Raw genomic sequence first — 245,948 nt, 5'->3', positions numbered from 1 at the left:
CTTCCTGGCAACTGGAGGAAAACAGGACATAAACTCCATGTCCTTTAAAGCTCTGAATCCACAGAACAACAACTAGAAACAGACAAACCTAAAATATAAATTAAAAACTCTGAGACACAGGAAGATTTTTTTTTCAACAGAGTCCTTGACTCAAGGAGAAAAAAAGGTCCACCCTCTAAAGAAACTTGCATGGCTTCTCTTCCTAACCACATCCATGGAGTTACTCCTTTAGGCATTAGCAGCCATATTCCAATAGTTCAGAGCAGCCAGGACAAGCCATTATACATGAGTAATAAACCTGCCTATCTAAGGATGATTCACTCCTGGGGGGAAAAAAGTGTCCAGAAAGACCAAAAGAAACAGAGCTAACACACACTGAAATGTCAGCAGGATTCTCTCAGGCATACAGGTCTCAACAGGAGGTCAGTCTAACTTGGGGATCATGAGGCTTAAAGGTGCATCTGTAGATTGCAATGACCTTGAGAGCTGTGCACCATCATGCAAAGCAAAAGTCAATTGTTGAAAGGTGCAATCCAATATTTACTTTCTCGGTGGAGCTTACTGACCTTTTTATGCCAAGTGTTGCACTACACGCTCCCTCTGTATAGTGTGCCAAAGGTACTTAGAAAAGAGGGTTCAGATTATATCAACAAGGGGGCAAGGCACATCAAAACCTCAGCCCTGCTCTCTCATAATCAGAAATTCTTCCAAATATTAAAAATTATTATTAAAAAAATTTCTGAAAGCCACTTGGCCACCTAATGTTGACTGCAAATGAACATCTTGATGTCAGATTTCAGTGACAAGCGAAGAGGTGGCTCTGGGGATGACAGGTGGCCTGTGAGTTACTCCCATCTGATGTAAAGCATTCACTGCAAATTCCTTAAAAAGATGCTTGGGGGCTAGCAGAACAATGGCAGAGCAGAATGTCCTGAATTCAGGCTTTGGATTCTCCAGAGGCCTAAGAAAGACTCCTGGTTTAAGTCTTGGAAAGCCTCTGCCTGTCAGTGTGGTCTATAGGGAACAGATTTGGAGGGCCTTTGCTTTAAGATAAGCCAGCTTCCTGTGTGCTTAAGATGGAACCATTCACTCAAAGTCTTTTCTTTCAGCTGGCATTTTGGAAGGGATTAAACATTCTGCACATGTTTAGATCCCATGCTATTACTTGCCCTAGCCCAAGGTAATGAGATGGCTAAACTGAATCCCTATAGCCAGTAGTACAACAGCCTCTACCCTAGAAAGACTCCAAATTAAGAAGAGATTGGGACTAGTGTGTCCACTCGTCTTCCTTCTGCAAATTCCAAAATCTATACAGAAATGGCCAGGAAAAGCCTACAACCAGTCCTGCCTGTCCAGCCTCAGCTTTTCCAGCTAGCATATTGAGGTGCTGTTCATGAGCTGTTTGAAAAATATGCTGGCATAAATGGTACTGCTCCATTGATGGTCCCAATTCAGCCGCATGCATGCAGCCAGCAAATGGTGCTGTTCTTATTGACTGACTACTGGCCAAATTAAAGAAACCAGCTGATGGACTCCTCGATTTTAATTTCCCCTCCTGCTAATCGTGCTACAGCTCCTTAACACTTGGTAGGGTCGGATTAGATGACCATAGGCAGGTGCTTGGAATGAACGGTGCAGCCGCCTATCCAGTTGCCCAACCAAGAGGTGGTTGATGCTAAAGAGGGTTGCAGATGTAGTGGGAGGATGCACTTCCAATGCTCCTGCCAGGGACAACCCCTCCTCCACCCCTATGACTTATCCATGGCTCTACTTCTGGATGTGGGTGGGAGAGAGCGATCAGTAAAAAGTATGTTCCATCTTCTAATAGCGGGGCAACAGAATGCCAGTGCTGTCGGCAAGTGACCAAGGAGTCCTATCTTTATGGCTGGCAGCACCCAGAAGTAGCCAGGAGACAGCCATCACAGTGATTGGCCTGCGCATAATAACAGGCATGACCGTGGCACTGAGGGCCACCAAAGTGGGAATGCAGTAGGCAGTGCTGCCCACCCCTGCCCAAGGCAACTGAAGTAAGCATTGCACAAGCAGCCCTGGGAGGTGCAACTCCATGATACTGGCCAAGGGAGGACAGTGCAATCAGGATTATCGATATCGCATTCATGCCTGAGTCAGAAATAAGAGTAGTGAAAGCAGTAAAAATGCTGTCATGGGAAACTCTATGTCAGCAGAACCAGTGGAAAACCTGTTATGCATCACGTGGAGATGGAAATAGCATCACACAGCTGGCAAGCCCGGCTTTCTTTCCTGGTTTAAAATAAGTGCAGCACAGGACTACCGCTTGTTCAGAAGGACGCTACGTCCACAATGATCAAGATCCCACATAAGACCTTATAGGCACTGGACAGACATTATGCATGCAGATGTCTCTGTGGAAACCAGGTGTCCCATCTGTTCTGTAGCTCAAGGCAAGATGGTCATGCCAGACAATTCCTAGCAAGGACAGTGGAAGAAGTGGGTCCATAACAACCTTCAATAGCCAGTAGAAGATGGGCAGATCTCATCCCTGAATATGTCACCAACCAAATGACAATATGCTCTATTGTGATGGCTGACACCAGCATTATGACAGTAACCCCTACCCCCACCCCCACCCCCACCCCAAGGCTGCCTTTCTGTGGGAATGGGCTCACCTGCAAAACACAAGGTATATCCTTGTAGTTTCTTACTGAGGTTGATTCACATATTTCTCCATTTCCCCGGTCCCCACTCCTGAGCCACTAACATGTTGAGGGAGAGAAAGATCTTTCTGGCATCCCTTTTCAGGTTGCATCAAACAACCCTGTTGAATTTCTGCCTGTGAAGCCCAGCAATCCTGCATAAGAGATAGGGAAGAGGGTGGGCGGGTGGAGGATAAGAGAGGGGAGGTTTGGAGCAACGTAGAAAAGGAGCATCTTTTGCTGAGAGCGAATTCTAAAGACAATCTATAGTACCTGCCATGAGTGCAAAATGCATGTACCAGACAAGGCTTTTCTTTTCTTGCAAGCATTCATTTCATTTTTTGAAAGATGGCAACAAGGCAACGGGTTAAAGCAGAGCAGTGTTGAAAATGGATTGAAATGGAAGTATACAGTTAAAGCTTCTTGCTTGGACTTCCTAATATTGTAGAGCTGGAAAGCTTGAATCCAACTTCTCTGTAGGAATCCAAATCTCTGACAAGTGGCTGTCCAGCCTCTCCAGGAATGAATTCAGTGAAGGGGAACTAATCCTATTCCTCAGTAATTGGTTCCATTGTCAAACTATTCTTGCTGCTAGGAAGTTTTCTGAACACTCAGCAGGAATCTGCCTTCTTATAACTTAAAACCATGATTCTGGGTCCTACAGTCTGGGACCCTGGTGAACAGATTTTGGGTGAGGCCTTCACCTGGCTGCCTTGATCTTCTTGGACTATGTTGAAGCTGCAGAATTGTTTCAGTCATTTAAACAATTGTTTCAATTGCTTATTTAATCTTGTTAAGATTTGCTTTTTCTGCTCCTTCTTCCCCAAACCCTTTTTGCCCACCCCCCACCCCCAAATCACCCCTGAATGAATGATTTGTAACCTTCCTGTGTAACTTTTGGCCTGAGGAAAAATAACTGTGATGGCAGTGTTCCTAACAACAGTGGACTTCCCAGATTGAGTGTTTAATACAGCATTGTCATGTCCCCAAGCAGACAGAGGTGTTGGGGTGTGTGTGTAAAAACAATCTAAATGATGACTGTGTCCATGGAAGAGAGGCCTTCAAAGCATGTTTTAAAAAGGGCGAGGCTTTGATCTTTCATTGTGTGGTCGTGACCACCATTTTGACACCCACCCACCTGCGTATAGTGTTTTGTTCAGTACAAAATAGTGTCAACCCTTGTATCTCTGAAAGTGGGTAATTTTTTCTAAAAATGTGTTCATCTTAAGTTTGCCCAGACAGCATATTCTAAAATTTGGAAGTACTTTCCTTGATCCCAGGTGAACAAGTGATAGAAATTCTTTAACGATAGAGGAATTGTATTTTCTACCTATCTAGAGGTATTTGCTGTTTATTATTAAGTCAGGCACTCTAGAACTAAGCAAGAATATTGGGACAGCAGCACCTGACTGAGCTTTGCCTGGACTGGGAAGCTGAGCAGGTTAAGCCTTATTAGTATTTGGATGGGCAACCCCAGACTGTAAATTATATGGGGAAATCCAAAATAATATCAGAAGGTGCCACTGCAAATCACTTCTGTATCATTGTCAAGAAAACTATTTGGATGTGTCTATGAAACGTCAGGAGTCAAGCTCAATTTACAGGAAGCCTGAATCTTTACTGAAATAGACACTTTGTAAAAATAGATGAGAATGCTTATATTTAGGGTGACCTGGCCTAATTCCAGAGTCAGCCCCACCGTTAGACAGAATGAGGCCTTTCTCTAATGGAGTACATCCTTCAGGACATCAAACTCTGACTTTTCCTTCTAAACTCCCTAGCTATCGTATTCTGCAGTGAAGGGCACCTGGTTCTGGCCTCCTTAATCATTTCAAATGGGGTGAAATATATTTTCCCATCACCAGTAGGAATTAATTGCCACTTGAACTGGCTGCTGTAGACCAAATGGGGGCCCATTTTATCCCATCCATCAGGCTGCAAAATTCCTGGGGCCATGGCACGGGATCTTGGCATGTTTTCATCACAGGAACTTGTTGTCCCAGTTTTTGGCCTCAGCAACTAGAGAAGAGGGGGCCAATGCTCATTCCATCCCCAACCTTATTCAGTAACCTGGGCCTGGTTGGGCTGAGGGAAGAGGGAAATGGACCTTCTAACTCCCCGGCTCATGAACTTTCTAGCCACTTCTCTCCTTGAACCGAAAGGAGGATGGTGAGTGCTTAACTAGTTTCATTTTGGGACATTTGAGCCACTTTTCACAGAACAATGAACTCACTGTGCATCAAATCAAATATGCAAAAGAGATGCCTACGAAAATGAAATTGCTAGCTTGATAGCACTCAGCAGCCCCATCCCCGTCATTCGCTGAATGGAAAACACTGTGATCCAGACACAGGCAGCTGATGCCAGGAACGATTGATGAGTTTAATTACTCAGTCTATATTTGTTTATCAGCAACCATCTGAGCACAGAGGGGGTTATTTGCAATCTAAATAAGTAGACATATACATCAACCTTGTCTTTGGCACCCTAAGTTATTGGGAAGCAGAAAGAGAGAGGGAGAAGAAATGTGACTTTTTAAAATGGGCACGGATTGCGGTACCCTTTGTGGTGAATTCCACCATATGGGAAGGCTGAGGCTCATAGGTGTTGCTTCTCTGTGAGGATGCTGGCTTTACGGAATATCCTCTCTGGAAATTAGGCTGGCTCCCACATCATTTGCTTTCCCAAAGCTTCTAAAAACAGGATTGCTTTGGAGAGTTCGGAGAATTCATCAAGACCATTGGCTTTGAGGTTTGTGGTAGTTGTGATACGTTGTGAAATACAGTACTCTTGCTTTGATACTATTTTACGGGTAAGCTTAATTTCAACTTATCATGGAGGGTTTAATTATATTGTCAGTTATGTAGTTAGCTGCTGCTTGATTGTGGTGATGTACAAGTCCATTCAGTAAATAAATACTGAGATATAGTTACCAGTCTGGTGCAGTTAATGTCAGCAATTTGGTGAATGTTGACCCTTCCCAGCAACACATATTTTAGGAGGTCAGTAATAAACAGGGAAAGACTTAAATTTTCTGCTAAATTTCAAGGATAGCCAATTGCCCTTGCCTAACAATAGGCAAGGTAAAAATACCCTCTAAATCTTGTGACAGACCATCGTTGTTCACATTTAATAACAGCAATACTTACGTTGCAACTTTCTGAGTAGGCACGCACTGCTAGCGCTGATTTAACATTATTTCTGTAATTCTTGCCATAGTCTTGCAATATGGATTGGTGTTATTAGCTCCTTTTTGCATAAAACTATGAAAGAGCATGTGTTAGAGTTGAGAATTGAGTGAGAGATTGCCACTGTTCTGTCCTTTAACCATGAGTCTGTACTATGTGTGATTTGCTAGTCATCTAGGATAAAATGTGGGTTATGACCTAGAGCTGCCTGCATGGCCTCGATACAGACATGATTCAGGATCCAGACTTATCTCTGGCCTCAAAGCCTTTCTGCGCATTACATGAAAACGCGACATGGTCCTTATGTCATGAATCAGTGGATGTTTAAAGATCCTCTGGCCTTCAGGAACAGCTTTTCAGAAAGGGCAAAGCAAAGCCTATAATCAGGAGGGGATCCCTGAAAGCCTCAGATGTGAGGACAATTCATGCAGGGATCCCAAGCCCTTTGGATCTGTCACCATCTTACAGAAATATGCCTGATTAGAGGAGAGAAATGAAAACAGCCTTGGAACCCATGTGCTCAGCAGCATAAAGACAGGCTGTTATAAGTGGAGTACACAAAACATTTGGCTTTTAAGTAGCAAAGGAATGGTCTGCAGCTGGCATATCACACATGTTGATTGCCAAAGCCAAACAAGCTGGTCTCCAAGCTGCCTGGATTTCACAAAAGATTGTCTGGAAACTGGAGTGAAGCAGTGCTGGCCTCCCCAAAGAAGGGCAGCATACAAGGGGTGCATAAGAATGTAATTCTATATACATGAACTGTAGGGAGCAAGAGATGCTGAAATTTGAGGGCTTAGCCCCACTGTCTCAAGTCCATCTTCAGGCATCCATTTCTCTCATTGTAAAGGAGCTAGGGATACACTGCAGTTTAAATAAATTGGTGCTCAGTCTACAAAACTACACATCTACTCTAACTTTCTCTCCATCTTGAGAAGGAAAACAAGAGAAAGTTAAGACATTAAGAAGATTGGATAACTCTCACCCCACTTCCCCACCCTCCCCCCTTTTTACTTTCCAGCTCCTTTTGAACATGTAGCCTAAGGCCAAGTGCTTTATGACTCAAAACAGCCTCCCTTTGCATTTTAAAGACTATTGGGTATCTTGATATGATTCCACTTTGATAAAGGGAACTGTAGTTTGACAAAGAGGGATGCTAAGATATTTCTAATACCAACACTCCCCATCACAGTTTATGCCCTGCTCTAGGAAATTCACCACTGGGGTCGGCATTGCCGAGCATTTGCCATACTTCCACCCTTACCCCTGGCCCTGCTGCTTACCCACCCTCTTTGGGAAAGGAGGGAGCATTAAGGAGAGTAGAAAAAAGATTCAGACTTTACACACCCCTGCCTTTTGGAGAAATTATGCTGACTGGAGCCCAAAGAAGAAGCAAGCAATCGTGCAGCAGTGAGAAGGAGAAGGTGGGCCCATCCTGGAAGCAGAACTTGTTAGAAGCATCTTGCCCAACAGCTGCCTTCCAAATACCCCTGGAACTAGGACTGTGCATTTCACTCCTTCCTTGACCAACTGATGGACTGAACCAATAATGAATGGCATGGAATAAGCAGGCAGTCTCCCTTCCAATACTAAAGAAGACATTGCCTGGAGAGAGTTTAGTGGATGGGAGGGCTGGGCATGAATTCTTCCCTCTCCCACTGCTAAATTTTCCCTGATCTTTATCTGCCGATATTTCTAAAACAAGTTTTTACTCCAGCTAGATCAAGCATAGGCAATGATTTAAAGTAGCATTGGTGGGTCAGAAGGAGCTTGATCTTTCCCCTTGCTTGTTGATTCTTCCTTCCAATGGCTCTTTTTTGCTCCTCTTCTAATTCCCAGCAAGGATCTAAGACTGGGAAAGAGCAATGCAGCAGCGCCAGCTCTCGTGACCCTTTGCAGGGGAAAATCAGCACTTTTGGAGGGATTAGGAGCTGCTTCTCGCCCATCCGTAAAACTTCCTGCACGCTCGGTTCCCTGGTAGGAAAATCTGTTCATAGTTTGGAGTAATTTGTTGATACCCCTGAGGGTTTTTTTTTTTGGAAGTTGTATGAAAATATACAGCCATAGACCTAACACAGAGAAGTTAAAAATATATATTACATAGCATCCAATAAAAGCCCATCTCTGAGTTTTCCAAAGCAATGGCTTTTCACACTTGTGACTTAATTGGTGTGAGAGATTGTGCTGAGGCCGAGAGAGGAAATCTCTAGACACAATCAGCAGTTAGGAGAGATCATTCCTGGCATATTAAAGAAACGGTTTCTAGAAACAGATTCTTAGCCCATGGTGGAAACAGCCTGGGAGAAAGAGATCCAAAAGCTTCAAAAACTCTTCCTTAATAAACCTGCTAATAATGGAGGACTGGAGGCTTCCTATCTCAATTCTCAAGATTCTGTACTCTAACCTCTAATTCATTAAAGAAAGTCAGCAGGGATCTTGCTTCGTTGATCGTGCCCTGCAGTTAAAGGGCTTGACATTCAAGTATTACCAAAGGACACCAGTCACCATGTGAGCAGGGGCATCGTGAAGTCACCCTAACTCGCCACAGCATTTGTGCCAAAGGGGGCTTCACATATACAATTAGATAGGCACTGGTGTTCACTTGAATTTGGACTCTGCGCTATTGGGGTCTTTGCTCATGTGAAAGTCGGAATCCCTTGCATTGCCCTTGACTTAATTTCACTACCACCCTTATAAGAGCTTAGTTCTCTGATACAAGTGATCTCTTCATTCCTTGCAATCAGCAGTTTGGAAGAGAAATAAAAGTTTCAGAAAGAAAACAGGGTACCTGAGAATAAATGTGTTCCCATCCACTTTTTGCTTTGCCCCCCTCCCCGGGGCACCAGCAGGAGGGTCAAAAAAGTCATGACGGTGACCGCAACTATGTAGTCAAAGCTCTGCCCTTTTTTACATGAATTGTGAGTGCAACACACGTAAAAAGGGAAAGGGTTCTGTTGACCGATCGATTGATCATCCACATTTCTACTCCTCTGCAATCCAGAGACTCTCAGTGGCTCACGCAAAGTATAAAACCAAATTAAAACATTCACAGTAATACAATGGTAAAACAATAAAACACCACCCCCCAAACAGAAAACTACAACAGTAAAAATAGCAAATAAAGTTGGCCTCATAAAATCGGGACAAAGTTTTCCAGAACAACTCTGTCTTTAAAAGCTTTTGAAATGTTAACAAGAAGGGGGATGGCCTGATCTAAACAGGAGGGGGGGGGCTGTCCCAAAGTGTTGGCACCACCACAGAGAAGCAGCGCCTCCTTGTTTCTACCCCATGACCTCCCAAAAATCTGGTATCGGTAGCAGTTTCTCTCTGTGTGATCGAACTGGTCAGGCTGGTATAGCACCAAGCCATAAAGAGCTTTACAGGTTAAAACCAGCACCTTAAATTGTACCCAGAGACCAACCACAACCAATGCAGGGTCTGCAAAATTGCTGTTATATGATCCCAATGATGGGAGCAGAAAGTATGCTGGTCACTACATTTGGATCAATTGTAATTTCTGAGTAGCTAAGGGCAGCCCCAAGTAGACTCTGTTACAGTAGTCTAGCTGGATAGTACGTCCGAGTTACTGTAGATAGGTTCTCCTGCCCCGGGTAGGGCTGCAACTGATGCCCCAGCTGAAGCAAATACCATCTTGACTTTTCTGACCTCCCCTCGTGGATGTCTCTAGCTCCACCCATTGCCTGCTGTAGCCCCACTTTTAAGAGAACGGGGGCCTTGACAGAAAAGAAGCTTTGAGCCTGATTGTGTGGTTTTCATTTATCTGTGAGTAAGCCCCATTGATTCCAGTTAGTTTGCTCTGCCTTCCATCCACTGGAATTGTTGAATGAACTTCTTTTAAGTGAATCTTTTCACCGAAAGCTTCAGCTGCTTGATGCCATTTTTAGCCTCTTTGAAGACAGAGCTGATACCCATACTCAGCTTCAATCAGGGGCTGCGTGGAAGAACAGCAGACAAAGGAGAACCGATTTATCAACCACAGTGGCTGCCGTTCTGCTCTGAAGAGTATTCCCAGGCTACAAAAGGAACAACGCATCCTGTCCCGGTGCCAGATCTACGTGGACGTCTCTTGGCCAAGGAGCTTGCAAATCACAGATTGTGCCATTAAGTCGATGACCTTGTTTTCCCCTTGAAACTTGAGTGAGTCACTGCGGATAATGTATCAGCTGTGCAACAATTTGGCCTCCATGCTCTGGTTCTTCTCGTGAGGAATTGTTGTTTCTGATACGGCCTCCAGCAAGCATTTGCCTTGTGTGCAATGGGAACTGGAGCAGCTAATTCAACTTTCACTCTAGGGCTGAGTAGCGGGGGGAGGAACAGGAGACTGCATTTTTTAAAAATTCATTTTTGAGGAGATCAGTGACCAGGGTAGAGCGAGGAAGGACAATGATATCATGATATCACAGAAGCAGGGAAGATCCCGTTTTCAGGACGTTTTGGGGGTAGCTTAAGCTTTTTAAAAGAGGTACTGCAGGATCTAATTACATAGAGTTTCGCAATCCGGTAGTCTCCGGAGATATTAACCTTCCATAATCCATAGCAGCCTTTGCATGGAAGTCCAACATCTCTGCATAGCTCAGTTTAACAAAGGGATGCCATCCTTCCCCTGCTTGACTTTTGTTACCTTATAGAAGTAGTCTGTACCTTCCTTCTAGCTCGATCCTAGAAGTAAAACTAAATTTGGAAATATGTGGGACCTAGCAGTGCCAAAAGGCATGATTGCTTGAAGAAAATGATAAGAGAAGTTGAGGGAAAATGCTATTTGAAGGAAAACAGTGTCAAGGAAGTGGATTAGCGTATGCATCATGTGTTCTGTGTGTAAAGCAATCAGCTCACTAATGGGTTATAATCTCTATGCAGATCTGCATCTAGACCTTACTTACACTGTCACAGCTGTCATAGTCCCCATGTTACTGCTTTTAAATAGCAAATCCTCTTAAGTACCCTCTCTCGATTGATTGATTGATTTACACAATTTATAAATTTATATGGTGGGTCTTAGAACTATCATACACAGACTGCATAGATTCACCTGATCACTAGATTGCAGCAAAGAGATACAGAAATCCTCTAACCCTTTTCTGCCATCTACTGGTCAAGCAGATGTTTGCAGCTCAAATCTAGTAGTAGGAGTGGAGCCAAGTTTATTTTGATCGCTTTTTGCTTTCCCAAATAAATTAATTGTGTAATATATATGCTGTCCTTTTCTACCTGAGTGTCCTTCAGATGTGTAGATATTAACTCCCAGAATTCTCATCAATAGCTATGCTGGTTAGGGAATTCTGGGTACTGGAGTCCATTAATCTGAAGAAGGGTTTGGATAGGGAAAACTGGCATTTACATTACTCTTTAGATGCAGTGGTAAAAAGTCACTCTTTATATCAAACTCATTGCTTTCTCTATTTCCAGGGTCCAGAAATGAGGACTGTTGCTTATGTAATCAAAATGACACTACACTCAGACAAGAAGATATCGAAAAGCTTAGGAGAATGAGGAGGTTTGTAAAAAGTACCAAATCAAATCAGATTGGGGAAAAAAATCCCCCAAAGGGTGAAACTTTCCTCAAACAGCTCAGTCAGGATTGATAATGTTGAGTGAGTCATAATTCTGATTGACAGATGGAAAAGACAGAAGATATTACAAAAAGCTCTCTCTTTTGTATAGATCCTTCAACGCATGCTACTGGTTCCTCAAGAAAGGGCTATCATGGCTGCAAACTGCTGCAATCCGCTAGAGATTAAATCCCATAGCTCATGACAGGAATTACTTCAGACCCTTGTGGGCAGGGACGTCCATGGGGGTAGGGGTGGGGATGGTAAAAAAAGGAAGATAGCCACAAGGGTGCAGTGGAAGCCCTGTTCCTTTTGCACACCAGCTCCTTTTGCACACCCACACAAATAAAAAAGACACGACTTTGATGGTGTGGTCACGACAGCCATCTTCTCCTGCGGATGTCCCTGGCCCCAGGGGTCTGAAGTAATTCCTATCGTGAGCTATGGGATGTTCAGGAGTGGATTCAAGAGATGTGTTCTTTATCGATTTTTAATATGTCTTTCTCCGGTCAACGTGAGAAGACAGAGCAATACATTTTTGTACGTCTAGATTTAATTATACATTCGAGGATTGAGCTAGCTCTATGTTAATTCAATATGGATCTTTTCTTCCTTCAGTTTTACTTTAACCATGCCTGTATTCATTTCTTTTCTGATTTTTATCTTTACTGTTGAAAGAGGAAGTGAAGTGGAATCATTCAAAGATTAATGTTATAACTATGAACTACTCAGCCAAGAGAAACCTAGAAGTTAATGAAAATTCATATGGCTACCAGTTGAGGACTTTTAATTGACACTGAGATAGCAAAGCTCATTATAAAACTCCTCCCTTGGTTTCTCTTGTGCACAATGTGGGGAAGAAGAGAGAGAGGGAGGGAGGGAGAGACCCAGAAACGTTCATGAGATAATTGCTGTGGGCAGGAATGGGCAACTTTTCCTTGGCTGATGGCCACACGTGGCCTTTAAGTGGTCCCAGTCAAAAAAGGGATGGGTGGGGTCATGAGAAAAATGAATGTTATTTTATTTAATGTTGTTTTCATTTAAACTCCTTTCCAATTACAAGTGTAGTAATGGAACTCCCAGAACATCTCATTCTCCTCATAAGAAACTTACATACAGGTCTGGATGCTACAGTATGGACAGAACATGGTAAAACAGACTGGCTCCAGGTTGGCAAAGGAATGTGTCAAGGCTGCATACTCTCTCCTTATTTATTCAGCCGATATGCTGAATACATATTAAGAGAAGCGGGACTGGAAGAAGATGAGTGTGGTTTTAAAACTGGAGGAAAAAACATTAATAGCCTACGCTATGCTGATGACACTACTCTGAAAATGCAAAGGATCTGCAAACTCCAGTAATAAAAATCCAGGAGCACAGTGAAAAAGCGGGACTGAAACTAAATAGAAAGAAGACCAAATTAACGACCACAGTAAAACAACCAGGCTTAGAACTGACAGTGAAGATATCAAAGTGATAGACAGCCTCTGCCTTTTAGGATCAATCCTCAACAGTAAAAAATCAAGGAATCTGCCACAGACTAGCACTTGGTAGAGCAGCCATGAAGATATTCAGATGCCATGATGTCTCTACACCTTCAAAGATCAGAATCATGCAAGCCATGGTATTCCCTGTGACAGTCTATGGAGGTGAAAGTTGGACTCTGAAGAATCAGGACAGAGAGAGAATTGACACTTTTGAACTTGGATGTTGGAGAAGACTCTTAAAAATACAATGGACAGCCAAGAAAACAAATGGATCACAAAAGGCACAAATGATGAGGCTCAAATCATCTTAGTTCAGACACATTATGCGAAGACCCAGCTCTCTGGAGAAGGCTCTGATGATGGGAAAGGTGGAAAGAAAGAGAAGAGGACAACCAGCAGCAAGGTGGGTGGACTCAGTTACAGCAATGATCGGTGCACTGTTGGAAGACCTAAACAACCAGGTTAGGGACAGATTATCATGGAGAATATCTATATGGTTGTTAGGAGTTGACACCAACTTGATGGCACATAATCAATTAATCAATCAATCAATCAATCAATCAATCACTATTTCTATTTGTGGAGGTACACTTACCCACACACCCCTATATAATTTTATGTAAATTATTTGGAGATACAAAATGAATTTTGGAATCAGCCAGCCCTCTTTTTGTTTTTCACTTCTTTTTACATATCTCATTATAAGTAACATTATGAAAATGAAAGTAGAGATGACAACCAAGGAGTTCTCTCATCAAGTCTTTACAATTCATAATATTCCCTTGTCCCTTCTTCTGTATAAACACGGGCACAAAGTAAGAAACAGCGTTGGTCAACCAAACATTTTGATTCGCAAGGACTTTTTTTTCAATGCATTCAATAAACGGAGATAGATATAGAAGCAAAACGCTGTTCTTCTACCTGCAGGTTTTCCAAGCGGAGGAAGCATGTCCCCTCTGCTCATCATGAAGGCATATTATTATTGATTACACTCGGAAGTGGGCTGTGAGATCTATTTTTTTCCTAGACGGACTTCGCGCTAAGCACGTATCCAGCACCCCCGTTCCGCTGGAGCGAAACACACGAGACTTGGACCCCCAGCCAGAAACGCAGCAGGGCAAGCCCGCCGAATACAGAGGTGGGCAGCCGGTTCGGTAAAGGACGACATCCCATTGGCTGCAGCGGGCCACGTGATAGGCAGGCTTTTCCGGAGAGTTTTGCAAGTTCTATAGGGCGCGTTAGATGCGCGCTCCTCTCTGTCATTCAGACGATAACTCGAGTTGGAATACAGTTACAAGACTCAACGATGTCTTCTTTCTGGTCTGGAAGCGCGCTTTACACAGAGTACAAACCTTTCTGGGGACTGAAGTAGGATCCCAAAGCCTGAACAACACACAAAAGGTCATTACACTTGTCATGCCTGTTTCTCAGGAAGGAAACCCCCTTATCAAACCGTCCCTCGACTGCTCGCAGAGCGGAAGGGAGGAAGGACGTTGGGTGGGTGACTTGCCTTTTTTGTTCTTTCTTGCAAAAGGCGAATTGCTCCTAATATTTGGAAGGGAAAGGAAGATCTCCTCCTAATATTTTGTCAGCAAGCCCGATCACTCAGACTCCAGCAACTTCATTCTGTAGCATAGCGGTGCAACGTTTTGGTAAGAGGAAGGGAAGATGGGGTCTGAGCTATATGTTGTAAATGTTGGGGGTTAATGACGTCATGATCTCAAGCAGAAGCTAGGATTTACAGATGATAGGTTTGGGGGAGCAGGCTGTTTTCTTTAGGTGTGTTAAGCTCTCCTGAGGATAGACGTAGCCTATGTCGTCCTGACATCTCCACCACATTTCAGAAGTATGATTTTGGGGTGCTGGGGGTGTGGAGACATAGAGGCCTTGGCAGCCCAGGCGGGTGTGTGTTAGCCCTATTCTGTAACAACATAATCTGAAGGATAATAATTGATTCAGCTTCCTCTTTTTAGTCACACCATAGTTTTATATAAAAACTTGACAATAGCAACAGATTTCCTCAGCTCCATTTAATCATAATTCCCATCATGGACTTGAATGTACATTTTTAGTAAGCACATTCCAAAATTGACTTTCCCCAGGCAGTCACAACCAGTATTGGGATTGGAATGCAGAAGAAATTGTCAGCAACTACCCCTGAACTGCTGCTGTATGATTATTTTATTTCAGGCTCTGCCCCTGCCTTTCCCCAGTTCAATTTCAAAGTGGTTTTATGAGTTAAACCTTCTCCCCCCCCCGCCCTTTTTAATGCAACTGATCTTATTGTAATAGTTCACAATTGGTAGATAAAAATACAGAATGGCTGACTGGATTTAAAATATTCTAAAATATTTGAAAATCCCAGGAGAATAAAAAGAAGCTTGTGGAGTCCTTGGGGCTCTCTGAGCTTGGTTGTTTTCTTGCAAACGTTTCATTACCCGGCTAGGTAACATCTTCAGTGCTAGAATGGAGTGGAGCAAACCTAGCTCCACTCCATTCTAGCACTGAAGATGTTACCTAGCCGGGTAATGAAACGTTTGCAAGAAAACAACCAAGCTCAGAGAACCCCAAAGACTCCACAGTTCAACCCTGAGCTACACATATTTGCTTCTATTGGAAAAAGAAGTTTGTCTGGTGGGTAAAAGAAAGTACTGATTATGCCAGGTGAGCTTCCCAGTGAGAACATTTACTCTCAGATTATTACATTTTTAAAACTAATATTCTGGCATGTGAGCTTAACTGTTAGTAGTAGGAGCTGAGTGTTGACAACTAATCAGTGATGTCTACAATTCAGGCAGACATTGTACATTGCTACTTATGTCTGCCCAAACATTGTTCCTCCTAGGAAATACTCCCACTTATGTGTTTAAGAGCTTCTGATTAATTATTATACATGTACACCCAACTGCCAAACTATGAGATGATTCAGACTTGTTGTGATTGCCCAGAGTGCAGTCTGCTGAGGAGGAGGTCATTGCTTATAACCAATGCTGGGTTATAAGACTTAGATACAGTATACCAGTATACAAGTTGTGAGTAAGAAGGTTCATAGCATCCATACACTAAATAGATGGTTATTTTTCATCAAATCCTGAGGAAAGAATCAGCAAGCTTTCTCAAGAGCTTCCCTCAAACTAAAATCTCTCCCAGTCATATCTTCACAAGTTTATTTCATTTTCATTGGACTTGACTACATGGAAGGTCAACAGATGCCTTGTCCATCAAATGGAGAATCCCCTGTTCTAGGGGAAACCCATAGGCTTCCTTCCCCCCGCCCCAAGACAGTTAAGGTAGATCCCTCTCTGCTTTGTTCAATTTCCAATCTGGGCTGTCCACAAATAACAGGTCTATTTAACCCCCTCTCTTTTGCCAAGTCTCTCAAAATGATGAACCTTTCAGCTAACTCAGGAGATTCTCAATCTGTTTGCATCCAGAAGGGGCCCCTTGTTGGTCACCAAACTTCACCATATGGTCTTGATGCTTAAACTCTCTCGGCTTCTTCAGGTATCCAGTGTCTCATCCCATGCACCGTTTCCCTGCATGATTGACGTCACTTAGCCCAATGAATGTGACTCATTCTCAGAATCTCAATTTTCTCAACATTCTGTCACTCTCTGGTATTCCCAAGGGCTCTTCCCGTGGCTCAGTTAAAATGCTCTCTTCCCATTTGTGAGACAGCAAAGACTATGCTGGTGTAGATTTTCTAGGCTCCATTGCCAATCCTAATGTCTTATAGCTGGAGGATGGTGTTGTCATTTCTTATGCAGAGAAGGAAATGTTGATGTCCACCAACCTTCTCAACATATCCAGCCAATGGGAAAACCATCTGCCAATCACACCACTACAATGAGTGGCATGCTTTTTTGACAGAGAACTAATCCAATGGGTTTAGCTGTTTCTCAGAACTTGCCTGCCCTTCACCTGCCCTTCTCCCAGTAGGGGATAGCTGCTGGGACTGGGAAAGGTGGCAGGTGGAAGAGGAGAGGAGGAAGCTGTTTACCTGCCAAACCTGCAAGCAAGGAATCCACTCAAGAAATCTGCTGTGTATTAATCTATTGCATATTGTGTTTGTTGCAATGTTTGTGTAGTATCTCCGTATTTCTATTTGTTCCAGTGAATGGTCATTGACCCCAATAAAAATTATATACCTGGTATGTTCAGAGGAAAATTCCAGGTTTAAAAAACAGAATCTCCCACTGTTAAACCAGAATGCCCTGGAAGATCATGCTCAGAGACTAGAGGAAACAGACATGCCCACACTGGCTTAAAGAGATCAACTGGTGCAGGGCTGTTTCCATCCCCTAAGGATCACATGATAATGCCACTGACAAGGTGGTCAGGGAAGCATCTTTGATGGTACTCATAGTAAAGCTGCCATGATGTGGGTTGTTTGAGAGGGAAAACACAGCTTTTAACTATGAGATGTTAAGCTGCCTCAAATGTGTTGGGGACAAGATGGAAGTAACATCATGGGGACACAGCATTAAAAAGGAGTTACTGGCATCTAATCCTGTGGCAGTTTGGCAGAAGTGGGAAAAGGCACCAGGGCAAAGAATCCAGGCTTCTGTTAACATCTTAGAATCAGAAATAGGCAGCTGTTTATTCCAGTGTGCCTTGCATAACACAATGCACATGTTTATTTTTGCTTCTCCCTCTCCCATTTCATATTCTGTCTCTCCAGACTTAGAAGGATAGTGTTTATACAGGTCCAACTAAGCAAGTCATCCAAATAATTATTTCTTTATGTTTAATTCATTATATTTACTACAGCAGCAGAGAAGCTTTCACAACCCACTTCTGGAAAAGGTTTTAAATGCCACATTCCAATTTTGATGAGCTAAAGTTGAACCTGAATTCTTTATTACAGCCAGAGGGCAGCAATTTAAAATGGCCTAGAAGCATTAGAAAGTCCAGACAAGAAACAATACATAATAAAGCAGATATTAACAAAATAAAGCAGATAACTTAAAAACAGTGGGACACCGTTTCATTTGAAAACACTGGATTACCAGTTACACTGGTGGCCCTCATCAATTGCCATGCCCTGCAGTCTGTTGTACAAAATGGAAACATCTGGAACGAAGGGGTGCATAGCATAAGTGGCCTGAAATGGTAAGGTCTGAATGGAGGCATGAACTCACCATTATTAGAACTCACCAGTAGGATGAAATGACTGGCCAATTGCTTTCCCTGTAGTTTACATAGCCATGACAGTACTGCTATAAGGTGTTATTTATTCCCTCCATTTTTTTCATGTGACTGTGGATGAGGGACAGAGGACCAGTGGAGTTTTATTAGTTGAAATAGAGCTTTCCAAAAACAGGCTGTGAATTTTGTGGGCCTCTGTCAAAAATTAGGTGATTGAGCAAAGCATGGGTCCAGAAAACTTGTTGAATGAGCAGGCAAGATGATTTAGGGGAGAGGCCATGATAGCAAATGAAATGGGACATCTTAGATAAAGGATTGGCTACCACCAAAATGCTTCAGGCTCCTGACACATGGTAGGTCAGTTATAAAGTCCAAGGAAATGCTATCCCAAGGCACCTGTGGGAAAGAGAGGGGATTCAACAGTTCAGACCACTTGCTGTTTGGAGGGCAAGTAAGATGACAACTGGCAGGAAGAAACCAAAGTCTGGGCATCTGCTCTAGTGTGAGGCCATGAAAAGTCATGGAGAAAGAGGTGTGCAGTTTTTAAGAATCCCAAATGCTTAGCTAGTACGCTGTTGTGGCAGAACTTCAACACTTCTTCCCTCAAGAAAGGAAAGCCATATAACTATCTTTGTGATGCAGTCTTCTGTATCCTCAGGAAAAGAGGGAATGAGAAGATAAAGATGCACCTGTAAGTCATCTAGCAGCCCTCTCTACCCTGGAACTGCTGGTTCCTGTCTTGCTAGTCTCAGCCCTTGCAATTGCAGACTATGTCTACTGACAATGATTTAGAAGATGATTATTGCTACAGGACTGAGCTGGGATCTTCAGTTTTCTCCTGAGGCTGATCCACATCTGTGATACAACCACAGCCTCGTATTCATACATAAAGGTAAACCTTTGCTGGCTTAGAGTCCAGATGAGAGTGAAGGTCTTGCAAGATTCTTAACTAAGGAGTTAAGAATAATGTAGAGGTTAAAAAGGAGCTGGAGCTGGGATGTCTTTATAAAGTGCCCCAAGGTGTTGTAGTTTAGGCCAGCTAGGTGGCAATACCTTACAACCTTGGTTGAGCTCACAAAATTAAGCAAAGTCAGAACTGGGAAGTACTTGGGGGCGAGACTGCCAGGGATTTCCATGGTTGTAGGTTGTGAAGTAAAAAAAACAATCCCAGAAAAAGGTAGTGATAAAGCACTTCTATACTGTGACTAAGAATTGTGCATGGAAATCACCAGGAGTTGGGCTCAGCTCAAAGGAGAAAAAAGGAAACAAATGTAGTCTGGGTAAAAACATGATGGAGCAGTTCAGAATATGTTTATCGGTTTCAGCTGTTTAGGGCAGTATTGCTCAATCTTGACCACTCTTAAGACCTGTGGACTTCAACTCCCAGAATTCCCCAGCCAGCATGGCTGGCTGGGGAATTCTGGGAGTTGAAGTCCACATGTCTTAAAGTTGCAAGGTTGAGAAACACTGGTTTAGGGCCTAAAAATTTTCTTTTGTAGAGTTTTGCAATGGGACCCCACCCTCCACCCCCGTTTAAAAGAGTTGATGGTCCTTGGACATATGTAGATATGTCAGTCTTAGCAAGAAACAGCAGGCTAGGTTCTTAAAGGCTAAGAGCAACAGTAGTAGGTGGGTTACGTCTACTCAGCCAAGATAACTTAATACACCCTTTTATAATGTTCCATGGTACAGAATTACTCATTCTTCCAGGAAAAAGTCAAATTCTGCCTTTGAGAACAAAACACCCATTGGTAGTCCTGATTCTTGATGGCCCGTCTGTCATGGACAAGAATCTGGTAGGGGGTCCATCATGTTTCTGCATGCAAAACACATGGGGACAGCAGGTATCCTTACAACAAGCTGTTCCTCTACACACATGCACCACCTACCATGATGGTAGGCACTTAGCAACAGATGCCCTTCCTTCCCTCCTGTCCACCCTCTTCTCTCCTGTGTTACTTTGAAGTCAAACATGGGCATTGCTGAGAGAATGACAGCCAATGGTGCGTCTCCTGATTCACTGCCTCCCTACTGGAATTCTTGTGGGTGTTTTGTCCTCATGACAGAAGTGAAGAATCTTGGATTTCAGAATGGCTGTTTGTTGCAAGACACGTTTTACTTAGACAGGGATCCTGAAATGGATATAGTTGCAGGGGAAGAAAATAATTTACAATTCAGCAGGCCCTAAGCTGCTGGCTATGAGTTGAAATTTAGGAATGAAGGGAGCATGGTTGTGTAATAATGGCCATCTTATTATATGATACACTGATCCCTTTTCTTGGCAATGGATGTGGCCTTTTAATTATGTTATTGATTCACTTCTCCAAAAGCCTGTAAGTGGAGAATACTAAACAAGGAAGAACAATCACTTTGTGAGAACACCTTTTCAGATTTTTGTGATGGTCATCCCACATTGATAAACTGACATTTTCAATAAAGAGCTAAAAGATCAAGCTGAGCTGCTGGGTTATAAAGAACCCGTTTTCTGGCTTCTGGTCTCTGTGATAGGATGTTAGGAAATAGCACCAATTCAGTGAGAGGAAGGAGAAGTAATTTTGGCTAGAACAAGGAAACAGCTGACAGTTGGAAACGTTCTTGAATCTTGATGGGAAATAGGGGACAGGTTGGAAGCGGAGAAGGCTCAGAAATTAGAGCTACAGGACAAAACATCCAGAGGCTAAACTGATGTCTAAAAAAGAGAATCAGCAAAGGGAATAGCCTGAAAAATAGGGACAGGAATGCAAAATGGCTAAAGAATATAAAGTTCAGAAAAGGTGGAATAAAGGGCTAAGCAAGAAAGAAACTTGGGGTGGGGTGGGGTGGGGCAGGGCGGGGAGCCTACTGCAAGGTTTGTTTGCTGTTTGCAAAAAGCGATTTTATGAAAAAATGATGTAGGTAGGGCCTACGCATGATGTAGATCTATAGCTTATTCATGGGTTGTTGAACAAATCATGAAAAGATGAGATCACGACAAAAGTTGGGCCCACACGCTGCATTAAGCTACAGTCATGCAACTCATGTGATGGCTCAGTGTGATGTGAGAACCAGACCCACAAGACAGAGCTAAGCAGTCGTTTCGGGCCAGTGGGCCCATGGTTGCTTTCACAAAATGGCTGCCGTAAGAGCTTGCTTCTTTACAAAATGGCTGCCGTGCCAGGTCTGGCAGTCACAAAATCTGCCCATCAGAAGGCAACCTGTGGAGGAGGCTCCTGCCAGCCCCTCAGGCTCCCCAGCATCCTTTCTGTCATCCACCAGAGCTTCCTCTTCCTTTTCTGGGTAGATGGCAGGAGGAAGGCAGTGCTGAAAGGCAGATAGTACCTTGCTTCGCTTTGCAACTGCCTACTTTTTTAAAAATTAAAAGACTCTAGAAAAATAGACAGACAGGCCAAGTACACGGAGAGTGGAATAGCAAAGTATATGGGTGCCCAGGGATACCAGCCGAGCTACACTTGATGTGGTCCCAAGTGTAAGAAGAGCAAGGCAGAGGTGCACTGGGGATTTGGGTGAAAGATGAAGAGTTATTTGGTCTGAATTACTTGCCTCTATCCTGGGCCTTCTGAAGCATTTTTCTGAAGACACCGCTATCACATCCATCAAGAGTTTTACAGTTAGAATGTTTCTTTTTTAAAAAGCGCCTGTAGACTTGTAGAGCAGTTTGTCTCTGTGCCTCCCTCCCCTTCCGAGACACCGCAGCTCCTGCGCGACTGAGTTGGGGGATGTACTTTGTTGCACGAACTGGGTGAGTTTTAGAAATTAAGTCCTTAATAGAGGAAAGTGTCATCTTCCTCGGCTGGAACAAACACCCTTTCTATTGCTTTCGCTCTGCTTTTGGCTTTGAAGCTGGATCTGTGGCTGCTGAACTGAACAGCACCAAGCAGGGAGGGGAGACCGGTCTATGCATTCGAAAGTCTGTGCTGTTGCATTGATCACCTCCAAGGCTCAAAGTTGCTCGGCAGGACAAGCTCACTGTGTGTTTCTCCCTCTCTTACCTCTGCAAATGATTCATGGGCAGAGACCGGGTGCACCAGGCAGAATGCTAAATCACCCTTTCAAAGTCAGAATGGCAGCCCCCTCCTCCCCACATCTTCTAGAGCAGAACCGCTTTTGATACGCACGGAAGAACAGCTGTATTCATGCTAAAATCTTGCTCACATGAATACCTTTAAAAAAAAAAAAAAAAGGAATAGAATTGAGCATTGGTGCAGCAGTTTGAAGTATTTAGAGGCCTTGCAGTAAGAATGGTTGAAATGGGTTATTGCACCCATGTTGCAGATGGCGTGCTAAGAGGTGGCAGCTTGTGAAAGGATGCTAAACTCATGGCAGAGATGAAATTTGGACCTGGATTGCAGCTTAATGGCTGATCCTGCTTGAGCCAAGCTGCTGATTACATGGGAAGTCTGTAATTAGATTTTTTATTATCACTTAAGTGCAGTGGTAGGCAGAAAGAAACAAATAGACTAAGGAACTGGGAGATAGAGTATTCAGTTATTCTTCCTCTCTTTTATTTTCTGGAAATATCTATGTTACACCTGGAGAAAAAAATAGAGATATTTGCATTCCCCATACCCAGCAGGCTAGTGATTACCCCATCGAGGAAAATACAATACTTGCATTTTTAATCTGAGCCCAGCTGGGGGGGGGGGCAGGTGGTGATGGATTCAAATGGAGAAACCAATTGGGAAGGCTTATGTCTCCACTTTCCCTGGTAACCTTACTGCTTTGATTTAACATCACTCTTCCATTGCTGTTTTTAATGAAAATAAATATTTGGAAGAGCCAGCCACCCAGATGTGAAATCTTGCCAGTATGCTGAAGTGTTTAAGGAATTCGCTAGGGAGTGGAAAGATCAGGTTCAGATCCCCAAGGTAACATGGAGATCTCTGAGTGAGCTTGGCTAGTCCCTGTCTTTCTTCCTAACCTACTGTACAAGGTTGTTGTGATGATGAAAAGGGAGAAATAAGTAGGCTATCTTGAACATCTGGAGGAAGATATAAATGTCATCAACAGACACCTATGTAGAGGCTGCCTATAAGACTGATGCAGAGTCTCCTCATCCAGCCCTCTGAGAACCAGGTGTTTAGATACTCGCCCTCCGATCATATGTACCATCTTTTAACAGAGGAGAAAATGTCCTCAAATAATTTATCACCACATTCCCAGAGAATGTGATGATAAATAATACAAGAAACTGCCAGTATTAATTTTACCAAGGTTTGTAATAACCTGTTTGGGAACAGAAGTTGATCAATTTCATAAAGGTCACTTGATTTGCAGATTGCATTCCTCCCTACCTCCTCCGACTCTAGTCCCTTGAATGGTAAAATAAAACACATATGCGTAACTGGGCTTCTGCAAACTGGATACCCAGAACCAAATAATTTGTAAGCAAGCATGCAAATGTTCAAGCCACCTGTTCTGTGCAACTCCAATGTTTTTGCTGAAAATCATTCTGATTGTTTTAAACCAGTTCACCTGAATAAGCAGCCTTTGTAGAGAATAGGTATATATTTTGTAAGCCATCCAGAGTCCACTGCAGTGGGCGGCTATATTAAATTTAATGAATAACGAGAACAATAATATCTATTTTGAAAACAGTTTAGTTGGCTTTTTAAATGGATTTTGGAATATTGGGGATGATTCAGGAATAGGAGTGTTCTACTTCCCAGAAGCCTTACAATCTCATTCTCACCTGACTTGATTTTCTTTCACAAGGCCACACACTGCCTTAAGCTCCCAAGGATCTGATTTAGCAGGTTGTACAAACCCAGCCATTGTGGTTTGAAAACCATGCTATATGTCTGAGCTGGTTCTGTGGAATTCATCAGGTGTGGCTTTTTCAGCAAACCATGATTAAGCAAATCATGACTTGGCACAATGGATGACCCTAATCTTTCATTTCTTGATGCATGGCGTGTCCCTTCTCTTTCCTTCTTCAGCCATCTTCATTAACCTGTTTCTCAGCCATTCCTACAGCTATGCCCTCGCAGGAATTACTACCAAGGAACTCCTTATTATCCTAGATTCATGCAATGCTGTATTTTCATACTCATCAATCATAGCATTAAGCAACAATAAGCTTCTAATGCACCCTGCTGCTGGTACAGCGGCACAGTCATTATCTAGATTAGGTTTGCATCCCTCTTCCTCCCAGAATTTGTTTGACAAAGGAGCCCTTCACAATAGACAACTTGAAGGCTCTGTACAAATGGCCACACTCCCCCTGCTCTCCAGCTGGGCAGATGGGACTCCACTGAGGAGGCACTTGTTGGTGTCCGCTTGGGCAATTTTGGTGGCACGTCTGTGCAACAGCAGGGCCCACCTTTGAATGAATGCTGGCATCAGGGTAACTAATGGACATGCCTTCATTAGTGTTGACTTTTTGCATGCAATTCCTTCCATTTCACCCATAGCATAGTGGCACCCACATCACATTTATCTATGGCAGAGAAGAGATTCATCTTCTAAAGGTGGACCGTTGACTAATGGTGCACAATTCTGGGGACAACCACTGCTTTTCGCTTTTGTATGGCATGCCAAGCGCTGCACTCTGAAAATTAAGGCAAAGCCAAGGCCAAGAAATGGGCAGAGCCAAGGCAAAAAAAATACTGGATTTAATTAATTGTCACTTGCATGATTAAAACATTAAATATCAATATGGTTGCTTCCCAGGTATTTCATGATGTACACATTTTGCCACCGTGATCATTTTTCAAAGGCCCCATAGGCTTTGGACCCTTAGTCAATGCACAATTGGGATAATGATCTGACTCAGTATGAACAGCTTCCTAGATGCTCCTAGGCCTAGGTTTGCACACAGGGTCAAATCATGAATTGCTTAACCACATTTATTGAATAAGCTACTGATTGGTTGGGTCTGCACAACACCCTAACCAATCAGCCATGGTTGATAAACTAGAATGGGTGATTTGCACAACATGTTAAGCCAAAACCAAACGAACCACATGATGACTTAATGCAGTTGGTTAACCGTTCTATGTTCCTTCAGACTCTGAGATGAAAATTCTAGCAGAAATTTTGCTGTGGCTGCTCTTGCTGATGCAACACGTACTGCATTGTTTTTGCATCAGTGGATTTTAGAATTTTACTTAAGGGTTTTAAAAATACCTTATATTCCCTCTAGATCAGTGTTGCTCAACCTTGGCAACTTTAAGATGCGTGGACTTCAACTCCCAGAATTCCCCTGGCTTGTCCTTTGTACAAGATTTTATTTGTGTGTTCACAGACACAAGCCTGCATGGTGGACGTGGTTCAATAAAATAGCAGAAAAGCTGCTCTAGATCTTCAAAGCTAAAATAGCCCACACTCAGATCATGGAGACTAACGATATGTCTTTGAAATCAGATGAGTAAAAAGAACCTAAACTTCTCGATGTAGTATCCCCAAAGACACTAAAGCTAGTGCTAGGGAAACTTCCCTTTCTGCTTTGCTCTTATATTCCTTGACCGCTTTGCCTCTATTTTTTCTTGATTTCTGTAGAGGAGTTTGCTGCCCGTGGCAATCTCTACTTGTCTCTGTTGCACTTGTCTCAGTTACACAGTATTTAGTCTCTCGTGTGTATGGCAGCTATGCAACTCAGCTGCTTTGTATTCGTGTCTTCTGCTCAATTATTGAATTGTTTCCACCAATTTCGATATCTCCTTGGTCTGTGGTTATCCAATTAATACAAGAATAAAATATTAATTCTTTCTGAGAAGAGCTTTCCAAAATTGGGAAAATGAGAACCAGGGAAATAAAATTAGCCCCTGATTTATTAATTGATTTGTTTCTAAGTAGAGCCTTGCTGATCTCTTTGTCCTCACTCGGTGGTGACAACACCCAGTCCCAAAAACATAAAATCTATTCTACCACCTTAAAACAGAGCAGTACCCATCTAAGCTACATTGGAGGTGCTCTAGCATAATGAGCAATGGCACTAGAATACTTTTTGGGGTGGGAGGACGAGTAGGAAAGCTATCTCCTACACATTTCCTGTTGATGCTCCAATGTCATTTTTTCCCCCTGACATGAATCATCACTTATTTTTTATATAGTGCATATTAAGCAACCGAGTTATAATACAGAGAGGACAAAAAGAAATAAGGTTTTCAAAGAAATTAACTTTCTAATGCAACCTTTCTTTGATACACAAAAATAAACATTGGTAGGCAGAGAGCTGGGGTGTTTCTTCAGAGGAGAAAATGGGCCAGAAACTAGCTGCTAGTAACATTTCCCTAATTCTAGGTTGAAATCAGGAAAAGGTAAGCCTTTATTGGGTTGTGGCTCAATTTTTCAATGTTCTCAGGCCCGCTCCCTAAATTTCATGCTAGTCTTAGGGAACCATTTTAAATCTATTTCCAGGCTTGAGCATTCTCCCTTTTTTGCACTTTATCCTTTCTCTGTCTCTGAACCAGGCAGCACATAACATGGGCAATTTATGGTCAGAGCTCTTGATCTTTACATTCTTATTTTAAAGCCTCTGGAGGGGAACTTGCACTCTCTTTAGAATAATAGTTTGAAAAAATGTGGAAAACTGAGAACATTAACAAATGGCTCCAGGTTTACAGAAAAGAAATACAGATACCTTGTGGTAGTTACTCTTTGTTAATTTTTATAGTCTACAGCCCAAGGGCAATAGTCCCCCCCCCGCTCCATAATATGATGGTTTGCATTTTTCTTGACTTAATCTGCTTTTGAAAGTTGATTGAATGGTTAGTACGGTCATTTTTCACTGTAATCAATTGATTTTGCAGTCATTGTGTGCGCCTGTGTGTGTGTGGGTGCAGTGTATTAATATACGCGCACTGATTTTAGTCATGAGGGAAAAAAGGCCATTGTGGGAAGTTTAGCTCCACATCTGATCATAATACCGTAAGTGCAGAAGTTATTGCCGACCTATTCCCCCAGTGTAAATCCACCACCTTGCTTCTGTTAGTTTCTCAGTGGAAAAATATAAGCACCTGTGAGTTTTTCTTTTCTTTTCTTTTTTTTTTAAGTAGGCCAAATAATTGAGGTGTGTGTTTCTGTGTGTGTCTGTGTTTATGTGTTTGTCTCCTGATGGACGGTTCCAATCATAGCAAGAAACTTTCTGTTTTAAATAAAGCCTGCTCCAATCCAATTTCTCTTTATGCTGGATGGAAAAGTAGCTTGGACTGGGGAGGGGAAGAAAAGTTATTGTCGTTCTAATCCAGTTTAGTGTGTGACAGTGGCAACAAGGGATTTCAACGTTGCCTGTAGAATACAAGAGCTAATACAGACAGACATAGAAGACTATTATTTCCAGTAACAGGTGTTGCTCTAGCAAATAGTAACAACATATAAAAGCCTGAAATATATGTATTTTTCTCCATCTCTGCATGGGAAAACTATGCGGATGACAGACTAGAGAAGTAAGCTTCTAGTCCTTATAGTAAGTTCATAAGGACTAGAAACTTACTTTTAAGATGAAAACTAAGAGTTGGTAGAAATGCTTATTATAAACTGTGGGGCTTCAAGTGCTGAGCTAACCCACTAAATCCAAGTTTTTTATAGAAGCTGATTTGCTTTGCTACTGCTGCTCCCTTCATGTTTCTATTCTTTCTTTCCCCCCAAGTCAGATCTTAAAACTGAATACAGACCTATTGGAGGGAAAAAGAAGTGAGTGCAGGATAAAATTCCTTTTACAACCTGCTTTGGAATTTTCTGTGCTGCTCTGAGATCTGTGATGGCTGAAAGGTGGAATAGAAATGTGATAAGATTAAAATATGTATTTTATTAGAGCTTCTACTGGTTTTAAAATATGGGCAATTCCCCTCTGCTGATAAAGTGTGAACTGCCAGCAGGCTATAAAAGCAGGCGCACTAAGGAATACAACGATGCACAGGGAGTTGCTTTGAAAAGGAAGTTGTTAGGGCAAGCTGTTAGATTTTCTGTTCTTTGTGTTTCAGGCCTCCTCTCTGGATAACTGGAAATTAAATATGTGTGTGGCAGACAGAAGGCTTTTGACTCCAGCGTGTCCATGAATACAAATAACAGACAAATGGCTTTAAAAGGTAGATGGTTTCCCCCACCACCCACCCTGCTAATAGCAACCGATCTAGTGAGTTAATGGTGCTGAATGCTGTTTTGGGCTGCTGCTGTTCTGTGACCAGTTCAAGGAGATCTTTTAGGGCAGGCAACTTTTTAGATCTTAAGTCCCAGCAATCATCCTATCAAATAACCATGATAAAAACCCAAATCCCATATTTTCCAAGGACATTTACATATTTATGACATTGTCTTATTATATTTATTATTTACAGTACATTTTAAAGACTTAAATTTCAGTGACTTACCCTGTTATCTTACTTAGACCATTGCAGTTTGGAATCTCACCAGTGAATTCATATAACCAGTTAAGAAATACCGTTTTATTAAGATTTGTTTTTTAAGACATACCATATTACAGATCTGGCTGCAAAAGATTAGATTCATACAGCATGCTGCTGGGGTAGACGATTCTTTTTTGAGGGGGGACTGATTAGTGATTCTTGGAGTGAAAATAAATGTTCATTATATGCAGTCCTGTTTTCCTTTGGGGAATGTTGGAGAAATGACTTTTATCTCCTTGCCAAATCTCAAGTCACCTTCTGGTTTGCCCAGATCTTTTTATCAGCCTCCCCCATACCTCTATTTTTTTTAATGATTTAAAGTATTAAAAGAATCAAACAATCTGGCCGATGATGTCTTCCCTCTGTGCTTGCTGACAGCCTGAATCCTTGTGAACAAAGCTAGCCAAGGACCCTGCTTTGTTTGGTTTGCAGTCTATTCCCCAAATATCCTTTTGCATTATCCAAACACTTCTGTAGGGAGCAAAGGGGGGGACACTGAGGATCAGCTGTCAGTTTTTATGCTTTGTAGACTTGTAAGCATGCAAGTTATAATTGGGTTTTTGCTGTGCATCTCCTCGGAGTGCTGTGCAAACCATACTCCTGGCCTTCTGACCCAAATGGATCAGATAAGAAACTTGAAAAGAAGGAACAACTTTGGGGGTGTGCAGCTTAACTAGGTTAAGTCTTTGAAATCTGTAATTTTCTGAAAGGATGCAGTGGCTTTGTTGCACCAAGAAGTAACATTCTCCAATAAGAGATAATTGCCTTAAGAAACAAAATTGGCAGTTGTGCATACAGTAGGTTGTTAAATCTCTTTGGGCTCCAATCTTTTACAGCCTAAGGCTCCAGGTTGGATTTTGTCGCCTTGGCAGTGACTCCCAAACACTTGCATTGGGTGCAATCATTTCACTAGGTCTTTCATTTAAGAACTTTCTGGTTGACGTTGCCCTTGATTGACAATGACGTTCAACCATTGGGTAAAAACCATGAATGGATAGGTTAAAATAGCCCTATTTTCACTTAGCATCCTCCCTGATGTATTTGATTAAAACCCCTACCCTTGCCAGGCAGGGCATTATACTCTGTTTACCTAGAGGGCACCTGATTGGGGAAAGCAGCACCAGGGTTCTGGGCTTTTAAGACCTAAACCCCCCAACCTAAAGCCCGTAAGCGTCTGGCACACAGAGGCAGCAGTGGGGGGAAATGTCACCAGTTGAATTTCTGTCTCTCATGAAGCTCCTGAAAGCAAAGGAGCTCTGCGAGCCCTGTGTTTACATTTTACCAGGATATATTGCAAAATTAGAATCTGTGCCTTAGGCAACCATTTAGTGGTTCCTGCCTTTCCAAGAAGCTTCCTTTCCTAGCGGTTTTGCATTTTCACCTGTGAGTCGGCAAAGCAGATTCACAAATAGACAAGCAGGTTCCTGATTTTCCATCTGACTCTCTCTCCCAGAGTCCAGTCTCTATAATGAGAATGTATTTTTCTTCCTGATTTGGTTTCTGCTGATACTTTGCACTGCGTAGAACAGATTATTTCCAGCTCTGCTAATAGAAGATGCCCATTTGACTTGTCTTTTGTTTTTCGTCTGCTAAGAGACTTGCGAGTCTAAGGATGGAAATAAGTTTGACCTTAACTGAAGGATTTTACTTTTTTTAAAAACAGGGTCAGCAACAATTACCAGTTTCTTTCTTTTTCCCCAGCAAGCCTTGGGAAAGTCCTTGGTGCAGTTTAAAATAGCCTCCACCAAAGAGGACCAGATATATCTCTGTATGTCTGATATGGAAGTAGCACATGTCACATTTCACTTCCTGTTCTTTCTTTTCTTATCTTCTTGACTGATAAAGGTTTTGTAGAAACTTGAAAGCTTGCAGATTATTGCATACACCTTAAATTGGCCTAACAAAGATAATGCTTTAATAAGGATTCTGGATTTTTAAATTAGCTTAGCCAACATGGCTACTTTTATTTTTTACTTAAGAAACAAATGCATATGTGTACCAGTTTTCTCACTCCCTGCCTCTCCATAAATCTATACTGAACTAAGATGGCCCAGAACTTGTTTCTAGAATCAAATGAACCTTGGGTTTATGCTGGTTTGGTTTGGGTTTAGGACCATATTTAAGGTCAGCTGTTGTTTACAATGGTTTATGGCAAAAATCAGCTTCACATTTTGCTCGAGCCCAGCTCAAGTGTTGCTTATCAAGCCACAAAATAATTCTGATTAGAAACTTTGAACATGATCTGATAGGGCTATGACTGTTGAATACACTTTTTTGCAGCTCTGGATACTTATCCTGGGCTTCCTATATTTAGCTAGAGGTGGGATCCCTACAACATTAGCTGTATTTTTTTTGGTGTCTTTATGTCTCACAGTGGGACACCATAGTTGGGCTGAATGCACCAGGACCTGAAAGCTGTGATGTCTTGATCATTCTGAAGGGCATTGTTTTGATACACAATTTTACTCTCTCTCATAATGTGTGGGCATGCATGTGATAGTGCACTCTATCTTATTTACAAAGGATTAACTTGCTTTGTAAGGAGCACAGCGTTTCTTTCCCCCACCTTATCCCTTTGTTGAATACCTGATTGCCTTCTAAGAGAGCACAGAATTCCCCCCACCCCATTTCCTTAAAAGCCATTAGCCAGCTGCCTGAAGCCATAAATTAGATCGGTACCAGGCAGAGAAGTTGCAATGAGAGAGGCCCTAAATTCCAAAGAAGTTAGGTATTTAAACTTAGATTCACCTCTTTAGGCCCACCTTTACTTTTCCCTGGGTCATCCCAAAATTCCCTTGTATGGATATGAGGGGATGTACTATCTGAAATATCTGAATATGCCTATAAAATCTTTGTTGCTTGCTTTGTGAGGTGTGATTCCTTCAACATTCCTTTCTAATGGGTGTTGATTGGAGTCACCCAGCTGTGTCTTGATCAATATACATCTGTTATCTTAAAGAAGCCTCTTCTCAAGTCTCTTTATTTGGCTTTATTGGAACTTGGGAAATAAAAGGTGCCATACATTTTTATGCGGAATCTTCAAAGAAGAAAAAATTCACTTGTAGGTGGCATTGGAGGTAAATTTCAGTGTCCTGGTTTATGGATTCTAAATGCAAAAACACTGTTTTCTTGCAGAGATTGAGAGAAAAAAATCAACTCCGCTGCTGAAATGTACAGAAGGAATGGGGGTTAGGAAGCAAATTATCCTGTCTGTCTGGAGTTTGCTTGGAACATCTCATTTTCAGCTGAGTTAATCAGGCAACAGATGAAGTAAATTCTGGTCCATTAAAATTTATGCTGTAATGCATACATAAAAGAGAAGCAAGGACTGTGCAACTGTGTGGAACCTGTAGCTTTCCAGTTGTTGCTGAACTACAATTCCCAGCTTCTCCTACTGTTCACCATGCTTGGCAGGGCTATTGGGAATTGTAGTTCAAGTCAAATCTGGAGGGCCACAGATTCCCATCCCCTGCTATAGTGCAGTCCCGTGTTACAATTTACTCCTGCTAAGCAAAATAAACCCAACCATAACAGTACAGCAGAAAAAAAGCAAACAAGAGGGACAATTAAAATAGGCTGCAGTGGATTACATTTCTTGAAACAAAATAAAATTGACCATTTGTATCATAGGGTCATGACTGAGGTTTACAAAATTATGGGAGGAGTGTGGTTTCTTTTCTCCCCTTTATTAATGCTTGATGAAAAATGTTGGCATCAACTCAAGATGGAAAATTCTTCACGCAGCGGAGTATTAATTTAGAGGATCTGCTGCTGCCAGAAGCCACAGTAGTACTGCATCATCTTTTTAAAAGATATTTGGTGAAATCTCTGGAACACATTAAGCCCAAAGGGATTGCCTTGATCAGAGGGAATATTCTTCTGAAAGTCAGTTTTTGGATGATGAGGGCTCTGTCCCATGCTTTTGGGTTTCCTGGCATCTTTTAGGAACAAGATGCCTTGCCAAAGCAGGGATAGGCAATAGAGCTGTGCCTGGTTCAGAAATTATTTGGAAAGAATGTGTCAGACTTTGCACAAGTGTAGTGCCTCTCTGCTGTAAAAGTAGCTGCCTCCTTCAGGGTTCTGCATAAGCAGGGGTGTCAGTCAAAATCTGAAAGATCTGGCACAGTGATGGGATCCAAGCCCTGTCCCTTTTGTACGTGTGCCTAGAAAGAGGGTGGGGATTGGACGGTAATGCTCTGCCCATAACCTGCAGATTTTGACACCCGCCTCTTGGATGCTGCCACACGTAACCCTGGAAAAAAACGCATCTGCTTTAAGGAGCCAGCTTATTAGTGCAGCTATCAAAGCCGTGTCTTTTTTCAGGTTCATGCAGAAGCCTGAAAAAGGATGTGGCTGCCTTCATGGGGAGCAGACTGGGGCTGTAGAGGAGTACGGTGACAGCCTTGAAGAAAACATGTAGCAGCCATTACGAAAACAGCAGTTTATTCCAGAAAGATCCAAGGAGTGGGGAAGAAACTCAATATTGGCCAGCCTTGACTCAGTTGGGTTTAAAAGGGAGGGAAGGAGACTCTCAAATATGCAAGATTCTGCTTTTATAACCTATATCAATAAAGTAAAGTTCTAGTATTTTTTGTATATCTATTTTCTGATCGGGTCTACCTCAAAAGGGCTGACAGATACTGGGCTTACATGTATGTGAAGACCATAGCACTCCTTGGGAATTCTTTTTTAAAAAAAATTTAAAATTAGAATTTTTCAGTACAATAAAAGTATACAGAAATAAAAGAAGATTAAGAAAGAGGAAGAAATACAAAATGAGAAAAGAAAAGAAATTAAAAAGGAAAGAAAACATGGCATTATGACTTCTGCCCTTCTTTCTATTGAATAATTGCCATCTTATTCTTTCCCCTTCTTATTTGACCCTTTTTAATCCCCAATCCATAAATCATCAATTCAGTCTTCTTCTTTCAACAAAAAGTCCATATAAGGCTTCCACTCTTTTAAAAAAGAGAACTCTTTAAAAAACTCTTTATAGTTTTTTTCCCTGACCAAACTGGTCAGCTTTGCTATTTCCTCAAGCTCCATCAGTTTTATAATCCAATCTTGTACTGTGGGTATTTCATTATTCTTCCATCCTTGTACGCACAATAATCTTATTGCAGTTACTATATACAATATTAATTTCCCATGTTTCTTTTCTAGTTCATCGTCCATAAAGCCCAATAAAAAAAGTTCCGGTTTCATCGTGATATTAATCTGCAGTATCTTTTGTATCATTGTATGAATTTGCATCCAACATTTCTTTGCTGTTTCACAAGTCCACCGTTTATTTATTTATTTATTTAATTAATTAATTAAATTTGTATGCTGCCCATCTCCCCTAACGGGTAACTCTGGGCGGCTCACAATGAAAACCAAAGGCCCAAGAACCATTAAAAATGATACCACATAAATAGTTAAAATTAATTAATCAATTAAAATCAGACTATAAAAACAACCCTATACATAAATACTAAAAAAATGCTCAAGTTGTCAGGGGGGGCAAGGTCATGCATGGTAGAAAGTTCCCTCTTCCTTTTCATATTTCACACTCCTTGTAAATTCTTGACATGTGCAGAGCTCTTGTCATGCTCTTCAAATGCTTTGGATTTTAACTTTGGTCAGTCTCAACCAGCATGGCCAATAGAAATGATAGGCCAATATGCCAAAAGAGCCATATAATAGCAAACTGCAGCAGGGATCCCATTTCTCTTCCTTAGCAGGAAGGGATGATGAGAAGGATTCTGAAGAGGGGAGAGCAGAATCATCTCTGTGGTGGAAGAGAATTTTAATCATCCATTCCTATAAGGAAAAAGCCATTAGGGACCCTATGTAGGAAGTATGTTGAGATATATTTGATGATGCATGGAAAGTTTGTTCTCTCATTCATCTTTGCTTGTCAAAGGATAAATCTAGTAGCCCCTTTGCAGTGACTCTTCTCCTTTGCTACGGAGTTAACATTCAGATTTCTGTTTGCTGATTAACTTACTCCTTGAGCCTAGATACTTAAGTACCATGTCACTGATGAGGCTGTCTGATTTTTCCAACATAAAGCAATACTCCCAAATATCAATGACAGAATACTTTTGTATACAAGAAACAAGAAACAGGGAGACCCATCTCTGAAACAGGTAACACTGCTGCATCTGGAAAACACTCTTTGGCAGCACTCAGCTTGAAAAGGGGCTGGGTTTCATAGATTGGAAGGAATCTGGAATCCCAGTGGAGGCCTCCGCTACGACAACTTCCCCATCCAGCGGTTGGGCAGCTTCTCTTTAAAGGGAAGCCCAGAGATGGGATGGGAAGTTCACTCCACCAAGTCAACTGTTGCCTCCCCCTGCACTAGGTCCTCTGGTTTCATTCTGATACTGCATTTTGGACTTGCAGAAACCATACAGACCTGTCTATCATAATGCAACCTAGGGCAAGCCTGTGTCTCCAGGGTTCAGCATTTCCATGCCTCCAATTTACAGCTCGGTTTGGAATCCCAGGCTCTTCTTCCCAACTGTTCCACCCTTTTCTTTTGGGTTAGCCAAATACAAAGACGATATTAGCTGCACTTGTGGTGGCACGGTGCAATTAATTTCCTTGTCAGAGACTCTCAAGAGCCGCATGGCTGACAATCCAGTTTGCTCCTCTTCCCTGGTATTTCTGAAGTAACAAAATGCCAATTACATTAGTGTTGATTGTTTTCTCTTCCCCCACACCTCCTAAGTCGAATTTAGCCATACAATTTTACTGACAGCGGTCAGTTGGAGCTTTTATGGCTGTCTGCTGTTCTTCCATCCTGCTCATTTTTTCCTCTTCCTTTTGGAGTCCATCCCTCCCAATTCAGGCCCATGTTTTAGTATCTAGAGTAATTAAAATATCAAAGCTTCTGCGAATCGGCTTAGCTTTGCCCTTCTTTGATAGTGCTCACCACAGGATCAACATGGAGCGTGACAAATTTGCTTGGAAAAAGTTCTCCTTGGAACCCTTCTTTGTCAACTTGGATGTTCACACATCTTCCTTGTCTTCTCTGGCTGCTGGAATATTTGTTCAATATTCATGCAGTAACAAATCTGGCTATTTTCTGTTGCATTTCTCAACCAACCTTTCCCTAATCAATGATGTTGGACTACAACTCCCACAACTCAAAAAAAAATGTAGGCCTGGAATTAATAGATGCTCGGGTTTTTTTATTTGCACAGAATGGTACTTTCTAAGGAGAAAGCTAAATAACCAAGTTGATTTGAATTTTGAGGGTTTTTTTTTAAGAAGAAAGCATGCTTCCAATAAAAACTTAAATTACTTATTGAAAAACTGGAAGATGCAGAATGTTTGAATATTTGATTCAGCATTGTGGAACATCAGACCAAATTGTTTCATAAAGGGGCAACATTTGTGTGGGGAGGGACAGCCTCTGGCTATTTTTGCTTTTCATTAGCAGATGGTGTGGAAGACTCCCTCTTACTTAGACTTGAACAGCCATTGCCACTTGAAGTGCAGCAGGGCTAGGCAACCCATGGTCTTCCAGATGTGCTGAACTACAACTCCAGTATCTCTCATTCTCAACTATTTGGGCTTGAGCTGTTAGGAGTTGAAGTTTCGTGACAACTGGATGTAGGTTTCCACTCTGGAGAACAGTAGCAACAGAAGGCTATTCTGTGGAGTCCCTGGAGTTCTCTGAGCTTGGCTATTTTCTTGCAAATGTTTCATTACCCAGCGAGGTAACATCTTCAGTGCTCCACTCCATTCTAGCACTGAAGATGTTACCTAGCCGGGTAATGAAACGTTTCCAAGAAAACAGCCAAGCTCAGAGAACTCCAGGGACTCCACATTTCAACCCTAAGCTACACATATTCTCTTCTGGAAGGCTATTCTCATATTTTGCTTATGAACTTCCTGGAGGCATCTGATTGGATAAGATGGGGAAACATCCTGGATTAAAAAGGACTGTCGGTTTGATCAGCTAAGAACACTTTTTGCATTCTTTTGGTTACTTTACTGCTTAGGTGTGAGAGCCAGTTTGGTGTAGTGGTTAAGGCATCAGGCTAGAACCGGCAGACCGTGAGTTCTAGTCCCGCCTGAGGCACAAAGCCAGCTGGGTGATCTCGGGCCAGTCCCCTCTCTCAGCCCTAGGAAGGAGGCAAGGGCAAACCCCTTCTGAAATCTTGTCAAGAAAACAGCAGGGACTAGTCTAGGCAGTTGCCAGGAGTCAAGACTGACTTGAAGGGACCAAAGCAAAACAAAACAAAAATCCTGCTTAAGTATGTAGTGAGCTTAGCTCACCTTTTCAAAGAGACACGGTGTTCCTCCTCTTAATTTCCTAAAAGCAGAACAGAAGGCTGATTTACCTGGACAACATATAAGAAATTTAGGATTCTCTCTGACAAATGGTTGGAGCATTTGAGGTCATCCCTCCTTCTCGAGCTGAAGATTTGACCTGGGATCAGATTCTTCCACAAATGTAATTTAGGTTTTGTGACTAAGCAGGGCTCCTGTATGAAGTGATGTACTCAGTGGGCATTTAACTTTAGCTCACACCTGCTACCAACTCTTTGTGTGACAGCAATTGAGTTCTTAAAGCCCTGGGCTATTTCAAACCAGGGCTATCAAATAGCCACTTTGATTTTTCCTGGATTTGGGATTTGGGACTCTGTGCTACTGATCTTTTTTTGGTGGGGAGGGGGCTCTCAAAAGCATGGGCTGATAATTCTCTCACTTTTAGTTAATATATAACAATGGACAGAATGGATGCTGTTTGTATAAGGCTGATTTGATTTGTCTTGTGAATCTACAAAAGGAATAAAAGGAGGTGGGGGCGGGGAGAGAAGAATCGTGTGAACTAAGTTGGTAGCCTCCCAGAAAGCTGCTAGAGTAACTAAGAACATACAGGGAGAGAGAGAAAAAATCTGCTAATTTCAAGCTTGGTTTGAAATTTAGCATTTAAACCTGCTCTTTCTCTCCTCTTCTCTGGGAATATCAACAAAGCAGTGAAATTAAATATTAATATTTTCTTCTCGAGCCTCTGAAATCTCTTAGTAACTCCAATGCTTTGGACTGAAGTACAGTTCATCATTATCCCCACCATCCCCACCGACATTAATTTTATTCTTCAGTGCTGGTAAAAGCAAGAAGAATGTTGGCAAATTGCCAACTGAGCAGGCTTCAACTTGTTCTTGTGACTTTAAGGGCTGCTTGATTTGGGGAGAATCAGCACGCAAAGCTTCCTAGCATGGAGCTGTCAGGTTCTGGCCAGACTTCAGCATGTGACATAGAAGCAGGGACTAGGGACAAAAGGGAAAGAAACGTAGTAGACACAAGAGGAGGAGAGTCGAAAGCTTTGCTGCTGCTCAGATGATAAGGCAGAGGGCACATTCAGCTATCTTCCAGATGTTCAAATGTTGCTGAGAGGAAGGATGCTTTTTCTGACCTACAGTATTCCTATTGCTCACCTTCTACTCATAGCAACAGTGGAGACCACTGAAGTCTCTCCCCAGCCTCAATAGGTAGGAAAGGTGAGTTATCTAAAAGGCCATCTGACCTGCTGCCGTATGATTCATGAAAAGAGAGAATCTCTGGGAAGATTCTGTTTGTATCATTGAAAAAGAAACTTTTATCCTCTTCATGGGTGTGTTCCTCTCTGCCATCTTTAACTGAAAATTGTTGGAGCTAACCACCGTGATATAAGGGGTCTCTTTTTTTCTTTTAACACCACTTTCAAGCATCCAATTATCCTCAGTTTTTATAAGGGAACTCTGTTCAGACATTTGAGCCTGTGCTACCCCAAGCGTCTCCATTGCCTGACCATGTAGCATCTGTGTTTCTAGGGCGTCTGCATCTCTAGAAAGAGGGCAACAATCTAGTTATTTGCTTAAGGATTGCATACTTCTTTTCGAACCTCAGGTTGACCTTCTCTTGTCCATTTCTTCTTCCATGGTCTCCAAAGCCAGACTGCAACCCTTAATCTAGACCTGGTATGAGCTGTCATGGGCACCTCTTACTCTATTTTCTTTTTCTGCCTCTGGACTTGAGCAGCTGCTTGCTCAAGTCAAATTACTTACATTGTATTTTCTAAGTGCCAGATAACCTCTGCACTTGCAATTTGACTGAAATCTGCTCATGTGCTGCCCTTTCTTGCTCTCTCTAGTCAGCCCAGTCCATGCCAAGAGGTCCATGCCATGATCTCCCTGTCCGTACAAAAGTTGGTGATTTGAGCAGCTGACAAAATCATATCAGAAACCTCCCAACCCCCTGTAGTAATCCAAATATTAATGGATTGAGGATGCCAGGCTGTAACCCAGAATTTGCTCATCTCACCTTAAATCAGCTTCCCCTAACCCAGGACTATATTCATCTACAATTTATTTATTAGATATATACCCTGCTTTTCTACTTATATAAACATTCAAGATGACTTGCAATGTTTAAAACAGAAACACAAGATCTGGAATATAAAATTAAAATAAGTGAAATTAAAATTAGATTAACAATTAAAAGTTTGATGCGTTTGCCTTTGTCTAAATATTGGGAAAGTGGGGACCAAATATACTTCCCTAGATGTAGAACATTCCATAAGCTGGGACCCACACAGGAGAAGGTCCTCTCCTACGTATTGGGTAAATGAGCCTCTGGCAGATGTTTCTTCAAAAGAATTCTCATGTTGATCTAAGTGAGCAGACAGGTTAGTAGAAGAAATAGCCCCTCAAATAGTCAAGTTTTAAACTCTGTAGGGCTTTAAAATTAAGCACCAGCTTCTTCAGTTGTGCTCTGTAAGCAGTAGGCAACCAATGGAAATCTATCCTTACAGGCTCAAATCTATCCTTACAGAATTGTGAATCAAATTAACAATTAACAAATTTAATTGTTAATTTGATTAACAATTAAAATCAGAAACAATTTATTTTAATTGTTAATCAAATTTTAATTTCACTTATTTTAATTTTATATTCCAGATCTTGTGTTTCTGTTTTAAACATTGCAAGTCATCTTGAATGTTTATATCAGCATTTTGCAGCAGTTGAAATAACCATCGCTAAGTCCAAACAGCTCAGGAAGTGTTGCAACTGGCATTCTAGTCATAATTTGTGAAGGCCCTCCCCTTGTTGTACAGTTGTTCAGTTGTTTCTGGCTCTTTGTGACCCTATAGGCACCTTCCAGGTTTGTCAGTAGCACTTTGAGTACTTGTAAGCTTCTGTTTAGGTCATCAGTGGTGGTATCTAGTCACCTTGCCTTCTGTTGGCCTCTTTTCAAATTACTTACAGTTTTTCCAAGCATCAGGATCTTCTGCAATGATTCTTGCCTTTGCACTACAGTATGTGTCTAAAATAATTAAGCCTTAGCTTCATTATTAGTGCTTTTAGTGAGCGATCTGGTTTTACCTCATCTAGTACTGAATGATTTATTCTTCTTGTAATCCAAGGTATTTTCAGCAATTTTCTCCAGCACTGCAACTAAGGGTTCAGTTGTTGTTGTTGTTTTTTGTTCAACCTTTTACAGCAATATGTTACAACTGGGAAAACTATGGCTTTAATAATGTGTACAGCTGTTGTCTACAAATTAGCATTTTCTGCCATGATCTTTCTCCCAAATCGCAGGGTGGTCTTTGTTTCATCTTTGTATTTCTAAGGCTAGGAAGATAAAGTCTGTTACTACTGTACTTTATGACTTCTCTACCCATATCTATTGGGATAGCATTGCCTGTTGATATAATCTAGACATAATCTTAGTTGCTTAATATTGAGCAGTAGATTGGGATTTGCTTTTTCTCTTCTTTCACCTTCCTTAAGTCTTCCTCTCTTCCAGCATCAAAGTAGTTTAATCAGAATATCTGAGACTGATGTTTTCTCCCAACTTATAAATCCAAAGACAGCTGAGGATCAAGGAGCACTTAAGGAGCAGGCCTGCTTTTTTTCGGGAGGTAGGTGTGCAACAACAGGCTTTGCCTCAATCCTTGAATCCAATTTCTCTTTACCAACAACCCCTCTATTGTTTCTGGATTTAATTTCAGCTTCCTTTGCTTTATATAGCTCATTAGTAAAATTAGGCAGAGTTGAAGTATGACAATGGGTTTCTTCGAGTTAGATGGAAAGGAGAAATAGTGATGACACCTGATCTAAAATACTTGGTGATTGAATAGCAGTGGAGATAAGTTGGAACTCTGTGGGACATCATAAATCAATGGCCTACATTTCAAGGATTATCCCTTCCCAGCACCACCTTCTGGACACAGCCCAACAAGAAGGAATGGAACCACTGCAAACCAGTTTATTCAAGACACAGCCATAGCAAATAGCCCAGAAAAACACCATGATAGATTGTAAAGGAATGGACACATTTGGGATAACTAGTAGGGCTGCATTCACACCATCTAATTTTAGTGCAGGTCATTCACTGTAGTGACTAAAAGAGTCTCAGTACCATATTTCCACCACAACCCAAATTGAAATGATCCAGATAAGCAGCTTCATCCAAATGAATGTGGAGCTGTGGGGCCACCACCTTCTCAATCATCTTAGTCAGGAATACAATATTCAAGATCAGTCTAAAATCCCCATAACTGAACCAAAATAGCATAATGAGTTAATAATTCTGAGAGTTAGTTGAACACATTGGCCAAAAGTGAGTGGGAAGGGTTGATTCAGTTATGGAGAAATATTATTCTAACCAACTTTTCCCAATGGTGGCGTCGCTTCTTCCACAAAGAAGGAAACTACTCTTAACTAGCTAAAATGAAGAGAACTTGCTGCTGCTAGCAAGTTTCTCTTTTTTAAATACTATACTTTGCTCTGTAAAAAATCAGTAGGTGATACATATAATTGCCTGACATATATTACCTACTTTAATGGCTGTACATCACCTTACGGGGGTGGGGGGCAGTGTAAAGACTTGTGGAAATAGCCAGGAGAACCTTATCCCTTTCAGCTTACTAGCCCAATTTAAAGATAAGAGAATCTGAAGGTGCAAAGGGATAGACCTTTTTTCCCTTGTGTCTTTGGAAATCTTATTGTGATTTTACCATGTTCTTCTGAAACATGTATAAAACATGAGGATGCTTTCAGCCCTTTGAATATTTAGATCCCTCCCCCCTTTTTTTTACTTAATTCCTGACACAGCTCTGAGATGGAAACGGCCATGGCAAGGCTGCTCTCTTGCTGCAGTGCAATTGTGAGATACAGTATAGAAACACACCACCCACCCACGTGTTACATAAACACATTACATAAAAGCCCAGCACCAGATACAACTGACAAAACTGTGATTTCACCAAGGGGAAATAAACTGCAGTTCTGTTATCTGGAAACAGCTCATTCCTGCACACTAGGTGATGAAGATGATGATGATGATGATGATGATGATGATGATGATGATGATGATAACAGCAATAATGGTTTTTAAAAGGCAAAGTCATATCAAGCTGAAATCTAAACTTAACACATTCAAAGACGAAAACATTTGAACATTTCCGGGTCTGATTTCATAACGAAGCTTGTGGAGCTTGAAAGATTGTCATGAAAACGCTGACTAGTTGGGAACGAAGCCAGAGTCGTTTTGGTGAGATGGGCAGATGTATAAATTTGCTAAATAAATAAATAAACAAACAAACAAACAAACAAATAAATAAACAAAGCCTATCTTTTCTGCAAGATGAATAAAGTATGGTTGTACTTTCCTATATCGAACCTTATATGCAGTTTTGCTGCAATTACCATTTCCTTTCTAGACTCTTGGTGGAAGCTGAAAATTTACCAAACAGCAGTGCTTTTAAGATGGCTTTCTTTCTTTAGACAGTTCTGCTTTCTTTAGGTCTGTTTGTATGTGATTATTAAGCAGCCACGTTATTAAACAAAATCCTTCCTTGATTTGCTTTCAGTTTTGTTATGAACGTATGTCCCCATGTTCCCAAACTTGCATGTGGCTCCTAGAATTTCCAAAAATTGCCACTGATAGTCATTTTTAATGGGGAGAGGAAGAATCATTATGTGTATAAGGAGTTGTCAAATTAACTATGTTTGATTAATTTATTTTTTATTTAATAAAATGTGCTTGTTCAGAACCCACCTAGTTTCTGAAAGGCAGAGCCTAATGGCCCTCGTGTAGCCACTGGCCCCAGACACGCTGGGCACCCCACAGTAACTGATATACTGTGAAGTTATATGGTACCTCTAACAACAGATGTGGATCATACAGCTGTAAAAGGAAGGAAATAAGTGTTGGAAAATTTTAAAAAACAGCAATTCCTAGTGCAAAGATCTAGATTTGCAATTTTGAAGGGCTTCTTGTGGCACTTCTAATAACACAAAGTTGTAGTTTTTTAGCTCTCTCTCCCAACCTGCTTCTGCTTAATATATATGCGTGTGTCAAAGATACAGGAGACTGTCCTGGTTCCCAGTATTGCCCATAACATCTCCTATTTTTGTAATGTAGCTTTATAATATTTTTATTATTTATGTTTGCGATGATTTTAGCTCAGCAATGTTAGCTTGCTGAGGCAATATAACATTTTTTGGAAATGGTGAGGCAACATAGCTTTTTTGGAAAATAATTGTAATTCCTTCTAGAGGTATCAGAAGATACACAGTAATGAGAGTTCATTTGTCCATCCTAATCTCCCTGCCAGAAACCCCCCAAATCTGATTGTTGCTACTGAAAAGGCTCTTTCGAGGTATATTTCTGTATCTCCTCATCCCTAACTTTAAAGGAGTTTAAGGGTCATGACTCCAACTAGAGGGGTTTTTCTGGGCAGTTGAATATCTATGTCGATTCACTAGTGCTAGTGTTTTTTGAGGCTAGAATATATGCCAGCTTGATGGTAGCATTTTGTATATTCTGTACCTCAGTAAGATTAGAAGGGGCCTCAGCTGTGTTAATGTTTTCAAAATGTCTAATACAGAATACTGGCATTTGCTTGCATCTGGCAACTCAAGGGCAAGAATAGTGGCAGCCAGTTAAACTTCTTCTACACAATTATTTAAAACAGGGGTAGGTAACTCATAAGCTGCATATTACAAGCCCATTTTTATAAGCAATTTATGTTATACAGCTTCTATGCTGCCTCTATCACACGGCTCCTGGTAGTTCATATTTTTCATTTGCCACTCATACAACGTTGGGGCAAACTGCATAAGAACAGCCTCAAAGTATCAACAAGGATTGGGGAAAAACTGTTACTGCAAAACACCACAATGGAAATGGGTTTAAGATTTATATATGCACTTTAAAATAAACTTCAGCAATTAAAAAAAAATACAGATGGGGTTGCCTTTTAAAGGGCTGAGATAATGCTTTTTTCTGTATCTAGCTTTCTGCTAATATACATGTTGTATATGTATATATTCTGGGAAAGAATATACATGTTACTAGAAAGAGAAAGGACAAGGTTAAACAAATGACTGGAGAACACTTCTATCGGTAGCCATTAATCTTAATGGTGGGGAACAGAAGAGGCAGCAGCGTAGCACCAAGGATGATCAGGTCATGGTGAGAAGCAAAGGACCGGTCTCTTTGTCAAGTCCTGCTTGTAAGCTGTCTTGGGGCACCTCTCTCCTGCAGGAATGTGCATCTTCCCTTGGCTTGAAGGCCACCCCCAGCTTTAGGAAACACGTTAAGGGTTCATTGCAGAGTGAGCAGGGCCAGGAATCATTGCAGAAGGATGTTTGGGGTTATAAGGGGAAAAATGGGATGCCTGTAATTCTCCAGAAAAAAAAAAAAAGGAAAGAAGTATCTATTTTTTGGCACCCTCCCTAACTCTGTGGATGCTGGTGAGTGACAGGTTTCTGAATTTTGCATCCCTAGTCTAGTGCCAGGAGTGAAAGTTCAGGATCAAATAAAGACTTGTCTGGATCAGTATTGATACATCTGAGGATCTTGTAACAGGTATCCTGAAGCTCGTAATATCAATTTATCTGCATTTTGCCAGGTGTAACATTTTTCACCATACCTGAAGCTATTGTGCCAGCAAACTACCAGAATTCCTTCTTCTGCACACCTATAATTACAGGTAGTCCTCAGTTAATGACTGCCCTGTTTAGCGACTGTTCAGAGTTACAATGGTGCTGAAAAAGTAACTTTACAACCAGTCATTGAACTTACCACTGTTGCAGCATGCCCATGGTCACGTGATCACGGCTTGGGTGCTTTGCAACCAGCACACATTTATGACCATCACAGCATCCCGTGGTTACGTGATTACGTTAGTTACGGAACTGATGTCATAAGTCCAGCATGATCACATGATGTTTTGCTTAACGACCACATTGCTTAGCAACAGAGTTGCTGATCCCAACTGTGGTTGTCAAGTGAGGACTACCTGTATTTATCTCCCTACTCCCATTCATCTTTTCTGTGATGCAGAGGGAAGAATGCAGGGTCCTCTGCCTCTTATATTCTGATAACTGAGTTAGTTTAAATCAAAAGATGACAAAGCTGAAGGTCATGCAGTCAACTTCAAGGTAAATCTGCACCTCCTTCAGCCCTAATCCAGTTATCCACTTGGGAATCTCTAGTGTTGTCTTCCAGCTCCCATCATTCACAGTTTGCTGGAGAAAATACATGCATGATAATTATGTTAGTCCAATATATTGGGAGAATGCCAGGTTGGGGTAACCTGTTTTAACCACATTAGCCATCCCTGTCTGAATCCCGCCAGAAGTGTTGGGACATTTAAAAAAATGAAAATGTCATGCTTGGAATGATTAGAGATGCAACTGAAAATAAAACAACCAATAGAGCAAAGCTATTATATAAACCTATGGTGAGTCTACCTGTAGTACAGTTCTGGTCACCATATGTGAGAAATGGAACTGCAGAGCTGAGAACGGTACTAAACAGAGCAACAAAAAAGTATTAGCAGGTTGGAGTAGCTTCCCTACGAGAAAAGATTACAGCTTCTGGAGCTAAGATGTATAAGTGGAAACATGATTGCTTGCTTGATTGATTATGTGCCATCAAGTCAGTGTTGACTCTTAGTGACCGCATAGATCAATTTTCTCCATGACGATCTGTCTCTAACGTGATCCTTCAGGTCTTCCAAAGGTGCACCCATCTCCACTGTAACTGAGTCCATCCACCTTGTTGCTGGTCATCCACTTCTTTTCCTCTTTCCTTCCACCTTTCCCAGCATCAGAGCCTTTTCCAGAGAGCAAGGTCTTCACATCATGTGCCCAAAGTAGGATAATGTGAGCCTGGTCGAGTGAGAACTCTGGGTTGATTTGTTCAGTGATCCATTCATTGGTTTACTTGGCTGTCCATGCTACCCTCAGGAGTCTTCTCCAACACCAAAGTTCAAAAGCATCAATGCTGTTCCTATCCTGCTTCTTCAAAGTCTAACTTTCACTTCCATAGAGTGTCACAGGGAACACCATTATTTGTACGATTCTGATCTTTGTAGCTATAGATACACCATGCCACTTGAATCTCTTTTCCAAGAAAACATGATAGAGATATATAACCTAGAAGAGGTTGGTGATGACATGGACACATCCCTGTCCAGACATGAGACTGAGGGGAGCTAAGGAGATATGTTTAGCTCTTAAAGCAAACAGTCCTCACTTCTGGACATGTGTTTCCTTGAACTGATGGCAGTAATGACAGGCACTTTGCAGATGCTTAGTGATGGTTTTTTTTCTCTTACCATCTGGAGCTCAGCTGGGGCATTAAAAATAGCTCAAGTTAAAAAGATCTGGTATAAGCTACAGATGGCAGTCTCTAGTATGAGACTCCATTGAGTCTGACTTCTGCTAACTACTTTGACATGACTCAGTGTCATTTTGCTTGCCAACAATACAGAAGTGGTTTCTCATTGCCTTCTTTTGGAGATGTTTATTCCTGACTTCTCTGTCTAGCCTACAACCCTGGCATTTCCTGGTGGTCTCCCGTTCAAGGACTCATCAAGCCAGAGGCTGTTTGTCTTTTTGCAAGAAGAGTCAGGCTTGGCCCGGTGCTGCCACCTGCTGTGACCGAAAAGGTGGAGGGAGAGAAGTTTTTCTCCTTCACAGTGTTAAAATTGATGGTCACCCATAAAAACTAAATGCTTAGAGATCCAGGACTGATAAACAGGAAGCATTTTTTTTTTTTTTGCACAAGGCTCCCCTTTATGGTTATTCAGAACGAGACCAGACAGATTCAAGGGGGAAATCAGATCAGGCTGTCGGCGGTGGTTAGTCTCGATGGCTGTTTGCTCTCTCCAGAATTACGGGCTGTTTCCTCGGTACCGGCTACTAAGGGGCAAAGTGGAGGAGGGGTGTCCTGCGTATTTGTGAGCGTCTATTTCTGCTTCCTTCAGACTCCTCTGCACGTGCTCAGAGAATCTGTCGCAACGGGGCCGGCTGCTGGGATAGGAAACCACCTCGCTCGCGCGGCCAAGTGCGCTGCCCCGAAAGCCGGACCAACCAGCAACTGGGTGGCGCTTTGGTTCCTCTCCCTGCCCTCCCCTTTGTTCGGCCAGCCTCTCCCTATACTGTAGCGGCGCAGCAGGCGCCGCCGCGTCGCACCTGCCGCAACAGGGACCAGCGGGCAAGCCGCTGACGCCGTGGCGTTGCTCCCTCGCCGAAAGTTGCACTGCGAGCGATCTGCTTCAGGAATCCGGATGCGCTCGGAGGAAGCAGCAGGAGCCACCGCTGCGCCAGCCTCGATAGGATCGCTCCGTGCTGGGACGCCGCACAGGGGTCTCCCGCGGCAGAAAGGGCGAGCAGATCCGGGTAACTGCAAGCAGAGCGCGCTGCCGGCGCTCGGCTGCAAGGCCAGCCCTCGCTCAGGCTCAGGATCTGGGCGCGGGGATAGCGGGCACTCGCTGCGGCGAGGCGAGGCGGGGGGGCGGTCGACGGCCCGGCGCGGGGCCATTTTAGCTCCCCTTCCAAGTCTGGGACACTTCTGGGCATCCGCGAAGGCGAGCGGATTTGGAGAGGCGGATCTAGACGCGTCTCCGGCGAGGAGGAGCAGCGGAGGCAGCGTTTCTTCTTCCCCGCGAGTCCGCGCGTGGGTGCTGCGGAAGGGGAGGGGTGGCTCAGGGAAGCCTGGCTCCGGAGGAGAGGGGAAGGAGGAGGGGGCGCCCTCCGAGGGAGGCCATGATGGGGGAGCGCCCAGACCGGCACACGAGCGGCGGGGCGGGGGGATTGGCTGCCAGTCACCCAGCGGAGGATGATTCAGGCGGCACGCTCGGCCCCATCCCGCCCCTTGCTCCTTTACACTCGCGCCGGCAGCGAGTTCCCGAGATAGCGATGAGCGCCGAGAAATCAGCCGGTAACACGGCGGAACTAGCGCGCAGGCGGGGGGTGGCGGTGGTGGAAGGAGAGGGCGCTGGTTGTCAGGCCGCTCAGCAGGGACGGGGGTGGCAGGGTGGCGGGCGGGCGGGGGGAGACTCCGAGGATTGCCGCGGGGCGGGAGGTGCAGGGGGCTCCTGTCCGGGGAGGGGGTCATCATTTTTTTCTCTTTCCTCCCCGATCCCCACCCTCTCGCCGCTGGCGTATGAAGATCCCGCGATGGAATCCCCGCACCTCGAATTGCTGGAGTCCCCGGAGGGCTGTCCCTCCCCTCTGGAGCTCAAGTCTGCCCCCAGTAAGAAGATGTGGGTCAAGCTCCGAGCGCTGTGAGTAACCCTGTCGCGGCTCTCCTGCGGTTCAGATCGGTCCCTCTTCTCTGCGGTTAGTTTTTCTGCCCCGGCACTCGCGCTACCTTTTAGTAGCCTTGGAGACTTCTTGCCGTCGGACTTGGCCTGGCAGCTGGATCGGTGGGCAAGGATTTGCTACAAGGGTGTGTGTGTACTTGTGGGAGGGGGAAAGGGGGCTTGGTTTGCAGCCCTGCTCCCCCTCCACGTGTGGTCTAGGCTCTGGACAGAGAATCGGGCATTCAGTGGTTCCCTGCGTCCAGTCACCCCGACTCCCCCCTTTGGGGTTCAATTAAGCTTCCATGCATCGGAGTGAGTTGATCATGCTGAATTTTGTGTATGCTGCTGACATTAGGTATTGCCAGGCTTCACCGCTGTGAGGCTTTTTTTCTTCTTTCCTGCCGCAGCAATTAATAGCTCTGGCTGAATAGCCTCAAGCTGCTTTGGTATGGGACTTCCCTCCCCCTTCCACGCTCCTGCTGTCGCCAGCAGCTCTTGTCAAGTGTTCAGTGGGGAGTTAGGCATCCTTCAGGTGGGGTGAGCGCGCGCAGGTGGAGTGAGCGCACGTTGAAAAGATGCTTGTTGCCATTTTGCATCTGTGAGGACTAGAAGCTTGAAGTGCATCCAAACAAAACCTGCCTGCCGCTCGTTCTGTCATTTAGGGTCCGCTGTGAGGTGTGAGAAGGAGTAATCACTCTCCCAAAGCAGTAGCGCATAGAATTAAGCACAGAAAGCCTCTCTTTCTCTTTCTGTACCTCTCTTCAGCTCATCACCTCTCACCTGTTGTTTTTGGTTATCATTAATTGAAGACTTAAGGTATTTTAGGGCCTGGGTGCAAAGATTGTGCTTAGCCATTGAGCTAAAGGCCCACAGCATACATATGAGAATGGTGTTTCACTGTCCCTGAAAAGTTCCAGGTGTGGACCTCAATGTGCATACACTGCGTGGCACAGCAGTTGAGGGACTGAACTACAGATCAGACAGCCTTTGGTTGAAATCTTCTTTACGTTATGGACATAGATAACCTTAGCTAACCCTATGTCTGCTGAGCAGTTTCCAGCGCTAGTATTATTATTATTCCTATTATCTAGAGTTAAGCCAGAACACTGCATGGTTTGGAGATGGCCCTTACCAGTGCGCTCAAAATAAAATCCCGTATCATTTGCCTGGGAAGCAGTCCCTGTTTAGCTCAGCGGAACAGAGTTCTGAGTCTACGCATTACCCCCCAGACCACACAGAGATCTGTGGCTTGAGGCAGCCTGGTTTTCATACAGAAGGCGTCAATTTATATAGTGAAACTTGTGGGATGTGGTGCAGTCTGCTGCATTTGGACACAAAGCCCTTGTATCTTTGCTCCTGAAATCTCCATCCCACAGTCCAGTGCTGTTCAGATGTTTTGGTGGCAACTCCCATCGCTCTCAGCTTGCCTCAGCTTTGCTCATAATGGCTAAGTCTGGTGGGGCTATAGTGCGGTGAGCCTGGATAGCAGTGATATTCTGTGGATTGGAATTTGTTAATGTACTGCTGTGTGCTGGAAACACATTGCTGAAATTCTGGAACTGCAGAGCGGGATGTGACTTGAAGGTGTCCTTTGCCCCATAATCCCCCACCCTTTTCGCTTCCATTATCTTGCCTGTTGTATGACCACCTGCAGAGAGCAAGAGCAAATGCTGGCTAATCTGCAGAGCTCACTGGGTGACCTTGAGCCGGCCAGCATCTCTCAGCCTAAGCTACCTGCTGGGGTTGTTGTGAAGATGAACTTGGAAAAAGAAGGAGAAATATCATTTAAACCACACTGAGCTCTTTTGAAAATCCAAACATGACCGTGTGTTAAAATGAAGAGCAGTTGTGCTTGCAGTTTAGATGGCTGAGCCATCCATGTAATCATTTCTCCAGCTTAGGTTGTATTCTTGCTCTTTAGGAATCTGGTTCTAGCTTAACGGGGCAACTCGTAAATAAGTTCTGCAGGAAAAGGAGGCACCCTCTATCAGTTTGGGTGCCAGTTTTTTTTAAATAACCAAAGCAGAGATTAGTACCTAACTGTGGATAGCTAACACTTTCAGAGGACTTGAATGGGACAAATACGATGTTTAGTCAATAGCTGGCAAATTTAATTAACTGGATATTTCAGTATTTAAAAAGAGAAGAGGAAGATTGTGGAGTGGCTGGAGTAGGACTGGTTGTAAACCTTCAGTGCTCGTTTTTTCTGCCTTGGAATTTTTCCCTGAGTTACTATGGGGAGGCAGTGTGAAATAGTGGTGGGACACAGAACTGAGAGATGCTGCGTAAGGCCAGGATGGGGCTGCAGCCAAGTGGCAGAACATCTGCTTGATTTGTAGGAGTTCTTGGCATTGAATCCTTGGCATTCCTAGTTAAAAGGATCCAGCAGCAGCCATTGGGGTAAGGTCCTGTTTTGAAACTCCAGAGGGTTATAGTTAGGCAGAGATGATCAGAAGTAGAGAACCCGGTGGCCTCCAGATGTTTTAGATGTCAGCTGCTATCGCCTACAACATCTGGAACAGATACCACAGGCTGGCATTAGTGATACTGACCTTTGGCCCCTAGACAGTATTCAACCATTGAATGTTTGTCCAACATCATCTTGGGAACCACTGGACTGGATGGCCTCCCTCCATGCTTACAAATTGAGGCTGTTAAGCACCATCTGAGCATTCTTCTTTGGAGACTCTTTAATTCAGTGGTAAAGCTTTCACTGGCTTCTCAGGATAAATATATAGGTTTATTAACCATGGAGAGACAGTTTTGTGTTAAGGCACCAGGCTAGAAACCAGGAGACCAGGAGTTCTAGTCCCACCATAAGCACAAAGCCAGCTAGGTGACCTTGGGCCAGTCACTCTGTCTCAGCCCTAGGAAGGAGGCAAGGCAAGCCACTTCTGAAAAACCTTGCCAAGAAAACTGCAGGAACCTGTCCAGGCAGTTGCCAGAAATCTGTGATGATAGATTGGGAATGGCCACGTGATCTCAGCATGTCCTGAGTCCCCTTGTCAGACAACCCTCCAATCCAGATTGTGCCTGTTCCTAGATTATAACTAGGGAAACTGAGACTGAAAAAGCTCACAGGTGCTTTTCTTGGCATGTTTTTCAAGGACACATGTGAAGCACCAAACTGTGAATGTGACACATTCAGGCATCGTACTGTCATGCAAGTCGAGGAGCTGGGAGTTACTGTGGACCTTGTAAAATATATACGTATTGGCAAATTTACATGTGCTGTAGTGAAATGTGTAAATGGGCACTGTGTCTTGTGAAATAGTCTCAAGGTTTATTTCTTCCTGTGTTCATTTTGAGGGAGAAATGGCATGATTTCCATGAAAGGAAAATATATTAAAAATTGAGATATTGGGGACACGATTAGGTTGGAACTGAACCTTACACTCAGATTTTTGTGTTGATGACTATTTTTGCACATTTTGTGAGCCTACAATTTGAGGTCAGTGATGTTTTGATACAGGAGACTTATGGCAAGTTTATTTTAATTAGGGTGGGTTTGAATCTGATTAGAACAAAATGAGGGGAACCGTATGCTTTACTTTTTCCCTAGGTTCAGAATTATCCTTCCATCTTCCCCATGGTTATTCAGTTCTCTTTGTTCATGTCTTGTGGCCATGATTCCCACAAATATTTCATGCATGGTGTAGAATTGTATTTCTCCATTTCTGAGCTGGCTTTCCTGACAATTAGTTGCAGTGCTTATTCAAATACAGTCTTTTAAAAGTGTAGGAAAATCAATATATATTTTGTTGTTCTTGTGTATGATTTTATACAGTTCTGTCTTATTTTCTGTAGTTTATCCCCTTAACATTAAGCATCCCTCAATATTTGGGCTTTTCCCCATAGGGAAGCTGCTACAATTTTTAAAATAATTTTCAGTGGCCTTTTCTGGTGCTTTTTCCTTTTCTGCTGTGCTATCCTACGGATAAGGTTATCAACAAACAATGCTTCCAGATTTTGTGACCTGATTTAAACCACAGCTAAAGCACTGATCTGGGCAAATTTTCCATATGATTTCCTTCTTCATATATATTTATGCATGCATCATGTGTTGTTAGCTTCTATACATATAGCATTAACATGCCACACACTTGTGGGTGTAGGTCACAGATTACTGACATCCTGGTAATGTTGATGTGCATATGATGGAGTCATGTAGAAGATATGCCCAGGAAAATGTTGCATACATTGCCTGCATCCCATTTATACTGGAGCTCAGTCTACTGTCATTTGTGAGTTTTTTCAGTAGCTTCCCCTAATTTCATCCTCAAGGTATGGGAACTTCCTCATGACCATATTTTTCTCCAATCCTGTCCCTTGGCTGTAAAAGAATCAGTAGTTTTCATCAAGCCATCTCTTGGTTAAAGAAATTTGGAAGGAGGCCTTGAAGAAGGGAACATTGGGGCCAGTGCCTCAAAATTTGACTCCTTGTAAGGTGACAGAAGGGTCTAACAGTTTGTTAGATATCTTTTAGTCCATGCCTTTCATTGGCTCTTGGTTGGCATCTTTTGGAGCTGAATATACTTGGGGATGTATAATTGCAGACTTGTAGATGATCAAGCAGTATTACAGGATACCGGGATGGGGAACTGGTGGCTTTCTAGGTACAGTGGAACCTCGGGTTACGAACGCTTCTGTTAACGACCTTTTCGGGTTACGACCAGCTCCGGCCGCAAAATTTTGCTTCAGTTTGCGTACTCCGTCTCGGGGTATGAACAGGATACGTGGCCATTTTTCTGCCCCTGACACGTGGTCCGCGGCCATTTTTCTGCCCCTGACACGTGGTCCGCGGCCATTTTCCTGCCCCTGACACGTGGTCCGCGGCCATTTTCCCGCCCCTGACACGTGGTCCGTGGCCATTTTCCCGCCCCTGACACGTGGTCTGCGGCCATTTTCCGCCCCTGACACGTGGTCGTAGGGAGGGGGACTCTCCCTCCAAGCAATAGCCGCCTCCCTGTCCTCCACGCCAGAACGGATTAACGGTAATTACATTGAACCTTATGGGGAAATTTCCTTCGGGTTGCGACCAATTCGGGTTGCGGCCAGAGTCACGGAACTAATTAAGTTCGTAAACCGAGGTTCCACTGTATTACTGAATTATAGCTTCCAGCATCCCTCATGGGTGGGTAGCACTGAGAGTGTTGGGAGCTGAGCAACGTATCCTCTCCTTTATGGTAGCTAGAAATCTTCCTGGGTTGGAAACTTGAATAGGTGGGCTGAAATTTCACCATTGTTCAGGGTTTTGATATAGTATTGCCCCTCAGAGTTTTATACTTAAAAAAAAAAAACCATGAATATTTGGCAATGCTGGATTGCTCTGAAATATGGAAGAAACATTTTTAGTGTTGAAAAAAGCTTTGATGATTCCCTAAACATGCCTGGTTGCCCACTCAATATGTATTTGTTTCCTGCTGGTCTTGTTCCCGGATCTGTTTCAGCCCTGGCACAGCTGTTTTGCTGGAGAGTGTATTTATCTGTTTACATTGATTTGTATGACCCCTCAACAAATGATTCTAGACAGCTTATGTCATTAAACTGATGTGTGTAAAATAAAAACCATAAATAAATACAGCACAAATGAAACGTGAATACAAACTATCAACTCCTGATCTGAATGGTTGTTACCAGTCCTGGAGCACCTTCTGCTTTGAAGGCTCTCTGAAAAAGTCCACCTTTTCTGCATATTAATATGGAAGGGGTCATTGTGATCTTGAGGGCAGAGTATTCTAGAGTGAGGGTGCTGCTACCACCAGGAAGGTTTGCTTCTGAGTTCCAATCCCCTTCATGGCTTGGGGAGACAAATCTGCAGCAAACTTCCTTTGCCCAGGCATAGCCAGTGAGCAGATTCTATGTGGAACAGACAGTCCCAAGATATCAATGACTGGAGTCAGAAATACATCTCCTTACAGGTTGCATTGCCCATGTCTTGGGAAGAAGACAACCAGTGTTGAAGGCAAATGCTGAAGCACATGCTGAAGCTTTGGCAGAGTCGGCTTCAAAGGGCTTGCGCTTGAGTGGGGCTTGGGCTGTTTGAACGTCATGTATTTGGTGGGAAGATGACTGGCAACTGTGGATGTGCGTTGGGCTGCTTGTGTCCCAAGAAGACTTGCCATTGCATTTGTAACTCTGAAAGACATTCTGCAGAGGAGGAGAAGGGTGAAAAATCCTCCACCAAGCATCTATTGGGGCATAGCTTTGATTGGTAGGTATTTTTGTAAAGTTTGCCAAGGGTGGCGGGGGGAGGTCTTTTCAGCATTCCTTCTTAACTTACGTCTGTTGCTTCAAGGTTGCACTTCTTATCGCTTTCCTTAGATATACTTGATCTTATCTGCCTACTCTGTCCTTGAATCCTGTTAACAGAGTAGTTTAATACCCATGTTCTTTGTGAGTGCATTATGATATTGTATCTAATGGAATATTGTAAGGATGTTCCTAAGATACTCTGTGTGTGCATATCTATACCTACACCTTCTGTCTTTCTCAGTGGAGATTGAAGTTGGAGGATATTCTAGGGCTACCAGATTTGGACTGAAAAAATCTATATGAGCAATAGATGACAGCAGATATCTAGTCCTAGAATATCCTCCATTGTCAATCTCAACTTTGAGACTGAAGTTATTCCGGATCCTGTTTTTCTTACACAGGCCTTGTGTGGATTTGATTACAGGAGAATATGGTGTCTTCTTTGCATTTTTCATCCATTATCTCTGGCCTCCATTTTGTATTGTTGGATAATGATGGTTTTGCAGTTATGCTAGATACTGTACAAAAGAGAGCAGCCTTCTCCAGTTTGGTACTCTCCAGATGGGTTGAACTGTTACTCTCATCACCCCCCTCCCTTAATGGAGGATGATGGAAATTAGTCCAGAAATATCAGACAGATTGGGGTAAAGCTATAGAATAGGTTGGATTCCTTGTCCGGAGGGAGGGGAACATGTATGGTATGAGGATTTTAGCAGTGTTAGCTGTTAAAGGTGAAACTACACATAAGGAAAGGGAACATGGGGTTTATAAGGCTACATTTCCCTTTTAATGCAAATCATAATATTGGAAAGTTATAGCAGGTGGCGGCAACTAGCCAACCTTGGCTCATCTTTAAAAGTTAAGCAGTGTTGGACCTGGTTAACACTTGGTTGAGAGAAACCATCAGGCAATTCCAGGGTAGTAGGCTAGGTGGGAAATTAAAAAAAAACCAATATGGAAGAAGATAATGGCAAACCATTTCCATACTGTACATGTAATCACTGAACCTCTCTCAAACTACTTAGAACTCTCTCCAAAATTATATAAACTGATTGCACTGGGATAACATAATGCACCTGCTGGATTTGGGGAATAACTTCATCTTAGAGGATTGATCTGTGCTTCAGGAAATACCAATTTACTTGGGTTTTTCTCTCTCTAAAATTGAGGAGGCAAATTAAGTCATTGTCCTTTTTCCTAGCCTACAGCACTGTCTAAATAATTGAACCTGACCTATGTTTCTGCTGACTCCTGCCATTGCTGTTTCATTTTTGTAATTTAATGGCTGTGTTATGTCTGTATTTGTTTTTTAAACTGTTTGTGATTGCATCTTTTTGCTGTCTTGTTTTCCTTTTAATTCCAAACAGCCCATATATTAGCTTGGCAGCTAGTACATTTTAAGATCTGTGTTGGGAGATGTTCCTTCATGGGCTACCCAACTGCAATTGTCCCTCCTGACAATTGGATGTTAACAGGGATAGAATTGTGCAGGTAGTCCTGCCCAGTCATGTGACCATTTAGGGTTCTAGATTGTTGTGGATGAATGTGAAGAAAATTGAACACTCTGGAAGGGAACTACACTCCAGTCTTCTAGTTGTTGTCAGTATTGAATGGCATGTTTAATGCTAATGTGGCCTTCCTTCATAAACCCACTCCTTTCAATGTTCTACTGGAGCCAAATGGGAGAAGCCATAAGGTAGCAGATACCATACCCCTTTCACAGAGGCTTGCATGTGGGAACTGAGCAAGAACAGTACAATGTAAGTGTTATAAACCTGAAAGAATCTTGGCTGAAATCCTCAGAAGAAAGTCCAAGAATACCGAATGATTTTGCTCAGCTGGTTCTAGAAAGCACAGATGGTTTTTATCTTCTTGACAATCCTGTGAGGTAGCTTATGGAAAGAAAGAGTGACTGGCTCAAGCTCTCTCTTTGGCCTTGTGGGCTGAGCAAGGATTTGTATCTGGGTCCACCTGAGCTATGCCCAGCTCACTGCTAACTGCTCCACACTGCAGTTTTCTCCAATTTGCTGACCTCCAGTTGAGCTGGGAATACAGGTTCCATTATGGCAGGGAGGGAGTGCATCTGGAGGGCTCTGGATTGGTAAAGGCTGTTATGCTGGTGCTTGGAGGGATTTTCAGTATTTTACTTTACTTTGTCAGAGCTGAGGAGACTTGATTCTGTTGATAGTTACAGGAAGAGGTGATGTTCAGCTGGCTGGAAGAAACTTGTTCGAGCCAATTGGGCGTTAGCTTTAGGATTTGGTATCTAGAAATGGGTTTGACAGCTCTTAGACCAAATGAACCTTGAGTTTCAATCAAGATTGAGTCACAGCATCTCCTTTGCAGAGCCAGATGCAGTTGTTTGGATTCCTATCCAAGCAGGTGGTATGGCAGAGCTGTGTTCGACTGATTTGTCATCTCCTCAGTGGGTGATGAATTTGTGCAGTTTCTTCATGTTATGTGAATAACATCCATCAATGTACATTGGATGCATTCAGAGGCCTATTTGAATTGGCTGTGTCTATATGCACAATTGGGTTAGTTTTTGAAACTCTCTTTGCACATTAGTCCCTACGTCCCTTGACACAGAGATGGTTTGAGGCAGTCAGATTCTGTCTTAGTAATTGGGTTTTGCAGGCAGCAGTGAGTTTTACATTTAGCAGGAATCAAGTTAGTCTGGCCAGGTATAATCAGCTGATATGATGTATGGGGATGTGTTTGAAGACCTCTGAAATTTAGCTTACACTATACTCCAGAGTTGCGTTGTATTTCTTGCTATGTTATTGTTGATGGGATCAGGATAATACATGGAAAACCTATCTGACACACAGAAACGGCAGAGTTAGAAACTGTAACAGGACATTTGGCACACCAAGTTTTTTAATGTCCAATACTAGGTTTTCCAAAATATACCCTATACATTTTTCCCCAATGGAAACACTGCTGTAAATTCACCATAATTGGGTTTTCATTTCCATTTTGACAATTTTCACATTGCATGCATTAATAAATATATTTTCTATGAGTTGGCTGTATGTGGTTAGGTTTGGGAAATGGTGGTATGAATCCATTTTGCTTGGCCTCAGCCTCTCTCAACTTGATGCCTTTATGTGTTGGATTTCCACAATTCCTTATTGGGGAAGTCTGAGTGTTTCTGTTGTAGATGGGTCAGTTTGATGGGTAGAGTCTTGGTGAGTACATCCCACCAGGCAAAATGAAGTAGTAGACCCATTCCCAGCAAGCAAAGTCTTGTCAGATGGTTGGCTTCAGGGAATTGTTGTGCTACATGTTCAAATTCAGTTAAGTAGGCTGGATCAGGACCATGGACAGCTCCTAATGTAGTTGGATGACCCTGTGGGTTTTGCCTTTGACAGTTGCAAGGCGATACTGCTTCAGCAGAGTTGTGCTTTTAGGCAAGCTTTCTTCTGTATTGGCTACACGTGTTTGAAGAAACTGACTGTGGTCCCTAACATGCCATAGCCTGGATCTATTATTATTTTACTTATGTGAGATTGAGAGGATGAATGAGGTGTTAGGGGGTAGTTTTCTGAGTTCAAGAGTTGTGGCAGGATCAAAATCTCTGGTGATGATTTTGGAGACAGAAAATATACCAATATTTATCTTTTAGGGAAAGCATTCTGAATCTCAGCTTTATCTGAATCCTTTTCAGAGCATTGGGAGACTATGGGTTTAGTCAACATGAGAGAACAAGGAAGGAAAGTTTCCACTTTGCAAATGGGGATCAAAGCTAGATTCACCGTTGATCAGACATCTGAGCCTAGTTATATTTCTTCTGTTGTCCTACCTACTGTACTGTACTATATTACCATCAAGATTCTGATTTAATCTTCTGAGTTCTTTTGTCTGGAAGTATCCACTAAAGCAATAATAATTTTTTTGGAATATGGAAAGGATTCAGTATTTAGACTATATTACCTCTGAAGAATTTAGCGATTTATGGTATGCTTTGATTGCTTTTTATATGGGGAAATAAAGTGATAAATCCATTACACTTTGTTGAATACCTGTATGCAGAATTATGAGTAAATATCCACATACACATGCCAGGTTTCCTGAATAGAAGCTTGGTCATGGGATTAGGGTTTGGAAGCCAGGATATTCCAGATTTTGTGATTAGGATATGTTAGTGATAAACAAATAGGTGTTCATGTGTTCTGATATGTCCGCAGACCTCTCCCTTGCTGTCCACCAAGTCCACTGATGGCATTTTTAATAAAAAGTGCCCTATTGTTTCAGAAGATTCCCTACTTACTCTTGTGCAAACCATTAGGAAATCATGGATAAGCTAACCAAGTAGTCATTTAGATAGTTTTCAATCCATCTAAAATATAGTCACCTATGAACCTGTGAATCTCATGGGGGACGAGTAACAAACAAGCTTTACCATGAGAAAGAGATGGATCACTTGATGCCGCGCTAACTCTTGTGTGCCTGAAAATCTTAACAGATTTATTGTAGCAGAATCTTTTGGGGACAGGAGTCACTCCTTCAGATGGGAAAAGTATTATCCTCAGTTAGCAGAGAAAGATGTCTGGGTAATGGGAAAGGATAAATAAACTGTGGGGTGAAAAAGGCCATGAGATTTACCTGTGACATTTCTCTGCAGGACTCTGCTGAGTCCAAGATAAGCACATAAACCATTCTTACTTGCAGTAATTGGCAATCATGCAATCTTCCTGGATTTTTAAAAAGTAAAAGATTTATCACGCTGGAAACATTTGTGGTTCAATGCATCTTGGCCTCTCAACAGCACTGAGTGGAGCCAGATTTGGTTAACTGAACAAAACATCAGTTGCCAGTGGTGTGTGTGTGTGTGTGTGTTTGTGTTTGTGTTTGTGTATCTACATATAGCTTAGTCCAAGCCAAGAGTGAGACTTTGATAGAGTTTGTGAAACTCTGTACAGGTAGTCCTTGGTTAACTATGGTAATTGGGACAGGAATTTCTGTCACTAAGCGGTGCAGTCATAAAGCGTGACATCATGTGACTGTATCACTTAGTGATGGCAATTCAGGCACTCCCCATTGTTGTTGTTAAGTGAGGGTCGCAGGTCATTAAGCAAGTCACAGGTGCTTGCAAGCAGGCCAGAAGGCAGGTAAGTGGCTGCTACCGGGCGGGGGAGGGTATGCGGGTGGCCTGCGAGGCACAACATGAGTATGGTGGGGCCGGGGGTAGCTGCTGCCAGGTGGGGGAGAGTGCAAGTGACTTACTAGAGCAACTTGTGACCTTCCCTGCTGGCTTCCCCATTTGCTTGTGGGAAGCCGGCAGGGAAGGTCGCAAATGGTGATGTGACTGGGACGCTGCAACCACTGTAAGTGCGAACCGCTTGCCAAGCGCCCAGATTGCGATCATGTGCTGGGACAGCTGGAACTTTGAGGACCGGTCTTAGGCACCATTTGTTCAGCGCTGTCATAACTTTGAATGGTCACTGAATGAGTGGTTGTTAAATGAGGACTACCTGTAGGTTTCTTGGCCCAGTCAACTATTTGTCAACTATTGGCAAAGCTCCCTGGGGGACTTGGCAGGCCTGTGAGATTTATCCTTGATAGTAATAACAATTCATGGCTTGCCCCTGTGGTGGTCAACATTGCAAATGAAGTTAAATAACCACTCAGTATTAATGATGCAGCCAGTAGGCTGACTTCAGAGTAAGCCATGGGAGACAGTGGCTGCAATCTTGCAAGAGAGAGATTTGAGGATATCCAAATAGTTTATGAGTTCATAGCAGCAGCATAATAGTTTATCCTGTGTTTAAACATTTAGTCAGGGTTGCCAGAAAAAATCTCTCCCCTTCCCCCTCCTTTTTTTTTGTGCTTAAGATGAATTGTTTTGAAGCAGTTGTACCCTTGGGATATGAATGGACAGACTTCCGGCTTGCAGAACTGCCTTTTGTGTTTTTACTAGAAGTTGGCCAAGTGGGATCAGGTGCAGGATAAGAGCTTTTTTTTTGGAGGGGGGGTAGACATAATCCTTAATTCAGAAATAGGATCCTGGTTTTTCTAATGATCCTTTTACCTAATCTAGTTCTGGGGGGAAAGGAAACACTCTGTGGTTGTTGCTGTAGCTAGTGCTAAGTAATTGGGGCTGAGAAACCATTGTTCATCTATTGTGAATTAGCCATACAAAACTCATAGCAGAATTTGGATGAATCCTGAACTGAACTGCATTCTGTCTGATCAAATTCAAAATTAAGGAACAGTCCTCCAAATTGCCCTCAGCCATTTCCGAGTCTTCTGAACACTTCAGGAATAATTTGAATATCCATGGATATGCAGACATTCTGACTACAAAAGCATATATGTTTTGTTCCCCAATTTTCTCCATGGAAGTAAATAGTTACGGCATGGTGAAAGAAGTGTGAGTTTTGTGACTGACAACTAACAGGGGACTACTTAGGATTCCCTTTTTGACTTTCTGGAGGAAAGGGGTATAGAGAGAACTTACCACAAACTGCTCTTGCATTTTCACTGCATTTTGTAGCTGTGTGTCCTAGTTTGCCAGTTGCAAGAATACTTTTTTGGCTGAAGTGTGATATTTGGATTCAAAAAGATTGTATGCTCCTGAAGGCTTTACAGTCAGGTGGGTTTTTATGATTACACAAAGTATTAATTTAACACTTTCTGTATGTGTAAATCACAGGGTCACAAAATAAAGAATATGCCAACTGAAGAAGAATGTTATTCATTTATCTGATTTCTGTCTCATCCTTCTACTCAACCAAATACTCAGGGGAGCTACTGAGTAAGCATCCAGTCCTTTTTAAAAATTTCATTGCAATTTCCAAGAAAGTTCTCTTTCACTATGATTGATTATGTGCCATCGAGTCATTTTTGACTTCTAACAACTGCATAGGTACATTTTCTCCATGACGATCTGTCCCTAACCTAGTCTTTCAGGTCTTCCAATGGAATAACCATTGCTGCTGGAATGGAGTTCATTCTCCTTTCTGCTGGGTGTCCTCTTCTTCCCTTTCCTTCCACCTTTTCCAGCATTAGAGCTTTTTCTAGAGAGCTCGGTCTTTGCGTAATACGTCCAAAGTAGGATAATTTGCACCTGCACATTTTCATAATATTTCCTTACTGGATTGTGCGCCATCACCTTGGTCAAGGATGAAGTGCTTTAAATTTGGATGACTCTGCCAGTTGAGTAGACAATAAAACATAAGAGATACTTTGATGCTGTGTTTCATTCATGATAATTCCCCAACCCTTTTTCTCTCCTGCTAACAATTTGCAAGTTACTTTAATGGGGCCACGGGTATGCTGTATATTTTCACCAAGAGTGCTTCCAAACCCTGGGGAAAAGAGCAAATTGTTTTTAAAATCAGTAAGCTGTAAAATCTGCTCTTGTACAACCTGTATTGGTCATACCCTGATACTTTACAGGATATTTAGGAACACCTCTAAAAGATATGCATACAAATTGCCTGTACTTACTTGACTAAAATCGGACAACTGTGCCTGTAGATTGTGTCCAGTTTTGGTCAAAAGGCAAAATAAGCATTGACATTTGTTGATTTCCTAGTGAGAAACACTGAGGAGACATAAATGTTCAGGTTGCTCATGGTGATATTTGGATTTGGATTTGAGCTGAACCAAGTATTTTCCAAAGCAGACTGAGCCAAATAAGGATTTTTTCAAATTACTGAAGTCCAAATTAGACTTTGTAGTTGATATGTTTAGGCTGGCTCCCCCCTCCCCCATTTGTTAAAATCCAGATTTTCTTCTACTCAGATGTGGAGACTATGCATACTCTTACCAGAATTCTTGATTTTTAAGGGATAGCACTGCTAGATTCAGGAAATACTTCATTTCCCTCATACATTTTCACAGTTGCAACAATCAAGAGAATTGGTGATTACTCCATAGATTAGGAACATATCATTGGAAAGAGAGAGCACGAGGGAAAGAGAATGACTCGCCCAATGATTGGTTCTGCCAAGGGAAAATCCCTGCACTGAAGCCATTTGACGATCATTGCATGTGACAGTCACAAACGACAGTGTTTCCTGGTATGTACAGTATGTGAATAAGGGGTTTTCAATTGTGAGTTTTGCTTTAAGTAAGTTGCTCTTTGGAATTTGGGGCCTATAAATGATTGGAGGCTTTTTTTTATTAGTTCTTCTAGAAGCTCTATACATCATGCATCTGAAAAGTGGGCTCAGGTCTATGAAAGGTTATGCCACAATTGATTTTCTTACCCTTTAATAGAATTCATGGCGCTTTATTGCCACAAGAGAATAAGTCAGCTACTCCTCTGGAGTTTTAAAAGGCCGAGATGTCTGGCTGTCATGGCACCTTCTGTGTTGAGGGTGGCAACCTTTTTGTGGCCAAGGACCACTTTTAATGTTTTTGGAGAGCTGACGGCCCCTATGTTGTACACAGCAGTTGGGATTTTTTTCCCCATGAATTTGGAGGGTTCTTTGTTTTTTGTTTTCTTAACTATAATATGCTTATTTTAGATTGTATGCTATAGTTCTGTGAGGTGAGTTGGGCTGAGAGAGTTGGGCCCAAAGTCACCCAGCCAGCTTTCATGCCTAAGGCAGGACTAGAACACACTGTCTCCTGCTTTCTAGCCTGGTGCCTTAACCACTAGACCAGACTGGTTCTCTAGACCAAAACTGGCAAAACTAGACAAAAATTAAACTAGCCCAAACTGGCAAATTGACAGTGAAGAGCCGATAAACAAACCCTCTGTAGTTTGCCTTTTTGGTGGAAAAGTGACTGATAAGTGTAAAAAAAAAAATAGAATGGAATAAGGATCATATTAATATTGATGCATTTCTGTGTTTTCACCTGGGAAGATTGCTTTGGTCCTTTGAACGTGGTAAGGATACTTGCTGTTTTCTTCCTGTTAATGTGACAAATGGCCTGTGGGTGGCAGCATCGGTGAGCCGTCTGTCTTGGGTTGGTATTCTCTTCACGGGTTGCTGGAGAAATTTGCACTGACACTGGAGTGAGGGTTGTAGTGCAGAGGCAAATCTGCTTTGCCATTGAAAAATTCACATTCTCCAAGAGGCTGTAGTCACCAGTTGTGAGTCCTGACTTGTGTAGCTGTAGGAACTGTGTGATCGCTGCGTTCATTGTTGTTCTTATGTTTTTAGGTATAGGGCTAGTATGTCAAAACTAGATTCTCTCAATCTCTCTAACGTATGAAGAAGACCTCAGATGGGATCTTCTAGCCTGCTTAAGAGAGTTGTTGGAGAACTATGGGAGAAATTAAAACCCAGAGTCTCTCTGCTTCCCTACTTGACATGCAACACGGCCTCTCCTCCTGCAGCTGTCCAGCCAGTTTTTGCTTCAGGTTTCTGTTGCTTGACCTTCATCTTTCATCTGGCAGACAGGAATGACTTGTTTGTGTTCCTTCCCCAACCTTGCTGAAGGACAGGATTGGGGTGGGCTCTGTTGGAGGGCTAGGTCTTTGCCAGCTGCCTTCTTTCTTTGAGTGGTTTTTGGCAAATGAACAAGTTACCTTGAAGTCTTTGCAGCGTGGGAACTAAAACTGGGAGAGGGGACTACATAGAAATGGTTTCCGAAACGTATGCCCAAATCTTGGGTTCTGCCAGCTTCAGATTGCAGGGGAGGTTGATGTGACTGAATGTTCTGAAATTACTCCAATGAACAAACACATAAATCAGATAAACATCTCTGCATGCTGAAAACTAGACTCTCAGGGAGAAAGGTTGTAGCCTTGCATCTCAATGACATGTTTTTTTTTCTGATGTGCAGGGAGTTTTGTATGGAGGTCCTCACGCATTGCAGGGCCCCCGCTCCTGATTGAACACCCTTAAATATCTAAAATTGAACTAAAATCCTTGGCAATACAGTACATACTATGACGGCTTCCTTCTTAGTTTTCTCCTCTTACTTAAATGCAAGATTTGCTAAACGTCACTGGTTGTTTACGTGTGTCAAGCATAGACAGTCTCTGAGTGCTGAATTAGTGTAGCCTTTTGGCAAAAGTGTATTAGCCATTAGAATATGGGTTTGAAATGTGCCTCCTGTGAGGGATTCTATATCTCTGAAATAATTCACCACAACAGCAGCGTGTCTGTCTTCCAGGAATGGGAGACACTGTTAACTACAAAGCTCCTTTTAGATGGATGGACTCTTTTCAGATCTTAAGGGTGATGGAAGGACATGAGAAGGTGAATCCATGATGGGGTTGTTTGGCTTTGGTTTAGCATGTGGTGCCAACCCAGCTGTTGTGTTTTGAGAACTCTGTTTTCTTGCCTAGTGTGATGTGGGACTTCAACTAGTTGGGGCTTGTTGAGGACTAGGACTGAACAAATTTGGGGGTAGCTCCATTAGTGAACATCCATTGAAGGGGAACCATGACTGATGCTCCTGATTTTAAATTATGACGTACTGTATCAATATCCTCCCTTTTCTGTATGGGCTCCAGGCTTTTATCTTCATAGCAGCAACATGGTAAATTAGATGAGATTGTGAGCAAGCAACCGGGCAGTGTTCAGTTTTCCAGGGAACTCGATGGTTGGTAGGGTCTTGAACTTGGGAAACCATGGCGCAAGATTGGCATTGTATTACCTTGAATCTGTGAGTCAGGAGTTGCTGGGAGGCAAGTTCAATGTGTATCCAGTAGAAAGGAGACAGGGAAAGTTGCAATGAGTTAAGAAATCTCTGCATCAGATCATGTTCCGGTTGTCTGCTCTGTCTGCAGAATGTTGTTAATTGTTCTTCTTTTGTTTTCATTAAGCACTGCTTTAGACTGTACTGTAGTGACCCAAAGTGAATGAAGACTTTGCGGTCTCTCTACTTCCAACCCTGCCCCCGTTTTCTTCCGCTTTTCCCCACCTCATCTTCCCAGGAACTGGGCTGATGTCCTAGCAGTTAGGAGATTACTGGTGGACCCATCTGCGAGAGCAGTTCTGTTTCGGTGGCCATTCTGTGGCCACTTAAGGCGCTTTTAAAAAATAAACTGAATCAAAAGCAAAAATTGGCATCAAACGATACACCCCCCCCGATAAATAAATAACTAAATCCATTTCACATAAGCAGGAGGCAAGAAGAGAACAATTTCTTCCCCCTTTAATCTTTGCTGGATCGTATGAGGCTTGTGATAATGTCTTTGCCTTTGAAACGAGAGAAGAATATTTGAGTATGTTTTTCTACATCCTCTGCCTACTAATTCTCCAGCAACTACAAAGCGAAGGAGGTGTGGGAACAGGTCTCTGGGAGAAGAGAGTGCTTAATACCTCTGACTGCCCAAGTGAAGATTAAATCCTCAAGGGATGACCGAAGAAAGACAGGGATGTACAGCCTGAGGTCTTGGGGAGGCAGCCTGCATGTGGCCTCCCCTGCTTCTTCAAAAGTTATACTACAATCATAATAGAGTGGAAAGGGTCTTCAGGGGGTCATGTAATCTGACCCCCTGCTTGGTGTAGAATCAGTCAAAACATTTGGTTGCCACCAGTGTTAGTTTTCTGTGTGACCAAAGGGGAAAAGAATTGATGTAGAAAACAATAATGTGAACTTTAATTGGTGAAATTAATTCTAGCATTTCAGTTACATTAAAACAGAATTTGTTTCACTGTTGGCCCCCTCTATTTTCCTGGATGTATCACTAAAGGGCCCAAAATTTGAAAAAAGGGTTGAGTTTTCATGGAAATAGCTGCTTTTTTTCCTCCTTTATTCAAGCCATTGTTGCTGGCGGGTAGGGTGCACTTGGCGTATGCTTCCAAACACTCTGTTATAAATGTACATGTTCTAGGTCCAAGTCTTGTGATTTTTCTTTCCTTTTTTTTTAAACAACATTTTGGCTACAATTAAACTTGGATTAAAGCATGCAAGAAGTGGTGCTGCTCTTGAATGTTCCTCTGTTGTGTATTGTATATTTTGCATATTCAGGAGGAGACTCCCATCATGGTAAATGGCTTTTGGGTTTGAGGAAGCTCTAGTTGCACTGTGTGTAAAAATAAAGACTGTGGGATTTGGAGATTTCAGTGTGTGTGTGATGGTGGTGGGGGTGAGGAACATTGGTGCACCAGCCTGTGTCTCAAGTTGTTCTGCTGGTGCTCACAAGTGTGGCCTCAGAGTCCTTGCAGATTCCAATATCTGAAATACCATTTACTGAGGTGGGTTCAGGGAAAGATGGTCCTTCTTTCTCAAGATGCCTACTCTGAGCCCTGATGGAGCGCTCTTGCCTCTGTCTGGCAAATGCTCAGAAACTTGGCTAGCGATGTTATGGGTCAGCTGGCTGGCTCCTGACTGCCTGTATCTCAGAGAAGCCACCTTGAAGGCCTGCTTGGCTCAGCATTGTGGTGCGGTTCCTTGTCCTTTGCCAGCTTCATTTGATCAAACAGAAAATTCATTGAGCTGCGCTGGGCCCCAGGATCCCTCACCAGCACTCTTGCCCCAAAGCTCCTGGCTTCTCAATGTTATTCTTTGATCTTCCCATGGCACCCCACCCCGCTTCTCCCTCCTGCAGCTGATCTTGACAGCTCCTTGATATCTTTGCGGCCCTTTAGCTTTTTCCATTTCCTTTCTGCCCAAAGCCCCAAAGCTATTTGCATTTTTCATTTTCCCCTTTTTGTGGAAGTTGGGAAATACAGCATTAAAAAAAAACAAACTGTTAAACTTTTAAAAGGTTACAATTAACACTTTTTGAAGAAAACCTTAGGACTCTATAGCATTACATATAAATTAAATAACTAGAGTTATATATTCTGTTATATAGTTGGTTATAAGCCTATATCATTTAAGAAAGAAACTTAACCTGTTTTTTTCACAGCGCAAAGCAAAAGCCCAGCTCAGCCCACCCAGGAGCGCGGTGCAAGGGGCGTTTTGGAGCACCATGGTCCTGGAGCTTTTTGCAAAGGGGTGTTTTGGTGCGCTGCAGCTCTGAGGCTGCTTTTGGGTTTTTTTTCCTCAGCTGAAGCCCACCCTAGCTTGGCCCAGCAGCCAGGCCAGGCACGCCTCGTCAGCAGTGGGAGCAAGAAGACAGGAAAGGTCAGGTGGGGCTGCAGAGCGCAGGGCGGTGGGGCCAAAAGGGCATAGATGGGGGGAGTAGGCGGATGGGGGGAGTTGAAGCACCCCTGCGGTTGTAAGTGTGAGCAGGCTGCCGAGTGCCTGAATTTTGATCATGTGGCCATGGGGGGTACTGCAACAGCTATAACTTCAGGCACCAGTTGTAAGTCACTTTTTTTAGCACCTTCGTAACTTTGAATGGTTGCTGAATGAATTGGTCATAAGTCAAGGACTACCTGTAAACAGAAAAGAAAAAGAGAAACACTTCAGAGAAGAAAAAATATATAAGTCACTAAAGAAAGCTAAAAACTCAAAAGATACCTCTCACCCCATTGTATCTAATTCTCTCTGTCCTTCTCTTTCCCTCTCTCAAAACCTGTTTAAAGGAAATAAGTGTGTGTGTGCATGCGTGGGCGCCTTTGAGTCAGTGTTAACTCCTGGCGACTGCCTGGACAAGTCCCTGCAGTCTTCTTGGCAAGATTTCACAAGTGGTTTGCCCTTGCCTCCTTCCCAGGGCTGAGAGAGAGGGACTGGCCCAAGGTCACCCAGCTGGCTTTGTGCCCAAGGCAGAACTAGCACTCACAGTCTCCCGGTTTCTAGCCTGGTGCCTTAACCATTACACCAAACTGCCCCTCTAAAGAAAATATTATAGATATCAAAATGGTTCAATTTTTAAACAGTGAATTAAATCTAAACCACATGGGATCGTACAAAAAGTAGTGTGAATGCCTCATCTGAATTCCTCTGTTGAGTTGTGGTTGCACAGCAGTGAGAAAATATCAACTGCTTCCACAACCTCTGCTTGTGGATCTTGCCTGTAGCAGAGGTTTAGGTTTTCCTCTAATTTTAAAAAGTTAATTGTAATTTGGTTATTTATTGTTATTACTGTATTATACTAGTTACGTACTGCCAACAGACACTCAATTCAATGTTGCTGGAATTCTCTGGCTTTTAAGATTTCAGCGGGTCTCATTTTTCAAGCTTTGAGGTCTAGAAACATTTTTAAATAACATCCTTAGGAAGCCAAACTCTTTCCTAGTGTTCTTCTCCTTGACCCTGTCTTCCTACAGAAGCAGATGCTTTATTTGGCCAACAAAGTAAGCATTCGTGTCCTTCTGGCACCATCTCAAGAAGTAACTCCATTTCCAGTTCCTGTTCTGCCAATTGAATGTGAAAATTTGAAGCTGGCACCTTATATTTCTTAGGCTGCATTTGGCTTTTGGATAATTTCGATAAACCTCTGCAAGGATTCAGTTCACACCTTTGATTCTTTGATATCTTTCCCTAAAGCAGGGTATTGCTTGGGAGAAAGAGAAGAGGGTGTCCAAAATATGATGAACATCAGAGAGAAAAGGGGGGAGGGTATTCCCACCCATTTTGGGCTCTGCCCCTGCTCACTGCTACCTTCAGGCCCACCTCTGATGTGGCTTCCAACAGGTTCCCCTAAGGGAATGAGCTCCTTTTTGTAATTTCTCCTGGGTTCCCTCTAAGAGTTGAAGCAATAGCCACTGTTGAATGTGAGCCACTATTTAATGAGAGGTAGCCATGGTCCAACTGACCTAATCTAATCCAGAATATTTTTGATTTAAAACACCTTGGTAGGTATTTTCCCATCCCAGAAACTTTCTAGGAAGCCTATGACCACAACTCATTTGGGCCAAAGTGATGAATATGTAAGTTCTTGCTCATTTTGATTTTTAACTGATACGTAAAGCTCATCTGAAACCTAGCTTCGTTCATTGCCCATATAGGTATACCACTTTGCTTAATTCACATGTCTGCTGCTTTGCCTTCCAAGAATACATTGGGGAACAGTATGTTACCGCTTCTGGACCAAAGAGCCAGGCCAAGATTGGCTTCAGTTTTTCTACCGTCCCTCCCTCATTTCTGACCCACTCCTCTTTTGGTTGATGGCTAAATTGTTCTCATTCCTAGACAGTGGATGCCTGCGTTGGAAGCAGAACTGGCTTGGATATGGAAAGGCAAAATTGTGCTGCGGCTGCTGCTGGAAAAGAAGGAAAGGGCTGGTTGGCACATATGTGCTCTGTGTGTGAGGACAAACTCAGCATCATGGATGGATGGATCATTGGCAGTCTGGCACCACAGATGCCATTGTCTTTAAACGTCTGCTTTCTGAATGAAAACATTTTGGCTGTCATCTTAAAATCCACTTGATAGTTTAGATGACAGTCTAGTTTCTAAGCTAGATTAGTTTCATGTTTGTTTGGCTTTGGGGGGCATAGCATGTTGTGGGAATCCAGCTTTTTCAGTCAATTTATGATTTAATATATTGGGCAAGTCCCCAGAATTAATTCAATAACCAAGTTAAGCATACAGGCATACTCAACCTTTGTGTAGCTGTCGGTGAAATCAGTGGTAGAGAAAAACCGTGTGTTGATGTTGTGCTGAATCATGGTTTGCCTAAGCATGGTTCATTGAATAAACCACACTTGGTTGGGCTTACCTATCACACTAAACTTGCAATTGCCTACCTTTTCCTTTATGTAGACCAATACATTCTCATTTCAGATCACCATGTAAGCAAACTCTTAAACATTTTACTACGGCTTGTGTTTGATAGGAGTCAAGCCTGTATATGAAGGAGCAATACAGTGCAGTTCTTTCTAATCATTTCCTATGCTGACTCAAACCCAGTATATTTGTCTCTGTATGTTCACAGTACCTGTCATTACTTTATCTTTTCTTTCCCTCCTTTTGAATCACCAGCAGGACCTCATGGACTACCACCAGTGTTTTGTAGACCAAAACTTTGGAACTACTGTGCTATGCCATGGGTCATGATTTATAAATCACTGTAGCTGAATTGATACCACATCTTAATTCAAAACAAGTGCAATATGGCTTACTGTGATCAGTGAACTAAGTCTAGGTTTCCTGAAAGCTGAAAACCATAAGTTGGCTTCCACCAGAAATGTTTCAAGAGAAGAACACTCAGGTGCTACAAAAAAATGATCAGAATAGCTGGCAGTGTGTGTACCTGAAACCTCACTTCACACCCCATTTTCCTTCTTTCTCTATAAATGGAGAATCTTTCAAAGCCATGGTGGAGATGGATCCCATCCTGCGTTATGCCAAATTAAGTCCACTGCATTCCTTGCCATGCTGAGGGGGTTGATGAATAGGCTGCCTATCACGTTATGTAATGACAATTGGCCATTGACCACTTCACTGTGTAAATGAAATCAACCTCAACTCATTTTAAAATTAGAAACATGGATGAGCAAAAGTTTACGCTCCTACCCCTTTGGATGGAGGCATAGAGCTCTTGAACCTTTTTTGTCACCCATTATTCAAAGTATCAGAGGGTTTTAGCAGCGTTCTTACACTGCAGAGACTTTTCTCATAAGCAAAGGGCTAGATCCTTAGACACAGAAAATGGAAAGGTTCGGTCAAATTCTTTTGCCAAAGTATTTTCTTGCTTGGTCAGGCTAGAGGTCTACCTAGGCTGATGTTCTGCTTCTGAGAGTGTCACACCAGATGCCTTTGGAAGCGTGTAAGAGGAGCAGGTTATATTTGCTTTTTTCATTGCTTGACACCTGCTGTTCAGATAATCTTTCTTCTTTGACTGTCACAGGTCCAAGCTACTAAATCCTATTGAGCGGCCCATTTCCGTTTCTCTTGGGTTCCATGGGTGAAAACGTAATTTGAGTGGATGTGCACAGAGGTGTGGATTGTGTGGGCATGTGAGAAGAATTATCTAGGAGCCCAACTGGGCTTCTTGGGCTGCTTACCCCTTAATTTACAAGTTTATAGAAATAGGGGCTATGTAAACTGTCTGGAGTATGAGATACTCAGCCAATTCTTTCTTGCTGCAGGTGCCAAACTAAGCAGAACAATTGGAAAAAAGAATTGTTGCAGTATAAAGTTGAACAATCTTGAATTGGAAGAACATAAAGCTCTCTAGTGTTGAAGAGGCAGGGATGTTGGGAATAGCTTCCTTCTCTCTTGTTCCTATTCTGCTTAATAAATACATGCCATCTTTCTAGCAACGTAAAAGGCAAGAATCAAATCAGCTACACCCAACATGAATATGGTCCATTCTTTTAATTCCGATGTTAATTCTGATATTAATTCCAGATTGATCTCCATACATCAGGCTTTTCCTCTCTCCTTGAATCAGAAACCTATCTGATTGTTTACACAATGCTATTTCTTATTTTTGTTGGATTTATATCCTGTCTTTCTATTTATATATGCATTCAGGTTGGCTTTTAAATACAGTGATTGAACGGTATCAATTAAGATTGTACCTGGAGAAGTGATTAAGAACGTGAGCTAAGAAGTTGTTCCTATCTAAATCTCCCTTCTGCTGCAGACTTTGGTTCTTTTCTCAGATTCATTGATTTCATTCCAGAAATGTAGGACTAGGATGTTTAGCTTCCTTAGTATATATTGAATACAGTGGGCAATTCAAAACACTGGTACTTGTCCTTGAAGCCCCACCATCTTGCTTGAATCTTCTGATGTGGTTCTTCTTCATAGCTCTGTCCAAGTATTCCAGTTAGAATTACCTCAGACATATTTGCCAGAAGCTGTGTAGCTTTTCTCCTCACATGCGCCTGATGTAGCCATGCCCACAGGTATTCTTGTATACAGTGTAAAAGTCTACACAGGAGGGGAATCTTTGGATGATCTGTAGAGGCTTTCATCTGACCTAGAACCTTGAATAGCACAGATTGCATGGAGGTGCTTTTGTATTCAGCTGTAATACAAAGATGTCATCTCTGTAGAAACAGATGATATAAGTTGATCTTATGGGAGAGGCTACATCTATTGCAAGAAACTGGGGCATGAAGTTACACAGATCCCAGTTTAGCTGCTCAAGCTGATCCTAACTTAAAAGCCTGAAGAAGATGCGTGCCTCGTGTACTGGGAAAAAAATTCCTTCAAGTGCAAGGGAGAGAGTGTTACTGAGTCTATAGAATCTCTCCAAAGAGGGCTATCTGATTCCGGGTGCAGCAGCCCTTTCCATGATAGGCAAATCGTGCTGTCTTTCTTTTAGTCATTGAAGGATTTTATTTGTTGTGTTTATTGCTGGGCATGCATTTTGTTACACTGTTTTATCTTGAATGACCTCCTGGAATCCAAATGCAGGTAGCCTGCGACCTATGACGTTTCGTTCAGCAACTGTTCGAAGTTACATTGGCGCTGAACAAATGGTGGTTACGGCCAGTCCTCACAGTTCCAGCTGTCCCAGCAACCCTGCAGTCATGTGATCGTGATCTGGGCACTTCGCAACCGGTTCGCACTTATGCCCGGATGCAGCACCCTGCAATCACATGATTGCCATTTGCAAGCTTCCCTGCCAGCTTCCCCAGAAAGTCAGTGGGGAAGCTGCCAGGGAAGGTCACAAGTTGCTGGGGTAAGTCTCCCCCACTCGTGCACCCTCCCCCAGCCCCTCTGCTCTCACGCCAGCCACTCATGCACCCCCATGCACCCTCCCCAATTCTCCCTTGCACCCCTGTACACCCTCCCCAACCCATTCTGTGCCTCTCATGCACCCTCCTTGACCCCCCCTTGCACCCCTGGGCACCCCCTCGCTCCCTCCCCCACCTGGGAGCAGCCACTTACCTGTCTGCTGGTCTGGGACTTGCAACTTCCTGCTGGCTTCCCTGCTGACTTTGGCTGTGGGAAGCTGGCAGAAAGTTGTTGTGCCTAACTACCATGGGGTTTGGTTAACAACAGCAACCAGAACTGCAGGGATTGCTGTCGCTAAGCGATGCGGTCGCACTTAATGCTTAGCGATGGAAATTCCTGTCTCAATTGCTGTGTAAGTTGGGGACTACCTGTGGAGTAAAATGGCAGTATGCAAATCTGTTGGCAAACAGAGCCTGAAACCATCCCCTGGCTGTTGCTTTCTTGGCTAGACCCATTCATTCATTCATTCATTCATTCATTCATTCATTCATTCATTCATAGATGGATAAATCAGACTTGCAGCTTTAAAAATGCAGGAACGTAGACTAGATCAAAGCAGCCAAGGAATCCTAAGAAACTGCCTGACTAAACTCTTCAGATGGTTCTCTCAACAAAGCAATTCTCTTCTAATTCTGAGCAGCAGACAGCCAACTCTTAGTATGAGTCTTCGTTTCATTTAACACAAATCATGGTCTTGGTCTTCATTTAACCAAGAGATCAGGTAGAATATTCCACACAATGAGGGATGCTCCTTGAATTGTCTTTCATTTAATTGTTATAACAATCTTTTTTAGTCAAAAATGTGGAAGAAACATGTTTGGTGATAGTCAGGTGCCAGTTGTGATAGTTTTTCCTCCTCCTCAGCTTTGAGGACCCTGCCATCTGGCAGGTGGATGGAAATCCAGCAGCGCAAGACCATCGTACTTGGGTAATTCAAGGTGTTGCAAGACTCATGCCAAATGTTTGTTTATTGAATTTGAAGGCCACCTCATTCCAGATGTCTCTGGGGTGGCTTTACAGAATGAAAACAACAATACAGTACAAAACAACCACAGCAATAAAAATAGCAACCATTTTGGAAGCAAAAACCTGCCTTCCACATTCCTCCCAACTTACAAATGTTGACTAGATTATTGTTCTCAGAGGAGTACTTAATCTGTTTGTTTTTCATGAGCATGTTGGGAACTTCCTGTGCCTCTGAAATCGGGTTATAGATATGCACGGATTCAGTTCCATGGTAGAATTTAGTTTAACAACTTAGGGATTAATGTATTGCTGACACTGTTCTGGGAACATATTATTTATTTATGTGTGTGTGTGTGTGTGCATGCACGCGTGTTATTTCTCATCCTTGGGACAAGGAAATGCATGTGGAAAATGCAAAAGTGGAACCAGCTACTTGGCTGATTTTCCAGTGTGCATTCAGTTGTATAGCATTTGGTCTTCAATGATGAGCAGAAATAAATTATGAAAAATACAAGTGCGTGTGTGCGTGCGTGTGTGTGTTTATGGTTCTGTGCTTCGTTTCCATAACGTCATACAGATAACGGTACGCCTGGCCAAACAGCAGTGTGGTTGCCCGACTTCCAGCAGTATCGGAGGGTGAGGTGGGGAGCGAGCAAAGAGGATTGAGTGATGAAAGCAGTGTTAGGGTGCATTATGCAAGCCCCGCTTCCTTTCTACAAGTGTTACAACTTTGTACACACACCCTAAAGGGGCAGAGCTTGTGACATCATGATGCAACACTACTTTTGTCATTCCAAGGAAAGCAGCGAGAGCCTATGGCTGCTGCTGCTGGCTTTCTTTCATTTAGTAGGATGATTGTGTTAGGGACATGAATTTGCGGGGTTCATGAATTTGATGATCTTAACAGCTTCTTGCATCTTCTCTTGGAGCTCACAGCAAGAATGGCATTGGAATAAACATTCCCTTAATAGATTACCATTAGCTCTCCAAACACTTTGGGCTTATGCCAAATCCTTTTACTAAAGACTGTTTTTCTGAATCTGCTGAAACTGTTTTCCCCCCTATTTAAAGAGTTGCTTGGTTCTCCATTCCCTTATAGATGGATCTACCAAGTACATAAAAAGATTGCAATTTCCATGCATGTTATTACTTGCTTAGCAGTAATGCTTATTGTTTTCTCATGGTAGTGGTCACAGCCAGATGGGGCTTCTAGCCATGATTCTCTTCTCCCAGTATGATAAGGTAAAAAGCATCAGGTTCCAAGTATCAGGACTTAGGCTAAAGAACTAAACCTCTCACAGTTGAAATCAGCCTGGAGTAGCCTTCTCTAGCCTGGCAATTTCCATATGTGTCAGGAGTACAATTCTCAGATGATGCGGGAGTTGTATAATCACAATTTATTTCCATAGACCAGATTTGGAAAAGTTGAGCTTAAGCAAGCTCAGGTGTGACTTTGGTAACGGGGAGTCCTAGACTGAGAGCAAAATTAAATTGCAGTCCAGATAGAATGGACAACTCCGTCTGTTTTGCCAGATGTCTCTTGTGGTTTGTAAGGTTCTGCCTTTTCTGAAACAACCATTAGCTCCTGCATGAGGGAAGCTGGCCTTTATTGTGCTCTATGGCTTGAAGCTCTCGGACACTGAATTTGGCACTGCAGCTGTCTTATGACACACAGGAAGTGTGTAGATTGTACAGGAAGGTTGTGCTGGGTTGGCCTTCTCGGCTTAGATGCCCCTTGCCCCAAGAGTTGGCTGTTCCTCAGGATGGCTGAGGATGCTGGGAGTTGAGCATCAGGAGGCCATGAGATTGGGGGACGCTGTGCTGGGATTTAGGGGAGAAGTGGGGGGATAGAAATGATGCTGGGGCAAAGTCCTCTTTTCAGTTATCTCCTCACATTCTGGTTCCTAGTTCCTCAAGGGAGGTGGGGTGGGCTGAGCAGATTTGACTCCAAGGTCATACTTACAATTCTCTGAACTGTATCAACCACCTGCATTATTTAGTTGTAATTCTAACAAAACTCTGTGATATTCACCAGTGTTATTATTTGCCATGTTGAAATTGAGAGCAATTGAGAATGGGAGACAGCAGCATCATGAGTTGATGGCCAAGGCGAGATATGGAATGAGGGTGTAGCTCTATCTCTTAGCACATTGTGCTGTTCGACTCCTAACTGCTTTTTAACCATGCATTTGGCCATACATCAAAGTAATTGGGTGTCCTTTCTTTGCTGAGGCATCTTTTTTAATTCTGGTCAGTTTCTCATCCACATTGTTGTCGGTTCGTGGAAGAATAACAATCCAATACAATCAGTTATTAAAATACACATTAATAGGAGCTGTTTACTTTGGAGGGGGGAAATACCTAATACACAAATCAACCAAATTTGGAAGAGAACATATTCAGGAAACATTCAGGTGTGGATTTCAGTGAGCCTGTGAAACAGGAGTTCCAGATAAAATAGGTTATCCGCTATATCCTTTTGTACCAACATCTTTTGTAGATGATTTCAGACGATTAAGCATTAAATTCGCCAAAGTCTGTTAGGCAAGATAAAATGTTACCACCACCACTGAACTCTGCAAAAGGAGAGGACTGCAGGAATCCAAGCCAGAGTATGGAAAAGTTGTTTACGCTATGATCCGCTATAAAGACTTCTACGCTAGTCTTGCTTGCTTGCTGGAACAATTTGAGAAAGAACATTTTGTATCTTTCTGATCAGTGGAATCTGAATTAGGGATAGGGAATCTGTGTCTCTACGCGGGCTGGCTGATGGGGAAGTAAAGTGGGAATTATAGCACAGCCAGATCTGGAAGGCCACAGGTCCCTTCAGCCATGTTTTACCAGGGTAGGCCATTTCTTTCTTAATTTTACCATTTTCTCCTACTTTGACTGGCATTTACTTTCTAAGATGCTGGATGAGAGCCCTTTCAGTTAATCGCTTGTGTCCTGATCCAATTAATGAGTAGTGCCAGGGATTAAACCATGGATGTTTTATTACTGTATTTTTGTTGTTGTGAACCACAGAGGGTCCTTAGCAGATTGCAGTGCTACAGAAGCCAAATAAATACAAAAATGTGCTATAATTGGTATGCAAAGCCAGCTATGGCCTTTTCGTTTCTCCATTAGAATTGGAACTGAAAAAGCGTCTAGGACCGTGGGGGCAAAAGTCACTTAATGTGGAAAGCAGTTTGGGAAGGAGGGATTTATAGGTAGAATCTAGGTCTTTGAAAGCATAAATCCCACCCCTTCCCCATATCCTTGTCACTAGAACACAGGCTCTGGTAATTATTTTTCTCTGGGTGTTGGGCTTTAATAGCCCTGGGGACAGTTCAGTTTAATTCAGTTTATTACGGTCATGGACCAGCTCCTTGGGGGCATACTTGCTTTGCTGTCCAAATTCACTTGGAGTTGGAAAGCCAAGCAGAAAAAGCAAGAATAAACCCTGATGGGGAAGGTTAGATGCAGAGAGGCAGTGAGAGCTGAAATTGAAACTCACTGGGCTTCTTTCAAAGGCCTTTGCAGTTTCTCTTCTTGGGAGAGAATGCGTGTGTGTGTTGGGGAGACTACTCTGCATATTCTGATGTCCTGCTGATACTCCTTTACTTGTAACATTTCTCACTTCCTCCATCATCCCCAAAATCGACATTTCCATTCATTCATCTTCATGCTTGGCCTGTAGCCAGAAGGCTAGGTGATCCTGCTTATCTCCCCATGGCATCCAAGCTTCAGATCCTGCCTGTCAGAGTGGTCTCCTTAGAGTGAATAGCAGGTCTGAAATGGAGAGGAGAGAGGGAGAAAAATGGTAGATGCTTCCAGATGAGCCCGAGCAGAAGCAGGCATCCTCCTGAGAAGATATTTAAGGTGCAGAAATCCAATGCAGCAGAACAATAATGCATCTCAAAAACACGCTGTGTACAGTGTGCAAGACAGAGATAACAACGTATGAGTAGCATTTCCAGTTGGTGGCAGGCAGTTCTACCTCTACTCCCCAGCCCAGGCTGTCAGAGAAATCCTCAAAGGGCCTGTGTTCTCCCTGATTGGGGAGTCAGGTTTTGGGCTAGACCAGTTGGACTTTTAAAAATATAATTAAAGCAGTTAACTGTCTGGCTGATAAATGAATTGGTTTTATGAACAGGTACAACTAAAGATCTCCGTATTTTGGAACAGCTCTTCATGAAGGCAATACTCTCTTGACGCAGAATGACAAAGGCAGCTTGTCTGTGTTTGTGGCATGTTATAATCTGGATTGTGTATCAGGATATAAGGGCCACAGCACATAGGCAACCCTAGATAACCCATAATCCAAGATAAAGACCTAGTAATCCATTCATTTTAGCAATTTTGGTTTGCTAAAGAGAGAGGGTTTGGCCCTGAGCTGCATCCAGATGAAGGACCACTTCAAGCCCGGCTTAATTACCAGCAAAAGCACTGCCCAGTGATACAGACACAGGGAACCAGATGCCAATTCTGCCTCACGTTTGCCTGCTCTTCTTTCAGTAGGACATTGGTCTGCAATATCCTGTTCTTCTCACCAAGGAAGGATAAATTGATACAGCATTTCAGCTTTCCAGATTGCTTTTGCTGCTCTTGCCCTGACCTTAAGGGGCTTCACCTGGAACAAAAGAACCGCAAAGACCAATTCCAATGTGAAACTGCTGAGCTAGTATTCATGAAGAAATTCAGCGCTGTAGCTTGGGGAGACAAAATACTTTCTAATCATATCACTGTTGTGTTTGTACAATATGCTTAACCAGGTCATTGGAAGATCAACTCGCTATATTTGCACAGCCTGCTAAGCTTAGTTAGATATAACTTGGTTTATTTTTTTCTGGCTTTGTATGTTGTGCATACCTAGTTTATTTGGTTAGTTTATAGTTTGGTTAATGTCAAAAAATGGATTAAATTAGTCATCAGGTTACCTGTGTGAATGGGCTCTCCAGCAACTGCTGATGAATAGCTACTATTGAAGTATTTCTCTCTGTATCTTCTGCATTTATTTCCCTCTGTTTTCCATATTCCTGCAGCCCCGTCTCATGGCTTAGGGTGGATATAGACCCCTGCTTCAGAATAACACTCTGTGCAGCTGTTTCCACAAATGCCTACGGCGCAATCAATTTGCTAGTTTTTATGGTGGTAGGGTTCAGATGACTAGGTTTGCATCTTATTAATTCACTTAAACATGGTTTACTGAGTAAAAGACAGTTACCTGGGATTGCACAGTATCTTACAAATGTAACTCAAACCAAACAAACCATATTGCAGCTTAATCCAAAGTGTGAATCTGGCCTGCATTAAAGCTCACCTGAGTTTACTTGTTATGGGGTTTCAGTTCTATTTTCTTGAAAGACATGGAGAGTTCTGCTGTCCCTTTCTGAAGCAGCAGCTAAGGCAATTAGCTGTCTTCATTGACTTCTTCACCTGCTGCTTATCCTCTTAAACGGTGACTGCCCCTTTCCTCTCCTGGGAAGCATTAGACCTGACTTCTGCTGTAGCCTTTCCCAGACTGAATGCTCTGGATGTTCTGGACAAGAATTTCCAGACTTTAGATGTTTAGAATTTATGGGAATGTTAATCCATGTCATCTGGAAGGTGCTAGAATGGAGAAGACTAGATGATAATTTTATAACATGGAATTTTTCTTATGGACCTTCTGTATCCTGCTTTGGAAACTTTAGTAACTGAAGAGTGGGACAAATGCTTTATGTGTATTTTGAAAGTATTTATAGTGAGAAAGCAGGCAGAAGAGCAAATTACTCTGTTCCACAGATCATCAATCAGACAAGTATTTCATTAATAGATGGATTTGTGGGTGATGTTCATGTACTTGATACTGAAGAGCTTGAGAAGTAGATTACATTTTTTACTTCCTGATGAAATAAGGAAAGTGGCAGTAGATAAAGAAGACACTAATTAACAAAAAGGAGCTTTGGCTAGTTCCTAAAACTTTATACCCCTGTTCAGCTCTTGTTCAATAACATTAACTATTTCAGGAGAATGTCTTGGAAAGCTTCATTCCGAGAGTCATTGCATCTTGACAATCTCACCCACTCTACCTTCACTCAGAATGGCAATGGCAGGAAAACAGAGCAATCACTTTTCCAAAACAGATTTCTTTCTCCTTCTCTTCCTTTTTTCCATCCTCTGATCTGGAAGATTTGGCCCTGCCCATCATAACGCCTCTGTAGATTACAGTGAAATGCCACGATTTGCTGCATGTGGCTTCTCTGCTTTTAACTCTACTCTGCCGAACCCCAGCCAGCTTTTAAGTTGATTTAAAAGAAAGCATACGTAATGGGACTTAAAGAATAAATGATTGCCTCCCACATACCTGCCAAATGAGAATATTTTGGAAAAGAAAAAGTATATTACAAGCAAGCCTTTCGAACTCAATTAAACTAGTTCATTTTGTATGGGAAAGGACAAGTGCACGTGGGCACCATTTCATTTCCTTGCCATCTTTTCAAAGCACGAGCGGATGATTGAAGGATTAAGAGGAATGATAACCCTAACATGACTGTGCAAAACCAAAACGTCCTCTCCTAGCCCCCCTCCCCCAACTACCCTGGCATGTACAAAATCACGCTGGCAATTTTAGGCAATATTTCATTACCTTATTTAATTTTAAGTATTTGCCCAGTCTAACCCTAAGGCTCAAAAGAGTAATGACAAACAAACAAAAGGGGGGGGGGAAGTAATGTTTAAAACTTGAACTTTGTCTAGATTTCTATTCTGTCCTTCCCCAGCTGATGTGTGCATATTTAACAGTTATGCATTTAAAAGGAAGGAAGGAGAGATGTATATTTTTGTGCCAGTGCTCATTATTTAAGTAAACTGTATTGGGAGAGAACAGAGCTGACTTACTGCCATCTTGAAGCAAGCAAACTCAAGGCATCTTAAATTAAGACATGCACTCTCCTCAATACTTCGATAACATTCTCTATCTGCTTGTCTAATGGATATGTAGGAGAGTCTGGATGATGTCATTCAGGGATGTTCTATATATATGTACATTGACATACTTATGCATATGTCATTTTTTAATCAATTGTCTGTTTTCATGGATGAGTTGATCTGTCTTACTCCAGCTGCTGAATGAAGTGATTAATTTCTAGACAGAATGGTACAAAAGTGTTCAGATAGTCTGGCTGAATGGTGCTTCCTGATCATACCTTCTGCATCTAAACCCGTAGGTAGGATGTGGTTACTCACTCCTATCACTTCACGGTGGTCTCAGTGTGTTCTCAAAGTAACCTGGCTTTGTCCCTGTTTAGGAAAATTTCTTATCACTGTAAGGGTTTGTTTTAAAAAGCATTCCATGAAAATAATCCTAAAATAAATATTCTGTAATCTTCTCACAGCACGTATGCAAATCTTAGAATGATGAACCCAGGCTGTAGAACTTGGTAGCACTGAAGTCACAATAGCAGCCCCTCGTTTTTGGCCTTTATAAAAATGTAGTGAAAACAGAGTCTTCCCATCACCCTGCCTTGGATTGTTGGAAAGTATCCAGCACCCAAAACTCCATACTAAGTAACTTTTGTGCACTTTTGATTAGCCTTTGGTGAAAGCAAATAATTTTTTCCTCCACGTAGTAGAATTTTGAATCGCACTGTATAGGAAACCAGCATCAGATCTGAAAGCTATCCAGAATTAAGATCTGCAGAAGAGGCCCTTATGAAGCTGTCCAGACTTTCAGAGACCTTTCTGTCAGTACATAGGAGACAACGGCTCCTGTGTTGCTTCCAGGCTATGGAATGGACTCCCACAGGAATTGCTTTTGACTCTCTCCTTCATTTTTCTGTCTTCAGAAGAGCTGCTAAGATGCATCTCCTTTGCTGAGTCTTTTGTTGTTATTCATTTTAGCATTGATTTTTTCATTGGTGTTTTTGGCTTTTTATGATGTATTGGATATTTTAGTTGTGGTTACCTGCCTTGAGTATTTATCTGAATAGAAGGGTAAGGCACATCCTGACGAACTGAATGAATGAGGCAAGAATACACCAGTTACTTTAATAAGATCTCTGTGCCAGTGGACAATTCCATAGATAATCTGCCTTGGTTCTCATCTTAGGATTTTCTTCTCCCAACAGGCCTTCAGCATGCTGCTGTGGCATGACAGGAAAAATTATAGCATGACTGGAAGGAAACTGTAGCCTGCTGATTTATGAAAAGTGGAAGCCCTCCTACTGATCTTAGTTGCAAATCCTATGTAGACAAACCCGTGAGTAGGTGCTTAGAGATGTTGTTTTATTTGGCTGTTCACTGGCTGTCGCTGGTTTAGTGGTCTTCGCAAAATCCTGCTTGGATACTGGCTTGGAAAGTAGAGATTTATAACTGCAGGAGATGGATACAAACAGACAATTATAGGAGAGACACTTTAAAAAAGTTGCACACCTTTGGGGGTAGCATTTTGAGGGGATGGTAGGAGGGACTGAAGCAAAGAGTAGGTTGGGCCAACTCCAAAAGTAGATAGACACATGCATTCTTTCTCTGGCACCTCATTTTTTCCTCCTCCCGACACATCTTTTTGTCTTCTGCTTTCATTCCCATTCTTCCCTCAGTGTCTCAGCAGCAAGCCACAAAAATGGAACTGATAGGGCTTATCGGAGGTCTGAGCTGGCTTAAAGCAAAAGAAACTGGTAGTCCCTGAGCTGCGGTTTGCCCATCCCAAACTGCAGCTCATGGAGTACCAGTTTCTTTTGCTTTAAGCCAGCTCAGACCTCCGACCAGTTTCTTTTGCCCATCCCAGGGCAAAATGCTTAGGAATGAAGTCGATTTCGGGTTTGGGTTTGTGCCGAGCAGCTGCTAAGCAGAAATGGAAAGATACCTTTTGTAGTGGGGAAACAGCAGATGGGGACACTGCCCTTCTCTCTTTTTCTGCTCACTGCTTTTCCCTGGTTGTTATCTCTTCTTTTCAGAGCTCTGCAAACATATATTGTAAAAACCTAGAAAGGGGATTTTAATGAAGGCTTTTAGATTGCCCTGATGAGTACAGTGTGATCAGCATTATTGCTAGTTTGGTTTTTCTGGCTGTCTTTAAATTGGGCATGCTCTTATTGTATACATTATGTTTAAAGTTTTGTTAGCTGTTTTAGAGAGTTCTATTCCAAATATGTGCAAGTAAACATTTTAATAAATTGCAAAATGCATGGGGGGAGATAAAGCATCTCCATGGTTACTTCAGTGCTGTAACCATGTCTGCCAGTCTTTTGAAGGTGAGGGGTGACCTAGGTTTCCTAGCTAAGTCTTCACCTAAGTGTCTAGCTCTTCTCCCAACCAGTTATAATTCAGGCTGTGGGAGCTTTTTGCTTCGAAAATATAATATGACATCAATAATAGTAACAGATGTTGTCATCTAGGCAATGCAAGCTTGATGGGGGGCAGGGGGGAACCCTGAATTCTGTGAACGGTGTGAGTTATGTATATTTGCAGATTTCCAAATTTCTCCTTTCCTTATGGGACCTTCGGAAATTGGGGAGGTTGGTACATTACCATAGAAGCCCCTCTAAGAAGAAACTCAACTTGCTTCATACTTTCTTATCATGTGAAATACGGCTCTTGAATTTCAGAAGAACTTGACTGCTTGCTCTTTTAAATTGAACAAGAACACAAACCAGTGAGGGAATGCTAGTATAGAGGATCAGAATATTTAAGCATTCTGTGACTCTTTGCCACGTGAAAGGTTGTACATGTATGTGTGTGGGTATCCTATGGGTGCCAGGGGAAAATTGACTTGTCTGCTGATAATGTTATATGCCTGTACCAATGGGGACATAGATTTCCTGGTGTTCTCCACGTACAAGCTGTTGTGAGGCATGACAGTTACTCTTGTTCATCATTCTGTATCCCATGGTATTCTTCTGATGGGGAATGCCATCTGCTATTGGAACTAACTCCTTCTCTCTCCCACCACCAAACCTCCACAGATCTGCTCCAGAGGTTTGGAGTATGTGCAGAGGGTGGTCATGAAGGAGGAAAGAGCATGAAAGAAAGTCCCATTGCTCCAGTGGAAACACACTTACCACATACTCCAAGATATAACCAGCTAGGCATTTTCCAATAGACCAAAATCTATTTACTGAGTTTCACTCCAAGAGGCTTTATTGGAAATTCTAACCTCATTGGGCACTTGAAAAACTGAAACTGCAATCTTAAAAAACAGAGAAAGTACTCCCCCATAACTTTTATCTTCTACATACCCCCTAATGAAATGACTTCTTTTTGTTCCTTTTTTTTTTTTTTTGGCTTCTCTTCTTAATGTATTTGTTTAGCTTAGATATGCAGGAAAAGGGATTTATTAGAGTCAACTAATGTGAATGAGGAAAAATTAATTCCTTCACATTCATGGAACTGGAAAGTTAAATGACTGCAGTGTGGTAAAAACTCATTCAGCTGCGCAGTAACTACTTTGTGCTGATAGTTCAATTAAATCATGAGGTGCTAACCATTCTGCAGCTGATTTTTAAAAAAAAATTATTTATGCCTCTGGGAGGTTTTGAGTTGGAGGGCAAAAATGGGACTCTCCATCAGTGTCATTACATATCACAGACGCCTTCCTTGCATTACTGTTCTCCTATAGTCTGAATAGTAGTCTTTAATGCAGTTCCTGAAGTTCACATGATATTAGGGAGATTGTTAAAAACAAACCATGCATTTATTTAGGAAACTACAATGAAATCTATTTAACTGCAATGTAAGAGTAGCAAGTGGGTGGCAACACCCAATCCATCTGAGATGAACTTGGAAAAGTTAAGTAGGATTGAATTTGGATCACATGTAGGTGGAAGGCCACCAGAAAGTCCAGGGCTAGGAAGTTGAAAGAGCCTCCTTCCCAAAAGGCAAGGGCAAACTGCCTCTATGTATATTGTTGCCAAACAATCAATACAGTAGCATCTAGGACAATAGCATCAAGGGATGTGTGCATATTTGGATCATCTAAATGGAAAATCACCTGTAAAATGGCAGTGTTCATCATGTAAGAGACAATGATTTTCCACAAATGCTCCAGCAAGTAATGATAGGTGGAATGCATAAAATGTATGTGTTTTTTCTCATCTCCATATCGATTCAGCTGCATGCGGTATAGAATCTTGAACTAAGATTAAAATCTTTATCCATTTACCTTGGGAGTCATCGGGCCAATCACTCACTGATCTGACAGAGTGGTTGTGTAAATAAATGTGGGGAAATCTTTAAACTTATTTAAGCTCTTTGGAGGAAGGGTGAAGCAAATGCATGGAATAATTCTTAAGAAGTGGAGTCTGTACAGCAGGAATAATGGTTCACTAGCCTTCCAGATATTGAGAACAGCAACTCACATCGCCCCTTACTATTAGTAGTGGTGGCTAGAGCTCATGGGAGTTCTGGTTTAGCAACATTTGAAAGGCAATGCTGTCCATGGTGTAAGGTGAGAAAAACTGGCTAGAAACTGTGATTATTAATGCTAATATGGGAGTAATCAGAGGATAATGCTTGTGCAGAAAAAAATTAATACAGAAGCCTTCCCAAGGTAATTGAAATGTTTTTATTTTTTAAAGATGTGAAAAGCATTTGGCAAGTTGGTTGATTTAAGGCAAACTGAAGAGGTGTTTTCATCCACTTAAAAAGCTTAATATTCATTACCCCAATTTCTTTTTTTCTTTTTGAAGAAGTAGTCAGTCAGTCCTGCCTTTGGCATTAAATGATTATCTTTCTGAGCTTGCTAATTGCCTAATACATCTTTTTAAAAGGGCTCATTTTTACTGAACACATTAAAGCCAGGAAAGAAATATTTTGCCCAATAAGGATTGTACAGAAAATTAAAAAAGCAAAGATAAATTGCGGTGCCTTAACAATGAGTAACAAGTCATTTCAGGCTGGGCTGAGCACATTTTTACAGTAAAAGGGCACAGCTGCTGGGGGGTGGTAATTGGGGCCATGGGGTTAAATACATTGAGTGGCCGTTAGTAACCATCCATCATGTTCAGTTACTGTTCAGAGTAAACTGAGGATTCAGGACTGGATCTAGCAGAAACTGGAGGTGATTTCTTTCTTTCTTAGATCTCCTTTTGGCATTTTAAGCTAATAACCCAGTGGTTGACATGAGAAAATTTTGACCGTCCAAATGTAATTGAAAAATTCAATCAGCAAACTCATATTTGGGCACTTAATAGTTTGATGTTCCCTACTCTTCTGTTCCAGACTATATTTCAGTTAGGAGTGGCCATCTCCCAAATCTAGAGCTTATTTTGAGTAACCGAGTTCAATAAAAATAAGTAATCAAAACTGCAGAACAGATTGCTTTTGAGTTTTCAACCCTCACCTGTGGTGCCAAATTTTGTTTTGTTTATTAGATTTAGAGATACAAAGAAAGATGAGCAAGATAAAAAGAATAAAAAGCAGATTTATAAGCATTGTAAAATTAACTTTAAACATTTAAAATAATGTCGATATAAATATGCATATTAGAATATCTTGTCAATTTAAAGCTTTAAATCAATATTAAAATAAGCCTATATTAAAATTATATTATTATGGACTACTTAACACTATAACCAGCATGACAGATTATAGATTATAAACCTAAATAAAAAATTATAATTATTTCTGCCTAATCTAAGAAATTTGGCAAATTTAACAAATCATAAGGAGACCAATTGTTATAGTCTTATATTAGGGAAAATATAAACTTAAGGTGTGCTATGAACCCTTTCATAAGTTTATAGTCCAAAAATGATTTCCACATTGAATTAAATTCTATTTCAGTGTTTCCCCCCCCAAAAAATGAAGTTAGTTTTGACATTGACACATACTCCCATAACTTAATTTGCTATCCTTCTATGGAAGTGATTGATTGTAATTTCCAACAAAAGGCATAGAAAATCCTAGCAGCTATTGCCATGCACAAAGCCAGTTCAGTATACTTTGTGAGAATATAAGATTTTCTAATAGTAAGACGGTAGCAGGCTGGAATGAAAAATCCACCTTTAAAATTTATTCTTTTATAAATCATTTTCCAAAATTGTTAGGGTTTTCAATCTTGTCACCAAATTGGAATCCTACTTCATCAGTAATTTGTAAATAAGCCCCATTAGATGATCTGAATTTTGTGCGGTAAGTTTTTTGAATTCAGCCAACTCTGTAAGTATTCCACCTTGTTTTTGTAATTCCTTCAGAATTATACTGCTTATTTGTATATATTCTGGCCATTCTGAAGAAAGGATCTGAAAGGATTTCATCTTTGTCTTATTAATAATGACATCTTGCAATTTGTACAGATTTATTATCCCTCCACTGATCAATTTTTTGTAGATTCTCCTTCATGAAAACAAATAGGTGCTACAAATTTTCAAGTCAAAAGATCTTTGTAATCACAAAGGCTCTACATAGCTTAATGATGAATGAGCAGATTTTGCAGACATGGAATACATTGCTTGATGTATTTCTGTATTTGAATGTCAGGCATGCATTTTTATTATTTCAGATTATATTCTGCTTTTCCACACAGAGCATTGAAGATGGCTGACAACAGTGGTAATACACATACATGTATTACATGTAAAATTACACTGTTGAAATTAGAACTTTCATGCCTTCTTGTATCACTACTAATACAGTAAAACAGAACCTTGTTGACACCTGTAGGCCATCATGTCTAAAGATAATGGATTATGTGCATCTGTGAGAATGTCAAGGTGTGGAATTATTTGAGGCAGGAATCTCTGCTTTTGTATTGCATTTGCACAGCTCTGTAGCACAGGGACCTCCATGTTTTCTTCACCTCTGGGGCTCTGCTCTTGCAAAGTAGCAGGAAGGCTTATTATTCCTTGAACATTTGCTGAATACTAACAACAGTATATATTAGGAAGGCTACACAAGTATTATAAATGTTTAAAGTCATCCGAAATAAGGAGGACTGGCTATGCCATTCTTTCAAATGATTTTCCATGAAAAACTGCCAGATTGGCTCTTCTTTTAGCATAGGCGAAATGAAGTGGTAGAGTCACTGGCATCTTTGTTGGTACTTTTGGCAGTTGAACTGTCTGGCCATTCAGTTTGTCCATCCCAAACATGTAATTGAGGCTTCATCATAGAAATATAAAGTATCTTTTCCAATCAGGTGGTTTCCAAAACTCCAGTCAGGCACAGTTAGGATAACTGGTAGGGATGAGAAGAATTGTAATTTAAAATGCCAGGTTGGGGAAGGTATGGTATGGAGCAACACCACTCTAAATTCATAGAGTGTCCTAACCATTGGTAGTTAAACCAGAAGGTCTGATCAGAGAGTGTGAGGAGCTATCCAGGGTCCTGAAGCATTCCTTGCCTGTTTTCTGATTCACATTGAAACCACCCTTCCTTAATGTGATTCTCTCAAGATGTGTTGGGTTTCAACTCCTATAATTCCCATTCAGCTTTGGTGGGGTTGTGGGAGCTGAGATCCAACACATGGGGAATTCTAAACTCTCTGATTTAAAATTAAATTCTCACTATGCATATGATGGTCAGTACTGAATCAAGCATAAGTGATGAAATTTAGGAGAGAAGCCTACAAGCTCCCCTTGGAAAGTCATTTCATAAGTCCTGTGGAAACCTAAGTCAGATATCTTTCAACCATTTGCCTTTGGAAGCCTACAATTTCTAATATGCTGATCTTCTATGCTTCTTTCCCCTCCTCCAGAAATACATCTAGCTGGATGTTACATATTCTTCCTCTAAGTCTGGTGAAAAGGGGGTTTGGAGATGGTACTGTAAGGCAAAGGATTTTCTTTTCTATTGCTTAGGGCAGTCAGTGGTAAAATGGTATATCCATTTGTACGCTCGCTACCTGATCATTATTCTGTAGCAGAAACAACCAAGAGAAGGGGAAGGCTTAACAATGTTTTTGTGTCTTTGAGGTGCCACCAAGATCTTTATCACTTTTGCTGCAGCAGATGCTATCCTGGCTGCCATTCTGGAAATGACTCTGCGGTCTTTCCAGAAGAAATTTTCTTGTTGCTGATCCAATTGGTTCTCGCACCCCCTGCCCACCCACCTCCTCCCCTGGCATCTGCTTTTCAGGACTGAACTGTAGAGAAATTCTCCCTCCTACTCCCTCTTTCTCTCCAACCTAATTTCCTCCTATGAAAGCAGCTCTTCTCAGCTCTAATTTATTGCATACTGTGCATGCACCTGCTGGGTGCTGGGGAGGAGGGCAGGAGAGATAAGCAGGAACCAATTAAAGGCATCTATTCTATGCACAGACTAACTGAACTACTACCTGGAATGCTGGGAGAATAGCAATAGCTATGGTTAAAGGTGAGCCCATGTTTAAGCATCATACTCCTGTTCTACTCCTGTTGCCTGTATACAGTAACCAGAAACATGCAGTACTCTTAGGTAAGAGGGGTGTTTTCTTCCCTCAGCTGCCCATGGGGGAAGCATTGCTTGGATAAGAGTCCCACTTCATTGTAGAACCCATCTTTTGCTAAGCTAGTGTCTTCCAAATGTCTTGGACTACTGTTCCTGTCACCTCAACCAGCAGATAATGGGAGTTGCAGTCCAGCGTGCTTGGACAGCATCAGTTTGAAAAAGGCTGGCATTGACCATAGGAGTCCACTTGCATACTTACTCATGAGTTGTATGGATAATACTTTAAGAAATCAACCTGTGCAGATGTGGAGCCAAAGGATCCAGTGACCTGAATGTGGTTTATCAGGCCACAAAAAGTATTGCTGTCAATTTATTGGCTTAACGGCTGCCAACTTGGTTGTCTCTTGCCATCTCCTTTCTCATGAGTTTTGCATTTTATTTCATAAGGGCAAGAACATTTTCCTTTCCCAGCTTTTATCTTGTTTTCTCATAGTTGTGTCCATATGTTAAGCTTTCCATTTGCCTCCTTCCATCTTCCTTCTCCTCTTCAATTTAAGTATTAAGACCAAAATAGGAATTTAGTGGCTGATTTGTGGCAACTATTTCACATCTCTTTTTGGCACCAGCATGAAGTCCTGCAAACTGCATGTTGTTATTAACTCCACATTGCAATTTTCGATACCCAAGGTGGCTCCCAACCAAGTGAAGGTGGTTGGGTGGGGAATCTCAGAAGGTGCCACTGTAGTGCCATTTTGCGTTGCTCCTACAGAAGGGAAGAGGAATTGGCAATGTGGTACCTCTGCATGTGCTACTTATCAACAATTATATGCAGTTCTAACACATCTACCAGAGCACAGAACTCTGGGTTGCTTGCATACTGCATATGTTCTGTTGTTCCATAGCCTGGCACAGTTTGTGCTAACTTATGCAGTATTAGTTTGTGCTGGTGCAATTTCATTTCTGTGTCTTCACTGCCAGGAACATGATTTCCTATGCAGTTCTGTTCTTGAGTTCCAGGTCTTCCTTCCTTTCTCATTCCTATGGAAATTAAACTTATGGGAGATCTTTGTGAAAGTGCTGAGATTAATGTGTTGGGCCTGAAATACATATTCTCTCTCTTGCCATAAGACTTAGGGATGTTTTACAAAACAGTGGCAATTGTTGGAGTATACTGGGTACATAGTTCCTCTAAACCTGCTTTATTATGTCTCCTACTGATAGGTTGTATAACCATGGAAGTTAAGCAAGTCAGGAATAATTTTATTGAATGACTGCTGTTCTTTGTTGATGTTGTTAATGGGTTTTGCTTTCACCATCCCAGTGATAGTAAATATGCATTACTTCATTTCAGTTTATTGATTCTGTTTATTGTCAATAGAGTGACAATAACCATGTGTAGCATAAAAGGAAGATGTAATCAGAGTCATGTGCCAAGGTACTCTGGGCTTCCTGACACATCTCTGCATCATGTCCCTTCTGGGAATATTTAAAGCCGTTTTAAACATGATTGCTGAAAATTGACGGCACAGTTTCTTGTAGGGTTGTGCATGCTTCAAAAAGTACTGGAAGGAAATGCTTCAAAATCCAGGTGATCATGAGAACAGCACATCTCTTCTAATTAAAACAGCCTGCCCTTTTCAGGTTCCCACATAAGCCTGAAAAATAGAAGTGGCTGCTTCAAAAATTGCATCAACTTTAATTAGCCAGTTTCTGAACTACTTCCTCTGATTAATTTTCTGTAGTTTCCTGTCATTTTGAAAAGAGACACGCATGAAGGTTATAATGTAAGCTCTAAAATAAATCATAGTTTTAAAAAAAAGTAAACCTCCAAATTATCTTCCCAAATTTAGTTCTGTCCACAAGTACTATATGGCCTCAACCAATCTGTGCTCCCCAAAATATTAAAAATGCCCCTTGGCCATCAATACACTGCCTACCTCTGCACAAGTTGACATACGGTTTGTTTTTGGTTTGGCTTGACTAAATTGTGTGATTTAGTTGTGATTATTGGCCGAGTTCACACCGGCCAGGTTAATTAAACAGCTAATGGCTGCATTTATTCAGCTAAGCTTGGTGAATTTTTTATTAGGGTTTTTTGTTTTGTTTTGTTTCTTTGTGTGCTGTGCTAATCCGTCCCATTTTGGATAGATTACAACTCAGGATAACATGATGAATGAAGGCAGCTGCTGTTGAGCCAAGTCAAGTACACATGAAAGAATACTTCAGATTTTTTTCTTTCACTCTAGCTCCCAAAATTATAATATGAATATGAGAAGTATTGGAAAGTGTTACATTATAGAAAAAAATAAACCATTCTGTCTGGTGGAGGTCAGATAGGATTCACTAAACTCTAGTTACGAGTTTCTTTGAGGATATATTCACACATGGAAGAACATCAAAAGAATCTGTTGGGTCCCACCAGCGATGTTTCTAGTTCAGCATTCTGTTCCCAGAATGATCAGCCAGATCTCATTGGGAAGAAGTTCACAAGATAGGTTTAAGTGCAATATTCTTCTCCCCTTTGTGTTCTGCTGCAACTAGAATAGAGATACTTATTATATACTGTATGCAGCCAACCTGGTCAGCATTAGCTGGCATTAGCTCGATCCTTCATTAGTTTGTCTAGTCTTTTAAAGTCATCTTAGTTGGCAACACAAGTTAATTGGTCATAACTGTAAGATCTTAGTAACCAGTCTGAAACTGCCCCCAAAGGCTGTTTTCATTAGTTTGAGTTTTTTGCATCAAGATAACGCATGTGGGGCTAGAGTACTGGTGATATCAAATCTGATTTATGAAGTTTGTGTGCATGTGTGACGTGTATGTTCATCATCAGGCAACTTATCTCAAGCTAAAAGGATGGTGAGAACGCTTGGGATCTTGATTAAAGGTACAATTCCAGCCTTTGCTGATAGTGGTGGTATTAAAAAAACTTAATGCTACCTGCTGACCATTAGAGATTCTCCAAGAATATGGATTAGGTCAACAGCTAGTTAGAATTGGGGCTTGGGAGTGTGAAATGTCAGACATAAAAATTAAGCTGCAGTGTGCTCCTTATTGAAAAGTAGCTTTCAGTGGCTTTCTACCCTGAGCTCTGAGTTCCACCAAAAAGGAGGAAGGAAAGAAGGACTTACACTGAATCCACATACAGAAGCTTGTGTCTCAAGAGCCAATCTTGTTTGGACTCTGCCCAGCCAGCATTTGGAACTGGACCCTCCCACCGGGGTAGATTCAATGTGAGAAGCAATTTCACCCAAGTCTGCTTGCCAGGCCCAGATAAAGAGGGCTGCTTTTATCTTCCATGTAACAAGGAGCTGTGTTGCAGCTTGCTCTTTGTTAGGCTTATAAGAACCCTGCATTTGTTGAGACAGAGATGAAATAGTGTCACCCCTGAGCTGCTTATCTCAAGTCAAGTTAATAGGCAACCCCCGGCAGCTCCAGCCATAGCAGAACAGAACTTTAATCGCCAGTCTCGGCCAAGTAATTAAAAGAAAGAGTGCCTGGTAGTGGCAGCTCCTGTGGGCTCTGGAATCCTTGCAGCTGGCTCCTGCCTCAGCAGCTTGTCCTGCGGCCAGGACTGCATGTCAGTCTGCTGAAACGGAAGATAAAGGACTGCCGAGGCAGAGGCAAATGGGACAAGGAGGTCCTTGACCAGCTACCTGCACATTGGGAAACAAGAGTAGTGCAGATGGGAGGCTATCCATTTTTTACATGTTTGTTTAATGAATGTATGTCTTGTTCTTAGGTGGGATTTGCAGTAGCTCCCTTCCAAGGAGCTGAACCAAGCTTGCATCTGCCTAGCTTCACTTGCAAGGTCTTTGGCTATCCTTGCATTCAAGGATAAACGTGCTCCAGATATTTACGATGCCAGAAAGAAAGATTAGAACTGGTGCATCGAAACAAGGAAGTAGAAGAGAAATTTCGGAGAGTTTATTTGAGAGTGAAACAGGTTGCCTTAGAAAGCAATGGGTTCTCTTTTGCTGGATTAAGCAAAAATTGGATGGCCATCTTCAGGAGATGCTGTGGCTGCATCCTGCATTATAAAATGCCCTATGGAAGAGGAAGCTGAACCAAATCAAGAGCAAGCAAAGTGGTGTCTTCCAGATGTTTTGAGTTTTAATTCTAATGAGTGTGGCCAGTAGCAAGGGACTCTGGTATAGATCTCGATGTCCTCTAAGTATTTTGGATTAAAAACCCCAATCTATGCCCATACACACAATTTAGGGCACCTCAGGGATGAGCATGGGGGTGGGGTGGTCAGACAGTAATCTGCTCAGCTTCGCTTGGCTGTGGAAGCACCTCCTCCCTGTCCACTTGATGGACACTGCCTCTCCACGACCACGTTAGCCTTGGCTGCAAGAGAGACCAGAAACCTAGGTGTTTTTTCCTCTATGCTGGAATATCAAACTCCTGAAGTTTGAGAGTTCTGTCAGCCAGGAAGTTGTGTGATTATATATTATGTATGTGCTGAGGGAGACTGAGAAGTACGGAAAGTGCATAAGACACTTACATGCACATATACGCACATAGAATGGGGGGTGGGAGAGAGAAGAGACTCTGACCCAAAATGTTTCAGGGCAGGTGGAATTGACCAAGAGGGAGAAAGGAAAGAAAGATCCAGAGACACAAGAGCACTGAGATTTCTCTGGTTTGGGCTTCTCTGCTCTGTATTTCAAATCTTATCTGTTGATTAAAAATGAGACGAAGAGATTGGGGAAAAGTTTAATATGACGATTACATGATAGAAAGAAGAGCAGAAGGCACAATTGTATGTTTTGTCTTTCATTATATCTATATTTTTCAATTTCTTTTTCTTATTTTCTAACTTGTTTTGTATATTTTATTACACTGAAAATTTTAATTAAAAACTATTTAAAAATCTTATCGTTTGGATGGAGGATTTTACATAGGTATATCAGTCTGCTATTTCTCTGACAGGTTTATTGATCTTCTGGGAGATTGATAATCTTATCCAAAGAAGCATGCAGTAAATAATTACAAATGAAGGCAAAACAAGTGAAGGGTTTTACCCCCAACCCTGCCCCACCACAGGTTCTAGAGAGTGATTGGTGGTTAGTTTTCCTACTGGTAGGTGATAATGAATGAGAGGGGATGGCAGAGAATCCATCAGTTACTGCCCTGAAACGATCCTGCATTAAATTGTGCAAGGGTAGCAACACCATCTGCCTTCATTGCTGAGGCGAAGTAAAGGTGGGCAGTGAGGCAGCAACATTTATTTTGATGCCCTTCACTCCCAACTCAGGGACGAGAAAGGAGTGCTTTAACAGGCTGTGAGAAAGAGCCCTGTGCCTGATGAAATTTTATTCTGGCTCACCTTAAGACCATGCTCTGTAATGAATCTTATGAAAGTGGAAACTGGACTCCAGTACCTTTCCTCAGACTTTAGGCTGTTATATCCAGACTGTAGAAATCCAGACCACCACTATACGGTGCAAAGAATGAGAATTTTCTTTATCTCTTTGCTTCCATCTAGTGGTTGTATGGATTTTTTTCACTGCAGATATAGTAACCCAACTAAACTAGCTTCCATCCAGATGTGTGGACTTTAGAATTCTCATCAATGACCAGGGTAACTGGGAATTCTGGGAATTGAAGTCTACAGTTCTGAAGGTACCCGGATTGGGAGAAGTTGTGCTTGCAGATCACATCTAGCCACCTGCTTCCTGAATTGGAATCTATCTCTGCTTGGCTAGTACCCAGTGAAATCCATTGTTTGTTTCCTTCTCCCTCTCCCTCTCTCCTTCCTTTGCTTTCTTCCTTTCTTGCTTTCTTGCTCCAACGTAGTTCCACTCCTGAATGTTTTGGGGCCAAGCCACTCTGTGCTTGTTTGATTAATGGCCATTCCCAACCAACTGCCCACTGAATTCACTAGCTCCTTAATTGATGCCCATCCTCAGAATATTGTTGCCAAGTGTGTGTGAGAGTGTGTTGCCAGGTATGTGTGTTGCCAGGGACTCTGCTGGACAATCAGCACTGTTGTTGTCTCAGCTAAAGAGCTGCACTGCTTCTGCAGACCTGTCAATTACAGTGCAAGGGATTCCCCCCCCCCCCCCAACATTGGCTGGAGTTTTGGACATTCAGACAACTTTTATATGGTAACCTCAGCTGAAGTTGCACATTTAAGCGGTGAAGAAAAACGATGGGAAGAACTTCGAAGCTCAGTCCCAGAATTAGCTTTTGGGACAGGAACTTAATGGAGACCTGCAGAGGATCTCCACAGATGTGAGCTTTAAAAGGCAGGCTGAAGGATGCAGATTCTGAAATGGATTGAGCGCTGTGCCCAGAATATGATGGAATAAGGGAAATCATGGCTAATAATCCCAGTTATGTTACTTTTATCTTCTGGTACAAGCGTGTTGGTCTGGTCTGAAAGCACCTGTTCCTTTGTGACTGAAGGCAACTGAGATGTGAAACAAGAGGAAGCATGGAACACAGAAGGAAGTTCCAAGGTTTCACAAAGCTCAAACAAAAGCATGCTTGTTTTCTCTGTTAATTGGATCAGTTTCCCCGATGTCAGTGATATTATAAACCTATTAAGTCTGCAGTCAGCTGTAAGCTTGCAGGAAAGATGAACACTGAATACATAATGCTGGTCATAAAGGGAGCTGCAGAACAGTCTTCAGGAATGTTGAAAATTTCTTGGAATAAACCAGGGGAATATTTGGACAGTTAGGCTTCCTGAAACATGATTTAGGAAGCTGGGAATGAATGTGAAGTTCAGATGCTTCCTTCCTTGCTCTTACATACTGTCATGGTCATGGTTTGTAGAACCGTCCCTCTTTAACGGTTACTGGATTCCAAATCCCATCAACCCTCACCAGCATGATGAAAAGTGGGGTGATCAGAGCTGTAATTCCAACAGCATCTGAATCAAGATGTTTCCCTATCTATGGCTTCAATCAAAATTTGTTAATCAAGATCAAAGAATGGTTTAAGATTTTGCTTAGACATTGAATTGGAGTTTCCTTTTATGGGCACTTTAAGAGATCCTGGTTTACACAGATAAAGATTTAATGGCATGATAGTCATTTCCAGTTTCCTGATTCATAATTTAGGAAGTCAGAATTGTTATATCTGCATTACAGGTAGTCCTTGGGTTACAATAGCAATTGGGACCGAAATTTCTGTCACTAAGCAATGCGGTCGTAAAGTGTGATATTATGTGACTGCAACACTTAATGATGGCCATCCTGGCAGTCTGGGTTCCCATTGTAACCCCAGGACCATGTGGGAAGAGGCAGGAGTCTCAAGCAAGCAAGCCAGTGGGTGCCACAGGCAGGTGCTCCTGGGCATGGGAGGGTGCACAGGTGCTATGGGGTGATGGGGGTGCTGTGGGCAGGCATTAGGAGTGTGGGCAGGTACATGAGTGCCTTGGGGGATGGGGTACTGCAAGCAGGTGCTACAGAGTGCGGGTAGGCAAAAAAGTGGCGGGAGCAACTTCAGTCTTTCTGTTGGCTTCCCCATTGACTTTGCTTGTGGAAAGCCAGCAGGGAACATTGGAAATTGTGATCACATGACCACAGCTTGCTGTGAGATCATAATCACAAGCTGGGCACCGAGCACCCAGATTTCAATCACATGACCAAGGGGATGCTGCGATGGTCGGAACTCCGAGGACCGGTCGTAAGTCCCTTTTGTTCAGTGCTGTTGTAACTTTGAACGATCGCTGAATGAGTGGTCATAGCCTGAGGACAACCTGTACTCCTCTTTTCTTGCAGTCTTAAACCCAGTGAACATGCAGGGCAAAACAGATGAGGTTCATGTCAGACAACCTAGTGTCCTCCACATTTTGTTGGCTGCAGTTTCTGTAAGCCCTGATCATTGGTTGTGATGGCTCAAGTTATGGTAGTTGTGGTCCAGTAGTCTATCTGGAGAGCTCAAATAGACTACTACTGAGTAAGACGATTTTTGTAATGGAATCAGTGTAGGTTGGTAAAAGAAGAAGTGCATCTTTCAAGGTATTGTAAACTGTAAACTTTCAGGATTTGATTGCACCAAACTGTGAGTAAATATTCATCTTATTAGAGAAGAGACAAATATTGGGTCCAAAAGTGCATGTTGCTGTTAGAGATGGGTGATGGACATTCCTTCCTGATTCGAGGCAGGGAGCAGAAAGTTCCCATTTTAAAATATGGATCACAACTCCCTCCCCTCCCAGTTTGCAGCTGTTTAGACTTTATTTGCCTCCTTGCATATACCAGGACAAAAGGTGATCCAATGCCTGATCCCCACATTGGCTGGGTTCTAGCCTCATGCCATGCCATGCTCTGTTTAACCACACTTTGTCAAATACTCGGGCTTTCCACAACACATGAAGCCACACATTCTGTTTGATAAACCAAAACACCTTGCACTAAGCCTATGGCTACCAGTTCTAGATTGCAAACCTCCCAGTGACCAATAGATGGCAGCAAAGAGGTAAGAGCTCCCTTATTCGCTTTGCTGCCATCTACTGGTGGCCCAGATGTTTTGCAGCCTAGATCTGGGAGCCCTAGCTAAGCCAGACAAGTCACAAGATATCTTGGTACATGAAGCCAGCCCTTGTTCCTGTGACATGGAAACAGTATCTTTGGGCATCTATGGTTGTTTTTACAACTCTTTATTTGTATATCTCTTCTACCTATGCCTAAGAATGCACAATTGTTCTAGTTTCATTTCTTATTTCAACAGTATACACCTCAGAAATGAGATTACAGGCTGTAGTGGCCCGCAATTATATTTAAAATCACTAGTGACATCAAACCAATTAAACGAACAAGCCAACCGTATTAGCAGCCTCAGTGAACACCCAGCAGCTGCAACTCAATTGCCTAATGGAGAGCAAACAAGAAGCAGTATTTCTGACAAACATTTTCCATTTCCTGCATAAGGAGGGGAGAGAGGAGTGGGCTGGATTCATGAGCTGGAACTGATTCCCATTTTGGGGACTAGGCATGTATGGAAGAAGGTAACCCTTTAGGACCTTTATGTATGGTTGGTTGGAATGTTTTGGGAGACTTTATTCAAGGAGTTCATTTAGTGCTGCTTTGATTTCTATTAATTTATGCATTCTACTTCTATCCTCTTAGGAGATCAGAATGAAACACTCTAATACCCAGGTGGTCTTCCATCTTCTAAATGGGCTGCATTATGTATTTGGCAATGGCAGCAAAGACACGCTCCCCAACCTTGGTGGAGCTAGAAAACCGAAGCAGGCCTTGGTTAGTACTTGGATTGAAGACCACCAGGGAATATCAGCATGGTAGGGTAGACTGGAAAGGGTTAGTTAGTTAGTTAGTTAGTTAGTTATTTATTTATTTATTTATTTATTTATTTAAACAAACAAACAAACAAACAAACCTGGAAGTGGCCAGGTGCTTTCGTTCCGTTGCCAAGATAATATCCAGTCATTAGGGGTCAAGCTTGATTCAAAGGAGACTAGCAAATTGGAGTGTAAACCTGGCAGCCTCTTAAGGAATGATGCCTCGTCATCTCAAGGCATCGTATCTCCAGGCCCACTTCTCCTTCACCTGCTTTCTTGTTTATTTATCCACTTAACCAATGCCCAGACCAACCTTGACCCATGCCAGCAATGGTGGCGATCATGGGACCATCGTGGTTCTTGTTTGTAATTGATATTAAATATATCACTGCTATTGATTTTAACTAACTCTTAAGACTGATTAAGTGATTCAGCCAGTGGGGCCCGCCCTTATTTTATTTATTTTCTGGATGACCGGCCTGTGTTATATTGCCTTTCCCAACAGCAGTGCTCTCAGTGGCTGCCCTCATTTATAGCTGTGATCAGAACTGTCTCTGTGTGAAATTAACTGACCTCTCTGTTTTAAAGCCATCTGCCCTTTGCAGGCACAGAATTCCATCACTTGATTTTTCGCAAGTCAGATGGTAAAGCCTAGGGAGGGGAAACTCACTCAGGAATCTCAGAACCTGAATATGTGGCCAGAGAGTCAGTTACCTGGTTCACACATCATCAGGCTAACCCCTAATGTGGTTTGCTTGACTTCAGCATAGTGTGTTGTGTGAATCCAGCCACTGCAGTTTGTAAGCCATGGTTTGTGGCTTAGCATGTTGTGGGAAGCCAGCTATTCAATCAGCCATGATTAAACCAACTCTGGCATAGGCACTGGCAAACAGGTCAGAGCTGATAGGTCAGAAGACAGGCATGTCACAAGAGACAAGAAGAGAATCCAGATTCCCCTCCCCAAATCTTCAAGAATACATGTACCTTTCCTCTGGCTCAAGTTGTCTGAGCTAACTGTGGTTGATATCATTGTGATCCTGGGCAGAAATAGCACTTGCATACCAATCTAAGTCTCTGGACCCTTCTGAGTCATCTCCCTGTCATTTCCCCTGTTTTGCTGTGCGCAAAACTGAAGGGCAGGTTGTAGGAAAGAGGGGCAGGTCTTGCTTCCACCTGCTCTACCAAACACTGTCTGTTGGGCCATGACATTAGCCATGCAGCTCCTGAAACAGGTTAGGGCTGCTGTTCTGTGTCTTCATTCATAAGAAAGCACTCGTGTGTGTGTTCAACAATGACATTGCCCCAATCCACCTCGCTCAGCTTTGCCTTTAACACATCTTGCGCTTTTGTAAATATCACACCCACCATTGTTTGTATGATGTGTTTGTGGTGTAAGACAGGAGACAGAGGCACAAGTCTCTCTGCCAGCTGGCCTAAAAGCTCTTTGAAATTGTTTCTGTTCCCACTATGCAGCTAGCCGTGTTTCTGGATGATGCTACAGTAATTGTGGCTGTTCCTTGGAGTGCGGAGAGAGCTGACCCACAGCTTTCCAGACTTGTTGAACTACAGCTCCAAGAATGCCTCACCAGAGACCATAGTGGGGGGTGCTGCTGAGAAATTGCAAGTCTGGAGTTTCCTATCTTTCTTGTAATCTATGCAACTTTTACCATTCAGGTAGTCCTTGTTTAGTGACCACAATTGGGACTGGCAACTCGGTCATCAAGCAAAGCAGTCGCTAAGTGAAACTGTGACTGTGGTTATGATCTTTAGCTTTCTTTTGCTTTACAGACCTGCGAAGGTCGTAAATGTGAAGATTGGTCACAAAGTTACTTTTTCATCATCATAACTGCAGATGGCTGCTAAATGAGGACTACTTGTAGTTGCATCCCCCCTCCCCGTTTAATGAATCATACATAGAAAGATATCTGCTCTTTCATTCAGCATGAAATCAACTTCAGATTCGCAGATTTTCGTTACAGAAGCAGAGCCTATAGCTAAAGTGAATTCTTTTTGAATGTGAACCTTGTCAGTGTTGGGGATGTTCTCACAGTTGCCAAGAGAGACAGAATCCTCCTCCCACTCTCACTGAGGGCCAAATTTATGCCTGCCTGGATTCAACCTTTGGTGCCATACGCGCTTGTGTGTATAAACAGGCCTTGCTGGAAAGGATTGCTATAGAAGGGGCATTGGGGGATAATAAAAGAAATTTGGCCACTAGTGTTTTAAATTGATTGTGGCAGCAGTGAGGAGGAGCTGGCCCTTTTTGAGAGGGAGCTGAACGAAGAAGTTTTGTCCCAGTGCTTGACACTGGGCAACAGTTAAAGACTTGTTACTGGACCTGAGCCTTAGGAGAAGGTCAAGGCAATGCGTCTTAATGATTTTTTTAAAAAGGCAGAATACTCTTAAGAGACAGAATAAAATGTATCTGGGACACACAGAGTCCAGCTTCATCTGTTTGTCCAGAAGGTCAAGCTGCTGCTACAAAATCTGTTGCAATTAAACAGAGTGTATTTGGATGGCATGCTGGAGGGCTGTTGTTATCTAGCCAGTCTGGTCTGGTTCTTGCATACTGGTTGTTCCATTTTTTTCTGATTCTGAGTGGAGGAGGGCAGCGATCTGGTGTTTTTCATGACTGCCAGGAGGAACTGGCTGTGTCCATTCAGGCTTCCCACAAGGATGGGGTGCCTCTCTGTTTGGCCTTTAGCAGGATGTGATATGCAGCACACATAGAAAGGCAAAGGGCCCATGGCACAGCCCCAATGAAAGTGCCTGGTAATGCCATCTCAGAAATGCCAGGGATTTGGCATGAGGCAGGGCACCCATTTCCATTACCTGTAGAGCTAGATGGGAAGAGGTACCATACTGCCTCCTGCAGCTCAGCTTGTCCCACTCCTTCTTTTGCCAGGAGCCAGTGATCACATCCCTACTTGGAGGTGGGGCAAGGAGTGGAGATCAATACAGGTGGTCCTTGCTTAACGACCACTTGTTCAGCGACTGTTTAAATGTATGATGGTGCTGAATGAGTGGTATTTATGACCGGTCCTTGTAGTTACATCGGCCACAGCATCCCACAGTCACAGAATCACCATCTGCAACCTTCTTTGCTAGCTTCCTACAAGCAAAGTCAATGGGGGAAGCCGGCAGGAGGTAGCAAATAGCAACCACATGATGTCCTCACTTAATGACCCGCAGTGATTCGCTTAATGACAGCAATGAGAAGTGCTGGGATTTCTGTCACTAAGAGGTGTGGTCACGTGATGTCGCGTTTTACAACTGCATCACTTAGTGTTGGAAACTCTGGTCCCAATTGCCAGTGTTTAAGTGAGAACTATCTAAGAAGTCAGTGTTGGGGGTGAAAGGTGGCTGCTTTTGAAAGGAGCTTTTTCTAGTCCACCAGTGCACGGATCCTGAAGGCAAGCTCAAAACGTTTGCTCAGAGGCGATCCCACTGACCTTTTAAAGCTGGGCCCCACAGATTCCAGTGCAGGTGGACCCTCGTGCTGCCACTTCTCTTTGACACATCTTTGTTTTTACACTGCATGGAACTCTAGCCTGGTTAAGGACAAGCTATTTTAAAATCCAGTAGCTATAAAGCCCTGTTCAGCGTCCTCTTCAAGCCATCTTGGGACAGAGGCTCCAATGACCAAGCATTGTCTCTTGGGAAGCCCGCCTACAGAAGATTGATTGACATGGAAAGGCTGCGCGTGCTGTGGCAAATTCCCACTTGGCCGACCACGAGAACTGCTCCTTGGCTTGTGCCGGTTATCTGTGTCCAACAGACCATCACCCCGGCAGCCAATCCCTGTGGCCTTCTGCATTAAAGACCTTTTCAGTCAAAATGTGCACTTGACTACAATATCCATACTTAAGTTCTTCTAAGATGTTTTTTCTGGAACTTGCTTGTGAAAGCTGCCTGTTTCTTGGGCAGTTAGAGACCTTGGGGTGCCTCTCCTAAAACAGGGTAGCCAGCCTGCAGGAGACATGTGCCCCCAATTCCTTTTTTTTGCACCCTAGCATTGCATCATTGAAATGTAGTAACAAAACACTGAAATTGGGTATCACAATTTGTCTTGGGGGAGGAATTCAAAAATGCAATAAGAAGCACAGCCGTTCTGATAATCTTAGAGATGTCCATCCTTGTCTTATAGCTATGGATGGGCTTACCATCTACCTGTCTAGGCCAGGAGCAGCAATAACAGCAGCAGAGAGAAAGACTTGAGTTTTGCAGTTGGTTAACAAAGAGGCATGTGTGGCTTTGAGGAACATGTGTTGACTATATTAGCACAGTTAAGATGGATCTCTGTATTGCTCCTCTCCACCACCCCATTAACCGTTTATATAAAATGAATCCTTTTGTATTTTATTGGGAGATCACTCCCCATTGGGGTATAACATTCTCTCTTGTTCTCAGTTGGGTTGAATTGGCAGCGGTGGGAGTGGAACTGTAGAAAACATCCTATACCTGGTTATAGGGAAGGCCTCTGATGGTTCTTCTGGTTCTGAGTTGAGCTGGTGCTAAATCCATCCCCAGCTCCTATTCCCATTTGATCTGTAGCACTGCCTTTGGGAAGCATTGGAGGCATTAGGAGTGACCATTCCAGGTGCAATAAGAGACTTTGTTTTTCTTGTTCTAGAACTTTCAAAGATGAATGTGAAATGTCAGCTTCCCTCTTGTTAAAATGCTGCATGAATTCCAAGGCGGAGCCTCGGCATTGGAATGCCAGTTCTAAAGAGCAATTTAAGTCCCAGAATATATAACTAGTACTGTGGGTCCTCTGCAGTGCCACGATGTTAAGCACTGGTTTTGGCAATGGAGGACTGAAATTAGCATCCTGGGATTCTCAGTTCTCATTTTTGCAGATTTCTCATATTGAAGTGAGTGGGCAATGCCTGGTGAAAACTCACAAAGAGGGTGGGTGGAGTTGAACGAGAGTTCCAGTGGCTTGATTTCCGGTGCTCTTCTCCAGCTCTGGGAGAAGCAGAGTGAATTATGCAAAATTATCAGTCACGTGCAAACCATCAGATTTATATTGAGTTGTGCAATTAGAGCTTTTGGCATCCCAAAAATTACACCCACAGAAAGTTACACCCAATTGAATCACACATCTGGCTCTGGCACTACCCTTGATTTTGGCTGTGTGATGCTGTGAGCTCCCAGTTGAGCTTGAAATGCGGTTAACTAAATAGCACTGCAAGTTTATTGCATAGGACTGACAATTCTGATTAGTGCTAATAAGGGGGAGCGGTGCCAGGGAGCTGTAGAGTGGAGAAGCTAGCAGGAAGTTGCCTATGGGAGAAAAAAAACCCTTTATTTTCTAATCATCTCTTCATTAGGTTTGAAATCTTCCTGTGAAATAGCACATTTGATGAGCAACAAGTGATGCCTACCAAAGGTTTCAGTCTAAATAATAAAAAAACCAACCTTGAATGATTTCAGTTTAGGCAGGGACAGGGAAGCTATAACACTGCAAATATTTTTGGTCTGTGCCATCTCTCATCAGCTCCACCCTTGGGGCATATAGTCAAGAACAATGGGAGTTGTAGTCCAATGACATCTGGAAGGTTGCGGCTTCTCTACTTCTATTCCAGACAACTCTAGATTTGATCCCCTTTTAATCTCTTAAACCACCAGGAAAAAAATGGAAGAGACTTGACATCTCTATCAACTGTCTTTTTTTTTCCTTAAAAAAAATCCTTAAAAATGAAACCTCGGACCTAAGGCAACACTGTTGAGCTTGTCTGTACCTCCATATAATCTTCATACGCGCAGAGCCTGACTCCATGCTCCTTGCTTTGCTTATAAATGGGAAAGAACAGTTTCATTTGAAAGACTCGGAGTGTGGGGAGCGTGAAAGTACTGAAAAACCCACCTTTCCTGCCTTAATTCCCTGTTCCTTTGTTGTTTAAAGCAATTTTTCTTGGCCTGGTTGACTTTGGAAATAGTAGATGAATAATTTCATACAGGAGAGGGCTGGGAGGGAGCCTCCCTAGTCTTGGTTTATGTTTCAAGGTAATCGCCCACGTCTGCTGCCGCTCTGGAGGGCAGATGGGCTCCCGCTTTAGTTCTTGCTCCCCGTGAAAGGCCCGTTGCATGATGGGAGGTTCTAGGTTCAGCCGTCAAAGCGCTCCTTCTGCCCAGATGGAGGAGGCAGGAGGGGGAGGAGGGGTGTGTGGGAGAGCAAGTTTACGTTCCGAAAGCACTTCTGTGTAAATCAACGCTGGGCTTGGGAGCTTTGGAAACAACAGCTCGTTTGGGGAAGTGACGCTTTTTACTCTCCTCAGAATTCTTGGGAACGAAAGCGTAACTTGCAAGGGTGAGACGGTGGCAAGATGCTGTGACAGAGCGACCCCACTGCATTTCCTTTTCCAGACCCCGGCAGCTCAGTTGGGATGTTGAGGTCAACTTGGTTCATGAGAACTCCCTGGGCAACGTTGGACGGAAATGACTGCCAAGGGTTTTTCAGCACACAGCTGTTAGGATGTTGCGGGGGTTGACATTTGACAGGCAACATCTGTTCTTGGGGAAGGTGGGGGAGGCTCTGCCTTGTATTGACTAGCCTGAATTGCTGAAAGACAACCCAAACCTCATGTTTGAAATAGTGTTGCCCTCTCTCCCCCCCCCCAAGGAAATACAAACAAAATGCTGTCAACTTGCCCATTTGCAGACATATCTTGGGAAAGCTGACTGGGAAGGTCAGCCCTTCTCAACCTCACACGTTGCAATGATGTTGGAGGTGATGGAACTTGGAGTGCTGGGGTTCACTCTCTCTCTTTTTTTTAAAAATCCCCTTATCTGGATGTGTGTTGTTTTCTTTATAGTAATAGTAGTACTGAAAGGCACTCTGCAGATCCTGGCAGTGCATTGTGACATTAGAAAATTAGCTTGGGTTTGTGCTTGCATTATTTTGAACTTTTGAACTTCCACTCTAGCCTACAAATTTGGGATTTCAGGACAGGCTCCCATCCATGTACTAACCTAATCTGAGTTTATATCGCTTTCCCCCCCCCCCAATCAGCTAAAATTAACTAGGTGTTGTCCCCTTAAACCGGGTAGCTGTATGCTTTTGAAAAAAAAAATGTTCAGATGAAAATAAGGATAAATAATAGAAATGTAGCATGATACAGTCGTTACTTGGATTGGGGAGATCCAGGTTCATGTCACCACTTGACCATTGCACTTACAAAGGTGATTTTGGGCCAGCCGTATTTCAGTCTAAGCTATTTTACAGGGTGGTTGTGAATGAGGGGCTGTCTCTAGTATGCTGCCTTAAGCTCCTTAGAGGAAAAATGGGATGGATTTAAATGTAAGAAATAAAAAACTAAAAAAAAAAAAGAGTCAGACTTGTGGATATGAAACATCTCTGTTCCCGAATTGAGAACCACTGTTGGAACTCCTGTTCCCATCACCCCTATTTTTTAAAGTCCTTCATACAGAAAGCAGAGTTTGAGCAAGAGGAAGGAATACCATCTCCTCTGCCTAATTTCAGGGCACTGTATTATCCTACTCTCTTTAGTTTTCCCAGTTCTGAAATGAGCGGGTTGGAGAAAAATGTGCTTAAATTACACAGCAAGGTCACAGATGGATTTCCTTCTTCTGTGGCATGTCTTTGTACTGAGCAGAGGTAAACAACCTGATCAAGGACTTTCACTCCCTTTAACAACAGGTACCAAGGGGTTGTGGGAGTAGGAGTTCAAGAGATGCAGAGGACCCTGCTAAAAAGAACAGACCCTGCTTTTGGTCCCCCCCCCTTTCTTTAAAGAAGCAGACAATTCAACTTCATAGATTTATCATTTCAAACCAGAGAGAAAACACACCTTTATACACACACACATGCACCGTATACCCAATTGTGTTCTTCCTAAAAAAGATAGGCTGTGCTTTAATTAGCAATATCTCCTTCTTTCCAAAGCCTGTTTGAAAGGCTATCAGATCAGGACTTATTTAAAGGCAAAGAAGGCGATTGAAATAGATCATCAGGGTTAGCACCTGGTCAGTGGCTGAACTAGTCCACAGATGAGATGATATTTTCATTTAAAATTACTATATTTCAGATATGACATCCATGTATTAACTAGTGCAGATTGGTGACTCGTCCTTTTTTGAGCTAGTGCATTTCTGTGTATCTGTTGATGTGAAATGGACACTCTGGACATACCATTGCTATTATTTTAACACTCTACTTCCTGCTGCTCCCTTGTGTACTGGAAGCCAACAGCTATGCAAGACAGGTAGTCCTTGAGTTATGGCCGTTTGTTCAGCGACCATTTGAAGTTACAGCAGCGCTGAACAAAAGGACTTGCAACCCGTGCCCAAAGTTACAGCTGTTGCAGCACCCCCACGGCCATGTGATCAAAATTCAAGTGTTTGGCAGCCCGCCCACACTTACAACCGCAGGGGCACTTCAACTCCTCCCACCTATCTCCTCCCCATCTCTGCCCTTTTGGCCCCCTGCTGCCCTGTGCTCTGCTGCCCCAGCTGACCTTTGCCATCTCCTTGCTCCCGCTGCTGATGAGGCATGCCCAGCTGGGCTGGGGCTGGGCTTCGTGCTGCGGGGGAAAAAAAAGGTAAAAAGCAGCCCCTGAGCCACGGCGCACCAAAAAGCCCCTTTACACTGCAGCTTGGGCTGCTTTTTACTTTTTTTTTTTTTTCCTGCAGTGTGAAGCCCAGGCCCAGCCCAGCCCAGGAACGCAGCAGAAAGGGGCTTTTTGGCACGCCGTGGCTCTGAGGCTGCTTTTTAAGGTGTTTTTTTTTTTTTTTTTTTGCAGCATGAAGCCCAGCCCCAGCCTGGCACAGCAACCAGGCTGGGCAGCAAGTGATTACCCACCTTGTCAGCAGTGGGAGCAAGGAGTTGGGGGGAGTTGGAGGCAGTCCCTTACCTTACTGAGGCTCAGGGCTGGGAGGGACCAAGCCTGGAATGGCTTGGATTGGGGTGGGTAATCACTTAATGACCCGTGATTCTTGGTTAATGACAGCAACCTGGACTGCCAGGATTGCCGTCACTAAGCATGCGGTCACATGATGTCTCACTTTACGACCGCATCGCTTAGCGATGGAAATCCTGGTCCCAATTGTGGTTATAAGTCAAGGACACCTGTAGCTGTTTTTCTGGTGCTGTGGTTGTCTTCTCAACTTGTAGAAAGGATGGGGAGAAAAGGGCAAGTGATTTCCAGCAACCAGAGACATAATCTTTGGCAAGTTGGGTTCATGTGTATTGGAGATGGATTTTATTTTTTTAAGGAGCGTTGAAAGAAGTATGATACATAGTCCTCAAACACGTTTTACAGAAGAACGGGAAAAAAAATGCTTGGATCCAATGAAATAAAAGGTATTTCCAGTGGATCCTTACTGTGCTAAAAATGCCCCATTTCTCTTTATCCTGAGTTTCCTAATCCCTTTTCACAGAAACAAGGTTCCCAGGGTCCCCTGGGGAGGCTATTTATTCATTTATTTTTGGGTTTTAAAAAAATACATAAATAAATGATGGCTTTAAACTAGCTTTGGTTTATGGTGAAGATACTCATAATTTCCATGGTGAAATCTATTTTCCCCCTTTTGTGCTCAACTCCAGAAATACTTGCTAATGTTTATAACTAGGGCTGAAAACAATCTCACAAAGACATAACCTGAAGAACTACCAGTATTTCATATCCTAGAAGTGACATTTGGAAGATCAAACAAATTTGACATTTTATTGGGGCGAGGGGGGAGGGGAAATGTCAGAAACTTCATCCAAATCCTGTAAGTGAATATTTTAGTTGTAGTTTTAAGTACTGAGTTGTTAAATCAATTTTTTCTGTCCCTACTAAGATCCCCTCAATTGTTCTAGAGTTCTTGTGGCCGGGATGGGGTGTTGGTGAGATCAGAATAAGATTTCAGGTAATCTGGAATATTTGCAAACACATTGGAATTAGAATTTGTAATCCAGACTCATGGAAAACTAATTTTGTATATGGTAACGGCAGCAAGATTATTATATGCACGACAATGGAAGAGCACTGAACTTTCCACAATGGAGGAATGGATTGTAAAAATGTCAGAACTGGGGGAAAGGGGAAAACTCACCGGTTTGGTCAGGGAGAAAGCAACGAGTGCTTTTTTAAAAGGCTGGAAACCTTTTATGGACTTTTTGCTAAAAGAAGAAAAAAGTGAAATGATGATTTATGGATTTAATGATTGAAAAGATGAAAATTAAATAAGGGATTTAAGGGATTTCTGGAATAGTTAAGAGGGAAGGGAGATGATGGGTTTGTTAATGTCTGTTGAAGAGAAAGTCGAAAAGCAGTCGTGGCTAGAAGGGCCTTTGCATAGCTTCGTGTTATGTACTGGTTGTGCCCCTTCCTGGATCGGGAGGCTCTGCTCACAGTCACTCATGCCCTAGTCACCTCCATATTGGACTACTGTAATATACTCTACATGGGGCTGCCCTTGAAGAGTATCTGGAAGCTTCAACTGGTACAGACAGTTATATGTGCTCCTAGAAGAGCACATATTACATCTCTGCTTCGCAAGTTGTGTTAGCTGCCAGTTTGCTTCCAGGTCCAATTCAAGGTGCTGGTTTTGACCTTTAAAGCCCTTCAGGGCATGGGGCTGGGTTATCTGAGGGACCGCCTCTCCCCAGATCAGTCTGTCCCATTAGATCTGGCAGGGGAGGGATGCTACGTGTACCATGGGCCAGGGACTTGCATCTGGTGGGTCCCAGGAGGCGGGCCTTTTGTGCCGTGGCTCCCTCCTTGTGGCACATTCTCCCCCCTGAAGTGAGGCTCGCCCCTTCCCTACGGTCATTTAGGAAGTCCCTCAAGACCTGGTTGTGTCATCAGGCCTGCGGGTCTTTGGGAACCAGAGACATTCTCAAATGGTTCCACTGTGATTGATATTCTTGCTCTCTTCATGGGGTTTATATATTTTAAAATTTAAATTTTTTTGATAATGTTCTCTTTATAATAATCACTTTTTATCTTTTTATAATGAATGTTTTTATCCATTTGTTATTTTTGTTAATTATTGTACACCATCCAGAGTTGCTTTGTGTGAGATGGGTGGCTATATCCATGTGACATATATATATATATATATATATATATATATATATATATATATATAAATAAATACTTTCTTTTTTTTCTTTTTTGCACCTTTTTCTTCTTTTTTTCTTTTCTTATCTTTTTCTTTGGATTTGACTTTTCCCATACGTAAAATTCTTAATACATATAAATAATAATAAAAAAGGAATTAGAAGCTATAATCCAGGAGTGTTCAGCGTTTTCATGATGCTTTCCTTTGACTAGAAGTTGACTTTGTCTCCTAAATGTTCTTTCAGAGTTGGGCTGAAGCGTTGGCTTGATTCAGAAATCTTCCAAGGGACTAAGAAATTCTGGAGAGCGCACTTGTCCCTCAGAAATGAATCTGTGCTGCACTTAGAAATGAGTGATTGACACGCTCCAGTTAAGTTGGCCTCTGATGTGAGTGTGATTACCTCCTTCCCTGAAGAGGTGTTAGGTAGCTGTCTAGATATCAGCATTACTGTTAATGTAGTCACATGCTTTGAAGCCTCCTTAGCTTGGTAATGGCTATAAAATTCCTTGCAAACACCAATTTGGAAGAGCCACATTTGCTGTATTCTGATGTCAGAAGGGAAGGAGTAGATATCTAAGAGTTGGAGTGCACAGATGCCTATGTCCATTACCCTCTCTGATCCTTTCTGTGTTCACTGCTAGCATGACTTCTAATTTGCCTTGGTAATATTACTGTTAAATGCCATGTCAATTCCCAATAAGACCTTTTTCATCTCTTAATTGGTTGTAGGAAAGAGACCTCACCCTAGTGGATACTCCTGAGACCTGGGTGGATTTGACCTACTTCTCCACATCTGGTTTCTCAGTACAGGCCACTTTAGATGGTTGGCTATGGAAGTTGATGTGGTTCATAGGAGTATCGTATCACTCAACAGAAAATCTCTATGAACTGAGGTAGTATATACGGGCTTTTTCCTGGCATTGGAATAACAAGATAGACTGGGGATGTTGTTGGGGTATACCACCATCTTTGATGCCCAGCAGCTTCCCTGACCAAGCTGATTGAGATCTTGTCAAGTGTGGTATTGGAGAACCCCAAGATTTGGGGTTGACTGGGGACCTAGGTGTTAACTGGGTGAATCTAGGAGTAGTGTATGTGTTTGTACATGATGGAGTAGAGTCACTGGCAGTAAAGGAGATAATGGCCTGAAACTATCCTGGACTCCAGAGGAATATACCTACCTCTGCTCAGTCACATATACTGTACCTATTTTGAAAGCAAAGTGTTTGAGATAATGGTGTCCATGCACCTGCAAATGTTATTGGAGGAGAAAGGTCTCAATTGTTTTCATTCAGACTGAACAAGTTATGGTTAAAATTAGTCATGGTTACTCTTATAGATGACCACCTATGGGAAAAAGATAGAGTGTGACTCAGTTTATTCTGTTCAGTCTCTCAACTGCTTTTGAATCCATATTTTCTTGGATTGTCTTTAGAGTTGGGGTTGAGGGCACCATGTTACAGTGGGATGCATCTGGTTGTCTGTAATGTAGGGTGCCTCAAGGCACAATTTTGTCCTCTGTGCAGTTTAATATCTGTATAAAGCACTGGAGGTAGTCATCAGGAGTTTTGGAGCTGGGTGTCACCAATATTCAGATGACAGTCAATTCTACTTTTTCATTGGACTCACCTTGGCAATTGGGAAGGACCCCTGGCACTGGAAGTAATTAATGGGGACAATTTAAATTCACACAATGCTGTCACCTCTTTTGAAGTCCTCCTGCTTCAGTATCTGTCCTGCAAATTCTAAATTAGCTGGCAACACAAGAATTTCAGAAAACACAAGAGTTATTGTTTTCAATGTGGGATTCTTTCCGGCATCACTACAGAAGCCCCATTTTGAACAATACTGGATTAGATGGAACTTCGGTTTGATGCAGCAGGACTCTGTATATTCTTATGGCCTGCTGCCCAGGTTCAAGTTCTGGCCTCCTCAGGCAAGGCAGGAAAAAAAATTAGACCCAAATCTGAAGAGCCGTAACTAGTCCATGTCACGGGTAATGGGCTAGTTGGACCACTGAGCTGATCTAGCATATGAAAGTTTTCTTAAATATTGTGTGAGGTTATTGAAGTTGCACTTCAAGAGAACTGCAGTTTGACTTGCTCTTATTTTTCTGTTCTCAGGGAAATGTGATGATAAGATAATGTAGTTCATATTTACTCCAAGGAATACACCAGTAGTATGTTTCATCACAGTAGTTGTGTAAGAGAATGAAAGATGGCGAGCTACTCCCTGTCACAAATGCTGGCTGGGTTCCTGGTTTCAGTTCCCAAAATTCTTGGATTCTCTTCCTGTTCTCTCGCCACCAAAACCTTTCAGGCTTTTGTGGAAGGAAAGCCTGATTTGCCAGACTGCCCTGGCCAGGAAGCAGAGTTCAGTGATCTCTGCAGAGGCAGATGCTGTGGGGACAGTGAGAGAGAAGGACGTGTGGGTGGAGAGAACCAGTGGGCCCTTAAGCTAGCTTGCAGGTCATGAAGGATGCCAGCATTTGATCAGCTTCTGTATGTGTAATGAAGAAGGTCTGTATACTCCGTTCTTGCCTCAAGCACTAAAATGTTTCAGGGCAACCCAGGAAGGTTGTGAGAAGTTATATGTGCCAGGAGAAGCCTTTCATTGCACCTATTCAATGTTGTGGAGTCTCCTCAATAAGGAAAGGAGACTTTTTAAAAAATTGTTGAAGGGTATGTGGGTAAATATCTTTGGGAGTGTGTTTTACAGAAAGTAGTGGTTCTGGAATCACTCTTTAGTGATTTTACCTAAGACTAGCTAAGGTGGTAGTTTTGAGAGGGCCCAGCAACACTCATTTCTGGCCACAGAGCAACCTTCCCCAACATGGATTTCTAGATATATTGATCTGTCATTCCCAGAAGTGCCAGCCAGCCAGCTTGCCAGTGGGATTCTGGGAATTGTGGTCCAACACATTTAGAGGGCACCATGTGAGGGAATGCTGCAATAGAGCAAATGTGGATCCTTGATGAAACTTCAAGTCTTGTTTCATTTTTCAATATGGCAAAATGGCAGCTTGCTTGACCCACATTACAGTAAAACCATGTGGCTGCCTAATAAAGTTGTTTGCTGATTGTGACTAAAGATAAGTGGAATAAAAATGAGGTAGTTAGCAAGTTAAACTTTTCAGATATCATGGCTTATTAGATGTGAGGTAGTAACAAATCTGGGATGGAAAAACATTTGGTCAGGAGTCAACACACGTGACATGGGCTTTGGAGGGACCAAGCACTGCAGTGGTGGGACTATGATGTACAATAGAGATGGCTGTGTGTTCAGTGTATGAATAGAGTCAATACTTTTTCTCTTCTACAGTATATGTGTTTTAGGAAATAGGGATTTCTTATTTTCTTTTTAGCTATGATTGGAGGCTTACCTTACAATTTCAGGGTGCTTTCTGTCTCAAAAACAGTGGGCAGCTGATACTTGCCAGTGTACTCAGAGGGGCTGTGGGAGTTGCAGAAGAATGGATTGTCTGAAACCAAAGATTGTTCACCCTTGTGAATGAGTGTGTTGCAGGTCAAATTGCTGACTACAGATTTATCATAGATAAGTCACCATTGCCATGTTTTGTTTTCAAGCATTCATTCCCTTCAGGTTGGGTGTCTCAAATTTGCTGGGAGAAATAGGATATTTTCTTTTATTGCTTTGGAAAATTATGCTTAAGGGAAAAATGGCTCTTGACTGTGCAAACTGCTTATTTTTCTTTTTATTGCAGAAAAGCAGAAACATCTCGACACACCTTTTTTCCTTGGCTTTAGAAAGGCATTCTGAGATGAACGAAAAGGCCACCTGAATTTAACCAATCTGCGTCTCACTATGCTAAAAAGAAGGTGATTGTCTCTCAGACCTTTCATTTGCTTTTGGCTAGGCCTGAGCTTCTTTTCCCCCCTTTTTGAAACAATCAGGCTATTTCCAAATGCTCCCTCCCCTCATCTCAAGAGAGCCACTGGCCCAACCCACTTGGCCTCTGTTCATCTCTGTTCAGTAGATGGTTCTAGGATAGGATAAATGTTTGTTGACAGGCAAAAATAGCCAGGGGTTGACTCTTGAAACCTGCCTCTGTCTATCCTAGCACATATGTTCATTTTTTTCCCCTGGTGGTTGCCTTAAATGGTTTCTGTGGGTTTTCCCCTCTGTCTTTGCTGGGTGCTGTGAACCTTTTCTTTCTCACAGCTGCCCTCAGCAACTTAAAACCTCTAGCTCACAGTCGTTTGTGCAAAGTGACAGAACTTTTTAAGATCCGTTGTGAAATACCGTTTTTGCTGCGTTCAGGGAAGAAGCAAGCGATGTCGCTAGCAAATGAGATGTGGACTAGGCCCTGGCTAGCTATGCTGTATCCCTCTGGGGTTGAAAGGGCAAAATCTGAAGCCATTTATAGATGTTAGGAAAGACCCTTCTCAATAGCTCATGGCAGAAGTTATACAAATCCAGCGGGCTCACATTCATGGCCCCATCATAAGGTAAGCACTGGGTTCCTGCAATTACTTTTTCCTTTGACTAAGTCCTGCCTTGCGAACTTTAACTGGAGTTTATACGACCAAGTGTTTTGCTCCTTTTGAGCTTAGATTGGGCTATTGTTTCAGGATAGCATTTTGTACCAGGGATCCATTAATGGAATGGATTGTAATATACGGAAGCTTAAATGGTAATGAAGCAAAATTGGTTTGTTTTTGAAGTGCTACAAGATTCTTGGTTAAAGCTACTTTGTGAAAGTCAAGCATTTCTAAGGCACTTAAAAGAGTTTTGTGGTGGCTTAGAGACTAATTGCTTTTAGTGATATTGACCATAATTTTATGGGTCCTATTTTCTTGCCACAATGACTATGGCCTACACCCATTTCTCCAACCTGGCTTCCCTCCAGACATGCTGAATTACAAATCCTATCAGGGGGATTGGAGTGTTGGGAATCTAAGTTGAACGTGTTAGAAAAGGCAAGCATACACAATGGTCTACTTTCAAATCCAGCTTGTGACACTGTTCAGAACGAGAGGACAAGACAAGATGCCGCCTTTCTTCAGGGCTTTCTATAGTTTTGGAAGGAGGAGGAGAACCAGGCAATCACAGCTCTGCAGAATGGGAAGAACAGGGCTTTGGCCCTCATGGGAGCAGTTGTGAAATCCCAACTGAGATCTCCTCAGAATCAGCAAAAAGCCCAGCAACCCTCATGTTAGTCTTGGATTAGGGGATAAGACAAGCAGACCTTTTCAGCCTGGGGGGTCATACTTTTATACAGTGTTTTCACCTCCAAGAGCTTAAAGGGGCAAGTCCTAGTGGCATCATCAGTTGGGCAGGGCAGACAATTTAGAGCTCATTTTTTTCAAAGTAGGCAAGTGAGGAGAAGCAATAAGGTAAAAGCAGAACTGGTTACTGTAAATCTTGCCCAGGTGTAATCCACTTTCCTTTTTAATTTGCTGAACAAAAAGTTAAACAAGTTGCTGAAAGTTACCATTTTGCTCTGAATCTTGACAGTGCAGTCTTGGCATGCTTTGGGGATTGTAAAGTGGGAACTAAGGTGACACGTGCAGCCTTTAGGTCAGAGGTGATCCAATCCTAATCTGAGAGGATCACAGCCCACCAAAGCAGGCTCAGCCTCCTAAGGTTTGATGCCAAAATCTATTTTTTAAGGTATTGAAAACTTTGCATGTTACTCTTTCAACAGACCAACATAGCTTTCCCACTGGAATACAGCACTTCTTAGGGAGCCAACTATAATGTCCTTTTTATTTGTGATAACAGCAGCCCCGCAGGTGCTTGACAGTTGTCTGTTAAGGATCACTATTGACAAATCTGCCCCGTTCATTGGTGTCTCTGAAAATGCCAGTTTATAGTTTTATTCTTGGGGGCAGAGATTGGCTGTGGTTGGACACAAATGCAAAGAGTACATCATCTGTAGTATTTGTGTGTTTTTAAATAATTTTTTTTCATAATCTGCCTATGATGGACACAAAATTAATGCTGGGGGTGGGAGTTGTACAACAAGACTGAAACATTCCAGACTTTTTTGGGTTGTAGTTCCCATCAATCATGCCAGTGTGATCAGTGGCAATGGAGCTATAGTCCACCAACACCTGGTAAGACTCAGGTTCCCATTGCTTTAATGCTTTAAGAAAGGACTGTGCAACTTCTGTTGGCCAAAAGGCCACAGTAGGCTCTGCATGCTTTATTAAGGGCAATACAAGAAGTTGGTGGGAGCTGGAATCCATTTTGTGGGCAGTTCCAAGAGTTTTAAGGGATGACGGGTGCTTTAAGCCTGTCTGTCTGTCTGTCTGTCTGTCTGTCTGTCTGTCTGTCTGTCTCCATCCATCCGCCATCCATCCATCCATCCATGATTTATCCTGCCTTTATTTTTTGTCAACTCAAGGGAGTGTTGGGACCTAATGTTCCCATCTCCTATTTTCCCCACAACAATAATCCTGTGAGGTGGGTTGGGCTGAGAGAGGATGACTGGCCCAAATATTCCTTAACTCCCCTCCAAAATTCACAGAAATACAAAATACATTTTTTAAAAAGGTCCAAATGTTTTGATTCCCCTCCATCCCTCACCCCTTACCCCATGTTCCCTGAAGCGGTCTGGTGACTGCAGGAAGGATTTGATCATCTGCATGTGAACCTTCACTTTGAGAGAATGCATGTTTTACAAGTATTCTCATTTATGTATTTGTTCGTAACAAGTTTTACAGAAAGAAATAGGAAAATTACGGAACATCAAACAACCAGAAATACATGAAAAACTACAAGTATTCTCAGTGTTTTAAAGTTAGTGATAGGAACAGAAGCATTGCAAGCGGGGGGGGGGATGGGGGGCATATATATATTTTACATGAATTAAATTAGATAATGCACTTAATTTTTTTTACAAGGAGCATCTCAAACAGTAAGATATCAGTGGATTATAATTCTTTACCAGATGAATTAAAAGAACTCCAGTAAAGTGACAAAAGTGACAAAAGGATGTATTTCAGGTAATGATTCACAGGCAGATCCATAGGCAAATAAGTCCTGTTAACTCAGTTGAGCTTATTGATGAGCAAGCTCGCTCAGGATTGTAACCATCCTTTCCTAACCATGAATCATGAAATACTTCAAATACATGGAATGTTGTGAAGTGTTATGTCTGTGAATTTCTTCATAATTTATAATCTCCTGCTCAAGATAAAAATATACTGAAGTGGACTGTGGGGAGATTTTAAAATGCCAGGACACTCCTACCTCTTTGCCCTCAGGCTCAGTCTATTTTGTTATGTTTCTTCAAAGGAGTGGAAGTTGCTGTAGCACTGAAGTTCATGCATAAATTTGCTTTAGGTTCTTGGAGCTTCGTTGAAAGCTTATGATGGCACTGCAAAAAAGAAAGCTAATTTTACAATGGCAGGGATTTCAGCCATTCCTGGGCTATGTTTTATTATCTATCTATCTATCTATCTATCTATCTATCTGTCTGTCTGTCTGTCTGTCTGTCTGTCTGTCTGTCTGTCGAATTTGTCACCGCCCATCTCATTGAATGAGTCTGGGCGGTTTACAAAACAATTAAAATCAATCAAAATTACAAAATTACAATAATAAATAGAAAATAAAAAGATTCAGAATAATTGGCAATCACTCAGAGAGCATCATCGAGGCGCTAGCCACCCCCAGGATTGGGTAAAGTTGCTATCCCCTCACGCAAGCTGGCAGAGCCAGGTCCCCAATTCTCTCTGGAAGGCCGGCAGGGTAGGGGCCTGCCACACCTCTGGGGGGAGATTGTTCCAGAGGGCAGGGGCAACGGCAGAGAAGGCTTTCCTCCTGGGCCCCACCAGTTGACATTCTCTCGCTGATGGGACCTGCAACATGCCCTCTCTGCCTGACCAGGTGGGACAGGTTGATGTGACAGGGGTAAAACGGTCCCTCAGGTAACCTGGACCAATCAATATTCATATAACTTTAGTAGTGGAGCAACAGAACGCTCCTGAAAAACAGGTGTGAGACACCAGAAATACACAATATGCCTAACTATAGCACAGGGGCAGGCAACTTGCTACATGGCAGATATTGGCCATCTTGATTGAGGATGATGACGTTTATGGTCCACAGCATCCAGAAGCACCAGGTTGCTCTACTCTATTGTCTTCTTTTGATCTCATTTTACAATGAGTGAAAATGACTTATGCTTGTTTTCCTAATCTTGGCTTCCTAGCTGACCAGTGGACTACAACTCATTATCCCAAGCAAATATGCTCAGTGGCTAGGGATGATGGATGTTGTAGTCCAGCAGCATCTGGGGAAGTTGGGGAAGATTTCCCTAAGTGAACAGAGACAAATACCTCCAAATCTCTTTGTCCCTTCTCAGCTTGGTTAAGATTTCACATTTTACCTATGCTAGGATTGCAACAAAACACACCACAAAACAACACGTCAAAAAAGAGTTCTGGAACATACTGATTCAAAGTGTGTAGTTGAATGTGTGCAAACGGAAAGCTAGTTGTCCAAGAGAAGGTTGTCAGCTTGACTTTTTCTCTGGACCTCTAGATTCTACCTGTAGGATTCCTCCTCCCTTTTTGAGAAAGCACCCAAATGTTTCAATTCTCCCCTTTTTCCTGATTTAAATCAACTCCAGCAGAATTGGAATTCCCCCCCCCCAATACTAAAATAAAATAAAGAGGACACAAACTGGGATTTTTAAAAATGATTTTGAAACCCTTGTAGATCGTTTTGTGGTTTGGGATTCCTGCTGCAGAACAAGGCAGGTGTGAATTCTTGTTTGAAACTTTATCCTGTGGAAAACCGAATGGGGTAGGTATTAGCTCTGAGAAGAGAAGAACCGAGAGGCAGCATCTTATAAACTTTTTGACCTCAACTCTTTGGTAGAACAATGTAGCTGATCAGCTTGTGACTGGGGCCCACGTGAAGAGACTGCTACCAAGGATGACAAATGCATGGGCCCTGGTGGGCGTGGGGAGGAATGAACAGCTCATTATGAACACAAAGCGAACACACTTTCTTGTGGCAAGCATGCATGCTAGTTACCTAGTAACATGACTGGGAGGGAATGTGAATCACCATGGCAACATTTCAAACGTGGGACTGAGCAATGTATGTGGGGTCACCTTCCCGTCTTTCTTCCATATCCAGTATCCCTAGAAATGGGCAGATCCTTGTTTTGGGGGTGGCGAAGGAGATGTAGGCATTAAAAACAGACACTTAGCAGAGTGTGGCTTTGCCACCAAAATTCCCTGAGAGCAGGCGAGAAGCATGGACACGTCCCTCTGGTTCTGATCCATTTTGGGGGAGGATGGGATGGTTTTCTCCAATCCCCCTTTTCTATCCTCTCTTTCTTCCCCTAAACTGAGGTTCCAGGGTGCTTTCCTTTATTAATGATAGTGATACTTGGTCTGGATTCCAGGGCTGTTTTAAAATAATCACCAAAAGGGCCAGTGTTACCAGTCCATCTGTTTAAATGTGGCTGTAAGACTCAGTGGACTCCCTTTTTGTATCCTTCCTAATGGTTAGTGATGATCAGCTAAAGTTGCCCAAGATACTTAATGAGCATTAATTCATCTAGTCCAGCACTGGGTCTCCTATACAGGCCAACTGAGCAACTCTGTCATGGGCAGGTCATAAAAATCACCCTCTCTTGTTTGCTGTCATTATCAAGTAATCAGAAGAAAAGCTGTCTTGTTGTTAATGCCAGCTTCTATGAATAGATTCGATAAATCTATTTCATGTTTTCAAAAAGTGATGCTAGATTTTTATGATACAGTAAATATGTTGTTGCTTCAGAGTATTCTGTCTCATGCATTAAGGCTGAAATCTTGTGCACCCCTATTTAAGAGTGAACCTCATTGAACACAGTGGGATTTACATCTGGGGCCACGTGATGAGGTTTGGGTTGCAGCAGCACCCCCAAATATGCCATCTTCTAGATAAGATTGAGATTACAACTTCCAAAATCCCTTTTTGTTATGGGAAGCTAGCAAAGCCAAAATCTGGTTTGGCATTCTGAGAATTGTAGTCTCGGCATATTTGGAGAGCACCAGTTGGGGATGATGGGGTTAAAGGATGTTTTCTGTTCTTCCCAAGCCAACTAAACTGTGGAAGGACATTATTTAAAGAAGCTCAGATCTCTTTGCCAGTTCTGTTCTATTATGCTCTGAAAACTGAACAGAACATGATCAAATGGGGGTAGGTGCATGTAGCGATGGTGGTGAGCTGGCAAAAGGAAGCTGGAGTTAAAAATGGACTGGGTCTGGCTGGAGGCTGTAGGAAAAAAAATCTCCTTCTGGGAGAGGCACTTAGGCAGCGGCTCAGTTGACAAGCCTCAGCTTGAACCCATCCAGCAAAAGAAACTCACCACCTCCATCCTAACTGGATTCACTGCAAACCGCTCTTACTATTAGGAGGTTTTGCCTAATGCTCCATTGGAATTCCACGTCCTGTACTGTAAGATGAAAGGCAACAGGACACCACCAGTCTTGATGGGTGTGCAGACCAATGGTTATATCTGGAGTGGGGAATTTATATTTCCCCAAATGGTTTTCTAAATTCCAACCCCCAGCAGCCCCAGCCAACCTGGCCAAAGCTGAAGGATTCTGCAATATCTGGTATATTTCAGACTGCCCACCCTGGGTTAGGGAAATGCAGCTTGTATACTGAATTCTTTGTTGCTCTCTGTTATTTTCACATGATGAAGGCTGGAACACTCTTTGGCTGTGGGGTGGCAAGTGGTTGTGAGGACATTAGCTAAAGTGCCTGTGATGCTTATAGTTCTCACCTGGAATGGCTACATAATACTCCTCTAAGATGTAGAGTCAATTCGATTCTCAGATTTCACATTTTCTGGAAAGCTTTATATTCTGGAAAGCAATATATATATACAAATGCACCTGAAAAAATGTCTATTCCTCATTTCTTTCTTGTTCCCCTTGCTAATCCCTGTATAGTGGTATACCACAGTACACCCATGTAACACCACTATTTTATGAGCTGTGCTCACTCCTAGTAGACTTCTCGGTGCAATTCAAGATGTTGGTTACCATCTGTAAAGCTTTCAAGGCACAGGGTTGAGTTATTTGTGGGACTGCCTAACTTATTATTCCTGCTCATCCCTCAAGATCTGTAATGGTATGTGGGAATGACCTTGGGAGACAGGAGGCAACTGGCATGTAAAACATGTCTCAGCCCACAGAAGGGGGGTTCGCGGCGTGGAAAACGTTTTGGAAGGGACCTTCCTTAGTTTTTGGAGAATAAAAGGAAAGGAGGGGAGAAGTACTTTCAGTCTTGCAAGCTTCTGTTAATGTAACTTTATGATAAAGATGGAGCCAGTACTCCTGGTTGTGCTTCTTGTCAGGACTACCTCACAGGGCTAACAAGATCCGGCAAGGTGACCATGCTCTGGTCCCCTCCCTAAAACAATGTTATTTGATGAGCCCAGGAGCTGTGCCTTCTCTGTGGCAGTGCCTGACCTATGGAACATTAATCACTCTGAGATTCAGATGACCCTGACCATGTTGCTCTTTTAAACCTGTCTCTTCTCCTGGGCATTGGTCTAGGGCAGTGCTGTCCAAACTTGGCCACTTTAAGCTGAGTGGCCAAGTTTGGACAATACTGGTCTAGGGTATTGGTAAATCTTTTTTTGAGATTTAAGAAAATGATTGTGGTTGGCCTTGGGTGTATTTTTATTCTTGTTGGTTATTTTTTGATGTTTTAACTTGATATCAGCCACTTAGAATCAAGTACAGGGGCCACCTGTGATTGTATTCCCAACCACGGTGATCTTATTTATTTATTTCCTTAAATTTATTATAACTGCCCACTGCAGAATATTCTAGGGACCTTAGAATCCATCTAATACTAAATTAAATCACTTAAAAACATAGGCAAATCAACAACCCAGGCTAAAAAGAGCCATTAAAACACAGCATGACAACCTCCCCAACACATTAACCTCAGATTTTAAGGGCTTTTCAGAATCCCAGGAGAGTGGGTACCATCTGTATCTTTAGGGGGATGCTGTTCCAGAAGGTGGGGGACACGACAGAGAAGTCAAACTTCCTAGGTCCCACAAGATGACAACATTTAATAGATGGGACCTGGAGCACACCCACTCTGCCTGAACATACCAAGTGGGCAGAAACCATGGGAGAGAGGTGGTCCCTCAGGTAACGAGGCCTTATGCCATGAAGGGATTTAAAGGTTACAACCAGCACCTTGAATTGCACCTGGAAGCCAACTGATAGCCAATTCAGGTCATGTAGCAGTGGTGGCACATGGGCACAAAGAGTAGTGCCCATTACTTCTCATGCCACTGCATTTTGAATCAGCTGTAGCTTTTGGATGATTTTCAAAGGCAGCCCTACACAGAGAACAATCCAGTAGTTGGTCATGAGGTGACCAGGCTGTGAGTGACCTTCTGCGGGGCCTCCTAGTTGAGGGAAGAATGCAACTAGCTCACAAAATATACCGTACCTGTGAAAAGGCCTTTCTGGTCACAGCTGCCCCCTGCTTATCAAGCAGTAGCTACGAGCCCAGGACAAACCCCAAGGTGCACACAGGTTTCAAATGGGGAAATGCACCCCACCCAAGACCAACAAGACCAACAGCTATTCAGTCTTGTCAGACTCAATCCTGACAAGACTGAATAGCTGTTGGTCTTGGATGGGGTGCATTTCCCCATTTGAAACCTGTGTGCACCTTGGGGTTCGTCCTGGGCTCGTAGCTACTGCTTGATAAGCAGGGGGCAGCTGTGACCAGAAAGGCCTTTTCACTGGTATATTTTGTCCCAATATCTGGGTCTCTATCTGGGGTCAGTGTCTTGACAGCTTCAGTTGCTCAGCCTGAAGCTGAGGTGTAAAGCTGGGTATACTGATGTTACTGGACCCTGAAGCAACGGTGACCTCAACCAGTACTTTCGTGTGTTAAATAGGAGGGGGGAAAGGGTCAAACCCCGAGGCACCCCCTAAGTGAGGAGCTGTGGGTGTGGTTTCTCCCCTCCTGTCAACATTGACTGGAAATGACCACTAAAGAAGGAGGCAAAGGGCTGCGACACAGTGCTCCCCGCTTCCTACCTCTCTAGCTGGTCTGGAAGGATCCTGTGACTGACAGTATTAAAAGCCTCTGAGAGATCAAGGAGCATCCCAGCTCCACCAAAAGTCATTGACAAGTGAGACCAGCACTGTCTCTGTATTATACCCTGGTCTGAAGTCAGACTGAAACAGGCTCAGTAAGTTCTAGTACAGCATAACGGCTCAGAAAGTAAAAAAATAGGACTAGGAGTCTCCAGTTTACATTCTCCTCTTCACACTCACCCTTCTCTCACATTCAGTCCCAATTTGCCTTATGGGGATTATAGCAGTGGTGTGGCTTTCGCAGGACTTGTGAGATTACAACAAAATCCAGTGTACGGCAATTCCCTATCTTGGCGAAGCTTTTGGAATGTGTGAAAGCACTGTATAAATACGAATGGCAAAAATAATGGACTGTTGCAAATTTGACTCAGAAGTGTGGCAAAGCCCCACAGCAGCCCAGTAATCCTGGAATAAAATGTGGCTGCTTTAATGAGTTTAATTTAATGACTTAATGCATTTGCACTCCTATATGTCCCAAAGCACCTCTTCCAAAAAAAATCCAGTGCATTGCACAGCTCTAGTAATAACTGCAGTTTTGGGATTTTATCAACAGTGCAATCTTGTGCATGCCTACTAAAAATAATTCCCGTTGAACTTCCTCTGTAGGAGAGGTAGATAACCAGGTACCTTCTAGTTGTTTTTGGCCACCTCCCATCAGCACTAGTGGCAAGAGACTGTAGTAGATAGAGAGTTGCAAAGATCTGAAAGGCATCTCTGCTGCCAGGGCCAGATTTAGCCATGGTAAGGCCCTAAGCTATGGGAAGGTGAAGAGCAGTGTTTCTCAACCGTGGCAACTTGAAGATGTGTGGACTTCAACTCCCAGAATTCCCCAGCCAGCATGCTGGCTGAAAAAATCTGGAAGTTGAAGTCTATACATCTTCATGTCTCCAAGGTTGAAAAATACTGTTGTGGAGCCTCTGTTTGGCAAGTGCTAACAGAAAATAAGGCTATGTAACAACTGAACTTGGCAAGATCCATAACAAATCTTTGATGGGATGGGGAAGGGACTTCTTTGAACAGAAAGTGTGAATATGTGCAGAACGAAGCATATCAATTAATGAGAGTCATGTGAGCTGTATAGGAGGGCTTAATTTATGGAGACTTAATAAATGGGAAAAAAATCTGAAATTTTGAGAGGCCTTTTCACCCAGCTGGCTTTCATGCCTAAGGGAAACCTAGAACTGTGGAGTCCTTGGAGTTCTCTGAGCTTGGTTCTTTTCTTGCAAACATTTCATTACCCGGCTAGGTAACATCTTCAGTGCTAAAATGGGATGAGGTTTGGTCTCTATTTATCTGCTGTGGCCTGCTTTGCCAGTGCTGGTGGGGGTGGGGGTTCTGTTTTGCTCTTCTGGTAGTTCATTGGTTAGCATCTGTTGACTGCTTGATTGTGTGCCTGGTGGTGACCTTTGCTTATCTGGGTGATGATTGCTGGAGGTGACTGCTGGTGATTGAATGCTGGTGAGGCAATCTTCTGGCCTTTTGTCTCTTTTGAATAGTATGTAGATGCTGTTTATCTCTATGTGTCTGTTAATTGCTGCCTTGTCTGAATGCCAGGCTTCCAAGAATTCTCTTGCATATTTGGATTTGGCTTGGTCTAAAGTGCTGACAGTTTCCCAGTTAAAACTCTGGTTGAGTCTGTCCATGTGTTGTGCAATTAAGGAATTTTCATCATGTCTTCTGACTGCTAGTAGTAAGGTTAGAGAGTTTCACTGGCATTACATGAAATGTTGAGCAACACTATTCTGGAGAAGCTCTTTTTGCAGTCTGTTGGCCACAAAGCGAGAAGTGCCTTACAGACTGATTCCATGCGGTTAATGATATCTTAGTATGGGCCTAACCAGAAGCTGAACGTTTAGTACTGCTGCTCAGTAGAATTTACTGGCTGGAAAAGGGAGAAGGAACGGGGTGGTCCATGCACCACGAGAACATCTTCCTCCTGAGCAGAGCGTGTCTCAGACAGTCGTCTCCTTGACTTTGCCCTTGCTGTCAGCTCTGAAACGCTTTAAATATTTGCTATGTTTTTTGTCCCCTTTGGCAGCATCGCGGCTTGCCTTCCACCTTCCTAAGCTAATTGAAAAGATAGCAGACCCAGATTGCGGCCTTGCTGTGTAAATTGCTCAGGATGGGAGGCTGACTTGACAGCCAGCAAGGGAGATGCTCCGGCCAATGAATCAATCATGAGTCTGTGAAGCCGGAAAGTGCTGCTCTGGGTGATGTTGCCCAAGCCACCTCACCCGGTCTGTCCAAGGTAATTATTATTCACATAAAAATACAGACTGTGAATGCGTAATGCCATAATCCAAGTTGTCAGCAGCATCCCTCTGCTTTGGAAACAGCACTAAAGCTAGAGTAAATGGTATCATACAGTCGTGTGAAAAAGAAAGTACACCCTCCTTGAGTTCTGTGGTTTTACATATCAGGACATAATAAAAATCATCTGGTCCTTTGCCGTTCTCAAAAGTAGGTAAATACAACCTCAGATAAACAACAACACAAGACATATTACACCATGTCATCATTTATTTTACAAAAAGAAAACCAAAATGGAGAAGCCATGTGTGAAAAACTAAGAACACCTTTACTGCTTCCATAGGTATGAAGAGGCTAAGTAGCAGCCAGGTGCTGCTAATCAAATGCCCTTGATCAATTGAACATCAGCCAGTGTGACTACCTCTATAAAAGCTGAAGTTTTAGGAGTTTGCTGGTCTTGAGCATTGAGGTGTGTGTTAATGCAATGACAAAAAGTAAAGACATCAGCAATGATCTTAGAGAAGCAATTGTTGCTGCCCATCAATCTGGGAAGGGTTATAAGGCCATTTCCAAACAATTTAAAGTCCATCATTCTACAATGAGGAAGATTATTCACAAGTGGAAAACATTCAAGACAATTGCCAATCTTCCCAGGAGTGGACGTCCCAGCAAATTCACCCCAAGGTCAGACCATGCAATGCTCAGAGAAATTGCAAAAAAATCCAAGAGTTACATCTCAGACTCTACAAGCCTCAGTTAGCATGTTAAATGTTCATGACAGTACAATTAGAAAAAGACTGAACAAGTATGGTTTGTTTGGAAGGGTTGCCAGGAGAAAGCCTCTTCTCTCTAAAAAGAACATAGCTGCAAGGCTTAGGTTTGCAAAGTTGCATCTGAACAAATCACAAGACTTCTGGAACACTGTCCTTTGGACAGACAAGACCAAAGTGGAGATGTGTGGCCATAATGCACAGTGCCACTTTTGGCGAAAACCAAACACAGCATATCAGCACAAACATCTCATACCAACCGTCAAGAATGGTGGTGGAGGGGTGAAGATTTGGGCTTGTTTTGCAGCCACAGGACCTGGGCACCTTGCAATCATTGAGTTGACCATGAACTTCTCTGTATACCAAAGGATTCTAGAGTCAAATGTGAGGCCATCTGTCTGACAGCTAAAGCTTGGCTGACATTGGGTCATGCAACAAGACAACGATCCCAAGCACACCAGCAAATCTACAACAGAATGCCTGAAAAAGAAAAGAATCAAGGTGTTGCAGCGGCCCAGTCAAAGTCCAGACCTCAACCCGATTGAAATGCTGTGGCAGGACCTCAAGAGAGCTGTGCATGAACAAATGCCCACAAACCTCAATGAACTGAAGCAATGTTGTAAAGAAGAGTGGGCCAAAATTCCTCCACAATGATGTGAGAGACTGATAAAGTCATACAGAAAACGATTACTTCAAGTTATTGCTGCTAAAGGTGGTTCTACAGGCTATTGAATCATAAGGTGTACTTAGTTTTTCACACATGGCTTCTCCATTTTGGCTTTCTTTTTGTAAAATAAATGATGACATGGTGTAATATGTCTTGTGTTGTTGTTCATCTGAGATTGCATTTACCTACTTTTGAGAACTGCTAAGGACCAGATAATTTTTATTATTTATTTATTTATTTAACTTGTCCCTGCCCATCTCCCCACAATGGGGGACTCTGGGCGGCTTACAACATTATGTCCTGATACCTAAAACCATAGAACTCAAAGAGGGTGTACTTTCTTTTTCACACAACTGTATCCTTAATGAGAACTACCTATGGAGTCTCTAGAGTAACTAGGTGAGGAAGCCAAAAAATTTCATTTGGGTTGCATTTTTAGAGAATGGGCAAAATTTGGAAAGCCTGGATGGCTTTCTTTCAGATTCTGGAAGATTTTTCCAGATTTCTCTATACAATTTTAGATGAAAACCAGCACCTGTCCACCTGAGGTGTCCTTACCAACACGGCACCTTCATTTATTTATTTATTTATATTTCATTTCATTCCTTTTCATTTCTTCCAAATTGCTCAAGGCAAGGTTCATGGTTTGACTTGCCGTTTCACTCCAACAACCTTGAGAGAAACGGGGGAAAGATGAGAGAGAGGTCAGCTAGAGAATCTGATGGCTCAGAGGGGGTTAGAAATTTGGTTCACCAAAGATGGGTGAGAGTAATGCTCACTCAGGCACTTAACAGAAACAAATAACAAAGCTGAAGAGTCTAGAAACCAGCATGGTGGGTTATTTAATTAGTTAGGGCACAGATAGAGGGAAGATAAGATTTGCAATAGATCGAGAAGAGATTTCAACCTGAATAAAAGTAATGAAAAAAGCTATAATTTTTCTGTCCTAAACTGCTGAATTTAGTTATCACAAGAAGTAAAATAGGCAAAGATGTGTGCATGCATAAACAATTCATGTTCAATCTCTAGCTTTGGGCTAGGCAGGTGCCTAAAGATACTTTATTCAACGGCTCTCCTCCTACAATTTATTACTCTCTTGTATGTGTGTCCATTCCCCACCTGCTGGATTTTGCACCTAAGTCTGGCTGATAGACCTTGAGCTTACAGAAGAAAGCAAATTCTGTAGCCTTAAATTTTGCTTATCCCTGGTAGTGTTTTAGATTAGGCCTGTGGGGACTTGTGTTGAAATGCCCATTGCTTCTCTCTTTCATCCTAGCCTCATGTTCTCACAGTGTTCTTGTGAGGATGGGGGGGGGGGAGTATGTGTTTGGGTGTGTGCGTGTATGTGCATGAGTAGGAGACGTGGCACACTAACATGAGCTTGTTGGAGAAAGTGGTGGATATAAAAACAAAAACAAAGCATAGTGTGCTGGAATCGAAGCAGCTTTAAAATACAGTCAGTGCCTATCAATGATTCAAGGGCTCAGCTTTCTCTCTTCATTAAAGAAAAAAAGTGAAACGAAAGTACAATAAACTCATCTCTGAAAATTGACTAAGGTCTGGACTGGAGCTAGCGTATGCACACATGCTCCCCCAGACATTTGTATTAACGTAAAGTCACTTTCTAGCTGTTGGTGGTTGCAATAGTGAAGATGAGCATGAATTTCCCCTCCATTGTGAGGAAGGGCATAGTATTACTGGGCTATTTACTATTACGGTTTACTACTTCACTCGCCGATGCATCCAGTTCCTACAGCTGGCAGAGTGAAGGACGGTGCTTTGTTAGACTGTAGCTGAAGGAAGAGGGGTTTTATATGCTTGAATGCTATTTCCTTCATCCTTCCTGTGTAGAAAAAAACTAGCATGTGGTAGAGGAAGGTTTAGTCTAGCCACCTCCTTCACAAGGAGTTTTTTATTTGGTCTTCCCCCAGCCCCCATAAAGCGTGCAACTATGGAACCTCTTACCTACCCCCTTTACCCTGGATGGTTCATTACCTTCTGCCTATTGCGCTGAAAGTTGCCATCAGCTTGATATGAAGTCAATCTTCATTTTTTAAAGGTTTATCTGCTTGTATGATGATGATGGGAAAGATTCCAGTGATTTATCTGCTTGCATAAACAGAAAGGGCAAGGAGGGCTCTTGAATGGAGACACTGTACTCCTCTCTCCCCCACCCTCCCCATGTTAATGGGTCTGGCTTTGTTTTATTTTGCTGCTTGGTCTTTGACAGCCTGGTCCTACTTCGTTTCCACTGGGCAGCGGTTTATGTGCTGTAAGGCCCTTGATCTCCCAGCCCCTCTGTGCTCTGTCTGACTGGTTTCCATCTGGACGCATGTGATGTATGAGCTTGTGTTCCTTGAATGAGTTTGCAGCTTTTAATCTGATTGCCCAGCGCTACTTAATATGCTCAAGGCCCTGAGATGGCATTAGGGGCTTCTTGGTCCTACCTCAGCCTTGTAGCACATTGAGGGAATGTCTCACCTTGTTTTCCTCTCCTCCAGATCGGCTACCTCAGCTGGGAAGTGACTCAGAGCCAGCTGGCTTTGCACAGAGGAAAGGAAGCTTCTCCCAGTGCTGCAGCAGGGCATTCTGCAGGTGTGCTTTGGTGGGAAGCAAACTGGTACAACTTGAAACAAGGCTGTGAGTGCGTAGTGTCTGCATATGAGCAGAGAAACTTTCCACTAGGCCGTTGAGGAGCGCTTCGTATCTCTTGTCCTCTTGAATGAGACAGAAAGAGAGCCTGAACAGCTACGCCCTGGCCATCAACAGTGTCCTGGGTCACGGGGCGTTATCCCGAGATCCCACTCAGCTCTAGCACAGCAAAAACTTTCTTAGCAATACTGAAGCCAGACAAGATGCCTGCTGTGTGTAAGAGCCATGTTTTTTATGCAGGAAAGAAGGTTAGGCTGGGTTTTGCAAATGTATGTTGCTGCTCTACAGGGATGTACATCTTTTCGCCTTCTAAGTGATTTTAGTTTATTACAGGTAGTCCTTGTTTAGTGACTGCCTCATACAGCGACCGTTCGCAGTTATGATGGTGAAGAAAAAGTAACTTTACGGCCAAAGCTTACATTTACGACCTTCAGAGATTTGTAAAGCAAAGGAAAGCTGAAGTAAGGTCTAAGCACAGTTGCGGTTTCACTTAGCGACTGCTTTGCTTCATGACCAAGTTGCCAGTTGTGGTCACTAAACAAGGACTACCTCTGTGTGTGTGTGTGTGTGTGTGTGTGTATGTATGTGTGTGTGTATGTATGTGTGTGTGTGTGTGTGTGTGTGTGTATGTGTGTGTGTGTGTGTGTGTGTGTATGTATATATATATATATATATATATATATATATATATATATATAGCAAGCAATCCTGTTCTTTTTCAAGGAACCCAAAATGATTTTCATGCCCACTGTGCCCATCTGTATTCACAACAATTTTTTGAGATAGGCTACGCTGAGAGTGTGCATTACGGCTGAAGGGGGATTTGAATACCAAGGCTATTAAGTAGGCCAAATCAGAACAAGGTGTCCCTGTAAACATTCAGTGTGGGTGGCTTCTAGAGATTGAATGCAAAGAATGGTCATCTCAAAAGTTCTGCAGAAGGCTTCACTTTTAGTTGCTGGGTTGGCGAGTATGAGTTTTAATAGCCTCGGGTATTCTCGGAATGTAGCATCGTTACCCCCTCCAACATGCAGACACATCTGTCCATTGCTGTTCAGTATCTTGAGTCTCATGAGGTGTTGCCATGGCGATAGAATATGGGTAGCAAAGTCCAGAAGAGCTCGTGGAATCCTTGCACGGAATCTCAGCAGTCTGGAATGAAATACCACTGAAGAATGATTCTCCTTTGGTCATGCCTGGAGAGAAATCTTGGGGATGGGGACAGAAGTTTGCAGGGAACAGGGCTGATGTCCCTTCGTGTTGTCCCTGGGAATTTTTTCAAAGCTTCCTTCCGCCCACCAAGAGTTTGTCTCATAGGGCCAGATGCTGGTAAATTGGGTTTTTGTTACTAACTGCAGCTACCCTGCCATTCATGATGTGAAAAGGCAGACATCCTCTGGTAGGCATTATGTGAAAGCACCTACAACATGGTTCCAAAATTGCACACCGATACAAAAATGATGCCTTCCCCTGCTTAGGCCTCTAAAAGACGATGAGATAATTGGAGAGCTAAAGGAAACCAGTCATGTTTATGTTCTCCAGTCTTCCTCCTGGCTTAGTCTACAGCATAGAGCCCGCAACTTTGGAACATCAATGTGGGACTTCTGCTATTTGTGTACTCCAGACATTCCCATCATTAATGGGGCTGGCCCTTTGAAGAAACAAGGAAACAAACAAAATATCTCTTTTTAAAACCTAGCAGTTGGCTGGGCTGTGTAAATCCTTCAGAAGAGGTGCTTTAAAAAGCACAGATACACATACCAAGACAGCTGGGAGAGAAACAAAACACCTAATAAATTAAGATATACGTACATTCAAATACACAGAACTTCAACTTGATGGAAGCTAAAGCTTCCTTTATTGGAGAGAGAAATGTTTGGAACAGGTGTGGGTGTGCACGTGAGAGAGAAAATGGGGGGGGGGTGATCGGTTGGAGGAGGAAAATGATGTATCTAAGGTAAGAAACAAAAAAGCAGTTTAATTCAAGGGTGAATAAACAGAAATTAGACTAGTGCTCCCTTTCCATTTCCCATGCCAACACATTCCTTTGCATTCTAGGGAGCAGCTCATAACAATATCTAGGCAATGCCTGGATTTCCCTGGTAAGTTATTTTTTAAGGTATTGTAAATCTATGTTTGGGCTGAACCATTTCAGAGTACAAAGGCATAAAGCTAGCACAACAGGCAAAAGGTTAAACTAGAACTCTTTTCCATGACATCTAGTTTTTTTAAGTAGAGGATTTTTTAGCTGTAAATTGTGTGAACTGCCACTTTCACTGAAAAGCAATATAGTCCAGAGATGAAATTCCACTTTAAAGAGAACAATGGCTATGATCCATTGTAGAATAAGTTAGTACTTTTTAAGTCTTTAACATGATTAAATCCTTAGAGCATCAACTGTACAAGGAATTGCTAGTTCTAAACATACAATCTGTTAACGTAAAAATCAAGATATATGAAAGCATAACAGGAAATTCAGCTGATTAGATCTATAATCAGTGGAAACTCCTGCTACACTTACATACATCTTGATTTTTTTCTCTAATTCCACCCAGTGGTTTTCCTGGCTTGATTATAGCATCAATAATTTTAAAAACTAGAAGAGAGAGAAAGAGAGAGAGCAGAAGTAGATTTAGACTTTTAGCATTCGATACCACTTGATTTCATATGAAATTGTAATTGAAAGCCAGTGTTCTATATTGTAGATTTAGGTGAAGAAGGTAGACCCCTCTGAAGTTGTTGAACTGTAACACCCAGCTTCTTCACAATGGACCATCCTAGTTAAGGCTACTGGGAATTGCTCTTTAGTAGCAACTAAAAGAACCAACTCCCTCCACCCTGGCTGTACATATTATCTGTATGCTACTATTTATATATTTGCTTTTATTATATTTGGTAAATAACTCAGAAAACATGATCTCAAGGCTAAGCATTTTATTGCTGGTCTTCATGCTGAAAAACACTTCAATATAAAATAAATGAATGGGTGCTTCTGTTGTCTTGCAAGATAATAGTTGGTCATTAACTCGGGGAAATTGTTCTTTTAAAAATAAACATCTCATGAAGTGTCATCCTTCCTTCCTTTCGTTACTTAGTAATGATTGTTCTTGTCCAAATTTGGCTAAATCGGTCTAACGTAGATTGTGCCCCAGTGATAGGGGAGGTTGTAATGTGTGATCTGATGCAGGTTCCTCTTTGCAATTTTTGTGGCTATGGCAGCTTTCTTTTCAAGCCACTGTACTTGTACATGTCAGCATAGGAAGCTGTGGCTTTGTCAGCGGACTGCAAAAAATAGCTTTTTTCTGATGATCTCTTACAGACAGTGGCCTTTTACACAAGGCTGTCTCAGGATGTTATTTCAGTCGTCATTCTCTTGAAATGATAGATCTCGAACACTGACGATGGGATGACTTGCTCTGCTAGCTCTAAGGACAGCAAGGTGCACTGAACTTGGGGATGGAGTGCAGGGCAGGGCATGTGGGGCATAGTTCTCTCCTTCAGGACCTTGGTGCCTTCCATCCGCCTGCTCTGCCTAAGCCCTGGGCTTTTTCCCTCGCACAATCGCACTGGTCCACATTGGCAGCAGAAATGTTGGCTCGGTTGCAGGATCTCAAATAACTTTTTGTGCCTCTCATGTGGTTGCCAACCTAGACTTAAAAAAACATGGACACGCACACCCCCACCCACCCAACTTTGAATGAATTGTTAGAAAAAAGTGGTCATATATAATCTAGTGCTATGCATTTCATTTTACATGAGTATCTCGAATTATTAGTCACATTTGGGGATCTGGTTGCAATGAAGCATTTGACTTCCAGGCAAATAGTTGCAGGGCATACTATTTACTATACTATACTATACTCCTTAGAGTCATCCTTTCCCAAATGAGGCAGAAGATTGGTTGCAGAGAAACATGGCTGTGGGGGATGAAGGGTATCTGTGGGATTGCTCTCAATTGCCCATGATGATCTTCATGCCATGATCTTCAGTTTGCTTCCAATTTAGGCTCATTGACCTTATCTGTTTGCCCCAGCTATACAAAATCCATCTCCCCTCTCCCAATCAACTCTCTTTCTGACAGACACTCCTAGCATGAATTGGGAAGGAGGAATTCAGGAATTGCACTGAACAAACACACATCTTCACTTTAGTGTTTGAACATTAAAGGCAACATTTGAACAGTTAAAGATTAAATTGATATGAAACTATCACTTTAAACTCCTACAGATTAAGAGTATACACACACACACACACACACACACACACACACCCGTGTGAGTGTATGAGTATTCCAGAAGGAAAATAATCCAACCCCCCTTCCTATTTCAGACTTTTTCCAGTCCTGTGGTGATAATGAAATTCAAGTCAATTGGCAATCATTTTGGATGGTGGATACTTTGAAGGCACACTGTGGACATTCTCCCAAAATGGCTGCCACAGGCAGTTTTGCTCCTGTACAAAATGGCTCCCATGTTGTGTATGATCCGAGCTCCCTGCTGTCCCCAGGAAGATCTCTTCCTACCTTCACCCTCCAAGGCTTAACTTTTTTTCTGTTTTCTCGGCACACTTCCAAGTCCAGCCCTAAGTTTGTTACCCGCCCTTCCTAGTTTAAAAGACTGTTGAATGGGGCTATGTGCGGCTCAGGGGAATTTTTAAAAGTAAAGATGAGCAGGCCCTTTATTATTTGTGATGTTTTTTAAAATAAGGTCCAGCTTCAGAGAGGCCCTGGCAGATGCCAAAGGGTAACACTTGTGACACTGGTCCCCACAGACAATGCATTGTCTGCCTCTTTTCAAGACTGTGTAGGAAGCCCCCCTGCTATCCAGTCTCTGTCAAGCTCTCTTTTTTGGCTGACACCTGATTGTGTTCCCATATGGTCTTGCTAACTGTCCTGGTTGGCCTGCGCCAGTCATGGCCATGCTGCTGGAAACCTTGCATTGGGAAATCCTGGTTTTCACTGGGGAAGGCTGCTGCTGGAGGTCTCTGTGGAAGCAGCTGCCAGGCAGGCTGGGTGGGTGCCCATCTTCAACATGTGTCGAGTGTAACGAAGAAGCACTCAACAGCTGGCTTGAGGGTAGGCGAGGGGATGGCGCGGCTGAGCCCATATCCCAAAAACAGGTCAACAGAAGATGTGTGGGGTTGGGTGGTTTTGGTGAAGTGCTGCTGCCAGACCAGGACCTTTCTGATCCAGAATAAGCTGTTGTTTCCAAGAGTTCCACAACTGAAATTAAGCTGTCTTCTTTAACAAAGCAGTACTGTAATTGCAATGACCTCTTAAGCACTCCAGTCAGGGCCTTTCGTATGATTCTTAAAATCTTACTGTCAGAAAACGACAGACACGGGTTCGGTTGTCCAGTAGACAGAAGTTTTTATTGGGCACGTTTGCAAAGGTGGGTCCCTCCCGCAGCAATGGAGGAACCCCGAAGCAAGGTCTGACAGGTTTTTATACCCCCTATCTGTCCTCCCCCTCCTACGAGGGCTTGGCTCACAATCTCACCTTTTTTACCGCCCCGGAGCGCCGCTAATTAACCGCAAAACCGCAGACATTCCACTTTCCGAATCCAATCAGCGCAATACACATTCCAATCCCCACTTGACCCGACAGCCGCCCCCTGCCGTTTCTCTTCACTCTGGAGCGAACGTGCCTCTTGCCTGCAGTCTTTCCTCCCTCCTGCCGTCCCTCTCCACTCTGGTGCGAGTGTGCCTTCTGCCCATCCTCCCTCCTGCCACCCCCCCAAGGCTGCCCCATGGTGCACAGCGCTCTCCCTTAGCAAACATGGTTCGTTTGAGGCCCTCACTTCTCCCTGCCTTCTCACAATCCCCCCTTTTTCTTTTCACGCCTCTGTTGGGCCTCAAACCTGGCTAACAGGATTGCTCCCTCGTCCCGGACCCGGGGCTTCACACACTGGGACAGGTAATTCCCACAAGCAGGGAGGCATTGCATTAAGCAACATACTAGGACCAGTAAGGCAATGAAGCCAATGGCTAGTACAGAAAGTTGTTTTAACCAAGCAAAGTTAGGTAACCAACTAGTGAGCCACGACCAATTCCATCCCTCTGGATCCTCGGATATGCGAGAGGCTAAGGTCTTCAACTTGGCTAGTTTTGCTTCAATATAATTCTCATTGTTGGTTAGGTTAAAGCAACAAAGACCTTGAAAAGATTCACAGCCTTGTCCTGCCCTTAATAGGAGATAGTCTATAGCTATCCGATTTTGAATGACCGCCCTCCTGATCTCAGTGACTTCTTCAGTGAGGGCTGCAATGAGAGAGGATGTAAGGTTGACACTTTTAGCCAGGAGGCAGGCCACCTTCCTTAGGTCCAGGTAAGCCCTTCCACTTAGTGCAGGAACCCCTACTAAGGAGAGGGCCAGAGCCATGGCTTCTGTTTCGGACAAGAGTGTCACATCACTCTCACAATCAGATGGCAGCTCCCTTTTTCTTTTTTCTTTTGATGGGTGCGCTTGTATTGGAGGCAGGGCATATAGAGAGGTCAGGCGCCGTATGGCACAAGGGCCCCCTGAACTATAGGCTGGAACATAGGTGTAAGCTTCATGTCCACATAACAAAAAGAAACCTTTAGGTAGGTATAGAGGGGTTGAGGCGTAAGGGATATTATAGACCCCTCCACAAGTGAAAGCAGGACCTTTTGAGGGCAGTGGGTGGGTACGGTTCTGGGTATTGTTGAAATATACACATTGAGTTGCATTGGTTATCCCCAAGAGATTTAGAGCTATTTGCCTTTGATTAGTCCAGGGTCTTGGTGTGGGAGAAGACCCAAAATGATAGAACATCCCCCCCCACGGGGGATCATCCCCAGTGATATCAGTATTCGCTATCTGAGTAACATTCTTCAATGCTTCCAAGCTGATGGGCATTCCAAAGAAACAGGTGGAGGTGACACCCTTCACAGTCAAGAGTTGCCCCACACAAAAAGTTGTGCTGTTCAAAGCTGTCTGTGCCAATTCTACAAAAAAATTGTTGTTAGAGCTGTGCTGTAGAGCATCTAAGCAGTGACATAACAGAATAACCTGGATGCAAGCCTTCATGTTGGTCATCTCCTCCCCTGCCTTAGTTCAGTTCCTTTTAAGTTTTACTTTGAGTCCGTCTCCCGGTTGGGCAGTCCACGGTCGGGGGTCGGGAGCTCGCTTAACCCGAAGGTAGTGGGTCCAACCCCCCTGTCGGGTCCGAACCGCCGATTCAGTTGTCAGGAGAACTTGGTATGGTCCCTCCCAAGACGGCTTCAGTTTCTCATCCTTCCACGTCTTTATCAGGACCCAATCCCCTGGCTTGTGGGGGTGTTGGTCTTCCAGCAAGGGGGGCCGCTGAGTGAGGAGTCCCTGTTTTCTTAAAGATAAGAGAGATTGTGACAGTACCAGGAGATACTTTCTCAGGAAGGCATCCTTTAGCTCGGGGATAGGCTCTCCCATTGGAGCCAGGAAAGGTCTTCCCATCATCAGCTCGAATGGGGAGACCCCCACATCCTTGCGAGGGGCTGTCCGCATTCGAAGCAGGGCAACCGGAAGTGTCTTTGTCCAAGGTAGCCCTGTTTCCAATCCCAGTTTGGTGAGATGTTGCTTCAATACCCCGTTAGCTCTTTCCACTTTCCCACTGGATTCAGGATGCCAAGGGGTGTGGAGTTCCCATCGAACCCCCAGGCTTTGCATGACCTCCTGCAGCACCTTGTGGGTGAAGTGGGTCCCCCTGTCAGAATCCAGACTCTCTACTATCCCATACCGGGGGACGATCTGTTCCAGGAGAACTTTTGCTACTACCTGTGCAGTCGCCCTCCGGCTGGGCACCGCTTCCACCCAGCCAGTGAGGTGATCTTTGAGTACCAACAGGTACTTCAACCCAGCCACAGGAGGGAGTTCCGTAAAGTCCACCTGGACTCGCTGAAAGGGCCATACTGCCAAGGGCCTTCCTCCCCTCTCCCTTCTCCTCATGGCTTTGCGATTGGTTTTCTGACAAATCAGGCATTTCCAGCACACAGCCTGCGCCTCTGTCCACATCCCCAGGCTCCAGTACCACGGCTTTACAGTGTCTATCAAAGCCTGCACCCCCCAGTGAGACCCTTCGTGCAGTTTCTCCAACATCCCCCTCATGTCAGCACGGCTCACTACTGGGGTCCCCTCAATTGTAACCCAACGACCTGCTTCCTCCCTGCAACCTTCCCTTTCCAGCAGCACCTCGTCCAACTTCCCCGGCGTCCAAGCCGGAGGTTCTTCTATCTGGGGGATTGCAATCATGATGGCAATGGGGACACCCTCCGCTGCCTCCTTTGCTACTCGATCAGCAAGTCGGTTCCCTCTTGCCTCCATCGAGTCCCCCTTCTGATGTCCCATTATATGCACCACTGCAATCCTGTCGGGTTCTTGAAGAGCTTCCATCATCCCCTCTATCAGTTGCCGAGCTTTCACCTCCTTCCCAGCCGTTGTGAGTAAACCCCGTTCCAGCCAAATTTTCCCGAAAGTGTGCACTACTCCCCAGGCGTATCGCGAGTCTGTGTAGACGGTGAGGGACACTCCCTTTCCCAACTCTAGTGCCCGTTTCAAAGCGTGCACTTCACACAGCTGAGCCGACCAGTCCGCTGGTAGTGCCCCCTTCTCTATTGTCTCTCCCTCCGCAGTCACTATCGCGTACCCTGACTTCCTTTGTCCCTGCTCTACTCGACTAGACCCATCCACGAACCAGACCTCACCCTCCTCCAGCGGGACCTCCTGCAGGTCCTCCCGGGTCTTTGTTTGCAGCTGCAACAGGGTGGAGCACTCGTGCTCCGCCGGCTCCCATTCTTTCCGCTCCCCCGCAAGAAACTCCGCTGGGTTCAAATTCCTGTCTGTTCCTACCACCACATCAGGACTTATCCAGAGAACTGTCTCATATTTCAACATCCTCCCTTCTGTCATCCAAGCAGCCGCCTGCTGACTAAGCACACTTAAGATCTGATGGGGTGAATGGACAATCACGGGGCTCCCAAAAGTGAGTTTTTTCCCTTCTGTCACTAACACAGCAGCGGCAGCCACTGCCTGCACACAAGTCGGCCATCCCCTCACCACTGGTTCTAGGGCTTTGCTCAGGAAGGCCACTGGTTGATATTTCCCAGCCCGTCTCTGAGTCAGTACTCCAATGGCAGTTCCCCCATGGGCTGTAACGTATAGGTGAAAGGGGAGGGCCAAGTTCGGTAGAGCCAGAGCCGGGGCCGTCACCAGGCTCCTTCGTAATTCCCCCCCACTTCTCTGTGTCCCTGTCTGTCCATTCTACCCTGTCAGATGATCCTTTCAACTTCTCATACAGAAACTGAGCCTTGCTCATGTACTCATCTATCCATAGCCTGCAATATCCTACTAGACCCAGAAACCGCCGCACCTCCGTTTTAGTATGAGGGGGCTTCAACTGCATTATCCCCTGTATCCGAGAAGGATCAATCAACTTCTCGCCCTTCTGGAGTACATGTCCTAAATACTTGACCTCCCTTTCCACAAATTGGACCTTCCCTTTTGACACCTTCAATCCTTCTTCAGCCAACCAGTTCAATAAAGCCACTGAGTCTTCTCTCACCTTTACTTCCTTCTCTCCAGACACCAACAAATCATCCACATACTGCAGCACCCGAGAACCCCCAGGGGCCCGGAACCCCTGGAGTTTCTCTTCCAATGCCTGTCCAAACAAGAGGGGGCTCTCGGTGTACCCCTGGGGCAGCACCATCCATCTCAGTTGTTGCTTCCTCCCAGTCTCCGGATCTTCCCACTCAAAAGCGAACAGATCCCTACTTTCTTCTGCCAGAGGGCATGACCAAAAAGCATCCTTCAAGTCTATCACCGTGAACCACCGATCCCCGGGAGGGATCTTCCCCATCAAAGTGTAGGGGTCAGGCACTACCGGGGTCCGGGCCAAGACCAAATCATTGACCCTCCTCAGATCCTGCACCAGCCTGTAACTATTGTCCTTCTTCTTCACAGCTAAGATAGGGGAGTTGAAGGGGGACATAGCCGGTTCCAACAGCCCTTGCCGCCTCAGCCCATCTATGATGGGCTTCAGCCCATGCCTCCCATCCCGGGACAGCGGGTATTGGGCTTGCCGCAAACCAGTCACCCCCGGTTTCAAGGGGATGCTAATTGGGGCGATGCGGAACCGACCCGCCCCCCCCTTCTCCTGCCCATACCTCAGGGTTCACAACCTCCACGTCCGCCTCCCGCAACAAACACATCCTTTCTGCCTGTTCCACATTCCACAACTCCACTCCTAGACTACCCATTAGATCCCTTCCCAGCAAGTTCACTCCTGCCTGTGGGATCAGTAACACATCTGCAGTTACCTCCTTCCCATTCCACTCCAGTCTCACTCCCTCCAGTACGTCTGCCTTGACCGGAGAACCTCCCACCCCCATCACCGATACCGACGCGCCCCGGGATTTCGCAATCCCTGGGATCGGTTGGCACAACGATGTTCGAGAGGCTCCGGTATCCACGAGGAACTGCCGTTCCTCGCCGGTGGGACCCACCGTGATGTTTACCAAGGGTTCCCCGTGGGTCCCGGTTGGGGAACCATGACCCACCTAGTTGTACAGGGGGAAACTCCTCTCACCCGTGGGGCGATCCACCTGGCAGTCCCGAGCAAAGTGTCCTACTCGCCCGCAGCGGAAACAACCTTGCCTATCCCCAGTCCACCTCTCCCTTCTGGGGTTGACGCCACCTCTCCGGGGCCAAGGTCCCCGGACCAGATGGGGAGAAGGTCGCGCCTCCCTCAGTCCCTCCCCCTTCGTCTCATTCTTGGCCGCCGCCTGAACGGCTGCCATCATCATTTGAGTTTTCTGCCTGGTCTTCGCCTCCTCCCTCCCCACATAGGTCTGTTGAGCAATCCTTAGGAGTTCCCCTATCCCCTGTTCAGTCCAACCCTCCTGTTTTTGTATCTTCTTCTGAATGTCTGGCCATGCTTTGGTGACGAACTGCATTTTTAACAAGGTCTCAAAGGCTGGGGTGTCCGGAGTCACGCCCAAGAATTTGGTCAGGCCAACTCGGATCCTCTCACAAAAATCTCCGGGCGATTCATCCTTCCCCTGGGTTACCTCAAAAGCCTTGGTCAAATTCTTCCCCTGGGGCACTGCTGTTCGGATGCCCTCCAAAATCATCTCTTTCATGTCTCTCATGTTCTGCCGGTGTGCGGCATTATTGGGATCCCAATTTGGGTCTGCCAGAGGGAATTTAGTATCTGCGGCCGGGGCATTTGGGACATTTGCATTCCTTCGCTCCCAAGCCCCGAGCGCAGCTCACCGAATCTGGCCCCTCTCTTCTGGCGTATAGAGGTGGGCTAAAATGTAATTCAGTTCCCCCCAGGAGTATTCCACCGGGCCGAGAAAAAGTTCCAATTGTTCGGCGGCGGTATGGGCGTTCTCTTGCATACGAGGGAGGGTCTTTTTTAATTCCCTCAACTCACTGGGTTTGATGGGAACTGTTACGTAACTGGTGACGGTCACCCCCTGTGCGTTCGTTCCGTTCGGGACTTCCCGGACGGGGAAGGCACTGGACCTTAGACTAAAGGGCAAGTTCTGAATGTCTTGGTTCAGCTGGTCCAGCTCTTTCCGCAGCCCGGGATAGGGTGGGGGCGCCGGAGGGGGAGCGGTAGGAAGAGGAGGAGGAGGAGGAGGTGGCGGCCCCCATTGAGGTCTAGTCAGCCAGAGGTCCTCCTCCTCATCCTCCTGTTCTTTTTGGACAAAAATTTTGGCTAACTTGGGTCGAGGCCCCTCCCAATGAACATGGAACCAGACTTCCACATAGGGTTCCTGTGTTAACATTTTATGCTCCACAGTGTAGTTTTTTAGTTGGGTCACCCAGTAATTACTGGGGATTCCAAGAGTATCCCAATGGTAGGGGAATTCGGGGTCCACTAGTGGATATTTTGGCCATTCTTTAGTGCACAAAGTTATCATGGTCGGTTTTTCCAGACCCCTGGTGAATGGACACAACCAGGGTGTCTCCCATTGTTGCAACAATTGTCCTAATGGAGAATCCGTGGGGATTCCCCTACTGCGTTTTTCCCACTGGCCCCTGGCCTTACACTCTTACTCTGCGCCTTACCCATCCTTCCTGACTACGTTTCCCACCTTACAGAAGGTCCCGGACTCTTCTGTCCCCTTGCGGCGTCCAACGCCTCGTAACCACGCTAATCTCCCCGAGATTATGGGTAGGTTGTACTCACCAGACCTCCCAGAGGTCCCCTCGTCGGCCGACTTCCTCTTTACTTCTGTCTGACTGGCGATTGGAGTCCCGTCCCGGACCCGACTCCGGGGAAAACGGGAGACACCTCAACGGGGTGTTACGGCCGATTACTCACCGGTTCCCCACAGTCCGGTCCACGTCGAGGACTCCTGGCTGGCTCGCCAATTTTGTCAGAAAACGACAGACACGGGTTCGGTTGTCCAGTAGACAGAAGTTTTTATTGGGCACGTTTGCAAAGGTGGGTCCCTCCCGCAGCAATGGAGGAACCCCGAAGCAAGGTCTGACAGGTTTTTATACCCCCTATCTGTCCTCCCCCTCCTACGAGGCCTTGGCTCACAATCTCACCTTTTTTACTGCCCCGGAGCGCCGCTAATTAACCGCAAAACCGCAGACATTCCACTTTCCGAATCCAATCAGCGCAATACACATTCCAATCCCCACTTGACCCGACAGCCGCCCCCTGCCGTTTCTCTTCACTCTGGAGCGAACGTGCCTCTTGCCTGCAGTCTTTCCTCCCTCCTGCCGTCCCTCTCCACTCTGGTGCGAGTGTGCCTTCTGCCCATCCTCCCTCCTGCCACCCCCCCAAGGCTGCCCCATGGTGCACAGCGCTCTCCCTTAGCAAACATGGTTCGTTTGAGGCCCTCACTTCTCCCTGCCTTCTCACATTACTCTTCTGTTCTTTCTTGACAAAGAGTGCAGAAGGTGCAGCCTCTGGGCTACGTGTGATCTGTTAGAAGGTTGAATGCAGTCTGTCAAGCTCTTTTTTGCCTTTTTGTGTATTTGAGGGCAAAATCTGTATCTTAAGCCTTGCAGAAGCTGAAGATATTCATTGCATCCCTAAAAAACCCATGCCCCTTGGGAAAAAAAATAAGTTTCCCCTCATTTTTTGATATTTTAGAGAGTAATGTAGGAAGTGGTGCTATGTGCACTGCCTTGATCTCCTGAATGAAAGGCAGGATATAAATCTAATAAATACAAAATAAAATAGATACTTTAAGCCTCTGCAAAGCTTAAGGTTCTCATTTCTCCCCTTATATTCCCCCAAGCACCCTCCCCCCCACCATTCAATAAAGGGCTTTCGGCCCCACCTATTGCTCTCCACTTGTCATCTGCTAGAGAGAAAGCTTCAGTAGCAAGCACTATAACAGTGGGGGAAAAAAAGTTTCAGCGTCTCTACTAATGAAGAAAAAGCCGCTGCCTGGGGAGAGGGTTATTTTGGGGGCATCATTTAATGGTAGAATGGATGTCTTCACCCCATGGATGGCATGTTGCCTAGAAGCTGGCCAGAAGGACTTACTGTTCATAAAACAATCAGATTATACCGTTGGGTGTTTTTTTTTTTGGATGTTATTTAAAGGGGGAAAAACAAACACCATCTAGAACATTATCTGATGAGCTAGAGAGTTGAAGAGCAGCAATGAAGCCTTTATAGAAGGTTAATGTTTAACCATTTGCAGCATAATGCAGAATATTACCTTTAAACAAGTCTGCAACCAATTTTCTTTGACAACAAAAAATAAAACTTGTCTGTTTCAGCATAAAATTGTCCAGTTGGGTTATGTATCTTTTCGCCCCCAAACAAAACAGTGGATTTGATCTAATTTGTTATCTACCTGTTTTGTTCAGGAGCTCAAGGTGGTAGATGTCCTTCCATTTTTACCTACAACAGAAACAGCAGCCCTGTGAGATAGGTTGGGCTAAGACAGTGTGACTGGCTCACCCAGTAAGCTTCCATGGCTGATGATGGTCTTAAAGTGGGTCTCCTTGGTGCCAGTCCAGTGCCTCAACCCCTAATGTCGCTTTTCTGGAAACTGATGCAAGCATTTGAATACATTTATCAGTGTTTACAGATGACAGGCTGATTAGGTATTCCTGGGAATAGTAATCTCAACACCGTGTGAAGGACACCTGTTTGGGAAAGGTGTCTTAATAGATGTTGGCATTTTTTCTTGTTTCTCACTATCGGGCATGCAGCCCCTGCTGCTTTTACATCTAGTGATTTAATTCCTTTGGCATTTGAAACTCAGTAGATGTTGAATAATTTGGTGACATGAGTGCTGTCTTCGTGTTGTTATTCAATGGTAATTGAATTTTCAAAGACAGCACACTCTACCACGCATATTAAAGGTAGGTTTGCACAATACATTCTTCCCATCAAACCTAATGCCATCCCACCCGGTGCCCCTGAGGTTTATCTGTACTTGCAAGCAAGCAACCAGCCAACAAAACTAAGCATAAAAGAGAGAGAGAGAGAGGCGTGCGCGTGCGCACGCTCCTGGGTTGTCTCAGATCATGTCGAGTTTCTTGATTTTAGGTTACTGTGGGAGATTGTGTTTAATTTAAATTAAGTTAAGGTCAGATATAAGGGCAAAATGACAGTTTCTTATTTAGTGATAAGGAGATGCTTGACACTTCCATGGTGGGGAGAAATTGGAATGGCAGTGCTAATGGATTTGGGGCCTTTTGGACAAGAACAAATTGGAGATTTGAGGTGTCTTTATAATACTGCCCATATTTAAAAATGTCCAAACAGAGCAGGGATGAGCAAGGTACCTGAGCCCCTTTTTGAGGCCTTTCGGTGTTCTAGAGCAAGCAGTAATTTAAATCTGAAATATGCTTTACACTAAGGTTATACAGGCTTCAAAAGTGATTCGTAAGAAGGACTTTGGCTGTTGTGTCTTTGCTGTATGTGTCTTTTTTCAGGTTTCTGCATGAGCCTGAGAAAAGATGCTGCTGCTTTAAGAGTCACCTTAGAGGTGAGCTGCTTAAATGATTCAGTTCATAGCAGCAGGGTTACTTCAGGTTCCCTGTAGAAAGACAAGCTGCTTTCATGAAGAGAGCTCCGGTGAGGTCCAAAACATTTCTTCCAAATCATTTTTGAGGTCTGTCTGGTCCTACTTTACATCAGCAATATCTCTCTTGAACCGAGTTGACTCCTGATGACTACATGAAGACACCCTTGTGGTCTTCTTGACAACCACATGGAAGTCGCTTGCCACTGCCACCTTCTAGGGTGTTTTTGCAACTTCCCAAGCTGGCCTACAAGCTTAGGCTTTCCTGATAGCCCCCCATCCCAATATTAACCAGGTCTAGCCCTGCTTAGCTTTTTTTTTTTTTGCAGTCAGCTAAGGCTGGATAAGTGCTGCCACCTTCTGTGACTTGCTTTGCATAGCATTAAAAAAAAAAGCATGAACACCTCACCCACACTCAAATCTAGAGGGAGAAAAACATGAAAATTCCTACTGCAGTCTTCAGCCCACTCAAAAAACATTAAGCTTAATCTCCCAGTCACTTGAAGTTTGTCTCCCCTTGACTGGGGCATCCTTCATCAGCTTGGAGTGCCCGAGAGAGCATCCCTGCCCCAACATTTCTCCCCCTCCCCATTCCATCTATTACCAGCTAAACCTCACTTCTCTTGCCGTGTGTCTGTTACTGCCTGCCTTTTTGTAGTCCGGTCACAGAAAAACTCCCGCTGTGTGGTTGCATTTTGCTTTCGCCCTCCCCTCTGCTCTGTGCTCCCATCCTTTCTCCAGCAAAGGGGACCCGCCAAAATGAGAGATTTTTCAAGTACAGGGAGATCCAGCGCCTGTCATTAGCTCCCATTGTTGATACATCATCTGCCACCAGACTGACTTAAGCAAGGAAAAATGAGAGAGAAGACTTATTCCCCTCTGATCATAACAAGGAAAGAACTGGATTGGGGAGGGGTGATGATTTCTCATTCAGCAGTTGCGGCAGTGAGAAATTATTTGAGGGCTGGGCAGTGGATTATGAAACACATCAAGCTGTCTCTGAAGATGGCAGCCCAACCTCAAGATTTAGCATTCCTGGAACATGTAGTGCAGCTTATACAATTGTTTTGACATCATCCCGTTGTGCTTCCATTTCCCCAGTGCAGAACATTGGCCTCCATAGGAAATGCCCTGAATTGGTCTGTGTTTTCCAGCAGCGGTCCCCAAACACAGTTTCCAGAAGTGTTGAGCCATCTGGCTGGGAGTGGTAGTACTCACGCATCTGAAGGATGCTGGGTAAGATCAAGGGGAGGACTCAACATGAAACTTCTATTTTTACTGTCTTCCCTGGGTTGCTGTTTACATGTAGTTTTGTCCCCAGGAAATGTGTGTGGACTTGCCATTTCCTTCAAAAGACGCTCATGTGTTGATGATGTGCTCCTCTGGTGTCGCTGAAAGATTAAGTGGTGTTTGGTGTTTTTCTATCTGTGTCTTTCATGCATTACAATAGGGCTGATTAATTGGAAGTGAAACGTTACAGACAAAGCCCTGGCCAAGCTCTATGGCCTGTTATTAACTAGCGGCATGCGAAGAACTGGCCAGAACTACGTGACCTAACTTGTCTTTCGCTGTGGCTAGGCTGTTGATATAAGAGCGCCCTCTGCAGGACAGGTAGGGTCATTGTGTCAGGAGAGAAATACGATCAGTGGAAAAAGCTACAGAATGGGCATTCAGATGAAAACCAACTGCGTTTTTGTTTTTTCTCTCTGAAAGAACTTGGGTGGTTTGCAGACTTGAAAATTGGAAGAAGTAAATTACTAGAGGAAAGGTGAATAAGAGTTTGAGTAAATCAGATGTCAAAGATTTCACAGGGGTGAAAGAGGACTTGCAGACTAATCCTGTCCTATTTTTTATAAGAGTCTTGTTGGCAGGTATGGCTGGCCCTTTGCAGGCCCTCAGCCCTCTGTGTGCAAATGTAGAAGCCGTTTTTCAAGACTAACTGCAGGCTTATTAGAACTGGTTGAATAAGATAAATTGCCTCCTGTTACGTAAATATATAGAACTGTCCATGTCAAATTGAAGGATTTGGGGAGATTCTTGGAAGGCCATCTGGTCCAGTCCCTGAAGATCAGTGCAGAACAGAGCTGTGCTTTGGATTTGAAGGTAAAAAGATGGTCCTGGGAAAAGATGTGTTTGGTTCAAAGTGCTACAGGCACTTCCTCACATGTTCTGAAGTGCCTTTTTGCTTTTGAGTCTGAAGCACTGCACAGCACTAATGCAGAACTTAGAATTCCTGCTTTGCTGATAGACAAACCAGCCAGCCTCTATCTACATACCTCCAGGGAGAAGAGCATCTCCCATCTCCCAAGATAGTCTGATCTGTTGTCAAACAGCTTTCCAATGTTTTTCCTAGAGTTGAATGCTGCTTCCTGTCTTAACATTCAGTTGAAATCATCCTAACCTTTGCTTCTACCTGTGCCCTCAAGCACAGGGGAGAACTAGACTGCTCCATCTTCTGTGAGATGGCTCTTCAGGTCTTCGGCAATGTCTGCAAAAGCCTGTGTGGGACCCTCACATCCCTTGTGGGACGAAATCCATATGTGGGGGGTGGGAGTTAGCATCCTTTGGACCATTTTCAGTTGATTGATCTCAGACTCTCAGCAGCGGAAGGAGAAGACCCAATGCTGCTAGGGAGGAGAAAAGAAGGCTCATGTGAAGCCAAGGAAACTGGGATTATTTATTTTGTATCTATACTGCTGGGCTCAGAATCAAGAAAGGAATCACTTATATGTTTATTCATTTCATTGTATTTTCTTCCTGTTACTCCTTGAAGGGGCTCTGTGTGGTATTAAGAATCCCTTCCCCTGCCCCTTTATCATCACAACAATCCTGTGAGGTAGGATAGGTTGAAAGGAAGGTGAGAGTGACTGGTCCATGGTCACCCAATAAGTTTCATGGCTGAACAGGGATGTGGACTTGGGTTTCTTTTGCCTTAATTCCATCTTCTAATGGCGTTTAACACATCCTCTTACAGTGGATGCTGTCACCCTGTGTCCAGTGGTAGTATTAACCCCTTTCCCATAGTGCTTTTCTACTCAGAAACTCTCCCTCCCCCCTCCCTCCCTCCCTCCCTCCATTCCTTGTGGGTGGGTAAGAAGGCAAAGCGTTTTCGAAGAGAACACTGTATTTCTTTAAAAAAAAGGGAGGGGGCCATTTTTGATGTAGCTGATCAGGCAATTGAAAGGTGAGAAGGTGGCAAGTTCTGGAAAGGTATCCAGACCTGTCCACTTTCCTTGAGATCATCTTCTCACTGCAATGGCAAATATCTGGAATATAATTTCTGGCCCATTGGCTCATTCTTGAGGGGGTGGGATTGGGATGAGAGATGCTCTATGGCAGATGACCCAAGGAAAGAAGTTTCCCCCAGTCTGCTTATTCTCTTGCTCTCATTTTTTTTTTCGTTTTGCAGGTTGCGGTACATGGTGAAACAGCTGGAGACAGGAGAGGTGAATATCGAGGAGCTGAAGAAGAACTTGGAATATACAGCTTCTTTGCTTGAAGCGGTTTATATTGATGAGACCAGGTGCGAATGTAAGGGTTGGAAAGCCCTGTGGGTGTCTGTCTGGTCCAACACTATTCCCCTCCTTCCCCCTAAAAAAAAAAAAAAAAGCCAGAATGAGTGCCATTGGATAGCCTGGCCATCCCTGAGCTGAACACCCTCCAGACTAAGGGACTTCAGTTTCTATTGAACATTGCTGAAAATTCTGGAAGTTGGTCTGTGCATTGGAGAACACCCTGGTTGAGGAAAACTGGGATAAAATGAGTGAAGGGGAGTTCATAGGCCAACAGAGACTGTTTTGGAAGACAGGCAGTAATTTGAAGACGGTGTTTGGTGTCACGGCTTGGATGTTGGCAGAAACTCTGCTGGGTTGCGCCAGCTCTCAAGGCCTTTATTGGGAGGATCTTCCTGTGAATTCCAGTTCATGTTGGGACTGGGGAGAGTTATGGTTCCCCCTAGTGGCAGACTGACATATGAAGAGCTCGCCAACCTTGGATCCATTGAATTCAGAGAGTCAATTATCTAAGTCACAAAGCTCACTCCTCAGTTATCTCTTAAATTATATAAAACAATTTCTCCCAGACAAGTAAAGGCACATTAGAAGACAGAGACCTAATCTCTTTCTAGAGTCCAGAGATGTACTAATGGCATTTCCCTATTACTGAGTTGTTCTTCATCCATTCTTAAGTTGTCAGAAAACAATACCACCGTGAAATTTGCTGTCCCCATTATTGATCCCTCTTTGGCCTTTATTCTTGTTGTTCCCAGTTGCTATCAGTCACCTGACTTCCTTCCAAAGTCATGGTTGGAAACCTAATAGCTTCACCCACCTTGTAGCTGCTCTTGGACCTTCAGAATAAGGGAGAACACACTACTTTAGCGTGGGTACAGCTAAAAGGACTTAAGGCCATCTCACTCATGGGCTGGTGTAGGCAGTGTTATGGAGACTTGGTGAAAAAAAATGATGATGATAAAGTGTGTGTGTGGTTAGTGAAAGTGGGGACACGCCCTAAGAAGAACTCTCAAGTGCTCCCTAGTTGGCAGCTGTCCAGATCTATGCAGCCTGATCTACCTGTATAGACAACTTTCTGGCTCTTTCAGAAGTTATAACCAGGAACCTGGCTTCAGTGCTCTCCTTCCTCCCCATCTGCTTGTGTTTGTGAAAACAGGGCAAGCAGAAAGGAAAGAAGGTAGGAATCAGATTCCACAAGAATTCAAACTGGGAAGTGGTGTTTGAACTGGACTAATTGAGGGAGGGCTTGCTCCCCACTTTTTTTTCCTGTGGGAGGAATAGCAGGCATGTCATTACCTGTGGAATGCAATTCAATCTAAAAGAAATTTGGAGAACTCTCTTGGATTTAAAGAGTTAAAGGCCCCATAATTTCATTTTTTAAATTCTTTTTGACATTTACAAGATAATCCGGTGTTGAAAATCAGGCTAAGTGCCGGTTTTACTGTTGTTCTCTGGGCTTCTTTTTTATTTTGGGGGGGGCAGTGTAATTGCAGCTCTGGTCTCCTATTGTGATGCGTATCGCTCCTAATTGCTTCTCATCCATCCTTCCTCTCCCCACTGGCACCATTCCTGTTTCAGGAAGATTCTGGACACAGAAGATGAACTCCAAGAGATCAAGTCTGATGCCGTACCCTCTGAAGTCCGAGACTGGCTGGCCTCCACTTTTACCCAGCAGACCCGGGCCAAGGGGCGCCGTTCGGAGGAGAAACCCAAGTTTCGCAGCATTGTGCATGCTGTTCAAGCTGGCATCTTCGTGGAAAGGTTTGGCTCTTCTTCCCGCTCCCTGGACTGCCTGGAATTAGAATAAAATAGGGTGTAAGGAATGAGGGACTATAGTTGTGGGGTTGAATAAGGAATGTTTCACAGGAGATGACAGAGGGAGGAGAATGCTTTGCTCTAGCTTAGCTTTTCCCAGCTGAGAACTCCATCTCTGATTTCTTGTACTGCAGTTTACCAAACCCCTATTGGCATAGTTAGCCATGCTGGCTAGGGCGGATGGAAGTATAGACCCCTTAGGAGGGCATCAGGTTGGAGCAAGGTGGCCAGATGGACAACTTGGGTCTGACTGCATTTCTGGGGAATCAGTGCATGGAGGTGTACTTTAGTTCTCTTTTAGGAAAGGGGATTGAGATGATGAAGAGAAAAGGAGTGAGTGGAAAAGAGGAAATAGAGCGAATTGCATATAATATTGGTGAAAATAACATGTGAAATATATTAATTTAGAATGAGCCCTGTGAGTCTGGGGAATCTGTGGATGGGTCTGGAACACTACTGGGCCACTGACCTCTAGTATCTCTGTGGAAGAGGCTCAGATTCAACATGCCTGAAATTTATTGCCCAGCCTGGGGAAAGCTGAATGCTCCTTGCATGCTTGATGGGATCTGGAAGCCATTTCTAATGGCAAGTAAGCCAGATCTCCCAGGGACTGTCTAACTGTGTGTCCTCCATTGTGCAGGATGTTCCGTCGAACGTACACAGCTGTGGGACCCAATTATTCTCCCTCGGTCATCAATTGTCTGAAGGTAACAACCCTGCTGGGGGGATTCTGATAACAGTGCTGTGCTATCTGTGTAAGTCTCTGCTGAATGTAATAAGGCTTATATCCTGGTAAGAGGGCACAGGTTCCCAATTTTTACATCTGTGATTTTTCCTGCTTGAGAAGAGGCTTCTGTCATCCACCCCACCCCAATTCTCAAGGTTACTTTCACCCATCACCTCAAGCCATCCATTGAGCAGATATTTATCAGTTACACTTTTCTAGCTATTCCCTTTTATATGGTCTATAAAAAGGACACCGGAGACAAGCCTTTCCTGAAAGTCCTAGTTTTGACCAGGAATCAATAATCCACACCGTTGGGGTTAATTAATCACTGTAGAAGGAAGAGGCTTAGAGAAATCCTTTTTGATACATGTTATAAACCACCTGGAGTCATTTGGAAGAGGGTTGTATATAAACGATAAATGAATGTGTGTACTGTGTGTGCACAATGTGTGTGTGGATGGATGGATGGGCAGACAAACAGACATATTTGTTAGGGGAATGATTAATGCCTGGAGGTGGATTTCTTGGCTCACATTAAATCCCATCTAATGGCCTTTTTTAAAAAAAATTCCTTTTCTTTTGGAGCCTTGCCCCATTTTTTCCCCCTTCCTGCACCAGCTGTAAGTTCTTTGCTGAGTGGTAACAGCAGAGCTCCTCTCGTGCTCCATCTCTCACTCTGCCTCTGCTTTTCTTGCTAGACTCTCGACCTCTGGTTTTTTGATGTCTTTGCACTGAACAGGGTGAGCGAAGACCATGCCTTGCGCACAATTGTCTTCGAGCTGCTCACCCGCCACAATCTCAACAGCCGCTTCAAGGTAAAAAACCTGAATGGGTACGAGCACGTGCGTGTGAGCGTCGTGTGCCTGCAGATTAAATCGTCTTTCAAAACTGAGAAGTAAGAGCAGCCCACTAAATATTGGTTGCTTTGAAAGCAGAAGTGGGGGTGTATTTTTCTTGCTGAGGGCCCTATTTTCGTAAGGGTGATCTTTTGAGGTGCTGCAGGCCAAGGTCTGGAGCCAGAATGCTCTGTGGGCAGATCCAGAGTCAGAAGTGAATGGGGTCATTTCTCTTCTTTCCCCCCTTTTTCCCCAACCGAAGGATTGCCAGGGAAGGGACTGACCACTTTGGGTAAAGGTTTTGAAAGTAGGCTGAGGGCTAGAGACTGCCCATCCCTCTTTTACTTTGCCAAACTCCCAACAGAGTCAAAAAGATAAAGCCTCCCTTGAATATGGCCCTTGCTGCTCCCCCCAGAAATGGTTTGCCATTGTCTTCTTTCAGAATATATTTTTGACTTTCCAATCTCTCCTGGGATTTTCTGTTGGTCTCCTTTCCAAGTATGAAGCAGATCTGATCTCACTTAGCTTTGTTTTGAGATCAGTCAAGGTTGGCCAGGTGCTGCAACTTGCTGGGACTCCAGCAGGATAGCCACAGTAATTTTTTGCACTGAAATACAATAGAAGTTAAATGTGTTGTTTAAATTACCAGGGCTTTTGCGGGGGAAGGCTACAGTAAAGGAAACCTGATTGAAACCGAACCCCTGCAGAAGTTTTATACTTGAGCACTCATCATCCTTCACGGGCATAGCCAGTGGCATAGAATTATTGGACTGGTAACCAACTGCCTCTCCTGAATTGAATGGCTCAAAGTTTTCCAGATGAGATGCTGCTTTGATGATAGAGTGTGCTGAACATTCATGATAAGGCTACCGTTGTCTTCCTCTACCTTTAAAACTTCCACTTTGAACAAATGCTAAGCCGTAATTTGACTTGCCAGTATGGACCACCCAGGTCACTCTGGCTTTTTCAACAAACTATGGCTTATTGTGATCCCAATCATCATTTGCTAGGAGCTCCAGCCTGAAAGTTTAATTTACAGGAAGAGAATGGCAATCTGATACCCCAAATAGTAAAGCCTTAAAGGGAAGGAAAGAAATTTGCCCAACAGCTTCATTCAGAGAGGTTCTTTACTGGAAGGGATGTTCCTTATTTTAAGGGACAGCCTATATGTTAATCAATCATCCTTTTAGCATCTCATGTAAAATGTAAAAGGATGCCCCAAATTTATGCTTCCTTAGAACAGAAGGGTCATATTTTTTTCATTCCAGGTACATCTCTGATAAATGACCCTCAACTGTGGAAGTTTCATCTAGCTACATATAACACTGTACTGACATTTGAGGAAATGGTCTTTTCAGCAACAGTAATAAAAGCACCGTGCTCATTTGACTGAGGAACAAAACAGCCATGTGATCCTCTGCATTTAAGCTGCGAATGGTTTCTCAGTGCTTTCACTGAAATCATAAGGATGAATTGCATTGGAAGAAAAGAAGCTGGTGCAGTAGGTCAGTGTTTTTCAAACTTGGCAACTGTAAGATGTGTGGACTTCAACTCTCAGAATTGCCATGCTGGCTGGGGAGTTCCGGGCGTTGAAGTCTACACCTCTTAAAGTTGCCGAGTTTGAAAAACACTGCAGTAGATCATTTATATTAAAAAGGGATTCTTACTCTGCTCAGGAGCCAAGATTCAAGGGTTTTTAGCTCAATCTCCAGCATCTTCAAGTTGGACTGGGAAAGACCCGTCTAAAACACTGGAGAGCCACTACCACTTCAGGCAGATCACATTTCACATCTGTTGGACTGCAGCCCCCACCATCCCAAACCAGATTTCCTATGCTGGCTCAGGAGTTATAGTCCAACATAACTGGAAGACACTCCTTGGAAAGGCTAATACAGATGACACCATGCTAGATGGACTGACGGTCAGATTCAGGAGAAGTCACCTTAGCTTGTTCCTGCTTCCAGATTCTGGGGCCACCCTGTCTTTTTGTCGTTTTTCAGATCCCGACGGTGTACCTCATGACTTTCCTGGATGCACTGGAGGCTGGTTATGGGAAATATAAGAACCCTTATCACAATCAGATACATGCTGCTGATGTTACCCAGACTGTACATTGCTTCTTGCTTCGCACTGGCATGGTGGTGAGTCTACTGTGTGGACTGGGTGCTTCCGTGAATGTCCCATTTGTTCACCTTTGAGCTGGGAGGTATTAATATTACATGCTTAGAAAATTAATTCTGGTTTCCTGTGTCTGGAGAAACTGCAGAGTCCTGGGTTTTAGTCCATGACTTTCTGCTGGGCTGATGTGAACTACCTAGGACAGATCCCAGGAATGAGAATTCCATGCTGTTTTGCTTCCAAATTACTCTTTGTCAAAACTCACTGAAACTCCATGCATGAAACAGTGACATAAACAACACAGTGCCCTCTAGAGGTCTCCTCTGTTTAGCACTAAGCTAAACAGGAAAACGGGTTGCAGTCAGCAAATGTTCACTCAGTGAATTGGGCTTTTCGCAATGTGTTCCTCCTCCCTCTTCTTTCATTTCAGAATGAGGCTGTGTATCTGTAAAAATTGGGCAATAAGCAAAAACTCGACAGGTTATAGTACAAGAGGAATACAATGTTGTAATTAAAATATAGAATCATATCAATAAAAAACAAACAAACCTTGGAATAAATCAGTAACCTCACCAACTAAAATCCATTCCAGCAAATAAAACATCTTGAAAACCAAATCTCTCTGAAAATTCTGGCTGTTGGGAATTCCCATGGCAGGGAGTGAGAAGTTCCAGTGAGGATGAGGCAGAAGGAAGGGCTTTTCCCAGGATTCTTAAAACCGGGATCAACTTATATGGGAAAACACAGCTTTTCAGTTAAGCTGCTTCCCAGTCCTGTATGGCTTTGAAGGTCATAGCCAGCAATTGGGATCATGCATGGAAGTGATGCCAGCTGAAAATGCTGGCAGTCATATTCCCAGCACACCTAGAAAGCATAAGTTTTGAGAGGCTGACTTAAGGTATCAGATAACAGACAGTTTCTTTCAGATAACACAAAGCCACATTTGTGATAGGAATCCTGAGCTGAGAAATGGAATCTGTCCTAGGTGGGAGCAGAGTTATATATGAAAGGACATACCTAGCCACACTTACACACCAAAGAGCAGTAAGATGCCTGTCCTTCTGTACCTTGTTGCTGCTTCTCTTTTGCCATGCAAAGTGCAATTGGGCTATAGTGTCTGTTTTCAGGAATGAAGGTTTTAAGTCAGAATCTGAGCCCCTGATAGGACAGCAACGGATGTAGAAGGGTTGTGGAATCAGAGGGATCTGGTCATTGGGATGACCCTATATTGCAGAACCTATCCTCCATTTATGATGGCAAACATCTGGAATTATTCCCAGACATCACCCTTTCATTCCTACAGGTGCTGACCATCTCCCCTGCTTTTTCTTCCTCTACAGCACTGCCTGACAGAGATTGAGGCCCTGGCCATTATCTTTGCAGCCGCAATCCATGACTATGAGCACACGGGTACCACCAATAGCTTCCACATCCAGACCAAGTAAGTAATAAAGTTGCATAGATGTTCCGTTGCTAACCTTACAGTGTCATTTTAGAGGAAAGAAAAGTGCTGAAAGACCTGTGGAATGCACAATAACAAATAATAAGTCAACTATGTTGGTTACTTGAGGCTTCCATGGCCTCCTTTTGCCATGCAATTAAGGATGAACCAGTGTAGGCCATTGTACTGAGTATACTTGGATTTAACCAAAATGTTGGAAAGTTCATCAGTTCCTCAAAAAACAGGATCACCCATTCTTGTCCTTGAGATTGCTTTTGCTGAAGCCACCTTGGTGCTGTATGGCTTTCTTCCTTTTCAGGTCAGATACTGCCATTTTGTACAATGACCGGTCAGTGCTGGAGAACCACCACATCAGCGCTGTTTTCCGCATGATGCAGGAAGAGGAGATGAACATACTTGTCAACCTGACCAAGGATGAATTTGTGTGAGCCCTCACAATCCCTTTCTCTACTGAACCCTGCTCTCAGGAAAAACGGGGCATGCTTTCACTGAGAAATGCTTCAAAGGGGTCCAGGCATTGGGAGGTCGGATGGGACAAGAATCAGCAAGTTGATGGTCAACCTCGCTATTAACTAGAACACAATGGCCTCTTCCCGTGTGATGCTGTGCATTTATATTTAGTTGTGAGAAAGGGCAATCATTAAGTGGAGCTTCCTCCTTTAGTAAGTGGGCTTGGGTTTATAGTCATATTAACTGCTCAGATATGCTTATGTGGGACTCCCTCTGACAGCCACTGATCAGTTCTATCTTCCATTTATTTTCAGATAACTCCAATTTGGGGTGCCATGTCTTCTCTTACGCTTCTGAGGGTGATTGAAGGGATGTTCTGGAGACCCGGCATCACAAAATTGGCGGCTTTTACATAGCAGCAGAATTTGCTTAGGTGGCAGCAGAAACAATTATTTTTTTTCTCAGCATTATGACTCCAGACTTTTTGAGGCTAAAAAGACCCAAACATACAAAATCTTTCTAGGCCGTGCATTTGTAGCATTTAGAAGTTCTCAGTTGTTGCTCAGATATTCTGTGATATGAGGAAAAATACTCTGATCACCTGCCCTTGGTTTTTGTAACCAGCCTTCCAGACCAGCAGGAAAATGTGGCAAATTGCCCTCTTGTGTGATGCCGGGAACTTCCTACTGGGGTTGTGTATGTGTGTGTGTACACACATCGATACTCAGGGAGTCTTGAAATGACTAACTAGCAGAGATGACAAGGGTTCTGGGTTCTACCAGCATTCATCCCAAAATTGTTTGCAAGGCTTGCTCTGCAGATCTCCTTCATTTCATACCTCATTTTATTCTTGAGTAGTTGAATGAAAGCCTCATTTCCATGCCAGCACCTCCCACTTGGCTTGATTGACAGCTTCAGCCTGCACTGTAGATTTCTGCCTGGCACCTGGGTTTGAAACTATTTCCAGATTCAAGACAATTTATGTACCAGATGTTCTCATCTTAGGCCCATGTCTATCATTACAGTATTCCCTCAGCTTAGCTGATAGGACGCATGAGGCTTTGTAAATAATTATCATGATAAATTGTCTAATTTTCTTGACGTCAGCTCCCTTTTCTTTCATCTCCTTTGAGAATCCACTTCTTTGTTGCTTGAGCAACAAATCTTTAGATTTGTTGGAATATAAGCTTTGCAGGGGAGGGGAGGGGGAGAGGAGGGAACGCAGGAAATGGAGCCCAGAAATCCCCTCTCATACACGTTTGATACACCCATTGTGATGACCTTTGCATTGGAATTTATACAGACATTTGTATTAGAATTTTCTGGGATCCATGTCTATGTGTGTGTATTTGCATATATGCATATGTACAGATAGGCAGATTAATAGATAGGGTGGTTTTGTTGATTCTGGAGGCATAGTGAAATTAAGCTTTTAAATTCTACTGAATTCTTTTTAAGCTCAGCTGCTCAACTGCAAAGATGATTACTTATTGAATCCATTCATAGGCAGAACGAAAAATGAAATAAAGGTTGGCAGACTCCTTCTGTTAAACGTATTACAGCTGCAGAGGACTTGCTGGGAAGATAGGATTTCCAAAGACTTCCCACAGCAAAGCAGTCAATGTGAAGATATATTATTGTCTTTGAGAACAGTGAATAGAAGGAAGGCATTTGTGTGTCTCAAATGGCATTTGAGTCTTTCCAGCCCCCAGGAGAAAGGGTTAAAGACATGACTGTCGTTATCAAAGGCAATATTGAAAGCAAAACGTGGCAACAGTATTACTTGATGCTCAAGGGTCTTTGATATTTGTGCCATCTTGGTGCAGAATTTTTCTTCTGGAACTGCAGAGAGTTTCAACTCAAATGTGATCACTCATGGTAACTGAATGGATGGATTCTTCCATTTCTCATTAAAGACAGGGATTCCTCCTGGTGTATCTGCAAGATGTATTTGTGTAAGAGATTGAACACGTAGGGGGAGTGTGTTTGATAGTGGATGTGTTTCTTTATTTCATGTGACGCAGTGAGCTCCGGTCGCTCGTGATTGAAATGGTTCTGGCTACAGACATGTCCTGTCACTTCCAGCAAGTCAAGTCCATGAAAACTTCCCTGCAGCAGCTTGAGCGGTAAATGGCAGAAGGAGGGTGTGTGTGTGTGCATGCACATATGCATGTATTTAAAAAATTGCTATAATGACCTCTGGGTATGTAACAGAAAAAAGAGTGGATTTGAAAGCATAACATCGTGTTTTTTTTTAATTGAAGTTGGCAGATGCATACCAACCTGCAGACATTAGAAAGCTCTCTAGCTAATCTGAGGCAGTTTCCTAGTGATGACACTGATCACCAAGTCAATTCAGAGTGAGGGTGGACAATGCTTCTTTTAGAGATGTTTTGAAAGCAAGTGTTGCAAAAGCCAGAAGATATGCTCTAAGCTTGGTTGTTTGCTTGCAGATGTTTCGTTATCTGACTAGGTAACATCATCAGTGCAGCACGCATGAGGTTACCTAGCTGGGTAATGAAATGTCTGCAAGCAAACAATCAGGCTCAGAGAGCACCAAGGACTCCACAGTTCAACCTTGTATTCACTTGTACACACACACACTTAATATTGGAAGTTTTAAAAAAGTATAGGTGTAGGGGACTCGTAGCAATGGGTGGGACAGGACTTTCTAAGCTCCACCTGGAAATCCTTTATTCAGCCTAGTCTGAAGAATAGCCAACAGTTCTTTGAGATTGCCCCCAGGTTCCTTCCTGGATTCTTCTGGCAAGCACAGAGGGCCTGGGAAAGAGTCAAGTTCTTCACACATTTATGTGGAACATAAAGTAAGAACTGGCAGAAGTTTCTCATGTTGCCTAGGGAATATACCTGGATTTTAAAATCAGCTATAAAACTACAGTGGAAATGAGGTCTCTGGAATAAGGATGTGCACAATAGTGGTTATTCTGCTTCTTGATGGGATGGGTGCACTTGTCCAGTTGATCCTTGCTAAAGCAGGCTTCTGTACAGCAGCAAAGGTGAGTGCCTGGCACATGGCATAGCAAACTGGAGGCTGCCTGTCCCAGTTGGGACACTGTGCCTATGTGGGTACATTATGCCAGGGGCAAGACCCCATTTATGCTATTCCTGTGCTGCTGCTTCCCCAGGATTGACAAATCAAAAGCCCTCTCCTTGTTGCTGCATGCAGCTGATATCAGCCACCCTACCAAACAGTGGACGGTGCACTCCCGATGGACCAAAGCACTCATGGAAGAGTTCTTCCGTCAGGTATGCCTGGGGATCTGCCCTGGAGGAGTTCGGTTGGGCTGGGATGCCAAATAGGACTGCTGAAATCACGCTCACCTTCTTGCCCCTCTTTCCGGTAGTTACGAACACTTGCTTTTTAGATAAAGTCACAATTGTCAGGTTGTACCACATCCATAGTGCTTTCAGTGAAAAACTGTATTCCATGCCTGAACTGTGGCAGAGTTTGCACTACACGTTACACCTGGTTAGCAAATTAACCCATTTTCTGGGTTCATATCATACACTGAATTGTGCAACACTCCATAGGCTGGGTTGCATGACTTCTGAGCCATAGGACAGTTAAGTCAGTTAAAACTAACCAAATTTAGCATGTTCCGTGAATGTAACTGATCTGGTTATATATGCTGGGTCTGCCTCAAATATCTTACTACATGACTAGGTCCTGATGCTGCCTTGTTTTTTTTATAGGGAGACAAGGAAGCTGAGCTGGGATTGCCCTTCTCCCCATTGTGTGATCGTACATCCACACTGGTGGCCCAGTCACAGATTGGTGAGTTGCAGAAAACCAGACTGTATGTCATGGAGGAGCCCTCCCTGACTGCCTCTTCCTTTCCTCCCTGAATGTAGAAGAGTTGTTTATTTATCCTCCACTCCACTGGTTTATTTTCTCTTGCCACAGGCATAGCAGAGCAAACCGCCCTCATTGTGCTCTGTGTATAACCCTTCAGAGGAAAGCAGAGAAGTCCACAAGTCTGTCCCTAATAGCTTCTTCCTTCCACAGGTTTCATTGATTTTATCGTGGAACCCACTTTCCAAGTTCTGACAGACGTAGCGGAGAAAATGGTCATCCCATTAGTGGAAGAAGGTTCCAAGAATAAATCGCCCAGCCAGCAGAGCAGGTTTGCACCTACCAGGTGGGGATGAGGGACCATGGAAGACAGGGAGTTGCAGCCAGGGGTGTGAGCCTCTTTGGCGTTCTTTATTGCATTTTCTCAACCTCAGCAACTTTAAGATGTGTAGACTTCAACTCCCAGAATTGTCCAGCTAGCACGCTGGCTGGAGAAATCTGCGAGTTGAAGTTCATACATCTTGAAGTTGCTGAGGTTGAGAAACACTGCTTCATTGCATGAGGCTTCCCAGGGTTCTGTCCCACTTGTCCAACATTCTGACTCTTCTGGTCTGACCTCCCTAACTAGATCAGCAGATGGGAGATTGCTTTTCAGTTACCAAGGGCTCCTGGGACACGGGCAATTTGGCCTTCCCATCCTGTTAACAACTCTGAAAAAAACATGTCACTGTTTCCAAACAGCAGTTATTTCCTCTGGGTCCCTGATGGCATTCTGACTGGTCTACCCTTTGAATATTATATTGTTTTTATACTGTCTGGGATATTGTGATCTGCCCAGAGTTGTTTGGAGTCAGGTGGCATCAAAAAAATAAATACATAAATAAATAAACTCCTTTCCCTCAGCCTAGCTGTCAGGGTCAGTATTTTCCTACATCTCCACCAGTGGGAAGGATATCTTCATCCTCCAGTTGGGACCTGACCCTGCCTGCAGACAATCACACAGGGTCCTTTGCAAACCTCTTCTTTCTGTGTCTGAATAGAAATAGAAAATAATAATACTAATACTAACGTGCCAGAGGTTCAACCACACTGGACAGGTCTCATCAGAGGAGCCAGATGAAGAGTGTCTCTTCCATAAACAATATGGTGAGACATAATTTATCAAAACCTATACTGGTTCAGTTGTCACCCGGGTCAACAAGGACCGTGCTAGGTGATCTAGTTCCTAGACATCTGGTGACAAGTGGGCTACAGGACTCAGGATTGTTGGCTGAGCAACCAGGGCCATCTGAGCAGAAAGGAAACTGCCCAACCAGCAGAGGAACAAAAGATCAGCTCCTAATTGACAAGATGATTTTGGAAAACTGCAAGAGAAGGAAGACCAACTTGAATGTAGCTTGGATTGATTACAAGAAGGCATTTGACTCCCAGCCACATGACTGAATAATCAAGTGCCTAGAAATAACAGGAGTCAGTAGAAACATCAGAAGCTTTGTGCAAAGATCAATGGCACAATGGAAGACACAGTTGCTGGTCAATAGTGATAGACTGGGAGAGGTTAATATCAAGAGAGGAATCTTTCAAGGAGACTCACTATCACCACTACTGTTTGTCATTGCATTGATTCCTCTGTCAACAATACCGAACATGTCAGGCCATGGCTATCAAACATTAAAAACATCTGCAAGGCTATCCCACCTACTTAACATGGACAGTCTGAAGCTCTGTGGAGAAAAACCATCTGAAATAGAATTGCTGCTCAACACTGTCCCAATATACAGCCAAGATATTGCAGTGGAGTTTGGACTGGACAAATGTGCCACCCTGACCATCAACAGGAGGAAAATAGTGAAAACTGAAGGAATCAAGATGCCCTATAGAAATAACATCAAAAGTCTGGATGAAGAAGATCACTACAAATACCTGGGCATCCTTCAAACTGACAATATCAAGCATACTGAAGTCAAGAAGAAGGTTAGTAGTGAATATATCATGAGAGTGAAGAAGACCTTAAAGTCCTAATTCAGTGGAGGAAATACCATCAAGGCAATTAACACCTGGGCAGTTCCAGTCATTAGATACACAGCAGGAATAGTGGACTGGACTCAAGCAGAACTAGAAGCCCTGGATAGGAAGATCTGAAAAATGACAATGAATCAAGCCCTTCATCCAGGCAGTGAAGTTGACAGACTCTACTTACCAAGGAGCATAGCTGGGTGTGGAATGTTGCAACTGCAACAGACAGTTGAAGAAGAAAAAAGGGCATTAGAAGAATATCTGAAGGACAGTGAAGAAGTTGCACTGAAGCCGGTACACCATGAAGGCTTACTGAATACTGAAGAGACCATACTGGCCTACAAGAAAGACCAAATGAAGAATAGAAAAGAGGCATGGCAAGGCAAAGTATTACATGGCCAGTGCACAAAAAAAATTGCGGGCAAAGCAGGTAACAAGAAGATCTGGCAATGGCTAAGAGTGGGAAAGTTGAAGAAGGAGACAGAGGGGCTAATTCTGGCTGCAGAAGACCAAGCCTTAAGATACAAAGCATAGAAAGCCAGAATTGAGAAGACAGCAACAGACAACAAATGCCACCTCTGCAAAGAAGCTGAAGAAACAGTGGACTGCCTAGTTAGCTGCTTCAAGAAGATCGCACAGACTGACCACAAATAGCAGCATGACAAAGTAGCAACAATAGTGCATTGGAATATCTGCAAGAAATACCATTTGCCTGCAAGCAAGAACTGGTGGGACCACAAAACAGACACAGTAATAGAGAATGAAGAAGCTAAAGTGCTCTGGGACTTTAGAATTCAAACAGACAAGCACCTGCCACATAACACCCCAGACTTAACCATTGTTGATAAGAAACACAAAAAAGCCTAGATAGTGGACATTGCAATACCTGGAGACAGCAGAAGAGAGGAGAAAGAATTGGAGAAAATCACAAAATACAAAGACCTGCAAATAGAACTAGAATGACTCTGGCAAAAGAAAACAAAGATAGTACCAATAGCAATAGGCACCTTGGGTGCAATCCCAAAACATCTGGAGCACCACTTGAACCTCATCAGCATTGTCAAAATCACCATCAGTCAGTTGCAAAAGGCAGCTTTACTTGGAACAGCTTACATCCTGTGATGATACCTTTAACACATTCAAACAACATCTGTCTATCCCAGGTCCTTGGGAAGAACTCAATAGGTGGATAAAAATGCCAAATCCATTCTAAATCTCTGGCTGACTGTGCGACCAAAAATAATAATTTGCATCGAGTTCTTCCCAAGTATCTAGGATGTGGTAATGTATCATCATAATATATGTGCAGATCCAAGCAGTGTGGCCTTTTGTAATTGACAGATGGAAATAATTTTTTTGGACGGCACTTAGAAAATCTACGCATTGACAAAATTTCCATTTGTCAATTACAAAAGGCCACACTGCTTGGATCTGCAGATATACTACGTCGATACATAATGACATCCTAGGTTCTTGGGAAGAACTTGATGCAAATGAAGGCCAACAGCAGCTAAAAAACTAGCTGCTGTGATTTCACGTTGTTGTGTATATAGTAATAATACAATTTGATAGTATATACTGTAGTCATATATTCCTTTCCCCCCACCCCTCTTTCCCTCCTCCCTAAATGGATTGGAGAAGGCATCGGTCCTTCGCAGCCACCCCTCTCCCTCCCTATCTGGAACTGGTGGAGCTACAGTGGGCCAGGCTTTGCCTGTGTACACTTTTCTGTTGCCAAGCTGAACCACGTCAGTTGGAAGGAGGAAGCCACAGAATGTTTAAGAATATTCACCTCTCTATTCTTGACCGGGTATAAGGAAGCAGCCTTAAGGTGGACTGTCTGTCTAGCTCAGAATTGTTTACTGACTGGCAGAAGCTCCCTGAAGCCTGACATTTGAGATTTCCACACCTTCGTCAGAAGCTTCTCTTCTGTCTGGGGAGGGCAGGTTTGATCTTTGGCATGCAAAACTGATGATGGACTTCTGCAAAAACTCTCTCCCCCTGCAAGGGAGGGCAAAGCCTGCCCTGCAGTCATGACCTTGATTGCCCCAGGCTTGACAGATGAGGATTTGTATGGATGGGACAGTGCATCTCTGGGTGAAGAGCAAAGAGCACTTCATAGCACTGCCCAGAGGCAATATTGATAAGCAACAATGAATCTTGGGTGAGACAGCCTGGAAGATCTGCTCTCTGGTGGCGAGTCCCAGAGCTTTGTGGATTGCTTCCCTGATGCATGCTGCTGTTGGTCAGAGCAAAAGGCGAGGGCCAAAGAGATAGCACAGCAGCCTGTGAGATCAGATGAAATCCCAATTTCCCAGGATGCCAGTGCCAAGTGGCCCAGCTGGCAGCCACGTCAGGCTTTGCATAAATATTCCCTGTTGCAGCTGGCAGTTGCAGCGGCACAGCTCACGGTAGAGATTGTTCTGGTGCCTTGTACAGTCCTGATCTGCACAGTAATGATCAAGGGAGAGAGATTCAGTGCACATTTCCCAGGCAAAGGCTATATTCCACCCCCCACCCCAGTTTGTTAAGGCCAGGCAATGTTACTGGATAAAATAAGGGGCTTCTTTACTGAACTTGTTTTTTTTTCTTTAAAAGAGCAAAGGAATCTCCTGTTACTTTGCTTGAAAATGTGACTTTGGAAGCTCGTCAAACATACAGTTCAAAATGGGAATTTTTAATTTAAAAGATGGAAGGGTAGTGTCTATAGAGGGTCATCTTCACTTAATTTACTGAATCAAAGAGGAAACTTGGCCAAATGAGGAATAGAAGTTCTTGTATTTGGGGCTGGATGAAAGTCAGCAAGGGATTCTGCCTCTCTGCCTGCCCCCCATCTAAAAGTGTTTCATGCATGGAAAGCAGGTGTTTTAAAATGGCAACGTGCCTCCAAACTCATACTTCAGAAATGTACGTAACCAGACAGTCCCTAAAGAGTAATTTGCTATAGACCTGTCAGGCAGAGAAGTAGTGATGACAAGGAGTGATGTGAGGAGCCAACACAGGGGAGAGAAGAGAAGAGGGAATGTCCAAAATAGCTCCTTGCTGCCTTCACTGACCCCTCTGGGGATGTTTAAGGTGTTCTGACTGTATCCCACTGCCCACAGTTCCACCTGGCGTCAGCCTTCTGTAGATGAGCATGCTGAACTGGGGGACATCAACGCTGACATCAAGAGCTTCCGTTCCACTTGGACCAAGTACATCCAAGAGAACAAGCAGAAGTGGAAGGAACGAGCTGCCAGTGGTATGGGAATGCTGGTGGTGTGGGGGAGGTTCAACAGCTTTGGAGAAATTCTCCCATTCAGGTCCCCTTAAAGGCATTCTGTTCTGTTCTGTTCTGTCCCTCCTCTAAGCTGTTAAGAAAAAGAAAGAAAAGGATAATCTTTAGATGTTGATTGAGAATTAGCCCTTGCTTCTGACTCCTTGATGTCTATACACATCAGGCTGCCTGTTCCTTCACACTCTTTTCTATTAAATTTAAAAGTTTTCTCAGGGCAAGGGTCTCCAGAGTTCCATTCCAGAAGAGAGAGACATCAACGTTCTTCTTCCTGCTCTTCTCTTCTGTTTATTAAAGCAAGGCTGGGCAGCTCAAGGCATACAGCCTCATGCCATCCCAATGTTTGGGTGTCTGTGTGGCAGCCCCCGAATCCCCTCAAATCACTGAAAAATCATTGGCACAGTTTCCCCCTGGTTTGAAGCAGAAAATACAAGACAATTAGCATTGGCTTAACATACTTTTACAATAAATAAACAGTAATCCTAAACTAACCCTAAAAGACTCAAATATGAGATGTGGGCCATTTGGTACCATTCCTGGCCCACTGTAGCCTCCAGTCTCTCCCCTTCTCCACATATTAAATGTTGCGCATGATTGCCAAATGGTTGCCCATTCCCCTTTTTCCTTGGGAGCCTTTTCTGAGGCTGGCTCCCTTCTAAGTTCCTACAGTCTCCCCTTACCAACCTCTTTGCTGCCACTTGATCCTCCAAGGGGTTTCTCTGACCCTGGGTCTGTCTATCTGTAGACAGATCTATCTAGATCTATGGGTAGATAGATCTAGATCTATGGGTAGTTATATCTAGATTTAGATCTATGTGTAGATAGATCTAGATCTTATGAGTAGATAGATCTACATCTCGATCTATGGGCAGATCTAGATCTCTCTACCTGTGAAGCTATGCTCCTGACTGATCCGCTCTCTGTCTAGGAATCACCAACCAGACATCTATTGATGAGCTCTCACCTTGTGAGGAAGAGGTGAGCATGCCTGAAAACCGGCACAATCAGAACGGCAATGTGGAATAGCGCTGCGTGCAGGAGCAAGGTAAGGGCTTCCCAGCTATTGCTTATCAGAGAGTGCTGGTAATCCCAGCTGAAAAGCAGGGAACTAGGAGGACCAAGCTGAGCCTCCAACTTTTACTTCCATTCAGTCTTCTTTCTTCTTAAGAGGCTCAATTTTTTATGAGGAAGGGTTATTTTTTAATCTGTGTGTGTGTAATACAGAACTCTTCCTTCCACCCAAGGCCTATCTAAGGCCTTTACACAGCTCTTTCTATTTCTATCTTTTAACAGCAGGCAGCAAGCCAGAAACTTGGCAGGTAAAATTTCATGCCACTGTAACCACACTAGAAAGACCCACTTCCCCAAGATATCTATTGTGCATTCTTACTCTATCTCTGGCTGACGTCATTCTGCTTTGTCTTTGGGGTCACTTCCCTCTTAGTTGGGTTCCAGTTCCACTAGTGAACCTAGCATGGTTGCAAGAGCCCTGGGATGGTGGCAGTTCACCAAAACCGGATTATCTGTGGGCATAATACACAAGACCAGCCAATCTCCCAATGGCCCATGAAAAGGTTTCCAACCAATCCTCAAATATCTCAAAAGTGAGACAAATATAAAATCAGGTGTGTGTGCAGTGATCATATTATGAAAGCTATACAGTGTATATAATGCAATAGTTATACTAGCTATAGAATCTAACTACAGTTATGACGAGGCCCAAGGTCTACAGAGAATTTAGTCTGGGCCCTGCGATCTGTGCTCTCCAGTGATTGTGGGGGATGAGAGAAACCTTCCATATTGAGTTCAGTGATTAAAAGACTACCTTGTTTAGTCTTCTCTTCCCTGAACTTGTTGGAGAAGACTGCTCTAGAAATTATGGGCCACAGACATAAGGCTGCTTCTCACTTTTTCCCCATTTGTTGTGTCAAGTTGAGCATAGCATGTGTTGTTCTTTGTATACCCCCTTCTGCAGTCTGCTATGTAAAGATTGGACTGAGGTCACAAGACCGTCACCTTAAATACTCCTCTGCCAATGGGAGAAATAAAATTGGCTTATCTTGCTGGGTTGCTGTGGGTGAGAACACTTTGGACACTTAGAAGCAGATTTTGCTATCCAAGTGTATTAAATTTCAGATTTCCAGCCTTCACTGCCACGGAATTCTAGTCGCAATGCATCAAGGATACCAGGTTGAAGTAGTCTGCAGCAATTAAGTTCTGTTGCTTTCAGTTCCAAACGGGAAGAGCAATCATCTGCATGACTTATCCTTGTGGCAAGGATCCAGTTATTTTTTCCCCCGAGTCCACCTTTAATTCTGTTTCTATTTTAACTGGCAGGTCTTCAACACAGTTTACTCCAAAGTCTTCGATACCATCGACTCAGCACCATCCGCACAGGGAGGGAGCCCCTCCCCAGCTCGAGAAGGGTGTGACATGAATGCGACCATCAATACTACTAGTAATAATATTAATACTGATAAATGCAAGTGTTACCGAGTCAACGATGTCGACATCACACAGTACACACTGCCTGCCCCATCCCTGAGTTGCAGAGAATGAAAGACTGAGACCCTCCCTCTCCCGTGTAACTTCCTCCCATCACTGAGTGCAAGTGGGCAAAAGGCTGTGGTGACACTGGGACTGGTCACCCAAACTCTTCCCTTTTGTGCCCAACAGCCCAGGTAAGGCTTCTCACTGCCAAACCAGCCAAGCGACTGCCAAGGCCACTGTCACCACTCCCCGCCCCTTAAACAAATATTGGTGGTGATGGTACTGTAAGTGAAGAGTGTGCGAAGGGATCTTTTAAACTCAGCATGGCAGGCATGCATGCGTCTGAGGGGAGGGGACTCTCACCCCTGCGTGATGGCCTCTGAAGGAGGCCTGAAGTGGCTGGATCCCAGGAATTCTCCACCCCTTATGAAATTCTCCCTGCAGGGCAACGTCCTGCTGTCTCTCTGTCATCCAGCCTCTTGCATGGATAAATGTCATCCCTGTACTTTGCCTCCGGGTCTTGAAGACATCTGATTTTCAACCGCTGTGGCATTAACTCAGAGTGACTCAGATCTCAAATGCATCACCTCTCCCTCCTTTCAGGCAATAGCTTATACTGTGACCAAATGCTGAACCTCACCTGCATTCCCTCATCCTTGCCATCATTAAGTGTTGCCCAGTCCCAAGCAGTCATTCCAGCATTTCAGAGAAATAAGCAAGTGTTGGAAAGTGAAGGCAATCTCTCTCTTGAAGCAGCAGCTTTTCAGTCCTGGTCTCGAAACTCAGTCGTGTTTCCTTCTCCCATTCATAGACTGAATTCCTGCAATTGAATCTGCAGCATGGAGGCCAGTACACTTTGGACCAGCAAGAGACTTCACAACTCCTAGGGCCTGAGGAACAGAAAGTTCGCAGTATTTCAGTTCAGTCTTCCCCAACCTGGCGCTCTCCAAATGTGTTGCTCTACAACTCCGACCATTTCTATCCAGCACAGCTGCCCAGAATTGGCAGGGATGGTGGGAGAGGGGGTGGGGTGGGAGAGAGAGAAGGCTACTGGAGAATGAAGTGAATTGTAGTCCAACCCATTTAGAAGGCACTCAGTTGGAGACCCCCAGGATAAGTAGTGCATCCTTTAGGACATCACTCTGATCTTTGTGCATCCTTAAGGATATCAGCATATGCTTTTTTCACTGAGACTGTGGGCTTAGCTGCTCCTTCAACAGAAAGCCTGTCTCTCTTGTGATGTCATGCATACATGCATGTTACTCTGTATGGTTATGATCAGGATGAATAAGAGTGATCTCCTGCAGGTGAAGGGAGTTCTGAGAAGGGCATCCACCAGCAGAAGAGAACAAAGGACCAGAGTTTATTTAATCCAAATTAGGAGCACAGAGTAATGTTAGGGCTCAGCTAAGTAATAACTTCATACCTGTCACCAAGGGCAGATTGTCTTTCTCTCAAGCTGCAGACCATTCCATATACCTGAAATGTGAAGATATGTCTTCCAGATCTAATGATTGGCTGCTAAGTAAACTTAAGTCCCAGCATCATTCACATTTAGTAGCAAATTAGAACACAAGCATGGTTTTGACTATTGTTCTACTATAGAACAGAAGCACTGTTTGACTATTAGATGGATGTGGATCTAAGACTGCTGAGCATTGTCAGACGCATGACAGGAACATCTCTTTGATGTTCTTGTAGAAGATTGAGGCACATTTATTACATTAATATGGAAGAGCGAGGCTGGCTAATTCCCATCTTGGGCACATCCTCTTTCATTCACTTATCCTGGTGTTCGCTAAATTACAATAGTCTCAGCTGCCAATCTTCTTGTAATGCTACACAAGCGGAAGTATACATAGCGGGAAACGCTACAGTCAGACAAGGGCATCAGGGTGCAGCGGTTGATGCCAAGAAACCACCACAACTTGAGAAATGGCTCGGAAGATGTCATTTGAGAGGCAAACCGGGCATACGGTGAAGCAATCGTGTGACACTACAGCACTTGCTAAACTGTAGCAGGAACTGGTTAGTCCACGTTCCAAGTACATTTGTGTGTCTTGGTGCTTAATTAACACAGAGCAACTGTGAGAAATCTTAGGCGGAGCCTAAGGAATGGAAGTTCATCAAAAGATGTACGGAGTAGCTCGAGAGCACCCTGAGGAATTCACACAGTGGAATCTCCCCAAATCAATCCATGGAAAACCAGGACACCAGCGGAGAGCTCATATTCTACGTGCAGGGATTTTTCTTCTTAACTCGGGAGAGCAGGGCTGGCGTGATTGGCTCCAAAGTGCAGGCACAAGTGGTTAGTTCTAGGTGTGTTGTCCCAGATGCTTTTACTGAATGCAGAGGTCGATTTTAGTCATTCCTCCCCAACGTTGGCTCTTTCATTATGAACACTGTAAAAAAGGAGAACCGGTTTTCCTCTATGAAAAGTCAATTGGTTGAGCCAACATTGCAGATGATCTCTTTATGATTCTTTCACTATGGAGCTCAGAGCCAGCAGGATTAATGAATGCTTCTTGCATTTGGCTGCCTAGTTCAGGCATTGCAGGAAGAAAGAAGGCGGTTTTGTTTATTTTCAAATTAGCCTCAGGGTGGGAACGGCATGTTGGCATTGGCTAACTCTAGAGGAAGACGTTCTACAAGGAGATGGCTGAATAATAGGAAAAGCCACGGTTTAAGTATACATAAGCAAAAGAGTAGAATATTGCAGAGACTGTGGTGGGACGGATATCTTGTCCATTTGTCCATAATGAATGTCAGTCTCCCTGATCCGCAGTCTGTTAGGCCAACAACACAGCTGAAAGATTCAGGCCTCAGTCCCCCGCCCTCCCCCCACTGCCTTTCATCCAAGTGGATTCTCCTTTTGAAATGGAGACGTAGCTGAGAATTTGCCCTGTATTTCTTCTTCAGCTATGACATCTAATCCAACTTTCTGAATGCTTTCCTGGAGACTGACTTGGTTGAACAAGGATCACTCTGGATTGGAGCTCTCTTTGCCCTGACCTGGCTATTTCTCCAAGTATTCAACTGGGGCAAAACTTCCTGTTCGCATCTCCAACTTCCTTGTCCTCTTCCCCCAGTCCCACAACTTTGTAAATATCCCTTTGTCAACACATTTGGTCCGTGGAACTCTGTATGTATTTGTACCTCGGACATAATTTTTCTACCATGCAGTAACTTTTTTTTGTTGTTGTTCTGTTTCTTGAAGTCAGATTCTTATTATAACAGCTCCATATTCCAATGCCGAATTCCAAATTATGCGCATGTAATAGCAACTTAAAAAAAGAAGAAACAAATAAACAGCAAAATAAAATAAAAGGAGGGGGAAAAACAAACAAGCATTTTGACTCCTGGTTTGTTTATCAGCAATTTCATAGAAAAGGGCAGGCAGGTGGGGTCAATTTTTTTTCTTGCCACCTTTGCCCGTATTCATGCGGGTTTGCTCCATCTGTATTCATTTTCTATTTTTGTAAAAAAAAATCTGCACAGAGTTCACATTTACATACATAATTTGTTTTAGTGTTTTTAAAAATATTCTTGAGCAGAGCATTACATTCTAACATTTAGGAATTTAGTGGAAAAGTATCTGAGTTGCCATAAACATTTAACATTTCCATATAATAATTTGTAGAGATCAAGAGACAATTGTTAGCCAGTTTTCTGGGGTGGGTATGCAGGTGGGAAGAGGGCTTATAATACTAATTAATATGCTATTTTGGTGTAGAGCAGCAGAGTGGGGATATACTAAGTCAATTGCTGGAACAAGATTCCATTTTTAACATAGCAAAAGTTGCCAACATCACTGTGATATTGTATGTTTTGCAACAGGCTTTGAAAACAACTGTCAGGACAATGCAAAATGAGCAGGGAATAAACAAAGAAGTAGTACGCTGATCAGGACCTTGCTAATATTTGACATTGTTACAAGACAGAATCCCATTTTTACCAGTGTTCTGAAACAGAGGGCCAATTTAAACTTCTTATGCTGAACTGAAAGCTAGCATTGATGGTGATTATCAAGAGATCATTCTACCTCAGTATCTCTGATGCCTGCCAAATTGGATCAGTGCAAGCTAGGAGGGTAGTGACTGTACTCCATCTAGTGTGCAGAATGCCACTGAGCTTCACTCCTGACTCTGGTACTTTTCTTTGCTTCCTTCTCCAACCGTATTTTGCAGAATACTTTTTCTCTTGCAGAGTTTTCAGTCTATGCATTCGCATCAATCAGCCCCTCATTTGATAGGGTGAATGTTGAACATTCCTTCAAGGAAAAAAGCTGGCTGTTGTGTTTGTTAACTTGGCTTTACAGTTTAGCATGCTGTGCATATCCAGGATATTAACTTTCATTGTACACTTCCCAGCCCCCAAATATGTTCTTTGTACAGGTAGTCCTCGCTTACTGACTGCCTCGTTCAGCAACTGTTTGAAGTTACGACAGTGCTGAACAAATAACTTTATGACCAATGCCCACATTTATGACCTTTGTAGCGTCCCTCAGTCATGTGATCACCATTACAGTCAGTACATGTTGTCCTGGACCTGACCTGTTGTTTTTCTCCCCCCCCTTGCAAAGTGTAAGGGGAATACGCATTGAAAGGAATGCAGTGGCACCAGCGAGCATGCTATGCAAACAGCCTGGTATATTCCCCATTGTGTGCCTTACTCGCTTGTAATCCCTTCCTCTCCAATCTCTCTGATCTGGGGGTGGGGGAGAAAAAACTGGGTCAGACACAGGAGAGATTGCCTACAAAATCACTTTTTTTTCTCCCACCAACTTGTAATCTCTTGTAATCCCTTCCTCTCTAATGAATGTTAATGCAAACATTAAATCCCTTCTTGGGAATTCTTCCTTAATTCATAAAGGAAGCTGAAGTAAAATCATTAGGAGGCAAACAAAAGCCAAAGGTGTGAAACTAGTCTTGTTGGTTACAGGCAGCAGCTGCACCAGGGTAAGCATTCCAAAGGGTGGGGGGGTGGGGATAAGGAAGCAGTCACAGTCATGTGATTTACCACTTAGCAACAGCTTTGCTTAATGACAGTCCCAATTGTAGTTGCTAAACAAGGACTACCTGTACATTTTCTATGAATGGATTAGAAATTTTTAATAACACCTCCACAAAGCAACAAGGCTGTTTTGGCTAAAATTGGGGGTACCCCTGACCTTCCAGATGCTACAAATCCCATCTGTCCGAGCCATCACAATCAAGAGTTGTGAATTCAAAGTTCAGAAATGTGTGAACTGTAATTGTGATGACCCAGGTTTAAACCTTGCTTGAAGTTCATTGGGTGACTTTGGTCCAGTTTAACCTGCTTTGTGATAGTTTGAGGGTAAAGGAGAGGGCTGTATCATCTATACTGCCTTGATCTTGTTGAAAAAAGAAAGTGGAGTCTTCTCCTCTTCGTGCCTCATGATCCAGAACACCATAGAATCCCAGCCCTGCCCTTACAGCTTTTATAGCCCAATCCTATTCATGTTTTTCAGGAAGCAATTGAAACTCTATTGAATAGATTTCTCTTACAGGAAAGTGTACATAGGATTACATCCTTAGTCAATCTTTGAGTTGTATAAACAGGTCTGATCAATAGGGAATGCCAACCAAATTTGAAATTATCCAGTATAGCATATAGTAAGTGCTATATGCGCTTACTGAGTTGGCAATAGAGAATTCTATATTTCCAACAGCTGGATATAAAACTGGGTAGGTTGTGAGCAGAGAACTCTGGACAATGATCAACAGACAGATCCCTCAGATGGAGCTTCCAAGTGCTTTTTGTTGTATGTTTTTCAATTCTAGCAACCTGAGTTTTCAGGTTGCTTCCTCTTGGAAACGTGTGCTCTTGGTAAGGTATCTTCAGATCGCAAGAAGGTTTTAACTTTCTTTGCAATCAGAGCAGAGTCAGAGGTATCAATATTTGGGGCCAAGAAACAGTCTAGTGAATCAAGAAGAAAGGGTATAACTGTGTTGTGAACGCTGAGGCCAAATGACTGTGTACATGTGGGTTTAAACACTACACAAACCACATTGGCAAAGCCAGTGATTAAGGACTCACAAAGCAAGCAAAGATGACCCATTTAATAAAGAAGCGGGATTCACAGGTGAGGGAGTGAGGATGCAGAGTCCGGAATTGTAGTCCAGATATGTAAAATCAATTCAGGGATATAGCATGTAGGACTAATGACACTTCCAAGCAGGCAGATTGCTCCGAACTTTCACACGTTTTTCTAATTGCAGCCAGCTCATTATCTGGGGTGGGATTATGTTGCGAACAATAATGTAGAATAAGCCCCCTCCCCAAAAGTCACTGACCAATATGTAGTCTATCCCTTATCTAGGCTATATTCAACTAGTTCCCTTATTAAGAGATGGAAGGCTTGACTGTATTTCCTATTGAATGGATTTTGTAGTCCTTCAGATGCTGTCAAACTGCAATTTCTAGCAGCCCCAGCCAGCAGCATCAAAGGGGGAGAGAGGCTGCAAACTGTAGTTCGACATCATTTGAAAGGCTGCAGGTTTTGCACTTCTAAAAGTTTAAAACACTGGTAGTACACCTAAAATGAGAAAGGAAAACAGGCAGCTATTGCAAGCACTCATTGCCGTATCTTTTAAAAAGTCTCGTATCCCAGCACTCGTGTCCCTGTTCTGGCATGGCAACTCTAGGAGGTTTTGCACATTCAAGCAACAGAGGCCTGTAGGTGTGACAGCAAAAGTGCTGGTTTGTTCTTGGAAGGCACTGCTGGATGGTACTGCTCCCAACACTGGTGTACCTCCACCAGAAGGGGAATCAGAGGTGTCAGAAAGGAGCAGAGCTGCCCAGTTTTCCTTAACTAACAAGGAGGAAGGATTCAGCAGAGTGGAACTGGAACCAAGAAGCGGGCTTGAACACAGCTAAAGGGGCCCTGCCCCACAAAGCCAGCAGAGAAAATTCTCTTATTCAGGTCCATGTTGGTAATGGTATGGCCCACCTGCATGTATATTGGGGCTGTACAGAGCTTCAAAGGTGGACTTGGCTCACTTCAATGAAGGTTTACGCCATGCATCATGAAGCAACGTGTCCCACCTCCATTTCCTTTGCTTCATGCGGCTTTGCCTAACAGTTCCAGGAGTTGAGAGTGTGTTCTGCCCACGTGCTGCACGCCAGCAGAAGCTTCCATTCTCTTCTAGTCTTCCAGCTGTTGGAGTGGCCAGATGAGGCTCTGAGGTGAGGCACGGTGCCATGACAAGCATCACATTGTCTCTTTGCCCAGCTAGATGAAAAGTGTTGCTTTTCTGGTGTGAGGTACAGCTTCACACAGGCCTAGTGCACACCAGCATGCAGTCCATCATGTTATCGCTCTAAACCTGCTATACAGATTCTTGCTGCCTTGTGATGCATGCTAGGAGGGAGCTATAAGAGTCTCCAGCATACATAAAGCTATGCTAGAGCAGAAAGCAATACAAGGTTCAGAAAACAGTAGACAGCTATCAAAATATTGTACAGTGTAGAAAACAAGGCCTAGAGAAACCTTCCTCTGACCAGATTCCTGGACACGTGGGCTGCAAATCTGGGGAGATAACATCTCAACAGCTTTGGAGGGCATTAGTTTTGGGCAGAAAGACTGCCCAAGGGAGTAAAAACCTTACAGAAAAATGTCCTAGATCTCTCCAATAGCAGAGGAAAGAAAAGGTTGATCGGTGTTTGAGCCATACTATATCATGTCGGCAAGGAGAAACTTCTAATGATTGTCTAAGAACAGTACAAAGAGTGGCACATCAGGAGGTAGAATTCCTGTTTCTTTTTTCACACATATACAGAGTGGGCCGAGGGCAGGGGAATGCACAGCAGGAAATTCAGCCAGGGGTCCTCAACCGTGGAGTCTAAAGTAGTCCAGCTCTAGGCTTAAGCTCAAGTTTCCCAGCTTGTCTGCCTTCACATATGCTGGATTACCATTCTCATTACCTCCAACCAGTATGGCTGGGAGTGATAGAGGTCATAATCCGATCAGGTAGAGGGTTGCTTGAGGGCCTTTATCAGCCCCACATCTGCTGCTTGGGAGATCTAGGCCAACGTTCAGGGTCTAGCACAGAGGCTTCTCTAACCCTGATCAAAATCCTCCCAATGCTCTAGGCCAAATCCCTACAACTGTCTGACCACAAAACCCAAAACAGTGAAAAAGTGTTCTTTTTAAACACTTAAAAAAAGATGGAACCATTACAAATATATGAACAAGTCATTGAAATCTTTAAAAAAAAACACAATCATAAAAAAAAGGAAGGAAGGAAGGAAGGAAGGAAGGAAGGAAGGAAGGAAGGAAGGAAGGAAGGAAGGAAGGAAGGAAGGAAGGAAGGAAGGAAGGAAGGGAGGGCTGTGTGATATTCCTCAGGTATGCATGAGCCCTGTGTCCAGCTGTAGCCTCTGTGCCTCCAGCAGAGTATCACCTATAGAGGAAAAGGTAAAAAGAGAGAGAGAAAAAAACTTTACAGAAAGACTCTTTGCAACAAAACTGGAAATTTACTGAAGAGGAAAAGGGGAGGGGGGGGAGACATTTACAGGATGCCACATTCCAAACCAACCCAAGCTTCTAGTCAGACTCTTGCCTGTGCCTGTGGAGACTAGAAGATAGGAGCAAAGGCACCCTCGGTCTGTTACCTGCATAGAATCTCTCTTCCCCCATTGGCAGAATACCAAACAGGGAGAGAGAGAGGGAGGATGGATGGATGGATGGACAGACAGAAACTCCTACTTCCACAACAAAGAGGGATTGGGAGGAAACTCTTCTGCCTTGAGCCCACCCTCTCTACTGACCCAGAGGATGCCCTCCCAGCAGTCACCCATATGCATATATTTAAAATAACCAAGCGATGCCTATGGGGCTGAGTTAAACCCCTTCCTCAAAGAGGAACCCATTGATAAGATTGCATCTCGTGTTCCTTTCCCCCAGTAGATCAGAGGGTTGCCCTGAGTTTCAGTGGTGTCTGCCAGCAAGCAATAGAGCCAGCTTTATGGCGGTTCCCAAGGATTCTGTGAGAGCTATATGTGGCTAGGGATTAGGTTGGGACCCTTGGATGTAAGGGTCCCATGAAGGCCCAGGCCTCCTGTCAAGCCTGCGTCTCTGAGGCCTAAACCCTACCTGTGTTTGAGAAATAAGCAGCAAGTTTCCATTTGGATTAGGCTCGGTTCTGGGTGTAGCAACAGAAATTTCTGTCACAGGTCTGATTGCAAATGAACTAATCCAAGCTGAAAGAAGAATTGACTGCCACAATCATGGGTGTTCCCCAAAGGAAAGCAATGCACTTTTTGCTGGCTGACCCATAGCACACAGAGAAGTGCGGGATTTTATTATTTCCGGACTTGCAGATGTCGATTGCCTGCACTGCATCTAAGAGCTGCAGAAATCCTGGTCTCTGTAGGACCAGTTTAGAAGTAGCAAGCAGGAGATAATGATTATTATCAAGTGCCAAGACTGTTTTAATTCAAATCACCGCTCACGCTTTTGGAATTATTAGTCGCTGGGATAATTTCTGCAGCTCAACTTCCAAAAACCTATCAAGGACCTATCATGGTGGGGTTTTGCCCTGTGATCTGCTGCCTTTGTGCATGACTGAACACAGTCTTGTGGCATGGTTTGTTGCCCAGCTTTTGAAAACAAAAACTGAAGCATTATGGAGCCAGCAGAAACTTGCTGAAGCTTTTTGGGTGTCAGTTATCAAAATCCTTCCATAGAAAGAAAGAGCATGAGACTTGGGGGGTTGCTAGGTTAACCATTTACAAAGAAAAGTGACTGGTTGCGGGGAAGGAAATATTTTCCCTTTCTTTACGTTCTGCTATATTAATTCATTCCTATAAGATGTAGTCAATCATTGTAAGATAGGAGAGTGGCTACACAATACAACTGTTCTACCCGTATCCTAATACGAGTGCAATGTAATTACCACTCTCCATGAGCCATCATACAAATACTTTCACAGCCATGCGTGCCGTAGGAGTCTGCCAAAACTTTTGCTCCTTTTTCCCCTCGGATAGGAAGATCCTGAGTGCTCATGAGCATGCCACACTTAAAAGATAGCGTGAATCCCTAGATTTCTAAGAGAATGGATTCTACTACTACTACTAAGTGAATGGGTGCTGCTACTGTTACAGCCTGTACTATCTGGGGCAGGGGGAGGATTGACAAACTAAGCCAAAGAGAAATTGCTTTGTGCAAAGAATCTGTTCAGCAGTGAAAAGTCCACCCCATCATTTTAAGATGACTTTCCAAAAAATGATGAAGACCAATTTGAGTAGCTAAACATGGTGGTATGATGTCACTGGCTGGAATCACAGAAAGAAGTGAGAGGGGTGTTTAGCCCAAGAAAAGCCAGCAGAAGCCACCAAATATCTGAGAAAAAATAGTCATGAGTGGGTACAAAAGAGGTGAATTTTCTCAAAGTGGGATTTTTTGTCTCTGTATTTCTGTGGAATATCATGCTGGGCCTATTTTCATCCCCAAAGAGGTGAGCCCTCAGGATAGCCCACATTGCAAGACATTTCTTACAATGCTATTTTCAACGTTTCAAAAACCATGTTGGAAAAATAGATACAATAATTTTAGAAATGACATTATACGCTCTTTTCAGCCCATTCCATTCAGAACTAAGGCTGTGTGTCTGAGTTCACACCTTTGGTTAAGCCATTATGTGTTTTGTTTTTAGTTTAGTGTGCTGGGTGAATCAGGGAGGATGGTCAATGACTAAACCATGGTTTGCTTTAAGACAGTAAATCAGAGTTCCAGATTGTGGACTCTTGTTGGCTTACTGCGTGGTACTTGGGCTTTATGGGATGTGCAGATGAGAATGTCTTGTTTGTCATTTCCTGGCTTGTTCCTGCTTGCTTTTGTGTCCTGCTCAAGCCTCTAACCAGGGATACAAATCAAGATTGATTGACTGATTATGGGCCATCAAGTCGTTTTTGACTCCTAGTGATTGCATGGATTTTCTCCATGAACAAGTCAAGAGCATCTAAAAAAAAAAAAGAAGCCTTGTCCCCCAAAATTTGGCCAACCAACCTCCAGTTATTTTGCTCATATAGAAGAATAACTTGGCCTGTTCAACAAAACCAAGCATAGCTTGGTGAAATGTCTGAATGCAACCACCCTCACCCACCTCCAACCTGATACGTAGTTATACCTACTCCTTGGGCAGCCTGTCCTTCTCCACGGAGTTCTCCGGTGATATATGAATCCCCTGCTTTTCTGAGCACAAGTATGACCTCGTTTTGCCAGAGCACTCTGCACCGCAAGCTTCTGTGACTCTTTCCTCTGTTCAAAACAAAAATTGCTCCAACAATTCATGAGGAGGTTGGCAGGGAAGGGTGGGGGATTTTTCTTCACAGGGGATGAGGAGGAGGGGAGAAACGGGGAAATGGTAACGCCGGTAAATAACACCAAAGGATACAGAATTCGAAGAAAAGAAAAAAATAAGATAAGAAGGCTGTCAAAACAGAGTTCCTGAGAAATCTCTCCAAAACTGGGTCACTGAGAAAAGATATGCCAAATGAGATGCACTGTTAACAAGGAGGCACAGTTATGCATAACATCCTGCATAGGTATGTGTAGTTGGATTCCAGATGGCTTGTAACTGCTGAAAGGGGATTGGGTGGACAGCAATTAAAACCTGTCACTAGCAGGCCGTGACCATCACATCCCAATCTTAAATTGATTGAGGAGGCAGCATACAAGTAACTGTAAATAAACGTCCCAAAAATCAGTCCATACCAGCACATGGCGCTCAGACTTTTAGCAGGATGCACCCCCTTCATTTATGTCAAGGGGTAAGGCAATTTGAGGTGTGTGCCCCTTTGTGATGCTGCTCCCCCCACCCTTAAAGCAAGGAGAGGAATCTGGGGGAGCTCCGAGAGTGTAAATGTCAGTGAAATAAATCCGAAAAGCATCATTGTGCTGCTAATTAAATCTGTGTAACATTATTTATTTAAAGTATCTAGGTGCTGCCTTTCAGAAGGAAGGTGGCTTACAAGAGATAATGAGGTCTACATACATTAGCAGAATAATTGAGCTTCCCATGCCCAGTAGGGAGGTCACGGCTCCAAATCATTCAGCGTTACGCTTCTTGAGGGAGAAATGCTTCAGTGGCTAGAGCCATGTTTCTCAACCTTGGCACCTTTAAGATGTGTGGACTCCAACTCTTTCACGTTAACTATACCTGCCTTTGGGACTGACTTTACAATATGGCTGGCTGCAAATGTCAGCGATGGGGTTTTATGCTTTTATCAGGACCGCCGTGCCAAAATAGGTAAGATGCCAATCAGCTGGGGGGAAAAAAAGAAGTAACAAAGATGTTTCTGTCAGCAAGAAGATAAATGGCTGCAGCTTGCATTTTCATGCCATTAAGAGTGTTCAAGAAACAGGCAGCTTTCCTGTTTTCTGTCTCTCTTGCTACTGTGCCTGATGCAAAAGGACATCTTGCTAGGAGCACGTCAGCTATGAAACTGCTTGCTCTCTTTCTGTCTAGGCTCCTTGTACTGACACCTGTGGCTTAATAAGCCGTTTTCTTACAAGTAGCTCTCCTGGAGTGCTGGTGTAGATGCCTCTTGTCCCTGCCAGTTCCTGGCATCAGCAGTGGGACCCAAAGAACAGGCGAGCTCTCCAGGGCCTCTCATCAGCCACGCCCATCAGCTGACTCCCTCCCTCCCAACCCGGTTTGCACCTACACATTGAGCAAATTGTTGTTGGAAGGGGGAAGCACACCTGCCAGCTACGTGCGTGGAGGTAGTTTATAGCCCTGCAGGTGAATCCTCACCAACATCCTAGTATCCAGAGGGGGAAGATCCAGCTACAGAGGCCCCAATATTAGTGGAACTAGTTTGAAGGGGAATCGTCGGTCTGTTTTGGGGAAAGGCACACAGCTTGCTTACTGTTTGTGAAAATTTGGGATAGGAGCTGTAGATGGAGGGGTGATGCTTTAGGTTTGGAGTCTCTGAATAAAGAAGAGTGCACCAATCTGGAAAGGTGGAAGAAATAATGGACAATAGACTCAAAAGCTATGGAAGAGATGAACTAGGAGTCTTTTTTTTTTTTTTGAACCTCCCTAAGAGAGAGAGGAAAAATGAGAGAGGGGGTGGTGGAAGAGGTGCAAGCATGGAGGTATCTGCCATAAACCTCTGTACTTATTTCCTTGTGTTGCTTTGCAAGCAACACCATAGGAACGAATGCCAGTCTTTTATTTCTAACTGCATGGTAACATCTCTGAACCTCTTTCATCCAAATGAAACTGGTTTATCACAGGATAGCAATGTGCTAATCTTTGTAGCAGACTTTATTTTTTGTGTTTTCTTTTATGTAGCTAATAGCTTCTGCCCCAGATTGTATTCTGCCGAGCCAGCCCAATTTTTTTTCCTGCCTCGAGCAAATCAACATTTTACACTTTCTACCCTATGTCTCACAGCAGAATGCTGTCACATTAAATTATAAGAGTCAACATGATCTTGTTTCTTATTTGCATTTCTGACTTTGTAATTGAACTTGTACATTCTCGTGCTGCAGGCTTTTTAATCTAGATTAAATCTTTGTGCCGCATTTCTGGGAACCATCAATTAGATTCACTATGCTGCCCATTCATTCACATGGCAGGGTGGAAAAAAGATCCATCTTTCCTACCATTCCTTAACCACCCTTGATTACATCTGCAATTCAGCCATCCAGAATCTGTTGTGTCCTAAATGAAAATGGTCTGCCTAAGCCTTTGACGAGAGCCAGTTTGGTGTAGGGGTTAAGGCACCAGGCTAAAACTGGGAGACCCTGAGTTCTAGTCCCGCCTTAGGCACAAAGCCAGCTGGGTGACCTTGGGCCAGTCACTCTCTCTCAGCCCTGGGAAGCAGGCAAGGGCAAACCACTTTCAAAATCTTGCCAAGAAAACTGCAGAGGATTGTCCAGGCACTCACCAGGAATCAAGACTAACTCAAAGGGCGCCAAAATATATTTAAAAAAACGTTTAATTTGCCTGGAGGTGCAGAGGCAAGATGCACAGACTAGAGGAAAGGTGCATCTGCCTCGGTATGCACAGCACCTGAGCACGAACACACACATCCTCTGCAATGAAAAGACATGACAGCGACCTGGGGTGGTGATTAAAATTGCTCGATCCAGGTTCAAATCCCATTCAGTGTCTTGGGAACAGTCACTCAATCCCCCTCAGCCAACCTACCTCACAGGGCCATTTTTGATGATAAAACTGTATGGGTAGGAAGCGCAACATATGCTTCCTGGAGAAAAAGGAGGACAACCCAAATACACAAACAAATAAATAGGAACTTTGCTTGCCCACGCTTCTCTTAGAGACCCCAGTCTCCAGCACTGAAAGTCAGGTTAATCGTTTCAAAAAGTCAAATGATCACACACTAGCCGCTTCTTTACTTTTGCTCATGTAGGTATTTCTAGACCTGAATTGTGGGTGGCTGATAGAAATACAAGGGTGCCTGGTTACATCCTGTGAGACGCGGGGGGTATCAAGAGTGCCAAGAAGCTGCTGACTTTCCACCAATGGTGTGCCTCCTTCAAAGCTGCAGGTAAGGGGTCTCCCACCAGATGTGTGCATAACCACAGACGCCCCTAGGATACTGATGCCCCAGGAAGTCACTTAGCCTGCCTCTATGACTGGATGACCCAGATTGCACTCTTCCAAGGGCTACTGCTTCTCCTTGAACTGCCACTTCTTTCCCCTTTGAGATGCCAAAGAACAGGCTGCTGCTGCTGCTGTGGTTGTTTGATGCCCATCATCCAGGGACGCCACATTGTAGGACACGCTCATGCTGTGAGAATTTGGTGAGGGACTCAGCTGGTTAAAAAAGAGCATTCTTGATGCATTATTTATTAGGATAGGAAGAGATCATCATGCTCCCCTCTTGGGGGCAAACACGCAAGACACCTGGAGCAATGGATGGGCTTAGAATGGCTTGATTTCACCCTCAAATAGTTGAAGATGGCCAAAAACAACTTGGCTGTCACATTGGCCTTTGGCCACTAGAGGGTTCTGTTTCCCAGGCTTATCAGCAAATGCAGGCTGTGTCAGGCATAACATTGAATCCAGGGCTCCTTTGGTACAGAGAGAAGGCTGTATGCTCCGCCACCTGCACAGCTGATCAAAGGGATCTGCAGCAACACGCATCTTGATGAAACGCTGGCTTATGTTGGTGGTGGAGAACTTGCAGCTCTCCCAGGCTGCTGAGCTATAATGCCCAGCAACGGCAGCCTGCCCGGCCAACAGATGCTGGGAGTTCAAGTTTGGAAGGCCATGGTGCTGTGCCCATCTTATTTTAGCACTGTGTCAATATCCAAAAGCCAAGGTCACATTCTTTGAATGACTGAGTTGGATGCTACAGGCAGGAAAGGCCCACTCAGTTACTCCTGTTTAGTTCTTAGGGATAAGGTAAATATAACAACTTAGATCACCACTGGAAACAGAAAAAATCTGAATATGGTGACCTCCTAGAATGAGTTTGGGACAGATCAATTTATTCTGGGCCTGTGCTAACTTTCCATGTATATATTCATGGATCTATTGTGTCCTGCCTTGGATTTGGCAATTTTAAAAAATGTGCATAAAATTATTTAGACACACAGACACACACCACATACAGACACATACATATGCATTTCAAGCCTTTCTAGCAAAGCATACAATTACTCTGAAATAGGTGCAGATTGAAGGGCATTTTCTCTTTTGAGCCAAAATGTGCAGGGCAATATTCAGAGAAGTGCAAAGTCTGAAGAATGTGTTTGCTCTAATGTGCGTGCCAGCCTGGGTGTCATGGATCAGAACAGTTCGTAGTGAAATTAGCCCAGATCAAATCTACATTCTTATTGTCCCACTGGTGTTGCTGAGTCCATTTTTTTTACTTCCCCCAATGGTGGCCCTTCATTTCCGAGGAAAAATCAAAGCCTGAACTTGGGACAGCAGTGTGAATGAGCCCTGATCCTTCCTCACCACAGCTAGTGGCTTGGGAGGGCCTTTGTTAGGAATGCCAGGGCACTAGTGAAAAGAGAATTTGCTGGCTAAGGAAAAAACCCAACATATTTCCAAAAGCAGCATGCTTGGGGGGCTGTTTTGTCAAGTAATCTCCTGTCCCATGGAAAATGAACTTCCTTCATGACATTTTTAATGGTGTATTTTTCTACATTTTGGCAGAGGTAGAGAATCTGTGGCCCCCAGATGTTGCCATACTGGCTAGAGCTGTTGGGAACTGTGATTCAGTAACATCTGGAGAGCTTCAGGTTCTTTCTTATGCTTGGACTATGATTTTCTTTTGAAGAAAGCACACATCTGGTCAAGTTGGGGTCAAGACTTGAAGCAATCCAGATAGGCTTCCTTCTTTATTGGAAGTGGGTACAAGTGGGATGCATCAAGGAAGCCTGGCTTGTCCTATGTTCTTGGATCATACTCACGTTCTTCAAGGCCAGAGTGTGATTCTTCCTGGGACTCCAGCTGAGCATGGGCTTGGGCCAAAGGGCAACTTTCGGGACTGTGGCTAGGTTCTGTGTTGGCATGAGGGCAGCAGCTTGGACTGTGTGACTCCTGTGTCTCAGCGCTGACTTCTTCTTCATCTCCCTGTTGCTTGCAAAGATGGTGTTCGACCATCAGCTGGAGCTCTGAAAAGTAGGGATGGGAAGAATCCATCAAAACTGTGATCTTGGGATGAGCGATTCTTATGAAAGAATTTCCTTTTTTAAAGTCTCCACTGCAAACTGTTATCATGCATTAAGGAACAGATCTATAGGCTAGTCTTATGCAGTGTAAGTGCCCTGCAGTTTTGTGGACTTCAGCTTCCAGAATTCTCAGCAATGCCTCGGATGGCTAGGGAATTTGGGGAGCTGGGCCACACTTATCGGTAAACAGGTTCAGGAAGGCAGTTGTTCACTGATGACTTGGAATCTAGGTGGAACGCATCTCTAGGAGAGGATTATCTTATTGTAAAAAACTCTGCTCCTCTCCACACTCCTACTACCTAGGCTTTGGACTAATAATATCCTTCCTTATAGGCATTCACTTATTGACCTTGAAGCTTGACTGCCAATGGTACCTCTTGTATCTATTTTCTGGATTGTGAAACTTCCCTTCTCTTGAATACACATCTAGTTTTAGAAACTGGCCTTCTAACAGGTTTTTAATGCTGAACTCTCCACTCCTCTGCAATGGTTGCTGCAGTCCCATCCCAGCCTGACAACTGCATCTTGCATTGTATGAGGCACTGCAACACTTTGTTAGAAGGAGGAGGAGAAAGAGGAGGAGGAGGCCGGTAATTGGAGAGAACGCAGACCAATACAAAGAGATAAAATGCTCTAATGCAAAATTAATGAAAAATGATCCTGGCAGGGATTAGGCAGGTTGCATGAAAAGTTATGGGGAGGTGGGGGGAAGAGGGAGCAAAGGGGGGAGGAGAAGAAAAGACCTTACAAAACCATGGAAAGAGTAAAGAATCTTATCGCTGATTGACAAGTTCTGAATAAGCCAATGGGGACTGTGCTATATTGGATGCCAGACAGGGAGGAGCTGGTGATGGGAAGGAATCTTCATAGAAAAGCTGGACCTTAGTTACTACTACTAAGGTCTGTGCTACTTTTTCACAAGCTGCGATCTCCCATTCTAGCATTACAATTCTGACCTATGTAACTGAAAACACAATGGAAGAGGAGTTTTCCAACCATGGTGATCAGTTCCTGAGCACCAGAAGTTGGAAATAGAGTCATCAAGAAGCCATGGATGGTTTGCCTGTGTAAGTCCAGTTTGGGGAAAGGCCTTCAAAGATACCTTCCAGCCCTACAATGGGACAATTCTCATTCAGAAAGAAATCCTATGCTTTTTTAATGAATATCACAGGATGCAGTGTCTGGTATAGCATGCATAGCAAGAAAGAGGATATGTGTATTCCTTTAAAAACCCACAATCAGCCTTCCATTTCAGTAACAAGACATTATTCCAAGCTCTGATCTACAGAGAGCTGGCAAGCATTTGACTTATTACTCACCTCATCATCACTTTGTGTTTTGGAGAGTGGGCTAGCGGATTGGGGTGAGGTCAGATCGTGATTTGGACATACGGGAAAGCTGAGCGTGACTCATTTGGAGGGGGAAGAGAGCCCGAAGTGCAACACATTGTGAGACTACCTCTCCAAATGTACCCTCTGTTCCTCCCTATCATCTCAAGAGGGGAAAGGGAGCTGCCGGACATAGCAGGGAGCCCTTCTGAGGCTCAGGAAGCAGCAAACTATCTTGCTGCTGCTTCCTGAGCATCATCGTTACCATTAGGGATGCCATCCTTCAATACAGTCATCTGGCTTCTAGACCAGTTACCTTTCATGGTGGGAGTAGTGCGAGAGACCTTCTTCCTCTGCCTTGGGGACATTGACAATCCTGGCTGCAAAGAGAAGAAAAAGAAAATCCTAATGGATATAAGATACCGAAATTCAGGTGCAATATGTCATCTTCTATCTATGGGCTGGGTCTGGCTCTTGCCACTTCCAGAATGAAATAAGATGTGCAACAAGGACTAAAGTCCTTGAAGATCTGGAATTGCAGCTTCTTCTTTGTGATGGGCACATCACCCAGCGCATAGAAGACTACCATTGACAGGGCTCATGCCTTTGGTTGACAAGCTGGAACCAGCCCAAACCCTCTTCACTTGTATTCCCTTTTTTCGAGTTTATGATCTGCAGTGGTGTATAATTCTTCCATTCCTATGGAGCAATGGGGAAAAACATAAGGTGAGGAGTATGGGGGTTTGGCCTGGTTTGGCCTCCTGTGCCTTCAGGATCAGAAATACAGATCATCTCAGAAATACAGTTAAGGCTACATGATCAGGGCTGGGAGAATCCAGACAACTGCAAGAGGGCAGCAAAGGGCTAGATTTCCTGTTTCTCTTTGCTGCCAACTAGTGTTTAGCTGGAGTTTTGCAACCTAGACTTGGTAGCCCCAAAACTAACTCAATCTTTTTTCCATTGTTAATTAATGGAAATCTTATTAATCAGAGTGATGACAGTAAAACTCATCCCAATCTAATGAAGACTGTATGTCTGGCACTCTAGGAACTAGTTCATGCTTCTGGTCTTCCTGGCATCCTTGAAATTTCATCTTTTTCACTTTTAGTTTAGAGTAAATTTCTAAAGCATTTTTTTATGGGGGGTGCATTCATACACGCAACGTACTCCCCCATCATCATCCCGAAAGGCTGCCGTGCATCACAATATTATTCTCCTAAAAGTGCAAACTGCCCCCGGTTGTTCAAGTCCGAGAGCAGCAGGGGCATATACCTTCAGAAGAGGGTTGGGGATCCGGTCTTCATCAATTTCTAGGCGAAAAGGAATAGGGACAGAAAGGGAAGAGACAGAAAAAACAATAAGTTAAAGGCATGGTAGAGCCAACACACCAAATCTTAGGACTCTGAGTTATTTAGCAATAGAAATAAGTTTTCACCATCTCCCCGAATGATCCCTGATCTGCAGCAACTCGGCGCATTTGTTCTTGCAGTGTGTATACAGGCCATTCCTGTATGTGACTCAAAGAGTGCCTAAGATGGCTAGCTCTTTTCTGCACTTCTTTGGGCTTCTCTCTGCAGTAGCTTTCCACAACCTGGTGCCCTTCAATGTGCCGGATGCCTCTCCCGTCTTCATTAAGCAACGTTGCCAAGATTCAGCACCCCGGGAAGATTCCCTGGTTAGCTTGGGGAGCTGTATTTTTTTGTAGTCTTTCATATACTTCTATTATTTATTGTTATTATCGTTTAATTATTTTTTAGTTCTTTCTGTGCAATTGTTAAGGTAAATAAGTAAAAAAAAAATCATGGAGGGGAAAAAAACACCTCTGGAATGAAGATGGGCAAGGCTGTGCTATGTCTTGAACCTGGGCTCCAGTAAGCAAGGATGGGCAACGGGCAGTCCCAAGGCTGCTAGCCGCCAACATGTCCTTTCCGTGGCCCTCAAAGCCCCTCCTGGCCATGACCGCTGAAAGCTGATGGCTGTCCTTTCTGCCACTTGGAGATAAATGACAAGTGTTGGGTAAGCCCTAAAATAGGCGTACCACCATTAAAACCCCCCAAGAATCTCCCCCTAACCCTAGCCTTGCCCACATATTTGATACTGTCCCTCTTTGCAGCCCTCTGCCCCCTTGAAATGCAAACCATGGCTGTTTCCCATCCCAACTTAACAACAACAACAAAATAACCCTCCAATCCTGATGTTTGCCCCATCTCGGTAGACTGTAGCCCAAACATTAGAGTAAGACAAGCAGTTTTTCCAATGACAGATGCTTCAAGGATTAAAGCAGGGGCAAAACCTTAATTCTGGCTCACTGATGGTTGGCTGAGGCTATCCACCCGCTCGACTGCAGACCGCGATCCCTTCCCCAAGGATCCCAAAAGCGGCTTAGCTCACAAGGGCTGGAAGCAGCTATCCCAGGACAGCAGGGGCCCAGGGTGGTGTAGCATGCACTCCAAGCCCCGGTCAGATGCTGCCTGGGAAAACCCGAGGCTTTTTCCGCGATCCTGCCGCTCAAGCATCAGCCCCTGCCATTTGCTGGAGCCCCATCGGGAGCCCGTGATTTCATTTGTCGAAGTGCCTGTCATGCTCCGTTGTGCTGTGCCTTGAGATGTTTAGGATGGCTCGTGCCCACTCCATCTTCAATGTGGTTATAGCATTGCTGGCAGCACCTTGACTTTTCGGTCATTTGTTACATTATGACGGGGTTTTATTGTCTTTTTATTAGTTGTCAGCTCTGTTATGGGTAGGGTTGCCAACTGGACCTACAGCAATTGAGTATGTGAAGCTTTCCATGGGGATAAACCCTTTTTACTGCCAGTAGAACAAACGGCGGTTTGAGGTACAGCTGTGAGGATCCTTGGCTAAATTGGTGGCTCTTCCCAGAAGGAGCCCTTAATTGTTCTTGAGCTACTGTACAAATTGTGTAAACCAGTTTGTGCAGGTAGCTGAAGGCTGTGTTTTTTTACTTTAATTAGCAAATCACCCATTTTTTACCCTCTTTTTACAACCAAGCTGGCATTACTGGCCAGCCAGTTTCATCCAGTGTGGCAGAGGAGCTAAAAGCACAAGATGAATGAGTGAAGTCGAGTGGGAAAGGCTATGAGTGGCGGGGAACAAATCAAGTTATTTATTATTGGTTAGATTTATAGCCTGCCTTCCTTCCAGGAGCTCAGCGTGACATAGAAAAACCTCTGTTCTCCTATTTTTTCCTCTTACAACAACCCTGTAAGGGAGGCTGGATGGAGCAAAAGCGACTGGCCCAAAGCTGAAGGATGGACTTAAACCAGGGTCTCTCTAGCCTGAAGCCAACACTTGAGAACCACTCCAACAGTCCGCTTCTCTTTACTTAGTTGGGTGAAATCAACCATCTCCAGGCTTAAATATTTTGTCCTGATCCAGGGCAGAAAGATGATCAGCAGTTTGAAAACCTATCCAGAGCTCTTCAACGAATGGGCATTTCCAAAGGCCTCCCCCCTACCCCGGCGGGCTCAGTGTTAACACACCGCTGGCCTCAGGCAGCCAAGCCAACCATTGCTCAGACTGGCAGCCGAGCTAAAGTTAAGTGGGTCTTGGAGGTGGACCAGGCAATAATTGGCAGGATGCCTGGCCAATCGCCACCTCCCAGCTGTGATGTCCCTGGACCACCATGGTATCCTTCTACCAGGCTTTTTGCAGGCAAACCAGCTTTTTCCTTTTCTTTCTGCCTCACTGCAAAACCAGATGTGGGGGTGAGGCAAGGACAGGAGTGCAGCACTGGGAGGGTAACTTTTTCAGTGCTCCCCCTTTGGGAAGCTGGAGAAAGCGCTGGTTAGCTCAGGAATCATCTCCAACATTGCAAGAGCAGAAGTGAGGCCACTTGTGTAGATGTGGAAATCTGTTCTGGAGGTTTCAAGGGTGGGGCTGGTGGCTATGTGGAAGTGTTCCAAGCGGCGTGTGTGAAAAAGGAAACAGAGGTTAATGTTTGCCAGAGCTCGCTGAAGTTTAAATGCCCAGGTTTAAATCCCAGGGTTCAATGATCCACCCTGTAAACAAGCAACAAATATTTCTGAACCTTTCTCGTGTCCATACAACTGGAATGAACCTGATCTGGGCAGCAAAAATCTGGATGGCCACTAGATGATTGCCTGATTCTCTTTGTGGTCATCTAGTGGTCAACCAGACTTTGCAGCCCAGATCTGGTAGCCCAACCTAGGCTATGTTCTCAAGATCTTGGAGAGAAATTAAGCTTTTGTGTTAAACAGTTAGCTTGACAGTAGTAGGAGTTTGTATAATTTCCTCTCCCACATTTCAGAACTAGATTTAGATTTGATAGTATAGTCCTCTTTTGTTTCGTTATTCATTCATTTCTAAAAAAGCTCTTGTTTCTTCCTTGCTTTGTTTTTTCAAACCCCTGCAGGAGGCACCAGAGTTTCTTGACAGCTGTCTTTAGGCGGCTACCATTTTATTTACCCACAATGCCTGAAAACAGGCATTATCCTAGGTCTTTATGGGATGAAATGGCGGCTGCCACAGAATACGTAGTACCTCTCTGGGGAGAGACTGCCACAAGTTATAATTGTGCTCTCAATTAAATAAGCTAAAACACCCTGAAATCGTAGAATCTTCAGGGCATCTGCAGGTGTGTGTGTGTGTGTGTGTGTGCGCGTGTCAAAAAAGACAAGATGTTTGCGACTGTATGACCGAAACCCCACTCCTTTTTATATGCATTATGTGCATGTCTCACGTAAAAAGGGTGGGGCTTTGATTTTATGTGCTTTGCATGTGGACACACATAAAATGGGTGGGACTTTAATTTTGCAGTCACAGTTGCTACATCGATTTTTTCAACTCCCCCCGCAAATACTCCTGATGGACATCCAAGGCATTATAGGTGCGTCCAATGGTAGTTGCTGAAAAGATCTCCATAGCTGTCCATATATTCATTTGCCACATCGACAGCAAAGTATTATGACTATATTTCATATTCCAAAACCCTTTAATGCCCAATGTTGAGATAAATATTGTATTTGTACACTGAGAACTAGTACAGAGCTTCTGAAAGCTATTTTGCTTGTCCTTGGTGACATTAACCCAGAGACGATTTGACTGATTATGAATCACCGTGATGCCATCTTGTTTACAACAGGACCACAAGTGGTTGCAGCCCCTTGATATGACTTCTTCCAGGAAGATGATGACCCAGTTTTGTTTTGTTTTGTTTAAATCTGAGCCAAAGCAGCAGACCAAGGTCCAAACATCATCTGGCATGCTTAACAACAAAAATGTGCTTTTGTTGTTTAAAGGGGCTATGGTGATGGCTGGGAAGTATTCTTCATAAAAGGTCTTCCTTCTGTTCTAAAAAGCTAAACAGAAATACTGAAACACAACCCGACATATTCTACACTCTGTGAAAGGTACCTAATTTGGAGCATCTCCGTCACCCAGGAAACACACCAGGACGTTGCCATGGGAACTAGAATTCTGCTGGACTGCCAGGCTTCCCCTTCTTGACTCTTCCAAAAGCAGCCAGTAGTTCCTAGCTCCAAATGTCACTTTTAAGTAAATCAGTCTGGTGGACAATATGCTAAATTAATAGAGAAGTTGGAACTTGGGTAACAAGAATAACAGAGAAGACTACCCTCAAATGGAATCTCTGGGAATTGCGACCACCCGTTTAACAATAAGCTGAACACCTTTAACAACCCAGCCCTGTAAGATTTCAGAATCAGGTCAAAAGTCAGCATATTGTGAAGATGTGACACTTACCACATTACTTTGCAACCTTGAACCAAGCACAGTAGAACATCAATCTTGCCTTCTGGCAACTTACACGGCTATATCCATGGAGTTTCTTTGGAACAAGATGGAAGTACTCTTCCACCTCTTTCTTCCATGAGATTTGCTTTGACTTCTCAGTCTAGTCTACAGTCCTGGAATCTCCTGGTGGTCTCCCAGGATGGTCCACCCCTCCTTATTTTTTCTAACTAGCCAAGGTTGGCTAGGTGCTGCCACTTGCTACAGCCAAAATATCTTTAAAAAATCTTCCAAAACCCGCCAAGGGAAACAGAAGAAGCACCTGAAGGGGCAGTGTGGGCCACATTGAAAAAAAGTCAAAGGGGAATGCAGTTCACATACCTTTCTTTAAAAAAATTAAACAGCAGGCAGAGGAGATCAGAACGGGAGTTCATGGACTAGCCCTTTGACAAAGTTGTTATAGACAACTCTATCCAGAGGGAAGATATTTCCCGTTTCCTACCTGCTCACTCATAGATTGAGTACTAGAACAAGGAACGGGAAAGGACAGAGAGATTCCAGCAGGAGTAATCCTGCCTCTTTGGACAATCTACATCTTTTCTCAGGATCTCTCCTTCTTTTGAACACCAGATCCACAGATTGTGTTTAGTTAAATAATGTTGGCAAGTGCATAAAAAGATCTGGTAGGAGTCCCCCATCCCCACGCTTCAGGCAATCTTCCTTCTTTATTTGTTGAATTTCAGGTATGTGTGTTTGCGTTTGGGATGGGTGCTCCTATATGCGTCAACATATTAAAGTTAGAAAAAACTTTTTTTTTTTAAGTTGTAAAACTGCTCTGAGAAGGCATTTGCTGACATCACAGGTAGCAGCCAATTTACAAACTGCTGCAGATTCCTCCCTCCCTCCCTTTTTAATAGAGCTACGCTGCCACTTCCTGGGCAAGGTAGAAGAAAATTGTATGTATGTATGTATGTCTATGTGAATATTTATTTATTTTCCATTCAATTGTGTCCAATTCTTGGAGACTACCTGGACTAGGCCCTGCAGTTTTCTTGGCAAAATTGCAGAAGAGGTTTGCCCTTGCCTCCTTCCCAGGACTGAGAGAGAGTGACTGGCCCAAGGTCACCCAGCTGGCTTTGTGCCTAAGGTGGGACTAGAACTCTTGGTCTTCCGGTTTCTAGCTTGGTGCCTTAAACCATCCATCCATCCATCCATCCATCCATCCATCCATCCATCCATCCATCCATCCATCCATCAATCAATCTCTCTCTCTCTCTCTCTCTCTCATTTTATTTACTGTATTTATTTAAAACATTTATACGGCCACCCATCTTAAGCAACTCTGGGTGGCTCACACATGCATACATGAACATGGTAATGATAAGGGGAGCTGCCCCTTTGTCTTACAAAGGCTACACCTTGCCTTGACCTCTATCCCCCCAAGGAACAATCAGTAATCTGGCTTCAGCCTTGGGTTATCGCTCGCTGAAAAAGAGAGCTAGAGCTCCATGGCCTGCCCTGTCTGAGATCTACCTTTGCATTATGGCAAGGTGGGAGGGCGGGCGAGGGCGGGAGGGGCCTGGAGCAGTGGAAGAGACGGTCTGGAAGGCCCTCGAAGGAGCAGGAGCGCCGAATGGCCCTCAAATGATCTTGGCTCCATTTGAAGATCAAACACAGGTGTCTGCTGGCAGAAGGAAGGGGGAGGCGGGTGTGTGTCAGGTAGTAAGTTAAAAAAAGAAAAGAAAAAAAAGCCCACTTGCTGAAACTAATCGGAGTATGATACCGCTGTTGTCTGCAGGTGGGAGCACAATATTTTTTTCCCTCCAGCAGCCTGTTGTGTGCGGCATAAAGACTTTGGCTTCAGATGCGTTGCAGATAGATGGCATAGCAAGTGTAACCTAAATGGTAGTTGCGTTTTGGATACGGCCTCACTCAGCCCTTGGAGTTTTGTTCTCAAAAGAGTATTTCTTCCAGGATGAATGAAAACATAAAAAACACTGTTTACAGCAGTTTGATCGGCAGCCCTACATTTAGATGATTAAAATAAGCACAATACAGTAATGCAACTTTCAAAATGCACATCCCAGACTTGCGTTGGCTCCTTTCAAAAGCACTTGCCAATGACATGCTCTGTGAATGAATGGCTCAGAATCAGCACTTGAATTTCCTCTTAGAGTTTTGTGGTAGCTGGCTGTGGTAGTTGGTGACTCACCACTATGAGGAATCAAAATAAAAATACTGACTAGACCCATTCGCTCATGAAGCACACGGTCTGGCAGGACTAGGCATCGGAAAAACATTGAATACTTATCTAGTCCACTAACAATTACCTTCTTCAGCTAATCCAAGTTGGAACAAATGATACAAAAAAGAGCAGCTACCAGAGAGTTTGAAAATCTTGGAAGGATGCTCAAGACTAGAGATATAGATGGAGTTCTTGTCCATCCTTCCTCTACGTGGAAGAGGACCAGAAAAGGAAGTAGAATATCTTAGGTGAGTGCCTGGCTATGTAGTACCTGGTGTTGATGGGAGGGATCTGGTTTCTGGGACCATGGTTAGACCTATCTAGATGATGGACTGTTGACATAAAATGGGGTTGTACCTCCAAGGACAGGTAAAAGCATGTTGGCAAAAACATGGTAAGCTTAATTAGGAGGGCTCTAAATGGAATCCTAGTATGCATGTGCAAATGAAAACTCTGAGCTAAGGACCACAGATAAAGATTTGCACATTGCAGAAAGTGGGAATGTCGTTGATGTGGGGCATCTTAAACCACTCAATGAAAAATCAGAAATGGCTCATGAAGCTCATGGCTTTCATTATCTATACATTAATATTAAAATTATGGGAAATAAGCTTGAGTTTCAGCTGTTTGTACAGAAAGACAAATATGATTTAATGGTTATAATAGGGACCTGGTTGGATGACACCATATTCCCATAACAGGAATATAATAATTAAGGATACAATTTCTTCCAAAGGAACAATGGCAATAGAAAGTTAGGAGGATGGTATGTTACTGTATGTTAAAAATATCTCTTCTTGTTCAGAAATCCAGATGAATGAAACTTGTCATGTTGTAAATAGTTTCTGGGTGAAAATAAGTGGAAAAACAAACAAAAGCACTACTGTTATTAGAGTCCACTATCACTCATCCAGCCAAGAATGTGAAACTGATGCCTTCCAAACACAAAATTCAGATCTTTCAAAGAGACATACAGTTATAATGGAGGAAGTTTTCACCCCATCAGCTTTTGGGAAACAACCTCTACCAAGTATGGTCCTCCCGGGGAAGTCATGATTTGCCTTGCTAACAACTTTCTATAGCTAGATGGAGAAAGGCAAAAAAGAATTGGCTATCCTCGACTTGATACTAATCAACAGGAAAGATTTATACACACACACACACTGGATTTATTCTCTGCCCATCTCCCCCCAATGGGGAACTCTGAGCAGCTCAGAAAGTACAACTTATAACAACATACATATATAATTAATATTATCTCTATCGAACATCTAACGTTAACCTCTATACTATGTGGCCAGCTAGGGAGTCACAGCACATCCAGGCTTAATTAAACTTAATTTAATTAAACAAGTAGGAAGAACATTGGAGAAAAGGACCATGCAATCCTGGAGTTCTTTCTTTTAAGGGAAACTAAAACTGAATGTAGTCAAACACATATTTCTGACATCCAAAAAATTGAATTTTAATCAACTCAGAACAATTATCAGTAAAATCCCCATAGCAGGAGAAGATTCTGGGGAAAGGAACTCAATATGGATGGGATCTCCTAAAGAAGGAGATAGAAAACCAAAGAGGGAGGGGGAAAGAGGATAATAGAATAAGCTAATATGGCTACATAAAAAGGTTACTGAAGATCTTGAACAGAAAAAAAGCATAAATAAAAGAAATGGGAAGATGCTCAGGTCACGAAGAAACAGAACAGACAAGTAGCTCTAAACTGTAGAGATGGTGTCAGGACAGCCAATGCTTAGAATTGATCAATTTGCTTGAGATTGACAGAAACATGGTGGGGGAATAGCTCTTCACTCTGATTTTAAATTTCCAAGGCCAAATGAACTACATCTTAGCATTCTAAAGGAATAGGCTGATTCTTTGGCTGAACTCTTATGTATTATTTTTGAGAAACTTTGGAGAACTGGTGAAGTAGCAGATGACTGGAAAAGAGCACATATTATCCCTATTTTTAAAAAGGGGGAAAGAGAAGATCCAGCAAACTACAAGCCAAAGAGACAGAGATACCTGGGAAGGGTGTACAATAGATCATAAAGAGAGCACCTTAAAATGATATGTTGATAACCAGAAGTCAGCATGAAATTGTTAAGAATAAATTTTGCCTGATTACCCATATCTCATCTTTTGATCAGGTAACATAATTAATAGATTGTAAGAATGATGTAGACATAATTCAAAAATCATATTCAAATAATGTTCATTAATGGTTCCTCATTTCATATATCAAAATATATCAAGTTGGGTCCCACAAAGATTAGTGCTGAGCCCTTTACTCTTCAGTATGTTCATTAATGATTTGGATGAAAAGGTGAAGGTGAATACTTACCAAGTTTTCAGATGACATAACATTGGGAGGGATACATTAATACTCTAAAAGAGTTCTAAGCACCTCACTTGAACAAGGATTCACAGAAGTTGAAACAGATTCAGAGAAAGGGAACAAGGATGATCAGGGGAATAGAAACTAAATCCTGTGAAGTTGGACTGAAGGACCTGGATATGTTTATCCTTAAGTGAAGATGACCAAGAGCAATATGAAAGCACTCTTCAAATACTTCAAAGAATGTCTCAGAAAAGAAGATAAAAACCTGTTCTCTCATATTCCAGAGGGAAGGACACCAAATAATGAATTTAAATTCAGATAACTCCTCAAAGGATACTTGGTTGTGGCACTAAGAAATGTTGCTGTTAAGACATATAGGCGCATCTAGTATGTGCTGGAGATTCCTAACCCAGCAACTTTAATCATTATGCTGGGTTTAGATCACCTTCAACCATTTAACTGGGTTTAGATCTACAAGATCCCAAACCCTTCCAATCTTTGGATATGGCCCAAAGATGAAAAACTTTAACTTTAGAGAGAGATTTTTTAGAAGCCCCTTCTTATCAACCTGACAGGTTGATAGAAGTATGCCTTCAGGTATCTTAGCACACACTCTGATGCTAAAGTTAGAACTATCCTGTCAACCGTCAATTAGTTGAAGATTTCTTGGACACCATATGTCAGCCTTCCTCTTTCAGCTTTTCAGCCACTATTGTTTCCCTCAGTGTGGGTTCCTTGCTGGGAGTGATGGTAATTATAAACCAGTATGTCTGGAGGGTGCCTGTTTGAGAAAGTTTGATCTATGCAGTCAAAAACCACTAACAGAAGCAACCAAGAAGATTCCCCTGCCCTCTGACTGCTGTCTTAGCCCCACAGCTACAGTAGGCCACAGATCTGGGAAGACCAGATCATTCAGAAATGATTGGAACTGCTAGATTGCTACATGCTCAGCTAGTTTTTCTGGGTAAGGAATTGACAGAGAGATCACTTCAGTTAAAAGACTAAAACGTTCAATAGACCCAGACCTAAATGCAACCTGGAATCAAATCACTGGGGAAAGGTAGGTGTGAGCAGGTGGTGGAACAGTTATTCTGCAGTCTGAGCATCAAGCAATTTACTTATCACGCTGGCAGTGTTCCAAAATTCAATTTGAATGCCAGAACTGTCTGGGGATAAAAATGTATCTACCGTCAGGTTTCCTCTTAGGAGAGATTTTTTATCCATTAGTCTTATCTTTATTCCCACCTCTTCCACCAACACAATCCTGTCTGCTGCACAATTGCAGTTGTCTCCCTTTGGCAAGGAATGTAAGTGACATCTTGTGGAATCAGAGGCACAAATGGGCCACAAAGTCGATCATGGAGCCCCTTATGACTGGGAGGCTGGACTACCTGACTCTCCAACAGTATGCAGCCTTCTCTTTTTGCCCAAAACTTATTTCTACCCCAATTAGCTAAGGTAGATTTAAAAAGTGACACCCAGATGCACTGAAAGCCAGAAAAATACAGAAAACCTATGACCTTATCCACCAGCCCTCCCAACATACTCATCACCCTTCCCATAAAAAACACAGACCTCACCCATCAAAAAATACTCCACTCCTTATATATTATAGATTTAATCCAACCTTTCCTCCACAAATTCAATGTGGCATACACACCACACCCTGTCTCCATTTTTTTCTTACAGCCACCACCACCTTGTAAGGAAGATTGGGCAACATGCTTAACCAGGTCAGGTAAAAACCTACCAGCTGTATTCACAGAACTTGTTAAGTTTGGTTAATTTGAATTCCATTTTTGTGCCTTAGTGTGCTATGCAAACCCAGCCTGTTGGTCAGTCTATAGTTCAATCTATTGGGTTCAGTTTATATTCAGTTTATTACAATAGACTAATTCAATAATTAGGCAATTATCTAAATGCAACTGATGTGAACTTCCACAGTTGAGGACTGATTTCAACCTGGGCCCTAAACCACTATACCCCAATGATTTTCAGTAGGAAGACAGCAAAAACACATGGACTGACTTCATTCCTGAAGGCAAGATCATCAAAACTCACAAACATTAACCATTCCGGTATATGAAAAACCATATTAGTAAGATGGATGTGCGTGACAGAATGATCAGTTGCACTTCAGAGCATGGGAGATAACTTAAGCGAGTATCCAAGCTGGGCGGGAAAACAATTCCAGTAGGAAAAGAGCCTTTCTGAAGAATCAGCTTCAGGTGGTACCCAGAACACTACAATCCCATAATTAATGAAGGGCTGAGAGAAAAAGCCAGGGACGATGTGTTAGCCACATTGACCCATCCTCTCTCCTTGTTACTATCCAAGGAGGTGATTGCTCCTTTCTGATAAAATATGTCTGCAATTGCTGAGACTGGAGGACAGAAGATTTCCATGTAGGGAGATTTGTGGAAGGGAGGGAGATTAAAGATTATTTTCTATTGTGTTCCTGAAAGGATATTAGGGTGACTAAAGAAAGGGAACAATTACTTGTAAAATAAGCGAGACTCACCTGTCAGCTCTAGGGAATAAAGCTTAGTCATGGGATAAAAGGATGTTAATTTATGCAGCCAGAATGATTATAAAAAGAAAAAGAAAAAAGAGTGACTTAAATAAAGATAACTTCTCCCGAATGCCAACATTTTAAGCCCAGTAGCATGGAAAGGTAGCTAAGGACACAGGCAGTCTACACTGGGTTGATTGTCCTCATCTGCAATACAAATGAGTTTTTCCTTATTGGCATTTCCATTTTCTCTCCTGGAGCTTCTGAAGAAATGTCCCCCCCCACCCCATTTATTGCTCCCTCCTCCCAGCCAATACTAGGGATGTGCGTGTCTAGTCCAACCTAAATTCTCCTTGGAGCCACAACATATTCCTCAAATACACCCTGAAACCGAATAATTTTCACAAATCTAGAAGCCGTAAGGACCGGTCACAACCCCTTGTGTCATGTAGACTACTGCGTACCCAAGACAAGCTGTACCTGAGATGATATCCTGACCCTTGAAAGGACTCCAGGGGGACCCTATCTGGAATGACAAGACAAGGCCCTCTTTAGTGGGCCACTGATTAACTGCAACACACTCTGTGTGACAACATTCTGGGAGGAAGTACGTTCACAGGATAAGAGGATTTTTTTTCTTTAAACGAAGGAGGAAACTACATAAGATGCTGAAATTACATGGTCTGAATGAAATGGGTTTTTTTGTGGCCTTTAATGAGATGCAACGAGACGGGATTTTTTGTGACCTTGTGACCTCGGTTATAAATCTTTTATCTTTTCAGTGACAGCAGGGTTAAGATGCTTTCTTTTCGCCTTTGCTGTCGTGTTTATTAAGTAAGAGTTAATATTTTTTCCATGGCTTCAGAGTTTCAGGGAGCTCCCCTCTCTTCTGCTGTTCAATCCATCCATGTTAGGGAAGAGTTAACAGCTTTCACTTCAATGCTGCAGCTTTGATTTACATGGCTATTATATCATTGGTGACAGTGGGAATCTTTTTTACTTGGACTATGGATATGAGCAAGGAAAAATGCTTTCTCCTTTCTATGATTCTGAAAAGAAAGAAGATGCTTAGGGGTTTTTTTTATGCATTAGTGGGATGACAAAAGCATATATTAGGCGTTTCTTTTTAGGACATTTTTTTAAAAAATGCCATTATTTTATATTTATTTATTTATTTATGTATATTTATCTGTATATAATAAACCTTCGTTTTTGGAGCCTTTCTGTGTGTGTGTGCGTGCGTGCTCCTTCAAGTCAGTTTTATCTCTTAAATAAGTGGACAAATTCATAGAGTTTTCTTGGCAAGATTTCAGAAGTGGTTTGCCCTTGCCTCCTTTCTAGGGTTGAGCGAGAGTGACTGGCCCAAGGTCACCCTTCTGGCTTCGTGCCTAAGGTGGGACCAAGAACTCATGGTCTCCCAATTTCTAGTCCACTGTCTTTAACCACTACACCAAACTGGCTCTCTTTTGGAGCATATACGTACATGTATATTATTAAAACTTTTTTTAAAGAATTCCAAAATATATTATTACCTTATTTCTTATTGAATTCCCATGGAGAGGCACTAGGTCTATAGGTGACACTTTGATAGAGCTGCTTGGCTCCTGGGGCTGACCTGATTCATGTTGCAGAAGCAGATAGGCCACCACCCAATTCGCCCCAACAAAGCAATTTGGGTGGCCTTGAATTGCTTTGGTCCATGCAGTGGGAGAAGACTCCTCTCAGCTTTCTCCCCCAATACTGGACAGATGTTCTTATGATGGCTGGCCCCCAGTCCAGAAGACCTTAGTGTGTGCTAAGGGTCTCCAACATTGCCTAGCCTGGAAGCACTTTGGCCAAGGTTACAAGAGAAAGTTTATCTCAGCCTTTTCCACAGGGATCCCCAAAAAGATTTGGCCCTTTCAACCCCCTACGGTACCACTCCTCCTTTCATACCATTAGGCCAAGGTTTCTCAACCTCGGCAACTTGAAGATGTGTGGACTTCAAGTCCCAGAATTCCCCAGCCAGCCTTGCTGACTGGGGAATTCTGGGAGTTGAAGTCCACACATCTTCAAGCTGCCATGGCTGAGAAACACTGCACTAGGCCCTCCTATGGAAGGAGGCCAACGGGCTTATCCCACTACTAACTCCCCTCTGCTGCTGGGTTGGGAAGTAGGTGGGGGAGCCCAGCAGCACAAAAATAGCTTTTCTAGCCTGCTGCCCTCCCTCATCCACTGGCAGCAGTAGAGAGAATGCAAGCCACAGGAAAGGACATGTCTTTCTTTTCACTGACTCTCTCAGTCACTTGGCATCTGGGAAGCAATGCCAAGTGGTATGAAAGGAGTTTTTCTATGCTGCCTGCTTCTCTCAAGTGGGTGAGCAATCCAGGGAGGATTCCCCAGAGGCCTAGGAGGCCCGTACGCTTACACTAAAGAGTCTCTGGGATGGCCTATCCTGTGCCCACTGTGAGATTCCCAGCAAACCACACTGAAGCTGCCATCTGGGAGACCCCATGGCACCTGCTGAGGGCTCTGAGCTGGCTGCCTGTGGCATGGGTACTGGGATTCCCTACCACAGTCCACACTGATGCTGCGCAGCCTGGCCTTCAAGGAGGTGCTTTGTTCCAGGCTGAACCTCACTGGTACTTCTATTAAATAAATATTAGGTTTATGTGCTCTTGAAGGACTAATTCAATCTGAAACCCATTGAGTCAGAAAATAAAGAACCAATTTCAACAGCATGGGGATTTTTCTCTCCCTTTTCTGTTTTTTTTCATGTTGCTGTTCCCCCATTTGGAAGAGGACTATCACAAATGCAATCCAAGGTAGTGGGTACAGCAAGGGAATAAAGATGCTCCTATCCCAACCTTGTCCCATAAAGTCTATTCTTTACCTGTTTGCTCTTCTCAAGCAAGTCTAATGAATACGTATCAGGTAAATAATTGCCTGATCCCAGATAATTAGGATAATTACTTGTTGCATTCAGCCAATAAGAATAGAAGCTCTGGAGAACCAAGAAATTTGTAGGAGATTGTCTTTCAGGGGGTTCTTTGGAAGATTAGCTCTTCCATGGAAGGAGCTGCTTGGCTGCTAAACATAACAATTTCTGTCATGTCTAAACAAAGTGTTCCCCTTCCCCCTTCATCTCAACTCCTTCCATTTTACCCTTTCTCATATCTTTCCTCCCCATGCAACTATCTGCCTTGTACTCCCTCTCCATTCAATGTCTTCTTCTGTTTCTACTGAAAAAGGGGAGAATATGTGTGTGTGTGTACATATGTGTTTCTGCATGTGAGAATGGGTTGTCTGAGAGAAGATAGTTGACACATCCAGGTCAGGATAAATTAATTGTACAAATGGAGTAATTTATTGTTCAAGCTGTTACTTTTAATTAGTAATTTTTAATTCATCTATCTACCTACCCTGTCTGTCCCTCCCTCCCTCTTATTAATCATCTGGTCTTACCCTTTTTTGAAGTGTGACATTGGGCAGATATATACAAATACAAACATATGTGTTACACAGAAACATAATTTTTGGTGGAGATAATCTTCAGGATCACTTTCAGCTAGAGTTGCCAACTCTAGGATGACGAAGTAGGGAAGCCAAACATTGCACAGGATTTTTGTGTGTTTCTAATATTTTTCTATCTACTCTTCCTTTGGGTGGTGCTGGAGGATAGTCTTATATTCAGGGTTATCTTTCCATAAATTTAGTATTTTCCCAAAGAAGCCAATGGAATTTGATTGTTCCTTGAACAGAACTGCCAATTTCCTATTTTGGTGCACCAAGCATTTGGGGACATGCTGTGTCATAAGGATCAGTTCTCTGGATAATGGAGGGAGACATACCCACATTATTGTTTAAGAAGCCTGTTGTGCTCAATAGTGTTGTTGCTTATTTGTCAGATTGCTGGCAAGGACAGTGTTCTGAATGGGGATAGCTTTGATTGATCCAAATAATACCTCTTCCCAACCTATCCACCTAGACTGTCAGTTCCAAGGATGGATCTAACTCTATATCAGATGCAAAGCTGGACTTTAGCCTGGGTTAGACAAGATTACTGGATGGGCCTCCGCACTGGATGATCCAACCCAGGCAGGGCACTGCCTCTGGCAGTCTATCTTCTGGAGTTAGCAACCTGGTATATGCTAGATATTTTGGACTCTATAATTCCTGGTCATACAGGCCTACAGTAAGGGCCTTTGTCCAACTCCTTTGAAGGGCTACAAAGTTGCCAGCACAGAGTTTGAGTCTGAAAACACAATTTGACAAAGTTAGAAAAAGAGCAGAAACTGACCACAGAAATTTTCAAAGGCTTGGAGCATCACCAACTAGGACAGACCTGTTGCTGTTGTTTAAGGGAAGAAAAAGATGGAAGTGTTAAGAATTTCATCCCATTAGTCATAGACAGCTCACCCTCCTCTCTCTCACGCAATGAAATGGACTAGATGTGGGTTTCTGAGAGAGAGAAAAGTGACTTCTTCACACAACATGTGGTACTCTTGGACAGCTGCTAGTCCCCAAGACTGATTAGCAGGCCTACTGTATTTGGCTGCACTCTTCTTTAGTAAGTAAGATAGTAGTAATGACACTTTGAACACTGGGCAACCCACTAATACCAATGTCATTTATGCCATGCTTGTCATGGTGCTCTGTTCAAGCAAGCCTTTTCTTGTCAAAGGGTTGATAGGAGGATAAAAACCCCTATAATAGTGTAAGCTTTTGCCCCTTGTACATTTCACCTGATTTGCACATTTCCTTTCACAAGGATGAGCTGATTCTGAGTTCTTCTCTCACACAATCCAGAAGACTCCGTATTCAAGGAGTTGCATGTTTTCTATAGATCGGTTCTACACATCTTACTGTGTAAGACTGGGAGAAATGGTGAGAGAAGTGCAGGAAAGCAAGCTTTTAACACAACTATTAGCTTTGCTCTGTACTATAAGTGAAACCTAGTGGCACAGTTCTACTTGAACAAGCCTTATGAATTCCTGGAAAATTAATTATTACCTAGATGCTGAGTTCTTCTAGAGTGGGGGATTAAACTCTAAATATCTCTTAGCTCTTTAATCTCAACATCATCTAAGCATCTGCACTTTACTTTTTGAAAGCAGCATGCCCTGAATTCCTAGGCATTCCCTAGGAATATTTTGCCAATCTGCCATCTGCTATGAAAAGTTCCTAAATATTCAGACAGATGGAGAGAGATGTACAGGTCATAAGAGGCAGGCAATTGTTGGGGCTGCAAGTCTTCTGAAGGGCAGGTGCAAATGTTGGAGATTGACAGGATAGGAAAATGAGGCAGAAGGGTGTGTGTCCAAATACTGAGGACAATTTCTTGCAATAATTTCCTTCATTGGGAGCAGGATGGGTTCCGTTGCTTCAGCTAATCATTTATGGCTTTATCTTTGGACAACCATCAAAGGAAGGATTTTCATGCACTCATGACATATACCAAACCATGGGCAGGAACAGTAAGAAATTGAGAGGACCTCTCTGCTGGCAACACATACAGAAGAGACCTCATCAGCTGAAGAAGAGATGTTGCAAAAATGAAAACTGCAATCAGTGTTGCATCCTGCCCATGATTTGGATGGACTAGGACTAGAATGACATGGGGGGCAAGTGTAAGCCAAAGAGAAAGGCCCAAACTGTCTTGATAATTTTTTTCTATGATTGATTTTCTAATGGAAACATTGGCAAATTGGGGAACTGAAAAATGCATTTACTGTATGTGAATATTCACTTTTTTCCCAACCTAAACAAATTGCTTAGATCCCTTCTTTGCTGTTTCTCTTTGCGACTCCCTCCTAAATCACATTAATGAAACCTGCCAGTCAATTAAAAATCCAAATAGCACATGACATAAATTCTAATCACTGCACTGCCAATCAGAAAGATGGCACTGGAGGGAAAGAAGGAAAACTAAGGATAAGGGAATTTCCATCTCTGGTCTAATTTTATAGTTTATAACTCTGAGGGTAGATCTTATCTTTTTATAATTAAATCGATTTTTTAAATAATTAAACATTTATAACATTTAACAATCTTGAGGCCCCAATAAAACTCACATCCATCCACCAACAAACCACCCTGTGCCAGCTCTATTAGCCCCCTGGCCCCAGTACCCGGGGGATAAGCCAGACTTCACAGCTTTCCTGAAGGCCAACAGGGTTGGGGCCATCCGTATCCCTGTGAGGAGGCTGTTCAGTAAGGCAAGCACCATGACAGTGAAGGCACACTTCCAAGCCCCCACAGGTGACACTGCTTCCCTGAGGGGACCTGGAGCATGCCCACCTGTCAGATTGAATGGGACAGACAGAAACCATCAGGGATAGCCGTCCTGCTAATAACCTGGCCTCATGAAGTGTAGGGCCTTAAAGGTGTCAACCAGCATGCACCAAGAAGCGTAGTGTGAGCCAGTGCAGCTCTTACAACAATGCTGTTACATGGGTGTGTTGAGGAGTGCCCACTACTGCCCATGCTGCTGCATTGTGGACCAGCTGCAACTTCCAAATGCTCTTCAAGGGCTGCCCCATGTAAAGCGCATTGCAATAGTCCAGTTGGGAGGTAATTATAGTATGAGTGACCATGAGCACTGCCCCTTGATCTAGGAAAGGAGGGAACTGGTGCACATGATATATTTGTACAAAGGCCCTCCTGGCCACACCTGTCACTTGCCCTTTGAGCAGGAGTCAAGAATCCAAGAGAACTCCCAGATTGCAAACAGGCTCTGACTGGGGGAGTGTCACCCCAACCAGAGTTAAAGATAGCAACTGACTAGATACAGGCGACCCTAAAGCCCACAGCTGCTCAGTCTTGTCAGGGTTGAGGCAAAGCTGACTCTTCCCCATCCACACCTGTACAGCCTCCAGGTTTTGGGAAAGCACCTTGACAGCATCACTTAAATGATCTGGGGCAGAGATTCACAGCTGAATGTCATCAGATAGTACTTAACACAAGCTGAAGGATGATCTCATCCAACGGTTTCATGTAGATGTTAAATAGGAGCAGGGAAAGAATCAGGGCCTGTGGCATCCCACAAAGCAGAGACCTTGGCCTGGATCTCTCCCCCCTACCAATGCTGACTGGAACCAGCCTTGGAAGAAGGAAGAGAACCACTAAAGAACAGTGCCTTCCACCTCCAAACCTCTCAGCCAGCTCAGAAGGATACCATGATTGATGGTACTGAAAACCACTGAGAGATCAAGTAGGACCAGAATGGATACACCATCTCCATCCTAGGCCTACCAGAGGTCATCCACAAGTGTGATCAATGCCATCTTGGTGCTATGTCTGGGCCTGAAACCTGACTGTAACAGGCCCAGATAATCTGCTTCCTGCAGAGCCCTTTGAAGCTGTAGGCCTCCTACTTTCTCAGTGACCTTCACCAAGAAGGGAAGGTTGGAGATTGGACAAAAGTTGTCCAGTGCTGCCTGGTCCAGTGATGACCTCTTGAGGAGGGGATGGACCACTGCCTTCTTCCAGGCAGGCAAAACTGACTCCTTGCACAAAGAAGCATTTATCACCTTTAATCAAATACCAGATGTCCAGAAAAAGGAGAACAAGTCCTTGTTTTTGTCCTCATGTCCTCCATCCAGCAGGCATAGCCTTAATATCAAATATTGTCTGGCTTTTTGAGTGGTTTTTTTTTTTTTTAGTTTGGACTAGTTTCACAACAATAATCATTCAAATTTTGTGCATTGTGACTGTGCAAATTGTCTGTGTATTTGTGCACTGTGACCTTGTAAACTGACACAGGTACGGGCTCAGGCCGTGGTCTCCAAAAGCCTCTCCACAAGCCGTTCACTAAGGCTCACCCAGCCTGGAGGGCTGATGCTCCCAATGCCCCTCACGGATCCTGGGCTCAGAAAGGGCTTGTGCTGCCTCCTCGGGGCCCTGGCATTAGAGCTTAGGCTCTCCCCAGAGAAGAGGATCAGCTGTCCAGCGGGGCTGAAGCAGCACCTTAAACTTGCAGCTTTGCTGGCGGTGGTTGGTGGGCCGGAGCCAAGTCTCTACAGGAGCCTGTGAGGTGGTGCCAGCCGAGAAGGCCACCCTTACAATTCCCCCACAGTGGGTCCATGGAGTGAGGTGCACTGTGCCTTCCTCGCCCTCCAGCTGCCTTCCCAGGATGTCGCAGATTGGTTGGACTGTTCTCAGGCATTGTGTCTTCCTGCTGGGAAACTATGTTCTTTGTTGCAGACACCAAGAAAGTTAAACAGCTAGTGTGCCCCCCCCCCATTTGTCCTCCTTTCCAATTGTCCATGTCCTCCTTTAGCTGTTCGGATATCTGGTAACCCTAAATTAGAGGCTCAGGAGAATGGTTAGTTTTCTTCTTTCCTAGCCCCATAACTCAGCTTCTGCCTTTGTTCTAAAATGATCAAGAGTCTCAGCTGAGATGGAAGGGCTGGGTGAAATGTGTCTCTGTACCTCTCCTAGAGCATGCATTTCTCACTTGTGAAGATGTAGTAATCTCAGATGAGTAAATGTGCATCCTGTGTCTGGCATGAAGGCCTGACAGTCTGGAATATTATAAATGCAAGCTGGCTTCACAACAAACTCTTTGGAGCCATTTATCAACATCAGCGTCCTGGCCTTTATTTCCTTCTAGGTCCCACCAAAAACAGGATATGTGAACTTCAAACCATCTTGTACCTTAAACCAAAATAGCATGGATGGGGAATGCTGAACAAAATAGATCAGTTGCCAAATTGGGGTACATTTCTAAAAACAATTTGTCCTAAATACTTGGCTCAATGTCCATCTTCTAACAGACTCTGAATGTTAACTTGAGTGGTGCCATTCAGGGCGAATACCAAGGTTACAAATATGTGGGGCTTGCCCTGTCTCTAGATCTTCTTCTGCACTTCTACCTCCATAGTATGCTTTCCTTGAGATCCACTTCTCTGTATACTATAGGGCACAAATCTTCCCTCCATAGCTGGCATATAAAATTTTCCACAATACCTTGGAATGATGTTCTCAAGTACTCCATAATATTGCGGGAGATTTATATTTAAAAATGTGGCCTGCAACCACATACTATCTGGGTAAAACAGCCCGGAGAAGCCCCAACACTGACATCACTACATTCCTGTTTCCCTTGAACTGGCCCACATTAGCCAAATTAGGGAGGAAAGTCTATGCTATTTTAAGACCTGGAAAAGCACCTACTAAACAGACAAATTTCAGGACTCAGCCTCTTGGATAATGTGAATAATTTGATATAATGGAGAAAATAGTTCCAATATTATACAGATTGGATTACAATTCCCGCAATTTCTAAACACTGATCATAGTATATGGATATCAGAGTCTCACCCACTTCTAGGGTGCCACAACTTTTTCACTCTTGGCTTTGGACTGAGGACAATATATGAATCTTGTTGTGTATACTGAAGGTTGCCTTTGGGTAGTCAAGCACCAAATGCTTGTCCAGGGTAAGACTCATATTTTCTTACAACCCATATGTGTTTTATTCATCATTTCAGTCCCTTCTTCCTATCCCCATCTCTCACTCTTATCCAAACTTAAATCTGGTAAATTTAATGTATTCACTGAAAATCAAGAACAGTGCAGGAAGGGAATGGGAGTCTGCCCAAAGCCCCCAGCCTCAATTGTGCAGGCATGAATTAAGGTAGGACTGCCCAGCCATTATTTAGCATCAATCGTACACTATAATCTATTTTGCATGGCAGAAAGCAATAGAGAGAACCAATTGACAGCAAAGGCTTTAGCAAAAAGTTGTGTTTTGGGGTAGAGATAGTTGACTGGTCTCTTATTCCTTAACTCTAGTCTGAGAGTTTCAGTAATATAGAAATGGTCTCTTGTGCCAATCAGAGAGGATGGCACAGGTAATGGGATATATCCTCTTCTTCAGGGGTCAAATAAGATGTACATAGTACAATAATCAGCTACTTTTTAGGACAGGCATGGGGAAGCGGCCATCTAGATATTACTAGATGTTGGTTGTGGCCATCTAGATATTACTACATGTAGATATTGAGCAATATTGGCTGGGGCTGCTGGGAGGATAGTTCAGTAATACCTGGAGGTCTACAGATGTCTCACATACCACTATTCAAATTCTCTCCAGGACTGACCTACTGAACAGCAGCAAACTATTCCTGGGAACCAGAGGGAGACCCAATTTTGCATTCAATCAAGTCATGCATCTGCTCTCACCAGGTGATGACTGGTCACTGCTCAAGACCAAGGTGGCAGGAGTTGGGCGACGCCTTCGGATCTGTAGACCAAAAGAGATCAATTAACTGCTTGTAATGAGCTTTTTCTAAATATCCAAAAACTGCAGGCAGAAGAGACAGATTGTTATTTGGCGGCAGCTACAAGGACAGTTTTTTATTGCAGATGGTACACTAGAGATAAGCATCACTAAGGATGCCCTCCATATGTTTTTGGGCTGCAGTTCTCAAAAGACTCAGCAGCACAGCCAAGGGTAAGGTACTGTGACAACTGGGTTATCTCCAACTGGACATGTTGAACCAATACCAGTTGGAGATGATGGGAAGTACAATCAAAGACATTTGGGCACCTATATGCCCCACCCATTATGCTTTCTTTTCCAATCATTTGACTGACAATGGAGGAGAAAAACCTTGGTAGAGCCATCATCACCACCGAGGACCACAAACAGCATTGACAGAATTAACCGAACCATTTTGAGCAAACCAGGTTGAACAAAACAATCCTTTTCACAAAGATGACATTTAATCCTTGGGTAACGCGATGTCAGCTCTTTGAGGTAGTCAGACAGGAAACCAAAACCATGAGTACTAATATTACCTTTACAGTAACAGAATTCTGCAAGTCTGAAAGCATTTCCCCCCTCCTTGCCTTTACTTACTTAAGAACTAAGGAGAGTCCCTTCTGAGACACTTTCTCCACCTCCATCCCTCCTTTGGACTCAGATTTCTCTTATCAGACCATTGTCTAGGCTGTGACTCTTGCTCCTGTCTCTCAAGGTTATTCTCACAGCCCACTACACATCACAATACATTTACTTTTCAGCACTTCTCCTTAGGTTGCAGCTGCCTCCTGTCTCCAGGCAGCCCAGCCATACTGTCACCCTCATATCCCTTCAGGGAACACCATGGTTGGAGCCCCTCTTCCTTTCACTCAGCTCAGCCACTTTGGGGGTGATGAGCCAGGAGACAAATCAGTTGCTGCCCATTTAGATAACACCTCTGGTTGAACTGAAGGAAAAAGTCCTGGGGAGAATGGCTAAGAACTCCCTAGTTAGGCAAGCTAGAGGGTGTCGTGCAATGATGAACACAGTACGCCATGGTTTCTTCAAAAATTAGAAAGGATGTTATGCTTTTGTAATGATCTTTTATTGGAGAATTCTTAGAAGAAAGGCACTGCTAAGAATCTCTTCACCCAGTTTGTAACACATCCCAGTTGTGGAAATATTTGCCTGGTCTGCATGTGGCTAGATGTAATGGTATGTTGGAAGGACCCTGGGAGATTGGGTCCAGAGATGCTGCCAAGGGAATCTCAGATAAGAGATAACATAGCTTGCAGCTGCATAATGGATGGGGCAAGAGGCTCAGAAGGGATCCTCCCTAGTTTATCAGGCTGTAAAGGAGAAGGTGGGAGAATTGTACTTTCAGAATTGCAAGATTCTGTTGATGTAGCTTTACAATAAAGTAGAAGTAGCTCATCTGGTCATGTTTCCTGTTTGATCTACCTTGGAAGGCTGACACTAGAATCCTCTCCAATGTCCTTCGAGAACCAGGGAATAACATCTCCTTTGACTCCGGCCTGGGAAATCAGTATGTGTGCTTTGCGCTTTTTTCCCAATTTAAACATTTTCAGCTTCATATTGTAAGCATCTGGACTGTTAAATCTGTGACCACTGCTTCTTATCTGTTGTTTTAGAGTCTGGTTGTTTCTAGCTCTTTTGAATCATGTTGGTTTACTATTGGGTATGTTTGGTATATTGGATATACTGTGCTTTTAAAACAAACAGACAAACAAACAAACGCAGAGCACTTCATTAACAGCATCAATGGCCCTTCTTGGAATATATCCACCCACCCAACCCCCAGGCCATAACTGGCACAACAGAAATCCTTTTTGATAATGGCCTCACTTCTTTTTCCAGGGTGACCTCTTTTATATTTCAACATCCAAGCAGATATTTTGATTTGATCTTTTTTTTAACACACTGTTGCTGAGACAGCATTGATTTTATGCCCAAAATGTGCTACTGGACTGAAGTGTTTACTGGTTTATTATGTGGTTGGTTTGTTCACTGTGTATATTTTTAGCCTTTATTGCTTCTTTTTTAGGAAGCTGCAGTACATTCAGTGCAGTCTTACCTGCAACCAGATATTGAAGGAGGATGGCTGAGGAAGGAGGGGGAACAATGAAGTCTTTGTTACCAAAGCTCCTCACATTTTTTATGGGACACATGATCCACATACAGGGATTTGAATAAAAATATGGGGCATACAGGCAATTAATGGATGAAATATTCATAGTTCTAGTCCCTCCCTCTCCTCTTAGGTTCCCACATAGCGACATCTATTTTTCATGCAGCTCTCAGCATCTAAACCAGACTGACTACAGACCTTATGCCAAAAATACAGCTCCCCCCTGCCTTCAGTCTTCAGCTAGTCCCAGTCTTTTTGGTGGTGTTGATAGGCTGGAGTCGAGGTGAAATAATTCCACTTGGCTTTCTCTGTGGCCGCTGTTGGGTGGGAAACACAATACTTCCATGTGCCAATGGAAAGGGGTGCCTAACTGATACATGAGGCCTCTCCCATTTTAAAACTGCATATCTTAAAGGAGACTCTAAGTCAAAGTTTCTCAACCTCAGCAACTTTAAGATGTGTGGACTTCAACTCCCAGAATTCCCCAGCCAGCAAGTTGCTGAGGTTGAGAAACCCTGCTTTAAGTCTTCCCAAACACTAGGCTTCAACTGGTTATGAACCCCTGAGTCTTCCTACACAGAACAATGACATCTAGTTCTTCCTGAAAAAAGGAATGGTAACTACAGAATAGCCGCTGTGGCTCTATGAATTGCATATCCCCCAACCCCAAGGGTCCCTCCCTCCCTGTCTGGTCCTGGAAAGCCGAACAAGAGAAGTCAGGGTGAAGCTGGGGTTGGTTAAACTCAAACTCCCCTCCCCTCTGTGGACACAGCTGGTGCTCCTCACCGTGGGCAGAAAAGAACTGCCTGGCACAGGAAAGGTAGCAGCTGAGTACAATGGCAGCCAAGCCAGTGGAGAATTACTGGGGCAGTTTTTCCATTAAGGAAGCGTTTGCAGCTGGCAGGAGGTGCTGATTATCATACCCTTTGGAGGGGGAGAGGCTTGATGGCAAGCCTAGGCAGCCCAAGTTGAAGCAGCCCCTCTTGTGTGATGGCGTTCCAGCAGATTCTGCTTAAGCAGCTGCCTAATTCAACAGCCGCCTTCGGGGGGATCCCCAGTCGCCAGCTGTTATGCTCACTATTAACAGGCAGCGGGGGATGCTTCCAGCTAAACTATGCCAGCTGCTAGAGTCCCCTGGCATAGAGTAGAGCAACTGCTCCTATTCATAATATCCACCCAAAGACTCTTAAACCCTGACCCTGCTCCTGTGTTCAGAGAGCAGGGTCCTTGCTGGACTGTACCACTCTATGCCTTAGTTTGAAAAACACAGATATTGATCAAAGATAAAGCAAAGAAGAAGAAAAAAACTACTCCAGAATTCAAGAGCCTGTCATACCCTATGCAAAATTAGGAGAGTCCAGGTAAGCAAGTATCTCACGTTTCTGCAATATAGAGATTGGAGGGTCATCCCTACTGTAGAGGGTTGGTGTTATAACAACGCAGAGGATTTTTTTGCCTTTAATCGGCTGCTAGGTATCACGTTAAGACTGAGGTGGGGCATGGCAGGGTGAATGGAAGGAAATGCACACCAGGGGCCCTTGCGTCTCTTGCTCCTGTCCTGGCACCCTGCTCAAAAAGTTTCCCCAAAGGATCAGGGAAAATTTCGGAATAGCGAATGATTGCGCGTAGGGAGGCTGCCAGGAGGGAGAGAATTATAAAAAAATTGAGCACCGGCTTTGCTCTATTAGTTCTGATTTAAGCTAGATTCTACATAAGGGAAAATATATCTTTTTGGGGGGGGGGAGGATGGGGAAGAACGATTAATTCTTCATAGGCAAATACATATCAACTAAGAGGGATTTGGGAAACTAGATTGTCCTGTTTTGCTCAGCTGCTCCAACATGATCCCAACTTCTCTTACATTTATGTCTTAAATGGGTACATTTTGTTTATGCATGCAAGAGTGAGGACAACAATTCCCTTTAAATTGCTGCTTTCCATGACTACGTGGGACCAATCAAGATTACTGAGAAGAGGCCCCGAACAACCAAAAGCTCTATCAGTGTATTGTTAGGCCTGTAAGCAGACTGATCAATCAAGCTAAAGATTTGCCAATCCATTACACTGAAAGAAAATGAGCATGCTTGCAGTGACGTGGGCTGTTCATTTCTGGCACTGCAGAATGTATAAAGCTATTTATTAACCAAAAGCAACCCATCACCACTGAAAGGGGGGGAAATATTCTGATTAGTTTCACACTCTCACAAATCAGGGCAAGAGCTGGGGGTAAAAGAATGTGACTTTTAATGAGTGGAGTACCATCATCTCCCCCACTGGAAAACACGGACAGGAGGTTAATCTGTGCATCTTTGTTTTCCTTGTGCATGCATGACATTGCCTAAATCCAAAAGGGGCCACGAACAGTGTTGGATGTACACTGCTGCTTTGTGGAAGCACAGAAGATGTCAGTGATCAGAGGATTCTGATTCCTAGAATTCAGGTTTTTTTTTATTTTAATTAAGCTTTAAATTATTTAGGTCCCAAATTTCAAGAGCCACTAATGTAGTTGAACTAGATTTTTATCATTAAAAAGATAGGCTTCCACATCCTTGCCTCGACAAGTGTTACACAACTAAGACAGATCAGTTTGATGAAGCTATGGTGGTGAAACTTCTACTGATTATGCAAGAGTCCTTAATTTTCATTAATTGGTGGTCACACCAAGTTTTGCACAGCACATCAAGGGCCACATTCCAAAAGTGGAAATGACTACAACCCAGTTTGGGGGAAAATGTGAAATATGAAATGGGTATTTTGAGCCCCTCCATGACTTGAAGCACCTGGAGCCCCTGCTCCCCCAAAAGAAGGAGAAGGAGAAGGGGAGGGGGAGGGGGGAGAGAAAGAAAGAAAAAGAAAGAAAGAAAGAAAGAAAGAAAGAAAGAAAGAAAGAAAGAAAGAAAGAAAGAAAGAAAGAAAGAAAGAAAGATGGTCTGAAGATTTTAACACCTACAGCTACACTGATGTTGATGAGCCCTTTCTAGCTCCTTGGCCATGCGCCAATGGGGCAGAGAGTCAAGCTGAGCATTTCCTCTTTTGGCTCTTTTCCACCTTCAAAACTTTTCCATTGATTCAGAGGAAGGGTAATAAGTCCCATCAATTCTAGAGCTACATAGGCATATTCCTTCTCCTAAGAGCTCTCTGGATCTTAGTCTGCCCCAGAAACCCCTCTTCTGGTACTCTTGCTATTGGAGGAATCTTTCCAAAACTACATAGGGAGGATGGGACTCCTCTTTAGGTGCAAAGTTGGTTCTACAATAGGAGATGCAACTAAACTTTTTGTAATCATGTACCATGCTTCTTTGCTTGCTTCCTTATTCATTTTTGCTCTGAGCAGAGTGAAGATGCTACTAGGAATGGGATGGGGTTTGGGGTCTGGTTTTCTCCTTTTTAAAATCTTTAATTGATACTGTAAGCTTATCCAAAGTTTAACCAGACTTGTATTTTTCATTTCCCCACCATGAACTGATTGGAAATCAAGTGCCATTATGTGACAGTTTGCCTCCCAATTTCAACAGCATGATCTTGAAGAACCTTAGGGCTCTCCCTCTGCTAAAAAAAAATCTAGAGCTACCTGAAGCCCTTCCTGCACATTATTTTATTGTCGTGAGATGCTTCCCTGAGGTCGCATAGGATTATAGCAGATATTACGCAAAAATATACATATTTGTGCTACTGCACAACACACATCCTACAGATGTCAGTGTTTCTTGGAACAGAATCAGGATTACTGAGCGCTGATTTTTAAAAGATAGATGGGGCATGTTTTCACAAGTATTGTAATTCATGTCATTAAATGGTTTTATTAATTACATGAATGTCTTTGAAAATTCAAGCTGGTGCATGAAAGAAGTAGAAAGAAGAACCACGCCATATAAAATGAGGCCGATGAAAAGAGAGAGAATTAAAGAAAGAGTGGGCTCTGAAAACATCAAGTACAAGTAACCAAATGATCATTGGGGTTCTTGCCAGCATTTTGTAAGGACAGCCAGGGAAGGGCAAGATAGGAATTTCATGGGTTAACTGTGATGATAGAAAACACTCCCACCTCTCAACCATGTGCAATTCAGAGATTGACAGGAACGCCTCCTGCAGTACCAAATGTGCAAGCAGGTTCATATGAGCAGAGAAAGGCAATTAGATACTCTGGAAGGGCTGTAAGCTATTTACTGCCTTGCTATGCAGCAATCAGCATTTTCCACCAGCATTTGAAACCTAGGAGCCAGTGAAGGAATTGCAAAAAGGGAAGTCACCTGCTTGATTAACTAGTGCCGGTTGTAACCTGAGCTGCTGCATCTTTTGAAGCCAGCCTGTGTTTTCAGATACTTTTCTAAAAGAAAAAGGATTGCAATAATGCAGCATGCAATAACCCTAGCTTGGTGGAACCAAATGTCTGGAGGCACTAGTTCATTCTGGACTAGCAGCCATAAGTGAGCCTTGTAGAGTGCATCAGGAGGAATATATGCATGGGTCAGGGAGAAGTGGGTGTAGCAAGCAGAAAAAACTTTAGCCCTCCTCTACTTTTTATTCACCAGTTGTCTCTCTTTCCCCATCCACCTCTCCTGACTTACCTGGTATTGACATCACCTAGTTTCACTTTAACATACATTACTAAAAAATCAGCAGCAGCTGAATTGTAGGCGCAGCACAGTCTAGTGGGGCCATGAACTAAGAGATCTTCAAAGGGATGGCTGTGCTTAGCATGTGGTAGAAAACTAGCAATCTTGTGGCACTTTGAGGTCTAACAGGTTGCTTGTGACACAAGTGGAGGTATTAGTTATTAATGGGCCATAAGAATTATTTTTGGTTGTTGTTTAAATGAAGGCAGGTCCAATCTGCCTTCTCTAAGACCAACTGAATTTGCTCAAAACTCTCCTTGAAGCCTGACTATCTAAGAGCGTGCCCTGAGCTGTGAAGTATGTACTAGTATGTAGACATGTGGGGCCAAGCTTGTTCCATGCAAGTCATAAAGTTATTAGTCAGTTAAATAAGATTGGGAAGGCAGGCAGAGCTTAGCTTCTCAAATTGTCTCCAACCCCATCACCAGCAGCAGTCATAGGAGGCACCTGTACTTTCATCTGTGTAACCGAGTAACATATTGTGTTTATGCCTTTGCGTTTGTATGTGTACGTGTGTACATATCTATATATATGTGCACTGGGAAGCATAAGGTGGTTTACATATGTTCTGCTCTGGGACACGTGAGCAGTGGGAAGGAATTTGGAAGGGGAGTTTGGAATAAATTGAGGCTCTATGCCATAGAGATGCATTGGGGGACATTTTTTCTCTGCAGACCTTGGGCAGACCTGCTCCATTTTTGAACGTGATTTTTCTTTTTCCATCTTCTTTTGCCACGCCAACTTTGGTCCTGTTCTGTTTGGTTTTCAGGGAATTAGTATACTGATGGATATAGAAAGAGAGTCCCAAGCCTCTTTACATAATCTCTTTCCAACATTCTGTTGGGTTGGAAAGAGCAAAATGCATGCACTGGAGAGCAGAACATCCTTCAGAGAAAATTACAGAATGGGAAAGGGAACTTTAGAAGGCAGAGATGCTGACTGGACCCAAGCCAACGAAATATCATTGGCTGGGTTCCCAGATCATAATAAACCATAGGATGGATTCACACAATATACTTAAGCAGGTTAGTAAATTCATCCATTGGGGGAAGAGCAATTACATAATGTATTGACCCATATTTTAACCAAATGACCTGGGTTCCCAAAAAAGGCCGCTACAAAGAAATAAATGAACAAACAAAGGTTTAACAAAACTAACCAGGCCTGGCATGGGATGCAAATGCAGCTGCTAGCTTTATACCTGATCTTGGGTGAACTCAGCTTTAAGATGGCTTGTCTGATTTGGACTTCTGGACTTGCAGGGATCTAGCTACAACTGTTTGCCAGCTCTGGCAGATAGTTCAGCCCTTTAGTGGGAACCCAGCCAACACAGAAGCCACACTGGCATCAAAATGAAGTAATGTGTGTTATGACATCATCAGATACAAACGAAGCACATTTACAATTGATGTCATTTGCGCAATGACACCACGACCTATGTGACATCACTTGCCCTCCTCCAGCAGTTATCCGTTCCAGCCAATTATAGCTTGCGCAATGGCTTCTGCGCAACATGCAAACCCAGTCATTATAAGCCAGTGTTGCACCTGAAATTTTTAAGGACTGGAACATCATGGATGGACAATACGTGATCATCCAGATGCCCCCAAATGACAGTCCATAGCAGTGTTTCTCAACCTCAGCAACTTTCAGATGGGTGGACTTCAACTCCCAGAATTCCCCAGCCAGCACAGCTGGCTGGGGAATTCTGGGAGTTGAAGTCTACCCAACTGAAAGTTGCTGAGGTTGAGAAACACTGGTTTATAGTATCTCTCAATGCTGGCTAGCTGCAGGGGCCATTGAACATTGCAGTTTTGGAAGATATCAGGCTGCTTGCTCCTGAGTCCTTTACAGCAGGATGAAATGCGTAGCCCTGAAACAGCAGCTCAGGTTGCTGAAACTCCTCCAGCTTCTCCCTGCTGGCTCCAGGCTGCACTTGATATGATCAGAGAGTTAAATACACTGAAGTGCTTAATGTCTACGGTGTACACACTTGCTCTTTCTTTCTGTGTAGAGAGCAGCATGCAGTTAAGTGCTGTTAAGCATTAAATGATGAATTAATTATACCCTCCCTCCCCTCTCCCCTCCCTCTCATGCATTGGAGATGAAGTGTGCTATGTTAGAGCTATTAATAATGCTTCTGCATTCGGGGAAGCTAGCAAATGGGGGGAATCTGGTACTCCAGCTAATGCAAGAGATTATAAATAAGTGCAGTCATTCCCTGAGCGTCTAAATGTATGGCATGTAATTAGCCCATATGTTTTGTCAAGAATCAATATTTCAGCTCAAAACTCCAGATTTCCTTTTTTTTAAAGGTGAATGAACAGCTCCAGTCTACTGATAAGCAGGAGGGGTACAAGAACCACAAGTGTTGGGAGAACTTCACCTCTCCATGATTATTAGTGGTGACACCTAGTTAGATTTCAGTAAAATAGGGTATCACATCCTCACCCCTCTCTATTTCAAAGAAGCCTCCTTGAAGAGCAGTCCCCCTAATAACTAGCACTTTCTTCCTCCCATGATAAGGGAACTTGCCTCTTGCTAGGTCTCTCTCAAGATACCCAATTGGAAAGCAGCAGCAGCTGAACTATTAACTTGACCTCAGAACTAGGCTTCATACATCTCTTTTGCTTGAAGACTCCTCTGTCAGCAACAGATCAATTGAGGATCCTCTGGCTGAACTGCACAATAATCTAGACTAGACTAAAATGGGGTGGGTTGGTGCCAGCCTCACTATGTAGACCAAATCAAGAAATCAATTCCACACAAAGGCTAAAACTGTTTATTAATATTGGCTATAGTAACAGAAGCTTGCAAATCTGACTGCGCTTTATTCCCCCTCCCGCTACATATACTTGTTTGAATTAGGGAGACTCTGGCTGAGTCTTTTGCACATGCCTTCTTCTTGTTTTGGGGCTTACGTTTAGCCCCTTGTCACTTTGATAATGGATCTGGTCTATCTCTGTTAAGGCCATCTTCCCTACTCTGCGCAGTTGGTTCCTTGGGGTTCAAAGCCTTGAAGAAATTCCAACATCCTCTTAGCATGTTCTGCAAACCAGGCCATCACAATAATTCACAGAATGGTTTATTTCTTTGGACACGGCATCTTATGTGAATATAACAATTGTGAGGGTGTCAGTCCTTTGAGGTAGTCCAGACAGGAAACCAAAACCATGAGAACTGATACTACTTTCATTGTAAGGTTACAGTAACAGAATCTTGCAAATCTGAAAGCGCTTCCTCCCTCCCTTGCCTTTACTTTCTGAGAACTAGGGAAGGTCCCTTCTGAGACACTTTCTTCACCCCATCCCTCCTTTGGACTCAGACTATTGTCCAGGCTGTGGCTCTTTCTCCTGTCTCCCAAGGTTATTTTTACAGCCCATTACATTGGGGTAGACTAGTGGCCACTCCACTCTTCTCAACCTGTTGGCCTCTGGGTCCCTTGAACTACAATTCCCATCAATTGCTTCTGGCAAAGCCAATGGGATAATGGGAGCTACAAGTTCAAAACATATAGAGGGCATCTCCCTGGGGAAGGCAAGGCTTCCTACTCCTTCCAGGTTTTAGTGGATCCCATCCAAGACCCTTATTTATTTATTTAGAAAATTTATATGGCCGCCCAACTCATACACAGTGACTCCGGGCAGCTTACAAAGTAAAATCCCCAATACAGAAACCCATCAACACCCACCTCCCACAGCAGCCAAAAACACAATTGTTTTATTTATTTAGAAAATTTATATTTTGCACCAGCAATTCCTGTATGCCTTTAAAAACAGCAAGCCACAAAATGATAATGGGTACCAGACACTGCGGATAATTGTGTGAAATCAAAAATTTCAATAGATTTTTAGAAGACATCCTTTTCAACAAGAAATAATATTTTAGAAATGACTTCATTACATTTATGTTGTCAGAAATGCAGTGAAATTAATGCTTTATTTAAATATATTCTTCCATTTCAGTAAGAAATAATTACATGCATTAACTGGGATTTAATATTTTCAATTCTGGACAAAGAAAATGGACTTACAGTCAAAAGACTTACTATTCAGCATCAGAAAAACAAACATATGGCTCCAACTATTTAGTGATTTGCAGAATTGATTGATACAGATCAACAATGGATGACTGTAATAATCATGGCTTCAATTTATTGATGTCTCTAAATACACATCTTGTATGCTTTTGATTCTTTTTTTCAGCTTTTTCTTGTTCCTTTGTTATTTTGTATATTCTTTTTCTTTTTTGCATTTAGTTAATTAAAAAAACTCTTTATAATTCTGTAAAACAGTAAAATGCTAATTACACAATGGAAGGTCTCGGGGACCTGGTGTGCGACTGCGTTTGACCCTTGGCTGGCTTGCAACACTAATGACATGGTTCAGAATTATGTTGGAAATATAAACACAAGGGAGACAATCTAGTGTTTATGAATAATTGAGCAACTAGCCGAATACCAGGGCATGAGAATAATCAGAAAAGTCACTCCTTTTAACAAAACCAATTCTGGTAAAAATGGGATGGCCTTCCCATTGAACACCCTCAAACACTCTCAAGCCCTTGTCCTTGGGCCTGGGGCCATGCTGCTAGTTCACTTAACCCAGGAGCACTGAACCAACTCTTTCCTTTAGTTGCAATACCAAGATTCCCTCCTGCCGATCCTTAGCACTCTTTATCCCATGCACAGCAACCAGCATGGCTGCCAATACCAACTGCATAGGTAAGAATGCACAGTTCCAGCCCCCAAAGTGAAGAGGCACCAGTGAACCCCCACACATTTTCTCCTTCAGTGGCAATTCCTACTAAGCTCCAATTGTTGTTCACACAGCAATAATCAGGAGTAAAAAGTAAACATGCCCTCAGGCCAGGCTTAATACTTGGGCACAGCCACCTCTCCTGTAGGACAAGAATACAAAAGTTGAGACTATTTTCTTCTGGGATTGGGGCTCCCATGGCCCTGTGTTTCATCTTACAGGCAGGGGTACGAAGGAGGAAAAGCTGGGACTTGGTGTTCCAATTGAGGTTTTGCATTTTGATGTGTTCCTATGTAGATGGAGGAGAAATTCACTGGATTTCCATTATGTCCATTAACTTATTCAGCTGCACTCTCCTGAGGATTGTTGTACAATCATTTTTTTTTTGTACGTGCATATGAATGACAATAATGCCCAAAGTGTGGTACTGTATGCTAAAGGAAAGTTACATGGGAAGTAAACTAGGGTATGAAAAAAAAAAGAGTACATGTTGGGAGAAATGCATGGGTGGGCTTAAAATTTGGAAACTGGTCTGCAGCTGGGATGAAGCAAATGTATTATGGGAACCATGTGGACTGGCTTGCCCTCTTCTAGTGCATCTATCCTCCATAATTCTTCAAAGTAGATTCCTGGCCTGCTCTGCAATTCTACCTTTCTAGCTTGTCCTGTGATTTTGGTTTTGGCCTGGAGGACTGTCTGGTTCTACAGCTCCTGGCTTACTACTGCAAATGACTCCTTGCCCTGACAATAGTTGAGAGCATTGACCTCCACAGCAGTGTTTCAATTGATCCCCCACCCGAGACCAGAGACTAGAACTAGACTTCAACATTCTCTGAATTGGGACCAACATAAGCAGAATCCTCCAACCATCGCTTATGAAGTTTCTTGCTTGTTATTGCCAGCTTGCTTGTGGGTCCCCAAGGGCAGGATTTCCTAGATCAGTATGTCATCAGGAAAATAATCTTGTTAGTTACACTGAGTATGACAGAGTCTCTTGAAAATTAAAAACGTAGGGAAGATGGTAAAGAGTTTGATCTTGATTAATCTTATTGGAACTTTTTATGGCACAGAATTCCTTTTAAATGTATTTCAGCAAGTCATCAGGAATAGATCAGGAAGATAATTCATAGGTAGCACTCCAGTTCAGTAACATAGCATTATATTTTGTTGGCAAGATCGTTAAGTGAATTGGCACATATTACCATCTTTGTTGGCAATGACCAGTTAGTCCATTTGGCTCGTAAAGAAATTGGGAAAATCACTCAACAGGCTTTTATAATGAACCCTGCTGTTGGTTTATTGTTCATATTTTTAAAGTTGTATAAATCAAATATAAATCAGTGCAGCATAAGAAATTAATTCACTTCCTGTTGTTAACTGCCAAATCTGATAATGCAAAAACCAGAGAATTAAAATTCATGTTTCATTAGAACAGAAGTATTTAAAAGTATGGGAGGTTGCTCTGGTTTAAAAATTGGCACACCACACCAAGGGCTTTGAAACTTCCCACAATTAAGAATAAAAAAAAATTAAAAATTGCAATTTTTAAAAGTTTTATTAATAATTACAGGTCTATGTATTTTGTTGTTGTGCTTTCTGGCCCATAAGCAGTAAGAAAGGTTTGATTTTTGAGACACAATTAAGAATAAATTTACTAAGTCAGATCTCAATTTATTAGTTAGAGTATATTATTCATGCTTTTCCTTAAACATTGCCTTTGCATGTACAAATTGATTCTGGATAGAAATATTGAGTATGGTTTTCTCTTCACATCACATATAGATAGATTTAGTTATATTCATTTTTGTCTATGCATTCCCATTTTTCCTTCTTTTTTTCTTGAGTTACTTTTGTTTCTGTCATGGATTTATTGTTATTTTAAATTCTGTGGGTTTTTTTTTTAATTTTGCAAATAAAAATAAATTAAAATGAGGTTAGTTCAGCAAGTATTGGCCAAACTGTAGTAGAAAACAAGACAAATACTGAGAAGTAGTATCTATATATGCCCAGGGCGATGTGTGAAATGAAAGCTTGCTTTTCCCTATGTTTCTAAATGATAGTTCCAGCAAAGCACCCAAACTGATGACAAAAAGTGACATCTCTCATGGCTTCTATAGACAGAAGGTTCTCACTGCCCCCTTGCCTTCTTCTTCTCCAAGCATCTGAACTATTTGGAGCTTCATAGCTTTTGGCTCAATGCAACAACAAACAGCCAGAAAGGAAGGGAAGCTCCTTCAAATCATGGCATAGGGCCTGGTAACCTGAGCAACGGTCTTTCTCCCAATGTTTCTGCCCGCCCAGTATGTTTGGGCAGAGTGGTGCACTCAAGGTCCCTTCTATTAAAAGCTTGTGGGGCCTAGGAAGCAACCCCCACCCTCTGGAACAGCATCACCCCAGAGATATGGACGGTGCCCTCTCTCCTGGGGTTCCAAAAAGCCCTTAAAACCTGGCTTTGGTCCCAGGCCTGGGGTTAATATGTTGGGGGGGGGGGCTGTTGTCTTTGTTTTAATGGCCCTTTTTAGTCTGGGCTGTCTTGTTCATGTTGTCTATGTTTTTCATTGTTTTAATTTAGTATTATATTTTGTAAGTTGCCCAGAGTCTGCTGGAGTGGGTGGCTAGGTCAGGTCAAGTCAAGTCAAGTCAAGTCAAGTCAAGTCAAGTCAAGTCAAGTCAAGTCAAGTCAAGTCAAGTCAAGTCTCTTCCAGCTCAAGCTGATTTTGCACACGAAGGACTTTGCCACATTTTCTGATGGAAGACCCAACTCATAGTAAGGTTGTATTGGGTCTCCCACGAGAGCAGAAGAGCTCAAACACTACAAGTCAAAACTACCCCAAATACCCTTACAGATGAAAGAAAAAACCCTTTTTGACAAGTCAAAGAACTACTGGAAACAGAGGGTAAATTTCACAGTCCAACAGGCTACAATCCTATAACCCCCAGGAAGAGACTGCTAGGACATAGGATATTTACACACACACACACACACACACACACACACACATTATTGGTTGATTTATTAACTTTAAAGTTATTGTGTTATGTATTCTGATTACTTGTGCATTGCCATGCATCCTCAAGAAATATGGTGGGATAAAATCATAGGGAAAAAAGTAGATCATAGCAAGCCAGCACCTCCATGAGAGTGTAGCAAGCCATTCAGATGGGTTATCTGGGGGTCTCTGTGCTATGAATAAACCACCCTACCTTTTTCTTCTTTAGAGTAGCTCCAACACCCTGAGCCAGAAAAGCATTGGCCTTTTGCAAGTATCACTTTACTAACTGCTTGCTGTGTAGCCCAAGGTCAAGAGATGGGATATGATATTGGATTTCAACCTGGCTTGGAACAGAAATCTGAAAAATCAGGCCACTGGGGTGCAGTGAGAGAGCTGCTTTAGGTCGGCTTTTCTTTCTCGAGCGCTTTGCATCAAGAGGAATGATACTTTCCTTTCCCCATTAAAAATAGGATAGGGGAGGAGAGCATAGCCACTCTGCATGCCTCTAGGACTGAGGTGAGGGGAAGAAACAAATTCCTAGCAACTGGCTTACATGAAGGCATTTCTAAGAACAAGAATGGGGGCTGTTTCTGCCACCATGCAGGGTTAACTCAAGCAGCATTCTCCAAAGAGTGGGAACATCTCACCAAAGAACCACTGAAGACACCACAGTGTGTAACACTGACATAAGCTAATGTTCATGGGCCTTCATGCAAATTTAGAAAAGGTGCCTACAATTCATATTGAACATATGACATATCCCCAGAATGGGCAAGGCCTGGATGCCTCCTGCTTGAGATGGAACCTCAGGGATTTTGCTCTTTTGGTGACTCTTTCTCTTTAAATGAACTGAACAACCCTTCCAACAGAGTAACCTTCTCCAACTTGGTATCCCTTAAATGTGTTGGGTTTATACCTCCCAGAACTCCCAGCCATTGGTCTTGCTGGTTAGGAATACTGGGGCTGGGGCTTGTTGCCCCAGCTTTCTTGTTTGCCCATTAATTAATTAATTAATTCAACTTGTATGTTGCCAAACTCATTATGACTCTGGGTGGCATACAGATAAATTAAGAACAATCATGAAAAAATAATGCATATCAAAATAAACCCAACAGATTATCAACCAAGGATGCCAATCAATATACTGCTATGCTTTCTAGAAAAAACTCACTCAACACATTTGGAGGGTGCTAGATTGGGAAGTCTGAAGTAAAGGGCCAGTTTTTATAAAGTAGGTGAGATGGCCATCGTACCGTTCATGCACCATAAATAAGTAACATGTTGTGTATACATGAGGCATTTTCCCCATTTTTATTTTCATAGGCATTTCTTGCTCCCCTCAGAGGGGCATCTAGGGAGTTTCAACCTCTCAACAACTCTGTACACTTCCTGGATCAGCAGGGATCCAGGAATCAGGTCTTGAACAAAGCCAAGCTTCAGTCTGGGACAAACACTATGAAGAGCAACGACAACAGTGCTTCAAAATGTTGGATGCCACTTGTCATCTGAAGTAATCCTACTTCTTCCTAGGACTCCTCATAGGCCTGGCATTAGCAGTTGAGTAGGAAATCTACTGTTGGGTCATAGCACATGATCAGGAGCAACTGCTGCATTGACTATTGTGCTGAGCTTCTTACTTATGGCATGTAGCTTAGAACTATTATTTTAAGATTTCCCAAAATGAGATTCCATCAAAAAATGCATCAAAAGAGCTGCTCCAAACTGCTTTCCAGTTACTGCCATTAAGTAAATCTCTTGTTTTCATTGGATAAGCCTGATACAAACCAGTAATCTTGAGGGAAGCCACCAGTTAAGAGCATTCTTGACCAAGAAGGAGGTGAAGATGCCTCAAGTTGAGTTTGAATCCTAGTGACTTTGTAGACATCGTGTCATTTTCTTGACAACAGTATGGAAGTGATTTGCTATTGCCTTCTTCTGGAATGTTTTCTTGATTTCCAAGTTTAGCCTTTGGTCCTGAAATTCTCTGGTAGTCTCCCAACCAAATACTAACCAGATCCAACCCTACTTAGGATTTTTTGTTTGTTTTTTTGAGATTAGCCATTGTTGGTGAAATACTGCTGCCTGCTAGAAAATCCTTCTCTACCCCAGTTCCATCTCCTTATTCCTTTCTAATGTTAAGCACACCTTCAAAATGCTATGTCAAATAACAGGATAATCACATGAAAGGTATGTGTGCAATCCCTCTCTGATTTAAGATACAGTGGCTCAAGAAATTGGATCATCTCTTCTGCAGGACTATCCCTACAAAGATGGCCACATGAAGATGATGATCTATCTCATAAGTCCGTCAAATTTCATTCCTTATATTTCAGTGGTGATGAAACTGTGACTGTTAGAGATGCTGCCGAACTACCACTCTCAGCAGCCCCAGCCAGCAAGACCTGATAAGTTACAGGGTCTCCAACTGTGGTCCCAGTGATGCTGTTCTCAAGGGCCACTCAATCCAAGCCAAACAAAACCCCAAGGGATCTTGAAGTTGACTCTCCATAGATTGCCTGGTCAATCTTTCCATATTATAAGAAGTATTTGTGTTCAAATCACATATCACAGCAATTATTTTTTCATTTTCATTGAGAGGTATCAATTATCCTCTCAGAATTGTATGCAAAGCCTTGCACTTTGTTGCCTTCTGCTTTTGATGTCCTACATATAGGAGGGGAGGTCTCCTGCCTGTTGCACATGCACTTTGTTTTCTGTGCTCAGAATCCAGTAAGATGTTTCCAGCAACCCAGTATGAAGTTTTCTGGGAACCTCTTAGCAGGGAGGAGTCAACCTCTGCTACCCGGAAAGAACAGATGGCCAGCTCGGCCTTTTACAGAACTATATTAGTTGTGCCAAACACATTGAAATTCTGGACCAGTGTAACCCAGATTTGTTCAAAAATGCATCTGTGTGAGTTGCCTGGCTCTACGGAAGAGGTCTGCTTTGCATGGAGTGCTTTTGCAATTCTGCTGTTGCTTACAGATTGAGGACCCCTTTCAGAGATCTCCATGCAATGCGGGGATGTTGAAAGGATTAAATGTATGGCATGTAGGATGTTAGGAACAGTAATGGAGTCCTTCTTTCCCTCCCCACCTATCCCCCAGTACCCATATATACAAGAAACAAATGGAGAATGTCTGAATATAGCAAAAATTAATTGTGCCTGCAAGATCTAGTATAGCTTGAATGTTGACTTCTGGAATTACTATTGGTTTTGAGAATAAGCCTGGAATTAGTTAGGAATGATGTGATGACTAGAATAATCACAATGGTTGTGGGAGATATGCTTTTTCAGCAGTAACGTTTCAAAGGAAATAGTGGTCAGTGTCATAGTTAATTCTTTGACAGATAATAGATGACTAATCTGATAGATAACTATTGGGTAAGAGATGATGACCCATAAGTTGGCATACTGTACCTATGTCTTGTACTTTCCAAGTTCTTAAGACTAGACTTGTTTTGCGATTTCAAATGAAAAGCTAGAATATCCAGATTTCTGGTTCTTGTCACTTGTGTGGATGGAGAACGTGGCATCGTAACAGACTACCTTATACCAAAGGTTCATAGTACAAATCTATCCGATGTGAAGGTACAGCTAACGCACATGAAATCTATACTTTTAATAATTTTCAGATAAAGACTGTGCCGTTTCCTGACATCCGGCACGATTCTGAGAATTTCTGCAGTACGTGATTCATTCCTTCTCCCTCACACATTCTTAAAATGCAGCCGCGACTGTATCTGAATGAATTAACCTACAGGGTCAGGGACTTTTGTAGAAACTTAAGAAAAGCTCTTTGACACCCATGTTCATTTGCATGGCTACGCCAGTGACAAGAATAACTGGGAACAGATGTGAAGAAGCATCTTGACATATTCCTCAAGGAAAGGGGGGGGTCAGGAGGAAGGAGAGAAAACACAGCCAGAAATGTATGATTCCCCAAAGCTCGTGCCACAATCAATCTATCAGCTTTTAAAAAGTGCTTCAAAATATGCTGGTTTGGTGACACAAACTAAAATTGCTACCTGCCAGGCATTTAGACCATTTGTCAATTTCACAGGATTTCTAGGCCATAACTGCACATCAATGGTACTGAGAGGAAGTGGCATTGGGGTGAGCATTGCTGAGAGTGCGATGAAAACCCCATCAATGCAGCATGATTGGTTCCCCTTGGCTGCCAATGCCTGTTCCCACTAAAGCATATAAACAATGAGATGAGTGAAGAGGCAAGACAGTCCTCTCTACTTGTTTTATGTTCTTGACAATGGCAATGTGCAGTGAAAGAAATGACACATCTAGGACACTTGGGGATGGGACTGAGGAAGCCTTCAGAAGCAGCTGTCAGTGTTCTGCCCCCAAAACTATCACTAGAGAAGAGGTCATCTCTCCCTACTCTTCAAAGGCTGGATATAAAAGCAATTGAAAATGCACCATTTCACAGCATTTCAGTTCACATTTTCCACTTGTCCAAAAGAAAAAGAAAAGGCACTCTGTAGTTGTGCTTGGTTCTGGTAACTCCATCCGTGTAGTTCCTGACAATGTTTGGAACTGGTTTACTGCTATCTTCTTCTAGGATGTTCTTATGACTTCTCTGTCCAACCTATTGCTCTGGAATTCCCAAGTGGCTTTCCCCTTCCAAGCTTGACCTTGCTTTACTTCTGAGATCAGCCCAAAAGTGCTTCTGTTTGGCTGTTGACTCTCTTTCAGTGTGGCTAAGATTCACATAGGAGGTTTTGCTTGTAAACGCCATAGTGGCATCAGCCACTAACTGTAGCTCTATTTCCATATTCGGTCACACAGAGGAAAATTTATTGGACCTTCTACCTCCTTCTGCTTTTTCCCATTTCAACATCCAAAGGTTAAGTTGAACTGAATCTTCTAATTAACAGCCTAGCTCTCCTACTACAGCAGCCCTATTTCACACCACCTACTCCAGCCCAAGTTCAAATGGAGCCATGTAAATACTTTGCATGAAACAAGAACATGTATATTTGAAGCCTTCACCAAGATCTCAATGCACCTATAAGCACAGGTGAACCACTTGATCCACTTAAAAGTTTTAGATTTCAACTCCCATCAATCCACATTGGGAAGGAATTGTGGGAACTGTCATTCAAAATAGCTGGAGAGCACCAAATTGTCCATCTCTGATTTGAAGAATAGCTGGAATCCAAAACACATTCCATCATGTTCATTATTTGGATAGCTAGTTATGGGAAGGATGGAAAGTAAGCAAAGTGCTGTCCCTAAGTAGCTGCATATATTTATCACAGAAGGGTTGTTCTGAACATATAGGAGGGGAGGCATCCATTCATACAGGCTATTTAGATAGGTGGCCACCTTGGACAACAAATTCTAGGAGACAGGAAGAGATCCACATGCAAACACATAATCTGCCCCAGCCACCTAAGCTTGCTGGTTGCATTTGGGTGTGTTAGATGGCACAGATTCATTGCTAGTCTTAAAGTAGCACTGTTTTTGTACATGAAAGGAACCACCTTAGCCTTTGACTCAGGAAACAAAATATCTCTGCCTTGGCCTCCATGAAGCTGATAAATTAAGTAGGGCCAAGAAGTTGACAGAAGCCCTTCTTGTCCCCAGGATATTATAGTTTGATAAGATTCAGATTTAACTAAGCTGTTGCAAAACAGCTGCTACTTGCCCTTGGGGAACTGGGTACTTGCAAATGGCTAATGTTTCCTTGTGATCCATATAAGCAAAATGTTTTGCAAAGATTGGCAGAGGTTTCTTGCACTTGGCAGCACCAATGTGAGCTAATATACATTACCTCCATACCAAAGATTATGTGTAGAGACATAAGAAGCTGAGTCAGGCAGACAGGTCTGGCCCACCTCACCCAGGACTGTCAGCTTTGATTAGCAGACTCTCCCCAGCTTTGCTTCGATCCTCAGTCCTGTAACTAGAAACTGCTTAGCTAGAAAAGCCAGAGATGTGCTCTGCTATCAAACCGCCATCATTCCCTGTTGGCAGGGATAATAAAAATCCCTGGGAGGAAAACAGGGCTAATGGCAGGCAACTCAATATGCATTTTAGATGAACTTTTCATGGAGCCCTCTGTGTTCAACCAAACATCCATCTCTGCGTTAGTTCTAAAGATGTGCCTGCTTTAAACATTAAGCAAATAAAGCCTTTTGCAGCCTGAAATGCTGATCTGCATGTTATCTAGGTCTGAAGATGAATATACATCCATCCAGGCATATACAGTGGGAGTTCGCATACAATAGAACAATACTTTTGAGTACAGAACGGGGGAAGCAAAGAGCTAAATAGGGCACTGAAGGCTCATCCTCTAAATGCAGAAAAACATGTTTACCTCCTGTGTACATGAATAACCAGATCTAGGATTTTATTGCCATCTCCACATGCTTTCTCTCTCTCCAATCCTTTGAGAATTGTTAAGGTAGAGTGCCTTGCTTTTCTTTTATCTCTCTCACTCACCAATCTTCAGGATGCTGAAAACTGAGAGAGTTCTGAAAAGCTGCCTCCCTTTTCACTTCCCATTAGCAAAGAGTGAACTGGGAGGCCTAAACTGAATATTGGCAATGGTCTTTCTGTTCCTCTCTACCATCCTTCCCCTTAAGTGGAGGTGCTTAACTTCCCAACGGGAAGAGCTGTACCACAATAGAACAGCCTATCTATGGAATTCGTGGGCTCTCCATCATGGAAAGTTTTTAAGAAGAGGATGGTCATCCACCAATCAAGGATGGTTTAATTCCTTCTCCTGTCCACTGCTGAAGGTTGGACTACATGAGCTTTGTGGTCCCTTCCAATTCTACAATTCTGTGATGGTTCTAAGCAAGAACATTGCTGGTAGATGGAGCAGTGATTACTTGCCAGCCGAGTCACACCATTTCCTTGTCTCCAAAATAGGCGCTTGATATACAACCACCTTCCCTAACCTGCTAACTGTTGGCCACGTGGGGACTATAATTAATACTTGTTTAAGAAAATACAGAGTCATGAGATTGGAGTGTGTAAAAATTGTATTGAAATTGTATTGAAATTAATTAACCCATCGATAAAGCAGGTATTGGCAACAGTGCTCCTAGGGCTGAAGGGGCCCAGGATGAGATGCTCTTTGTCCTCAGTCCCAACACTCCTGGGTATTCAACTGTCTACAGCTTTTTCCTCTCCCTCACTGTTGGCCACTCTTGTTCTCGCTTTTTTCCTCTTTGGCATTCTCTCTGCGCCCCTTACTATTTCCCCCTTCAACATGCATATAGATTTGGGTGCACCACAGACAAAGCTCTTATGGCCGGCATTCCTCATTTCTCCAGAGGACTTATAGGTGAAGGGAAGAGAGAAAGAGGAAGGAGACAGGACAGAACTTTGCTGTTTGTTTTTTTTTAATAAAAGAAAAGATGAACTAAAGAATGCTGGATTGTGGCTCCATAGCCTTGTGTTGGCATCAAAAAATGTATCCCAATTTAGTCGTAATGCAAATCAGCCTTCTCAACTTAGCCTCTTCAGGTGCCTAATGCCCACATCAGCCAGAGCAGTGATTCTGGAAGCACTAGTTAGGGAAGAATGACGGACATCTTTCTGGGAGTGGAGAAAAAGGATTGCTATGGCCCTGTCAGCTTTTCCTAGGTAGCCTGGCATGCTGTTTCCTTTCATCAACACACCTAGAGAAAAGCAAAATAGTGAGCCCTATGCACCATATCTTTTGAGTCCAGGGTGGGGAAGTGAAATGCAGTGATGAAAAACCTGCCCCCTTCTTTATGACTGTGGTTCTCCCTCCCTGCTGAACTGCATTTTGGAGCAGCATGGAGCTGTTTGGCAACCAGGACGTCATCCTCCTGCCGCGCTCTATGGCTATTTTTAGACCCATTTCCGACATTGATTGGCAATTATCACAGAGGCCAATCCTCACAACAGGGGCACCAGAACGAGCTGGCTAGAGTTCCCTTTGTGCATGCACAGATGCTGGCCAGAAAGGCAAGAATTAACAGCCACTGTACCTCCCTCCTGGGATGCACCTGAAATTAATGAATTAAGCAGAACTGGGCTGAAAGTCAGCTGGTTGGCACAGCCCCCTAAGTTGGGCCACTACTTCAGAATTACAAAGCAACTGGGAACCAAACACAGATGCTGCAAACGTAGATGTTACAGCCCCCACATTTAAGTGTTTAGATGCATTTAATCAGTGTTTTTAGTATAATCATCACCACATCCACAGCAGACCACATATAAATAAAGGAAAAAAAACCTCCTTAAATTCTCATTTGCTTTCCACTCCAAACAAGTCAGGCTAATTAACTCCCTTTCAGGAGCTTGATTCACATAGCAGGCCAAACCTTAAACTGGATTAACAATACATCACTGCTGTGTTCACATAAAATGCTGTGCCCAAACAAATAAACCATGCTAAGACAATGGGCTGGATTTCCACAACACACTAAAGAACTTAATGCCCAAGCTCATCTTAGCTTAACCTGGCAAATTGTGTAAATCTAACCACATCGTGAGCAACCACAGAACCTTTGGCAATTTACTGATGAAGTCTTCCTGTGCTTTGGCTCCTTACAACTTTAAGTTCTCAAAATCTATGCTGAATGGACAGACAAGTCCCTTCCTATAGGAACTGCATCATTATCCTGGCAAAAACACAGAATAGTTATGTTCTGATCTGGATATTAGCACAGAAAGCATCCATTTGGTAAGCTTATTTTTTTTATAAATTTTTATTGCTTTTTAATTAATAACAAAAATGAAGAAACACAGAAATAACAACAATGCATAAAAAGAAGGAAAACATTAAAAGGTGGTATTACAAAAAAGTGACAAAAATACAAGAAAAAAATAAAAATTGTAATATACCATTATACAGTAAATAGTTATCTATCTATCTATCTATCTATCTATCTATCTATCTATCTATCTATCGCAAATATTATTCAAATGCATATATATTTCCAATACATTTATACAACTGTCATTTTTTAACCTATTGCATTTTGTCCCATATTTCATTATACTTGTCCATACAAAGTCTACATCTATAGGCACAAAGCCTACACCTATAAGCAAGCTTATTTAACCACATTGCTCAAGTGAAATTCTTCTGTGTTGCAAGAACATACAACAGGGCAAAATGAAAGCAAGAGGAAGAAGAGAACATGCACATCTGTTTCACACTAGGGTAGTGTGAAGAGGAAAAGATGCTTCAGAACAGACATGGGAGAGTACCTGTTGGCAATTCCTTAAACCAAGTATGTCTTTTCCTAGGATTATGTTGCAGCTGCAAAGGGCAGCTGCATGATCGTAGGAAAAGACACAGCTGCCTTAAGAAGTTGGAGACAGCTACTTTGTGAATGCCCCTATGCCCTCCAATGTACCTTTCCCCTTTCAAATCTGAAGGGCTGCACAGCCCTGCTTCTCACATTACAAGTACAGCACTGACATAGGTTGTTGTAGTTTCAGGATGCACCAATGTTATGGGAGCATATTTCATTTGGGCAAAGGATTTTCTATTTCAGCACCCAATTCTGTTCAGGGGTGCCCCTCTACTCTCAACAGCAAATTTAGGGGTGTGTAGGGTAAATAGGGTGCACTCAAAAATCTGCTGGGCTGCAAAAGCATCTTCTTATAAAATTGCAACATGGAATACCCATGCCTGAATACTTGGGACTTGGAGGGTGAAATGGGGAGTGAGCAAGTTACTCAGTTCTGCAAGCTGATATGAGTTAAAAGGGCCAATATAATTCAAACACACATCCAAAAACACAAGTCTCCTCCAGTTAGTATGGACAGCTAAGAAAACAAACCAATGAATCACTGAAGAAATCAGCCCTGAGTTCTCACTCGAGGCACAAATGAGGCGGCTCAAATTATCCTACTTCGGACACGTGTGAAGATCCAGCCCTCTGGAGAAGGCTCTAAAGCTGGGAAAGGTGGAAGGAAAGAGAAGAGGACAACCAGCAGCAAGGTGGATGGACTCAGTTACGATGATGATGAGTGCAATGTTGGAAAATCTGAAGGACCAGATTAGGAACAGATTGTCACGGAGAAAATTTATCTATGTGGTCACTAAGAGTTGACACTGACTTGATGGCACATAATCTGTCAATATGTAGACGAGGAACTAATTCAGAAGCAAATACGACAGGATTTCTAGACAGCTGGTGATTCCCGAGTTTTTTAAAACTTTGATTCCCCTATCTGATGCCCTCCCAAAGTGTTAAAGCTTACTCCTTTAATCTTCCATCTTTGGATGACAATAGACTCCTAGGAATCTGAAGAGCACCAGGATGGAGAAGGATACTTTCTAAAAGTACTATTTTTCTGGTATAAGTGAAAGGGTTTCCATTAGGGATAGAAGGTTGCCTCTGCTAACAGATAGCTTTTGTGAAATATTGATGCAGAAATACTTCAGTGGATATTATGGGAACCTGCTGCTCCTGCTTTCTGCCCAAATTCTCAATTTGCTTTTTTAAAAAAAATATATTTCTAGTTCTTCAACAATCTGAGTTTTTCCAGCTCTAGGCACTTAACTTTCTATTATGCGTGGAAAAGAATACAGATATGCAGACTCCTATGCTTGGTAAACTTAGGTATGTAAGCCATTCCGCACAAACACAAGAAAAGGGGGCGGGGGGGGGGAGAATGAAATGCAGAATCAGTCCAGATACCAGAGCTTATGGGGATGGGAAGCCCTAGGCCTAAGGGTAGACTGGGAAGTTAAAAAAATCCCAGAAGGCGGTACTGGCTAACCACTTCTGTATTATTGCTAAGAAAATTATTTGGACGTCTCAATGAAATCATCTGGAATTGAGACTCAAGGAAGACTTTATATTGCAATCATGGGGATCAGACTGTTGACCAATCATGTTATTAAATTATACGGCAAAGCATTACATGTGTCATGTGCAGCTTTCATCCATGACTGCGCTGCATGTGCCAACAGATCTGAACATTGGCTCCTGGCACTAAGCTCTGGTGACCTTGATTCAGCTTAACACCCCTCTGGCCCTCCCCAACTGTTCTCTGCTCTTTTAAAAAATAAACAAGCACAGAAGTGCCCATGGAATCCAAGAACCATCAAAAACAGCCACCCACAGCCTCCTGAGGACAGCAGGTAATGATGAACCCAGCTGTTTGCAGCACATTCCTTGGAGATATTCAGATGCCCTTCCTAATTCCATGAGATGCAGAGCAAGCAGCAAAGCAGGAGGGGCCGGGATGTAGCAGTCCCAGCTCCTGCTGGAGAAGGCAGTGCTCCCTCCTTTAGCCAGGCTTGAGCCCAGCTGGAGAAGGGCACATGAGCTGGGAGAAGTACTGAAACAGATGTGTCAAAGCTTCCCCTTGGCGCTATAGAAAACAGACTATGCACAGTTGCAAACAATGTTGGGAAACGAAGCTGGGCCCAGTGGGATTTCATCCTGTGCCTGACTTAACTCCCTCCTCCTTCCTCTCTCTCTGCTTGTTTCTGTCAACAATTCTGCTATTCTCTCTCAGAGGGCTGTAGGAGCAGCACACCATTCAGCTCCAGAAAGGATGGCTTTTAAAGAACTAAGTCCTAGCAGGGGAAGAAGCAGGAAGCCTGTTTTTTTATATAGCTACAGTACACCAGCTTTGTCTAAAGCCACACAAGTTATTCGGACTGTTGGCTTTTTTCAATTTTTTTTCAAAAGTACTTGTATTCCATCTGGGATGCTCACACTTTCTGGAGTGGAAATTCAAAATTCAGGGAAAATCTGGATGGGTTTCCAGAACCCAGTGGTTTAGCGGATCGCTTGACAAGATGAGTTACTAGTAGCTGTGAAGACTTGAGGGGAGGGAGTTAGGAGTTATTTTGATCCCAACCTTCCACCAAGGAACTTAGGACTTCATACTTGATTCTCCCCGTGCCTATTTTTTCCTGACTACAATTTTGAGAAGTTGATGAGTTACCTAAATTACCCTGTGAGCTCAGCTCTCCCAAGGAATCCAACATTCAAACTCGGGAGGAAGGATATTATTGTCCTCCAAATATTGGATTCAGTCCCAGCCTCACTGGATTGGGAGTGATGGGAGGATAAGGCACTTCTCCACAGGGACCTATTTATTTATTGAATTAAATTGATAGGCCGCCCAACCTCATTATGACTCTGGGCAACTTATAATGTCTTCACAGTATCGTCCTGCCCTCATTACCATTATTTTGGCACAATGATGATTGGATGACTCTAGAAGATGCTATAAATTGCTAGTGGGGAAAGAGAGCAACATTACCAAAAGCTTCCTACATTCATGGGTAATTAGCCACAGTAGCCCTCTGGGCTGATGTCACTACCATCTTGTAATCAAGCTGCCTAAAACAAAGGGGAATAAAGTAACTAACAGAAGGATGGAAGGAGGCTAAAAAGATGAGGAAACACTGTAAATGAGGTGTCCTGTTGTCTCCTGGATGTGCTGGACTGCAGTATCCAATCTTATACCTTTGGCATGTTGGTTGAGCTTGATGGAAGTTGAAATCCAGAATGCTGGGAAGGAGCAGGTCACCAACTCATACCATAAACTAGCACTGGAGACGATGTTCCATTACTTTGTTTTAAATACCAGCAATTGAATAATATACAGTACTGTGCAAAAGTTTTAGGCAGGTGTGAAAAAATGCTGTAAAGTAAGAATGCTTTCAAAATATACATTGTAATTGTTTATGTTTATCAATTTACAAAATGTAAAGTGAGCAAACAGAACAAAAATCTAAATCAAATCAATATTTGGTGTGACCATCCTTTGGCTTCAAACCGGCATCAATTCTTACACTTGCATACTTTGTACACTTGCACAAAGTCAGGGATCTTGCAGGATTAGAGTCAGGTGTATGATTAATCAATTATACCAAGCAGGTGCTAATGATCATCAATTTCATATGTAGGTTGAAACACAGTCATTAACTGAACCAGAAACAGCTGTGTAGGAGGCTTAAAACTGGGTGAGGAACAGCCAAACTCTGCTACTAAGGTGAGGTTGTGGAAGACAGTTTCATGTCACAGGTCATACACCATGGCAAGACTGAGCACAGCAACAAGACACAAGGTAATTAGACTGCATCAGCAAGGTCTCTCCCAGGCAAAAATTTCAAAGCAGACTGGGGTTTCAAGATGTGCTGTTCAAGCTCTTTTGAAGAAGCACAAAGAAACGCATAATGTTGAGGACCACAGACACAGTGGTTGGCCAAGGAAACTTAATGCAGCAGATGAAAGATACATCATGCTTACTTCCCTTTGACATCAGAAGATGTCCAGCAGTGCCATCAGCACAGAACTGGTGGAAACCAGTGGGACCCAGGTACACCCATCTACTGTCCGGAAAAGTCTGTCCAGAAGTAGTCTTCATGGAAGAATTGCGGCCAAAAAGCCATACCTCCGACGTGGAAACAAGGCTAAGCGACTCAACTATGCATGAAAACATAGGAACTGGGGTGGAGAAAAATGGCAGCAGGTGCTCTGGACTGATGAGTCAAAATTTGAAATATTTGGCTGTAGCAGGAGGCAGTTTGTTCACCAAAGGGCTAGAGAGTGGTACAATAATGAGTGTCTGCAGGCAACAGTGAAGCATGGTGGAGGTTCCTTGCAAGTTTGGGGGTGCATTTCTGTAAATGGAGTTGGAGATCTGGTCAGGATCAATGGTATCCTCAATGCTGAGAAATACAGGCAGATACTTATCCATCATGCCATACCATCAGGGAGGCATGTGATTGCCCCCAAATTTATTCTGCAGCAGGACAATGACCCCAAACATACAGCCAATGTCATTAAGAACTATCTTCAGTGTAAAGAAGAACAAGGAGTCCTGGAAGTGATGGTTTGGCCCCCACAGAGCCCTGATCTCAACATCATCAAGTCTGTCTGGGATTACATGAAGAGACAGAAGGATTTGAGGCAGCCTACATCCACAGGAGATCTGTGGTTAGTTCTCCAAGATGTTTGGAACAACCTACCTGCGGAGTTCCTTCAAAAACTGTGTGCAAGTATACCCAGAAGAATTGATGCTGTTTTGAAGGCAAAGGGTGGTCACACCAAATATTGATTTGATTTGGGTTTTCCTTCTGTTTGCTCACTTTGCATTTTGTAAATTGATAAACATAAGCAATTACAATATGTATTTTTGAAAACATTCTTACTTTACAGCATTTTTTCACACCTGCCTAAAACTTTTGCATAGTACTGTACTTTAAAAAAAAATTAATGTATTCAAACAATTTAAAATGCTAGGCACCTATTACTCATATCAGCTTTTTGCATTTATTGGCTAGAGCACTGGAAAGTGCCCAGTAGCTTTATTTCTTACCAAGCAGCTGGGTAGAATTTGCATATACATTTCCTTCTTATGTATTTCATAAGGTCTAGAAACTTGCTTTACATTAAAAATCATGATGACTGAAAAGAGCAGAGGCTAAAAAAGTCCCAGGGAGGATAGCAATGTTCTCCTATCCCTGCCTTAGAGCTCAGATTTAGCAGCTAATGGAGAACCAGGAAAAGTTATAAATGCAGCTATTGTTTCCTTTGAGAGATTTATTTCTTTTGGAATATACACAGTCCAAGAAAGATAAACCATGAAGTTTATATTGTGACATTATTATCAATTTTGACTGTGACATTAGCTTTTTTCCCACTCTCTTGTTGGGAATAGCAATGGATTAATGTCACCACTGCTATTATTAACTTTTGGCATTTATGTGGCTTGTTATAGATTTAAAAGGTTCTCTCTAAAGGGCTGCAGAGATAGTGGGTTTGATTAGATGATTCAGGAATTACCTTCTAACCCCCTACCCCTTCCCACCAAAACTACCCTTTGAAATCTTCAGTTTCGCTGTAGCCGGTTGATATGTTTATTTATTTACCTTTATTTTATAATAACAAAAAAGAAAAACAAAGAACAAAACACAAAGATACATTATAAAAGAAAAACAATTACATAAGAAGTGCTTAAAAATAAGAGGAAAAAATACACAGAAAAAAAATAAAAAATAAAATATAAAGTACAGTATGTTGTTACAACAATAAAGTTACAATTCTATATATATATTTATCTAATGTAAATAGTATGCATGCATACTATATATATGCCTCTAATACTGTACAATTATCATGCTTTTTCCTAACCTACTGTATTTTGTATAAATGAGTCCCATATTTCACTATACTTCTCCATACAAAGTCTATGTCTATAGGCAATCCGCTCACTGGCAGCAAATGCAGTCAGGTCTTTAATCCATTGAGTAAATAGGGCCGTACATTTATCTTTCCAATGTTGCAATATCAGTCTTTTGGCCATCGTAAGGGCACGGAGAATCCATGGTCGATATGTTTACAATCATTCAAAACTGGGTCTGTTACACCCCTTGCCCTTTCGCTCCCAAGAGATTGCATGGCCCTGATATATGATCTTCCTCTGCTGTTTTAGCCTGGGGAAAAGGACTGCCAGATATTTTGCAACAGTTGGGTGTCTTTATTCTGGAAGCCCAATGCCCTGCCTGCCACCAGTGTACTGAATCTAGTTTCCTGGAGATTATAAATAAAGGGCCTCTATTTAGGGGTGTCTGACTTTCAGATAAAATGAGCAAGAATTAAGCAACAAAAAAGGGTGATGCTGTATTCTGGGTGTCTGATTTTTTTTTCTTTTCTTTTTTGCTGATTTGCATCCATTCACTTCTTTTGCATAAAACAGGGTGGTCATGGTGGAAAAATAGTAGAGTAAAAGATCATCCTCTTACCAGAGAAAATCTACTCATTTGTCCTTGTCTAATGAACTGGAAAATATCCTCTGCATAGATAGTCACCAGTGATAAATCTTCCTTTTTTGAGTGAGTCCTCAAAAGTAGTGGTTATACATCTCCAAATACTCTTAAATACACTGATGAATAGTTCCCATCTGGTTTCTGTCCTAGAAAGTATCTTGTTCATTGTGAGAGGACAGCTTTATACAATCTAATGTGTTCCAGGTATGCCGGGATTCCCGTTCCCATAATTCAAATTCTGAGAATAACAGTCCACAAAGACTTGGCAGTATTCTGTTCTATGCCAAAGAAGGGCAGAGGGAATGTAATCATTAATTCTCTGAGATGTCTAGGAAATGCTTAAGTCAACTATGCTTCTGAGACGAGATTCAAGACCATCATGACACAGTGGTTCTGTTCTTGCCTGGGGCCGCTTCCAAGAAATGATGCTAGAAGGCTAAGGTGAGGCCCATAAAAATGTTTGCTGTTCTAAAAGGGGTTCATCATTAAGCCTGATGTCCTCAATATATTAGCATGCTGAACTGTTTTCATCCAATTCAGATACATCAATTCAGTACCTGGGATCAGAGGAAAGCCAATAATCGGAAGCTTAACCTGGATGGAGGCACAAAAGATAGATGGTTTGTCTAACCTAGAAAGTAGCATTCAGTCTGTTGCATGCTCACTGAACATTCAGGAGTATTAGATCGAACCAAGTGCACTTTTACACAGGGTCTTTGCACTACCTCAGATGCTTGAAGACTGCCAGTGAGAAAGGCCAAATAACTTTGAAACCACCTATTCCAAGCAGACTACCCAATCTATGCTAACAAAAAGAGTATGTTAAGAGTTCCCACCCATGGGGAAATCCCGCAGATGGGGATTCAGAAATCAGTATTCTCTGTGAGAACCTTCTCTTACGGAATAGTCCGATTCCACATTGCTCACTTTACAAGGAGCTTGAAAACACCCAGCTATTCCAAAGAGCTTTCAAGGAAGAACAATACCAACTAGGTTAGAATGTCTATCCCACAAATCAGAAATGGTACTAGATTTGGGGAATGTTTTGACCATGATTATGTATTATTACATCTTGCTGTTTATCTAACTTTGTAAGTTGCCTAAAGTCAATTCAAGTGAAGAGATATAGAAATTATGGGAAAGACAGGCAGGCAGGAAGGCAGACTTAGGAAGGTGTATTCTGCTCCATGGCGTAGTTTTTGAAGATCTGAACAGAGAGCTACTTGATAAAAGGACTGTAGAATACCAAGGTCAGATGGATCAAGTTGACATCTAAAGTCCTGAGATCATTCTCTGACCTGGTACAGGCTGGAAGTAGTTTCCAAAAAGGAAGCAGAAGCATTAGATAGGCACACAAGGGGAGAAGTGGTCATTGCTCAGTGGCAGAACACCTCTCTCTCTTGAAAATTTTAATTACAGCCGCTCAGAGTCATCCTCTGGGGAAGATGGGAGGCATATAAATTTAATAAATAAAATAATTACAGTAATAAAAACTAATACAAACTAAGAGAAAGGAAGGAAAGTAAAAAGAGAGAGGAAAAAGTACAAAGAGGAAAAAGTGAAAAAAGAGGGGAAAAAAGGAAAGAGTGAAATAAAGAAAAAGAAAATAAATATATAAAGAAGTGACTTCCAATCTTCATCACAAGTATAAAAAAGGTTGGTAGCTCTTCACCCCCTATAAGGTTACAAACAGATTTTTCTTCTTCCCATAACTCATCCCTTATCTGTAGGCAAATCCACCAGATATCACCTTTTCAATCCTGGCAAATCCTTCAATCAGCAAAATGCCAACAGAGGATTGCCAGAACTTTATAAAAACTTGTCTTATTTTAACCTTTATATCAAATAAATCAACTTTATATTCCTTCCTTTTATTTCTGAAAATCTTAATCTTTAATTCATTCAAATATTGTCGTAGGATTTGATCTCTCTTCAATTCTTCTTTGTTCCATAGCATAGGTTTCTTCGAGGCTTTAACAAGCCTCTTTTGTAAATCCAATAAAAAGACATTATCCAGGTCATTCTCTTGATTTATCATTTGTATTTCCCCTTTAATTTTTAAAATTTCAGCCAGCTTCTTTTGTATATCCAGTAAAGAGTCCTTATCTGAGTCTTTCTCTTGGCCTTTCACTTGTATTTCCACTTTAAATGCTTTCTCTTGTAATCTACATTTTTTTAATGCAATATTTTGATTCTACTATTTTTGCATCAGGCAAGATTTGTTTCATATCTGTCATTCTTTCATTAACATCTTTTGCATGTAGTCTATCCATAGAAGCAGACATCATTACTATTATTGCTGATATTATGGCTACTAATTTCTGGCCCCCATTCTTCGAAGATCTCCTTTAGTATTTCAAATGCTACAGTTTTTTGTGTCATTTTGTAAATCCCAATACTGATCAAAACCAAAAGCAGGTTTACACTTCTTTTTTCTTTTTGCCTGGAATCTTTAGTCCCCTCTAGTGTCCAATTTAAATGATAGTCTCTAATCTCTGTTATGACTTACAATAGACAAAATAATTTTGGTTCCCAAAAAAAGCTGTTTATTTTATATAGTTAGTTCCAAAATCTTATAGTAAAAGTTTCAATGTTCCAAATTGTCTAAACCCTTAATTCATTTATAACTTTCTTAATTCAAAATCTTATTTAGCTTCTTGCCATTTATTTCAAATTCTTTAAGTTCCTAAACTTATAGTTAATTTTTCTTTTGTTCAGAAATGAAGATAGACACACTAGGTGGCTTTTCAAATGTTGTTCCGAAGATCTCTAATAGCTTTAAGATGGTTAAATAAGCAATTTCCAAAAGTGATTAGAAAGTGAGGTTAGCAAAATTAGTGTCCTTTAAAAGGCTCTGCCACGGTTGTGAGTTTGATGACCGATCCCTTTGTCTCTCGGTGCTCAGACGCATGGGAGACCACTGTCCTGCGGTCTCCTTGCAAGAAGCAGCCGTCCAAAGCACATGTGGGCAATCTCTCATTCTCTCCTTGTCCAGACAGGTTCCAAAGAACCGGTCTACTCACCGGTTCTTCAGTCTTTGCCATGGTCATCGCCTCTGCTCTCCCGGAGACATGTTTAGCTTGCTATGCCTCCCCCAGAAGTCCGGCAGAACACTAATCTCAAATCCAGAAGGACTTGGGTTCAATTCCTGAAATCTCTAATGAAAAGGGTCAAGAACCAGGAGATGGGAAACAGCCCCAGCTGAACCCCTTGAAGCTGATGACAATCAAAACAAACAATGCATTTGCTTATTCTAAGGCATCCTTCAAAGTTGATTTGCTCAGCATCCCTTTTTCCAATATTTTAAAATATTGCTGATTTGTGTAACATCTTAATATATACCCAGGTAATAGAGAACTCCAATAGCACTTGGAAGGGACTTCTGCAAAGCCACAATTTCCAGGTTATGGTGGTTCAGCTGGGTTGGTGACAAGCAATGACTATTAAAACACTATGTACTTTCTATTACTTTGCTTAAAGACAAGACCATCCATGCTATTCCACAGAAAGAGGCAAATCAAGGAAGCTAGTTCAATTCCAGGAAATAAAAGGCAAAAAGCAAGATTCAGCATACATTGTGCAATGTGGCCACCAGCTCAATAACAGACCAATCGCAGACAGAATGAGAGGCTTTGCTTGTGTGTTGGGTAACTGGTGTTGAATTATTGGGGGGGGGGGTAATGAAATTTACAACCCTATTTCTCCCTCTAATTGTAGCCATATTATGCTTTCCATTCATTGCTTGAAGAATTAGAGTCTGGAACAATAAGGTAGCCAGGCTCCTTCTCTCTCCCCAGACTCGAGTAAGTTCAGCACTGTGCATTATTCCTGGCCAGGTTGATATTTATTCCTCCCCACCCCCCAAGTCACCTTTGAAGATTCTGCCCTTTGTTACACCTAATGTAAAGCATCTGTCATTGCAGGCCCAAGGTTTCTCAATACAATCAGTTCACACATTTGCAGCTATGAATCACCAGGCCCTGAGTAATCAAAGTGATGAGAAAACCAGAAGTGTGGGGCAAGGATGCCTAAACCAATCCTCCATTTCCAAAAAATGCTTCTTATTATCCTTGATGTCATCCAAAGCTAAACCAGTCCACGTCGGCCAGATCACCACACCTCTGGAAAGGTACATCTCTTAATTCCGACAGGGGGACCTACAATCAGGCAACTGCAGGCTGTGGGGCCAGTGAGGAATCCTGGTGACCCAGAAGCCCAAGATGTTAGCTCAGAGAAAGAGACAGTCTATACTGCGGAGGAGGCCCTCCAGATTTTGTTGAAATACAGGTCCCAGCATCCAACCCTTTGGGCCACACCCTGGAGAAGCTAAGGATGGAAATTAGAATTTTCTTTATGAAAGAAGCAATGGGCCTTTGCCAGAGGAGGCTTGATTGCTCCAGGTAAGAGAATGGCATCTAAACCAGACTTAATCCTAGCACTTTGATTTCCTGTACCACTGAGGAGAGTTTGGTCTCTTTTGTTCTAAAGGTCCACTGTCGATTAGCTTCTCTTGATAACTCTCCTCAGGGACACTTCTCAGAAAGAAACAGTCCCTGAGCTGACCCTTGCTGGCAGTGACTTCCTGTGCAAGAGAGTTGGTAAAGAGAAAGGATGGGGAAACCTGGCACAGCTGACTCTCTATCTTGTCTGGACAGAGCATATGTTCAGTTTCTATGCAGAAAATCCACAGCTGCAAGGCTAGACTGGGATGTTTTTAAAAAAAATGCCAGAAGAAGGTGGTGATAAATAATTTCCATACTGTTATGAAGAAAGCAACATGGGGGTGTTTATGAGGTGACAAAGGGTCAAGCTCAACTCAAAGGAGACGTTAGCCCTTTTTTTAAAGCCTGGAACATGGAATTAATGTATCGGCAGCACCCTGAGCCCTGTTCCAAATGCAGGCTCAAGCTACTTCAGCACTCTGAGCAAGTTGGCTTTGCTGTCTTCCTCCAACCACTGTTGTGTTGAAGTGATGCAGATGTCCAAAGTGGACTGGGGTTCCCAGAAGCGACTTAACCCACAGAGGGGACGAGAGCCCAGAGAAGGCACCTGTCCAATGTGGAGCAGCAAGTTCTATCCACGGAAGTGGATCAATGAGGTAAAAGAAAAGGGTTGCGGTTGAAAAAATTAACTTTACTGTTTGTCCCAAGAGCTGGAGGTCAGGGCAGGAGAAATGGGAAAGCTGCAGATTATAAAGGTGTTAATCCAACACCCCTGGAGAGAGCCAGGCTTATTTTTTTCAATTATTTCCATCTGGCTTCCCACATATTCATTTTGAAGCTAAGTACAAGTAACTTAGTAATCAAGCTCATTAGAACCTAATAATAAAATGGCAACAAATCTAAAACAATCAATATATAGTATAATGAAAAGGGAGTGGGAAAGGGATTAAGTGAGACTACTCTGTACCCTTAAAGGGCTTCCAACAGGAGATAAGACTATAAATAAATCAGAAAAAAAGGCAGCCTGGATTTATAACCAGCAGCTTCATCTGTAGGTGAAGCTCTTCATGGCAGGGACACAGGTGTGATCACTTTCTCTCTTTCCAGAGGATGGTACTATGGAAAGGAAAGGAGGAGCCGGGGAAAGCAGGAGGTCAATTAAATTAAAAAATAGTGGCAGTTCCGGGCCAGAAACAGCGGGGGCTCGGATTCCTAAACACTTGCTGAACTGTGTAGAAGAGAGGAGTTTAGCTACAGCCACAGAACATGTATTTCCCCAAATATGCCCCAAATATCAAATGTAAACAGCGTGCTGCATTGGACAGCCCCAACCCCATAACATGGCACAGTGGTCGGTCCATCTCCCTTCCTCCTGCAACCCAGAAGAAACACCTCTGGCTAGCTCGTCCCTGCTTGCAGTGTTGGCAAGGCATCCTCATACTTCAGAGCAAGACTACCCCCAATCAGCTCCAATTTCCCACAGCATACCTGTGCCAACAAACAGGGGTCCCAAGTAGTCCACGATCTAGGCCACCTTGGCCATCTTTTCCTTTAACCAAGTCACAAACCTACTGTTAACCTCGGTTAGTCTGAACCTTGGTTCATCTTAAGTGTTAACGAAGGGTTTAGTTAATTGATGATTATTCTGTGAATCCAGAAGATGGGTTCATTGAACCAGGTGAAGTGTGCCATGTGAACCAGCTGAAGTATGTCATGTTGCGTGGCTTGTGGATTTGTGTGAATAGAAAGAAGGGGAGCATCAAAACAGGGAGAAAATGCACATCCCTGGATAAAATGCCAGGGAAGACTCTATTGGGGGAAAGCCCTATACCAAAAGAAGGTCCTGTCGCTGGCAGAACTTAAGCCTGGCTCTCAGTCGTTGGTGGCTAATCAAGATATCTATGTCACCTCCAGCGTGAAAGTCAGTAATGTTCTCAAGGCCCCCTAGTTGGGGAACACAGTAGGAAAGGTACTATTGTAACAGCCTGTTAAGAGGGCTTTCTGGGCAAACCAGCAGATTTGGAGGCAGTCCATGTTGCTAAAACCAAAACTGACCGTCTTGAAATCCGCCAGTGATCACACACGCTAGGAGCGCAGAAACCTTAAATCTGCTGGTACAATAGTTCTTCAGTGATGAGGTGGTATTTTGCATGCCCTAAGCACGCTTCCCTAGCAATGAACCCCACTGAAATATGTGGGAAATGCGTGCTTAGGGGATTGGGGGTTGCACGACTAGTTCAGGGCGACGTCTCGAGATTAGAAAGCCTGCTTAGAAAACAGGTCCGAGTCAAGGTTAAGCTCGGGCTGAGGTCTACTTTCCATTCAACTTGCCATGGGGAGGGGAGGCGGGAGAAAGGACACATTCCCCCAAAAGTAGGCGCTCCCGACATTGCCACCGACCTGCTCTGCTGCCTCCGGGTCGAGATGGGGCTCCAGCAACGGGACGGTAAACTGGATCTTACGGGGACTGTTCGGTTCCATGCCGGCTCCGTCGTCCCGGAATCGAGGGCGCCCACAGCCGCGCTCGACAATCTACCTTGGCTCGCTCTTCCCCTCGTCCGCTTTGCTCCGTCCGGTCTGCGGGCGCCCTGCCACTCTCCTTCCCACCCAGGGCGCTCGCGCCCTCCCTCCTTCCCCGCGAACGGCGCCGCGATTGGCTGCTCCGGCTGCCCTCCCGCCCGCCCTTCCCTGCGAGACACGCGCGCACACCCAGGCGCTGCACACGCGCTCGCGCGTCGAGGTGCGCGCGCGGCGCCCTGAGAGAGCCGCGGGCTGAGCGATGCCCTCACAAAGACGAGCGCCGAGCCCCAGCCTCTAGGTCTTCACACCTGCTTTTGCCTCTGGGACCTGTTTACCCGAGAGTAAGCCTCGCTGAAATCAGAGGGACTGACTCTGAATCGCTGCATGCTGGGTGGCGTGGCAATTGTAAATGAAATGTTCTGAGCCTCGCTGTGCTTTTTTTTTTTTTTTTTGAACGCAATGTCAGTTATTTACCGGGATCAGAAGACAAAATCTGTCAAGCCCTCCTCTGCTGATTCGTCCCCGAGCCACACTCCCTAAGGAAACGTGAGATTCCTCCGCGCCATCGGTCCAAACCTTCTCTTGTTCCACCCCTGATTATGCAAACCAGGGACTTGACTTTGTGCTTTATAGCCTTTTTTCCCCCTTTGTAATATAGCAAGTTGGCACACTGGACTAGCAAAAGTGTAGCCGCTACAAGACTGGCAAAAGAACCACAACATAGAGATTTTAGACCAGCAACTAACTGATACCTTGCCTCGGGCAGTAGTAGCTGAGGACTCAGGGAGCAGCCCCGTTGATCTGGATACCACCCCCTCCCTGCTAATCTTAGGATGGCAGTGAAAACTGTTCTTTTCCCATGAGATTTTCAGGCAAAAGGTGCTATTTAATCTGAGGCAACTGCTGGTGTGGGGTATAGAGATGTGAATGTGTGAATCTAGAATCTATGGAGTAGGTGATATACAAAGGTGCCTATGTCTAAATAAATACCAGAGAAGGAAGGCGGAAGCACTGGAAATATCTTCCACAATCTGACACTTACCAGAACTTTACTCCCACCATCCCATAATGGTCATACAGTCTGGGAATAATGGAAGTTGTAGTTGAATGTGGGGTCCAAGTTGGGGAGGTGCATGCACAAACGCATGTGCAATGTGGGAAAGATGCATAGAGTTCTAAAATGTATTAAAACTCTCAGAATTTGTTTGGTCATGTTGGAGTTGAAGGAAGACACTAGGCTGAGGAAGGTTACTCACAATTAATATTACTGCACACACAGAGAAACACACTAAGGACAAAGAACAGCTTTGGAAAAATAAAAAAACCAGGATGAAACTTAATATTTTTAGACATGCACACAAACCTC

The 245,948-nt window shown here is 43.2% G+C and overlaps 2 protein-coding genes across 4 annotated transcripts; one reads left to right on the top strand and one right to left on the bottom strand.

Moving 5' to 3' along the window:
* Positions 1-47,447: 47,447 nt before the first annotated feature.
* PDE1B (phosphodiesterase 1B) lies at positions 47,448-169,635 on the top strand. 2 transcript variants are annotated; one of them, XM_088137930.1, is made up of 16 exons: positions 47,448-47,635; positions 47,867-47,981; positions 147,184-147,297; positions 148,865-149,047; positions 149,742-149,808; positions 150,527-150,643; positions 152,665-152,805; positions 154,123-154,223; positions 154,543-154,668; positions 156,719-156,820; positions 157,841-157,961; positions 158,409-158,490; positions 158,722-158,839; positions 163,629-163,765; positions 164,727-164,843; positions 166,136-169,635. In XM_088137930.1, the coding sequence occupies exons 1-15, from the start codon at positions 47,461-47,463 to the stop codon at positions 164,822-164,824; spliced, it is 1,797 nt and encodes a 598-aa protein (XP_087994056.1). In that variant the 5' UTR covers positions 47,448-47,460; the 3' UTR covers positions 164,825-164,843; positions 166,136-169,635. The 2 variants fall into 2 exon arrangements, with proteins under 2 accessions (XP_087994056.1, XP_087994057.1); XM_088137931.1 differs by lacking the exons at positions 47,448-47,635; positions 47,867-47,981 and adding an exon at positions 113,482-113,792.
* Positions 169,636-172,351: 2,716 nt separating this feature from the next.
* PPP1R1A (protein phosphatase 1 regulatory inhibitor subunit 1A) lies at positions 172,352-244,675 on the bottom strand. Of its 2 annotated transcripts, XM_007434955.4 has the most exons (7): positions 244,463-244,675; positions 207,293-207,353; positions 185,573-185,610; positions 184,617-184,680; positions 182,712-182,915; positions 177,446-177,572; positions 172,352-174,714 (listed from the first exon to the last, which is right to left on the bottom strand). In XM_007434955.4, exons 1-7 carry the CDS (start codon positions 244,541-244,543, stop codon positions 174,711-174,713), a joined length of 579 nt encoding a protein of 192 aa, XP_007435017.1. In that variant the 5' UTR covers positions 244,544-244,675; the 3' UTR covers positions 172,352-174,710. The 2 variants fall into 2 exon arrangements, with proteins under 2 accessions (XP_007435017.1, XP_025026782.1); XM_025171014.2 differs by lacking the exon at positions 172,352-174,714 and having other exon boundaries at positions 177,442-177,572.
* Positions 244,676-245,948: the final 1,273 nt, after the last annotated feature.

This window comes from Python bivittatus, unplaced genomic scaffold, assembly GCF_059951505.1.
Source record: "Python bivittatus isolate LINGU-HERP-01145 unplaced genomic scaffold, Pbiv_v1 ctg000220_np1212, whole genome shotgun sequence".
NCBI lineage: Eukaryota > Metazoa > Chordata > Lepidosauria > Squamata > Pythonidae > Python > Python bivittatus.
Note: the sequence above shows the minus strand (reverse complement) of the source record. Positions and strands in the feature narration are given on the sequence as shown.

What these genes read in the sequence shown, in the direction of transcription:
- PPP1R1A (XM_007434955.4), bottom strand. Translation starts at nt 244,543, where the DNA reads ATGGAACCGAACAGTCCCCGTAAGATCCAGTTTACCGTCCCGTTGCTG. An exon ending in CAGTGACCAGTCATCACCTG is followed by an intron (nt 185,611 to 207,292) that starts GTGAGAGCAGAT and finishes CTTTTCGCCTAG; the next exon opens with AAATTGATGAAGACCGGATC. An exon ending in CACTACTCCCACCATGAAAG is followed by an intron (nt 182,916 to 184,616) that starts GTAACTGGTCTA and finishes CCTACTTTTCAG; the next exon opens with AGCTCCAGCTGATGGTCGAA.
- PDE1B (XM_088137930.1), top strand. Translation starts at nt 47,461, where the DNA reads ATGATGGGGGAGCGCCCAGACCGGCACACGAGCGGCGGGGCGGGGGGA. An exon ending in GGTGGCCCAGTCACAGATTG is followed by an intron (nt 158,491 to 158,721) that starts GTGAGTTGCAGA and finishes TTCCTTCCACAG; the next exon opens with GTTTCATTGATTTTATCGTG. An exon ending in TCGCCCAGCCAGCAGAGCAG is followed by an intron (nt 158,840 to 163,628) that starts GTTTGCACCTAC and finishes CACTGCCCACAG; the next exon opens with TTCCACCTGGCGTCAGCCTT.